Source organism: Elephas maximus, chromosome 1, assembly GCF_024166365.1.
Source record: "Elephas maximus indicus isolate mEleMax1 chromosome 1, mEleMax1 primary haplotype, whole genome shotgun sequence".
Classification (NCBI taxonomy): domain Eukaryota; kingdom Metazoa; phylum Chordata; class Mammalia; order Proboscidea; family Elephantidae; genus Elephas; species Elephas maximus.
Genome location: NC_064819.1, coordinates 24,335,377 through 24,623,734, shown reverse-complemented (window position 1 = coordinate 24,623,734; position 288,358 = coordinate 24,335,377). Strand labels below are relative to the sequence as shown.

The following is a 288,358-nucleotide window of genomic DNA, read 5'->3' as shown; positions in this document are numbered from 1 at the left end:
CTGGTTTCTTGCTATTAAAAAAAAAAAAAAAACAGTGGATACTCAGTCGTTGTTGTTGTCAGATGCTGTGGAGCCAGTTCCGACTCATTGTGACCCCATGTAAGCGACCCTATGTACAACAGAACAAAACACTGCCCAGTCATGCCATTCTCACAATTATTGCCGCTGTGTCAATCCATCTCGTTGAGGGTCTTCCTCTTTTTCCCTGACCCTCTACTTTACCAAGCATGATATCCTTCTCCAGGGACTGGTCCCTCCTGATAACATGTCCAAAATACATGAGACAAAGTCTACTAACAAAGTTTGTTGCAGAAATATCACCGGAACCTTGCACAATACTTGACACACAATAATCATTCCATAAGTATTTATTAGACATTAAATAAAAATGTATTCTGTGACATTTGATAAGAAATTTCTGCCAGAAAAAGTTTCTATGAAAATAAACTCTTTTTCTACCAGCCCTACCCAACTGTCTACACTCTTTCTCCGACTCCCTTCCCTACCACCCAGAAATAAACCAAGTCAGCTGCTGAATCATGATATCTGTTTCTAGATGGGCTGGCTGGGGAAACACATCAGAGCTTATACTTTCCCTGGTTTTAATAAAAACCAATACCTGCTCTGTTAAATGGAATGGATTTTAACATACATAACTCATAAGATACGAACAAAAGCTCTTTCTTTGGTGTTACTTATTTGAGATCAACCTAATTATAAGCCACATTCTCTGATCTTTATTTTCATAACCACTTTTGAAGTTGGAAGATCATAGCAGAAAAACACCTGGAATAGGAATTGAAAGATCAAACTATCTAGTCTCTAAGTTTACCTCTGACACTAGTTAGCTATGCCCTTTGGGTAAGTCAATTGCCCTTCCAGAGTCTACATTTTCTCATCTGTTAAGTGAAGGCAATGATATACATGTATTTTTCTCTAGTGTCTATTCTTTATAACAGAAGTTTGCTGAGGTTTTCAGTTATAAAAGCAACAAAACATATTATAGAACAATTGGAAAGTCTAAAAATGTGGATAAAAACTAATATCACCCCATCACCTAATGGCATTTTTGTTTAACATTTTGTATTTCCTTACAGTATAATTTCATTTGTTTGCTTGCAATTATAAGCTATAAAAAAACCCTGTGCCATCGAGTCGATTCCGACTCATAGCGACCCTATAAGACAGAGTAGAACCGCCCCATAGAGTTTCCAAGGAGCACCTGGTGGATTCGAACTGCCGACCCTTTGGTTAGCAGCTGTAGAACTTAACCACTACACCACCAGGGTTTCCATTATAAGCTATAGCTTTGCCAGATTATGTATTTGTTTCATTTTATGTTTATTTTTATTAAAGTAATCTATACGTTTACAACTGTGCATTTCATTGTAAAAATCAAATAGTACTATACGCTCAAGATAAAAAACAAAAAAACGAGCAATTCTCTATTCTGCTTTATTCCACATGACATTACCTTTAAGTTCCATTCTTGAGGCAAAAATTTTCAGCTCTTATATTTTTTCCAGGTATTTGTGATCTAATTTCCAAATCATGTGCTTCACCACTATTTCTTGATTTTTCTTTTAATTTTAGATATTATACATTGACTTCCCACTACCTAAGATTAAGATTTAGCTTTCTAGTATCCTACTACCTTCTATCACAGCCTACGGTATCAATATGAATAACACCTAATTTTTAAAAAAATCCACATTCATTGTTTACATTACTCAGAGTTGAACCTGATTTTGTTAAAAATCTGGCTTAAGTTTTTCCTGGATTTAATAATTGCCTTGTTTTTTTTCAGTTCATGTGTTTTCCCTTTATCAGTCGTTGATTGGTCATCATATTTCCATGATACTTTTTTCTTAAGTCATTCCTCTATTCTTCCTATAATGACGTGTTGTCATGCTCTGATGGGGACTGGCTGTTCTCTGGGCTGTTTCAAAGTTATCTTCCTGGAGATTAACTCCATTGTCATTTTCTGAATTCTCTTCCTGTCCCCTGCTTTGTAGTCCCTTTCCCTGGAGCTCAGGCCTGCCCCTCTTTTGCTTGGTGCCTTAATTTCCCAGCAAATACTGTTCAGTAACTTCTTAAGAAAAGAGGCACGAGAAGTCCAGTGTTTGAGAGCTTTCAGATCTGCGTAACAGTTTAGCTGGGTATAGATTTCTAAGTTTCTAATTTCTTCACACTTCTGAAGGCATTTTGCTTCCTTATTTTCTATCTTCTGGTGTTGTTCAGAAGTCCAATATCATTCTGAGTTTTGGTTCTTCCTTATCTTGAAGATTTTTAACATGTCTCTCCCTACCTCCCTCTCTGTTACACACCCTGGAATTTTTTTTTCTAGTTCTTATTGCAACATTTTTGTTCACATTTCTATTTCTGGAATACAATTTTAATCTTGCAGAGCCCTATGTTGTTCTTGTATGTTCTTTTATTTCTCTGAAAACATTGTTTATAGTTTTTGCTGTTCTCTTGTACTCTCTGTGCTTTCTCCACTCCCTCAAGGCTCCTTTTTTTTCTGCTTGTTTATTTTGGTATCTAATTGAGGTTTCCCTTAAATATGTAGAGTGATACATGGTTGTGCACATTGGGGAACAAGGTGCTGAACACATACGTGAAAGCTCTGTGCATGGGGGGGAGCCTGTCCACTGATGGATCACGCTATCAGATGGAGAACCAAATATATATTTTAAGGGAACCTCCAATGTCTATACCTGAAATCTTTTCTCTTGTGCTGGTCAAATTCTCCAGGAAGAAATCTTTCAGTTTTCTCTCTAGGGACTGGGGTGCGGGCTGTGTGTTAGCAGATATCTGCATTCTGAGTTCTGTGAGATTCTGCACATGGTTTAGGATGCAGACTTTCACTAAGCCCTCCCCTCCTGCTCTCAGCTCTGACGGGTGCGGCTTAGCCCAGCGCCGCCTGCCTGCCTCACTCTTCCACCATGACCAAAGAGGGAAATTTCCCTTGTTACTTGGGCAGCTCAAGTACTCCATGTACAAGCCTTCAATCAATCCTCCCATTTGTTGCCCCACTTTTGCCTGTTTTCAGAGCTAACTCAGGCCTCTAGTTTTGGGGCCTTTCTGCATTTCTGCAGCATGATTAGCTGGATTATCCTCAGCTTCTTTCCTGAAGACACTTAGCAAAGTGGAGAAACACGAAACCTCAGCCAACTGTGACTTACCCATCTGCCTTCCATGAGCTAAAACCTTACTGCTAATTCTTCTGCCATCTTCTTACCATTGTCTTTGTTCTTGTAGATTAAAGACATTCATATTCCTTTACTGTAATTTTAGTGGGTTTTGGAAGGGAGTGGATCTGTTCAATTTACCATGTATAACTTGAAGTTACTAACAGCCACTTTACAAAGTGGTCATGAGGATAAAACCTGATAGTGTATATTAATGCACTTTGTACACCATACAGCCCTACACACATATTGGGGATTATTATAGTACATTAACATAAATTTCTTCAGGCGTCTTTCATCAGTGGATAGAAATGAGGTCATGTTAACACCATTAAGTCCCTCCCTGCACATGGTTTTTAGCCACACTCAGTTATGTAAGGTTTCATCCCCAACAAATGCTCATCTGGTTATTTTTGAGAATCCCCAGAACTAGGGACTCTTACTTACAAAGTTTGTTTGCATACATGGTAAATACAGTTTGCTTTAGAAACTCAGGGTATAAATCAGTGACTAAGACAAAGATGGCACTGGGTTTAAGACAAAGAGCTCTCTCCCCAAAGACTTATATTCTAGCAAGGAAAGAAAAACCCAACACTGTAAATAGAAATCGGTTATGTAGCATACTAGAAGATGGTAACTACGATGGGAAGAGAAGGTGTGTAGTTAGCATTAGGAGGTGGGAAGTGCCAGGGTTGGGAGAGGTTACGATTTTAAGTAGGGGAGTCAGTTTGAGCCTCATTGAGAAGCTGACATTTGAACAAAGACTTAAAGAAGGTGAGGGGGTGAAACAATGTTGATATCTGGGTGAAGAGTGTTTCAGATCAAAGAAACGGCAAATGCTAAGACCTTAAAGCGGGCAGATGGGGGTGGAATAATAGCTGATAGTTTTGAGGACAGCGTACCTGGAGCAAATGAGTAAGGGATAAGTAGTAAGACAGTAGATCTGGACGGGTATGGTTCATATACGTCGTGCGTGGAGGACTTTGGAATTTTCCATTAGATTTTAGTAAGAGGCATGATCCTCCTTAGGTTATAAAGTGATTACTCTACCTACTGTGTTGTAAATAGACTACAGAAGAGCAAAGGTGAGAGCAAATGGGCCAATTTAGATGCTATTGCAGTCATCAAGGCAAGAACTGACAATGAGTGGCTCATACCAGAGATGTGGTAGGAACTGTTTGAAAGGTTGTTAGATGCCATCTTGCTGATTCCAACTCATGGCGACCCCATGAATGCAGAGTAGAACTGCTCTGTAGGGTTTTCAAGTCTGCGACCTTTCAGAAGTAGGTCACCAGGCCTGTCTTCTGAGGAGCCTCTGAGTGGGTTCAAACCACCAACCTTTTGGATAGTAGTCAAGTGCTTAACTGGTTGTGCCATCCAAGCACTCTAAGATTTCCTGCCAATATGGATGCTGGTTGTAACACAAGGACAGGACTCAAAGATGACTCCAAGTTTTTTGGCCTGAACAGTTGGAAGGTAATAGTTAGTATTGCTTAGGTAGGAGAGGCTTTGGATAAAACAGGTTTGGGAAAAGAATATAAATTTCACCCATGTAAAATGGGGGCTTCCTCTGTCCTCTGTCCATAGTGGCATTACATGTGTGCCCACATCTTAAGTAATCTCCTTCAGTGTCTATCTACTTTTCTCTCCACAAACTGAGACATACAGCCTTTTGGTGTGAGACTTGTAATCTTCTTCTTCAATCACCTTACCATTTTACTCCAAATGTTTCTTCTTCTTACACTCTCTCTCATTGCCCTGCACTCGCTCCCATGACTTTCTCTGGTTCTGAGTCTGTAAAAGTGTGAATTCTTTCTTGGGCCGTTGTTAAATTAGGATAAGTTTTATTGACTCCATACCAAATGAAGATATTGAAGCAACGAAAGATGTGATGTGTACTGGAGTGAAATTCTAAATTTAACAATTGAGACTCCTTCACGCACCAAATTACTCCCTATTTGGGTACCAATGGAAAACCTGGTGGTGTAGTGGTTAAGAGCTATGGCTGCTAACCAAAAGGTTGGTGGTTTGAATCTACCAGGCGCTCCTTGGAAACTGTATAGATCAGTTTTACTCTGTCCTAAAGGGTCACTATGAGTCGGAATCAATTTGATAGCAGTGGGGTTTTTTTTTGTTTGTTTGGGTATCACTGGAGAAACATTAACTTCATTGTGTGATGTAAAAGTTACGACAGAGTAGGAATATACCAAGAGTCCTTTAATTCACTATTGAAACCTCTCCATCACCAAAATTCTTTTCCCTGCATTACCTATTTTTATTTAATTGTCTTTTTCCGGGCTATACTATTGACCTCTGGGAATTCTACAGTAAACAAAAGTCTTTTTCCTAAACTTGATATTTTGGAATTACAAATATTTCTAATACCATCAACTGATGATCCGGATCTAAAGTCGGCTTGTTTTTAGAATTTCCTCATATGGAGGTGGAGGACCTAAAGCGCCAAAACTGGAAACAGGAAACAGTTCAGGGTTTTGAGTTTGAAGGTGAATTCCGATAGTGGGACTCACAGCTGCTTCCATCCCTGGAAAGACAAAGAAAGACTTGTAATCTTTCTAGTCAGCATAAAACAGAAGTACATGAACTGCCTGCTAAAATCTGGCATTTCTTGGATCACTGGAGCCACAGAAAATTATTTGTACCCTTGAGGAAAAAATTCACAACCGTCTTGCTCACTGCAGTGATGGTTTATTCACTACAGCGAGAAAATTCGTTCGCTTGAGCCAATTTTATCGTCATTGACTAACCCATCAAGAGGCATTTATGATTTAGCAGCTGGAACTAGGAGGAATACTCCCCTTGCTAGATAAGAAGACAGGATTCCCATAAACACTAGCAGCATTTTAGCTAATGCCCCATCATGGGAAATGCAAGTCCCACTAGAAACATTAAAAGATTACTTTCTAAAATTCATTTTTCATATTTATACTTGCAAAGGGCAACTGATACAATTAATTACTTTATACAGCTCTCTGACTAATGAATAGCAAAAGTGTTAAGTTAAATTGTGAAGAGTTTTCTCTTACAGCATACACACACAAGAAAAAGAAGGAATTCTGAAATGTTTTTTGAAAAGGGCTTTGAAATCAAATGTCTTAACCTCTAGATTTTGCACGCTACAAGCCATTAAATAGCAAAAACCAGCATTTTCTTCCTCAAAATGGTCACCTTGCAAGACCATCCACTTAGTCCCATAGCTCAACGATGTTTGGAAATCTCCAATTAATATTTCCTTGAAAGTCTGTTTCTGAGTCACACAGGAAGTCAATAGTAATATTTTATAACCATCTCTCTCTTTTTATCTGTTCCCCTTCTCTCTCCTCCTTCCCCATTTATTTCACCCATAAGCTCTTCCCTGACTGTTTGGCTGCCTTTGATTGCCCTTGAGTGCTTCTTCCCAAAACATTGGCAACAACCATAAATTCACCTTTAAAGAAGTGGATGGCAACCTAGGCCCTTGAACTAAACCCAAAGCTCTGGCTGTTTTTGTAAATTAAATGTCACTGGAACGCGGCCATACTCCTTAATGTACATATTGTCTATGGCCACTTTTCCACTGCAAGGACAGAGGTGAACAACCCTGACAAACATCATCTGGTTTGCAAAGGCAAAACTACTTGCTACCTGACCCTTTACAGAAAAAGGTTTGCTGACCCCTGTTTTAAAGGCTTACGGTTGGACACCACTGAGGAGAGCTGAGAAAACATGCCACAATTACCAAGGAATTCAAAGAGTATTTACGCATATATTAGGCAAGAGCTGCCTCACTGAAATCAAGATGCCAATTACTCAAAATGATTATTTTAAAGTGGATAATGTGAATCTAGAACCATGGATTTTTATATGTTTGTGTTTGTCTTCCCTCATGGTTTCTCATGTTGTTGTTATAGCGGTCATTGAGTTGATTCAGACTCCTGGTGACCCCATGTGTCACAGAGTAGAACTGCTCCACAGGGCTTTCTTGGCTGTAATCTTAACAGAAACAGATTGCCAAGCCTTTTTGTCTGCACTACCACTGGGTGGGTTCAAACCATCAACAGTTAGGCTTTCCACCACCTAGGAACCTTACTGTTTCTCCCAGCGAAGGATAATAATCCAAATATTAATATAATATGTGAAGGATAGAACAATATTTAGAATATAAGTCTCACCCTTGCTGCCAACACTTTTCCTAGAGAGTTATTTACTTAATTAAATAACCTAAAAAAAAAAAAAAAAAAACCATTGCCGTCAAGTCAATTCTGACTCATGCCAAACCTATAGGACAGAGTAGAACTGTCCCATAGAGTTTCCGAAGAGCACCTGGTGGATTTGAACTGCTGATCTTTTGGCTAGCAGCCACAGCACTTAACCACTACACCACCAGGGTTTCTGTTAAAAAGCCTACTCCTAGCCTATTACATAATATTTTTTATGCCTCAATTTTCTCTTATGCAAAAAAAAAAAAGGAAAAAAAAGATAATGTATTAGTTTCTACCTTGGTAAAAGCAAGGCTAAATGTGTGTAAAGTGCTTAGAACAAGGCCTGGCACACAGTATTCATTAAAGGTTAATTATTATTCTCCTGGGAGTCCCTGGGTGGTACAAATGGTTAACTCAGTCAGCTGCTAACTAAAAGGTTAGAGGTTCGAGTCCACTCAGAGGTGCCTCGAAAGAAAAGTTTTAAAATCTGTTTCTGAAAAATCAGCCATTGAAGTTTTGAGCCACACAGTTCTACTCTGACACACATGGAGTCTCCATGGTGGTGGTGGGGGCGGATTATAACTATTACCACCTGTTATGCAGAAACCCTGGTGGCATAGTGGTTAAGTGCTATCTATGGCTGCTAACCAAAAGGTTGGCAGTTGGAACCTACCAGCCACTTCTTGGAAACCTTATGGGGCAGTTCTACTCTATCCTATAGGGTTGCTATGAGTCAGAATTGACTCAATGGCAGTGGGTTTTATCTGTCATGCACTGTACTATGCAGAAATAAGAATGTATTTTCTTTTAGTTACAATGTTATTTTCCATCTTTCCTATTTCAGTGGTAAAATAGTGATTTCATCATTATCATAATTAAAGTTACAACATAGAGATTATCATACAGAAAATACTATGGAGTTAGTCTTTCGTAGTTAGGACCTTTAAGTTGATGTAAGTAAGTAAGCTAAGTTTGTGGGACTTGATAAAACAGAATTAGACTTGATTGGTCTGGACAATGGGTTGGAGAGGGATGCTGGTGAGGGGTGAGCTTCTTGGATCAGGCGGACACTTGAGACTATGTTGGCATCTCCTGCCTGGAGGGGAGATGAGAGGGTGGAGGGAGTTAGAAGCTGGTGAAAAGGACAGGAAAAGAGAGAGTGGAGGGAGAGAGCAGGCTGTCTCATTAGGGGGAGAGTAATCGGGAGTAGGTAGCAAGGTGTATATGGTTTTTCGTGTGAGAGACCGACTTGATTTGTAAACTTTTACTTAAAGCACGATAGAAATTATTAAAAAAAAAAAAAAACAGAGTTAGACTTGATAAAGGACATCAGTCACTTCCTCCGTTGTGATCACTTACACTGAATATTGGACATTTTCCCGGTAAGCTGCTCCTGGTCCATTCAACAGAAAGTCAATAGTAACTTATTTATCTCTCTGCTTGCAAGTGGTCGACCAGACTGACCGGACACATTTACTATTTTACTATCTCAAATTTATTTCTACCTCTGCTATTGTCGATTTTGTGTGCCAGGCAACAGGAGCTTGACAATGGCTCTCTGTGGTAGGAAAGTTTTGTTGTTGTCTCTTTGCTGCACACTTGGCCATTGCTCTCAAGCTTGTTATGAAAACCACAAGGCACTAATTTGATAAACATAACTAAGCCAATGTGCTCTGAAAGCTTTTGTATAATTGAACGGATATTCTAGCAGTTTTCCATTCTTTCCAAAGCACTTTCAGATAAAATATCCTGTGATTTGGGGAGACAGGCATTCTTTTTTTGTTGTTTTCTTTTGACAATTTAAGAACCTGAGAGAACTCAGTAAAAATGCCTGAAAAACATCCTGTAGTTTTGGCAGAGCTGTTGATGAAAGCATCCGAGTTTATTGCTGGAGTTCGTAAAACCAATATACTTACTGCCATGTTTTTATAGCCAGAGTTCAGATTTCCCATAGCATTAAGAATCACTCCAATGAACTTGATTTATTTTAACATGGCCATTCCACTTTTTTTCTTCTCTTTCTTTCTTTATCTCGCTTTGGGAGTGGCTAAGACTGCCTGAATTTGGGTCATAACTCTATCATCTGCTGACTGGATGGGCCAGGTGCTAAACCTCTAAGTGCCTTTGTTCCCTCATCTTCAAAGTGTTAAGAATGATAGTGAAGCCTTCATAGAGTTGTCAGGAAGATTTAAGGTGATTAAAGATGACAAGTGTTAGCATAGGGCATGGCATTTGGTGAACGTTCCATACACACAGTCCATGGCTATTATCATGCCCTTTTATGAGAGTATATGGATGAAACACTCCTTCTTCTTAACCTAAAGTGGGTACAGAATCTTTACATGTAGAACACAAAGCATAAGGAAAAGACATTTCAAATGGATACCAAAACAAAATACAGAATTCCGGGACAGCCGGGTTAAAGGCACAGTGCTTGTGTGGGTCTGCTCCTTTTCTGTCTGTCTCCAGCCCTTCCTCACCCCCGACCAGCTCAAAGCAGTCACATTAAATCATGGCTGGAAGACCAGTATTGCTATTTGCCCTGAAATAAGAAAAAAAGGAAGATTATGTCTGAAATTGCAGAAGAAATAGGGCCAGGGAGATTGGATTGTTGATGGGCAGCATTACCAGGGACATAAGACCTGAAGATAAGCTCAGTCAGATGGGGGAGGGGGTCTCTGCTGTCTCTAGCTTCTCTGTCTTCTGTGGAAAGGCACAGGACCTGCTGGCTGCCATGTCAGGGCTAAAGGGATCCATGTCTGATTCACAGACCCACAGGCAATGCAGGGAAAAGGACTCTGATGTTGATTTTATAGTAATTTATTACTTTTTATTAAAAATATGGACAAAAAATGGTGGAGGTCCCTTTCTATGCTCTCAAATTCTTCTATTTCCAGTGAGCGTAGGATTGTTTTTCTGTCTCAAGTCCGATTTGTCCTTCTCTCATCTCACAAACCTGAAATGTTTTTCCCTTTCTTACCTTTAAATGCCTTCCTCGTTGCTGTCGAGTGATTCCGACTCGTGGTGAACCCATGTTTTACAGAGTAGAACCGCTCCATTAGGTTTTCTTGGCTGTACTCTTTAAAGAAACAGGTCACCAGGCCTTTCTTCTGCAGTGTCACTGGGTGGTTCAAACCACTAACCTTTAGGTTTTAGTCAAATGTGAACCATTTCTGCCACCCAACAACTTTAAATATGTCTTACTTCCTCATAAGTATGGCCTTTTTTTCAGCCTCACAATCTGTATGTCCTTATTTTTAAGGACTCAAAAAAATTAAAAAAAACAATAACAACAACTAGCTTTTCTTTTTGAAGAACCTTAAACTCCTTTAAAACTATTTTCAAATATAGATTTAAAAAAATAAAACAATCTAACCAACAAGCCTAAATCTTTTTCTTCTTTTTAAAATCAGTTGTATTTTCCGCTTATTTCACCCTGTCTTATAGCCCTTGGTTTTTTATAACCCTAAGTGTTTACAAATTATAAAGATTTGGGGCTATGGATAAAAAAAAAGTCACGTGTAAATGCTAAGGACTTTCTCTTCTTCTCCCACCTTTACTAAACACTTGAGTACATTCTTTAAAAAAAATAACTTTCTGTGTCCAATATGTTTTCTTATTCTCCATTTCCACATTTGAAGGGGAAAAAAAAATGGTTGTAAATCTCTTGAGTTTTCTGTGGAATTATCAGGAAGGAGAGAGCCCAAAAGCACCGTTAAAAGAGGTAAGATAATGAGATTAGAAAACATTGAAACAACAAACCTTTTTCCCTCAATACAGGTGCTGAAAAAACTAGAATTTAACCTCTGATGGTTGAAAAGAAAAAGTAAGGTCTCAGAGATTTCTTAATGGCTGGTTCCATTCCAGAAGGCCTAAGGGAATTAAATGGATCCATTCTGGGGTACCACAAGAGAGACATTAAGGGAGAGGTGGAAGAGCCAGAAGATTAGTGGCTGGGGGTGGAGTTAGGGAGCAAGGAATATTAAGATGAGATTGTCCAGAAGACTCCTGGGGCTGCATATAAGACATGCTCCAACATGGATGAACCTTGAAAACATTACGCTGAGCAATGAAATATGTTAGTCAAAAAAGGAAAAATATTTGTGTGATCCAATTTATATGAAATATCTAGAATAGGAGAGTTTATAGAGACCAAAGTTTACCAGTTGCAGGTGTGAGAGAGGGGAAAAGAGGAAGTCATTGTTTAGGGGAGGCTGCACTTCTATTAAGGGTGACAAGAAAATTGGGAAATGGATAATAGTGATGGTTGAACATAATGAACTTAATTAATGTCATTGAATTGTAAGTGTAAAAGTAGTTGAAATGGCAAATGTTTTGTTACATATATATTTTCCACAATAAAAAATGATAATTTTAGGGTTTATATAAAATAAGTAGGTTTTTAATTTTAGTCCTTAAAATATCTCCAACTGCAAACTGTAACTTTCTTCTCTTGGTCTTCATCCTTCCCCTTCTCTTCTTCTTGACTTTCTTCTTTTCCTCTTCCTGCTCTTTCTCCTCCTCTTTACCTTCTTCCAAGAGGGATACAAGAGTGATTATTTCTCCCTTTCTTGTGGGTAAAGAGTTTTGTCATTATATAAAAAAACTAAAATTTTAGTTTTTTTATGTTAGGCTATGGAAGGTGGTGGTTGAGCCCAGTAAGTGCCAGGGTCTCTCAGCTGAACCCATGGACTTCATGGATCCCAGGATCAGCCATCTATCCCAGGATCCTACTGGAGGGTAAGGAGACCCAGCAGCAATCTGAGCACTGTAGCACTGTAGCAGCAGAGAACTCTGAAAAGGTGTAATCATTAGCTCAGGAGACGCTATTGGTTCCCAAGGACTTTTCCAAGAAGGGAAATCCTATCAGACATTGCAATGGGTTGTGCTGGCCTCATAACCTTTAAACACCTTTCATAAGGCTCCCAAGACAAGTGTTTCCTTTCTTTCTTCAGTATTTCTGATGAAGATGATTTGAAACCTAAGCCATGTAGTATTGACAGGAATTGCCATTAAGGGAAATTTTCTATTTTATATATATTAACATCAGTAAAGTTGAGTCAATCTTAGTCCCTGATATTCAGCTGAAATTCTCGTCTTGGCTCTTCTTAGTTGAAAGCACCTTGCACGGGATCCTGAGAGTCAAACCTCTGACCCACAAGATGGAAGAACGTGGCGATTTCAGCTAATATATTTAGTAAATCATGGTAATACATTAAAATAAGTTTTGGAGAAATAAGATAAAGGTCTAGGAGGTACCCAAGGTTAATATACCAAGTCTAGTTTCTCCGTTAAAATGTTTTAAATGATCCATTCCCCACATTCTCTTTCAGGGGAAAACAGCTTATCTTCCTTTTTGTGCTTAAGGGGTGGCAGGGAGTCCAACAATCTTATTTCATATTCGAGTATGTCAGCAATGTCATTCCAATGAATTCTCATTTTCCTCCACCCCTTCTGAATAGTGGCTGAGACAGAGACTCACAAGTGCAGACCCCTAACCTGCAGTGTGGGCAAATCCCAATTCTGAATAGTCTGGAATCTATTAGTTGACCTGCAGCAAAGAACCATCGTTGTGGTTATTGTTAGGTGCTGTCCAGTTGGCTCTGACTCATAATATAACGGAACAAAACATTGCCCAATCCTGTGCCATCCTGACAATCTTTACTATATCTGAGCCCATTGTTGCATGTCAATCCATCTCATTGAGGGTCTTACTCTTTTTCAATGACCTTCTATTTTATCAAGAATAATGTCCTTCTCCAGGAATTGGTCCCTCCTGATAACATGTCCAAAGTCTCCCTACATTTGCTCTAAGGAGCGTTCTGGTTGTATTTTCTCCAACAGAGATTTGTTCATTCTTCTGGCAGTCCACCGTCTAGTCAATACTCTTTGCTAATAGCATAATTCAAATGCATCAATTCTACTTTGGTCTTCCACTTTCATTGTTTGAATTCACATGCATATGAGGCAATTGAAAATGCCATGGCTCGGGTTAGGCGCTGTACCAAAAAGAATTGGTTGACCTTCAATCATTGAGGAGGTAGCATATGAACAAGAAAGGATGGTACTGAAGGAAGAAGTCCAAGCTGAATGAAGGCATTGGCATAAAAGAATTCTCTAGGAACACATAAATCTTTGCCTGTTCATATGTATATTTACCCTGCAATGTGACAGAATTAGATAACATCCCCTAAGTGAAATAACACCTACATTACATGGTTTTTTTGGTGTTTTTTTCACAGAGTTCCTATTTAGGAATTAATCTCTGAAAAGCATCTAGCCTAGTGCTTGGTACTCAGTAGATGTGAGATAAATTATGGCTATATTATTATTTTATTTATGCATTTTTTAAAACAATTTCTTCCCAAGTCTTTTTCTACTTTCCCTAAGGACTTCGGAATAGCACGGGGAATGTGATTCTACAGGCCTTTATCCGATGCTATTAAATGAAGATGACCGGAGTAATATGTCAGCTTTGAGCCCTCCTATCACACACCTGCTCAAGCAAGTTCAATAGCATATGTGTAAACCACCATTTAGGAACAATTAAAACATTAGACAGCTGGGGATATAACTATGGCATGTAAACTGCTTTAATAATTATAACTTAGTGAAATTGGTTAGCTTAATAATATTCTTAAAATTAAAAACAGAATATTCTTAAAATTCAGGGTAGTCTAGGTAAAGGGTCTCCTTTAGATTGAGAGAATGGAGCCCTGGTGGCACAGCAGCTAAGCGCTCAGCTGCGAACTGAAGGCTCAGTCATTCAAACCCACCAGCCATTCTACAAGAAAAGATTACAGCTTTGGAAACCCTATGAGGCTGTTCTACTCTGTTCTATAGGGTTGCTACGAGTCAGAATCGACTCAACGGCTATGGATTTGGTTTGGGTTTGGTTTAGAGTAAGAGAAGGGCTGAGAAGACCAGGCTGAATTTTTCTCTCTCAAAACTGAAGTCAAGTTGAATGAAATACATTTATTTATTAAATATCTTTGGTTGAGTTAAGAAAAATAGACCAATGTTTCCACGTTGGCCTCTCCATTAGCATATTTTGTTAGACGGTCAGTGGCCCTATTTCCCCTTTAAGTTCAGTGGAATGTTTTTATTTTTAGGAGAAAGAGCTATTTATGAAGGGGGATTTAGTTATGTTTTCCAAAATAACCAGTCCCCAAATTGACAATGTGTTTCTCTTGTCAAACAACTTTTGCCAAAAAAAATTAGTGAATATAGTCACTAAATCTCTGAGTTTTGATATTAAAACCCTTTAGTTTATTTTTACCCTCTATTTTAATTTAGTTTTTCGCAGGACATACCCTACCCCACTACTGCAAATCTCATGCTGATCCAAGTATCTACTGGGGAGTTAATGCCTCTGAAGGGCAGCTGTTAGTCTCCCAAGCCCTGCTGTGGCAGCTGCAGGGGCTCATGCAGTATCTTAGAGGGAAGGTTTCGTAATGGACAATTTCTTTGATAAGAACAATGCTTAACACGAACAAATAAGCTACCAAACATGGAATCCCCAAAATCAGTAAATGATTTTTTTTTTCTTACTTAAGCTAAGGCTGGCAGAAGCAAATCACTCCAAGACTTTAATTTCCTCCACACCTTACCTCCTTATTCGAACTGGAAGATGATAGGAGGAGGATGGTTTGGGGGTGGGAGTTGGGAGCAGGCATGGTCAGGATGCTGTCAGTGTGTCTGGGGAGAAAGGACATGAGTATTGATTGTCCTCTGCCCAATTCCAACTATTTCAGGCTCTGTATTGGCACCAGGGAAACCCTGGTGGCATAGTGGTTAAGAGTTATGGCCTCAAACCAAAAAGTCAGCAGTTCGAATCCACCAGGTGCTCCTGAGAAATTGTATGGGGCAGTCCTACCCTGTCCTATAGGATTGCTATGCGTTGGAATCGGCTCAACGGCAATGAGTTTGATCTGGGTTTTTTTGATTGGCACCAGAAATTCTGGAAGGTATAGTTCAGTGTTACTGCAGATAGCCTAAGTGAGGCATAGGTTAGACAAATGTCAGAAGCTCAAAGATGCTCATCTGCACTTTAAACTTTACCAAAGACTTGGAGTGACTAGCTCTATGTATTTCTTCTTCGTCCTTTTGTCGATGGGGCAAACTGTTTATGTTCTATCCCCATAGTCAATTATGAGTCAGTTACCCAAGAAACATTCTTTCTTCTTTTCTTCTGAAGTTTCTCACTTAGACTCTCTCCTCAATGTATGCCTTTGCATCTCTAGTAAGGCCATCTCTTGTTTCAAATCTGCTTTTCAGAGGATAGTTTTTCAATTTACCACAAAACCACAAGGGTTTCAAAGAGGAAGTCCAGATGTCTGCAGACAACTCACCATAAACCGTGTCCAAGTCTCCAACGGCAAAAACAGCGATGGTCTGTCTTGGGGAAACAATTTGAGATCTTTTCAGCCAGCACTGGAGGCAGAAGACCACAGCTCCACAGAGAAGAAGCACCAGGAAAATTAGCAGCAGGAACCTGAGCCCAGAAGACACAAGGAAGGAGCAGAGTGAGATGCGGCACCAGGGAAAGTTAGGAGTACCTGTTACTTCCCTGATGGGGGGCAAGGACTCAGCTAGGCTGGCTGTGAGCCATCTGGGGTGCTGAGTTCTTTAATCATTTCCTTTCTCCACTAGCCATACAAACCTACTGGGGCCTTTGAATATTGGAGGCTTTTTGAAGGAGCAGTTTCTTGATTTTTAAGTTCATTCAGCCAGTCTTCCTTTGAGTCAACCATCATCCATCCATTTAACTAATATTTAAGCAACTAAACAGATTTTAGATGCTGTTGTTGATGATTCAAAGGTGGGTAATACTGGGTCTCTGCCTTTGAGGAGCTAAGCGTCTAATTGAGGGAGCTCATAATGTTTAGCTTAGAAAATTCAAAAAGTCAAGATACAGGAGGTTAAAACAGTCTTAAGTTTTCTGAAGGATTATCTCATAAAAGAGGCAGCAGACTTTTTTTTAGATGAGTTTTAAGGTCAGCTCAAAGTAAGAGTCATTTAGGGAGATTTCAGGAGAAAGAAAAATTGTTTTACAGTTAGGTATCCATCTTTGGAATAAACTCTTATTCTGAAAAGTAGTGAGTTCCTTGTCACAGGAAGTGTTTAAGTAAAGACTGTCGAGTAAGCAATCTGAAGGAGATGCCTCTGTAGATATTGATTCATGTGACCCTTAAGATTTCATTAAGCTGTATCATATAACGCACCCCATCTCAAATTATTTAAGAAGGGGATGGGACCATAATCTTACATATTTGTGTATACCATTAAATGTTTTAAAAAACAAAGTGAGGATGTTCTTACCAGACATACCAACCATTGGGGTGTTGACTATTATAATTTATGCACCTGGTGATAAAGGAAGAAGAGTTAGCATTGGACCTCTGGATGGCCAAAGCTTATTTCTTTTGGACAATGAAATTTGTACCTACGTTTACCCAAAACGATCACCTACTCACTGCACACCTCCCCAACATAATTAAGCACAAGTGCCCACCGTTTTCAATGTACTGAGAATACAGATGTGACACTGACAGACATGTAAAGAGATGATTATACTGTCAAAGTTGGATTCTAGAGTTATAAATGCTGTTGTGTTGAAAAGGGCATGGCTAACTTCTCAGGGCCACCTCGGCATCTGTGGAGTCCCTGGGTGGTGCAGTTAACTCACTGGGTTGTTTACAGAAGGGTTAGAGGTCCAAGTCTATACAGAGGTGCCTCAGATGAAAGTCCTCGTAATCTACTTCTGAAAAATCAGCAAAGGAAAACCCTATGGAGCACAATTCTACTCTGACACTCATGGGGTTACAGTAAGTGAGAGATGACTTGAAAGCAACCGGTAATAGTATAGGTGTGGCTAAGAGCTTAGCTGCTGACCAAAAGGTCTGCAGTTTGAATCCACCAGCTGCTCCTTGGAAACCCTGTGGAGCAGTTTTACTCTGTCCCATAGGGTCGCTATGAGTCAGAACCAACTCGACAGCACATAGTAACAACAGCAGATAACTGTCCCACCAATTCTGTTTATTCAGAGACCTAGAGCCCTTTAAATTACAAACTCTCCAGGGTAGCTTTATAGTCTCTATTATACTTTAATATCTTGGTAGAATTTAGCAGGGATGCAATCATGTTTAGACAACTGATGAAGAAAAACTCAGGCAATGAGGAAAAAGAATGGGCCTGGCAACACTCGGTCAGGATGATCAAATCAGTTGTGTGTCTAGAAACCTGCTCTGGGTGTCAACAGTGGAAGCCTGTTCATCACCACCCTATAAGCTTCCAAGACAAAGCTATACTTAGTCAAGTCTTCTGCCATTATTAAAATAGCAGTCAGTATTTTTCAGCTTGAAAACATTCATAAATGGCAACTGATTTCTGCCTCACTGCATCCCAGTGCCATGTTTACTATCATACATGCGGGTCGGAAATGACCTTTTACCACAAGTAAATGTCAACTTAAAAATGTGACTCCAAACATTTACGACGGAAGTCAGTCACCCAGAGAACAAGTTTCTTTTTGTTTGTTTCTTAGTTTGTTTGACTGTTTTAGCATCTAAGATGTTTAGCACAGTCACAGGTACAAATGGTTGAGTCAAAAATGACACCTGAAGGATGGCTTTAAAAATCTCCCTAAGACAAATGACCACCAGTAAAACATTTGAGAAACAATTAATGGCACATTGTTATAATGCAATATTTTCTAGTCTTCCAAAAGAATATAGGTTTATGTATATAGTCATCAAAACTCTTGTTAAGTCAAATAACGTAGAGCGCTCAGTCCTCCTTTGTATATATTCTTTTAAACAATTACAACAATATCTCCAAAATAATCATTTTATCGTTGTGTACACATATTTATCAAATTATTAGTACTGCTTATTTCTCTTGAGAATGATATTAAGGGGAACTTTCTTTTTTTAACATTTCTTTTATACTCAGAAAACATTAAAATAATAAACTATTATAGTATTAAATATAAACATCTTAAAAATGTGTTATCCCACTTCAGAGATGGTTGTAGGGAAATTTTCTTGGTGTCTTGACACAATAGAAGAGTGGAAGACCTTTATTTTTGAATCTTGAAATCTCAGCTTATGGCCAGGAATGATTCATGATAAATGTTTCTTTCTCTTCTTTCTTTTTAAAAGCGTCCCATATATTTCTTATATTTAAACTCAATCCTAAATATCAACAACCTCATTTTTATTTCTTAGTTCTAATTTCTGAGCCACTCAATATTTTTTTTCCAGTGTTAGCGATTATCCAGACTGACTTATTTTTGTTTCAGATCCTGTCCGCCCCCTGGTGGAAGTTCTGATATTCAGATAAATAACCAGAAGCATTGGCTGGAGAAATGCCAAGTGATTGTGCAGTTTCAGAATTGGCAGCCGCCTTCGGGATCGCTTATTTGACCTTAGAATTCTGCACAGTGGACAAGTGATACCCAGAGGTGGAAAGTAAGTAAGAAGGTCACTGATTGGCCAAGGAACTTAAATTAGAATTTGGCTTTTCTCATTGTTCACAATAGCAAAAAGATGGAAACAACCTAGATACCCACCAACAGATGAATGGGTAAACAAACTATGGTATATACACACAACGGAGTATTACTTAATGCGAAAGAACAATGATGAATCTGTGAAGCATCTTGTAACATGGATGCATATAGAGGACATTATGCTGAGTGAAATAAGTCAATCACAAAAGGACAAATATTATATGAAATCACTACTGTAAAAACTCATGACAAGATTTACATACAAGAAGAAACAATATTTGATAGTTACGAGGGAGGGGACTGATGGGGATGGAAAAACACTAGACAATAGATAAATGGTAACTTTGGTGAAGGGTAAGACAATACACAATACAGGGGAAGCCAGCACAGCCTTACAAGGCAAGGCCATGGTAGCTCCATAGACATATCCAAACACCCTGAGGGACTGAATTGCTGGGCAGAGGGCTGTGGGGACCATCGTCTCAGGGAACATCTAGCTCAACTGGCATAACGGAGTTGATAAAGAAAAAGTACTACATTCTACTTTGGTGAGTAGCGTCTGGGGTCTTCAAAGCCTGTGAGTGGCCATCTAGGATACTCTGCTGGTCTCACCCCTTCAGGAGAAAGGAAGAATGAAGAAAATTAAAGACACAAATTGGACCACACCTACCACTGCCTCCACCAGACTGAGTCCAGTACAACTAGATGGTGTCCGGCTACCACCAGTACTGCTCTGACAGGGATCACAATAGAGGGTCTCAGACAGAGCTGGAGAAAAGTGTAGAACAAAATTCTAACTCAGCCTTCTATTGGACCAGGAAAGGAACCATTCCCAAAGCCAACTCTTCAGACGGATTGGACTGGACAATGGGTTGGAGAGGGATGCTGCTGAGAGGTGAGCTTCTTGGATCAGGTGGATGCTTAAGACTATGTTGGCGCCTCCTGCCTGGAGGGGAGATGAGAGGGTGGAGGGGGTAAGAAGCTGGTGAAATGGACACGAAAAGAGAGAGTGGAGGGAGGGAGCGGGCTGTTTCATTAGGGGGAGAGTAACTGGGAGTATGTAGCAAGGTGTATATAAGTTTTTGTGTGAGAGACTGACTTGATTTGTAAACTTTCACTTAAAGCACAATAAAAACTATACAAAAAAAAGTATCAAACAACAACAACAAAAAAATTCTAACTCAAAAAGAAAGACCAGACTTGTTGGCCTGACAGAGATGGGAGAAACCCTGAGAGCATGGCCCTGGACACCCTTTCAGCTCAGTAATGAGGCCTCTCCTGAGGTTCACCCTTCAGCCAAAGATTGAACAGGGCCATGGAACAAAACAAGACTAAAGGGGTGTGCCAGTCCTGGGGCAGGGACTGGAAGGCAAGAGGGAACCAGGACGCTGGTAATAGGGAACCCAGGGTAGAGAAAGGAGACTGTCGACACGTCATGGGTTGTTAACAAATGTCACACAACAATGTGTGTACTGTTTGATGAGAAACTAGTTTGTTCCATAAACCTTCATCTAAAGTTCAATTAAAAAAAAAAAAAAAAAGAATATGGCTCTTCCAAACCTGTATGTTTTTCTTTCCCATATTATTATTTCCATACCTTTCTCAAATTCAGTTTTAAACAGAAACTTTTTGAGATCTGAACAATGAAGCAATATTTAGCTTGTAACAATATTTTAAGTACTCATAATTATTTAAGATACAAGAGCTTAGTGTAGAAAAGGTTAAATTTTTGAAAATCAGTCATTACTCAGAGATGGTTATATGCTTAGTCAAATTGGGAAACCCTGGTGGCGAAGCAGTTAAGCGCTGCGGCTGCTAACCAAAAGGTCTGCAGTTTGAATCCACCAGGTGCTCCTTGGAAACCCTATGGGGCAGTTCTCCTCTGTTCTATAGGGTTGCTCTGAGTTGGAATCCGCTCGACGGCAATGGCTTTGGTTTGGTTTTCTTGCCCTCAAGTCAATTTTGACTCACAGCGACCCTATAGGACAGAGCCCAGCTAGGTTTGCCAAGGTTGTAGTCTTTACGGAAACAGGCTGCCACATCTTTTTCCTGCAAATTGGATATAATAACCCTCAAAAAGAAAAATTCCAGGGAGATGTGAGAACTGACTATAATGATAAGGAAGATCTTTCGGACAACCAGAGTTCTCTAGAAGCAGTTGTTAAGCGGGAAATTTTTCTCTCCTTACCAGAACAATCAGTGCTCTACTTTACATAGGTGCTGTGGAGATGGTCCATGCTCTATGTGGATAGTTAGAGTAGTTATCCTTCTGAGTACTATGATTAATTATAAACTCATTAATTTGATAAATTCAAGAAGAAATTCAGAGTTGCCCCAATGGCTCTTTAGTACAACCACAGAGCATTTCTTGTGCCAGGCACTTTTCCAGATACTTTCCTTGTATGAACCCACTTTCAAATGTACAACCTTAGAAGGCATGGTCACACTATTAGAATTTTCATTTTACAATGGAGGAAACTCAGTCATAGAGAGATGAGACAACTTGTCAAAGTCGACATAGCCGCAAGTGGCAGAAGTAGGCTTTAAACCCAGATGGCCTGACTTCGGCCTCCGTGCCTTACCACTGCAGTATTGTAACTGGGAGCAGTAAAAAGTCAGTTCTAGCCTCAGATTACCATGTGGAGTATTGCCTGAATGCATCCAGTACCCTATGTTCCAAAACCCTTTAAGGAAACATTGAAAAAAGAAAGAAAGAAACAGGATCCTGGAGAATATTAGACAGAGAGAGGAAGCCAAGAGTGAGGTTAGTTTCTAAACGGAATGTAGTGAAGTCTATATAAACATACAGAAGAGTTGGAGTCCAGATCTGGCTTAAGCTTTCTATCAATTAATGAGTTGAAAGAAAGAAAGAGTTGTTTATACACTCTCCTCTAAAATAAACAAAAACAAACAGTAGTTGCTCACCAGATGGACAACTATTTCTAGTACAGAACCCAAAACGCACTGCTGTCAAGTCGATTCCGACTCATACGTACCCAGTAGGGTTTCCAAGGGTGTACGTGTTTACAGAAGCAGACTTCCACATCCTGCCCCACAGAGCTACAGGTGGTTTTGAACCGCCAACCTTTTGGCTTGCAGTCTATCACTTTACCAACTGCACCACCAGGACTCTCCTATTTCTGGTAGAGAAATGATAGCATTTATCCTGTGGGGCCTCGTAAAGAGGACGCTTAACAGTGGGAACAATGTTCTCCAAGTTGCTCTCAGAATAAACGCAATAACAAATTTCGTAGGTCTGTTTTTTTTGTTTGTTTTTTCCTCACCACAGGCCAGAGTGCAATTCAGTTACAATAATTTGAGGGGAAAATGGGCTGTCAAATCATCCTACCCAGACCGGTAACCAAAAAAAAACCTGTTGCCGTCAAGTCGACTCGGACTCATAGTGACCCTATTAGGACAGAGTAGAACTGCCCCATAGAGTTTCCAAGGAGTGCCTGGTGGATTTAAACTCCCAACCTCTTGGGTAGCAGATGTAGCTCTTAACCAGAATGCCACCAGGGTTTCCCCAGAGACTGGTGGCCTGACCTAATTAAGCTGGGGGAAAACTGTATCGCATCTAGAAGAATAAATGGACTGTTTATCCTTTAGGTGTGTAATTTTATTTAAACATCAGATATACAGTATGATTTTGTGGTTAAAATGCTGGGCTCAGGAGTTAGACAGTCATCAGTCTCAACACAAATTCTGCCTCTTACTTGCTGTATGATATTGAACAAAATACTTCCCTGAGCCAGGTAAGATGGTGGCATAACATAATCTATTCATACAATTATTTTGTAGGATCCTTTCTAGGGTATGGTCATATTTATGTTTCAAAAATCATCCTATTTATTTACGTATGTATATATCAATATACTTGGTTATTTATGGGGAAAAGAATAGATTGGAGACGCAATGGGGGGGTCCGCCATGTTTTATTTCACACCCTAAATTACTAATAGTATTTAAATATTCTCCAACAACAACGTAAAAATGCATTGTTCACATTAAAAATTACTGTGGAAAAGGTAAAATGTGTTGATTGGATCAGAAATAAAATAGTCTGGGGTTTGAAAATAAATATAAATAGAGTTACTAATAGATTAGTTAATAGCTTTTTTAAAATAGAAAATGTATATGTAATACTGTCTTTGCACAATGCTTGGAGCATAGAGGTTGAGTGATAAAGTCTTTTTCTTTCTGGCTGATCAGAGACTGCTCTCACCTACGGGCCTTTGTCTCAGCAACCCTTCATTCCAGTTCATGGATTTTTTTCCCCCTCTTATTCTCCCCTGCATTCTAATCCCGATCTCCTTTTGTCCTGTCCATTTTGTATGTGGGTGTTAGGCAAGTTGCTGTTCTCTTCTGTTTCCTCATTTCTAAAGGAGGGTTGGAGTAGATGGTCGCTATGGATCCCTCCAGTTGCAATCTACCATGTCACTCTCATGTAGGTGCCTGGTAAAGAATAAATATGCTTTCCTATTCAGGTAACTTTTTTTTTTTAATTGTGATTTAGGTGAAAGTTGACAGAGCAAATTGGTTTCTTATTAAATAGTAAATACACAAATTGTTTTGTGACATTGGTTGCCAACCCCGTGATGGGTCAACACTCTCCCCTTCTCCAACCCAAGTTCCCCATTCCCGTTTGTCCAGTTTTCCCGTCCCTTCCTGTCTTCTCGTCTTTGCTTTGGGGCTGGTGTGCCCATTATTCTCATATACATGGTTGAACTAGGAAGTGCATCCCTCACGTGAGTAGCGACTGGGGTCCAGGTACCGTGTTTTAACAGAGATCAAAGAAGTCTTTCTAAGTTGAAAATCTCTTGAATATATATAGGTGGAGAAAGATAAGTTTGTTTGAAGGGGGTCTTTTTACTTCTCTCAGAAAACAGAGTGCCTTCTATTGTGGATGTCATTCCACTAAGACCCTCTTGTAGTGGCAAAGATTTTGAGGTATTTTTCTCTATCTTCATACATTTACTTTCCTTCCCCCCCACCCCCCACCCGTCCCAGTCACTCTATTGGCGTCTCTGTCTTTATTTTCTGCTAATCTGTATTTCTTTGAAATGGTTTCTTGTTTCCATTCAAAAGCAATGATATCAAATAATGAAAAATATTGCAGGCATTTCAGTATAAAACAATGTGGCCAGAGAAGATCCTAACGAAGTATCAGTATCAATCCTCTGTTAATTTTTTACTGCCTCCTTCTGGGTCTCAATTCCTCACATGAAAAAGAGACCAGTAGCCTCAGTGGCTCTAAATTCAGGCTACACAGTTCCTCAGTGCCGTATTTTCCTACCGTAACATGTTGATGGAAACCTTGGTGGTGTGGTGGTTAAGTGCTACGGCTGCTAACCAATGGGTCAGCAGTTCAAATCCACCAGGCACTCCTTGGAAACTCTATGGGGCAGTTCTACTCTGTCCTATAGGGTCACTATGAGTTGGAATTGACTCAACGGCACTGGGTTTGGTCTTTTTGGTTAATGTATTGATTAGAGAGTTGGATTCGACATTTCAGATCCTTTCTGATTATGATATATATATTTTTAATTCTATTATTTGGGGCCAAAGGCAGAAGATGAGGAGGTAAGGTGAGGGTAGCCTTGATGTCCAGAGTCAGGTAAGCATACAAACTCTCAAAAACTCCATTATGTCACAAATACCAAGGACAGGACAAAACAAACAAACAAAACAAGACAAAAACAAACAAAAAACAGGTCCAAAATACATGCAAAGAAACAGCAATAGAGAACCACACCAAAGCCAAAAGGGTGACACAAACTTAACAACCAGCTGATTCACTGTGAAATGATCCATCGAATACAAGGGAGTGATTTCAGGGCCAAGCAAAGCACCCAGGTAACATGGCCTCTAACTCTGAAGCCAGTGCCCAGGGACCCAGGCTGTGAGTGGCAGGCCATGAGAATTGAAAACAGCTGGCTGGCAGTGAGGGCTGTACCAGGAGAAGACAGTCCTCGGCAGAGTTGTTTTTCTGACATTTGCCTCAAGTCTCAGTGCATTCCAGATGTCAGTAATCATCTTCAGCCCTATTAATGGCCCCTTTTTTCCACCTCCTGAATAGAATCCTCAGAGCCATGAAGTCGACAGCACAAGAAGAAGTGAGAACATTGAGTGAACCATTCACATACTTCATATCTAAAGTGCTTTGCTTGGAATGCACACATAATACAGGTGACAGGTTTTTGTTCGTTTGCCTGTACTGGAATGATCCAGAAAATGGCCTTCTGTTGTCACCATGACTTATAGGTGTGGATGCTGCAGTAGATGACTTCATGATTCTTTAATGAACTGAAAATACCCAAAGGGAGGGAAACGCTGAGAGCAAAAATCGCCAGAAATCACTAGACCCTTATTTATGTAATGAAGCTGATTGTGATGAAAAGGCCTCTTTTCTTCTTTTAGAAAAATGGATCCATTTGCATTTTAAAATGATTAATTTTTTATTTTGTTCCCCGCCTGATGACAGTGATCATTTGAAGCTCATTTGAAGATTCTCATGGGATGGAGCCATTTTTATTTATTTATTTAATTTTAAAAATGCTAAATAAAAACATGGAGTCTCTTGGTATTTACTTACATTTCATGTTCTCCACATGGTAGGTCTGAGAGCACCGGCTGAAACACATGTTTAGAACAATGTAATCCAAACAGCCCATCTGTCTAGTCCTCGAATATAAAGCAGCACCTAGAGATAATGTGGGTTTCTAGTGTTTCTTTCTTTCTTTTTTTTTTTTTTAATAATTAAAAGCTCTGGGGCAGAGTCTATTGTGGGTGCACAGAATTTTAACTGAAAAAAATCTCTGGGTAAATTTTCCAGCGTAGCAGTGACAGGAGACGTAGAATGTGCTCCCGATACCTGTCCAACATATCGCTCAAGACGGATTTGAAAACCTTCTGTTTTTTCTGTAGGTAGATTTTGCTTGCTTCAAAGGGTTTTGGTGCACTTTTTTTTTTTTCTTTGTTTTCACATTATAGCTCATCTAGAGGCAGGAAATTCATTATTTGTGAGGATTATTTTCACTCAGGGGAACTAGATTCCCTACTTGGGTAAAAAGCAGAAGTCAATTCCAGGAGCATTAAAAAAAAAAAAAAATGTGTTAAATAGATGCACGAAGGGCTGACTTCAACTAGCTTTAAGGCTAAGATGGATTTAAGATCACGTGGCAAGCCTGTTGAGATGAAAATTCCTCTTTTTATCAAAGTAGAGGAAGAAAGTAATCATTTTTTATTGCTCTGCTTCAAAGAACCCAAACCATTGCATCCTAACACAGTTTTCCTAGCTCTCTGTGTTGGGCCTTTATGTGTTATAGTTCATACCAACAATCACAGAGGAAACCCAGTATTCCTTGCCAGAGGTTTGGTGTGTGGGTGTGTGTTTGCGTGTCTCCCCTTGGACTAGGACTTGTTCCTTGTACAATGAGAAAAATCCTGAAACGTCATTTTATATGTAGCTATAAAAACTGGGTTGATGAGGTCAGTGAAGTATTTATTTTCCATGAAGTATTTGTGTGTGTGGTTAAGAGCTAGGTGGCTAACCAATAAAAGATCGGCAGTTGAAATCTACCAGCTGCTCCTTGGAAACCCAATGGGGCTTTTCTACTCTGTTCTACAGGGTAGCTACGAGTCAGAATCGACTCCATTGGCAAGGGGTTTGGTTTTTGATTTTATAACACATGAATATAAGTATAGGTCAGATGTTCCAAAATTTAGGATGATAAATTTGGAAACCTTGTGTCAGTTCTTTCTTTCTTTCTTTTTTTTTTTTTTATAATTCCAAACACATCTTTTTTAACACCTTATATTTACCTACCAAGTTTATCTGTGCAAAGAGATTTGTGGAGTTGCAAATGGAGCCATGAATTGGCCATCAGAGAGCACAGTAATGAACAATTTATAAGCACAGAAAATGAGTTGTATTCTCTTTTGCTAGAATGGTGTAAATAGATTTGCATACTAACTGAGAGGAAAATGAACATTCAAATTTTGCCCATAAAGAAAGTTTATTTATGAGCCCATGAAATCATTCGGGATCCTGCTTAACAGATCAACAAATAAATCCAGTATTTCCCTTTCTAGTCACTTTGTAGTCTTCTCTGGACGTTGCGTCCCAGCAGGGAGTACACGGTATTGCACTATTACCACCTCACTGCCAGTGCAGTAGCTGTCAGACCTCGGGGTGATCATGAAGTGCAGAGTGCCATCTCACTGTATTTCACACCTAAATCTTTCGATACATTGCAGCCAAGTAACATGGATAGAGTCCCTGGGTGGTGCAAATGGGTAAGCACTCAACTACTAGCCGAAAGGCTGACATCTTGAACCCACTCAGAGGTGCCTCGGAAGAATTTACTGGCAATCTGCTTGCGAAAGGTCAGAGGGTTGAAATCCTATGCAGCAGTTCTACTCTGCACACATGGGATTGCCATGAGTCAAAATCAACTCCATGGCAACCAACGACAAGAACATAGATAAGTGAGACAGGTATTAGTCACAATGGGATGCAGGGGCAGAGAAACTGAAATAAACCCTAAGATGATTCTGCCCATGTTGGTCAACATTGAAAAACTGTCAAGCATCACTAGGGTTGTGGGCACCAGTCGACATGCCTTAAATTAATCCAGCTACAGCATTTTGCTCTGTGTCAATAAGCACTTTTGATATTTAAAAAAAAAAAAAATCACAGCATAGCAAAGTTAAGCAAAGGTTAAATTTGTATCACATTACTTTAACAGCAATGGAAATGGGTTTGCATTGCCGTCGAGTTGATTCCAACTTATAGCAACCCTATAGGACAGAACATAACTGCCCCATACGGTTTCCAAGGAGTGCCTAGTGGATTCGAACTGCCAACCTTTTGGTTAGGAGCCAAACTCTTAACCACTATGCCACCAAAAAAAAAATAAAATAAATAAACAAGGCTAATGTCATGGAGCAGCTGATTTTCTGCATCTCTTACCAATGAATATAAGTCCTAAGATGCTGGCAACACTTTCTCATAGGAAATCTTTTCAATGTAGGAGTAGTTAAGTAACCCAGAGAAGAAACCCATAACAAATCAGGTCCTTGGAGTACTCCTGAAAACCCAGAAAGAGAGGTGGTTACCTGGAAGAGTGGCAAACACAAGATTCCGGCTTTCAAAATCACTGAGGTGAAACTGAAAGATCTGGGTGCAGGCATACTTAAAGGACAATCTGCTCAGAGATAGCACTTTGTCGGTGGTGTTTATGTCCCTCCTTCTCCGAACCTGTTAGCTTCTCTGTGAGTTATGCTTCAGATCAGGGCACGCATTAATGACGGGTACTTATGACTGGGAAAGTGCACGCTGGGGGAAGGAATGCTAGGTGCCCTTTCTCAGGTACCTTGAGTTCAAGAAGTTCAAGTTTAAGGTCGGAACCTTGGTACTGTTTGTCAAGCTCTTAAAAGTCAGGGTTATAAATGGTGACCTGAAAAGCAGCTGGCTGCTTAAATAACTCACTACATGCAAGTACATGCTTTATTCCAGGCTACTTCTGTTTGGGCATGTGTGTGTTTTATAGAATCTAGTATTTAGAACACTTATTCAGAATCCTTCCTTTTCTTGGTCCTCTTTGATTTCCTTTTTCTACACATCATTGTAAGGCCCAGGTGAAACTCAAACTTACGTGTAAAGCTTTCCCGATCTCCTAAAGATTGCATCCGACTTTTAAACAGGGCGTATATCAATGTTTATTTTAATGAGAGAACACCTACACCACCAATAAGAAAATTCCCAAGGATATCTAGGGAAGTTTTGAAGAAGAACAAAGAGGCACTAGACGATTGCATATTGAGACTTACTATAAAGCTAGAGTAATTTACAAACATGTACACTGATGCATATAAACAGAAAAACGCATGTAAAAGAATAGGGAGTTCTCAAATAGGCCCAAATAAATGGATTTATTTGAACTTCCATCTAAAACCACTGGGGAAAAGATGGGGGGCATACAGGAAATGCTGAAGAACTGAGTGGTCTGTGGAAAGAATGTAGAAGATGATGTTTTAAGAGGTTTAACCTCATTTATAACTAGATTAAAGTAATTTACAATTCTAATCGGATTGGCAACTTAAAAAACTTGATAATACAGTGCAGTAAGATAGATGTGAGGAAACAAATCCTCTCATATAGGATTGGGAAAACTGTTCGGCCCCTTTGGAAGACAATTTGGCAATATCTGTCAACCTAAAAATGAATATACCCTTTGACCAAGCAGTTCTCCTTCCAAGGATGTATCCTGCGGGTACTGCCACACATGGTACAAACCATTATATGCAACGAGATTCACCGAAGAGTTGTTGGTGAGAGCAAAATATTAGCAACAGCCAAAGTCCCTCAAAAATAAGACTGGTTGAATACATAATAGCTATATCCATTCAATGAAATAACAGGCAGTATTTTAAAAAGGGGTGTGGGTGCAGATCACAGATGCTGACATGCAAAGGCCTCTAAGAATTATCGTTCAGTAAAAGCAACAAATTGTAGAACATGGTAATACTTGTTCTGCAAAAAATATGGCGGCATGGCTATAGTATGCTCTTTATATGTAATCTATGCAATGTATTTACATACACATGCGTAGAATATATTGCATGAAATGTCAACCATGGTTATCTGTGTAAAAGGGAAATGGGAGTCAGGAAACAGGACTGGGAGGGAAACATTTTTCACTGTATAGTTTCTTGTACATGTGATTTTTTTTTAGCATTGCAAATACGCCATCTAATCATTTAATACAGGCATACATTTTTAAGAGCCATTTTGAAGCCAGTTATCTAGAAATCGGAACAAGCATATTGTAGTTCAAGCTCCACTGTAGCTCACCAAAGCCTATCCAAACAATAATATACAAACCTACTTATGAGCATATAGATGGATTGCACTAGAAACAAACCAATGTGTGCATTACCTAAAGTACAGCTCTGAACTGGCCTTTAAGGCATGTGGATTAGATGAGCTCCATCCAGATGGGCTAAGCCAGCTGTGTGGTGGCCACGGTCTGTTTGTTATGCAGCCCTAGACACAGGTATGAATTTCAAAGCAGAGGAAGGGCTTGGTGCCAGTGCCAATAGGAGATCAGTAAACCAAGCTTACAGTATGATTTGTCCCCAAGACACCCTCCATTTTGAGTGTCTCTGAAGCCTGTAATTAACCAGAATGAAAAATAAGCTTTTCACTGGTGAACTTATTTATTAGGCGGTCAGAAGCCTGACTTCCGTCACTGGAGTCAATGATCTTAAGAATTGCTGAGAAAGAAAGGGGCACCAGATGAAGAGGAGAGAGGTGGGATAGAAACAAGGGCAGTGTGCTTGGTTTAGCTTTAGAAACTGGAACAATGGCCAACAGATACATGGATTAAATACATATTGTGAAAAACAAAATGTGGTCGTGCAGCAGGTGGCTGATAGGAGTATGACAACCAATTAGAAGTGGCTGTTGGAAACCTTGGTGGCATAGTGGTTAAGGGCTACAGCTGCTAACCAAAAGGTCAGCAGTTTGAATCCACCCAGTGCTCCTTGGAAACTCTATGGGGCAGTTTTACTCTGTCCTATAGGGCCACTATGAGTCAGGATCGACTCAATGGCAGTGGGCTTGGTTGTGGCACTATATAGTCACAATAATACTACAAACACCACTACTATATTTGGTGCTAAAATAAAAATTCAGATTCATCATCATCCTTCTCTTCCCTGGCTGCCTTCTACCTCTTTACTTCTCTGACTTCTCCAGGCCACTCGCAAAGGCCAGCTTGGTAGATTCTGCCCAAGACATTAGTTTCCCTGGTGTGTTCCCTTCCCAGCATCATGGCAGCTGGATTGGTCTTGGAAGAGGCAGTCTAACTATGAATGTTCTTTTACCTGCATAACTGAAAATAATTGATTTTGAGATACTTGTAGCTCCACACAAAATTGTAAGATATAATACAGACAGATCTGGTATACCCTTCATTGAGCTTCTCCCAATAGTAGCATTTTGTCTAACTATTGTACAATATCATAAGCAGGAATTAACATGGATACGGTCCACTGTCTGCATAATTTTTTTTAATTTATGTTTTATCATTTTCAATTTGCAATTAATCCCAATAATTTTGTCCAACTATATGCTTATATGCATGGACATTATGGAGAATTCAAGCTGAAGATGTTGTTGATGTGACTCAGTGACCCTATGTACAACAGAACTCAATGCTGTCCACTCTTTTGTCATCTTCAAAATCCTTGCTATGTTTGAGCCCATTGTTGCAGCCATTGTGTCAGTCCATCTCGTTGAGGGTCTTTCTCTTTCTCTGACCCTCTATCTTACAAAGCATGATGTCCTTCTCCAGGGACTGGTCCCTCTGATGACATGTTCAAAGTATGTGAGGCAAAGTCTCAACATCCTCACTTTTAAGGAACATACTGGCTGTACTTCTTCCAAAACAGATTTGTTCGTTCTTCTGACAGTCCATGGTATATTCAATATTCTTCACCAAAACCATAATTCAAAGACATCAGTTTTTCTTCAGTCTTCTTTATTCGGCTTTCACGTGCATATGAGGAGACTGAAAAGACTATGGCTTGAGTCAGGTGTACCTTAGTCCTCAGAGTGATAGCTGTGCTTTTTAACACTTTAAAGAGATCTTTGGCAGCAATATGTCCTTTGATTTCTTAACTGCTCCTTTCGTGGGCATTGATTGTAAGTCCAAGTAAAGTGAAATCCTTAATAACTCAGTATTTTCTTCATTTATCATGATGTTGCTTATTGGTCCAGTTGTGGGGATTTTTGTTTTCTTTATGTTGAAGTGCAATTCATACTGAAGGCTGTGGTCTTTCATCTTCATCAGTGAGTGTTTCAAATCCTCCTCATTTTCAGCCAGCAAGGTTGTGTCATCTGCGTATGGCAAGTTGTTAATGAACCTTCCTCCAATCCTGCTGCCATGTTTTGGCAGTAACCCCTTGTTTTGTCCAAACAACTGCTTCTTGGTCTAAGTACAGGTTCCACAAGAGCACAATTAAGTATTTGGGAATTACCATTCTTCTTGATGTTATCCATAATTTGTTATGATCTGCACGGTCAAATGACTTTGCATAGTGCATAGTCAGTAAGACACAGGTAAACATCTTTCTGGTAGCCTCTGCTATCAACCATAATCCATCTGATATCTGCAATGATATCCCTTATTTCACATCCTCTTCTGAATCTGGCTTGAATTTCTGCCAGTTCCTTGTTAATGTACTGCTGCAACCATTTTCGAACTATTTTCAGCAAAATTTTGCTTGCATGTGATATTAATGATATTGTTCAATAATTTCTGCATTCTGTTGAATCATCTTTCTTTGGAATGGGCACAGTTATGAATCTCTTACAGTCTGTTTGCCAGGTATCTGTCTTCCAAATTTCTTGGTATATGTGAGTGAGCACTTCCAGTGTTGCATCTGTTTTTTGAAACATCTCAGTGGGTATTCTGTCTATTCCTGGAGCCTTATTTTTCACTAATTCCTTCAGTGCAGCTTGGACTTCTTCCTTCAATACCATTAGCTCTTGATCATATGCTATCTCCTGAAATGGTTGAATATTGACCAGTTCTTTTTAGTACAGTGACTCAGTATATTTCTTCCATGTTCTTTTGATGCTTTCTGCATCATTCGATATTTTGCCCATAGAATCCTTCAAAATTTCAACTAGAGCTTGAATTTTTCTCTTCAGTTCTTTCAGCTTATCTATCTTCAGTGAAAGCTGTGAAAGCTGAAGATAGATGACTGTTATTCATAACAACGTGATCTGTTATGTTGCTAAGGTTCTACAGACTTTTTATGTTTGAATATAAAAGTGGAAGGAGAAAAAGTCTTGAAAATAAACCAGAAAGAAAGAGAACATGTGTTATGATCATAAATGAGATTGCACTCACAATATAAGGTGAGTACTTGGAGGTTGGACCCTGTAATTCTCATCTTTGTAACGAGAGAATGGATACATATATATTCAACTGTAAAGTATTGGTCATTTACCCAACCCTTCTCCTGTGCTGGGAGGATTACGTTCTGCAGGACAGGATGGAGATGAAGGGATATGAAAACTATCTTCTGCATTCTTAGCCTGGCAGAAGTCAAATTCCCAGAAGCTCTGAAGTCATATCAGTATTTGTCCTAAAAGGTCATAGCATAACAGGACATAAGGACCAAAACTCAAGGGATTAAGCAAGAACAAATAGAAGGTATGAATAGAAGTGAGCACAACATAAAGAAAGGCCCAAAGAACAAGCAAGGAGTCATCGGCCACTTTCTTTATGGAAATTAAAAGAGAAAGTTAACGTTAAGGTTCTAGGAATAAGAAGACCTGGGTTGAAGTCACAGCTTTGCCATTAACCATCAGTGTGTCAATGAAGCAGTTATCTATTTTCCCTAAAACTTTATTTTTTACAAAACAGTGATAGTAACATTAACTTATATCCCTCCAATAATTTCTTTTTCAAATATCAAATTGAAAATACAGAAATACAGACATGACGTAAATCTAAGGATTTGATTACTGAAGAACAACAACAAAAAAAAAGAATTAAAAAATCAGAAGCCCATGGAACTATGGAAGCAGGAGTAATGTAAAGAGGACTTTAAATGAGATAGCATGTTGTCTCAGCCTCTGGTATCTTTGTTTTCTTTATCTCCCTATGAGAACAAAAATTGATCACATTGCTAAACCTATAGTCGATTTTTAGTCTTCATCTTACTTGACTCAGTCAGCACCATTTAACACAGTTAATCACTTCTTCCTACATTAAATACTTCGACCTGGGTTCCAGAAAAGAAATTTCCCGATTTTTCTTGCACTTCACTGACTGCTTCTATCTCCTTTGTTGATTCTTATGTATCTCCCCAGAATTGGCATAGAAAGGGTGCCCTGGGACTCAGGGTTCAGATCTCTTTCTTTTCTATATGCAGTCATTCTTTTCGGAATTTCACCCAGTTTCATAGATTTGTTGTTAGCTGACATCGAGTTGGCTCTGACCTTATGTACAACAGAATGAAACATTCCAGGTCCTGCACCGTCCTCACAATTGTTGCTCTGTTTGAGCCCGTTGTTGCTGTTCGTAGATTATCATTCATAAACTGACAAATCCCAAATTCACGTCTCCAACCCAGACTTGCCCCTGAACTTGTATGACCAACTACCAACTGCATATCATCATTCGGATGTCTGCTAGACTTCTGCTAATAAACATGCCCCAAACCTAGTTTCTAATCTTCCAAATCATTTCCCCTCCATCCTTCTATTGCTATACTTCTTCCCCATATCTGTAAATGAACACTCTGCCCCTTTGGTTGTGCAGATCAAAAAGGCTTGTAAACATTTTGGAGTTCTTTTTCATGTACCACATCCAATCTATGAGCAAATCGCTGTGCTACCTTGAAAGTCTCTACATTCAAATTATGTAGTCTCCCACCATTCTTCACACCCTCTACTGCCAGCTTTGCACCTGAATTAATCGCCAGCCACCGTCTACCACCTGAATTATTGCAATAGCTTCCTAACAGATCTTGTTTTTACTCTTGTGTGCCTACAATGTAATCTCAATATAGCAGCCAAAGTGATGCTTTTGAACATATCAGATCCTGCCACTCCTCCACACAAAACACTTCCAGTGGCTTCCCATTTCCCTTGAACTGAAGTCCTTGCAATGACTTGGAGTCCCTGGATGATGCACATGGTTAAGGTGCTCGGCTGCAAACCAAAAGGCTGGAGATTCAAGTCCACCCAGAGATACCTTGGAAGAAAACCCTGGTGACCTACTTCTGAAAATCCTGTGGAGCACAGTTCTACTCTGACACACATGGGGTCACTGTGAGTCAGAATCAAATCACTGGCAACTTGTTTACTAGTTGCAATGGTTTACAAACAAGGCCTCACAAGATTTGTTCCCTTTTCACTTTCTGGCCTCATATCCTACAGGTCTCTTCTTGGCTTATTCAGCTCCAGTTACACCAGCTTCCTTGTTTTTCCTTGACTTTCCCAGGGATATCCTACCTCAGGACCTTTGCATTTGCTCTTCTCTCTGAAATACTCCTCCCTAACTTACCCATATGTTTTATTACTTTACCTCCTTGAGGTCTTTGCTCAAATGCCACATTCTCGGTGAGGCTTTCCCTGACCACTAATTAGCATTGTCACAACCTCCTCCCCAGCCAGCATACTCTATCCTCTTTCTGTAATCTATATTTTCCAAAGAATTTTGAAAAATGACTATTTGTCGTACTACACGTTGTTGTGAGGTGCTGTCAAGTCAGTTCCACTCATAGTGGCTCCATGTACAACAACAAAACACTGCCCAGTCCTGTACCATCCTCACAATCATTGCTATGCTTGAGCCCATTGTTGCAGCCACAGTGTCAATCCACCTCTGTCGAGAGTTCTTCTCTGTTTTGCTGACCCTCTACTTTACCAAGCGTGATGTCCTTCTCCACTGACTGGCCCCTCCTGACAACATGTCCAAAGTATGTGAGACAAAGTCTCGTCATCCTTAGCATTCTGACTGTACTTCTTTCAAAACAGATTTGTTATTCTTCTGGCAGCCCATGGTGTAGTCAATATTCTTTGCCAACACCATAATTCAAAGACATCAATTCTTCTTTGGTCTTCCTTATTCATCGCTCAGCTTTAGCATGCACGTAAGGCAATTGAAGATACCATGGCTTGGGTCAGGTGCACCTTAGTCCTTAAAGTGGCAACTTTGCTTTTTAACACTATATATAGGACCTTAATTTATTGTTTTTCTTCCTCCTTTGGATTTAAACTTCTTGACGAAAATGGAATTTTTTCTGTTTTATTCACCATTGTAGCTCCAGTACTTAAAATAGTGCCTTGCACATACTAAGGACTCTGTACATATTTGTTGAATGAACTCATTAAGTAATGAGTGAACGAGTTAGCTTAGAGGCTGCCTAAAGAGCATTACAAATAGCTGGCTGATGGCAGAGTGAATTGCTTGTAGAAGCAGGGGTACAAACCTTCCTGTATAGTGAAGACATCTTCCAGATGGTGTGAGCGAGAAAAATAAACACAAGTCTTTGGTCAATTTTGCTGGAATTTAACTGAATAAGCATATATCATGTGAATATAAGAAAGAGTCAATCAGAAAATTGTTCAAAAGTAGAGGGAAGATGGGAATAAGTGATGCTACAAAAACACAATAGTTTGATAAATCTGAGGCAGCTTGTAGAGATAGTGCCTCCGTGGCTTTTTGAATGGAAAAACTTGACATTGGTTTGTTCTACATTCATTACTAGATTGTACCAGCAACTCAGAAGCCATGTCTGAAATGAACCATTAAATGTAGCCGTTTGCAGATTTAACACAAATTATATTACTCTGAAAAGTCCTTTGACATAACTTGGAGTTAAACATTCGCTGTAAGTGCCACTGTTTATGGTAATAATTGACAAACCGTGTTAGGTTAGATGCAGGTAACGGAAGGTGTTGTTTTATTAACTGGCGACGTTATTGAATTCCTTCAAAACTGAAAGTTCTCGTTGTGGTTTAATAACCGTTGGATAAACAATTGCTGTTGCTAAATACCTGGGTTTATTGCTCTGTTAACTATAACGAGACGTGACTTCTTGGTACATTTCACAGATCTCAGTAGAATATTTTCTTTTGTCAAATATTAAAAGTTTAAGGCTCTAACTTCTAAAATTTGTCTTAGAGAACATTACTTAAACATTTGTAAACCTTGGCAAATGAATGAGGGGTAATTATTCTTGATTTGCCTTTTACATTTCCATATTTCTTTCCCCCCTACTTCCATTTTCGGTGTTCTCTGTTTTTTCACATGAAGATAAAGATTAGAGTCAGTGTTTCTTTAAAAAGAAGAATTAAAGAAAATACTTTTTGAACTGGTTTATTGTTTTAAACCCAGAAGAGGGAATGAGAGAATTCAGAATTGATTAGTTTTGCTAAGTGTTGCCATTACAGCTGAGAAAGGGCAAATGTGACTTGTTAGGCCCATCTCCCAGAATGGAAATCGACTCTATTATTTAGTTGTGGTGAGAATACAAGTTCCAGAAAGCTCATTTTATTTCCATGCCCTGCGCAGATCAAAATACAAGGGTAACTCAAAAAGTATGGCTTCTAGGGTTCCAGTTCATACATGCATGTATTTATTCCAAACAAAACATGTTTAAACATGTCTCTTTGATCAGTGGGTGACTGCAGACAGGTTCTCTCAGTAATACACTTACTTGTCTTAGTCTCATTAGGGTGCCTTCAAAAAAAAAAGGGTACTTTTTGTGTCATGGAATAAAATGATTTCGAGGTCAGGGTAGTAGCAAATTTTTAACAGAACTCAAATGACAAATTCCCAAATCATTGAAGCTTTGCAACAAGTTTATGGGAACGTTGCCCCACATAAAACAACAGATTTTAGATGGAGCAAGCATTTTAAGGAAGATTGGGAAGACCTTAAGGATGAGCCAAGACAGGGAAGACTGCTTATAAAGTTATGGTGACTGGTTTTTGGAATTCCAAAGGGATAACCTTGATAGATTTTCTCGAAGGACACAGGACAGTCATGGGGGCTTTTTATGAAGAAGTTTTAAGAAAATTGAAGACTGCACTGGTAAGAAAAAGGCCAGGAAAGTTACGCCAAGGAATCTGTTTCCATCATGACAACATACCTGCTCATTCTTCTAGGGTAGAAAGGGCTGTGCTACAAGAATTTTGCTGGGAAAACTTACCCCATCTACACTACAGCCATGATCTTGCCTCTTCAGACTTCTTTTTGTTCCCAAAACTCAAAGAACATTTAAAAGGAACATGATGTGTGTCCTTTGAGGTTGCCAAATCTGCTGTTTTGACCTGGTATAAATTGAAGACAGCAGAATTTTTCAGGGAAAGGTTAGAGAGATGGAAGCACCACCATCAGAAGTGTCTAGATCTAGATGGAGGATACGTAGAGAAACAATAGCTTCACATTTTGATATTTTTGTTCAATTAAGGTTTCTATGATTTTGTAGCAATACTTTTTGACTTACCTTAGCAGCCATGATGGAAACCCTGGTGGCACAGAGTTTAAGTGCTATGGCTGCTAACCAAAAAGTTGGTTTGAATCCACCAGGTGTTCCCTGGAAACTCTACAGGGCAGTTCTACTCTGCCCTATAGCACTGCTGTGAGTCGGAGTCAACTCGTTGGCAATGGGCTTGGTTTTCGTTTAGCAGCTGTAACTGTCTGATTCAAGCAGATCATAGTAACTATAATAGCTACCATTTACTAAGTCTCTGTCACTGTGCTAAGAAATTTACAATGTTAACTAACTTAGGTCTTATTATGATTGATTTTTATGTAAAATCATTCCATTTCACAGATGGTAAATGTGGGACTTAAGGAGATTAAGTAACTTTCAAAAGTTCACATATCCAGGAAGTAACGGAGATGGAATTAGAGCCAAAAGTGTCTATGGCTGCCTACAAAGTGTCTACATACTGTATTCATGAATGTTCCTCCTCTTCCTTTAATATCAATTTATTGAATTCTAGACATGAGATACAGAGGCATCATTCTGGTATTCAAGAAGAGCTGTGACGGTCAATGGAATGGGATTTGCTTTCATTGACTCTTGTTGGTACCCACTGTGTACCAGATACTGGAGATATGAGATGAAGTCTCAAGCCCATCCTTCAAGTCTAACACAAGGCAGGCTGGAATAGGTTTTCCTTGATAGCTGTGCAAAGAAAATGGAATTTAAAGAGATAGCAATTAATTTTGCCTTGAAAAGAGCTAAAAATCAAGGTTAACTGCCTGCCAAAATCTACCTGTTCCTTATTATAACACTGGTTCCGTTGAGCTATTTAGTTCTTGCCCGTGCACCTTAGGTTATATGTCCCCATGGTTGGCTTACTCACCATTCATGGTATCCCTTCATTTGCCTTTTTAATAATTGGTTAAGGCATGGCCTGTGACTCAGTTCTGTATGAAGAGACGTAAGAGGAAATAAGCTGTGGGACATGCGGATTACAGGAAACATTTCTTTACTCTTATGACATATTGACCAGAGAATAATGAAAACCTTCTCAACTGTGGGTGTTTGTTCAAATGTTGTATCTATCTCATAGGTGGTTTCATGGAGGAGATGATATTGGAGATGGATCATGAAGCATGCATAGAGGTAATATGAAGGGTGAAGGCCTTTCTGTGGAGACAGTAGTGTCGGCAAAAGTACAAATTAAAGAATGCGTACGATATATTTGGACATTGGCATCCAGGAGCTCAAGCGTCCCTAGAACAAGGACGTAGGGCCAGGTCCTGGAGGCTTTGACTATCATAATAAAGAGACTGGACAGGCCTTTCCCTTCAGGTAATGAAATTGCTTAGAAAAATTTTGAGCGAGGTTGTACCATAACCAGTGTCTCCTCTAGAGTTGTCTCTGGCTGGGGAAAAGATCAAGCAAAGTGCTAGCTGTTATTAGCATCTAGCTCCAAAAAACGGCTACATGTCCTTCAGCATATTATTAATAATTTAGCATGTGTTTGCTTAGTTTTTATTCAGACATTGAACATGCTAATAATTAGATTCTTAGCAGAATGATGAGAATAATTGAGACTATAAATATTCCAAAATGTCCAGGCATCAAAATATTCATTTTTCTATCATATAATTTTTTCCAGAAATTCTCTTGAGTGAAGACTGTGAAAGCAAGTGAAAGATTGACTCTTGCATGCCCTAGGGAACAATTTATGCTCCCTAGAGTCTGCATTCCACTGTGGCTGAGGAAAGGGGCACTTTGTTTTTGTAATCTAGACTATAATTTGAGCTGTGATAGGGTGACACTAAGTGGCTGAAAAGAGAAAGGCTTAGTCAATGAAAATCAAAATAAGAACAAAAAAAAATTGCACTTGTGGTGGCATTTATGACTCCTAGGCAATATGAAGGAATTATATTCATTGTAAATCAGGATCATTAAAATTTCTTCCTTTCTGCGTCATTTAAGGACTTTATAAATGGATGATGAAAATGGAATCATATCAGCTGAATTGGAAGATATTTTTCTTTTAAATTAAACAAAAAAAAAATGTGCAGTGCTATTGCTTTTCCTAATTCAGAGGTACATCTATTACTAACCTTTTCTTTTTCTATGTTTGTATTGTTAATAATAATTTTTCTTTTATAAAACACATAATGGCTTTTCATTGCAATCTCTCTGAGTTGTCAATATACTCAAGTAAATAAATATATGCACAATATTTAACTAACATATTGCTTTTGGAGGCCTTCAAAAAATTCTCCTTGGAGGGGAAAGAAAAGATTTTTCCTTCTGACCACCTCTGCAGTCATTTTGTTTTTTTTCTTTTGCTCAGTTATTTCATTTGGTGCTTTTAGAGCTAATTAAAAGGAAAAGCTATATTTTTTTCCACTAAAAATCAAAGAAATCTCATAGTCCAACCTCCATCCATTTATTTGTTCATTCAAAAATATTAGACTGAGCCACATGAAATTGTCACCTTTTGTTGACCAAATATGGCTGAATTTGGTAATTACATGTTATTCGAGCCACTATTTATAAGTACTTCTAGGTGATAGTGGTAGCTAACATGGTATCTGCCTCCACGAACTCCTGGTTCTCTGATATGGGACTCATCACTCTAACACGGAAAAACATCCACTCGGGCAGCCCATATTATCTTTGGATAGTTCTCACTAAATGCAGAACTCTTCTTTCTTAAAGTGAACTGAAATCTTCCTTTTTTAAAAACACACTAGTTATAGTACTGGTTGTTAAAGACACAAATCTACTCAATTTTATGCATGACTACTCCTCAGATCTTAGGAGCCCTGGTGGCACAATGATTAAGTGCTTGTCTGCTAACCAAAAAGTCTCTAGTTCAAACCAACCAGCCGGTGGCTTCAAGAGAGTAGAGACCTGCTCCCGTAAAGACTTAAAGCCTAGGAAACCCTATGGGGCAGTTCTACACTGTCTGATAGGGTCGCCATGAGTCAGAATTCGACTCGACAGCACACAACAACTCTTCAGATATCAGGAAACCAATTCTGTAGTTATTTCCTCTGCTGTCTTGGAGTCTTCCTTTTTTGGACTAAACACTTTAGTTGTTTCAACTGAAATGTGCTAATTCCCCGGTAGCGTTTGAGAGTATTGACCTCTTTATCTTCCTGATATTCTCTCCTCTCTGATCTTCTGTGGCTTCCCACCCTTCTGGCTTTCTTCCTGCCTTTCAGATTCTCCTTCACCTTCTCCAATTCTTCTTTTACTCAAATCTTCAACATCAGTGTTCCCAGTAGCTTACCCATATCTCTTTGCCCTGTTCACTAAAGAGAACCTAGATGTCCTGTAACTTGGCTTCGACTACCATCCACATGCTAAATATTTTCAGATTTATAGCTCTAGTTGAAATTCTTTGAACTGCATGTCTATGCATTCAACTACCTTATAGGTGCCTCTACTTTGACTTTCCATCTATACCTCAGGTTAAACCTATTCACCCACCACCCACCTGTCAGCTTGTTGTAATGTAGTGGCTTGTGTATTGCTATGTTGCTGGAATCTACACCACCAGTATTTCAAATACCACCAGGGTTACCCATGGTGGACAGGTTTGAGTGGAGCTTCCAGATGAAGTCAGACTAGAAAGAAAGGCCTGGTGATTTACTGGCAAAAAATAGCAAATGAAAACCCTTTGGAGCTCAACAGAGCATTATCCAATACAGTGCCGGAAGATGAACCCCCTAGGATAGAAATCACTCAAAATACTCCGTGGCTGAAACAATTGACTTGAACATACCAGTGATGGTGAAGATGGCATAGGTCTGGGCAGTGTTTAGTTCTGCAGTACATGGAGTTGCTGTGTGTAGACGGTGACTCAACGGCAACTAATAACAACAACTCTATACACCTGTGAGCCCATCACCACAGTTAAGGTTCTGAACAATTCCATCAACCCTTATATTTTCCTCAAACCCCTTTGTAATCCATCCTTTTCCCCAATCTGCAGGAGTCACAATCTGATTTCTTGGATTACTTAGCAGTTTCTAAAATTTTACATAAATGCAACCACGCTATATGAGCTTGTTTAGGTCTGGTTTCTCTCATTCAAATTCATTAATGTTATTTGATATTTCAGTAATTCATATCTTTTTAATGCTGAATAATATTCAATTATATAGATATGACATGATTTGTGTATTGCATCACCTGTTGATGGGCATTTGATTGTTTTTAGGTTTTATCAATTAAAAATAAAGCTTCTGGGAACAAATCTTCGTGTGGACATGTGTTCCCATTTCTGTTAGGTAAATACCTAGAAATGAAATGACTGAGTTATTTGGGAAATGTATGGTTAACTATTTTTTTAAAAATTCCCAAACTGTTTTTCAAAGCAGTCGTAATATTTTTCACTCCCACCAGCAGTGAACAAGAGTTACAGTTGTTCCATGTTTTTGCCAATACTTGGTATAGTTAGTCCTTTCCACTTCAGTTGATTTGATGGATATGTGGAGTCCCTGGGTGGTGCTAGGTAGCTAACTGAAATGCTAGAGGTTCAAGTCCACCCAGAGGTACTTTGAAAGAAAGACTTGGTGATCTACTTCCAAAAAATCAGCCACTGAAAAGCCAAGAGTAAAACAGTTCTACTCTGACATACATGGGTCACTCTGAGTTGGAATCGACTTGACTGTATCTGGTGCTGGGTTAATGGCTATCTAGTAATGTATCATTGAGATTTTTTAATATACCATGGACTGCCAGAAGAATGAACAAATCTATCTTGGAAGAAGTACAGCCAGGATACACTTAGAAGCAAGGATGGCGAGACTACGTCTCACATACTTTGGACATGTTACCAGGAGGGATCAGTCCCTGGAGAAAGACATCATGCTTGGTAAAGTAGAGGGTCAGCGAAAAAGAGGAAGATCCTCAACGAGATGAATTGACACAGTGGCTGCAACAATGGGCTCAAGCACAGCAACAATTAACTGTGTGGATAGCCCAGGACCCAGCAGTCTTTCGTTCTGTTGTGCATTGGGTCACTATGAGTCAGAACCAACTTGATGGCACCTAACAACAACGCCAACAAATTTGTAAGGTTTTGGTCACTATTTCTTCAAATATTTTTTCTGCCCATACTTCTCTTTCTTCGCCTCCTGGATCGCCAATTATACACATGTTAAACCTTTTTATATTGTCCCACGGGCCTCTGAGGCCCTGTTCATTTTTTAAAAAACTGTATTTGTTATGGTTCTTTAGATTGTTAGTTTCTATTGATCTATGTTGGGTAAGTGTTACTTGCTGAAAGCTTGGTGGTTCAAACTCACCTAGAGGCACCTAGGAAGACTGGCTTAGTGATTTGCTTTTGAAAGGTCATAGCTTTTAAGATCCTGTGGTTCAGCTCTGCACACGTGGGATCTCCATGAGTCAGAATCAACTTGATGGCAAGCAAAAACAACATGCAGTGGTTAAAAGCTATGGCTGCTAACCAAAGGGTCGGCATTTCGAATCCACTAGCTGCTCCTTGGAAACCCTATGGGCAGTTCTATTCTGTCCTCTAGAGTTGCTATGAGTCAAAATTGACTCAACAGCAGTGGGCTTATGTTCAAATTCATTGACATATTCCACTATCATCTCCATTCATTGCATTTTTAAAATTTTACATATTATATTTTTCTATCGTTTATACATACTTTTTTTTTTCCTTAGATGAGATTTCCCATCATTTCAAGAATAATTTATTTTACTTCATGAAGCACAGTTTTAATGGATGCTTTTAATCCTGTCTGATAACTTCAACATCTGGATCATCTTGGAGTTGGCATTGTTCATTGTCTTTTCCCTTGAGAGTGGTTCACCTTTCCTGATTCTTTGTGTGTTGGTTAATTTTGGATGATGTCATGGACATTGCAGATGCTTTATTATTTATACTGTGGGTTCTGTTATTATCCTCTGGAGAATGTTGTTGTTTTTCCTTTTATAGGCAATCAACCCATTTGTTTTAGATTGTAAACTCTGTCTCACCTTCTGTGGGTATTGGCTCAAATCTCAGTGTGACTTTCCTTAAAGTTTTTGGTACATTCTGTTGGGTCAGTCCCTTACATGCATGGTTCAGCAGTTAGGCTGACTTGTGAGTACAATCTCAGGATTAGGGGTTCTTTCCCTATATCATTTCCCTCTGTCCCCCCGGCACCATGCTCTGACCCACCTATCCTACTTTCTTTGTTTCCTGTGGCCAGAAAAAGGACCTGGTTTTATCAGAATTTTAGCTGCCTGCACTGTGGCACTCTGCAAAAGGGGTTAACCCTCAAGTACTGCCAAAGGGGTGGATTAAAAAATCCTGAAAACTCACACACCTATTGGTTGTTGCTCTACATTTTGACTGCTGTCTGTCATCTGCTTACTGTACCTAGTAAACAAAGGTAGGCATCTTTTTTGTATTTTGTCTAGAGAGAGTTGTGAGAAGGAACATTAGGAGTCTAGGGGCTCCTACCACAATACCAGAACCAGAACTCACACTGCTTTCTTGGTAGAGTGTCTTATTCCATTTTTTGGGGGGGGGGGGTGTCACATATTCCATTGGGAAGGAGAAAGGGCAGTGACAAAAGAAGTGATATTCAATTATTAATCCTATACCTCCAGTGTATGATGAAGCTTATGGCATAGAGGGAGTTCCTGGGTGATGCAGACAGTTAATATTCTTGTCTGCTAACTGAAAAGATGGAGGTTTGAGTCGACACAGAGGTACCTTGGAAGAAAGGCCTTGAGATCTACTTCTGAAAAATCACCCTTCGAAAACCCTATGAAGCGTCATTCTGTTCTGACATACATGGAGTTGCTGTGTATCATAAACTTGACAGCAACTGGTTTATGTTATAGAGAAAAGAAAGTCTGAGTTTTAGTCTTATTTGATATTAATTAGTTGTTTGTGCTTGGGAAAGCCACTTTGCTTCTCAGAGCATTAGTTTACTCAGGACTATATTGATCTGCTAATCAAAAGGTCGGCAGTTCAAATTCAACAGCTGCTCCTTGAAAAGTTCTACTTTGTCTTGTAGGGTCGATATGAGTCGGAATTGACTTGACAGCAACTTTTTTTTTTAATTACCGGAGGGACTCTGCTGGTGCAGTGGTTAAGAGCTCAGCTGCTCACCAAGGTCAGCAGTTCAAATCCACCAGCCAGCTCCTTGGAAGCCCTATGGGGCAGTTCTACTCTGTCCTATAGGGTTGCTATGAGTTGGAATCAACTAGATGGCAATGGGTTTGGGGTGTTTTTTTCTTTTTCTTTTTTTGTTTTGGTTGTTATTATCAGACATCACAGTGGAAATTCCTTATAAAATACAGGTTGCTACAGAAAATCAGAGGTGGTTATATTCAGAATCCTGGCACAGCTATCTCAATAGATAATTTTGTTTACTGTCTTTGCTTGATAAGAAGCATCTCAGTAACTAGAACAGGAAAATGCAGAGATCAGAGTTTAATCATAGTTGCTAGGGGCGGAAGGGAGAGAGAAAAGCGGAAATCATTGTTTAGGAAGCAGTGAGTTTCTGTTTATGGTGATAGTTGTGCAACATGATGGATGTAATTGGTCTCACTGAATTGTACACAAGAAAAATGTTGAATTGGCAAACGCTGTGTTTTCTTTATTTTTACAACAAGAAAAAAGGACGGCGTTTCAGCATCAATGCATCTGTTTGGACAATGTTAAAGAGGAACCTAAGAAGCATACAGGAATTGAGTTTTGACCTGTGATTCAGTCTACATTTTTGCCACTCCCTCCCCCTTAGATGAGGCTAAAATAATCATCTTCTGACCTACATGGCCCTCAACATATTTTTCTTTGCCTATTTTTTCAGATGGGGTTTGGAATTAGGGATATAAAGCAGAAATTATCCTTTCTGATTATCAACTGAGAGATCTGTTTCATATTTTAGAGAAAGCAATTAAGACTATGATGAGCCCACAGCAAGAGAGGCTGTCTGAAAGCCCTTTATGGTCCTCAACACTTAGAAGGATAGCTATGCAATAAAATACATCTGAAATCTATGGATTTAAGGCTTAAACTGCTGTGCCTATAATTTTTTATTTTAATAAGCTTTTTACTCTTCAGTAAATGAATGAGGAATGATTTTTAAATTACATTGGGTCCTTCATGCAGTTACTTCTATTTCTACCTCTCCCCAACGTACCCATTTGTTCATTAGAATCCTTATTCAGGTACTACTTACAAAGTGCATATAGGTAAGAAGCTATGACAAAATTAATTTATTTGGAATTTCAAGCCTTAGGCTTCAATTAATTCTGGGGGAGAAAGAACAGAAAGGAAGCAAATGGCTTTTACAAATATGAGAGTTGTATTTTTTATTCCGTTTTTGAGATACTGATAGAGTTTTAGGTTGGACTTTGAAATTACGTGATAATAGCCAGCACTCTGCAAGAAGCTTCATCAAGTCAATTTCCTTGGCAAAATCATTTAGCAATGAATACTGGAATCTATTCTGCTTTCAGTATTTTATCAGCTAATTCATGCATGCTGTATTGAATGCAGCATGATAAATACCAAAAATTATTATTGAGAATCTCAGAATTTTAATGGCTGTGAATCATTTATTTTCTTTTTCATTTCACATTTTCAAAGGACTTGTCCATAATTCTCACTGTAATATAATTTCACCATCTTTATATTTTACTCATAACTCTTTTATTAGTGACATCTCTGGAACCACAATGCATTTGTTCATTATTATGACCTGAAGTTTCATTTCCATGCTTTGAAATCATGTAATAAATGAGAAGATCCTAGAAGTGAAGCCAGAAGTTTCTGAGTGCCTGTTCTGACACCCTCTGGTTTCCCACCACTTGGGAATGAAGAAATCCTGTTGCCATAATAGAGGTTTGAATGAAGAGCCCTTTAAAAAGTGTTGCCTTATTCACCTAGATTGTCTTGTGCATGGTTAACCCTCAATATATAAGGTATTACTATTGATACACAGTGTTAGCACTTCATTTCTGGTAAAATTGTAGATAAAACTAGTGTAAAATTCCTCCCACTATAAACAAGTAGAGATGCTAGATTCAATACCATAATATGTAAATAGCATAGCTAAACTAACAATATGGAATGAAAATTCCCAGGTGCTAGAAAAGAAGAGTGATAAGTTCATGGTGTGAACCTCTGGGAGCCTTAGGGGACTGTAGATGGAAGTATCACTCAGTATATCTAGCATTTGGATTTTAATGACCTCTCATTAGTTCAACCACGTAAGGAGCTAGAAAAGAGATTGAGGCACAAAGCTGGCGCTGTTAGAGGACTGGCACCTCAGTGAAAGTGCAAACTAGAATACCGTCTACACACTGACACAGGGAGCAGGTAGACAAACACAAAGTTTCTCTCCACCTTGGTTATGGGTGGGAAAAAAAAAAAAGAACTTTTAAACCTGGATGCAAATCCTTAAATATTAGAGATTTTCCTCTATGAAAACCTCCCTGGTCTTCACAACTAGGTTTGTGTCTCCATATTTTGAATCCCCCCAGCTCTTTGCTTATACTACTTTATGGCATCTGTCTTCCTTCAGCTAAGGGTGGCTTCGCTCCCCCAGGGGACACTTGGCAATATCTGCAGATATTTTTGTGTGTCACAGCTTGGGAAGGGGAATTGTTATTGGTATCTGGATGTTGCTAAACATCCTGTAATACCTAGGACAGTCCTTCACAACAAAGACTGATCTGGTCAAAATGTCAATAGAGTTGAGGTTGAGATACTCTGCTTTAACTCATAGCATGCTAGCTTGCCTTTTTGTCTTCTCTACATTCAGTTACATCATAAACATCTTGGACTGTGTCTTACTCACCTAGGATTCCATGTGACGTGTAGCATTGCGTCTGCTACGTGGCAAGTCAACATTTGTTAGACAACTTTTACTCAACAGCAGTCTTTTAGTGTCCACTGTTTCCCTGGGTGGTACCAACAGTTAACATGGTAAGCTGCTAACCGAAATGTTGGAAATTAGAGTCCACCTAGAGCTGCCTCAAAAGAAACACCGGCCTACTTCCAGAAAATTAGCCACTGGAAACTCTATAGAGCACAGGTCTGCTCTGAGGCACATGGAGTCTCCATGAGTCGGAGTAGACTTGATGGCAACTGGTTTATGTCTTAGTTACTCTCTTTGAAATTTATATTCAGAAGTTTAATTAAATACTCTTTTGGCAATATTAAACTAGCCATCCTAGTTTAATGTGAATTATCTATATATACATCTCTTTCCCTACTAAGCGGGGAAAGAGATGTATATATAGATAATTTATAATACAATACACTATGTACCGAAAAAATAAGGGAAATAAACATGCAGTGGGAAGCCAAAATAAGCAAAGCTAATTCTACTTAGAGAAAAAAGCTTTATTTAAGATATAGCAGTGAACTGGAATTTGAAGAATGAGTAGAATTTCAACAGGTAAAGAATGGAGAAGTGGATGACATAAATTAAGTGATCAATAAGTGAATAAACAATTTTTTTCCAGGTGCCTCAAACCAACCCTAATAAAATCAACTGATCAAGGTGCTGTTAAAAAAAAAAAGGTCATATCATTGTAAAGCAGAAAATGACTGTAGACTTCATCTATCCCAATTCAGTGTTGTAGACAGTGGACATTGGGTTCTAGACAGGTAAGGTGATTGGCATGTCTCAGAGAGGCCCTGGTAGAGATTGACCTGGTACTCAGGTCTCCTGACTTTTGACTGCTTATTCTTTATATTACAATCCATTGCCCTACTTCACCTCATGTCCAAGAGGCAGTTGGCTTGAAAGGATAAATGTAATTTCATAAAGTAAATGAGAACATGCCAGAAAATGGTCTACAATAGTGCTGGGAAGTTGCTTTGACTATTTTGGTTAGGTTAACAAGAATTAAAAAGCAAAACACAGGATATAAAGTTGTAAAGTTAACAAAATTCTTTCCTTCCGAACTAGAGAATTTTTTTAGGTTTGGGTAAAGTGAGAGATTTCCTGGAATTCATCTTTCAACGCTTCTATTGAACTACTTATATGAGCAATTATTTTTAAATTCTAAGTGTTCTTACTTGCACTCAAGTCACTTTTCCATGACGTTCTGTTTTTGTTTTAATTTGCAGTATTTTCTCTAATCTCTTTGAAGACTCTGATTGGAATGTTATTTTGGTATAAAGTTTCCTTCAGGCTTTTTGAGTTATTTGTGTTTGATCCAGTGATATATTTTCTTTCCTTGTTTTGGTTGTGTATTCATATTTAAGACTAAGTCATTAGAACTCAAAAAGTTTCTTGTATACAAAATATACAAAATCATTGTATGAAAATAAGTATTCCTCTATATTCAAACAAGATCTGTGTGAGGGAAAAAAAAAACTAAACTAAAACTATTGAGCAACTCAAATAAGATGTGAAAGAATTAAAAAAAAAAGTGCCAAATTCCCCAAAGGAACTATTATAAAAATATAAATTCTTTATAATTTACAGTAATAGATAAATTACAATAGAATTTTGGTTGTATAACTAGATAAGCTGATTTTAACATAATATGGAAAAATAGACAAGCAATATCCAAGACATTTTTGAAAAAGCCAAGCAATGAGAGGTGACCAACACTGTTATATATAAAATATATTATGCCAATGTAATCATCAAAAACATTTTAGAAAATAAAAATAAAGATAATATTATGCATTCTTGGTGAAAGAATATTGGCACAACCTCATGGAAAGTTTTTTTTTTAATTGTACTCTAGATGAAGTTTTACAGAACAAACTAGTTTTTCGTTAAACTGTTAGTGCACATACTGTTTTATGACATTGGTTAACAACCCCACAACATGTCAACATTCTCCCTTCTTGACCTTGGGCTCCCTATTACCAGCTTTTCTGTCCCCGCCTGCTTTCTAGTCCTTGTCCCTGGGCTGGTGTGCTTCTTTAGTCTCGTTTTGTATCACGGGCCTGTCCAATCTTTGGCTGAAGGGTGAACCTCAGGAGTGATTTCATTACTGAGCTGAAAGGGTGTCCGGGAGCCATACTCTCTGGGTTTCTCCAGTCTCTGTCAGGCCAGCAAGTCTAGTCTTCCTTTTTGAGCTGTAATTTTGTTCTATCTCTTTTGTCAGCTCTGTCCAGGACCCTCTATTGTGATCTCTGTCAGAGCAGTCAGTGGTGGTAGCTGGGCGCCATCTAGTTGAACTGGACACAGTCTGGTGGAGGCCTTGGTAGATGTGGTCCATTAGTCCTCTGGACTCATGGAAAGATATTTCTATCAACATGAAAATGTACATCCCTTTTTACCCACAATTATAATTCTAGAAGCTTATCCTTTAGTAATCTCACATACTTCCTCAGTGAGAGAAAATGTACTATGGTAGTTAAGAGCACAGATGCTTCAATTGCCATGTTTGGGTTTGCATCCTCCTGTAGTTACTAAAAGGAGCCCTGGCGATGCAGTGGTTAAAGCTCTCGACTGCTAACTGAAAGGTTGGCGGTTTGAAACCAACAGTATCTCTGTAGGAAAAAGATGTGGCTGTGTGCTTCCAGAGATTTACAGCCTTGAAAGCCCTATGGGGTTGTTAAGGGTCGAGATCAACTCAACCGCAGTGGGTAATTACTAATTGTGTGACCTTGGGAAAAGTATTTAACCTCTCTTATGCCAGAGCTTTCTAATTTGTACAACATGGGTAATAATAGCAATGACTTCATAGGGTTGCCATGATTATTAAAAAGGTAATATGTGTAAAAATGCTTGGTATATAATAAATGCTATATAAATAAAATATATAAAGTGATCACATGTCTGTGTTTGCCTGGGATGTAGTTGTGGTTTACACTTGTCCCAGCATAATTACTAATTCTCTTTCCTTTCTGTGTCAAAAGGGTCCTTGTTTGGATGGTATATTACATAAACCTCCACTGCTGTCAAGTCAACTACGGCTCACAACGACCCAGTAGGACAGACTAGAATTGCCTCATGGAGTTTCCTGGTGGATTCGAACCGCTGACCTCTTTTGGTTAGCAGCCTTAGCACTTAACTGCTATGCTACCAGGGTTTCTGGTATATTACATAGGCACCTTATAAGTGTGAAAGTAAGTATATGTAAAGATATTAATTGTGGTACTGCTTATAATAGCGAAAGATTGGAAATGATGTCCATTAATGGGTTATATGGTTAAATATAGTCCATCCTTTCAGAGGAATACTGTGCAGCCATCAGAAAGAAAATTAACTTCAACAAGTGTTTAGAAGATTAGTTTTCAAAGCTTTTGGTCTCAGGATCCCTTAAACTTTTAAAAATTACTGAGGACTTCAAAGAGCTTTTGTTTCTGTGGGTTGTGTCTAGAGATATTTATTGTATTAGAAATCTGAATGCCCAGAAAAAGCATGTATTCATAACTCATTTAAAAATAACAGTAATAAACATATTAAATTTTAACATAAATATCATATTTTAGTGAAAATTTATATTAAAAATTAGCATGAGGTGTACATCACTTCACATTTTGGCTAATGTAAAACACTCCGATTTGCCTTGTCACCCCATATGTTGTACTATCACATCATGAAGCTTCTAGAAAATTCTACCATATACTCATGAGAGAATAAGAATGTAAAAAACAAATAACATTTTCGTATTATTGTAAAAATAGTTTTGACCTAAGCTCCCTCCCCTACTCCTTCACCGAAAGTGTCTCCAGAACTCACGGTGGTCTGGGGACCACACTTGGAGAATCGCTGGCTTAGAACTTGGATGAAAAAAGAATTTTTTTCAAGAAGGAGTATTTTATTACTGACATTACTTACCGTTGCCTACACATGGTGGTAATAAAAAGCAGACTGACTTTGAGTCAGTTTTATTTTTGTTCTTAAATTTTCCACTAACAATACACCCCTTATTGCCTACACCTGGGGTGGACCACTTCCACCATCCCACTCTTGGTATCCTATCCTGCAGCAGAGACTAAACTAGACCTAAATGTATCTGATGCCAAAAAGCTTGAGATCTTACCTACCACTGTATATGGGCAGGATTTTGATGTTTAAGCTCCAAAATTTGATCTATTCACTTATTGTCATTTTGATGGAGAAAAATCCGGTTATACAAAAGTAATTCCTATCATAGGTTGTGAAATGAAGTAGGAGATAAGTGCAAAATTCCTAGGAAGGAAAAACAAACAAAAAATGTAATCAATTCAGTCTCTGAAATTTAAACAGAAGATCCAAACACACACTAAAACAGAGACAGTTGCAGCAAAGTAGGAGGCATTGAAATCTTGGACAACTTGAAGAAAATAGCTAATTATCATTCTCAGATAATTACTGCTGTAAATTCAGTCATTCAGCCTCTGTTTTTGCAACCTGGCATTTTCCACATAGGAGGATAATCTGCCCTTCTCAAGAATCTTTTTTGTTTGTTTGTTTTCCCTATAATCTCCCAAGGGTTCTGCCAGCACAGCCCTGACTCACAAGCTGGGGCATCTTGAGGAGAGGCAGGAGGGGATTGAGTTTCCAGTGTCTGCACCCCAACAAACTTCCTGAAGGTTCCTGGGCATTCTGAGGTAACAATTAGTTTGTGTAGGTGCACAAAAGATTCTAAACATTTTGATTCAGTTAGAATTAAGGAAATTAAACTAAAAAAGAGTTGAGGTGTGGAATATTTCTTGTAATGTAGCTTGAAATGGAACAGTCAGTGTGAAAGTTCCATTACAAACACAAGGAAGGTGGAGAGCAAGTGGAGTCTTACTACTGCAAATGCAACCAATATATTTGGAGGCTTAAATTATATCTTTAGAAATGAGAAAGAAAAAATAGCACATATGGAGCAACAGAAAGCCTCATTCATTGCTCGTAGGAATGAAAAATGGTCCGCCATTTTGGAAGATAACCTGGACATTTCTTACAAAGCTAAACGTAGACGTATTTTACAATCCAGCAATCGCACTCCCAGGTGTTTACCCAAATGAGTTGAAAACTTATGTCCACACAAAAACATGAACATGACTTTATAGTAGCTTTATTCATAATTGTTAAAAATCAGAAGCAAACAAAATGTCCTTAAATAGGTGAACTGACAAACTATGGTATATCCATACAATACAATATGACCCATTGCTGTTGAGTTGATTCCGACTTATAGCAACCGCATAGGATGGAGTAGAACTGCCGCATAGAGTTTCCAAGGAGTGCCTGGTGGATTCGAACTGCCAACCTTTTGGTTAGCAGCCATAGCACTTAACCACTAGGCCACCAGGGTTTCCAATACAATATTAGTTAGTAACAAAAATAAATGAACTATAGCTACAGAAAAACATAAAGGAGCCTTAAATGCATATTATTAAGTTAAAGAAGTCAGTCTGAAAAAGCTACATACTGTATGATTCCAATTATATGATATTGTAGAAAAGGCAAAACTATAGAGGTTGTCTACCACCCATCTGTCAGTTTGTCATACCACGGTGGCTCGTGTGATGCTGGAAGCTATGTCACTAGTTTTTCAAATAGCAGAAATGTCACCCATAGTGGACAGGTTTCAGCAGAGCTTCCAGGCTAAGACAGATTAAGAAGAAAGTCTTCGCGGTCTCCTTCCGGAAAATCAGCCATTGAAAACTCTATGAAGCACAGTTCTACTCTGACACACAAGGGGTTGCCATGAGTCAAAGTCAACTCAATGGCAGCTGGTAGTGGCAAGTCACCTCCAAAGCCCCAAATAATGCTTTGAACTGTATAATTTTGGATTACTCACAGTATTAAGTTAAATTTTAGAAACCCTGTTTTGATGCTTATTGCTTACAGGCACCATGCTTAGTTCTACAGAGGAACCATAAATGAATTCAACAAGTTTCCTGATCTCCTGTGGTTTACAGTTATCCACATGACTTTATATGCAAATGTGAAAAATAAAGGCATTTTTTAAAGAGGCATTAATAGAATAGCTCACAGAGAGTTTAATTCCTAGCGGAGGGTTTGGGAAAACCTCATGAAATTAAATTGGCGAAGAACCTTGAAGGAATAGTAAGACTTTGAAGATGTTTGTTAGGAAAGTAGGCCATTTCAAATTGAAAGAACTATACACACAAAGGCAGAGAGGTGGGGAAGTCTAGCATATTTTTTAGGAAAAGCAAATATCTATGCTGGGTACATTTGAAGTTGGGGATAGAGGATGCATTTGGCTTACCAAGTCCAGTGCTTGCCACATAGGTAGTCTCTTCTTTGAGGCTACCTGTGCAACAGTCTCTGGAGTAGGACATCTTGCTTGGGGAAGCAGAGGGTCAGCAAAGAGGAAGACCCACAATGAGATGGATTGGCACAGTGGTTTCAACAATGGGATGAAGCATAACAACGATTGTGAGGATGGCACAGGACTAGGCAATGTTTCTTTCTGTTATGCATAGGGTCGCTATGAGTCGGAACTGACTCAATGGCACCTATCAACAACAATAGCAGGCGATTAATACATAGGGTTTTTAATTTGGGGTCTTTAATACACAAACTGACTTTACTGACCAGCCATTAATGACACTGATCTTTGAATTATTATCATTAATTACTTTTGGTCTTTGATTTTAAGGATTAAACCCTTTTCCTGTGTCTCTGAATGTGCTCAAAGATATGTATCTATAAGGTTGTCACTGACATGGTGAATCAATGCTAGCCTGAAAGGCAAGAAAGGGAAAGAGAGAAATAAGACTTGATAAATTCAAGGATACTTTTAGTTCTTCAATCAGGACTTTAATGATAAAAGACAGAGAGGAATCTCCCAAAGCATTTTTGGACTGGATTACCAGTAGAATTCCCTGAGTCCCTCACTTTTCTTTGCTCCCATCTACATCATCTGTGTTGCAAATAAAAGGCTGAGCAGGGGTGCTCAGATGTGCTTTTGAAAGTTCCATGTTATAGCAATGTGCACAGACTTCTAATTGCCTTAAAAAGGAAGTACGCTTTCTTTAAAAGAACAAGTCCCTGCAAAACCAAATTGATAGCGTTTCAGAATAATTACAGCTTCATCTCCTTGCTGTGATGTCTCTTGTACCTATGTCATCCCTTATCATAAGTGTTTTTTGAGAGTTAGCAAAAGAAGACAGGTTAGGGACATCAGATTAGAGACATGATGGAAGAAAGATCTACTCACTAAAAAAAAAAGGTGATATTAAGGAATAATTTGATGTCAGAATTCTAGTTAATGGAAACGTAATTATCTTCATAGCAAATATTAGCATGGATGTCCTAGGATGCAGTGACTTTAAGAGCTGGCACTTGGTGAACTAGTTGGTGACCGTCTTAGCTTAAAAGCTTCTCAGCCGTGTCAAATGTAAAGTAAAATAATTCTACCTGTGATGGAACTGGGAAAATGTTTGAACTTTTGCTCGATTAACTCTTGAGTGGCCTGGGACAACAGAAAGTTAACACAGAACGTTCCTGTTCGAGGGAGAAGGCACAGTAGCAGAGCTCTTAGCAATGAAGGTTTTATCCTCTGCCAAACCACCTGTGCATGGTAGGATGTCACAGCAGCTCCTCATCCATTCAGGGTGAGAAAGCAAAGGCTTTTGGGAAGAGGGAAAGAAAGGAAGGGCTCAGGAAGAGGGAGGCAGGAGACCAAACGAATGGCGACAAGTTCAGAGGAGCTGCGAACCATTTGCCTCCCAGGGGCTTCTATCTGGACAGAACCCAACGAGCTTCATTTAATGAGAAGGTTTGTCTTTGGCGTCCATGTAATGAGAGTTGATCCGACGTTGTTTAAACAGACAGGATCAGGGTGCAATGGCTTAAATCCGGTGCATTACCAAAATGCTCAAGGAATCTCATAACAAATACATTCAACACACACAATCTAAATCCCTCTTAAAGGGCACCTCACATTAATCCCCCTGCTGGGGTTCTTCATTTTTATAGCATCATTTATCACTTTAATGTAACATTAGTTTAGTGGCTAAAAGCCATGGTAGAAAACCTGCACCAAACGTTGAAACATTAATGACTTTAAGCAAGAAGGAAACATTTGAAAGACCAGCCGGTGTTCCCGTTCTTTCCCCTAGGTTATAATCACAGATGCGGGAAGCAATTGCTGCTATATAAATAATGCCGCAATGTGGTTCATGTTGGCAAGGCCAGGCTTATTTGTGATGCTAAAGGATAAATAACAAAAGATTTGACAAACCGACTCAAAGGAGAAATGTGTGTTTGTGTGTGGGGGGAGTGGCAAGGCATAAAGGGATGAGATAAAACAGCGTTCTGCTTTAATTGCAGATATTTCTAAACAAACAAAAAATAGCAGGGTAGGACGGGATGTGGGGGGTGGGTGGAGAGTGGAAATACCAGGGCATCCTAGCAGCACAGATGGCCTGGGCGACTCACTGCCTCCCACTACACCTGAGGCTGTGGACACTGCATTAGAATAGGCATGGATGGGGGCGTGGAGAGAGTTTTGGAAGCCTTTGCAAATTCTATTTAGGAGGGGAGAATCCCAGTATCTTTGCAATCAAATTCCCCGTCTTGCTTTAGCAATGGCTTGACTAAAATATCTACGTGACTCTCTCCCTAACTTTGTGCGTGGTTTTGGGCAAGCCACCCTCTCCACTTCCAGGCTTTAGAGCAGCCAACAGAAAGTGTGCACCACTGCATTTTAGAGTGGCCGCTTAGTGTAGAAAAGGTCCCTGGGTGGAGCAAACAGTTTGCACTCACCTACTAACTCAAAGGTTGGCAGTTTAAACCCACCCAGATGCACCATGAAAGAAAGGCCTGGTGATCTGTGTTCATAAATATTAAAACCAAGAAAACCCAATGAAGCAATTCTACTCTGTAACACGTGGGGTTCCCATGAGTCAGAACTGACTCGAGTAACAATAACTTTTTTGTTATTGTCGTTTTGAGGGGCAGGGGAAGCCACTTATCCTTTCTAGAACATCTTTGTCCACATCTGTGAAATGGGTCAGCAGTGAGGATGGTAGGGGTGGAAGATTGCTGCCTACATGAAATCTTTAAGTCCTTCTAGGACCAATCTTGATGGGGTTTTTTTGCTATTATTAATACGGCAGGTAATTTTTATGATACATTGTATGCTCTGATTGCACCCTATCAGCTGTCTAAAATCTGTAGACATATTTTCTGGATTCCAGAACTTCCCAGAAGTGGAGCCATTTGAGAACTTCCCAGCACCCTCAAAGTCACACTACTTAGTCAACTGTCATGCCAACTTAGCCCACTCATTTCAAGATGAATATTTCCTAACATCCTTTTGGTTCAAAAGGGTAAGATACAAGCAATTTTCTCATCCTGCATTTTATATAGCCATGGTGGGCACTTCCCATCTGCTGTACCTCTTCTTCTGTCTTTGGGGCCCATCTGGCTTTTGTTTTAATCTCACACACAGCAGATGACAGTCTCTGCCAGGGAGTCCTATTTTCAGCTCTCTTGGGCAAGCTACAAAAGCTGAGCCATGATCCCAAATTTACTGCCAGTTTTAAAACAATAAAAATCGAGTGATTATTATTTCCCACTGAACTAGTGCAGGGTCTAAAACGATTGACTTCCATTTTTCTGCAAGGATTTGAAAGCCTGTTTAAAAAGTATTTCTATATCAAATGATTAATTTATGATGGCTCTGCATGGCTTATGGATCTCTGATGTATTCTTGCTTGCTGAATTGAGAGTCTTCTTATCATGACCACCATCAAACAGTATCTGGGGACATGTGTCAGGCTGAGCTTTGTGTTGGGTTCTTTCAGCCTCCCATTCTGCATAGAAGACTAGAGTTGGTGTGGTTGCCACCTGTTAGCTCAGACTTGGGCCTTCCAGGATAAATTCTTCCAGGATAAATCAAAGACCCCTGGCAACTAACCTGTCTGACTTCCTGTTTTTGCATTAGAGTTTTGCTACTCAATGGAGGACCATCGAGAAGCTCTGGTGACGCCCTGTCTGCTTCCATAAAGATTCCGGTTGCCGTGGAATCGATTCCATTCGTAGCAACCCTATAGACAGAGTAGAACTGCCCCCTAGGGTTTCCAAGGCTATAATCTTTTTGAAGCAGACTGCCACATCTTTCTCCCTCAGAGCAACTGGTGGGTTCGAACCGCTGGCTTTTTGGTTAGCAGCTGAGTTCTTAACTACTGCACCACCAGGGCTCCTTTCAGTAAAGATTACAACCGTGGAAATTCTAGGGGGCATTTCTACTCTGTCCTATAGGATCGTTCTGAGTTGGAATCTACTTGAGGGCAACAGGAGAGGACCATTAGCAACTGTAACACCTGAGAGCTCGTTAAAAGAGCAGAATCTCAAGACTATCCCTAGACCTATTCAGTCAGAATCTGCATTTAAAAAGTACCCTCAGGTAATTCAGATGTTGCTAAAACTCTATGAAGCATTGCAGTTTTTTTTTTTAATTTTATTTATCTTGTTGTTGTTGTTAAGAATATACACAGCAAACATACACCAATTCAACAGTTTCTACATGTATGATTTGGTGACATTGATTACATTCTTTGATTTGTGCAACCATTCTCACCCTCTTTTCTGAATTGTTTCTTCCCCATTAACATAAACTCACAGGCCCCTAAGATTCCTATCTCATCTTTGAGTTGCTTTTGTCAATTTCATTGCATATAAATAGCTCTTCAAAAGAACAATGCTCAAGGCAGACTTTTTTTTTTTTACTTAAGCTAAACTATTGTTAGGTTTTAAGACTACTGCAGGGGATATTTTTGGCTTAAGGTTTAAAGATTTTCTCAGGACAATAGTTTCAGGGTTTCATCCAGCCTCCAAGGCTCCAGAAAGTCTGCAGTCCATGATAATTTGAAATCCTCTTCTGTGTTTCCCCCCTTTGGATCAGGATTCTTCTACAGAATCTTTGATAAAAATGTTTGGTAATGGTAGGCAGGCACCATTCAGTTTTTCTGGTCTCATGACGAAGGAGGCAGTTGTTCATGGAGACAATCAGACACACATTCCATATTCTCTCCCTATTTCTGACTCTCCTTCTTCTGTTGCTCAAGGTGAACAGAAACTAATTGTTGTGCCTTGTATGGCTGCTTGCAAGCTTTTAAGGCCCTGGGCACTACACAATGAACTAGGAGGTGGAACGGAAGCACTGAACACACTATTAGGTCAATTAAGTGTGATGCCCCATGAAACCATGACCCTAAAACTCCAAACCAAGAAACCTAATCCTGTAAGGTTTTTTGGTTGTATGTAAGCAGCCTCTTTATTTATTTTTTTTTTAATCCTTGTTGTAGATATACACAACTATTCCAATTGAACTTTTTACAGGTGTTCAACTTGTGGACAGCAATGAAAAGAATTGGTTGTGCAACACTCCCCTTAATCAATGTGATTTTTCCACCACTGTTAATTCCTCTCCCTCCTGCCTCTGGTAATCACTAATAAAATTTAGTCTCTGTATATTTGCCTTTGACTTTTTTTACAAATGAGGTCACACAGTATTTATCCTTTTGTGATTGACTTATTTCACTCAGCATAATGTCTTCAAGCTCCATCCATATTGTAGCACGTCAAGACTTCATTTCTCCTACTGGCTGAGTAGTATTCCATTGCATGCACGTACCGCTTTTGTTTATCTATTCATCTGTTAATGGGCATTTAGGTTGTTTCCACCTTTTGTCTATTGTGAATAGTGCTACAATAAAACATTTGTGTACAAGTCTCTGCTTTCAGTGTTGCAGTTCATAACACTCTGCTTCTGGCTTTTCTAGGAGATTCCATAAAGAATCTTCTTTCTAATTCCTTAATCCTGTTTTTTTTCTAACATATTCAGAGGTTGTGGACTTGTCCCTGCCTTACTCCTTGGAGAACTTCCATAGTTAGATCATAGTTGTGCTCGGGCCCGGTAATCTAGCATCTTCTGCAGGGTGGCCTTTCTGCCTGCCTGCTGAGACTCCTGATCACCTCTCAGGCATGCTCCATTTCCCCCTCCTAGGGTACAGAGCTTGCACTCGCAGGCCATCCTTCTCCAGCCGCACTTCCCTGCTCAACCTGCTTCCTCTTGGTGGACTCATCTGGTTCTACGTCAGCCTGTCCCCACTAGTCCCGTGCTGCTGTGATAACCTGTTCACTCTCATAGTGTCCAGGCCACCAAGACTGAATAAATCCCAGTGGTAACTGGGAGATATTGGGAGATAAAGAATATGGAACTGAAGCATAAAGACATGGGTTTTAGCTCCACCTGGTGTTAGTGTTGGGACTTAGAGTCTGAGCCCCAGTTGGCTTCAGAGCGAATAGAATTTCATCCACTTCTGGGGTTGCTGTAGGACTTGAATAATAACATATATGGAAGCACTTGGTAAAACCAAGCGCTAAAACACGATTTTTTAAAACTTATTATTATTATTTTTTAAAACATTATTTGATTGAGAGGTGTTTAGAGACTAAATGACTTATTCACCATATATCTCTCATACAGATATATTTTAGAAAACTGTTAGGAACTATGACAAATATGGAGAAGGACCTGAGGGGAATGGGGGGGAGTCTTTTGATTGAATGCAATTGAAGTTGCATTTTTTATTTTATTTTTTATTAAGAAAGTGTTGTATGTGCTCCAGCCTTCAGTATGGATTACACCTCAACATAAAGAAAACAAAAAGTCTCCCAACTGGACCATTAAGCATCATGATGATAAACAGAGAAATGATTGAAGTTGTCAAGGATTTCATTTTACTTGGATCCACAATCAACACTCATGGAAGCAGCAGTCAAGAAATCAAATGACACATTGCATTGGGCAGATCTGCTGCAAAAGACCTCTTTAAAGTGTTGAAAAGCAAAGATGTCACCTTGAAGACTAAGATGCGCCTGACCCAAGCCATGACTTTTTTAATCACCTCACATGCATGTGAAATCTGGACAATGAATAAGGAAGACTGAAGAAGAATTGATGCCTTTGAATTACGGAGTTGGCAAAGAATATTGAATATGCCATGGACTGCCAAAAGAACAAACAAATCCGTCTTGAATGTTCCTTAGAAGCAAGAATGGCGAAACTAGGTCTTACAGACTTTGGACATGTTATCAGGAGGAATCAGTCCTTGGAGAAGGATGTCATGCTTGGTAAATAAAAGGTCAGAGAGAAAGAGGAAGACCCTCAACGAGATGGATTGACACAGTGGCTGCAACAATGGACTCAAGCATAATAACAATTGTGAGGATGGTGCAGGACTGGGCAGTGTTTCTTTCTGTTGTACATAGGGTCGCTATGAGTTGGAAGCGACTTGATGGCACCTAACAACAACAAGTGCTTAATATATATTTGAAACTTTTTTTTAACGAAGAAATGAGAGGAAAAACTTAACAGACTTTGACATTCAAGGTATGTAATTTGACATATGATGTGACTACACCCTACCTTGCCACATTTCCATTTTATTTCACTCTCACCATCATCCTTACCCCACCCTGCGTAACTACTCTTTCACCTATTTACAATACCTGGAATTCACTTGGAGCTGTTATCTTTTCTCTCAACACACAATGTTGTCCTCCACCTCCAACTTGTACCTGAAAAAAGGATCAATTTTTTTGTTCATGCCATAACACTCACATATCCTTACTAAGTCAAATATATCTGGATCTGCCTGTGCAATTTGGTGGAAAATTTGACTTCAGGCATTGTTTTGAGGGCGTTCTGACTTCTTCCTTCCTTTGGGTTGTGCAAGAATCTGGAGGACTCCCTACATTTGGAAAATATTTCCTGAACCTTATTCGTGCCGATTTTTTTGCAAAATTTCTTAGTTTTTGAAGGTCAGAAATAATTTTAAATGTCTGGAGACACTTCATGGACCAGTCAAAACATGTCTGTGACCACTTTTGGCCCACAGGCTGCAAGTTGATGATCATTTTGCTAAACTTCAAATGCCATCTTGTCTATCCATCTAGAATGGTGGGAAAGGAGAAAGGGAGAGAAATTTTAAGTCAGCATTTAATTCTTACGAATTTCTTACAGCTCTGAGATTAAGATAGGATTTAAAATTGAACAAATCAACCTACTTCACATATTGATGCTGTATGAAGTCTTTAAACTTAGTTCAGATGGCTTCCATGACTTTGCTGAAGCCAACAAGAAATACTTCACTCAATGAAATGAGTTGGCATTTCCTCTGTACCTCAAAGCATGGCCCCTTCCCTTCCTCTGTCCCTTTTTCCCTCTCTTCCTTCCTTTCTTCTTTCTTCCCTAACTCTCCTACCTTTCCTCCTTCTTTAGTTTAATCCTACTGTGTGAGGCAGGTACTTTCATTATATCATGCCACTATAAAGACAAGCTAACTGAAGCACAGACAAATAAGTAACCTGCTTAAGGTTACCCAATTAACAAATGGGTAGTATAACTGGGATTCAAACTCAGGGGAGTGTTAATCCAAAGACTGAGATCTTAACTACTCTACCATGGAATTTACAGTCTAGTGAATACCTTAGTTAATTATCCAAGCAATTAATCTTCTAAAAAAATTATCTTATGGACTTCAACAGGGATGTTTTGTATTAAATAAGTTTATAGACTTATACATTTTCCCTCCAAAAACCAAACCCACTGCAGTCCATCAGTTATGACTCATAGTGACCCTATAGGTCAAGACAGAACTGTCTCATAGGATTTCCAAGGCTACAATCTTTAGGGAAGCAGACTGCCCCATTTTCCTCCCATGGAGTGGCTGGTGGGTTCAAACCACTGATCTCTCAGTTAACAGTCAAGCTTTTAACAATTGTGCCACCAGGGCTCCTTTACATTTTCCCTACTATGCTGTAAATACTTTGAAGGGAGAAATTATATCTGACCGGTTTATTGCTCTTCTGTGGCACTTGGCACAGTAACTGCCTCATGGTAAGCATCAATAAATACACGTTGAACTGATTATCCATACCTGAACATTGCAAACTCTGTATGTTACTGTTGCTAGGTGCCCTAGAGTCAGTTCTGACTCATAATGACCCTATATACAACAGAATGAAACACCGCCAGATCCTATGCCATTCTCACAATCCTGGCTATACTTGAGCCTATCTGTCATGGACTGAATTGTGTCCCCCAAAAGTGTGTGCAACTTGGCTAGGCCATGATTCTGTGTATTGTGTGATTGTCCACCATTTTGTCATCTGACGTGATTTTCATATGTGTTGTAAATCCTACCTCTATGATGTTAATGGGGCAGAATTACAGGCAGTTATGTTAATGAGGCAGGTCTCAATCTACAAGATTAGGCTGTATTATGAGTAAATCTCATTTGAGATATAAAAGAGAGAATCGAGCAGAGAGACAGGGGGACCTCATGCCACCAAAAGTGAAGAACCAGGAGGGGAGTGTATCCTTTGGACCCAGGGCCCCTGGGCTGAGAAGCTCCTTGGCCAGGGGAAGATTGATGACAAGGACCTTTCCCCAGAGCCAACAGAGAAAGAAAGCCTTCCCTTAGAACCAGCACTCTGAATTAGAACTTCCAGCCTCCTAAACTGTGAGAGAATAAACTGTTTGTTAAAGCCATCCACTTCTGATATTTCCGTTATAGCAGCACTAGATGACTAAGACACCATCATTGCAGCCACTGTACCAATCCATCTCATTAAGGGTCTTCCTCTCTTTCATTGACCCTGTACTTACCGAGCATGATGTCCTTCTCCAGGGACTGGTCACTCCTGATAACATGTCCAACTATGTGAGAAGAAGTCTCACCACCCTCACTTTTAAGGAGTATTCTGACTGTACTTTTTCTGCCAAGACAGATTTGTTGTTTCGCTCCATATACTCTCCTTTAAATTAATTCAAATATTGGTCCCCTGCCCTCCACCCACCCCCAACAGGCACGTTCAGAAACAACCCCTCTGCACCACCAGGGAGAATCTAATATCCTTTATGAGCATAGTGTGATAGAAGACATAACAAACAAGGAGTCAGGGGACATAGGCTGAATTTGATTCGATGAGTCCATTTTGACAACTCATTTCTCTGCTTAGGCTTCTTTTTCTCACAAAATTGGGTGTGGACTAAATGATATCCCAGGTTTCTTTCAACTCTGGCAGTGCAATAGATGTCTCTGGAGTCAGATGCACACAAATACACACACACACACACAAACCAAAAACCAAAATCACTGCTCTTGAGTCGATTCTGACTCATAGTGAGAATAGGGTTTCCAAGGCTGTAAATTTCTATGGAAGCAGACTGCCACATCTTTCTTCCATGGAGCTGCTGGTGGTTTCAAACCTATGACCTTTTAGTTAGTAGTCAATCATCTTAACCACTGAGCAACCAGGGATCCTTAGGAGTCAAACGCAGCAGGATTTCAAACCCAGCATCCCCAATTTTCCAGCTATGTGAACTTAGGCAATTTGCTTTATCAGTAACTGTTGAGTAGGATGCTTGGTAATTATTAGATACTTTATTAGTATACTATTATTAATTATCATAAATATTGTAATATGACTTTAAATTATGTACACGTGTATATATAATATATACATGTATGATATATGTATGATACATGGTATGCTAACCAAAGGGTTGGCAGTTTGAACCTGCCAGGTGCTCCTTGGAAACTCTGTGGGGCAGTTCTACTCTGTCCTATAGGGTTGCTATGAGTCGGAACCGACCCGATGGCACTGGGTTTTTTTGTGGTTTATGTATGATATATTTATTTATGTAAACATGTATATGCCCATTTTTTATTAAGGATTGACAATGTCTGCTTATAGCTTTCACAAACCCACCCCAAATAGTCAGTAGTTATGTGTAAATACTGCAGAAGAAACCCATATGGACATTCAGAAACTGGAAAAAATTGAATCATGTAGGGAGTTGATTGATAGCTACCACCTTCCTTGAGTTCTCTCTCATTCATATGACTTTCTTTCTTTTCAACCTGAATCTACCAGATTGATGGTTTCGTTGTAGGCACCCAGGTCTGACTCTTAGGCATGGCTTAGAGAAAGCAAGAGCAAGAGAGAAAATCCTCTATATTTATAAATCTTTCTGAAAATTCATTATGGGTTCCACTTTTACTGGGAGAAATCAGCAGAGACAAACAGTGCACATAACTTCTTTTTGAGAAAATAGTAAACCTTCTCCCCTTTGGGGAGAGCTGGAAAATTTTAGGAATTTGTCTTGAAATATAAATCTACTGAAGACTCAACTTTCATTTAGCTCTGTTAAGGTATAGAGTGTTTAGATTCAGTCCTATTCGGTTCTTTGTGGTTCTTAATTCTGGACCTATATATTTGTTCTCCCTCCCAGCATGTGTTTTCTGGGAGCTTAATGAACTCCCTTTGTTTTTAATCCACCAGCAAAAACATTGAACCCAATTAGGCATGAGGTGGATTCCTATGTCATTCCACTAGAGACTTCCCTCCAAGTCAAGATGGATGCTCCACCAGCTCCTAATGGATAGAACTGTCCAGGCAAACACTTCCTAAGACTCTTGAGAGGTCATTTTCACTCAATTACAGTTCTATTTTCTACTCTTTTTAAATTTCAAAATAGTTTTATGATAGTCAAAATAGAGGGAGAAGCGACAGTTTTCTGGAATCTTTTTTTCAATCACCCAAATTGTTTCTAAGTCCGTCCTTAGAGTTGCTAGATCTGTCTTTGACAGTTTTTCCTTCTTTTTCCATTAAGTCAGTTAGGATGAGCCTGAGATCAACGTTTATTGAAAATTATTCTCTCCAAAATGCAATATTTCCCAAGGTATTAGTTTTTTTTTCAAGATTGAGAGATTTGTCCTCTCTCATACATGCAGAAAACCCCCCACCAAACCTATCAGTGACCCCCATAGGATTTCAAAAGCTGTAATCTTTACAGAAGCAGAATGCCACATCTTTCTCCCATGAAGCCGCTGGTGGATTTGAATCACCGACCTTTCAGTTAGTGGCCAAGTGTTTAATCATTACAGCACCAGAGCTCTTTCTCTAATACTTACTCTGGTTGAACAGTATCATGAATTTAATTACACCGATGTTTCATTCTGGCTTCAATCAAGATACACAAACTGCATAGTATTTTAAAAAGAGGTAGTTCAGTCCAAAGAATTATTAACTAAGATAGAAGAGTACCTGTAAGATATAAGGAAACTCTATATGGTACCCTGGGACTGAGGGAGAGTACCCAAGACTGGACAGGCTTTGTGGGAGTTCAGACCCCTCAGAGAAAGGTGTGTTTCACCTACAGGGTAGAAGGGAAGTTGGTTGGTTTGCTAGGCTGGGGCTAGTCTAGAATTGCTGGCACACAGTAGGGAAACCTCTGGAGTGCAGCTGGGATGAGGGAATCAGCAGCCAGTGCCATGAGTGTGAGGTAGGAATCCTGGAGCTGAGCATGGCAGGCCATGACTGAGGGACGGGGAATGGGAAGGGGACTTGCAGATCTTGTAGGTGGAACCACAGATCAGTAGGTGACCCTCTAGACCACAGGAGGTTGAGGCTTGCCAAGGAGTCTGGACAGGTGGCTGAGGAAATGTTATTACCAGGCAGAGACCGCAAGGTTATAGAGGGACCATGTTCTGGACTCAAGGCTGAGGCAGGATCTACCAGAGTTCCACATTGCTGACCTCAGTCCACACAGGAAGCCTCTTCCTCCTGCAACCCCCGTCCAGTGCCTGCTAATGAGAAAGCATAACAGAGAGCTTTCTTTTCAAGGAAACATTCTTAAAGGAATTCCATTCTTTATCACGGAATACAGGGAAACATGCAACTTGATGCCACGCTCTTGTTTTCCAGGTCTTGCAAGTTTTATGCCTTTGACAGGGTGCGGTCTCACCACTTTTGTATCGCTAGTTTCAGTGAAAAATATTTGCATTTTCCTTCTCTAACAGGTTTCCGCCTTACACAGTTTCTGGCTTTTACAGGTTTTACTGTATATGTTGAAATTTACTTTCCAAACCTAGAGGTAATAACTTAAAGAAGGACACAACTGACTCGTCTAATTTTACTCAAAGTCAGCTATAGTGTGGGGAATAGTTTTTTAGACTTAAGAATCAATCAGGATTAAAATACAAATACTACTTACGTGACTTGAGGCTACACAATTTTGCTTCCTTGAGCTTTAGTTTTCTTGTTGGGGATACAACCTTCTTCAAATATTATTGGGAGAATTAAGTGAGTTGCATAAACAAAAGCGCCTGGTACTGAAAAATGTAAGTGTATTTTATTTATTCTATATCTCTTGAAATCATTGGTTGTTGCTAGCTGCTATTGAGTTGGTTCCGATTCATGGTGACACCATGTACAACAGAACGAAAAGTCTCTTGGTCCTGCAAAATTTTTACAATTGTTGGTATGTTTGAGTCCATTGAAATCATTACATTTTTACAAATACTATGCTAATAATTGCTTCTGGAATCTATATTGTGGACAAAGATACTTCAATCACTTCTAGATCTAAAGGGGCTTTGGAGGTCATTGAATCATGTCCATTTACAGTTGAGCAGGGTGAGTCTCAGAGAGCAAAAATAGCTTGCCCAAGGTTATACAAAGACTTAGTGGCAGAAACAAAATTGAGGCAGACTATAATTAAAAATCAACACCAAACAAAAGTCCCCAACTAACAAATCTGTAATAGTTCCCTACAGCTGTTGTAACACAGTGCCAGAAACTGGGTGGACATTTATTCTCAACGTTCTGAAGGCTGAGAGTTTGAAATCAGGGTGTCGGTCGTGTTGATTCCTTCTGAGGGCTCTGGGGGAGAATCTGTCCCATGCCTCTCTCCCAGCTTCTGGTGATGGGTGGTGACCCTTGGCTTTCCTTGTCACTCCAATCCCTATCTCCATCTTCAATGGCCATTTTCTTTTAAAAAACTATTGTTGTTGAGTCAATTCCGACTCATAGTGACCCTATAGGACAGGGTAGAACTGCACCCATAGAGTTTCCAAGGAGTGCCTGATGGATTTGAACTGCCGACCTTTTGGTTAGCGGCTATAGCACTTAACCACTACACCACCATGGTTTCCCATACTAAATTAGGATCTGCAAACTCCAGTAAGGAACCCTGGTGGTACAGTGGTTAGGAGCTTGGCTACTAACAAAAAGGTTGGCAGTTTGAATCCATCAACTGCTCCTTGAAAACCCTATGGGGCAGTTCTACTCTGTCCTGTCCTATAGGGTCATTATGAGTTGGGTTTGGTTTATATTCCAGTATGACTTCATGTTGACTCAACCATTACATCTTCTAAGATACTATTTCCTAACAAGGTCAAGTTCACAGGTACCAAGGGTTAGGGATTAGGACTTCAACACATCTTTTTTTATTTCTTTTCTAGGGGGAGACACAATTCAATCCATATGAAAACAAGAAATACTTTTTAGTTTGGTTTTAGCTTTATTTCCAGAGTTGGTGAGTGTGGTAATAAGACCAATGAGTCAAGCTAAACAGAAGGGATAGGGAAGATTTGTGTTTAATTATTCTATTTTAGTTTATGTGAAGAACCTTTCTGTATATGACTTGAGTGCACTACCTAATTTTGGAGATGCAAAGGGTTCCTGTTAAAGGAGGTCCTTTTATCATTAGTATGTCACATTCTTGTTCTTTCTGGAACAATTGTTTGGAGACTTTTCTCAAAAGCATTTTTCCCTGATGGTTTAGTATACTTACCAGTTCCTAAATCCCCTTACTCTTTTAGCCCTAGAATCATTCTGCCTTCCTGGGAGGAGAGAGCTCAGTACAAAATGCTGGTTGCTAAGCAGTGCCTATTTTTACTCCACTTGAGCAGAATAGAGGCCCACTCGATGAGATTCTATCACTGAGACTAGCTACTAAGCAGCTTTTGCAGGTTAAGCATGTATCAGTGGTTCTCTGTGAACTCAATAGCCAGGCATTTAGAGTGGGGCAAAACTGAAGCAAATGGCCTGTCCAAAGAAGGTATTGATGAAATAGTAGGAAAAACCCCAAACGTATTAATTCAGCAAGTATTTATTGGGCACCTTGGATGTTTACAGCACTGCATTAGATGATTGGAATAGATTATTGAGCTAAACAGATTTGGCCCCTGATCTCATAGAGCTTATCAATTAGATGGAAAGACAGACAATCAAACAGAAACATCCAAATGACAAATCACGATTAAGGCCAATGCTGAGACAGAATAACAAGGAGTGAGGGAGACTATTTTGAATAGGGTAGAAAAAGGAGGGCTTTCTGAGGCTGAGGTGCAAAGAAGACACAGGAACTGCCTTCCAGGCAGAAGGAACAGCTTGTGCAAATGCCCTGGATTAAAAAGGAGGTAGGAAGGAGCATGTCCTGAGGAAGAGGGAAGAGCCAAGTACAACTGCAGTTTAGTAAGTGGGGTGGGAGCTATAGATAAGGATTTGGATTTTAGTTACAGTGAGTGAATGAAAATTCTTTGGAAGGCTTTATGCAGGGGAATGATTTGATGCAATTTGCATTTTTTAAAAATCATATCCATTTTTAGGAGGCAGATTGGTAGCAGAAGGATAAGAATGGAGTAGGAAGTTCAGTTAGGAGGTTATCATAATGGCCCAGAAGAGAGAATGATAGATATTTGATGAGAGGTAGCAACGGAGATAGACATAAGGCAAATCTAGGATGTATCTAGGAGGTAGAAGCAAAGAAACTTGATGATGACCTTCTGATCTTCTTCTAGCACAAACCCAGTTCTTCCACAATCTCCTCAGGTTTAGGTAAGGGCCACCCTATCCTTGTTTCTTATACCCTTCATTCAAAGTCAGCAATCTGTTCTCTAATTGCAGATTTTAGCTACTGTCAACCGCCTCTCACCAAATCGACCTCTATATCCCAAGCCCAAGCCATCATTCTCTCTCACCTAAGTATTACAATAGCCTACCTAAGGCCCCCACACCTGCCTTTGTGGTGATCCACACAACACTCCGAGAGATACCACTAAAACGTAGATCAGATTGTGCAACCAGCAGCTTTTCATCTCACTTTGAGTAAGAGACAAATGCCTTACAACGGCTGAAGGGCCTACATGATCTGGCCAACCGTTCACTCTCTCACTTCCTTGTACTATACCTCCCCTTGCCCACTCCATTACAGCCACACTGGTACCCTTGCTAATCCTCAAACGTGACAAATTTGTTTCTGTCCCAGGGTCTTTGCACTAGCTATTCCATCTTCCAGAAATTTCTTTCTCCAGTTAGCTACAGGATTCACTGACTGCTTCTCTTAAGCATTTTTCAAATGCCATCTTTTCTTCTATTCAAAGGCATTCGACTGTGTGGATCATAACAAATTATGGATAACATTGCGAAGAATGGGAATTCCAGAATACTTAATTGTGCTCATGAGGAACCTTTACATAGATCAAGATGCATTTGCTCAGATAGAACAAGGGGATACTGCAGGTTTAAAGTCAGGAAAGATGTGTGTCATGGTTGTATCCTTTCACCATAACTATTCAATCAGCATACTGAACAAATACTCCAAGAAGCTGGACTATGTGAAGAAGAGCAGGGCATCAGGATTGGTGGAAGACTCATTGGCAATCTGCCTTATGCAGATGACACAACCTTGCTTGCGAAAGTGTAGAGGACTTGGAGCACTTACTGATGAAGATCAAAGGTCACAGCCTTTAGTATGGACTACATCTCAACATAAAGAAAACAGAAATCCTCACAAATGGACCAAGAAGCAACCTCATAATAAATGGAGAAAAGGCTGAACTTGTCAAGGTTTTCATTTTACTTGGATCCACAATGGACACTCACGGAAGCAATAGTCAAGAAATCAAGAGACACATTGCATTGTGCAAATCTGCTGCAAAAGAACTCTGCAAAGTGTTAAAAAGCAACGATGTGGATTTGAAGACTAAGGTGCGCCTGACCCAATCCGTGGTGTTTTCAATTGCCTCATCTGCATGTGAAAGCTGGACAATGAATAAGGAAGACAAAAGAAGAACTGACGCCTTTGAATTGTGGTGTTGGTGAAGAATGTTCAATATACCATGGACTGCCAAAAGAACAAACAAATCTGTCCTGGAAGAAGTACAGCAAGAATGCTCCTTAGAAGCAAGGATGGTGAGACTATGTCTCATATACTTTGGACATGTCATCAAGAGGGACCAGTCCCTGGAGAAGTAGAGGGTCAGAGAAAAAGGCGAATGAGGTGAATTGACACAGTGGCTGCAACAATGGGCTCAAGCCCATTGTGAAGTTGGCACAAGATCAGGCAGTGTTTCATTTTGTTGTACATAGTGTCGTTATGAGTCAAAATCGAGTGGGCGGCACCTAACAACACCAACCTTCTCTTCTAGACCTTCTCTATCCATGCTGCATGAAATTATACCACTCCCAGTACTCTCTACCCCTTTCTTGCTTTATTTTTCTCTATAGAATTTGTCTCATTTCACATACTACATATTATAATTATTTTACATAAATTAGTAAGCACCATTTAGCAGTACATTTTTAAAGACATTATTTTTTAGAACAATTTTATATATTTTCAGAAAAATTGAGAAGATAGCAGAGAGTTCCCATACACCGTGTACCTAGTTCCTAATTAACATCTTACATTAGTATAGGTCATTTTTCACAATTAATGAGCCAATATAGATACACTATTGTTACCAAAATTCATAGTTTATTCAGATTTCCTTAGTTTTTACTTAGTATTCTTTTTATATTCAACCCAGGATGGGATATTACACTTAGTTATCAGGTCTCCTTAGGCTCCTCTTTGCTGAGAGAGTCTCTCAGACTTTTCTGGTTTCCGATGACTTTGATAGTTTCGAGGAGAGTAGTTGAGGTATTTTGTAGGACACCCCTCTATTAGAATTTTTCTCATTATTAGACTGGGGTTATGGGTGTTTGAGAGGAAGCTCACAGAGGTAAAGTCCCATTTTCATCACATCGGATCAAGGATACATGCTATCAACGTGATTTATGACTGTTGATGTTGACCTTGATACCAGGCTGTGGTAGTATTTATCAGGTTTCTCCACAATAAAGTTATCCTTCCGGCCTCTCCATGCTGCACTCTTTGGAAGTCAGAATGCACAGCCTATACTTTCAGAGTAGGGGTGAATGCTCCAAGTCCTTGAGAGCTGAGTATCTACATAAATTACTGTGAATACTTCTGTATGGAAAATTTGTTTCTTCACCTCCGTTTATTAACTTTTTATTTGCATCACATGAACACATAGATATTTATCTTATACTTTGGGTTATAATCCAGTATTTATTGTGCTGCTCAAATTTTTCTAGCTTTGGCCTTTGGGAGCTCTTTCAGTTGCTCCTATGCCCCTTTGACACATCCCACCAAGGTGTGTGTGTGTGTGTGTGTGTGTGTGTGTGTGTAGCACTCGCTTGTTTTCTGACACTACAAGATGCTCCACATTCATGTTGTGTATTTCCTGCACCAGCCCTAAAACCAGTCATTTCTCCAAGGAGCAGTGATGGATTTTTTTGACAGTTCAATTATTTCTATGTCCCCAGCAGACAGAACAGTATCTGTCACACAGGAGCCACTCCATAAATATTTGTCAAATGAGTGAATGAATAAATAAATGAATGAATGTAAAGCAGAAGCAATGAATAGGTAAGAATTCCCTTCCACATCTGATTCTTCTCTCACCAAAACTAGTGGGATCCAGCACTCTGGCATAAAGGCTTCTTATGGGTATTTTTATTAGAGGGACTAGACCCTGGAGAAGGACATCATGCTTGGTAAAGTGGACAATCAGTGAAAGAGAGGAAGACCCTCAACAAGATGGATTGACACAGTGGCTGCAAGGATGGGTTCAAGCATAGCAACGGTTGTGAGAATGGCGCAGAACGGGGCAGTGTTTTGTTCTGTTGTACATGCGCATGCTATGAGTCAGTACCTACTTGACGGCACCTGACGGCAACAACATGGGTATTGCAAGACCGAAATCTGCTTCATTCTCAAGTGTTACTGCTTTTAAAAGAAAGTAGTCATCCTGAGAAAGGTGTGTGGAAACTTACAGTTCATTTATTTTAAAACTACTAAGCATTACTTCCTTCAGCCGGAATTAATCACTCTCCACTCAATACTCCCCACTTTCTCATGCCCTAATTAGAGACCTTATTTTATTCTTCTTTAGTTGTCTCTCTTTCTGTTTCGATCTCTCACTAGGCTGTGAACAGCTTGACAACAGTTCACAACAGGATGTGAACAGCTTGTCTAGCCCCCATAGCACTGAGGCAGCAGAATTAGAGGAAGCCAGTGGTTCAAATTGATGGGCTGCACAAAGAGGGACTATGAGAATAAGATTAACTATCATTGTTTGAGGAAATAATAATTCAAATTACAAAGCAAGCATCATCAAAGTTCTGAGTTTTTAACTATAGAACAATTGTCTGGGACGGGGTGTGCTTCAATTTTTAAACATGTTTATGGGAAATTCAACAGCATAAATACATTCTTCCACTAGGGTAAATAATATCTTTCCCCCCCTCTTTCTCTGTTGCTTCCTCCCAAATTCTAGTAAAGAAGAGAGTCTTTCGCTGTGTGTAGAATCAAGGAACCCTTAATATTCCCTCAAAGATGGCCTAACTACCTCATTTTAAAGACAGTGCAATTATGGCCCAGAGGCTGGAAAGATCATTTATTTGTCCATGTCACATAAGATTGAAGTCTAGAGCTCAGTCTCCAAGCTGCCATTTCAGCCTTGGTGCTGTTCTACCAAGAGGCCTCCTTTAATATGAACCCACTCGAATATCATCAAATATTTAATAGTTACCTATTAGACTGGAAAATAACTTGTTTGTTTAATTAAAAAAATGAATAGTTGACAGCATGAAATAAACGGTCTAATGTTTTTAAAGCATTTAATATTCTTTTTTAAAAAGCATTTTATATTCTTTTAAGAACTCCTGGTGGTGAAGTGGTAAGCACTTGGCTGCTAACCAAAAGGTTGGCTGTTCGAACCCACCCAACGGCTTCAAGGGAGAAAGATGTGACAGTTTCCTTAAATATTACAGCCTTGAAAACCCTCTGAAGCATTTCTACTCTGCCTTACAGGGTCATTAGGAGTTGGAATCGACTCAGTGGGAACAGGGTCAATATTCTTTTAAGCTGGAAAGAAATTCGGTCACAACAGAAAAGAGAAAAGAAACCAACGTCTCTCAAGTTCTTACTATGCACCACTTGCCTGTACGCGTTAGTGCGTTTGATCTTTCAAAACTTTAACAAGGTAAGTACTATTATGAGGTGTTAAAGAAGTCACCCACAAACACAGCTATTTTGCAACAGAGTTGAAATCTACACCCAGGTTTTGTGATACCCATGTCTGGAGGTACTGTTTTTACTATACCATAATACCTCAGAACTCTATGATTTGATCTACTCATTACAGATTTAAGCCAAGTTGCACGGTGTCTATATTATATATCATATCAGCACTGTGTTAATTTAATTCATTGTTTGTAGTCTTCATCATTAAATCCAGTTTAATTGAAGCAATGCTTGCTAAGTGCCTACTGTGATCTGAGAACTACACACCAGGAAGAGCTACAGCTGCTAACCAAAAGATCAGTAGTTTGAGTCTACCAGCTGCTCCTTGGAAACTCTATGGGGCAGTTCTACTCTGTCCTATAGGGTCACTAAAACAAAAAAACCAAACCCACTGGCGTTGAGTCAATTCCAACTCATAGCGATCCTATAGGACAGATTAGAGCTGCCCGATAGAGTTTCGAAGGAGCGCCTGGTGGATTTGAACTGCCTACTTCTTGGTTAGCAGCCGTAGCACTTAACCACTACGCCACCAGGGTTTCCTATAGGGTCACTATGAGTTGGAAATGACTCGATGACAACAGATCTTGGGGGTTTTTTTTTGGTGGCAGAAACAAAGAGATGGATTTATCTGGATTCTAATTGAGAAACACTTGCTCATAATGAACTCTCATTGAAGGAAAGGTATAAAAACCTCTAACACATATGGACAAAGTGCTATATAAAGCATCATACATGTGTGTTTCTGTGTACCTGTGTATGTGTGTGTATATAAAGATAGGTATGTATTAATACTTGCGAAAGCCGAACCTGCATAAGCCTGAAACCTGTTACCAATCAGAGAATGAAAACTCAAATATCTTCCTCTAAAACAAGTGATAGAAAAGTGGTAAGACCGCACCTTGTGAAAGTCTGAAAACTTGTGAGACGCAGAAAAACAGGGCAGTCCTGTCGAGATTCGGTTCTCACAGGTTTTGCTATGTATACAAAGAACACTGCCTGGTGTTTGTAAGTATGTACCTGTATATATGCGTATGAAAAATCAGCATCATAACTTTGTAGTTGCCTTATATACCTGTCATAGATATGTAAATGTATGTACATAAATGCTATTGCTTAACTTTAATAAAAAATAGGCTCCTTAAATTTTTCCCCCTGTGGCAGTAGAGCTGAAAGATTTTATACGGTTGTTGCTGTTGTTAGGTGCTGTCTAGTCAATTCCGACTCACAGCTACCCTATGCACAACAGAACAAAACACTGCCTGGTCCTGTGCCCTTCTTACAATCATTGTTCTGCTTGCTGTGTCAATCTACCTCGTTGAGGGTCTTCCTCTTTTCCGCTGATCCTGTGCTTTTCCAAGCAAGGTGTCCTTCTCCAGAGACTGATCCTTCCTGACAACATGTCCAAACTATGTAAGATGCAGTCTCGCCATCGTTGCCTCTAAGGAGTATTCTGGTTGTACTTCTTCTAAGACAGATTTATTCGTTCTTCTGGCAGTCCACGGTATATTCAATATTCTTCGCCAACACCTCAATCCAAAGGCGTCAATTCTTCTTCGGTCTTCCTTATTCGTTGTCCAGCTTTCACATGCATATGATGCTATTGAAAATACCATGGCTTGGGTCAGGCCCACCTTAGTCTTCAAGGTGACATCTTTGCTCTTCAACACTTTCAAGAGGTCCTTTGCGGCAGATTTACCCAGTGCAATGCGTCTTTTGATTTCTTGACTGCTGCTTCCATGGCGGGGCTGATTGTGGATCCAAGTAAAACGAAATCCTTGACAACTTCAATCTTTTCTCCTTTTATCATGATGTTGCTCATTGGTCCAGTTGTGAGGATTTTTTTTTTTTTAATAATTTTTATTGAGCTTTAAGTGAATGTTTACAAATCAAGTCAGTCTGTCACATATAAGCTTATATACACCTTACTCCATATTCCCACTTATTCTCCCCCTAATGATTCAGCCCTTCCAGTCTCTCCTTTCTTGACAATTTTGTCAGTTTCTAACCCTCTCTACCCTCCCAGCTCCCCTCCAGACAGGAGATGCCAACACAGTCTCAAGTGTCCACCTGATACACATAGCTCACACTTCATCAGCATCTCTCTCCAACCCATTGTCCAGTCCCTTCCATGTCTGATGAGTTGTCTTCGGGACAGTTGTGAGGATTTTTGCTTTCTTTATGTTGAGGTGTAATCCATACTGAAGGCTGTGGTCTTTGATCTTCAATAGTAAGTGATTCAAGTCCTCTTCACTTTCAGCAAGCAAGGTTGTGTCATCTGCATAACGCAGGTTCTTAATGAGCCTTCCTCCAATCCTGATGCCCTATTCTTCTTCATATCGCCCAGCTTCTTGGATTATTTGTTCAGCACACAGATTGAATAGGTATGGTAAAAGAATACAACCCTGGTGCACACCTTTCCTAACTTTAAACCAATCAGTATCCCCTTGTTCTGTCCGAATAACCACCTCTTGATCTATGTAAAGAATGCTCACGAGCACAATTAAGTGTTCCGGAGTTCCCATTCTTCCCAATGTTACCCATAGTTTGTTATGATCCACACAGTCGAATGCCTTTGAATAGTCAGTAAAACACAGATAAACATCCTTCTGGTTTTCTCTGCTTTCAGCCAGGATCCATCTGACATCAGCGATGACATCCCTGGTTCTATGTCCTCTTCTGAAACCAGCCTGAATTTCTGGCAGTTCCCTGTCGATATCCTGCTGCAGCTGTTTTTGAATGATCTTCAGCAAAATTTTGCTTGCGTGTGATATTAATGATCTTGTTCTATAATTTCTACATTTGGTTGGATCACCTTTCTTGGAAATAGGCATAAATATGGATCTCTTCCAGTCAGTTGGCCAGGAAGCTCTCTTCCATATTTCTTGGCATAGACGAGTAAGAACCTCCAGCGCTGCATCCGTTTGTTGAAACATCTCAACTGATACTCCATCAATTCCTGGAGCCTTGTTTTTCGTCAATCCCTTCAGGGTAGCTTGGACTTCTTCAGTACTATCGGTTCCTGATCATATGCTACCTCTTGAAATGGTTGAATGTTGACTAACTGTTTTTGCCATAATGACTCTGTGTATAAAAAAAAAAAAATTTTTTTTTTTTTATTCCTTCCATCTCCTTTTGATGATTCCCGCATCATTTAATATTTTTCCCATAGAAACTTTCACTGTTGCAACTCAAGGCTTGAATTTTTCCTTCAGTTCTTTCAGCTTGAGAAACACGGAGCGTGCTCTTCCCTTTTGATTTTCCATCTCCAGCTCTTTGCACATGTCGTTATAATACTTTACTTTGTCTTCTTGAGCCACCCTTTGAAACCTTCTGTTCAGTTCTTTTACTTCATCAATTCTTACTTTTGCTTTAGCTGCTTGATGTTCAAGAGCAAGTTTTCAGTCTCCTCTGACATCCATCTTGGTCTTTTCTTTCTTTCCTGTCTTTTCAATGACCTCTTGCTTTCTTCATGGATGATGTTCTTGTTGTCATTCCACAACTCGTCCAGTCTTTGGTCACCAGTGTTCAGTGCGTCAAATCTATTCTTCAGATGGTCTCTAAATTCAGGTGGGATATACTCAAGTTCATAATTTGGCTCTGGTGGACTTGCTCTGATTTTCTTCAGTTTCAGCTTGAACTTGCATATGAGCAACTGATGGTCTGTTCCACAGTCGGCCCCTGGCCTTGTTCTGACTGATGATATTGAGCTTTTCCATCTTCTCTTTCCACAGATGTAGTCAATTTGATTTCTGTGTGTCCCATTTGGTGAGGTCCATGTGTATAGTCGCTATTTATGTTGGTGAAAGAAGGTATTTGCAGTGAAGTCGTTGGCCTTGCAAAATCCTATCATTCAATCTCCAGCATCCTTTCTATCACCAAGGCCATATTTTCCAACTACTGATCTTCTTTGTTTCCAACCTTCGCATTAAAATCACCAGTAATTATCAATGCATGTGGATTGCATGTTCAATCAATTTCAGGCTGCAGCAGCTGATAAAAACCTTCTATTCCTTCATCTTTGGCCCTAGTGGTTGAATAATAGTCGTATTAACTGGTCTTCCTTGTAGACGTATGGATATTATCCTATCCCTGACAGCATTGTATTTCAGGATAGATCTTTGAATTGTTCTTTTTGATGAGGAATGCAACACCATTCCTCTTCAAGTTGTCATTCCCAGCATAGTAGACTATATGATTGTCCAATTCAAAATGGCCAATACCAGTCTGTTTCAGCTCACTAATGCCTAGGATATCAATGTTTATGCATTCCATTCCATTTTTAATGATATCTAATTTTCCTAGATTCATACTTCGTACATTCCAGGTTCCGATTATTAATGGATGTTTGCAGCTGTTTCTTCTCATTTTGAGTCGTGCCACATCAGCAAATGAAGGTCCCCAAAACTTTACTCCATCCACGTCATTAAGGTTGACTCTACTTTGAGGAGGCAGCTCTTCCCCAGTCATCTTTTGAGTGCCTTCCAACCTGGGGGGCTCATCTTCCAGCACTATATCAGACAATGTTCTGCTGCTATTCATAAGGTTTTCACTGGCTAATACTTTTCAGAAGTCTTCTTCCTAGTCTGTCTTAGCCTGGAAGTTCAGCTGGAGTCTGTCCTCCATGGGTGACCCTGCCGGTATCTGAATACTGGTGGCATAGCTTCCAGCATCACAGCAACGCACAGGCCCCCACAAGAAAAAGTAGCCCAAACTGGGGAAGACAGAAGCATGTGGGAGGAACCAAGTATCTGGGTTACAGATGCTGAGACAGGATCTTCACCCAGGGACGACAGAGAGCCTTCCCCTATAGCTGATAGGGTTCTATTTTATAAGGTAGCCTGTATTTAACTCAGAAAAAAAAAAATCATGTCCAAGTTTTAGGTATTTTTTTCATGACAATGACAGTGGTGATGATTTAATCATGGCTCAATGTGGTGGAGTCCCAGAGTGGTGCAAACACTGAAGTGCTCGACTACTAGCCGGATGGCTAGAGGTTTGAAAACTCCCAGAGGCACCTTGGAAGACAGGCCTGGCAACCTGCTTCCAAAAGACCATGGCATTGAAAACTCTATGAAGCGCAGGTGTTGGAAACACAATCAAAAAAGAGAAGCAACAACCAAAAAGAAAAGAAAAAGGTCCAGCTGGCATAAAAGAGAAGAGAATTCCTCACAAGGACGTGGGATTTTCTAACATGTTCATTTTTTATTTCTGACTTGGCACATAGTATACCAAATAGCATGTCTTATTTGTCAAATTCCATATTTATCACTCTCTCTTCCTATTCTCTGGTTTCAAATTAATTTTCTCTGTCATACTTCAAAGAAACTCAGGAAAAAAAAAGCTCTTATGGTGTTCCATTTGTTCTGACATACATAAATAGTGAGTTTATAATAGTCATTTTATCCAGCTAATCTCTTCAGAACATTTGTTCTGCAGTCATTGTGAAATTCACGTCTAGGAGCAGGTCGCTGGCAGCCTGACCTATAAAACTCCCAGAAACGGTCTGTACATTTTGCTGTCAGATGTTGTCTTTCTCCATTGTCCTTTGGAAGAGATAGTCCTAAATCAAAAGTCATGAGTTAGTGTCCAGACAATTGGCCAAATCCCCCTTTTCTGTCTCCTTTGGAATTTAACTATATGAATGCTGTCTCAGTTTCTTAGTGCTGCTATAACTGAAATACCTCAAGTGGGAGGCTTTAAAGAATAGACATTTGTTTTGTCACAACTCATTTTCTCTCTAGGAGGCTGGAAGTCCAGATTCAGGGCATCAGCTATAGGGGAAGGCTCTCTGTCGTCCCTGGGTGAAGATCCTGTCTCAGCATCTGTTACCCAGCGCTCCTTGGGTCCTTCCACATGCTTCTGTCTTCCCCAATTTGGACTCCTTTGTCTCTGTGCCTCTGCTGCTCTTTATCACTCAACTCTGAAATGATGAGGTTTAGGACACACCCATCACTGATAGGGCCTCATGAGCCTAACAAAGAAAAGTCTATTTCCGAGTAGAATTATATCCACAGGTATAGAGGTTAGGAGTCCAGCACATAGCTTTTGGGGACACATCTCAATCCATAATGAATGCCAAGAATTCCATTATCAGAAAATAAAACATAGTGTTTAAAATACCTTGATGAGAAGAACAAACCCCTTTTTTTCCTAAAGCAAAGAGTAGGGGTTATTGTTGTAGTTTTTGTTAGGTGCCACTGAGTCATTTGCAACCGGTAGTGACCCCATGTACCAAAGAAGGCAACACTGCCCCGTCCTGGAGCATCCTTACAATCGTTGCTATGTTTGAGCCCATTGTTGCAGCCACTGTGTCAATCCATCTCATTGTGGGTCTTCCTCTTTTTTGCTGATCCTCTACCAAGCCTGATGTCCTTCTCCAGGGACTGGCGCCTCCTGATAACACGTCCAAAGCATGTGAGACGTAGTCTTGCCATCCTTGCTTCTAAGGAGCACCCTGGCTATACTTCTTCCAAGACAGATTTGTTCGTTCTTCTGGCAGTCCATGGTATATATTCAATATTCTTTGCCAACACTATAATTCAAAGTCATCAGTTCTTCTTCAGCCTTCCTTATTCATTGCCCAGCTTTTGCATGCATATGAAGCCATTGAAAACACCATGGCTTGGTGTTCCTTATAAGACAGTAGGGGTGGGAAAGGCAAAAAAAGATCTTCATTTTTTGATGATGATTAAATAAAGAAGAGCCAACACAGGATACAGCGTAAGAGTGTGTGGTATTAGGTTTTAACAGAATTATTTTAAAACAAGGAATATACTGGGAGAGATAATTTGCTTGATGGAAACAATTGGAATGATTTTTCCTTTTTTTTTTTTTCTTAACTTCACTGAACTCCTCTGTACTCTGTTAATTGTCTACGGCTCTCATTCCATCTTTATTCTGTGATGTCTATTTGTGTGCTTTTACCTCCCGGACAATTCCAAAAATTTGGTGAAGGCAGAGAATGGGTCCGATTCAGAACACCCTTCTCCGGAATGCTTTGTATTATACTTTGTACATAGTAGGCACATGGTTGGTGCAAACCGTTAAGGGACTGGCTATTAACCAAAAGGTTGGAGGTTAGAACCCACACAGAGGTGCCTCAGAAGAAAGGCTTGTTGACCAGCTTCTGAAAGGCCATAGCCTTCAAAACTCTATGGAGTGCAGTTCTACTCTGCACATTGACAAATGGCAACTGTTGTGTGTTTTTTTTTTCCTTTTTTTGGCAGGTGCATGGTTAATGATGATTGATTTCCTGAATCAACCTGCATTACAATGTTGCCGAACACATAAGGAGCCCTGGTGGTGCAGTGGTTAAGAGCTTGGCTGCTAACCAAAAGGTCGGCAGTCCGAATCCACCAGCCACTCCTTGGAAAGCCTATGGGGCAGTTCTATTCTGTCCTCTAGGGTCACTATGAGTCAAAATCGACTCAATGGCAACAGTTTTTTTATTTTTATTTTTTGGCACATAAGGGTGTCTTAAACCCATTGCCATTGAGTGGATTCCCAACCCATAGCGACCCTAGAGGACAGAGTAGAACTGCCCCGTAGGGTTTCCAAGGAGTGACTGGTGCAATTTGAAATGGCCAACCTTTTGGTTAGCAGCTATATCTCTTAACCGCTGTGCCACGAGAGCTCCAAAGGCTTCTTAGGTGACAAATTATTGGCCTGTTGTATCAGTAGAACCAAACTGATGAAACCACATTCCATGGTGTTTATTTCCTGTCAGACAGCTGCTGTCAAGGATGCCTGGGAAAGACTCTGGCTGTCTCCCTCTGGAGACGCCACCCTCATCTAATTAGTTTGCATTTCACTCCTTCATTTTACACTGAGGCTCTTTTCAAAACCTCGGCTTTGAGTTGTGGGTATGCAAAAGAGCTTCAAAAAAAAAAAAAGTGATGATTATTTAAAAGAGCTTCAAAAAAAAAAAAGTGATGATTATTTAATAAAAATGAAATAAAAAAACACTGGTGAAGTAGACTGTATGAAATCATAATGATGATTACAGTGATTTTCATAAAATTGTCTTTTTGTGTCTTCCTCGAGGGGAAGTCAACTTGTCTAATTAAACTTCAATGCAATACTAGGTGGAAGCTCAGAGCTAAACATTCTGAAACCAAGAGATGACAGTATTGACTAGCCCTGGGTTACATGCATACAAGCAAATAATAATGCCAGGATTGGAGGTGTTGAACAAAACAAGACGACACCTAAAGCAGCTTCGCAGAGGGACCCTGTTGTGGTAGACTTGGACTTGGGGTCTTTGTTGACACTTACTATTTATTTGCCAGTGGACAAGTCACATCAGCCAATCTGACTTCATCTTAAACGGAGAATAATTATTACCACTATTAAGCTTTCTTAAACGGTTGTTTTCATGATAAAGCTACAGATGATAATGGTTTGTAGCGTGTATTAAAGCACATAAACATAATGAGTAGTGATTATTAAAATGATTCCAAGGAAGGGCTTCTCTCTTCGTAAATAGTAATCTAGGCACTGGCTCGCCAACTTGTTTGCATCTGGTACCTCAGAATTCTTGCAATAAATCAGGAAAGCATTTTAAAATGGTATGTCTCCTGCTGCAATATCAATAGATCAGAAAGTGTTCATTGAATGCTTATACTAATCAATAAGTGGATATCAAGCACCTTTCACACGTAAGCAATGGTGTTAGACTTTGTGGCAAATATGAATGAGCGTTAGACATGGTTCCCTTAAGGTATCCGTGATGCCTTGGGGACAGGAAGCGAGTTAGAAATTCACGTTAAGTCAGGGGAGGGAGCATAAATTTCTATTTTCTGTTCGCATTTAATAAGCCAGACACTATGGTGAAAAAAACCTAAAAACCTTTTGTGGTGGAGTAGATTCCGACTCATAGTGACCGTATAGGACAGAGTAGAACTGCTCCATAGAGTTTCCAAGGAGCACCTGGTGGATTTGAACCACTGACTTTTTGGTTAGCAGCTGTAGCACTTAACCACTACACCACCAGGGTTTCCAACACTATGGTGGGTGTTTTAAATGCATTATCTCATTTAATCCTCACAACAACTTACCTTTTGAGATAGTTTTTTTTTAATAATTTTTATTGTGCTTTAAGTGAAAGTTTACAAATCAAGTCAGTCTCTCACACAAAAACCCACATACACCTTGCTACACACTCCCAATTACTCTCCCCCTATTTTTTTTTTAATGAGGCAGCCTGCTCTCTCCCTCCTCTCTCTCTTTTCGTGTCCTTTTCACCAGCTTCTAACCCCCTCCACCCTCTCATCTCCCCTCTTGGCAGGAGATGCCAACATAGTCTCAAGTGTCCACCTGATCCAAGAAGTTCACTCCTCACCAGCATCCCTCTCCAACCCATTGTCCAGTCCAATCCATGTCTGAAGAGTTGGCTTCGGGAATGATTCCTGTCCTGGGGCAAGAGAAGGTCTGGGGGCCATGACCACGGGGGTCCTTCCAGTCTCAGTCAGACCATTAAGTCTGGTCTTATGAGAATTTGGGGTCTGCATTCCACTGCTCTCCTGCTCCCTCAGAGTTTCTCTGAAGTGTTCCCTGTCAGGGCAGTCATCGGTTGTAGCCGGGCGCCATCTAGTTCTTTTGAGATAGAGATTTTTTAATCCCCATTTTTCATCTTTAACCACTGAGTCACAAATTTGGAAATCCAACCAAAGTAGGAGTATGGATGAGAAACTAGCCAGTTATGGTGGGGCTAGATGGGGGCTGTGCTTTCCTCGCTTGTTTTCTGTGATTCTACTTCCCCAGAATACTCTCCACAGACTCACATCTATGGGAAACTTGGACTCTGCCTTCTCTTTCCTTCCCCAGTAACCTGCTTCACAATGCAGTCTTCATTTAAATGTTAATGGTTTCATATATGGTGGTTTCATATGACTTCAAATATTCATAGAATATCACTAAGGAAATGAGGACTGTCACCCTAGTTTGTAAAACTAGTTTGTAAGTTTGTAAGTTAGAGAAAGTGAGACATGTTAAAATATGTGAGACATCTGACGTTTGTTAGTGTCTGATCTAAATATCAGTTACCACAAATTAGTGAGGAAAAAACTAATGTACATTAAGCAAATACATAAATGCTTAACTAGCGACTGATACCCTCTAAAAATTGATTGTTACGAAGAATACACAGGGAATCACAGTTTTTTCTACTGATGTCCATTACAAAATTGGACATATATATTCCAAGAGAAAATTGTTTTGCAGCATTAAGTATGAATACTCACAAAGGAAGATAACAAATATCATAAAACCGTACATCTAAAAGAAAAAAAAAAACCTTTTCAGTTAAACATTAATAATAATGTAAAAATGAATCATACTTTAGAAATGCTACAACAAAATGCTACTTAAGACTCTCACTTTCCTTGTATTTTTGGTATTTTCTGAGCCTTGGTGGTACAGTGGTTAAGAGTCTGGCTGCTAACCAAAAAGCCGACAATTCAAATCCACCAGGTGCTCCTTGGAAACCCTATGGGGCTGCTCTACTCCGTCCTATAGGGCCACTATGAGCTGGAATCGACTCGATGGCAACAGGTAACATATAATTATAATTTCTAACAGCAGCAAATACTCCATCTCATGACATCCCAAATTGACCAAATCATTTTCCTACTTCCTAGCAAAATCATGTTACTACTATTTTTTGCAATGAATATCTGTGTGCCATTTTCCTCTTCATTTGAATTATTTCCTTAGAAAAATTTCCAGGATTGGAATTTCTGGCTTAGAGTATAGCATTTCAAAGATTTTGACCTTAACTTCTAAATTGCTACTATGAGATGTATCTAGTAACATTACCATTACGGAAACATAGTGGTATACCAGGAATCTCAAAATTTTATTAGCAAAATTAGTTTAATTTTTTTCATTAAGTGTAACAATGTCCCTCATGGTTTACATTGGCATTTCTTTGATTCCTAGTAAAGCTGAGTACTGTTCCATATGTTTTTGGTCTAACTATATTCTCTTATTTATTAATAGTTTGATCATGCATTTGCCTATCTAACTATTGAAATTTTTGTATTTGTCACATTACTTTTCACCTATTCTGCAGCATTGGCCCATGAATATTTTTTATTTTACTTGTTTTATTTTCATTGTAAAGAAAAAATATATATAGTCATACATAAAAAACATAACTATAAATACATATGTAACTGCACTACATACGTAGCTAACATACTATATGTATACTATCTATAACTAACTATATACCCATATAGTTACTTAACTAACTACACATACATATAGTTAGTTATAGCTTCCTGATTTTTGAGCTATAAAATCTAGCATCATAGGTCAAAAATCAGGAAGATATAACTAACTATAGGCGTGTATAGTTAGTTAACTAACTATATGGGTATACTGTTAGTCATATATAGTACACATATAGTATGTTAGTTACATATGTAGTATGTATTGTCTATCATTTTATATTTCCTATGTTTTTTTTTTTTTTCTCTTAAATCAAGGTCAGTCTGTACAAATTCTTTCAAAGTTTTTCACAATTGACATGCTGGAGCTGTGGAATTTACACAACCTGCTCACCTGAGTGGTCACCAAAATGTTAGCCTGTGCTATTATGTGGCCAGCTGAACATATTGCTGGAAAGAAAAGCATCTTTTGGAAACATAGCATCGATAAATAAAATGGCCTTCGGGGGCATTGAAAGTGGCTTGGTGTCCACAGCAGCAATCAAAACCATATTGGAAGCACCGTGGCATAGAAAAGAAAGTAAAGGGTCTTGGTTTGAGGGGCGGAAGACTGAGAAATGCTATCCCATGAATTTTACACCAACAATAAAATGAAGGTCTCTGACCACAGAGGGTCTTTACAAGGACCCAGGATGAGTGGAGATATTAAATCTTGAGACCTTGGCCAAATTCCAACTTCGGTAATTGCATTTGGCCAATTTTAAATTCCCTCTGCACTTTCTAATGCAATGCCATTCTGTGCTCCCTGGTGCTAACCCACTGAGTGCTGCTGCTCTGCATGGATAAGTAGCTCTTGCCCTCTGCGCTGGAGGAGGCCTTGAAGCCACCAGGGGAAAAGTCATTATAAATGTCATGTCTGCCTTTCACTTCTAAAGCACCCCATTTCCAAACACTTAGGCTGTTATAGAAAAGTCTGGAAATCCGCAAGTGTGGTGACTCCAGCATTAGTATTCTTCCATGACCCTACAGACCACATCTGCGTAGTCGTGGGCAGTAAAAAGAGGTTTAGATTTCAGATCAGACAACCTAATTCCAGTCCAAAGTCTATAACTTGTATTACCGTGTAACCTTAACTAGCTCAATCCCTTTCTCATAATCCATTAAGAGGTTCCCATGGTTTCAGAAAACAGTGAAAATGTCTTAATATCCAGCCTTTCCCATTTTATCTCCATTTTTTATTCTCAGAGGTGGAGATTACAGTCAAGAAAACTGAACCATTTGCTGTCACCGTGATGTGTTCACTCAAACAACTCTACCGTTATCCGTACCCATCCCGCAGTCTAAGGGCCTCCTGCCGCCCTCTCTTCCTGACAAATCCTATCTGTCAAGACTGATCTCAAATACTATCTCCATAAGGCCTTCTCCAATCTTCCCATATTAGAAATTTAACTTCCTTCTTTTCTTTTATTTTTACTGTGCTTTAAGTGAAAGTTTACAATTCAAGTCAGTTTCTCATACAAAAATTTATACACACATTGTGACAGCACACTCCCTCTCTACACCCTGTATTTCTTGTGTCCATTCAACAAGCTCCTGTCCCTCTCTGGCTTCTCATCTCACCTCCAACAGGAGCTGCCCATTTAGTCTCATGTATTTTTGATCTACTTGAGCTAAGAAGCACACTCCTCACCAGTATCATTTTATGTTTTATAGTCTAGTCTAATCTTTTTCTGAAGAACTGGCTTCAGGAACGGTTTTAGTTTTGGGCTAACAGAGATTCCAGGGGCCGTGGCCTCTGGGGCCCCTCCAGTCTCAGTCAGACCATCAAGCCTGGTCTTTTTATTAGAATTTGAGGTCTGCATCCCACTTTTCTCCTGCTCCATCAGAGATTCTCTGTTGTGTTCTCTGTCAGGGCAGTCATTGGTGGTAGCCGGTCACCATCAAGTTCTTCTGGTCTCAGGCTGATGGAGTCTCTGCCTTACGTGGCCCTTTCTGTCTCTTGGGCTCATATTTAGAAATTTTAACTTTTAAGTTCATTTTACATTTCCTGTGGGGTACAACACAGGAAGCTATATGTACTAATTGTCTTACTGACATGTGATAACTCATCTGAATATCAAAGCAGGTCTTAAAGAAGCAAACCACATTACATTTCATTTGAGGTTAATAAGTATAAGCAAATAGACAAAGAACTGCTCAATTATTCTTCCTTCCTGTGGGCTTTGGGTGACGTTCAATCGCTGTTATTGTTCTTCTGAGGTACCCTTAAGTCAGTTCCGACATGTTGCAACCCTGTGCACAACAGAACAAAACACTGCCTGATACTGCACCATTCTCACAATCATTGCAATGCTTGAGCCCATCTTGCAGCCTCTGTGTCAATTCATCTCGTTGAAGGTCTTGCTCTTTTTCGATGACCTTCTGCTTTATTAAGCATGACGTCCTTCTCCAGGGACTGGTCCCTCCTGATAATACCTCCAAAGTATGTGTGACAAAGTGTTGCCATCCTTACTTTTAAGAAACGTTTGGGTTGTACTTCTTCCAAGTCAAATTTATCATTCTTTTGGCAGTCCATGGTATATTCAATATTCTTCACCAGCACCATAATTCAAACTCATCAGTTCTTTCTTATTCCTTATTCATTGTCCAACTTTCTCATGCATATGAGGAGATTGAAAACACCATGGTTTGCATCAGGCACACCTTAGTCCTCAAAGTGACGTCTTTGCTTTTTAACACTTTTAAGAGATGTTTTGCAGGCCATTTGCCCAGTGCAATACATCATTTGTTTTCTTGACTGCTGCTTCCATGGATCCAAGTAAAAAGAAACCCCTGACAATGTCAACCTTTTCTCTATTTATCATGATGTTGCTTATTGGTCCAGTTATGAGGATTTTTGTTTTCTTTATGCTGAGGTGCAATCCGTACTGAAAGATGTAGTCTTTGGTCTTCATCAGTAAGTGCTTCAAGTCCTCTTTGCATTCAGCAAGCAAGACTTTGTCATCTGCAGATTGCAAATGAATCTTCCTCCAATCCTGATGATTTTTTTTTTTCCATATAGCCCAATATCTCAGAGGATACAACCCTGACACCTTCATTTCCCTATTTTAAACCATGAAGTATCCCCTTGTTCTGTTTGAATGAGTGCCTCTTGTTCTATGTACAGGTTCCACATGAGCACAACTAAGTGTTCTGAAATTCCCATTCTTTGCAACATTATCCATAATTTGTTATGATCTACACAATCCAACACCTTTGCATAGTCACAGGTAAACAAACATCTTTCTGGTATTCTCTGATTTCAGACAAGATCCGTCTGCCATCAGCAATGATATCCTTCATTCCATGTCCTCCTTTCAGCCAGCCTGAATTTCTGGCAGCTCCCCCATCAATGTACGGCTGCACTTGCTTCTGAATTATGAAAATTTTACTTGCATTTGATATTAATGATACTGCTTGAAAATTTCCACATTCTGTTGGATCACCTTTCTCTGAGATGGGCACAAATATGGATCTCTTCCACTCGGTTGGCCAGGTAACTGTCTTCCAAATTCCTTGGCATAGATAACTGAGCACTTCCAGTAGTGCATCCATTTGTTGAAACATCTGAATTAGTATTCTGTCAATTCCTGGAGCCTTGTTTTTCTTCAATGCCTTCCGTGCAGTTTGAACTTCCGCCTTCAATACCCTCTGACCTTGATTATGTGCTGCCTCTTTAAATGGTTGAACACTGACCAATTCTTTTTGATATAGTGACTCTGTGTATTCCTTCCATCTTCTTTTGATGCTTCCTGCGTCTTTCAATATTTTGTCCACAGGACCCTTCAATGTTGCAACTCAAGGCTTGATTTTTTTTTTTAGTTCTCTTACCTTGAGAAATGCCTAGCATGTTCTCCCCTTTTGGCTATCTAACTGCAGGTCTTTATAATATTTTCCTTTGTCTTCTTGAACTGCTCTTTGAAATCGTCTGCTCAGCTCTTGCTTCATCATTTTTTCCATTCACTTTAGTTGCTCTACGTTCAAGAGCAAGTTTCAGAGTCTCTTCTGACATCCATTTTGGATGTTTTTTTCTTTCCTGTCTTATTGATGGCCATTTGCTTTCTTCTTGTATGATGTCCTTGATGTCATCCCACAGCTGCTCTGGTCTTAGGTTATTAGTGTTCGTTGCATCAAACATATTTTTGAAATGGTCTATAAATTTAGTTGGCATATACTCAAGGTTGTATTTTGGCTCTCATGGACTTATTTTAATTTTCTTCATCTTCATTTTGAACTCGTATATGAGTAATTGATATACAAGAAGGACTTGGCAGTCTAATTCTAAAAAAAAAAAAAAAATTAGCCACTAAAAACCTTATGAATAGCAGCAGAACATTTTCTAATAGAGTGTCGGAGAATGATCCCCTTAGATTGGAAGGCACTCATAATACAACTAGGGAAGAGCTGCCTCTTCAAAGTAGAGTCAACCTTAATGACAATGATAGAATAAAGTTTCAGGATCTTCACTTGTTGATGTGGTACAACTCAAAATGAAAAGAAACAGCTGCAAACATTCATTAAAATTGGAATGTCAAATGCACAAAGTATGAATCTAGAAGCATTGGAAGTCATCAAAAATGAAATGGAACACATAAAGATCGATATCCTAGGCATAAGTGAACTGAAATAGAATGGTATTGGCCATCTCGAATCAGACAATCATATGGTCTACTAAGCCAGGAATGACAAATTGAAGAGGGATAGCATCACATTCATAGTCAAAAAGAACATTTCAAGAACAATCCTGAAGTATAATGCTGTCAGTGATAGGATATCCTTATGCCTACAAGGAAGACGAGTTAATACTATTATTCAAATTTATACTCCAACCACTAATGCCAAAAATGAGGAATTTGAAGATTTTACCAACTTCTGCAGTCTGATCAAACATGCAATCAAGATACATTGATAATTACTGGTGATTTGGAATGCAAAAGTTGAAAACAAAGAAGAAGGATCTGTAGTTGGAGAATATGGCCTTGGTGACAGAAACAACAGGGAAGATTGCATGATAGAAGTTTGTAAGACCAATGACTTCTTCATTGCAAATGTCCTTTTTCAACAATGTAAATGGCAGCTATACATGTGGACCTCACCAGATGGAAAACACAGGAATCATATTGAATACATCTGTAGAAAGAGACAATGGAACAGTTCAATATCATCAGTCAGATCAAGGCCAGGGGCCAAATGCCGAACAGACTATCAATTGCTCATATGCAAGTTAAAGTTGAAGTTGAAGAATTTTAAAGCAAGCCTACGAGAACCAATATATGACCTTGAGTATATCGCACCTGAATTTGGAGACCATCTGGAGAATAGATTTGATGCACTGAGTACTAATAACCCTAATAACGGCAGACCAGACAAATAGTGGGATGACATCAAGAACATCATGAATGTCAGAAGTGACTCTGAAACTTGCTCTTGAACATAGAGCAACTAAATGGGATGGAAGAAATGATGATGTAAAAGAGCTGAACAGAAGATTTCAAAGGGTGCCTCAAGAAGACAAAAGTATTATAATGAAGTATGCAAAGACCTGGAGTTAGAAAACCAAAAAGGAAGAAAGTGCTTGGCATTTCTGAAGCTGAGATAACTGAAGAAAAAATTCAAGCTTCAAGTTGCAATTCTGAAGGATTCTATGGGCAAAATATTGAACAACACAGAAAGCATCAAAAGAAGATGGAAGGAACACACAGAGTCACTGTACCAAAAAGAATTGTCAATGTTAAACCATTTCAGCAGGTAGCATCTGAACAAGACCCTACAAATGCCAGTAAATTTCCATTAGTCCTTAAACTAGCCCGAGCCAGGTTTGGCTCACCCTGCATGTGCAGAAATGTCAGCTGTGACCACTAATTGACCTCAACAGAGGGCGAAGCAATGGGAGGAACAAATCAGAATGAAAATCATCACCTGCACCCATTCCAAATTGAGAGGTCTGACAAGAACCACATCACCTTCTGTTTCCTGCCTGCCTTCTAGAACCCTCCCTCCCTCCCCCCCCCCCCGCCCCCAGTACATTTGTGTGGCCACCATCTTGCCGTCCAAATCACATATAAGCCCTGCTTCTCCATAGCTTGGGGAGCTGGATCTAAGGAACTTCCTCCCAGCTCCTTGCTCTACACATTGTAATAAAGTTACTTTCTCAAGGACTGGAGCTCAGATAATTGGCAAGTCTGAGCACCTGGGACAAGGGCCTACCCTTCCGAGTTGTGTAACAGAACCAATGGTATTGAAGGAAGAAGTCCAAGCTGCACTGAAAGCCTTGGCAAAAACAAGGCTCCAGGAACAGATGACATACCAATTGAGATGCCAAGAAATTTTGAAGATAGTTTTCTGGCCAACCAACTGGAAGAGATCCATATTTGTGCCCATTTCAAAGAAAAGTGGTCCAACAGAATGCGAACAATATCATTAATATCACACACAAGTAAAATTTTGCTGAATTCAAAAACGTTTGTAGGAGTACATCCATAGGGAGAAATTAAAGCCGATTCAGAAGACAGCATGGAACAAGGGATATCATTGCTGATGTCAGATGGATCTTCTCTGAAAGCAGAGAATACGGAAAGATGTTTACCTGTGTTTTATTGACTATGCAAAGGCATTTAACTATGTGGATCTTAAGAAATTATGGATAACATTTTGAAGAATGAGAATTCCAAAACTTTTAATTGTGCTCATGCAGAACCTGTACACAGACAAAGAGGCTGTTGTTTGAACAGAACAATGGGATATTGCATGATTTAAAATCAGGGTTGTATCCTTTCACCATACTTATTCAATCTTTATGCTGAGCAAATAATCCGAGAAGCTGGACTATACGAAGAAGACAGAGCATCAGGATTGGTGGAAGACTCATTAACAACCTGTGGTGTACAGATGACCCAACCTTGCTTGGCGAAAGTAAAAAGGACTTGAAGAATTTAACAGATGAAGATCAAAGACCACAGCCTTTAGTATGAATTGTACCTCAACATAAAGAAAACAAAAATCCTCACAACTGGACCAATAAGCAACATTATGATAAATGGAGAAAAGATTGAAGTCAAAGTTTTCACTTTACTTGGATCCATAATCAATGCCCATGGAGGCAGCAGTTAATAAATCAAATGACACATTGCATCGGACAAATCTGTTGCAAAAGACATCTTTAAAGTGTTGAAAAGCAAAGATGTCACTTTGAGGACCAATGTGTGCCTGACCCAAGCCATGATATTTTTAGTTGCCTCATGTGCATGTTAACAGCTGGTCTGTATGAATAAGGAAGACTGAAGGAGAATTGATGCCTTTGAATTATGGTGTTGGCAAAGACTACCGAATATACCATGCACTGCCAGAAGAATGAACAAGTCTGTCTTCAAAAGACAGCCAGAATGCCCTTTAGAAGCTAGAATGGCAAGACTTCATCTCCAGTACTTTGGACATGTTTTCAGGAGTGATCAGTCTGTGGAGAGGGACATTATGCTTGGTAAGGTAGAGGATCAGCAAAAAATAGGAAGACCCTGGATAAGATGGATTGACACAGTGTCTGCAATAATGGGTTCAAGCATTGCAATGATTGTGAGGATGACGCAGGAACAGGAAAAGTCTTGTTCTGTGTACATAGGGTCACTATGAGTTGGAACTGACTTGATGGCACCTAACAATAACAAGGGCCAATGTAAAGTTCTACTCTGTCCTATGGTATCGCTATGAGAGGGAATCAACTCGACTGCAATGAGTTTGGTTTTTCTTGTTGTTGTTGTTGTCTAAGTGCTGATGAAGGTCTGTAGGTGGTGCAGACAGTTTGTGCTTCAATACTAACCTTAAAGGTTGGCATTTTGAACCCACCCAGTGATACCTCGGAAGAAAGGCCTGGTGATCTGTTTGTGTAATGGCTACAGCCAAGAAAACCTTATGGAGCAGTTCTACTCTATAACACACGGAGTTGCCGTGGATCAGAACTGACTTGGTAGCATTGATTTTTTTTGGCTTAAGGGCTGATAGCCACTGGTCTACTACAATATTTCAAGTTCATGACTATTTTTTAGGTAAGGGGCCAGAAGCTCAGAAAGCAGAATTGATCGTGCCAAGATTACATAGAGAATGAGTGGCCAAACCTAGACTGGAACCCAGGATCTCTAATGCCAGTTACATGTACCACATGCCTCTTCATTCTCCAATATTCCCACCACCACTCATCCTCTTCAGTGTTGTGTGTCTGGGCTAAGTGATCACTTTAATTTTACAAGTCAAAAGTGTAGAAAAGCAAAAAACCAGTATGTTATTAAAAAAATAGGTGCCAAAATCTCGTTGCTGCTTCTCTTTTTGCTCTTTGGGATTCAGAAGCAACCAGATCTGCCCCAGGTCTTATCAAACCAAAGCGTGCCTCTAGTGCTGTTGCTTAATAAAGATAAAATTATGACTTGGAACACATGCGCTCCCAAAGAAGAAGCTATCATTCACTGACTAGCTCATTTCCAGGCAGGTTAAGACTCTACATGTTTTGAGTTCTTGTGAGTACTGTGTGTGAATAAAGACCACAGACGAAGTATTTACAGCAACAGAAATGAAAATATCACTGACTACCATATGAAGTCAAATCTCTGTAGCCTGTGGTAATGCAATATTTCTTGCCCTGGATGCTAGTTCCATGGGTGTGCTGTACATTTATGATTTATGCAGCTTTAGGTATACATGTGACACTTCAATAAACAGCTTATTGAAAACCACCACCACCACAACGGCAACAACACGGCACCTCCTTAGCTTCCTAGAGCCAGGCAGAGTGTGGAAAAAACCCACAGTCTCTGGAGTCAGGCTTTAAAACCCAGCTTTATTATCTTCCTAGCTCGGTGATGTTGGGCAAGCTGTATTACTTCTCTGAACCTCAGATTTTTTCTTGTCTTTAAATCAGGAAAATGAATATCTATCTCATGGAGGTGTGGTGATAGTGTGATAGAATTATTAGAAAAATCACCAAGCTTAAAAAACACCTGTCCTCTGCAGGCTTCAGTAATTCCTTCATTTGTTCAAAGACATTTTATGCCAAGCAGTGTTCTGGGATACAAAGGCAAATAAGTCACAGTACTTAGTCTCTAATGAGTAAGGGAAATGTTATTACCCACCCCCTTTATCTTCCAGTGCCTTATCCAAGTATAGTTTTCTAGCCTTTTCTCCAACTACCTCCCACATACTCTCCAGCTACAGTCAGAAGGTTTATCCTGCTTCATACTTCCCACACCTCAGTGCTGGGTTGAAACACCTTCCTCTGGGCTTACATGATGCCTCCTGCTACCTTTTCCAAGAGCACTATCACATCGTGTATCAATTATTTTATTTATGTGTCAAAGGGTAGTTGAATAGATGGATGAATGCTCTTCTCTTCTTCCGTGTTGTTCTCAATCCTTTCTTCCTTTGTGCCCATAAATTTGTCCAACTCCTTCTAGTAATACCTTCTCTATGTTTCTTTCCTTGATCCCCTCCAAACAGAAGCCCACTTTTTTCCTCCATACCTCCAGAGCACTTTATTTAATCCAACAAGTGGTTATTAACCAAGTATCGTTAACCTCAATGCAGCATAGGAAAAGCGTGGCCTGTAGAATCTGTGAGACATGGTTTTTGCTATGGGCTTTAACATTAGCTCTGTGGCTATAGGCAAGTGACTCTGTATTCTCATCTCTAAGTGTACAGAAAAAATCATATCTACCTTTTAAGGCTTTTAAGGTTTAGAAATAATGTGTGTTTAAAAGACCTGCCACATAATATTTGCTCAATGAAGAAGCAGTATTATTTTAACCTTGTATTCTGTAATCAATGTGGACATAATATCTTTATCTCTTCTGGCCTATAATGAAGAAGCCATGTCCACCCTGTCTCAGCATTGGTCACAGTGCCTGTACAGAGCAATTGTTCAATATGTGTTTAAATAAAGGAATGAATAAAAGATAAAACAAATTTCTCAATGCTGGTAGCAAATATAGAATCCCACACAAAGTTTCTGAATCCCAGGGGACTATTTGAAAATTCTTCTCTGGAGATGAACAATACTAGTCCCTTCCTGTTGCTGCACAGAGAAAAAGGGACCGGATGGCATAGCCCTCTGACATCGCTATATGAACAAGCAAATATTAGCATGATTTTAACTGGAGCTGACTGGTCGTTATTCACCAGATGATGACCAATTTAGATGGGTCCTGGTTTGGCCTATGGGGTAAAACAATTGATGGTATCTATAGGAAAGCATGACTTCAATTCAGGTTAGATTTTGAAGGCTGGAAGCTGGTAAATATATCGTTGTTGTTAGGTGCCCTTGAGTTGGCTCCCACTCAGAGCGACCCTATGCACAACAGAACAAAACAATGCATGTTTCTGTGCCATCCTCACAATCGTTGCTATATTTGAGCTCATTGTGGCAGCCACCATGTCAGTTCATCTCGTTGAAGGTCTTGCTCTTTTTTGCTGACCCTCTGCTTTACCAAGCATGATATCCTTCTCCAGGGACTGGTCCCTCCTGATAACATGTCCAAAGTAGGTAGGACAAAGTCTTGCCATCCTCTCTTCCAAGGAGCACTCTGGCTGTACTTCTTCCAAGACAGGCTTGTTTGCTCTTTTGGCAGTCCATGGTATATTCAATATTCTTTACCAACACCATAACTCAAAGACATCAATTCTTCTTCAGTCTTCCTTATTCACTGCCCAATTTTCGCATATAAGTAAATGTGTTAGTTATTTACAAGGCCAAGTTAGAACCACAAAGTTAAGTTTCCCATTTTTGCATGCAAAATTTCCTGCTGTAGTGAAGTGTCAACAGTGCATAATAACTATCCTCCAAGACTTTATTAAAATCCTGACCTTTGCTTCAAAGCTTCTGTTTGGAAGGAGAAAAGTGAGGAGAGAAAATGAGGCCTTTTCTAACAGTCTCTGAGATTCAGGGCATAGACCAGAAAGACTCGGGCTGTCTTTGAGAAAACATGTCCTTGTCTGTCACCCTGCCACTAATCTTGAATATGTCCCTGTGGGGGCCCTGGAGGAGCATCGCTGTGAAGATAAGCATTCCAGGGGAAGGGGATGCAGCTCAAGTAATGGAATTCTGAATCTCCAGTGATGGGTGACCTGTGGTAGACCTGCGCTTCCATATGAGAGGAATCTTATTCATGGGGACCACCGCGCCCCATGAAGAGAAAGATCTGGACAGGATTCAGGAGCTCCCCTTTCTCCCTCCTTCTTCTGGGGCTGACATAACATAACCCACCTGGCTGAGGGATGTGATCAGAGAAAGCTTCCCACTCTACCCTCAAATTTCCTTCTCCAAACCACTTGAACTTCAATATTACGTACGTTTGAGAAAATGAGCATATACCTCTGACATGATAAGGCTGAGCTCATGCTCATTTCTGCCTTAGCATGACTTTGTTCAGTCTGTTACTTTCCCACACCTAGCTGAATCAACCTGAGTGGAGGGAGGCTGTTATCAGAGATGGAGACAATAAGGCGGAAGAGCGAGCAAGAGCAAGAAATGCCTTGAGACATGGAACCTGAGGTGGAGTGTGGAAAGGCATGAGCCCTGCCTGGGAGGCATTGGACAACTACAGAGCAGCTTGTAGGGTCTGGTAGGGGTGGAAGGAAAAAGGGAAAGAAGGTAAAAGGTGAGAAGGTAATGTATTCATTTTTGACTTTTTACATTTTCCTTCTTGGCCCAGTCCTGGTCTTCGCCTTCCTTCCAAAAACGCAAAGTAAAATGTCTCTATACCTTACTTTCTTTACCCTGGACCCAGCCAAGGAAAGCTATTTATTCTGGCTTTCCAATGATTCTGGTCTTCCAAAAATGTAAATTAAGAGAGAAGTGTCCATACATTAGTGATTTCGTATCTTTGGGTCTCAGTTTAACCATGACAGTTTTGGACTGGATTGAAAAATCAACACAAGGTTATTAAGAAAGTACTATGTGCGAAGTGAAGCCCTGGTGGCACAGCGGTTAAGACTATGGCTGCTAACCAAAAGATCAGATTTCAAATGTACTAGGTGCTTGTTGGAAACCTTATGGGGCATTTCTACTCTGTCCTATAAGGTTGTTATGAGTATGTGCAAAGTACTGTGTATTCGCTAGGAAAACATCATATAACTCTCATGAAGCTTACATTCTAGTAAGACAGACATTCAATAAACAAGTAAATTAAAACATAACCTAACTGAGATAGAGAATAAAAGGGGGAGGGTTTTTTTTTTTTCGTCATCAGGAAAGGCTTCTCCGAGGAGCAGAGATGGGAATGTAGTGAGGGAGCGAGCAAAGGGTAAGAGTCTTCCAGGTACAGGGAATAGAAAGTGCAAAGACCTGGGGATGGGAACATGTTACTATGTTTGGACACCAGTGAAGAGCACACAGTGAGAGATATTGAAGAAGTAATTAGGTGCCAGATCACGTATGGCCTTGTAGGCCATGTTAAGGACTCTGTGATTTTATTTTATCATGATAAGAAACCATGGAAGTTTTAGAGTGGGGTCTGGGGTCTTAAATGCTAGCAAGCAGCCATCTAAGATGCATCAATTGGTCTCAACCCACCTGGAGCAAAGCAGAATGAAGACCATCAAAGACACAAGGTAATTATGAGCCCAAGAGACAGAAAGGGCCACATAAACCACAGACTACATTAGCAAGAGACAAGAAGAACTAGATAGTGCCTGGCTACAACCGATGACTGCTCTGACAGAGAACACAACAGAGAACTCCTGACGGAGCAGGAGAGCAGTGGGATGCAGACCCCAAATTCTCATAAAAAGACCAGACTTAATGGTCTGACTGAGACTAGAAGGACCCCGGTGGTCATGGTCCCCAGACCTTCTGTTCGCCGAAGACAGGAACCATTCCCAAAGCCAACTCTTCAGACAGGGATTGGACTGGACAATGGGATAGAAAAAGATGCTGGTGAAGAATGGGCTTCTTGGATCAAGTAGACACTTGAGACTATGTTGGCATCTCCTATCTGGAGGGGAGACGAGAGGGCAGAGGGGGTCAGAAGCTGGTGGAATGGACACGAAAAGAGAAAGTGGAGGGAAGGAGCGGACTGTCTCATTGGGGGAGAGCAATTAGGAGTATATAGCAAGGTGTATATAAATTTTTGTATGAGAGGCTGACTTGATTTGTAAACTTTTGCTTAAAACACAATAAAAATTAAAAAAAAAAAGAAACCATGGATGTTTTGAGAAGATTAAATAATTTTATTAGTAAAAATAATTTAAAAAAACCAGTTGACTCTGACCCATGACATACATACACCATGTATGTCAAACTGCGCTCCATAGAGCTATCAATAGCTGATTTTTCAGAAGTAGATCACCAGACCCGTCTCCCAAGGCCCCTCTTGTTGGACTGAATCTCCAACCTTTCAGCTAGGTTAGCAGCTAAGTGTGTTAAACATCTGTACCACCCCGGGACAGTAACAGTAATAACTAATACTTAAATAGCATGTTGTATGTTCCAATCCTTATTCCAACTACTTTACTTATATAAAAGTGTTTAATTTTGCAATAACCCTATGATGTAGATTTGCTACTATTCCCATTTAACAGATGATGAAACTGAGGCACAGACAAGTAACCTGTCCATGGTTGCACAGCTAATATGTTACAGAATTCTAATTTGAATCCAGGCAATCTGGCACCAGTGGACTTGCCTTTAATCACTAGGCTGTATTTCTTCTGATTTATGTTTTAAAAGATCATGTTGAAGTGTAGGGGATAGACGGTGGGGAAGAGTTTAAGAAAGGAAACCAGCTGGGGGAGAGATGACCATGGCTTGGACTGTGGCAGTAGAGGAGAGGAATAGTGGTTGGATTCAAGATGTGCTTTGAATGAAGAGGAAATAGCAGGTTTTTCTATTTCTAAAATCCATAGTTGCTATTTTCTGGAGATACGCCTCTGTAGCCATTATCATAAAGCTGTTTTAGAAAGCCACATGTCTGAATGAAATGTGATTGCGATATGTGAGAGAAAGAAGAATGAAAGATGACGCCAACTTTTTGGCCTGAGCAATTGGATAAAAGATGATGCTTCTTACAGAGCTGGGAAAACTGGGGGAACAGTTAATTTGCTGAGGGTTGGGAACAGAGAGTTTGATTTTGAACATGTAAGGTTGAGATGTATATGACATACCTAAGAAGAAATAACAAGGTGACAATAGAGCATATGGAGCCTGGTGTTCACAGAAGAGGTGCAGACCATAGACTTGTATTTGTGAGTCAATATCAGAGGCATAGCTAAGGTATGGCAGACATGGCACGTGCCCTGGGGGCACCACCGAGCAGTTTTGATCAGCCCAGTATGACCCAACATCCTTCCTCAAGCACAGCAGACACCCAGGCATAGTGAGAGTGGATGGGGGGCGGGGGGTTTCGCCCCCAGGGCGCAAGTTCAAGGAGGTGCCAGGTGAGGCATGGAATGACATTGTGAGGTGCCACGAATATGAAAGGCACCTGACTGAGGCAGCCAGAAAAGAGGGGAGAAGGCATTTCTGCTGATGGATCATGCTATCAACATATATTCATATTGAAATTGGGGGGAGGTGGCAACTTAGTGATAGCCCCCGGGCGCTCATTATCTGCTCCGTTACTCCCCTGCAAGGTCACAATTTCAGTGTTTGCCATAGTGGTATTTTTCTAGCTACACCTCTGTAGTCATTTTCATAAAGACATTTTAGAAAGCTACATGTCTGTATGAAGTCCCCTCGGGAAGCTTTCCAAAGACTGAGTTTGGGACATTCTCACTTTTAGAGGTCATGCAGAAGAAGCGGATCCAACAAAAGAGTTCGATGAAGAGTAGCAGGCTAGGGAGATGGAAAACAAGACGTCAAGTAAGAACGTGTTTGAAAGACCAACTGATTCACAGTGTCTAACGCTGTCAATAGGTCCAGCAAGGTGAAGGCTGAGAATTAACCATTGCATTTGGCAAAGTGGAAGTCTTTAGGGACTTGACAATGGATCATTAGGAACAAAAGTCTGATTGGATTTAGTTCAAGGGACTAGCAAAAGCCTCAAGCCTCTTGTAGCTAGCTACCTAGCGATCTCAGGTGATTAAACATTTTTTTAATGAAAAAAAAGGCAGAGGATAGTAGCAGAAGAATGTTGAATATATAATGGACTGTCAAAAGAACAAATAAATAGTCTTAGAAGAAGCACAAACAGAATGTTCCTTAGAAGCAAGGATGGGAAGACTTTGGCTTGCTTACTTTGGACACATCATCGGGAGAGACCAATCATTAGAAAAGGACATAATGTTTGGTAAAAAAGAGGGTCTGCAACAACCAGGGAAGCCCTCAATAAGTTGGATTGACAGAATCGACTCAATGGCAATGGGTTTGGTTTTCTTTTTTAATGCTTCCATCAATTAAGAAATATTTTATTTCCCATCTCCTACACGCCCAACATTGTTAGGCACTGACTCCAATGGCTTTGCGTCCGCATTCTTTCATTAATTCATGCAACAATTATTCATTGAATGCCTAGTATGTGATGGATGCTCGATTTTAAGGTTTTAATTTTTTTCTTTGATTGTTGCAGGAACATTTTGGCATTAAATAAAATTTGAAAAATCAAAGAATGTCTATACTTCCATAGTGGAAGCCCTCATGGCATAGTGGTTAAGCACTATGGCTGCTAACCAAAGGGTCAGCAGTTTGAATCTACCAGGTGCTCCTTGGAAACACTATGGGGCAGTTCTACTCTGTCCGATAGGGTCACTATGAGTTGGAATTGACTCGACGGCAACAGGTTTGGTTTTTTTGATTTATACTTCCATAATCCTAACACATTAACATTTTCCAGATTCCTTTCAATTACTGTCCATGTGTCTCAATAACTTCTACAAAACTTTATTAATTATATTTTAAGCCTCTTCCTCTGTAGATGTATTTTAATATGCTAATTATGGCTACAATTACTTTTTTTGTGAATATGTAACATCATTTAACTAATCATCTTTATTCCCCACCATTTATGCTGTATTCAAATTCCAATATATTATGATTATTTGTTAATGTCGTCTCATTAAGCTATGAGTAGCCCCTCAAAAGCCCAGGAATATATCTGGTTCAACTCTGAATCCCCAGCGTCTGCCTGGCACAGAGTCATTGCTTCTGGGAAGCAAGGAAACTGTGTAATTGGATGGTTAAGAGCAGAACACTGAACGCCTTGGTTCTCATCTTGCATTCTTCACTTGTAGGCTGGTCACATTGGATGAATTACTTAACCTCTCTGTATCTCATCTATAAATTGGAGATGATAATAGTACTCTATCAGTTGTTGGGAGGGTTAAATGCATTAATGTATGCAAAATCGTTATGACTGGCCCTGCTTCATTGTAAGTATTTTATAAACAATGGCTAAGGGGGGAAAAAAATAACAAAGTCAGTGACTCCAATATGTCTAGTGAATAAATAATAAACGGGAGTTTCATTTATACACATAATTTTCCTCTTCTTTTGGTTTACTTCCTTTTTAGTTTAGTCACAATGTTCTGAGCACTTATTTGGTGCCAGGTATCCAGAGATGAATAATTATCTCTTGGGATTAATTTTCGGAAGTGGCACTGAGGATGAAATGTGAAAATAACATGCACATTTCTGTGACTTGGATCCTTACAGGGATTTTGCCTCAGGAAGTTACGCTCCCTGAGGGCAGGGGCGGCATCTCAGCAGGTGCTCAGGGACTGGCATCTACTGGCTCCTTTCCTCCCCATTCATCCAGGCCCTTTTCTTCTTTTGTGTTATTTTTCTCCCTCTTCTTAATCGCTTTCTTTGGATCCTGATTTCTTGCCTAAATAAACAAATACGATTCAGTTAGGTAACACCAGAAGTGGGAGAAAAGTCATGGGAGTGACCATGAGCAAGCCATGTTTGAAGAGGCCAGTCCATCTGGTCGATTGCTCGTATTAGGGAATCTCCAAAGGAAACAGGCACAGGTCGTGAAGGGCCCTGAGGGTCGGGAAGAAATCAGGATGGATTACCTACAGGGAGCTGCAAAAGGTTCTTGAAGGAGGAAGTGACTTAATGTAAGTCATTATAAAGCTTCTCGGAATAACTACACAGGCTACTAACCAGCGTGCCAGAGACCAGTTGAGGACTGTTGTCCAATCCTGGAGAAATGGGAATGAATAAAAGGGGAATGACTATTTTGGGATTATTTCCTTCTATATCCTACTAGCGTTTGCATTCATTCACTCATTCTGCGTACGCGTATTGAGTGCCTACTTTGTGTTAGGCACGGTGCTGGATACAAAGGATATAAACAAATCAGTCTCGCTGTCACGATCAGTTGTTCCCATGACTGACAGCCCCAGTAGACCCTGAGCTCTGGACTGCTGGAATCGCCTGTCTCCTGTCGCTCTCTTTGCTCGGCACATCCCAAAGCCAAACCTATTGCTATCGAGCCAATTTTGACTCTTAGCGGCCCCACAGGACAGAGTAGAACTGCCCCATAGGGTTTCCAAGGAGCGGCTGGGGGATTCAAACTGCTGATCTTTTGGTTAGCAGCGGAGTTCATCACCACTGCGCCACCAGGTCTCCCCTTGGCACATAGTGGGAACGCAAATCGTGTAGCCTGAGTTGATTCACGGCCTTGCAGGATGATGGCTAAATGCATAGGGATGGGAAGAAAAGGCAGGGTGGCATGGATCTCGACTGTGACAGTGATCTTGCAAGAGCAATGTTTGCGTGTATGAGTGTGTGTGTGTGTGTGTCTCTGTGTGTGTGTCTGTCTGTCTGTGTGGTGGGAGTCTTCAGTTCCCGGCTGCGCGCCCAGCTGCAGGGCGAACGCTCCCCGTTCCTTGCGCGCTCCAGCCAGCCTAGGCCGGGGCAGCGCGCCGAAGGGCCCGGGCGCAGCCTCGGTCCTGCGGGCAGTCGGGCCGGGCTCGGCTCCTCCTTGCGGCGGGCGGGGCTGCCCTCGGTACCTCCCCGCGGCCCCGGCGCCGGGAACCAGGGAGCGGGGGCGGCTGGCGAGCCGGCGGCGGGCGGAGCCTGAGCCGCACGGCCGCGGCCAATCGCGCCTCGCCAGGGGAGGAGCCCCGAAAGGGGAAAAAGAAAGTGCGGCGGAAAGTAAGATGCTTATTGGGGAAGAATCACCCGATCAGGGTCTCCGGGGCTCGGTTTTGGACCCACGCGCTGGGAGAAGCAGTGCCAGGCGACCCCCGGTCCTCACCGCCTTCGCTGCGCCGGCTCGGCTTCCCACGAAAGGTGAGTCTCGCGCTGCCATGCGGGCTCGAAGGAATCGTGCAAATCGCAGAAATTCGGCGCACAAGGATTCTTAGAAAAGATCGCCTAAACCCTTCTATTTTACATAGGGGAAACTGAGGCACGGAGCAAGGCAGCGGCCGGGACCGGTCGCGCAGCTGGTTTGTCCTGAGGCCAGGACTCGAACCCAGCTGTGCAGTGCCCCATCTGTGCTTTGTTGAGGTTTAAGTAATGCAGTTGTGGGACGGCTGTGCCCTGTTGTGTCCCCCCGCCCCCCCCCCCGCTCCCAGCCTTTTGGGGGATCTATCCCGATCTTCCCCCAGCTTGTTTTATTCAGAGGGCTTCCCCAAGCAGCGGGGATAGAGGGGTAGTTCGTCCAGCCTGACCACTCCACTCGGCACCACGTCGCTCCCAACTCAGAGCGGTGACAGCCTGGGTAAGGGCAGCCTGCAGCCCTGCTTCCTCCTCGCCTGACCTGCTTTCTCTAAAGATGCCCCTGCCCTAGGTGTCAGTCCTGCGCTTGCCGGAGTCGGGGGAGAGGGTTGCCGGTAACCTCGTATTATGTCACAGCCCCTGACAAAGTGGAGATGCTGGCCCTGTGGAGGATAGAATGCCCCTTTTTTAGGAAGAGCCGACTTACGGAGCCATAGCGCCTTCCCACTTCGGAGTGCTGGGAGCGAATAAGGAAGACCGGTTAAAAAGAAAATCGCAAACAGAAAAACTAACTTATAGTCGTTTCCTTTAAGAGCCAGTTCCCAGCCTGTCTTCCCTCCACCCTCTGGTTGTGAAATTGTGAACCAGGGCGCTTTGCGACATTTTTGGTTCCCTGCTTACCTGTTTTGTCTCCAGCTCTGCCACTTACTAGCTGTGTGAACTAGAGCAAGTTAACCAACATTTCTGATCCTCAAGATTGTCAGCGACCAAATGGAGATTACTACAGTCACAGTGGTCCCTTCCAGTGGTTGGGAGGGTTAAATGGAGTCATTCAAATAATGTGAACTCCAGACTGTGGTGCTTTCTCCTTTGAAGTTTGAATGTCTCTTATACAAATGGTTTTCAGAATGTGGACCACATGTGACTTGGATTATGTGCCTAACTTAGAATATAGAAATATTGTTTCTCGGTAATGCAGTTTTCCTAGTAGTTTTTGGGTCGAACCTCCTCTTTGTGAGCTGCCCTGATCAGAGCGCAGCATTTCACAAAGAGGGTCTTGAATTTAATAAGAGGTAGGAGAAGGGCAAAGGAAGTTGGAAGTGCCTTCATGTTCCAGACTTTTCTCAGCCCTTATTTTCTCCTCTCTTAGGTCAGAGAAGCAACTCATATATTTTAGTTAGTGTGGAAAAACGACAACAAAATCTTATGTATTTCCTGGATTGTGCAGTGAGGCCGTTAAATTCCGCCTCTACAGGATACAGATTTGCTTCGTTTTAAACACAGACACACACACACGCAATTGTCAAGTCTTACGTTGTTATTAGTATTTTAAAATTAAATCACTTCCCCCACACACTCCACTCATGACGTTCGATTTTATTCTGATTGACTTCCTACAATTGTTTACTACTAAATACAGGCATCGTTCAGAGTCCCTGACTTAAGAGAGCATCCAGCATTTATAGTTAGCTCCCTCCTTCACAGCCCATACCATTTGGGTGGCATCAGTGCGTTTGCTGGGGGGGGGTGTGGTGCGTCTCGAGGGAAGGCAGAGCTTGGTGGTACCCGCCTTGGTGCATCCCACACCAACCATTCTCTGAGGATGGATCACTTGCTTCAGTCTGCCTGTTCCGTGCACCTGCATGGTGATGAGCTGACCAGGATGCATGTGAACGTGTGCCTGAGAGTCTGGGGACTTGTGGGGAAAAGGAAAATGCTCAGAGTAAGGTGAGAACAAGGGGCTGGAAGTGAGACTGAATGCTGATTCCTTTGGGTTTTGGTTCTTTGAAGAAAGGCCACCCAGTTATACCCTTTCTACTTATTCAGGTTATTATTTGTTCTTACTAAAACCATGCATATGTATAGAACTTCAAAATTTCCCAAGTGTGTTCCACATAAATTATCTTCCTTGTTATTTGCAATAGCCCTGGGAGAAGTAAATGACTGGCATATTAATAGGAAAAGGAACCCAGGTTTTGCGGTCAAACCTACTTTGCTGGGTGATGCAAATGGTTAACATGCTTGGCTGCTAACTGAAAGGTTGGAGGTTTGGGTCCACCCAGAGGCACCTCAGAAGAAAGGCCTGGCGATCTGCTTTAGGAAAATCAGCCACTGAATACCCTATGGACCACATTCTACTCTGACACACATAGGGTTGCCATGAGGTGGAATCGACTCAAGAGCAACTGATTTAAATGGAGTAATGTAAAGTACATGTAGTGATTAGGTCTGCATTAAATGATGTCACTTCTTAGCTGTTCTCAATTTGGTGAGATGGAAACTGAGGGAGACTCTGAGGAATGAGTTTTCCAAGGGTCATGAGGTTGGTAAATGTCTACCCTGGCAGAACAATTAGTGCTGTTATACATAAGGTCACCAGGAGTGGGAGACTACTCAATGGCAGCTCACACCACCACAAATCAAACTGTTTGACTTCTATTTCAGGTCTTTTCCCATTGCTCTGTCACCTCTCCAATGAGACCTTTAACAAATTGCTTCAGTTGTTAAACTTACCTTATTTGGCTCGTGATGGTAGGTGATCCTTTCTGCCCCAAAGGGGATATTACTGTACTAATAGAACAATCCTTAAACATGGAACTGGTAAGGCTGACTCTCAGGAGAGAGAGTTTATAAGGGAAATCTCTGAGGCAGCCTTCCTACTCTCATGTGCCGGGGTTTGATGTAATGATATGTCTTCAATTCATAGGAAGAAGAGTACTATGAAGACATAGAGTTCAGAATTATGTCATGTTTTTCTTTCATGTTCTGAGTGGTTCCTTCCCCCAGCTGTCTACATGCTAGCTTGCAGGGTGATAAGAAGATCAAGGAATGAGTGTCATGAGTGACCATAGCATTACGTATCTCTTCCGTCAGCTCTGTGGGTAAACGGCGACACACAGAGCAGTACGCAAAGTCACCGTTTGCAGAAAGATAACTGCATGCTACCAGTGCTGGTCACCTGCTGGAGTTTCAGTCCTCTCTGTGGAGGGTGGTAGCTGCAGGCTTCTGTAGGAAGATGGTCATGTCTGTTTCCGGCCAGGCGGTGGAACAATTTCTCCGCTGAGACACCTCCCAGGCCATCAGGTGTCTCTGCTTTGTTCTTGCAAACTCTGTTCGAGGAGAAGCGTTTGGCTCCCAGCTTTTGCCATAGGAGCACGTGTTTGTTTGCTTTTGCACAAGGTAGGCGGTTAGCAGCATCCTACCTGGAACAGTTAGGAAAACAGAATGGGACTGGAGGAAATCAGAGGAGGAGGCAGGAGAGAGAAAAAGAAATAAAGGTTATCTCCAGTGTACACACAGTTTCATTTGTTGCTCAACTTTGTCAGGCTTTTGCCGGTGACACAGATGGAGGAGCCGGTGAGTCACTGTCACCGTGCCCGTGCGCTCTTCAAGACAGCCACCTACTGTGCTTTTTGCCCATTTTGGAAATTGTTCTGTGTGGGGGAAAAAAAAAACAGGAAGGTTACAGAACATTTGGTATCTGAAATTTTAGGGGAAATTTAGGTTAGCTATACTCATTTGCCCAAAATATATTTTTTCTTTTTTGAGGTTGAGACTGCTGGTTTTGGCAGTTGAATGGACACATGGACACTGACAGGGTTGTCAGGACTCCTCCTCCCCCCTGACTTTATGCTGAGTAGCTCTGGCAGCTGTGGCAGTGTGGGGTTATTGATGATGACAAGTACCTGAAGCAAGTTATTGTATCGGGGAGTGCCTTAGTCTCCTCAGCTGGGAAATGGGGACATGGAATGCTACTTGGAAGTTAAAACTCCCTGTCTCAGTGTCTTATTCATAGAAGACATTTAATTAACATGAGTTCTTTCCTCTGCTTTCTCTGCCTTCAATTTATTAGTCTGTAAAATTATGATAATCAAAAGTTAATAGCTACCGTTTACTGAACTCTGTCATGGTTTGTGCTGACTGTTTTCCGTATATGGGCTCATTTAGTCCTTGGAATAATCCTTTGTGTTTTTCGAGGCAACTGAGGCTCTGAGCGGTTAAGTAGAATGACCGGAGTCACAAATTAAGTGCTCCTGCTGAAACTCATATATGCGTTTTATTTTAGAATTAAGAAGGACCTTAAATTATCGACTTCTGGACTAGAACTGAGTACTCTAACTGGGACCAATGACCCACCCCAGCCCCATCCTGCCGTTCTGATTCTATTTTTGACTTGCGTGTGACTGAAAAGTTTCTCTACCTTTGGGCCTAAAATATGGGCTGGCTGGGTTGGATGATCCCTAAGGTCCTTCAGCTACAATATTTTTCTTTAAAATTCCTTTGAACTCTGAAATTCTATGACCACATCTCTTTGCCAACGTCAAGTTTAAAAGGGGGAAAAGGCATTAAAGAGAAAATATTCTCATTGTTTGACACCCAGGAGACAGGTGTATTTTCTGGCCAAATAGTTGAGACCAGGGGAAATCAGCATTCATCGGTTTGTGTACATCTGCCATTTCATTTAATCATAAAAATAACTCTCAGATATATATTAGTGTCTGTCTTTTACAGATGAGAGAACTGAGGCTCAGAGAGACTAACAGACTTGCCCATGGTTATCTAATTAGTAAGGATTGGAACCTGTGTGTGCCTGAGAGCTGAGCCTCTTGGTCAACCATTCTACATTTACTAGACACCATACCATAAAATCTGAGGGCTTGCGTAACTAGATTCAGAAATGTACCTCCCTGTATTCTCATACAGTATTACCACCGCCGCTATCTTCTTTCTTCCTCTTTCCATCTCAACTGCCTTATTTTCTTAGTGCTGCTATGATGGAAGTACCACAAGGGGGAGGCTTTGATGAACAGGAATTTATTTTCTCACAGTTAGGAGGCTAGAAGTCCAAATTTAGGGCACTGGCTCCAGGAGAAGGCTTTCTCTCTTTGTGGGTTCTGAGAGAAGATCCTTCTCTTTCCTGCTTCTCTTCCTTGGTTCTTTGGCAATCTCCACATAGCATCAGTGTTTTTCCATTTGAGTTTTCTTTCTCCTGTACCTGATCTGTTCCTTACTCCTAAAAAGTGATTAACTTAAAACATACCCTACACTGATATGGCCTCATTAACATAACAAAGAAAACCCTATTCTCAACTGGAATTACATTCATAGGTATCCCATTGCCAGCCATCAAGTCTATTCCAACTCCCAGGGACCCTATAGGACTGAGTAGAGCTGCCCCATAGGATTTCCAAGGTTGTCAGTCTTTACTGAAGCAGACTGGCACATCTTTCTCTCATGAAGTTGCTGGTGGGATTTGAACTGCAGATCTTTTCGATTAGCATCCCAGTGCTTAACAATTGCACCACCAAGGCTCCTTCCATAGGTATAAACCAAAACAAAACAAAAAAAATACAAAAACAAATCCATTGCTGTCAAGTCGATGCTGACCCACAGTGACCCTAGAGGGCAGATCTAGAGGCTTCCAAGGAGCAGCTGGTGGTTTTGAACTGCTGACCTTTTGGTTAGCAGCCAAGCTGGTAACCACTGCACCACCAGGGCTCCTCCACAGGTATAGGGGTTAGGATTTACAACACATATTTTTGGGAGACACAATTCAATCCGTAACTCCAACCATGCTGCTTATATCTTTTCTTGATTCTTCCCAGTCCATGAAGCCCCTTTGATTGCCTTCTTTCAATGCGTATAACATTTTGTATCACTATCGTGGTTTTTTTTTTTTTTAACCTGTGGTAATCTGTGCCCTTGTGTTCTTGTCCAGGTCCCTGATTAGCACCTAAGTGGCTGAGCACAGGGTACCTCTGCGCCGTGCCTAGCAAACTGCTTTGTCCTTAAAAACATTAGTTCACGATGGATTCATATTGTGTCAGGTAGGCCCGCAATCAGCTTTCTGGTTTTCTCGTACTTTAGTGTATCGTTAATTTTCTCAAATTTTGCCTCTACAGACTAATAAAATTTCCTTCAATTTTGCAGTCACAAAATCAGACAAGTGATAAAGAGTCACAGACTCTAGGAGGTTGGACTTCACTGGCTCAGTGATGGGAAACACATTTCTATCCAAATACTGAAGGGTGTTTCTCAGTAAACACCATGAAGGATGACACTGAAGTGCGGACTTGCATATATTGACAGCAAGGCCAGTGTAAAATGTCATAAATAAATTACTTGAAAGAAAGTAGGAAGTTTCCAGGGGAAACAGGCAGCTGTAAGGAGTTTCCATCTCAGGAGTTCTAAAACCAGAGAAGAATTCACATCAGTCCAGCTCTTATTTAATATAATTGGCATGGGTTGAACATAAAGATGGATGACCTTTTCTGTCCATTTTATACCTGGGAAAAGCCTGTGGTTTCTACCTGTCTGGCACTTAAGTCCTTGTGTTGACATTGGCTCCCTCTTCTCCCAATCAATGCTAAAGGCAACAGAAAAGAGAACCAGTCATTTTGTGAACCCTGGTACCTAACAATGTTCTTGTCGTAGACAGTGCAGCTCCTTAAGCCAGTTATGGTTAGATGCTATGGCGCCCTGAAATTATAGCTGCATAACCTAGTAGGAAAACCAGGGATTTGGGGATCAGATCAATCTCCCTTGGTTTGACAAGTTATTTGGTCTGTTTGTGCCTTATTTTCAGCATCTGTATAATGGGGATAATAAAACCCATTTCATCAGGCCAGTGAATTTTTGGGAGGTGCCAATCATATGCCATAAGGTTTGTTAAGAGCCTGGTGCAGAGAGGATTTAGTCTTTATTATAAATAACAGTGGCAATGATTCCATTGTACATGCAATGGATGTTGGATTAGAAGATAAACGCCCTAGGTTCAAATAGTGATAATTTTCATTTATATAGAACTTTATACTTTAAATCTGCACAATGCTTATGTTATTACATACACACATGCACACACTTATAAAATTGTTTTTTACAATGATTTTTAGGTAGTCAGGGTAGGTGTGGCCAACACAGTTTTCTCTCCTGAGTCTCCCAGAGATTATTGTTTTTGTTAGTTTTGTCAAGTCAGTTCCAACTCATAGCAACCTTGCATATAATAGAACGAAGTGTTGCCTGGTCCTGCATCACCCTTACAATCATTGCTATGTTTGAGCCCATTGTTGCAGCCACTGTGTTAATCCATCTAATTCAGGGTCTCCCTCTATTTCTTAATTATCTAGTTATCTAGGGCTGCTATAACAGAATTACCACAAGTGGATGGCTTTAAGAAAGATAAATTTATTCTCTCACAGTCCAGGGGCTGGAAGTCCAGATTCAGGGTGCTAGCTCCAAGGGAAGGCTTTCTCTCTCTGTTGGCTCTGGAGGAAGGTCCTTGTCATCCATCTTTCCCAGTTGAGGAGCTCCTCAGTGCAGTGTCCCTGAGTCCAAAGGACATGCTATTCTCCTGGCTCTTGTTTCTTGGTGGTGTGAGATTCCCGTGTCTCTTTGGTTGCTTCTCTCTTTCATATCTCAAAAGAGATTGGTTTAAAACATAACCTAATCTTGTAGATTGAGTCTTGCCTCAACATAACTGCCACTAATCCCACCTCATTAACATCATAGAGGTAGGATTTACAACACACAGGAAAATCACATCAGATCACAAAATGGTTAAACAATCACACAACACTGGGAATCATGGCCCAGCCAAGTTGACACACATTTTTGGGGGACACAATTCAATCCATAACACCAAACACGATGTCCTTCTCCAGGGACGGGTCCGTCCTGATAACATGTCCGAAGTACGTGAGACTTAAGTCTTGCCATCTTTGCTTCTCAGGAGTGTTCTGGCTGTACTTATTCCAAGACATACTTGTTCCTTCTTCTGGCAGTCCACGGTATAGTCAGTATTCTTGGCCAACACCAAATTCAAAGGCATCAGTTCTTCTTTGGTCTTTCTTATTCATTGGCCAGCGTTCACATGTATATGAAGCAATTGTTGTTGTTGTTAAGTGCCTTGGAGGCAGTTCTGACTCATAGTGACCCCATTTACAACAGAGACACTGCTGGGTCCTGGGCCATTCTCACAGTCATTGTTATGCTTGAGCTCATTGTTGAAGCCACTGTGTCATCAGTCTCGTTGAGGGTCTTCGTCTTTTTCGCTGACCTCTACTTTACCAAGCATGATGTCCTTCTCCAGGAACTGATCTCTCCTGATAACATGTCCAAAATATGGAGCAGTTGAGAGAGGCTTAAATATTTGCTAAGACCACATAGCTGGTGAGCTGTGAAGCTGGCCCTTAGACCCTAGCTTTCTAACTCCAAGATGGTGCATTTTTATCTCAGCCATTCAATAAACCAGCTCTGCCACTGGTTAATTCTTTTCCTTCTTTAGGCTGCCATTTGATCATTTGTAATGTAAGGAATTTGGACAAGGTGCTCTCTAAGGTACAGTGTTCTGTGGATTTGTGATTGTAGAGTAATGGTGTAGGAAGGACCACGGAAGCCTGAGAACAAACCGTCACTCCACTCTCCACAGAGGCTTCCATGTATCATGACGTATGGAGCATTTAAAGTCCCAGATATCCCAGAGCCCACTTGGCTTCAGTGAGGGTCACAACTGAGTACTACACTAGGAGTCAGATCCATGACGACACCTCCTGTTTCCTTAATGATGCGATTCTGCCATGTTTCCGTGACTTGTGGACACTTTTTCTCCCTAGGATCCAGGTTTAGGGTAGGAAGAGAAGATAGACAGCTGGGTTAGGCACCATGACATTTATTGTTTGGGAAAATTAATGTAGAGCCTTTTTAAAAAGCAGGCTCTCTATCACTATTAATCACTATAATCTTTTACGAAGAAATAAATGGATGAAATATTTGGCTTCCATTTGGATTTAAGCATTATGAGTTCACATTCTCTTTCTTCCTATTTTGAGCTAATTTAGTGTCCATGGAAGGAGCTTGGGTCTCATTGAAATATAGGAGTTCTTTCAGCTTATAGAAATGACGGCAACTTAAGAGTGATAATAATCACCAAGTAGTACTTTTCTGGAAGATAAGGCTTCACTTTTCCAATAACAAAGTGAGACAATGGTAGGGACAGAGGGGTCTAATAGATAGAGTGGGTAGTGAAAAGTGGGCTGGCTTTGGAGTCGGGATGGGCTTGAAAACTAAATCTACTGCTTGCTTATGCTGTCCAGGCTTAGTTTCATCACCTGTAAGGCAGTTGAGTGGTGCAAGTGGTTAAGCCCTTGACTACTAGCTGAAAGACTGGCAGTTCAAACCTACCCAGAGTCACCTAAGAAGACAGGCCTTGGTGGTCTGCTTCTGAAAGGTCACAGCCTTGAAAACCGTATGGACCAATAGTACTCTGCACACATGGGATCACCACGAGTCAGAATCAACTATATGGCGGCTATCACCAGCACCAACAACACAGAAGGCACTCAGTACTCATTGCTCCTGGATCATCCTTCAGTGCTATTTATCCTGAGGCTTCACGCATTTGATGACACTCAAATGGAGATGGGGCGTATATTAAATAGATGCCTCAGGCTGGTAAGGGAATGTGCCCAGTTTGGCAAACATTTATTAGACATGGATTAAGTACTGGATGCTATGTTACAACAAGAATAATAAGTCAGAGTTTCTGTCCTCTGAATGCTTGCTAGTTGGTGGGAGAAATAAGACATTCACAGAGCATTGGATAAGCCTCTGTTGATAAAGATCTTTTTCTCCCCAACAATCATTGGGCCAACACATCCCTCTCAACATCATAAATCACAAGGACAAGATTTCTACAGGAACCGGTATGGGGCCCAAAGAACCAGAGGAACATGCTGAAGGCCAGAACCAAGACTGATACTAGTGTCTCAACCAAGAATTCAGAAGAAGGCAGAGATTGGAAAGATACAGTTGGGCATATAGATGGTTGGGGTTGGGGAAAGGGGCTAGACGTTTGTCTTAGATGCTGGTGGGTGCTTCCTGTTGCATGCATGCTATGTTGCTGGGTCGTAGTGGTTAGAGGCATCCAAGACAGAGTAGGTACAATTGATAAGGCAGACAGTAGTAAGCACTACAGAATAACTGTTAACTGAGTTGTACGGGAGAAGTGGACGTAAGAGTATTTCTGGATGGGCTTATTTGGAAAGGCCTCATATAGGAGGTGATTTAGCTCAGGGCCTTTTGCAATGGGGAGGGTTTGCTTAAATAGAGCTATGAAGATGAACATTATAGATAAAGGGGTCAACGGGACTGAAAGAAGGAAATGACTCAAAATAGAGTGTACTCGTGAGATAGAGGGTATTAAGTGGAGACTTAAGATAGAATAAGTGGGGAGGTGGCTTGGGAAATAATTTGAAGGGTAAATTAAGACAAGGTTATGGAGGATTTCAAATGACATATATGTATATATATATGGAAACTCTGGTGGTATAGTGGTCAAGTGCTATGGCTGCTAACCAAAGGGTCAGTAGTTTGAATCCACCAAGCACTCCTTGGAAATTCTATGGGGCAGTTCTACTCTGTCCCATAGGGTTGCTATGAGTCGGAATTGACTTGACGGCACTGGGTTTGGTTTGGTTTTTATATATATATCTACATACTGTTTTTTTTTTTTTTTTTCTGTAGGCAGTAGTGGGTCACTGAAGATATTTAAGGAGGGAGAGAGACAGCAGAGATGTGTTTCAGAGAGATAATTCTGAGGCCAATGGGAAGTGTTTAAAGGAGTAGTGATGAGACTGGATCAAAATGGAGACAAAGAGACAGTTAAAAGTCTGTTGCGTTCCAAAACCGAACCAAACTAATTGCCTTCGAGTCGATTCTGACTCATAGCAACCCTACAGGACAGAGTAGAACTGCTCCAGACGATTTCCAAGGAGTACCTGGTGGATACGAACTGCCGACCTTTTCGTTAGCAGCTGTAGCCCTTAGCCACTAAGGGTTTCCTGGCTGTTGCATTAGTCTACTTCATATTCTGATGAGATTATAAGCGTGTGGGTTGTAGACAACATGCTAAGAGTTGGCGGTGGATTACATGTAGTGGCGAAGCGTTGTTGTTGTTTGCTGCTGTAAAGTCATGACAACCCTATGCACAATGAAAGAAAACACTGCCCAGTACTGTGCCATCCCCATGATCAGTTGCAGATTGGATCATTATGGTCCATAGAGTTTTCATTGTCTGATTTTTGGAAGTTGATCTCCAGGCCTTTCTTCTTAGTCCGTCTTAGTGTGGCAGCTTCTCTGAAACCTGTTCCGCGTCATAGAAACACGCAAGCCTCCTCTGACGGACAGGCAGCGGCAGCCCATGAGGTGCAGCAAAGCTGGGAGTTGAACCGGGTCTGCTGCCTGGAAGGTGAGAATTCTACCGCCGAACCACCAGTGCCCCCAGGGCTCAAGTAGGGATCAGGGATAAACCTGATGAATTGGTGCCATTCATTGCAATAGGGAGCATAGAACCAAGAGCAGCATTAGAGGAGAAGACAAGAAATACAATTTGGACTTGTTGAATTTAAGAGACCTGGAGTACCACCTGGAAATGAAGAAACTGGGAGATATCAACACAGAGGTGAAATGAGCACCTTGGCCATGTCGTCCTTCATGATGGTAGAACTCACATCTTGCAATATGCTGTCATCCATTTCTTCCACCTAGCCATTCATCCTTCCATCCACTCCTTTACCCTCCCATTTAATTACTCATTCATCGTCTGTTTATTAAGAGTTTCCTGTATACTAAGGCAGTTGCTAGAGATACAATGGGCAACACGATGGGCACGAATTCTGTTCAAGTAGAGCTTGTACACATTCAACAGATGTTTGTTGCCTACCTACCATGTGCCAGGATTTTAGATACCATAGGGTACTGCAGTAAAAAACAAAAACAAACAAACAAACAAAACAGACTGAATACCTGCACTGTGATAGAACTTGCAATTTATTATGGTAGGAACATTTCAGTAAATAAAGTAATAGGCGGCATTGTAAGGTGAGGGGTGGACCCAGAGTGACTGGTGGTGCCCTCTTGGCTATAGTTGTCTGGGAAGGTCTCTGTGAGGGGGAAACATTTGAGCAGAGACCTGAATAAAGTGAGGACTTATGTTTCCTTTTCTCTTTTATGACCCCCATTGATTGGCAAGTTTTGGGAAGTCAACTTTTCTTTCTTTAAACTCTGAGCTTTCATTTTCCCCATAACTTCCCCAGACATACTGTATATGTTATAAGTGCATGATTTTAGACCACAAAGCCATCGAAAAGAACAATGGGAATGGGAAGGGGTAGGAAGTGCATATGGTATTTACCTGCAAATATTGGGAAAGCATCCATGTCAAGGAGGAATTAGAACAGCGATCCTCGAATCGTGGTTCCTGGACCACCTGCATCAAAATCATCTGGATAGTTTGTTAAGAGGCAGGTATCTAGGGCCTCTGCACTGAAGCCCGAGAATCTCTGGGCTTGAATTTTCCATACTGAGAGGTAGTATATTGTAGGGTCTGCTTTTTTTAAAAAATTTTTTAGGTCCTTGGGTGGTGCAGATGGTTTGGTGTTGGCTGCTAACCAAAGGTTGGTCGTTGGAATCCACCCAGTGGTGCTACAGAAGAAAGGCCTGGCAATCTACTTCCATAAGATTGTTGTTGTTAGCTGCTTTTGAGTTGATTTTGACTTATGACAACCCCGTGTGTTTCAGAGTAGAACTGCTCCATAGGGTCTTCTTGGGTGCAATCTTTTTTTTTTTTTCTCTTTTATTATACTTTAGGTGAAGCCTTACCGAGCAAATTAATTTCTCATTAAACAGTGAATACACATATTGTTTTGTGACATTGGTTGCTAACCCCACGACATGTCAACACTCTCCACCTCTCAACCTTGGGTTCCCCATTACCAGCTTTCCTGTCCCCTCATGCCTTTTCATTTGGGTGTAATCTTAACGGAAGCAGATTATCAGACCTTTTCTTCCGCAGTAACTCTGGGTGAGTTCCAACCACCAACCTTTAGTTTAGCAGTCAAGAGCAAACCAATCTTATGAAGTGCAGTTCTACTCTGAAACACCTAGGTCCCTATGAGTCGGAATGAACTGGACAGCAATGGCTTGGAGGTTTTTTAAATCAAAAACCAATCCCCCTGTGACTGAGTCAGTTCCAGCTGATGGCGACCTCATGTGTGTCAGAGTAGAACTGTGGTCCTGAAGATTTTCAATGGCTGTAATCTTATGGAAGCGGATCACCAGGGGAGTCTTTGTACACAGGTTTAAATCCTGGCACCATCTGTGTAATCTTGGGCAAGGTATTTAACTTCTCTGTGTAAATAAAGATTATATAACGGATTCAATGGTAGTGAGAATTGAATGACTTCATAGATGTGAAGTGCCTAGAACAGTGACTGGCACACGTAACCACATAATAGTTTAATCAGTGTATAAGACAATTTTAAAGTACCTTGCAAGGCCTCCTAAGAATTTTGTTCTGTTTCCTCTCTGACTCAGTCTCCCGGATAACTCTCCGCGTATGACTTCGTCCTCTCCTTGAAGTGTTGGTTCAGTATCTCTCAGGAGAAGGCTATTTCAACTGATGTAAACTTACCCCTCATCCTGATTCCCACACGCACCCCTGCTTCTTGCTCTCCCTTACCCTGCTCTTCATCTTCTTTTTTCCACAGCACTTGCCACGTTTTCAGCGTCTCACATACTGTTTGATTCATTTATTATGTCTATTGTTTACTGTTTATTTCACCATCCACTAGACTGTAAAATCCACAACGACAGGGGCCATTTTTTTGTTCACCGCTGTATTCCGGGTGCCCAGAATGTGTCTGTTATAATAATGTTGTTCAGTGTGTCCAGCTGGTTCCAGCTCATAATGAACCTACGTACAACAGAACAAAATACCGCCTGGTCCTCCACCATCTTCGCAATCCTTGCTATGCTTGAGCCAATCATTGCAGCCACTGTGTTGATCCATCTTGTTGAGGGTCTTCCTCTCGTTCGCTGACCCTCTACTTTATCAAGCATGATGTCCTTCTCCCAGGACTGGTTCTTTTGGTAAGAGGCCCAAAGTACATGAGATGAAGTCTCGCCATTTTCACTTCCAAGGAGCACTTTGGCTGTGCTTCTTTCAAGACAGATTTGTTCATTCTTCTGGCAGTCCATGGTATATTCAGTATTTCACGCAAACACATTTTAGGCACATTCTGGTGCCCAGAAAAAAAACCAAACCCTTTGCTGTCAAGTCCATTCCAACTCATAGCCCCATATGGTTCCCTATAGTGTAAAAAAAAAAAAAACCAAACCCATTGCTGTTGAGTAAATTCCTACTCATAGTGACCCTGTAGGACAGAGTAGACCTCCCCATTAGGGTTTCCAAGGAGCACCTGGTGAATTTGAACTGCTGACCTTTTGGTTAGCAGCCATAGCTCTTAACCACTACGTCACCAGGGTTTCCCCCTAGTCAATAATAGAGGGTCAGTCATGAATAATTGATGAATACATAAATCCATGGATAGATGTTCGTTATTATTGCTTGTCCCCAAGAAGTAGAACTCAGAAATAAATAGAAGGAACTGGACAAGGAAACATATTTTTAATATTACTTCTGTTTATGTCTAGCTATCTACACTCACACGAACACATACATGTATATATATATACTCATGTACATACACACATATCTATGTACATACACACACCTACATATATACATATGTATGTATATATATTTAGAATATTAAAATTAAAGCAGAATGGACTGCTTTGGGAAACAGGTGTTGAGATGCCCCCCTGTCAGGATGGTATAGGGATATTTTGGGAGAGAGAGAGACAGAAAAATATGGGTGGACAGAGAATCACAAGAAATGTGCTTTCAGGATAAGATGATGAGGGTTGAGATTTAAAAAAAAAAAAAAGGCAGTAACATTGAAGGGATGTGGAGGAAGGGCAGTTTTCCATTGGGTACTCGGGGAAGGCATCTCAGAGAAGGCCGCATTTAAGCTGAAGCAAAGCCTGAGAAGGAGCGATGGTAGTCCTGAGGTCATGGTTGGGGTGGCAGGGGCTGGGTGCGAAGGAGAGAAGGGCTGGGAATGAGGTCCCAAGGTAGGCAGGGACAAAATGAGGCTGGGCTTCTAGGCTGCGGTGAGGAGTCTGCATTTTATGTGACGTGTACCAGAAAGACATTCAAAAGGACTGAAGCAAGATGGTGATCAGGGTTGACATATATGAAGCGTCCAACAGAGAGCGAAGGAAAACGGAGGGATTTTTAAAAATTAAGATGAAATAAACTGTTCTGATCTCATACAGGCTCATATCAATGGACGAGAAAAACAGTTCAGCTTCATTGATGTGTCATTCACAGCCTTTCTCATTAGAACTTTTCCAGAAATCAGGACTTAACTAGGTAAAACCAGACTCCTTTGCTTGTTTTCAAAAGGTATCATTCCTATTTCCAAATGGGTTAAGCAGTGGGTGGCGACATATGCCCTGTTGCACAGTTCAGTTTGGCTGGAAATTTTACAGTTTTCTGTGTAGGTGTTTTATGTAATCAATCCCCAAAATATTGGACCTAGAGTTATTTCCTTATTCGACTTTAGCTCCCAGTTTCTGAAATCTGCTTTATTGAAGAGTGAATAGCTGAAACACAGATAGCATTGCACATAAGATCCATTTCTTCTTTCTGGCTCTACAAGTCTACATAGTACTTCACTCTCAAGAAGTACCTGAAAGGCCATCTCTTCCTTGAAGTCTCTATTGACATATGCATACAGAGTCTTGCACATACCTCTTAATAATATGAGCTAAAAATAGATTGCTGGCGTGTACCAGGCAGTCTTTCAAGTGGTTTATAAATAATGGTTCATTGAAATCTCAGAATAACCCTGTATGGAAGATGTTATTATAGTCACCATTTTACAGAAGAGGAAATGGAGCCTCAAGGTCACAGAATTAGTGAGTGTTAGAGCTAATATTTGAACTTTGGCAGTCTAATTCACTCTGCCACTTGATTGTAAGACATGACCCTGTATATTTTATTCGTCTCTGTTTTTCCCTCTTCATGGTGCCTTATATGAAGGAATAACCCATTGGAACCCATTGCCATCCCATCTACCCTGACTCATAGCGACTCCATAAGACAGAGTAGAACTGCCCCATAGGGTTTCCAAGGTTGTAATCTTTGTGGAAGCAGATTGCCACATCTTTCTTCTGCAGAGCTGCATGTGGATTTGAATGTGTGACCTTTTACTAAGCACCCGAGGGCTTAACCACTTCACCACCAGGGCTCCTTATATGAAGGAGTAGTTCAATAAATACATTGAGTAAGTGAATGAATGAGTCTCCAATAATGGTTAAAAATTTCGGTTTTAGACTGAAGCAACCTGAGCAGGGTCATGCTACTCACCATCTCCTGGATTCCCACCACCCATCTCTCAGTTTATCATCCTGTGGTGGCGTGTGTGTTGCAGGAAATTCTGTCAGTGATATTTCAAGTATTAGCAGGGTCACCCCTGGTGGACGGGTCTCAGTGGAGCTTTCTGACTAAGACAGACTGGGAAGAAAGACCTGATAATCTCCTTCTGAAAATTAGCCAGTGAAGACCTCATGGATTGAAACAGAACATTGTCTGATTCGCTGGCTCTGGACATGTCATCAGTTGAGATTCATTGCTAGAGGAGAGCACCATGTCTGGTGAAGTGGAGAGCCAACAAGGGTGAGGGAGTCCCTCAGTGAGATGGATTGGCACAGTTGCCACAGCGATGGACTCAAACACGCCAGCAATCCTGAGGGTGATACAGGACCAGGCAACATTTTGTTTTGCTGTTCAGAGGGTCACCATGAGTTGGAGTTGACTTGATCATAGCTATCTATCTAACTACCTCTGGTGTTTGGCCAAATTACTTCACATCTCTAACCCTCTTTCCTCATCTCTGTTGTTGGCACACTGGTAGGGCTGTTGGGAGGACTGGATGAAGCAACTCATGTAAAATGCTTAGCACAGTGCCTGGAATATAATTAGTGCTCAGCTCATTTGAGCCATTTTTATTGTGTTGTGAGCTCCAATGACCTCTGTAAACATGCTTACACTTATCTACACAGGAGGTTTTTCACTTGTGCTTGTTGTCTTATGTCCCCTTTAAAAATCAAAGCCAAAGATCCAATCATATAATCAGAGATGTTAATTTCGTTCCAGGGCCCATCGTGGCGCCTTGCCTTCAGCAGAGCAGTCACTGAGGATGCTGGGAGGCACTCCTGTAGATAGAAGGGTCTGTCCTAGGGTAACTGTGGAACCTGGGAGCAAACAGTGCTGTGAGCAGCCCTGTCTCCCTCGTCCACGCATCTGACATGCCTGCAGGCAGCACTGCTAACCCTGCTCATCCTTCTCCCCAGCCTGGGCCTGGCTTGCTGGAAAGTTATTTTGTATTCTAGGGATGACCCCAGAGCATTCTGGGTGACAAGAGAAAAACAGCAGAAGACTCAAATTTTGCCCCAGATAACAGTTAATGAGGCTAATTTACAGAGTTTGCCGGAAGTTTAGGACCTCTTGCTAGTTGTAATCGCTAATAGTGATCCAGTGCTTCTTGGGTGCCAGGAGCTGTGTTGAATGCTTTATTTTTAACTCTGTGCATTTTACATTTTATTTATAAAGCAGGAAGAAAAAAAAAAAAAAAAGACCACAGTTGCCTTCATGTGTTTACTGGGGGGCTGTGATGATAAGAGCAAATATTCCTTGCTTGTGGTTTGCCACATTTTTCTTCAAAAGCAAACTGTGCAGGGTTTCAGTGCCTTTGGCGTCTCCAGGGACCTTCCCAGCAGTGAAGAGATGTTTGGCAGAGAAACGAGGCAAAAGCTGCGTGAGGAAGATGCAGAGCTTCATTCCAGCTGACAGTTTATTTTGCCCTGGAAGAAGCTAGTAACAACGAACCGAGTCCTATTTTGTTAGTTGCATTTGCTTGCTTCTTGTAAGAAACCAGTATGGTACTGTCTTTTTCTTTTTGCTTTATGGGATATTTAAAAGGTGTAAGTTTCATCTTGCCACATCTGCTAGGAACAGTTTAGGTGTTTGGGGGAACCTGACGAAGTCTGATGAGTTCCTTTGAGGAAGGGCTCACACACACGCACGCACGCACACACACACACACACACACACGAGAAGGTAGGTCCTGACTTATAGTTGGCACTCACTACATCTTTGTTAAATGGATGCATGAGTGAATAAAGTGAATAAATACTTCTCTCCCCCCCTCCGCCCCCGCCCCAAATCAGGGCTTTGTGGGATTTTAAAACCTGGTGAAATTGCTACATAAACCTTTCTTTTTAAATTTTTGTTTTAAAAGCAATTATGTGGCATTACTTAATCTTGGCAATGCAGGACAGCTTATCGGAGTGGACTGTGATTCCTTTAGAATTTATTGAGGTGCAATCATTTATCCATGTACTAAATGGCCCCAGACTCTGGTATACTTTTACATTTGTGTATGGTTATCTGATTTTCATAAATTTTCTGTTCTGACTCCTATCAGCTGCTCTTTCTTGCCCCTTTCAGCAGGTCTAGCTCTAGTAGTTTGCTTTCTGTTCCCCATACAATTAGCTGTTTCTGCTTTACTGTAGACCAGGGAGCTGGTTAACCAGTTTTGTTAGAATTATGTGTACAGAAAGAATAAGCAACATTGAATCAAGACTGAAGAGGCCATAAGAGAAGGTGGCCATAGAAATAGTCTTCATATAAGTGAGATGATACCATACACCGGGTTTTAATTACCACTACTATTAAAAAATGAGTGGTGGCATGGATAGTTCATTTACTCTTTCAGGCAAGAAGCATTTTCCAGGGATCTTCTGTAGGCAAGATGCTTGTGAGATAGAGATTAAAAAACAAATATAAAAACCATAGCCCCTGAGGAGTAAGAAATTTAAGATTGTTAAGATGGATAAGATAATAGATGCACAAGGGTTTGTAACACAATTTATATTTGGAATAGTGTAAAACTGTATAATCTAAGGTTATTGTAATGGAATGAATTGTGTCCCCCCAAAATATGTGTCAGCTTGGTTAGGCCATGTGTGGTTGTCCTCCATTTTGTGATTTTCCTGTGTTATATCTCTGCCTGTGGTTAAAAGGATTAGCGTGGGATGTAACACTCTTGCTCAGGTCACCTCCCTGACCCAATGTAAAGGGAGTTTCCCTGAGGCATGGCCTGTCCCGCCTTTTATCTTACAAGAAATGGAAGGAAAGGAAAGCAAGCAGAGCGGGGACCTCATACCACCAAGAAAGCATCACCAGGAGCAGAGCGTGTCCTTTGGATCCAGGATCTCTGCACCTGAGAACCTCCTAGTCCAGGGGAAGACTGATGAGAAAGACCTTTCTCCAGAGCCGACAGAAAAAGAAAGCCTTCCGCTGGAGCTGATGCCCTGAATGTGGACTTCTAGCCTAGTAGACTGTGAGAAAATAAATTTCTCTTTGTTAAAGCCATCCGTTTGTGGTATTTCTGGTTCTGGTACAGCACCACTTAAATGACTAAGACAGTTATGAAGACATACAAGAAAACGTTTGGGTTTTTTCAAGGAAGAGGCAGTCATGCCTACTGGCGCAGTGGTTAAGAGCTATGGCTGCTAACCAAGAGGTTGACAGTTCAAATCCACCAGCCATTCTTTGGAAATCCTATGGGACAGTTCTACTCTCTTATAGGATAGCTATGAGTTGGAATCGACTCGATGGCAATGGGTTTGGTTTTGGTTTGGGTGTTTGAAGAGAGAGCACTGAAGAGATGGGCAGGTTTTAGACGTGAAGAGTTTGGCAGGGAGGAGCAGTGTACGAGTTAGGATTCAGCCAGGGGTGCAGGAGTACTGAACCGGCTTCTGGGATTTAGTATAGGGATTAGACCTCTAGTTGTGGGAAATGCTGGAGAATTAAAGGCCCAGAAGAGAACAGTGAGGACAGCAGAGAAGTCACTGACTGAGGACCCATAAAGAGGGCTGGTGAAGAAGTCTGTGGAAAGCTGTTGTCTCTACTTCCGGTACACAGTCAAAGAAAAGCTGGAGGTGAAGGGGACACATGGCAACCCTTCACTGCCTCTCAGTGTGTGGAACCTGGCTATGTGGGTGGCCTGCAGAAGGAACTGGTGGGCTGAGCCATGAAGCTACCTCCCCGCCGCCTGACCTCAGGCTTGGAGAAGTAAAAGAGGGGAGGATCTGGCAGGATCTGAATGAGCTCTGAGCCTGGCTGCTGCCCCCACCTGTGAGGTGAGCCAGCAGAGCAGCAGCTACAGGCCTGAGCTGCAGTAGTGGTTAGGGGCCTGCACCAACCTTTTGAATAGACTGCCTCCCTTCTTCCCTGCAAATCTCATGTAGATTTCCCTGGTGGCCAGTCCTAACTGGGAACCATTCATAGAAGGGAATAGGATGAAGACCTAAAGTGAAGAAAGAAATGGGATCTTTGCTTGGGAAGAGCCTAGTCTGCAGGGAGAGGGTCTGTGACCGTGGGGTTCCTTGAAGATCAGCCTGAAATAGGTAAACAGAGGCCATATTCCTAAGGTCCTCAATGCTCTGTTGGAGAATTCTTTTTTTTCAATTGTGCTTTAACTGAAAGTTTACAAATCAACTCAGTTTCTCATACAAAAATTTATATACACCTTGCTATATACTCCTAATTGCTCTCCCCCTAATGAGACAGCACACTCCTTCCCTCCACTTTCTCTTTTCATGTCCATTCAGCCAGCTTCTGACCCTCTCTGCCCTCTAATCCCCTCTCCAGACAGGAGATGCCAAAATAGTCTCATGTGTCTACTTGATCCAAGAGGCTCATTCCTCACCAGTATCATTTTCTATCCCATCGTCCAGTCTAATCCCTGTCTAAAGAGTTGGCTTTGGGGATGGTTCCTGTCTTGGGCTAACAGAAGGTCTGGGGATTCTAGTTTCAGTCAGGACCATTAAGTCTGGTCTTTTTATGAGAATTTTCCACGTGCCAGGTGCTTTATAACATCGTCTTCACGTAATCCTCATATGAATTCCATGAGGTGCTTGACTCCCCCTGTTCTTCAGTAAGGAAACTGAGCCTCATATTCATGAAGGAGTTTGCACAATTATTGAGAAGTAGTAGAACTGGGATTTGAGCCTAGGCCTGAGTGGCTCCGAAGCCCGTGCTGAAACCTGGTGCTTTGCCTTGCTGCTCTGAGGCTTGCTCTGCTATCCCCTGGCTCCCACCCAAGGTACTTATATGTACAGCTGGGCGTCATCCAACAGGTGTACAGTCACTGCTCTCATTTGTTCGGCCATTCCCTGGAATCCCCAGTCTGGACTCAGCCAGCCCTGCTGGGCCATGGAGACTCTGGTCTCTTACTGATTCTTCTCATTTTTCAGTTTTCCTTTTGGCCAAGACAGCGTGGGGGGTGCCTTGATCAATTGATGCCAGTTCTTCCTATTGTATCAAATTTTCATTTCCTCACTATGCTTTTCTCACTTTGAAGGTCAGGGAGGGGAACAGGGAAATAAGTCCCTTCCAAAAGCCCTGCCCTCTCATTTTTAGGAGTGAAATCTATGGAGACATGGAGATGCTCCTTTCAGATTCCTGAGCCACTGGGTTAAATGCCTGAATGTTTATGTAGAAAAAGGGGATACTTGTTTACCATGGCTTCAGTGACTTCACCTAGGACAGACAGACAAACAAACAAACCTGCTGCCACCGAGTTAATTCTGACTCATGGTGACCCCATGTGTTACAGAGTAAAACCGAGCTCCATAGGGTTTTCTTGGCTGTAATCTTTATGAAGGGAGATCACCAAGACTTTATTGTGAGGCTCCACTGAGTGGGTTCAAGCTACAACCTTTAGGTTAGTAGCCGAGTGCAAACAGTTGACACCACTCTGGGACTCCTTCAACCAGGACAAAACTCATGCCATTGAGTCAATCCCAACTTATAGCGACCCAATAGGACAGAGTAGAACTGTCCCATAGGGTTTCTAAGGAGCGGCTAGTGGATTTGAACTACTGACCTTTTGGTTCACAGCTGAGGTTTTAACCACTGATCCACCAGGACAAGTAGGTAGAAATTATAGGGAATCAGAGTCCAGCTCAACATAATGAGACCTTTATTATAGACGGAGCCATATGAAAACTAAACTGGTAATGTGTTCACCGTCACTAGAGATATTTAAAGAGGGCCTAGACATCCACTTGGCAAGGATGTTACAGGGAGATTTGAATATTGGAAAAAGGAGTTGGAATCAAAATGACATTTAAGAGTCTTTCCGGCCTTGAGATTCTGTGTTGAATTCACTTAGAAACTTTATATTGGGAATAAAGGTTTCCCCTTGTTATAATTAACACCGACTAGTGATGGCGCCTCCCCCCTCCCCCGTGCTTCCCCGGGCTGAACAACTACTCAATTTAAAAAGGGAACCCAGGACGAGGAAGGATGTGGTTCTTTCCCGCTTGGCAGCACTCCGTGTCAGAATGGGAGATTGTGTCTGGGCCTGGCACGGTTCCGTCGGCCGTCATACCAGCCTGGTCGTGTCTGGGACCAGCGCACGTGGGAGTGCATATCCGTGTTCAAAACCTCCCACGGGCTGCTTGCTCTGGATTTTTTTTTTTTTAACTTCCTAATGAATGCAGCTTACCCGGGGCAGATCTCTTAAAGGACTGATGACACACCCTGCAACAAGTCACCGTCAGACCAGACAAGCACCCCCCTGAAAGAGATTCCCTCTGTGGTTGGCAGCATATGAAGAAGTGTCTTTGAGAGCAGTTTCTTCTTGCCATTTCAAAGGAAAGCCGCTTGCAGGCCAGGATGTCAGGAGTGCAAAGCTCCGTCGTCTTGGTTTGGTTTTGTTTTTCTTTTCTTTAATTGGCTTACTACTAATCTGTTCAAAAATGATAATCCTTTGATTTCATATCAGAATGAAGACGGTTCTTGAAGGAAGGAGTGTTGGAGTGATACACGTCTCCTGTAGCTGATTAACAGCTTTGAGTTGAAAGAATAAAAGAGAGCTGCTTAAAGTGGCAGCGGGTTATCCCGACCAGTGCCACCACTAAGAAAGGACAGTGCTTTTCAATTAAATAAGATGATTTTTTCCCTCATGTCTTACAGAGACTTGACCAACCTCCAACCCAGTTCGTGTTTCTGTTTTAATTAAATGCTATAGCTCAGTTTGCTTTTCTCAGATTTATCATGTGTGAATATCTCAAACTCTGGAGTCTTATCACTTTCAGGGAAGCTTCCAGAACTTACAGATACCTAAAGGCAGATCAACTCCACTGTTCCCAGGAAATAAAGATGTTAGAAATTTTATAGCTGCAAGGACTCCATAGAAATTGGGTCCAACACTGCCTATGGGTAGTTTGGCCAGGAATTCCCCAAATCTTCACCAAGTCATGAGGAGAGAACAGCCATCTCAGCTTTTTTAGCAGCCTGCTTATTGTTCTTGGGCCCAAGTAGCTGTCTTCCTTGGACACAGGATCATTGCCTATTAAGACATGGCACCTTCCCTGGATATAGATGATGTGTTATTTTTAGGGGTGAGTTACATCTCAGTGTAGTTTTTCGGAGTTGGGAGGCAGTATAGTTTCATCAGAGAAAGGCCTGAACTGAGAATCAAAATCCATTTTCTTCTGACTTTTCCACCAGTGAGCCACTGACCTCATGAAATTCACTTTTCTTTCCTAAGATCTTTTTTTCCCAAATAGTGTCCCAAATGGAGCCCTGGTGGTACAGTAGTTAAAGAGCTTGGCTGCTAACTACAAAGTCAACAGTTCGAATCCATCAGCTGTTCCTTGGAAACCCTATGGGACAGTTTTACTCGATTCTGTAGGGTTGCTATGAGTTGGGGTTGACTGGATGGCAATGGGTTTTTAGTGGCCCAAATGATGTCATTTGACTTCTGAGGTCCTTTCTGATTCCCTAGAGGCCCTCTTGGTAAGAGGGTAGGTAAAGAGGCAGAGAGTTAATAATAACCAAGTACAGGATCAAACCAAACTCATTGCTGATTCTGACCCATAGTGACCTTATAGGACACAGTAGAACTGCCATATAGGGTTTCCAAGGCTGTAAATCTATATGGAGGCAGATTGCCACATCTTTTCTCCTGTGGGGCAGCTGGTGGGTTCGAACTGCCAACCTTTCGGTTATCGGCCAAGTGCTTAATCACTGTGCCATCAGGACTCCTTCAATGGAGGGTAACAACAACAAAGCCTGTTGCTGTCGAGTCGATTACAACTCATAGTGACTCTATGGGACAGACTAAAACTGCCCCATAGGGTTTCCAAGGAGCAGCTGGTGGATTTGAACTGCTGACCTTTTGGTTAGCAGCCAAGTTCTTAAGCACTGTACCACCAGGGCTCTGAAAGTAGAGGGTAGGACTTAGGGAAATCAGAGCCCTCTGTTTTTAACGTGTTTCAAAAGGCCCGTGTTGCAAGAGGCACCAAATGCAGGAAACTTTGTATTGCATACTGTGGCATGTACACATTTCTCGTATTTGTGTCATTTCTATTTTTATGGGCTGTCTTGGAAACCCTGGTGGCACAGTGGTGAAGTGCAACGTCTGCTAACCAAGAGGTTGGCAGTTCAAGTCCTTGGAAACTCTATGGGGCAGTTCTACTCTGTCCTATAGGGTTACTATGAGTTGGAGTCAACTTGACCACAGTGGGGTTTTTTTTTTTATGGCCTGTATAGACACAGGAATCATAGCCACAAGGAAGCTTTGAGATCAGCATGTCCAGTTCAGTCATTTTACAGGTAACTAACCCGACGACCTTGCCCAGAGTTACACAGAGCCTTGAACTCAGATAGCCTACCTCCTTTTACAAAATGTACTCGCAAGTACCTTGCCTATTCAGAGTTTATTTTGCAATGAGGAGTCTTCTGAAAAAGAATCAGGCTAGAATATCCAAATTGATTGATTCTGAGCAATAGAGTTTGGTAACCAGAAAACCATGCTTTTTCCACGGGTAGAGGGGAGAGTTGCTTGTTGTCCATCTCTATATGACTTATTTTCCCACTGTAACTGGTGTGGATTTCACTTGCTTTTGTGCAGATCTACTCTTGGCCAAAGAGCCCCGGTGGCATGGTGGTTAAATGATATGGCTGCTAACCAAAAGGTTGACCGTTCAAATCCACCATCTGCTTCCTTGCAAACCCTATGGGGCAGTTCTACTCTGCCCTATAGGGTCACTATGGGTCAGAATCGACTCAATGGCAACAGATTTTTTTTGTTGTTGTTATTCTTGGCCAACCAATAATGCCTTTCTTTCTGTTAAGTTTTAGAAGGCCTACCTTTTCCAAGAAAAATTATGCTTCACTTTCTCAGGAGGGCCACTCATCTGTTCATTTCTGATTACAGTATTTCTTAAGGCTATTCTTCAGCTTGCTGAAAATACTCAGTGATGGGTGTATCCTAGGTAGCATTTTGAAACGTCAAGGTTTCAGCTCCTAATTATAAATTTTGTTAATTATGGGGTAGTTGTAAACACAGCAGCATAATCTTCTTGGATTATACCCAGACCCAGTGCCCAGTGCCGTCGAGTCGATTCCAACTCATAGTGACCCTATATAAAAAAAAAAAAATTATTTCCGGTGAACTGACCTTGGGTCAATCATGTTACCTCTTTGTGATTTTGTCTGTTAAATGAAGATTATTGCACCAAAGCTTTCCTTAGGTCTTTTAGCCACAGAATTCTATAATCAAAGATCCTGTTGTAACTGTTTTAGTGGGATGCCTTCTACAGGGTATTCTATACCACGGCTGCAACAATGTGCTCAAACATACCTACTATTGTGGGGATGGCACAAGATGGAGCAACGTTTGGTTCTGTTACACGTAGGGTCCCTATGAGTCAGAACTGACTCAACGGCACCACCACCACCAACAACATGTTATAACAAGTATCCTGAAAAATTATCACTTTTATTAATATCTCAGGGCTATGATTTTGAACATCAATTATTTTCAGTGTGCATAATAATGTCTCCAGGACCTATGGAAAGATGTAACACTAACACCAAACGGCACCAGACCGTTTTTGTGGTTTTCTTTTCTGTTTTTAACAGTTGAACTTTCTCACTGCCATCAATATGCCTACTTAATAAAAGCCTGGTGTCTTCTTTCTAAGTTGCTATGTCTTATGTGTTTTAGCCTAAGGTCTCAAATAACCAAGTCTGTAAGACAGAGGACCTGAAGGTCTGTATTATAAGTGAAGTTCAACAAAGTTTTAAAAGATCACATAGAACTTATCTTGACTGCTGGTTAGAGCACAAGTTGGCCTAATTGTTGGCTACTGGGAATGTCCTTAATATTGACACACTGTCAAGTAGTTGAGTTACCACTTAGTGAGATATGACTGTATACTTTTGATTCTCTGGTTCACTTTCCTCCTATTTTAGATGTTAAGGTCCTTGGCCATTAAAATCGCTTCAGGTTTTTATGGTGGTCTTCTGGGTAGATGCTAGAGATTCTATGAATGTTTAATTAATACTAAAGGAAATGAGCCTAAGCTTAAGTAGGTCATGAAAGAAGCAAATTTTGGAAAATAATCCAAATGTCATCAGTAGGGAAATGGTCAACCAACTATTGTATGGTTAGACAATGGAATCGTGCTTGGCCATTAAAAAGAATGAAGTATAGTTATATGAATAGAACTGGAAAAATGTGGATGAGATACTGTTAAACAAAAGAAGCAACTTGTAGACCCAAACATGATTCAATATTTTTAAAAAGAAATAGATAATAATCCTATGTTACATATGAAAAATATGAACCCAGTAGTTGAATGTGATTATAGTGGAAGGGAGATTGAATGAACGATGAAAGGAGAGAAGGCGGGGACGTAATGCTTTTATTTCCTATCTAATAAAAAAAAAATATAAATTTTAAAAAGAGGGTAATAGGATTATAGGTGATCTTTTTCTTGACATCTTTATTTATGAAAAATTTAAAATATGGAGCAAAGTTGAAAATATGGTGTATACCGGTATAACCACCACTTAGATTCTGCTATTAAAATTTTATAATACTTTCTTTATTATGTATTTGTCCAAAAATCCATCTATGTGTGATTTTTGTTTTTATATTTTTCAGTATTTTCAGACTTATTTACCTACTGAGCCTCTTGCAAAAAAATGACTCCTTAGCCTATGCCATGGAGCCATAGGGCAAATGTAAAGATTTTACTGACTTACACACAGAAACAAATACTGATAGGGGCTTTATTAGACACTGTTTTTTTTTTTTTTTTTTTTTTTTACCTTAAAAGCTGTTGTGGTTGAGTCGTTGCCTACTTGTAGCAACCCTATAGGACAGGGTGGAACTGCCCCATAAGGTTTCCAAGGAGTGGCTGGTGGATTCGAACTGCCGACCTTTTGGTTAGCAGCCGTAGCTCACCTTAGATACCTTTTTTTCTTCTTATTTTTATTATTAATAGTATTGGCAGAGAAAGCAACGAACCTGTCCATGAGTGTTTGGCAACTTGCTAGGGTTTCACGGGCATCCTGTTGTCCCTCTCTCTCTTCCCACTCTCTCCCCAGCCACCTTGCCTTGACTGTGCTCTATGGCCTTTACATGTAAGCAGCTGTGCAAAGTCCTAGGCACCCCTACAGCCTCATTTGATTTCCTTTTTCAGGATATTAACAATATAAAATGTTTCTGGTAATTAGAGGCATACCTTGAGGATATTGTGGGTTCGGTTCCAAACCACCCAATAAAGTGGATATCGCAATACAGCTAGTCACACAAATTTTTTGTTTTCGCAATGCATATAAAAGTTATGTTTACACTATCATCTGTTAAGTCTGAAATAGCATTATGTCTAAAAAAACAGTGTACATAGCAACATCTGAGCCTTCATCTTTCATCTGCATTTGCACACCATAGGGGTTCCTAAGTGTTTGTTCATTGGATGAAAGCCTGTGCTTTCACCGTGGAAAGGAGTGTGAAGGATATATGTAAATATAGGGTATTTTTGTAATTCTTATCGGTGAACTATCTTGCAGATCGCTTCATCCCCAGTCATTGCTGTAGTGGGGTTTTACCTAGCATGGTACAAAGAGACTCATCCCTTCATCAAATCTCAATTTCCTTCTCTTAATTCTTTGAGAAGTACCACAATATCGTGAGACATTAGAGCTTTCAGACGCTCATGTGAATTCACATCCAAAAGATTGTATTTAAGGCCCTGAGAAATACTGTGTATTTATATTGTGTCAGTACGGTTATAGCTCAATAACTGGTGTAACTGTGTATTCGTTCCAAGAATTGGAAGCCCCATCAGAAGGTGAGAATAAGATCCAGAATCATAGTTTGGCGGATCTGATTCCAGGCATTTAAATGACATTGTTTTAGTTGTTTGCTTTTGTAAAACTAGAAGAGGAGAAGCTTTGTAATTTCAAAAGGGCTTTTTCTGTCTCCCCTTCTAGATTGTCTTCAGGTTCTTTCTTTTGGTCGTTCCATCTTCCCAACTTTCCCTGGTCTTACTCTTTTCCTTTTCTCTGTCACCTCCGTCTTCTCTTTTAGTTCTTACAGTTCTAGATCTGTGTTCTGCATTTTTCTTCTTTGTTCCATGGGTTCCCACACTGAAGACATCTGTGTTGTACCGTGGTGGTGGTATCCATGATTTTTCCAAATATATACCTGTTGCGTCGATCACGACTCATAGTGACCCTATAGGACAGAGTAGAACTGCACCACAGGGTTTCCAAGGAGCAGCTGGTAGATTCAGACTGCTGACCTTTTGATTAGTAGCCAAGCTTTTAACCACTACACCGCCAGGGCTCCTTTCCAAATATGCTGAATGTCAAAAATAAAAAAAATCAAACCAATGGCTCTTTGACCTATTTAACACCGGGCAGTGTTTCCTTCTGTTGCGCATAGGATCGCTATGAGTCGGAACGGACTGACTGTACCTAACAGTAACAACATAAGAATAAACCCACTGGTGACTTGCCTTTTCCCACTTTATTATTGAAAGCTAGTTTTTAAATACTTAATGTCTGTTATGCCCATTTCTTTTATATTATGAAGATTATGAAACTGTTTGGATACTTATTTCTACTTTTACTCATTGGTTGGCTCAGAGGCTGTTTTCTAGATCTGTGAGGCGCTGTAATCGATGCAAACATGAATATTAAAACAACAAAACTTCAGGGTGCTCGTAGTTCAGTAAAAGAACAAGACATGTGCACACGAAACCTTAACACAAGGTAAAAAGGGATGCATAGCCCCAAATGTGTAAACAAATTGTCAAATTTTGTTTAGAGAAATCCAGTAGGTACTGGCTATGCTGAAATGGCAGGAGACAATTAGAGCAAGAAAGACTAGTTTAGATGAATGCTAACTAGTGTTAGGAGCCCTGGTGGTGTGGGTTAAAGTGCTCAGCTGCTAACCAAAAGATAAAAAAAAAATAGGTGGATCAAACTCACCAGCTGCTCCATGGGAGAAGGGTGTGACAGTCTGCTTATGTAAAGACTTACAGCCTTGGAAACCCTCTGGGGCAGTTCTACTCTGTCCTATACGGTCACTGTGAGTCAGAATCAACTTGAAGCCAGTGGGTTTGGGTTATCAGTGTTGTTCACATTTATTTTCTCTCTTTCTCCCTCTCTCCCTACATCCCTCCTTCCAATATTCTTTTTACCTTTTCTTCCCAGAAGTTCTTCTGTTTTCTATCTTTGGCGGAAGAATGATTTATGATATCCGCACTGAAGCCTCAAAAGTCATAGAATTGTCTTTTTATTCATTTCGGAAACTCTTTCATTAACCTCATATGTAGAGAAATTTCTTGCTGTCCTGGATGTACAGTTAACCAGTTATTTATTTTCATAGTTATCAATACTCATTTTTTAAAACTTGTTTTCCTTTTCTTCCAGTAATTTATTTAGCTCTTCTGCTTTTCCTATAAGTGTGTAATAATATGAAGTAGTTTTTCTCCCGTGTGTGTTGTGTGTGTATATTTCCCCATAAACTATTTTAGTGAAAATTATAGAGCCTGTTAGGCTTAGGAAGCTAGGAAAAGCATTCAGTATGTTTTTCTAACGCAGTTCAGAATTCCAGTAAAGTCTAACGTTTTTCTGAGTTGATGATCAAGTAGAGATTTGGCTGGGTTTGTCTCTGGCCTTTTGTAACAAATTATGTACTTCCATGATAGGACCTGATTTGCAAATCATTAGCATTTTAACTCACCTGAAATTTCTATTCCTGGCAACAGGAGATAGTAGAGCCTTGTGTTTGCCCAGGATTTGGAAGACAAAGGTGTTTTCTTGGGAATGATGGTATACTGATTACAAATAATCTAAATCTGTGTCCTTTCCAGGAACGTCTCATTCGTGCCACCTCATTACTTTCAAAGTAATAAGAACTGCTTTTACAGTGATCTGTTTTTTTTTTTTTTTTTCTTGTAATTCAGGGGTCTGGCTAATGTAGGAAAACCCTGGTGGCGTAGTGGTTAAGTACAATGGCTGCTAACCAAGAGTTCGGCAGTTCGAATCCACCAGGCGCTCATTGGAAACTCTATTGGGCAGTTCTACTCTGTCCTATAGGGTCGCTATGAGTCGGAATTGACTCAGTGGGTTTGGTTTTGGTTTTTTGGCTAATGTAGATAGACATTTTCCACGACATTTGCTCCGGTGAATCTTTCTCTCTCTTCATCGATCTTCTGGATATTTTCTGAAACACAGCAAACTAAATATTGACCATTTCCTTGTTTCATTTTTTAACGTGCCATGGGCGCTGGGGAGGATGATGTCAGGGAGTCAGGGTAGACAGTTTGCTGCAGTCACAGAGCTTTATTTAAACCCCCTCCGCTATTTGATTGCATGGTATCTTAAGTAAGACACTCGCCTTTTTGTGCCTTCATTTCTTCATCCTTCAAAGCAGGAAAATCATATCCCTTTCTGAATAAATGGTGTGAATATCAAATAAAATCAGACTTGAAAAGAAGCGCTGTGTATACTGTCAAAGTAGGAGTTATTTCAGCTGAGTAAGATAACTAGTGTATAGATAGGAATTTAAAAAATATGTGGTGAATGAATGAATGGATATTGTTCTCAAAGTTAATTTTTCTAGGGTTCTCTCCTCTCCACGCATGTTCCTGACTTGGGTTGTGTCTTAGTTATCTAGTGCTGCTATAACTGAATGGAAATTTATTCTCTTACAGTTTAGGAGGCTATAAGTCTGAATTTGGGGCACCAGCTCCAGGGGAAGGCTTTTTCTCTTTGTCAGCTCTTGGGGAAGGTCCTTGTCATCATTCCTCCCCTGGGTCTAGGAACTTCTCAGCAGAGGGACCCCAGGTCCCAAAGACAAGCTCTGCTCCTGGTTCTTCTTGCTTGGTGGTATGTGGTCCCTTTCCTCTCTGCTCACTTCTTTCTTTTATATCTCTAAAGAGTTTGATTCAAGATACAACCTAATCCTGTTGATCGAGTCCTGCCTCATAAACATAACTGCTTGTAATCCTGCCTCATTAACAACATAGAGTTAAGATTTACAACACAGAGGAAAATCACATCAGATCACAAAGTGGTAGATAACCACACAATACTGGGAATCATGGCCTAGCCAAATTGACGTACATTTTGGAGGAACAAATTCAATCCATAACAACTTGTAACCTCCCTACCCTCTACTTTCTTCTGATTTCCAATTGCACCCTTCTCTTGTGACCCAAATTATGCTTCAGGCTTAAAAACTCTGGAGTTCAGGTTTGGGCATTGACCTAAAGGGAGCCAAGGAATTTCTGTTACATCTCCCCGTTAGTTCTCCTTTTCTAAATCTAGCTGCTTCCTCAAAGCTTCCAGAGGGTTAGAAATAGAGTTAGAAACACAGTCATCACTGGAACATACAGTTAGGAAGAAGGAAATTTTCATCTTGTTTGGCAAAAGCAGACTAAAGGAATTTCACCATGGCTGAGAAATGAGCTTTTGTAATGTTGAATCAGACACAGTGAATCCAAATTAAATGATATTTAAGATCTAATCCTAGGAGTTCCCCGTCTGGACACCTGGGCTGGAACTCACTGAGGGACTCTCTTATTCAATGAATGTCATTGTGTGCATGATAAATGCAAGCATATTTATTATAAGGCATCACCAGGTCTTACACAGACAAACACAGACCTCAGTGCCAGGGTGTTCTGTTGGATGTAAATTGTTTGACAGATTTTAGAAACACCTCACTAAGAATGACCTGGAGAAAGAAATGAGTGTTGAGAGACTAGACATGTGGAAATAAGATGAAAAAGTTATAGTATTTTCCTGGACTGAGAAACAACCTGTAGAATCACTCTATTCAGGAGCCCACAATTGTTTTGCCAATAGTCTGGAGGTCTTTGGGGCTCCAAGGTCTTGTGCTAGGCCCTGGGAGACAAAAGCTAGTCAAAGGTGGAACCTGCTCTCGTGGGTTTCAAGGAAGACGACATACACATTTACTTGTAGTATGAGGTAAAGAATTACTGGGACTGTAAGGGAAGTCTAGCCAGAGTCGTAGAGAGAAGGGAGACATTCCATCTGGCTGAAGAAAGCAGGGAGGTTTCATGATGGGAATGGTTTTGGAAAATAAGTCTTGAAGGACAGGCAGTATTTGTACAGGTGGAGCGGGGAGTGATGGACATTCCAGGCAGAAGGGCTGATTAAAGTGAAAAGAAGGCACGGAGGTGATTCATAGCACCATCTGTATAGGGTCACTATGAGTTGGAATCGGCTCGACGGCAACGGGTTTGGTTTGTTGGTTTGGTATGTGGACCTGTGGCTGGAGTCTGGTTGTATGAGACCGAATGGTGCAAGAAAGGGTTGCAAAGAGAAGTTTGCAGCCAGACCTTGTTGGATCCAAAATGCCATATGAAGGTCATCAGGGAAACAGCCTTCCCATGTGCTGTGTGGGCAGACTGATTTTGTGTTTGTAATCAGTCAGCCTGTACAGGTGTCCCCCTGACACTCAAAACTTATGACTTTTCCAGTCTCCTTGTTTGTGATGTGGTCCAAATCTCTTCCTTTGGTTTTGGAGAACAATATTCTGGTCTGCTTTTCATGCCTTGGCAGATAGAATATTTACGTGCAAAAACCACTGGTTTTTAGGTCAACCTAATGAATACTTGCATCTCTCTCATCTTCCTCTTTTTTTCAGAGAAGGGCAGGGCAATTAAAAGTAATAGCATTGAAAAATTTGCTAGCGTATATTAAGGTCACGTAGGTGATCTTGGAAACCCTGGTGGCATAGTGGTTAACAACTACAGCTGCTAATTAAGATGTTGGCAGTTTGAATCCACCAGGCGCTCCTTGGAAACTCTATGGGGCAGTTCTGCGCTGTCCTATAGGATCGCTATGAGTCAGAATTGACTCGATGGCAACGGGTTTGGTTTTTTTGGTAGGTGACCTTAATGAAAGAGTATTTGCCTTGCCTCCTCGTGTGCCTGGACTCCTTTAATAATTGGGGAGGTAAGGGTGCCCTTCTGTTTTCTGACTCTTTTTCTTTGATGTTTTATGTTCTGATTTGGCAGTAGTGTTTAAGTATCCAAAATGCTGGAAGAAGTGAAATTGTAATCAACTCTAATTAGCTGTACTGGCGAAGCATAGCATCACCCTACTTAAATCCACCAGCAGGTCTTACTTGTCATTTTAGCTGATCATTAGGCCATTGTTTCCTCCATCAACTTGCTGTGGTATGGCTTAGAAAATTAGAAAATTGATTTGAATCCCCCCCCTTTTTTTAACCCAATTAGGAATTCATGATCCTTACTATGAAACCACCTCAACGAGGAGTAATATGCCCCAGGAGGGAATTCATGCGGATTTCTCAGAGCTTAGTCTATTGCTGGGGCATGAAACCCCCCATTTTTTTTGTTGTTTGTTTTCTGTAAGAACCTTAGTTAGCACTGCTAAGCTGTGCCAAGGATCCTAAGGCTTAGAGGTATTACTAAACAGGAATTCCTAAAGTCAATTGAGAAAAACTGTAAATGATTCATAATTTAGTTTTAAAGTGTGTATTAACATTTTAAAGACCACGAGAATGCTGTAGGATAGGTAACTTTTTCACCTAATATTTCACCTAATGTTGTTGTTAGTTGCTTCAAATTAATTCTGACTCTTGGCGACCCCACGTGTGCAGAGTAGAATTACTCCTTAGGGTTTTCAAGGCTGTGCCCTTTCAGAAACAGATCGCCAGGCCTGTCTTCCGAACTGCCTCTGAGTGGTTTTAAACAGCCAACCTTTCGGCTGATAGTCGAGAGCTTAACCGTTGGTACCACCCAGGGACTCCAAATGTTAATAGCCTCATGTTTCTGTAAAATAAGGGCAAAACACCAAAATGATTCTCCAAGCCATTCTGTAGAAGGCCACGGTGGATAAAATGGATCAGCATGTGACCATCAGACAGTCCAATTTAATACAAGAATAAGACAAACAAACAAAATATCTACAGCCTTGCATTTGGTAGCTGTGTTAAGACTCTGTATTGAATTCATCCTCTTGTCTGTCTACTAGGGTTTATGTGAGGACATTTTATAACTTGGAGGTCCTCTAAAACCCTATCTGTGTCAACAGAGCTACCACCTCTGATATTATTTTCCTGAATCAGAAGAAAAGGGGACGGAAATACTAAGACAGTAATTTCTGCTGCAGAATGTGGATGCTGCTGACCCTGTGGGGTTAACGCGGAGTGAGATGAATTATGTAGATTTGCTACCGTAGGCTTTGAGGTAAAGTGGTCTGTTGTAATTCACTGCAGGATCATTCCTATGGCCAGCATATTGATATGATTATTATTCCACCAAGGTTTTAGCCGCCCCTGGACAATTACAGAACCACTTACCAGCATCTTTCATTGACTTCTTATTTAATATTCCCAGGTTCTTTTGTCGGAGACAGCTACGGATCAATGGCGGGAAGCAACGTGGAGTTTTCTCCTGGACATGACCAGTGCTGAGACTGTTTGCTAAGTAGGAGATAGAGAGACTCCAGCAGAAAATGGGTGCTTCCAGGGCCCCTGGTCTCAAACACAAAGTTTTAACATAATGACAATAAGAACAGAGAGTTAGGATGTAGTGGGAAGACCGTGAAATTTGGTGTCCGTGGTTTCGCCATTTATTATGTGTGGAACTCTGGGTAAATCAATGTACTTCTTCTTTAAAATGGGATTGCTTTTCAATATCGACCTTCTGGGAGGCTTTAGAGCTTTAAATGTATATATGTGAGAGAAGACATATATATATAAATGGCCAAGGGCTTTAAAAATATTTTTTGTGTGTGTGTGCTAATGTGCAAGGCTTCCAATCTTGAACTGGCAATGTGGTCAGAATGGGATGTACTTTGTATGGCCGCATTGCTGAGGTAATGTTCTATGAACCCCTATAATCGCTAGGACCGCTACCGAGCACAGAAGGTGGTAACCATGCGTAGATGTGATTAGCAGCTGCAAGGAGTATATGCCCTTGAAATGATGCGTAGAATAAAATTCCTGTTCCTAATCACTGTTCCTAGCTCATGGTTTTAGAGACTTCATCCCTGCAAGATAATACCCATCTAATTAGTCATTTTGAACAAGTTTTCCATCCTCTTCTGTGCCCGCTGGTGAAAAGGCATTCTGTTTTGTTTTAATTTTACCCTGAATGCCTTTCTTCCTGATACAGGGCTGCTTCCGGAGGGTTTGCCTGTCTTCAAAGCCCAGCTGTAATGCTGCCTCCTTCGAGGAGGTCCCCTCTGCCCCCCACTCACCACCCCTGACCACCCTGGTCATGCACACCCTCCACCCCCAAGTAAAATGCAAAAATCCCTTCCTAACTGCGTGTGAACTGATTAGTGTACTTAACAGCATGAGAAAACCCAGGTAAAATTTCTTTGTATGCTTCAAAAAAATAATAATCACAAGCACTCTTTCAGGCATTTTGCATGTATATTAATGCATATAGGTCTGCAGTTCGAATGCACCAGGCGCTCCTTGGAAACTCTATGGGACAGTTCTACTCTGTCCTGTAGGGTCAGTATGAGTTGGAATCGACTCAACAGCAATGGGTTTGTTTGTTTTTATGCATATAATCCTTGCAACAAACATGAAGCAGGTAATATTAATTATGCCCATTTTAGAGATGAGAAAACTAAGGCACAGAGAGACATGTAACTTGCCCAGTGTTCCACAGCTGGTAAGAGGCAGAGCCAGGAAATGGAATTCAGAGAATAGGCTTTTTTACTCCAAGGTTATGATTAGCAATAGGAATGTTGGAGATCCTCTCTAGGCTGTGAGTTCCCAGAGGCCTGGGGCATGTTAAAATCTGTTTCACCCCTAGCATTTAGCACATCGTAGGTACTTAGTTACTGTTTATCAGCTTTGCATTAGAAAAAAATATCCCTGAAGAACTTCTGGTGTGCCTACAAAATGCCTTCCTTGTACTGTGTCAATAACTTTTTAGTATATGTTCTGCCCTTCTGCTTAATTTGCTTGTCAAAGCATTTGAAAACCTTATATTAAACACTGCTTGAGCACTTCTCTGTAAAGGGAACTTTTTTTTTTTTAAGTAGCCGTATGGTGAAGATAAGGTATACTTGTTGAAATTAGGGTCACTTGAGTTTTTAGAGGTTTACGGATCAGTAGATAATAGCACTATAAAATTTTGGCTCATTCTCATTTTGACGAAAGGGGGCCTGCTCAATCTTACTTTATTTGCAATAAAGTTACCAAATGTCAAATGCTTATGAAAAGAACTGTGGCCAGCCCACCCTCGTCTCCTGCCCCTCCCCTCCATCCAGAGTGATCTGTGGGACTGAGGTCACAGCCCAGACTATGGGAATGGTAGATACACATGGCCATCTGTCAGGATGATCCTGGTGTCCAAAAACCAGTGAAAGGAGCCATAGAATTTCCTCAACAGGGACAGAAACTCACACAGGCTTCCTTAGTGTTAGTTCATAAGGGGATTTTCTTTAACGCTGTAGACCCGGAGAGATGATACTTTCTTTGAATTCAAGCTCTCAGGCTCACTAGTTTTGCCTTACCTGGATTCCCAGGAAGCCTTGGAATATTATTTTGTGTTGCAGGGACAAAACTGGAGAAGGGAAATGGGGAAGGATGCCCAATAGGTCGTGTTCTCCAGTAGAGGCTATACTAAATACAGCCCCTGTGCCTTTGTTACTGGAATAAGGTTCTTGCCTCTCACTAGTCGAGAATGAGCAGGTAAGGCACGTAGAGTTTTCCACATGAGCAAAGCTTTATTGAAGAGGCTTGCAAGTGGAGATGAGGAGGGCCTAGAGCAACGCGTGTCCCTGTCTCACAGAACAAACCATGGGGCTCGGTTTTTAAAAGTTCTTGGGTGGGAAAAGATTCATGATAATTCATAGAAACAAGCGGGGATATGTTAACTAAGGTGCATGTGCAGCAGCTTTCCAAGATGGCTCCTGTCCCGGAGGCCTCTGGGATTCATAGCAGGACTTATTATGGGGTGTCACGGCTGCGCAGACTCTTGGCTGCTACTGCAGCCCCTCACTGCCCCTGGTGGAAGGTCACACAGTGGTCACAGGTGGATGTTCTGTGCATGTCCCTGGGGCTGGTTTTCTCTAGCCGCTTCTGAAAGGCAACTTTAAAGAAGTTTGCGGGCTATTTTCTGATACCTTGCCCCATTGTTCTGGGGAATGGCCTTGTTTCTGCCCCCTGGCCCATTTCTTGTTACTTTGTTTGCAGATTTGGGGAGGGGGGCCCTCTTTTCCCTGTCTTACCTTCTCCCTTTTGGTACATTGTTGGCCTGGTGCATGGAATGTCTTCAGCGAATCTGGTAATTTAACTCTTGATCTTAACTCTTCTTGATAAAACTAGTTGTTGAAACTGAGGTACAAGGACAAGAACATGCAGGGCCAAAGTCACACAGCTATTTAAGAGTCATTGCCTGGGACCCAAGACGTGTCAGTCAGGGTTGTTTCTCTGTGTAATTGAGACTGATGAGCTCCTGGATGTTCCAGGTGGGCCTGTGTGAGTAAGGAAGGCCGGGCTGACGTGGAGGGGCCCCTGACTGAGAGGGCAGGCTCTGCTCTGCTCTGATGGTTGATTCCTAGCAAGACAATGAGGTCACTGACAGAATTGGGGGTGGGGGTTGCTACAGGGAAATGCTCTGTGAAAGGACAGCTGCCTGTGTTTTGAGACCAAGGATGGCTTAGCTCCATACAAGTCTGGTTTCTGAATTTAAGCTTCAGAAAGACCTGTCTGAGAGTCACGGAGCTCATGGTGGCATGTTTACAGTGACACTTAGAGGCAGGTGTGGTTTTCACCACATACCATACTTGTGCTTACTTACTAATCTGTAGTGCACAATTTTACCTGTTTTTCACCACGTCAAGCACAAGTAAGCCCGTGCATACCTTCCTGTCTTAGGCTGGGTTCTCTAGAGAAGCAAAACCAGTGAATTGTCTGTGTGTGTGTATACACGTACGTATGTGTATATATACACACATATGTATGTGTATATACATAGAGAGAGAGATTCATATCAAGGAAATGGCTCTTCCAGTTATAAAAAAAAAACTGGTAAATCCCAGGTCCATCGGTCGGGTGTCAGGCTGGAGGCTTCTCCTGATTTATGTAGCTGCAGGGGTTGATGAACCCAAGATTGGCAGGTCAGAAGGCAGACTGCTGGCTCAAGTCCCGAGAACCAGAGGTCAGATAATGACAAGCTGAATGCAAGATTCAGAGCAGAGCAAAAGCCAGTGAGCTTTGCCAAAAAGTCCGTATATATTAGATGCAGGCCACACCCCCAAGGAAACGCTCAGCTGGTTGGCTACTCAGAGCACATCTCATCATGGAGATGATTACTTTATATCATATTCATCAGAAGGTGATTACATCATAACTGCCAAGCTGCATCATAACTGCCAAACCACTGAGAATTATGGCCCAGCCAAGTGGACACACAATCTTAACCATCACACTGGCTTAATAAGTGCGTGTGTTCCTTGCTTACTGGTTAATCCGCTTCTGCTTTGAGGAGACTGCATTTTCTAGGTGGCCTTTAGGCTTGCTAAAAAAGCAGTGGGTATGTGAATAATGTGTATAAAATAAGAGCAACAACACCTCCTATTTGTGTTACACTTTAACATTTATGAAGCATTTTCCTAAATATTCTCTAATATGGTCCTTACCGCATCCTAAACAGATAAGCAAACAACACAGCCACCAATAAAAACAACAACAAAACAATTGCCATTGAATCAATTCCAACTCATGGAGACCTCATGTGTGTCAGAGTAGAACTGTGCTCCATAGGGTTTTCAATGGCTGTGATCTTTTAGAAGTAGGTCACCAGGCCTTTCTTCCAAGGCACTTCCAGGTGGATCCAAACCATCAATCTTTTGATGAGTAGCTGAGTCCTTAACCGTTTGTGCTGTCCTAGGAGATAAATGTTTATTCCTCCTATTTTACCAATAATGATGTGGAAGTTCAGAGAAACTGAGTAAATTATTCAAGGTCACACAGTTAAAAAGTGACCAATGTGAAACTAAAACAGGATGACTGAGTCCTAGGGAGATATTCTTCCCATTACCTACCTCCTGCCCTGTATTTGGAAGCCCTGGTGGCGTAGTGGTTAAGTGCTGCAGCTGCTAAACACGAGGTCGGCAGTTTGAATCCGCCAGGCGATCCTTGGAAACTATTGGGCAGTTCTACTCTGTCCTATAGGGTCGCTATGAGTCGGAATCGACTCGATGGCAGTGAGTTTGTTTTTTTTTGGTTTGGCCCTATATTTATGCGTTTATTTCATAATGGAAGTCCTTGGGTGGTTCAAACAGTTAACATACTTGGATGCTAACTGAAAAGTTGGAGGTTTGAGTCCACTCAGGTGCCTCAGAAGAAAGGCCTGCCAATCTACCTCCAAAAAAAAAAAAAAGAAAAACAGCCATTGAAAATCCTATGGAGCTCAGTTCTACTCTTACATACATGGGGTTTCGATGAGCCAGAATCAACTTGATAGCAACAAGTGCTTTTTTATTTTGTAAGGACATTGAACTAGATACCATGGAAACAGACTTGGAGTCCCAGTTTAAAAGAGTGAGAGGAGTCATAAGACTAAAGCTTAAATACCAACAGATCAAGGGAGAAATTTCTCAGGACTCCAAGACAGATACAGATTCCTGCTCAAAGTTTTTTTTAGAAGAAGGAGCCCTGGTGGAGCAGACGGTTAAGTACTTGGCCACTAACTGAAAGACTGACTTTTTAAATCCACCCAGAGGCACCTCAGAAGAAAGTCCTGGCAATCTACTTGTGAAGGACCACAGCCGTTGAAAACCCAGTTCTACTCTGAGACACGTGAGGTCACCGTGAGTTGGAATCTACTCGATGGCCATCTGGTTTAGATTTTTTTTTTTTCTTGATAAAAAGGGCACCCATAGAAGGGAACCCTGGTGGCACAGTGCTTAAGACCTTGGCTGCTAATCAAAAGGTTGGCAGTTCTAATCCACCAGCTTCGGCTTGGAAACCCTGTGGGGCAGTTCTATTCCATCCTACGGGGTCACTATGAGTCAGAATTGACCGATCAAATAGTTTTTGTTAATGCTGTATTTAAACAAGCTGACCACAATATCTACTTGGCAGATTACCTTATGCCTTTAAAATGCCAGGGCAAGTTGTGAATCTCCAAGAAGGAGGTATGTAGCCTGTAGCTTTTCAAACTCTTTTGGCCACATGATCTTTTTTGTAGGATGGCCACTATGGGAGATGGTGGTTTTCATCATGAATGTCTGGTATGATTGTATTGTACTTGGCCGTTTACTTTCTTGTTCTTTTCTCTACTTTTTTTCTGTCCTTTTGTTTTGTGTATATAAGTCTGACTTTGCTCCTAAACTGTGAGATCCACGATTATAAGAGCAGCGTGTATATTTCTGTATACTCCGCGGTTTCTATTAAAGTGTATGAAATAGGCGCCCAGTAGATCCTTCTTGATTTGAATGGAATCCAACACTATGGACTCAAAAGCTAGAGCGTGCAGTCTTTATGTAGAAATCCATGAAAACTTGGCCACAGTTTTGTTCTTTGTGACCTTTCTAGCAGTCGGTAGATGGTGTCTTTCTCTTGGGAGTCTTAACAGACAGGATCGTGATCCTTGGACTGTGCCTTTGAATTACAAAAGTTATTAGTGGCAAGGTCTTTATATAAAATTTAAGGGGAAAAAACTTCAGCTGGCTAAGAAGCTTTTCTGTGCTGGGAAATGTAATTCATTTCCTAACCTGGAGGTGACTAAATCTTAGTCCACAAGGTGATACGATTTTTATGTCAGTGGTGGTTTTAATTTCACGGAATTCTCTGCTCAAACTACAAATGACATCAGGCTTCTCCAGTGAGTTGCTCCCTTTCACATCCTTTGAAATGCCTCTGCGCTGCCCTGTTCTCTGGGCGCTGGGTATTGGTATGCCGCAGGATGCAAGCCCATGAGCGCAGGGGCAGTTTCCTTACTTCCTCCTCCGTACTATGTCCAGAGCTTGAGAAATATTTGCTGAATGAATTCAAAGGAATGTTAAACACACGTATCATAAATGTTCCTTTTCCCGCCTCCCACATTAACAGTAAGGCGCTATAAAATATGAAGTGCACAACTTGACGAATTTTTATAAATATGTAGTCATGTAACTCCCAAAGCAAGAAATAGAACACTCCTAGTACCCCAGAAACCTCATGCTTACCGTCCCTGTCAGTACCCCAAAGTGATTCCCTTTTTGGCCTTTGTCATGGATTGAATTGTGTCCCCCGAAATATCTGTCAGCTTGGCTAGGTCATGATCCCCAGTATTGTATGATTGTCTACCATTTTATCATCTGATGTGATTTCCCTATATGTTGTAAATCCTATATCACTATGATGTAATGAGATGGATTAGGGGAAGTTATATTGATGAGCTCTACAAGATTAGACAATGTCTTAAGCCAATCTCTTTTGATATATAAAAGAGAGAAGTGAGCAGAGAGACAGGGCTGCTTTCATACCACCAAGAAAGCAGCACCAGGAGCAGAGCGCGCCCTTTGGACCTGAGGTTCCTGCGCTGAGGTGCTTCCAGACCAAGGGAAGACTGATGACAAGGGCCTTCTTCCAGAGCTGACAGAGAGAGAAAGCCTTACCCTGGAGCTGACGCCCTGAATTCGGACTTCTAGCCTACTAGGCTGTGAGAGAATAAATTTATCTTTGTTAAAGCCATCCACTTGCGGTAGTTCTGTTACAGCAGCAGTAGGTGACTAAGATCGGCTTGGATTAAGCAACTAAAAAAAAAAAGTTTCCTTTTTGACTTGAAGATCTGTGTCCTTCCAGCTTCTTTCAAAAGTTAAACGAAACAAACCAAACCTGACTCAAACAAAACAAATAAAACTTCCAGCTTATTTCTTAATAAAAACCAATAGTCATAACCCTTTATGTATTTTTTTCCAGTTCCTGTCAAGCCAATTCCAATTCATGGCAACCCCATGGGTGTCAGAGCAGAACTGTGCTCTATAGGGTTGTTAATGGCTGATTTTTTTCAGGAATAGATTGCCAGGCTTTTCTTCTTGTCCCCTCTGGATGTACTTGAACCTCTAGCCCTTAGCTTATCAACCAAGCACATTAACCCTTTGCACCACCCAGTATATATAGTGTTTTATAAAGTATCTCTCTACGTATCATATCATTTGGTCCCCTACAACAACTCTATCAGGTAGCTGGAGCTGGATTTTTACCACCATTTTTAAAATGAGAAATTCGAGCCGAGAGAAGGGAAATCTCATGGATTTCTCCAAGTTCAAGTTTCATGGTAGAGCTTATATCATCTTCTTGGCTTTTCCGTAAATTACAGATACTAGATTTATAATTCCTCTGAAGCATTTTAGAAACAGAAGACTAAAATTGGACCTAGTACACGCAAAGTGCAGAGGAGTGTTGTGTAACTGGCCGTGGTCAACTTGACCCAATTAATGTGAGGGCTCCTTTGTGAATAATATTAATGGTACCTCACATCTGTCCTCTGCTCCAGTTTCTGGAGTGTTTCACGTGTGTTATTTCATCTAATAAGTGCTAATAAACCAGCATCTGCTCACAGCTATTTATGGGTCTGAACAATGCTTAGTACCATACAGGAATTATCAAGAATACTCTGTCAACAAACTGCTGAGGTAGGTATTTGCTCTATACCAAAACCAAACCCAGTGCCGTCAAGTCGATTCCGACTCGTAGCGACCCTATAAGCCCCATAGAGTTTCCAAGGAGCGCCTGGCGGATTCGAACTGCCGACCCTTCGGTTAGCAGCTATAGCACTTAACCACTACGCCACCAGGGTTTCCGACATCCCTGTTCAAAACTCCAGTCTTGGTGTCTTCCTAAATGCGGAATATTTAATCATCAAATTGCCCTCACATTAGGGAAAGGATGCAAATGAGCATTCTTTCTGCCCTCATGAAGCAGGGTCTGTGAAGCCCTGGCACCAGTTAAAACCAGTTCCTGCCCAGCTGATTCCCATGTGTGTCAGAGTAAAGCTGTGCTCCATAGGGTTTTTCGGTGGCTGATTTTTCAGAAGTAGATCACCAGGTGTTTCTTCCCAGGTGCCCCTGGATGGACTCAAACCTCTAATCTTTCAGTTAACAGCCGATCGATCGTGTTAACTGTTTGCACCGCCCAAGGACTCTACCCTTAGGATGTCAGTCTTAAATTAGTCCTCAAGATAGTGACCAGGTTACAGCTCTACCTAAGAGGTCACTACAAATGTTTCTTTCTTCTTCTCTCTGGCTGTCCAAGGTCACATACTCAAACTTGGAACTCCAAGTTCACTGCTCTTTTAAAAGTGTTCTTTAACCTTTCTCTCAGTGAAAACCCAGTTCTAGTTCTCCCTTGTGAGAGACATGGCTTCATGATGGTATTTCTTCCCTCACTAGAGCATGTTGCTATTAAAAATATGAAAGAACAAAATGAAATCAATCTGCTCACATTCTATTCCAAACTTCTAAACATGGCAGGTGGTGTATTATGTTATATATATCTAAGCGCTTTGAAGGGGGAAGGAAGGCAGTACGTAAGAGGAGTGTGCTAACTTTTTCTGGTGTGAACTCTGACTCTCTGTAGCGTCCGCAGAGATTAGCAGTACTGGCCTGATAAACTGAAAGTTGGGACAATTCATTGATCTCTTTAGGTGCCTCTACTGCTGTGCTTTTCTGGAACATTCAGTACTTAAAGACAGGACTGTGTTATTTTCAAAGTAAATGTCAAAAATAGAAACCATATTTAGGTTAAAACATTTTTCATTTATTTAAACTGCCTAAAAGGGTTCACAAATCATTGGCTGAGCTTTTAAAAGGAAAAATCATGCCACTTTAAAAAATATAGTTTTTAATTAACATATAATAAAATTGACCTTTTTTTTTTTTTTCACAGGTCTATGGATTTTTAACACATATATAGAATTATGTGGCCGCCACCACAATCAGGACATGGAACAGTTCCATCCTTCCATAAAACTCCTTTGTGCTCCTTTTTTTATTTTTTATTTTCGCAGGCATACATTCTCACTATCCCGGGCCTCTTGATCTGTTCCCTGTCACTCTAAGTTTTGTCTTTTCGATAATGTCATTTAAATGGAATCGTACAACAGGTAACAGAAAAATAATGTCATGTATTAGAAAATCAGGATTGTTTTCATCAGTGAGCAGGTCCTAGCAAACGGCAAGGTCATAGCAACCTCATGGGTATAGGAAGTTCATCCCACCTGGGACAGGGCATCCTAACTGGAATGCCAAAATGTAGGCTTCTGAAAAAGAGAGTTGACAAGCCTCAGCCCAAATGGGTGCGCTTCAAGGAGTGACTGTAATCTGAGTATGGAAACTGTATGTTGAAGAAGGATCAGTAGTTGGAAAATATGGCCTTAGTGATAGAAACAATGCCGGAGATAGAATGATAGAGTTTTGCAAGACCAACAACTTCTTCATTACAAATACCTTCTTTCACCAACATAAACGGCGACTATACACATGGACCTCACCAGATGGAACATAGAAATCAAATTGACTACATCTGTGGAAAGAGACGATGGAAAAGCTCAATATAATCAGTCAGAACAAGGCCAGGGGCCGACTGTGGAACAGACCATCAATTGCTCATATGCAAGTTCAAGCTGAAACTGAAGAAAATCAGAGCAAGTCCATGAGAGCCAAAATATGACCTCGAGTATATCTCACCTGAATTTAGAGACCATCTGAAGAATAGATTTGACCCATTCAACACTAGTGACCAAAGACCAACTGAGTTGTGGAATGACAATCAAGGACATCATCCATGAAGAAAGCAAGAGGTCATTGAAAAGACAGGAAGGAAAGAAAAGACCAAGATGGATGTCAGAGGAGACTCTGAAACTTGCTCTTGAGCGTCGAGCAGCTAAAGCAAAAGGAAGAATTGATGAAGTAAAAGAACTGAACAGAAGATTTCAAAACGTGGCTCAAGAAGACAAAGTAAAGTATTATAATGACATGTGCAAAGAGCTGGAGATGGAAAACCAAAAGGGAAGAACATGCTCGGCATTTCTCAAGCTGAAAGAACTGAAGAAAAAATTGAAGCCTCGAGTTGCAATAGTGAAGGATTCTATGGGGTAAATATTAAACAATGCAGGAAGCATCAAAAGAAGATGGAAGGAATACACAGTCATTATACCAAAAAGAATTAGTCGATGTTCAACCATTTCAAGAGGTGGCAGATGATCAGGAACTGATGGCACTGAAGGAAGAAGTCCAAACTGCTCTGAAGGCGTTGGTGAAAAACAAGACTCCAGGAATTGATGGAATATCAATTGAGATGCTTCAACAAATGGATGCAGTGCTGGAGGTGCTCACTTGTCTATGCCAAGAAATATGGAAGACAGCTTCCTGGCCAGCTGACTGGAAGAGATCCATATTTACGCCTATTCCCAAGAGAGGTGATCCAACCAAATTGGGAAATTATAGAACAATATCATGAATATCACATGCAAGCAAAATTCTGCTGAAGATCATTCAAAAATGGCTGCAGCAGTATATTGACCTGGAACTGCCAGAAATTCAGGCTGGTTTCAGAAGAGGACATGGAACCAGGGATATCATTGCTGATGTCAGATGGATCCTGGCTGAAAGCAGAGACTACCAGGAGGATGTTTACCTGTGTTTTATTGACTATGCAAAGGCATTCTACTGTGTGGATCATAACAAACTATGGATAAAATTGGGAAGAATGGGAATTCCAGAACACTTAGTTGTGCTCACGAGGAACCTTTACATAGATCAAGAGGCAGTTGTTCAGACAGAAAAAGGGGATACTGATTGGTTTAAAGTCAGGAAAGGTGTGCACCAGGGTTGTATTCTTTCACCATACCTATTCAATCTGTGTGCTGAACAAATAATCCAAGAAGCTGGACTATATGAAGAAGAACGGGGCATCAGGATTGGAGGAAGACTTATTAACAACCTGCGTTATGCAGATGACACAACCTTGCTTGCTGAAAGTGAAGAGGACTTGAAGCACTTACTAATGAAGATCAAAGACCACAGCCTTCAGTATGGATTACACCTCAACATAAAGAAAACAAAAATCCTTCCTCACAACTGGACCAATGAGCAACATCATGATAAATGGAGAAAAAGCTGAAGTTGTCAAAGATTTCATTTTACTTGAATCTACAATCAACAGCCATGGAAGCAGCAGTCAAGAAATCAAAAGACGCATTGCATTGGGTGAATCTGCTGCAAAGGACCTCTTGAAAGTGCTGAAGAGCAAAGATGTCACCTTGAAGACTAAGGTGTGCCTGACCCAAGCCATGGTATTTTCAATCGCATCATATGCATGTGAAAGCTGGGCAATGAATAAGGAAGACTGAAGAAGAATTGATGCCTTTGAATTGTGGTGTTGGCAGAGAATATTGAATATACCATGGATTGCCAAAAGAATGAACAAATCTGTCTTGGAAGAAGTACAACCAGAATGCTCCTTAGAAGCAAGGTTGGCGAGACTGTGTCTTACATACTTTGGACGTGTTATCAGGAGGGATTGGTCCCTGGAGAGGGACATCATGCTTGGCAGAGTACAGGGTCAGGGGAAAAGAAGAAGACCCTCAACGAGATGGATTGACAAGTGGTTGCAACAATGAGCTCAAGCATAACAACAATTGTGAGGATGGCTCAGGACAGGGCAGTGTTTTGTTCTGTTGTGCATAGGGTCGCTATGAGTCAGAACCGATTCAACAGCACCTAACAACAACAACATATCGAGTCAGGAAACTAAGGGAGAAACCCAGCCCTGTAGCCTGAGAAAAAGGAGCCCTGGCGGCGCAATAAGTTAAGCACTTGGCTGCCAACTGAAGGGTCTGTGATTCGAACCCACCAACTACTCCACTAGAGAAAAGACCTGGTGATCTGCAGGAAACTCTATGAAGCAGTTCTACTCTATCCTGTAGGGTCGCTATGAGTTGGAATTGACATGATGGCACACAACAACAACCACCTAATAAATCACTGCTGGGCAGCGGAATGGCTGCAGCTTGGGGAATAGTAATCCAGAACTAATACCTCCGTGGGGCAGCAAACCTAATTTCAACCTGTCAACCATTGGCCCACTAGAAGAATCCAGTAATCAGGGTTACTCTGAAGTAGGGAGATACCAAGGTTTGTCCATATTAGACAGTGTAAGCAACAGAAAGATTCGTATGCAGGGGCACATCTTAACAGTGGTCATAAACGTTATTGTCGATTATGTAGAAATGAACACATATCTGAAACTCCTTCCCAGATTATATAGGCATCTGTCTTGATTATCTAGTGCTGCTATAATAGCAGTACCACAAGTGGATGGCTTTAACAAAGAAAAATTTATTCTCTCATGGTCTGGGAGGCTAGAAGTCCAAATTCAGAGTGCCAGCTCTAAAGGAAAGCTTTCTTTCTCTGTGAGCTCTGGAGGAAGGTCCTTGTCATCGATCTTCCCTTGGTCTAGGAGCTTTACTGTGCAGGAACCTCAGATCCAAAGAACAGGCTCTGCTCCCAGCACTGCTTTCTTGGTGTCATGAGGTCCACAACTCTCTGCTCACTTCTCTCTCCTTTTAGCTCTTGTAAGATAAAAAGTGCTGCAGGCCACACCCCAGGGAAACTCCTGGATCAGGGAAGTGGTGTTACATCCCACCCTAATCTTCTTCAGCATAACCCAATCTTCCTCTTTAACCACAGGCAGAGATCAGGATTTAGAACACATATGGAAATTACATCAATCACAAAATGGAGGACAACCACAAAATACTGGCAATCATGGCCTAGCCAAACTGACACATATTTTGGGGGGACAGAATTCAATCTATGTCAGTATCCAAGTTGATACGCTGGGGTGCAATGTCATTGAACAATGAGAGAATACCAGTATCTAAGAGGGTAAGTGTGAAAATGGTCACTATAGTGAATGAAATGGATAAGGGCAGAAAAAGTGAAATGGGTATCTATTTTATGTAGGGTCCAGGCATCTGAAGCAAGGGCACAGACTGTTAGACTCCTTCACCATGATCTAAAGCTAGGTTGTAATTCAGACCCTGAGAAGCCATGCCTTATTGGACAGGTTCCTTTGGTCTCTGCCATTTCTCCACCTCTGAAAATACCTTGTGCTCCCTCCCCACCCTATCCCCCCAAGAAACAAGTGGATTACTAGTTACAATAATAAAGTTCCAAGGCTGAGTGTAAGAAGATGTAAAATGGACCAGCATTATCTGAGGTTTCAGACCGACTGACCGCCTCCCTCCCTACTAACCTTGGTACCTCTAGCCTGTCAAAATGAGCCTGCACGATCATATTTTCTTTTCAGTTTGCTTTATTCTCTTTCATCACAGGACAGGACTGACCCTGGATGTGTGTTTGACACAGATTATCTATAGATCAGGTTTACCGTGGTAACCTGGCATCTTGTGGCCTTTAGCAAAATCCAGTTACTCCTGGGAATATCAATTAGGGTCCTCCATCACACTAATTAAACGTCTTCTAAATGTTATCTTATAAATTCAGCAGCCTATCAACGGACAAATTGGGGAAATCTAGAGGTGTGAGGTTTTTGCATTTTTATTTTAGTTTTTAAGAACCAGCAGCAATTTGAGAGGCCAGAGTGGTTTAACACAGAGGAATGGGGGCCAAAATTGTGGTGCCCTGAATCTGCCATGCAGTATCTAGTTGTTCTCAGCTGACAAGGATTACTGCAGAATTACTAATTACCTTTATTAATGACTTGAATGAGGACATAGGTGGCATACTGATCAAGTTGGTAAATGACGCAAAACTGGAAGGATAGCAATTATGGTGATGACTGACTCAGGAGCCAAAATGATTTCGAGAGAGAGTTTAGTGGCAATCCATCCAATACGTGCCTGGCAGAATGATTTCCATAAGCACAGCTTGATGATCATATCATTCTTCTGCTCAGAAACCTTCCCGATTCCCTGCTTGCGGTCTTTAAATCAAACCCCAAATCCTCAGCCTGGTATTCAAGCCCTTGCCATAGTCTGATCATGCCATTACCTACTTTCCTACAAAAATCTTTTGTAGTTCTTTTTCTAATACCCTGTGCTCCAACCAAACTGAATTATTTATAGACTATTTCCTATTTAGCTCCACACTTCCCGACCTTTGAGCATTATTCTCTAAGAATTTCATTTTCCTTCTGCCTCGATTCTTAACATCCATGCTGGTGCTTGCTGAGTTCAAAAGCCACTTCTTGTGTTTAGTCTTCTTTGATTGCCTTGGCTGGAGTAGTAATCTCTGGTCTTCAATAACATATCTATTCCTCTCTAACTATTTTTATCACTTTTTACTTTGTCTCACAGTTATTTTTTGTATGCGCTAAGTCTCTGTGAGACTCCTCTTGGCACTCAACTTCAGAATGATAAATCTTGGAGTCCTCTGCATGTGTGTATTCTATACACAGTTGATGATATTGAAATGGTTTGCTTGGGGTTTATCTCCTCTGCTGGAAATAAGTGCCTTTCCAGGAGGCCCTGCGTCTCTTTCACTAGAGCTCCCTGTGGTTGTAGTAGAGTGACTTATAAACAGCAAGTGCTCAATATATGTTTTATTGACTAAATGAAAGACTGATGGAGATAAGGCAATGGTATAAAAACTGGAAGGGAATGGTGGTAGGAAGAGATACTTAGTCATTGAGATAAAGAGTTTGTTTGATATATAATAAACTCACCTGTGATTTGTATACAGCCAAGCTGAAGAGGGAAACATGATACGAACCAGAGAATTTGGGGTCAACAGAAGTGACTGGAGGCCATTAGGTGTTGGAAATTTACACACCCTGGTTTGCCTGGACAGCAGCAGTTTAACCTATTTCAATGAACCACTCTTAAATGTATCCCATTTTAGGTGATAAGTCATATGGTCACCCTATTTATCAAGTGGAGCTGTGGTGGTATAGTGGTGAAGAGTTCAGCTGCTAACCAAAAGGTTGGCAGTTTGAATCCACCAGGCGCTCCTTGGAAACCCTATGGGGCAGTTTTACTCTGTCCTATAGGGTCGCTGTGAGTTGGAATCAACTCGACGGTAATGGGCTTTTTTTTTTGGTTTTTATCTATCAGGTACCTCTTTTGGTTGATGGGTCCCTGTGGTTATGAAACCTGTGTTATAGTATAAGATCACAGTCTTAGTTAGACAAACATGGGCAAAAAATCCCACTTCTGTCAGTTACTAGAAGTAGGCTATGGACAAATTACCAAGACCTCACTAAGCACCTTAATATGGCTGTTGTGTTCAAAATAGAAAGCAGAGGTCTTGGGCACAGAATTTCTCAGCAATCGCTCGGTTTCTTTATAACCCTGCAGAAGTTTTGCCAGGGGCCAGATATATGGCTGTAGGGAAAGAAAGAGTTCATAGATTTGTTACATCTCCAGGCCTTGTGCATTGAAGACCACACAAACAAATGTAGGGGCATGGATTTTGTTAGTTGGTGGGTTCAGCTGGTTATCAATAGGAAGCCCACAGATCACAGGAATTGAACTCAACCTCATCAGTTGTCTCCTTCAGTGAGGAGAGGAGAGTGGGGCCAGCAGGGCCTGAGGTTTATATATTTCCCCCTTAATACAAATTTAGAGTGCAGTGAGCTGAAGAGCATATCTGAATCCAGGATTTCTAGACTTTCTATTCGTTACTAGAAGGGATCATAAAATATTTCCCAGTGGGAATAGACTAGGGGAATGCAAAGAAGATCAAATCAATCTGCCAGCAATGCAACTCCTGGTGAAAAAATCCAGATAAATATTTTTTCAGGAGGCAATGATAGTTCAGTGACTGTGAGACAGCTCTGGAGCCAGACTGCTGGAGTTTGATCATTGTTTAACAGTTTTATAGGCAAGGGATCTTGGTTAAATTATTTAAACTTGCCTTGGTTTCCTTGTCTGTAGAAAGGGGCTGGAAACCCTGGTGGCATAGTGGTGAAGTGCAATGGCTGCTAACTAAAAGGTTGGCGGTTCGAATCCACCAGGTGCTCCTTGGAAACTCTATGGGGCAGTTCTACTCTGTCCCCCAGGGTCACTATGAGTCGGAATCGACTTGACGGCAATGGTTTTTTTTTTTTTTTTAAATAAGGGGCTAAAAAAAGGGGGAGGAGCTATCTTATTTGTTTTGATTATTAAAGAAGTTAATATGTGTAAAGCCCTTAGAACGTTTCCTGGTACACAGTCAGTATGCATATGCATGAGTTATTATTTAAGCACTCAAGAGTAATAAGGACTCTCCTTTGTGTTTCTGTTAACAGGATGGGACTCCTGTGGTATGTTATGAGCCTCTGCTTCTGTGGGATCCTGCAAAGTGGTGTCTCAGGTAAGTGAATGACTTTGACAGTCTGTTCAAATACAGTCCACAAATAAGGCAATGCATCCACTCTTTTCTAAGAATGACTTTAAGAGAATATAAGGTTGTTTATTTCCACTGTATTCTGTGGTAGCACATATGATATTGAATTAATCATAGAATTGTTGTGATGGAGGAACCACTGACATGTCTATAATCATTAAGGGCAGCTAGCGCTCAGGGAAGTAGCCTGGTGTGTATAAACTTGGAATTTTCCCATCTCTTTCACACCCAGGAAACTCCGGGGGTGTAGTGGTTAAGAGCTATGGTTGCTAACTAAGAGGTCAGCAGGTTGAATCCACCAGGTGCTCCTTGTAAACCCTATGGGCAGTTCTACTCTGTCCTATAAGGTCACCAGGAGTCGGAATCGACTCAATGGCAGTGGGTTTTTGGTTTTTACATACCCAGGAGCCCTGGTGGCCCAGTGGTTAAGAGCTCAGCTGCTAACCAAAAGGTCAGCAGTTCAAATCCACCAGCTACTCCTTGGAAACCCTATGGGCAGTTCTGCTCTGTCCTGTAGGGTTTCTATGAGTTGGAATTAACTCGACTGCAACAGATTTTTTTTTTTGTTTTTTGCACCCAAGCCAACCAGAATCCTACTTCTCTCCCTTATTTAGGTCCTATCAGAAAGGACATGGCATTGATGGTGCCATCGCTCTGTTTTCTAACCTTGAATCAATGGCGGATGAGGCTTTGGTGGTGGCAGTTCTTTGGGGCCTTATAGAAACAAATAAATAATGATAGGTTTCTCTCATACTGATTCTGTATAGGAAATAAAAGGCCTTGTCTTTAGGCTCATTCTGTCTTTGGATGTAGCTTTCATAAGAGGGGCCAGCCAACGTCTTTATTAAGTTTGAATAATCAAATCCAGTCATCATGGAGCCAGATCATATGAAATCTGGGTTGAGAGGGGCCGGAAAGTCCATCTTTTCAGTTCTCCTCCCATCCTTAGAACTACTGCTTGGAACTGCTCTATGATACTTCTGACAAGTGACCATCTAATGGCAGCCAATTACATCTTTGGACTGCTTGGAGTCTTAGCAAATGTTTAGTACATAGAACTGAAATTTGTTTTTTTGTCGTTTCCATACATTTCTTTGGTTCAGCTGCTTATTCAAAACAGAAACACCTAATCCAATGGTTCTCTAATTTTAATGCGGGGAACCTAAGGATCTTCATTTAAAAGAGGTTCCCGTGTACCTCTTTTAAATGAAGATCCTTAGGTTCCCCGCATTAAAATTAGAGAACCATTGGATTAGGTGTTTCTGTTTTGAATAAGCAGCTGAACCAAAGAAATGTATGGAAACGACAAAAAAACAAATTTCAGTTCTATGTACTAAACATTTGCTAAGACTCCAAGCAGTCCTGAAGCTCGTGGTCCATTTTTTGAATATCATGCTTTAGTTCCTTTCCTATGTGAGAGGCCTTCAGAATATTAAGTCAATGATCATATAGCCTTGGTCCCAATCCTCTGCAATGTATGCCTTCCACTATTCTTCATATGTCATAGGTTGAGCCCTCAATATTCTGGTTCTTACCTGGGTGCCTTTCTGTTTTTCTGTCGTATCGTATAGAAACTTAAAGCATAGTATTGAAAACCAAACATAACACTAAAGGAGGGGCTTACCTAGAAGAGAGTACAGATCAAAACCAAGAGAAGTAGTGATAACTTCCTACCTTGTCAACCCTCAAAGTCTTCACAGTGGAAAGAATATATTATAGTCAGGGCTGACATTCAGCTGGAACACACTGCTCTACAACCCTACTGGCTGTTTAAAAAGTCATCTGGCTTTCTTGATTGGGCATCCCATCTGATTGGTCAGTGCCATGATGTACTTATTTTTAAATATATTGAATGTAACCCCTGATTATAATTTGTTCTTTAATTCAGTTCTATGCTTAAATAGTATTGGCTTACAGAGGCCTTCCATGACTATCATAACTAAAGTAGCCCTGCCAATCACGCCCTAGCCCTCTAGCCTGCCTTAGTGTTCTTTGTTGCGTTCATCATTTCCTGACATTATGTTAATTCTCTTCCTCCTCTCCCCCTTTTTATCTTCCTCCTTCTCTCTCTTCTCTTTTCCTTTCTCATTCCTTTTTTTTTTTCTTTCCTTCCTTTCTCTGCTTTTAGGCTGCATGAGGGCAGGCACTTGTCTATTGAGTTTGTTATACAGGTACTTGGAAGTGCGATTGACACGTAGACACACAGTGGGCGCTCCATTCATATATGCTAAATAGATGGATAAATGTCCCTTCCGATCCCTTTTTGTCCAAACTGGCCAGTCTTATAATGGAATGTGCTCTGATCTTTACCAGTAATCCATCAGTGTGGTTCTGTGCCCTGCCCTATCTTGAAAGTAAAGAAAGAGGTAACTGTGTTACTTTTACTGAGAAAGAGGGAAGTCCCGGAAGTTAGTGGGTACTGATGCCTCCCCCAGTGGTCCTGGCATTGTTGCCCTTCTGAATGACCTTTGCTGTAATCCATCCAAGGAGCTCCCTCCCAAGTGCTATTGGAAAGTGAGTTTTCTACCCAGGAACTGTGACTCGTAATTCTGCCAGGGGAAGCTGCTTTACTGAATGTAAGTTCTCATACCAGCCCCATTGAGTCACCGTGTGAGCAGGAAACATGTTGTAATCCCCTCGGCCCATCTGGCACATACTCATTTGCCTTCCTTATGAAGAGGAGTATTGTGTCAGTATCAGTCCTGCACTTCCTAGTTAGAGGAACAAGAACAAAAAGGAAGTGTTGTGGACAAAAATTAAAGCAGGGCTGACCGTGGGCAACTAGGGGAAAAAGGGATCATGACACATCCTGAGGAATCAACCAACCTCTCTGTACATGTAGGTAATGCCTTTTGCAATGATGCAGGCGCTGGCCGACTTACGGGTCTTTCATGAAGCTGTTGGCTTTCCTACACTTCAGGTTCTCATCTTAACAGAGATATATGTAAGGAACTGGGGAGAAATATCTTGAAAGTCCTAAAGGAATGTATATACATATGTTAGTGAGTTTCGACTTATTCTGGGCCCTTTGGTGTAGACCCTGGTTATTATTTGTCAGAGAATTCTCTTAAGTCATTGTTGTGTGCCACTGAGTCAATTCTGACTCATAGTGACCCTATAGAACAAAGTAGAACTTCTCTATAGGGTTTCTAGGCTGTAATCTTTACGGGAGCAGATTCCCAGGTCTTTCCTCCCAATTCTCTTAAGGGAAGCTTCAAATTTATAAAAGGAACCACAATATAATTTTGTTGTTAGGTATTGTCAAGTCAGTTCCGACTTATAATGACACTATATACGGCAGAACGAAACACTGCCCAGTTCTGCACCATCCTCATGATCGTTGTTATACTTGAGCCCATTGTTGCAGCCACTGTGTCCATCCATCTCATCCAGGGTCTTCCTCTTTTTTGCTGACCCTCCACTTTACCAAGCATGATATTCTTCTCCAGAGACTGGTCCTTCCTGTTAACATGTCCAAAGTAGGTGAGATGAAGTCTTGTCATCCACTCTTCTAAGGAGCATTCAGGTTGTACTTCTTCCAAACAGATCTGTTCATTCTTCTGGCTGTCCATGATATATTCAATATTCTTCACCAACACTACAACTCAGAGGCATCATTTCTTCTTCTATCTTCCTTATTCATTTTCTGGGTTTCGCATGCATATGAGATGATTGAAAACACCATGGCTTGGGTGAGGCGGACCTTAGTCTTTAAAGTGCCATCTTTGCTTTTTAACATTTTAAAGAGATCTTTTGCAGCAGATTTTCCCAATGCAATGCATTGTTTGATTTCTTGACTGCTGCCTCCACAGGTGCTGATTTTGGATCCAAGTAAAATGAAATCCTTGACCAGTTCAGTATTTACTCCATTTATCATGATGTTGCTTACTGGTTCACTCGTGAGGATTTTTGTTTTCCTTATGTTGAGATGTAAGTCATACTGAAGGCTGTAGTCTTTGATCATCAGTAAGTGTTTCAAGTCCTCTTAACTTTCAACAAACACTTTAGCACCATGCAATGACCTTCAAGTGCAGTGGGTTGGCCTTTGAGGTGCCAAGTTCTGAACTCAGAACTTAGTGTTTCTGGGAGCGAAATTGTGATTCTCTTACTCGCTCAGAGAACAGCATTTTCATCTCAGGTCGTGATAAAAACAAATCACCAAAAGCCAGTATTACTTTCTTTTAAGGAATTAAGCTTGAATAATTATTATAGCAATAATATAATTATAATTTGATAATTGTGGTGGTAATGATAAAGCTCAGTGTACTTGAAAAGCACTTTGCATTTTACGTATTCGACATCTTTTGATTCTCACCCCCAAACCACGGAGTAGTCAGGGCAGGTGGTGTTACTCGCTTTCTTAGATTAAGAAAGAAAGAAAAAACAAAAACCTTAGGCTCAAAGTAGTTTCGACCCAAAGCCACACAGCTAATACTTAGCAGAACAAAGACTTATAGTTCTCCAGCTCCCAAGATCCATCTTATTTTTATAAAATATGCTTCCCATGAGCTCTACCAGGATGCAAACAGTTTAGAAAGAAGATTAAGATACAAGGGATTGCAAGTAATAGTTGTGCTGACTCTTGAAGAACCACTCAGTAATGGTTTCTGTGCTTTTTAGATAAGGAGTATTTTTTCCCACTTGCTGTTTTTGTTTTTAAGTTTTCTTTTGGGGGAGAAGGTCTGGTGGAGCAGTGGTTAAGAGCTGGGCTGCCCACCAAAAGATTGGTAGTTCAAATATACCAGCTGCTCCTTGGAGGCCCCGTGGGGCAGTTCTCCTCTGTCCTGTAGGGCTGCTATGAGTTGAATTTGATTCAACAGCGACTGGTTTGGCTAGGGGGAAAATCACTGTAATTCCAAGGTCAAAACTCAATATTCCTGTTTTTGCTTATTATACCCATTACTGTTAAGTTGATTTCAACTCAGAGCGACTCTATAGGACAGAGTAGAACTATCCTATAGGGTTTCCAAGGCTGTAATCTTTAGAAGCAGACTGCCACATCTTTCTCCCATGGAGCGGCTGGTGGGTTCGAACCGCCGACATTTCAGTTAGCAGCCAAGCGTTTTAACCACTGTACCACCAGGGCTCCCTTTGCTTATTATAGTGTTGACCATTTTCACTACTAAACTCAAAGTAGTTCCCTTTTGTAAGAATTCAGAAAGAAAACTTAAGCTATCACACATTTCTCTGGGTGTGTTACATTGGCAGTGTTTTAGAAAAGTCACACTGTTAAAGCTATCTTCAGAGTAGAAATAAATATTTAGAACCTGTGATTCCAAGATGGGAGGTAGTGAAAATGGCACCACATATAATATGGCGAATTTAAAAAATATTGCCATATCGAAATTATTTGCTACATAGACAATATGAAAAGTGATAGGCAATGCATTTCCTGCCCCCAAGATGCACATACACGTGAAGATCTTTAAATATTGTTTTTTATTTCAACGTCAACTTGTGTGCCAGGTGCAGCCCTAGGTTTCACACATATTATCATTAATTTCAAGGAGCCCTGGTGGTGCAGTGGTTAAACGCTCAGTTGCTAATCGCATGGTCAGTGGATCAAACCCACCAGCTGCTCCATGTGGCAGTCTGCTTCTGTAGAGATTTACAGCCTTGGAAACCCCATGGGGCAGTTCTGCTGTGTCCTGTAGGGTCACTATGAGTTGGCATGGACTTCATGGCAATGGGTATCATTTACTTCATAGGAAACATTGTGGGGTTGAGATTCTTACACCCTGTTTGATACTTCAGGAAATGAAGAGCCAGGAAGAAGGCCTCAGTTAAAAGTGATCGTGGTTGGCTTGCCTGATAGAGCTGGGCTTTGAAGGCTACTTTGACTCCAAAAACAGTGCTCTTTCCTTTATACCTCTTTGCCTTCTTTAGGACTTTGTTCTGCTAATGGATCCTCTGAGTTCTTTTCCACTGTGATTCAAAGAAATTTTCCCAGGGTGGAAGTAGACAATTGCCTTATTCAGAGTGAATTATACTATGAAAAGTAAGTAAATAAATAAAAACACTGTGGTCTACCAGGAATCAAGAGACATTGGTTAAAATTCTGGCTGTTTCATTCTGTGAGTTGCTTTATGATGTTACATAATCACTCTGTCTCACTGAGGCCTTACCCACCAGCCAGCCAAACAACAATAACAGCAAAACCCCAACCGGTTCTCCTTTTACCAAGGACCATTATGCCTTAATGATCATTCACAGGTTATGAACACTCTTTCTGTTATTTAATTGAACAGTTTCTAATTACAAATACCTTGCAACAATTTTCACTAAAGAGCAAGTATTTCGCCCATTTATATTATAGAATCACTGGTGAATAAGTCAAGGTTCTTCTTTTCGGGGCCTCACAGTAATACCGTAAGTCTGAGAGAATGAAGAGAAATGGTATACCGAAGAGAATGCCACGAGACAGCAAGGAAAGTTCTTAGTAATCCTGTCAGGAGGTATTGGGGAAGACTTCCCAGTCAAAGAGTAACTGCTCTTTTCTAAGAGGAAATACGGTACGTCTCTTACCTGGGAACAGAGTAGTCCAGTGTAACTGAAGGGATAGTGTGAAGGCTTTTAGATACCAAGCGGGAAGGGTAAGTTGGGAACAGATTGTGGAGGACAGGATTTCCTGCAGGCAAAGAGAATATTGGTGTGTATGTAATAAATTCTATTTTATTTTATTCACTTCTGGAAGGACATATCATATTTTTAATGCTATGCTAATGATTCATTCAGCTTTTTGATAAAGATTCAATTTGTTGCCAAGCTCTTTGGCCTCATTTTATTTGAATGTGCTTTATGGAAACTCTATAGTTAGATTTACTTGTGGCATTGAGTCCTGTCCCAGTTGCTCGCGGCCGGTCATCCCGAACACCCTTCGTTTCAAATGCAATTTTGTCCACGCGTTTGGAGAATGTAAACCCTGGTGGCATAGTGGTTAAGTGCTACGGCTGTTAACCAAGAGGTTGGCAGTTCAAATCCACCAGGCACTCCTTGAAAACTCTACTCTGTCCTATAGGGTCGCTATGAGTCGGAATCCACTGGATGGCAGTGGGTTTGGTGTTTTTTGTTATGAAGAATACAGTTCCATTTTCTTCTTAGACCTAAAAAAAAGGTCATTGAAATTACAGCATTTCACTCTGATGTCCTTCAAATGCTGCCTTGCGGGGGCAGATCTCTTCATGCTTTTTTTAAAGCTGTATTTGTATTTTGAAGCATGCTAATAATGTTTATTTTTAAGTTATTTATACTTCCCAAGGGTGGGTATTCGGTAGCCCAATTGAAACAAGATTTGAGCACCCCAATTTAATGGCCTCTGCTGACTTTGTAAATACAGACTCTCTAGAACAGCCTTCTTGTTTCACAGCGATAATTCTACATTTGGTAAAATGACCTGATTCTTCCTTCACGTCGCTCTGTTGCTTACGGGAAACCAGTGTTTTTGCAGGAAATACATGTTTGCATATGGATGTAGATAGCAAAGTCTGGTTTATAAGAATTTATTCTGCCCTTTATATCTTATTTTTTTTGGCATTTTTTCCCCGAACACTTGTTTCTGCCACTTTGAAATGAGCTTTATGGAACCTGATTGCCACCTTGATTATCAGTGACTCACTCTCAGGCTAGTACCCACCCACTCCTATTCCCCTACTTTTATAATTCATTTTCTATTTAGCTGACTAACTTCTTTGTTGTTGTTATTGTTGATAGGTGTCATCGAGACAGTTCCGATTCATAGCAACCCTATGCACAACAGAACCAAACACTGTCCGGTCCTGTGCCATCCTTACAATTGTTGTTATGCTTGAGCCTATTGTAGCCACTGTCAGTCCATCTTGTTGAGAGTCTTCCTCTTTTTTGCTTATCTTCTACTTCAGCAAGCATGATGTCCTTTTCCAGGTGCTGATCCCTCCTGATAACATGTCCAAAGTATGTGAGACAAAGGCTCACCATCCTTGCTTCTAAAGAGCATTCTGGCTGTACTTCTTCCAAGACAGATTTGTTTGTTCTTCTGGCAGTCCATGGTGTGTTCAATATTCTTCCCCAACACCATAATTCAAAGGCATCAGTTCCTTTTCAGTCTTCCTTATTCATTGACTAGCTTTCCCATGCATATGTGGTGATTGAAAATACCATAGCTTGGGTCAGGTATGCTTTAGCCCTCAAAGTGACGTCTTTGCTTTTTAACACTTTACAGAGATCTTTTGCAGCAGATTTGCCCAATGCAATGAACTGTTTGATTTCTTGACTGCTGCCTCCACAGATGCTGATTGTGGTTCCAAGTAAAATGAAATCCATGACAATTTCAAAATTTTCTTCATTCATCAAGATGTTCCTTATTGGTCCAGTTGTTAGGATTTTTGTTTTCTTTATGTTGAGGTATAATCCATACTGAAGGTTGCATTCTTTGATCTTTATTAGTAAGTGCTTCAAGTCCTCTTTGCTTTTAGCAAGTAAGGTTGTGTCATCTGCATATCGTAGGTTGTTAATGAGTCTTCCTCCAATCCTGATGGGCCGGTCTTCTTCATGTAGTCCAGCTTTTTGGATTACTTGCTCAACATACAAATTAAATAAGCATAGTGAAAGGATATAATCCTGACCCGTACCTTTCCTGATTTTAAACCACACAGTATCACCTCATTCTGTTCAAACAACTGCCTCTTTGTCTATGTATAGGTTCCTCATGAGCACAATTAAGTGTTCTGAAATTCCCATTCTTTGAAATACTGTTGATAATTTATTATGATTCACACAGTCAAATGCCTTTGCATAGTCAATAAAACACATATGAACATCTTTCTGGTATGCTTTGCTTACAGCCAAGGTCTAACTGACATCAGCAATGATATCCCTAGTTCTATGTCCTCTTCTTTATCTGGCCTGAATTTCTGGCAGTTCTCTGTTGATGCACTGGTGCAACTGTTTTTGAATTATCTTCAGCAAAATTTTACTTGCATGTGATGTTAATGATACTGTTCGATAATTTCCGCATTCTGTTGGACCACCATTCTGTGGAATGGGCACAAATATGGATCTCTTCCAGTAGGTTGGCCAGGTAGCTGTCTTCCAAATTTCTTGGCATAGATGAATGAGTGTTTCTAGTGTTGCATTTATTTGTTAAAACATCTCGGTTGGTATTCCATCAGTTCCTGGAGCCTTATTTTTCACCAATGCCTTCAGCGTAGCTTGGACTTCTTCCTTCAATACCATCGGTTCTTGATCATATGCTACCTGTTGAAATGGCAGAATGTCAACCAAGGTACAGTGACTCTGTGTATTCCTTCCATTTTCATTTGATGCTTTCTGGGTCATTCAATATTTTGCCCATAACATCCTGTAATATTGTTATTTTGAGGCTTGAATTTTTTCTTCAGTTGTCTCAGCTTGAGAGATGCTGAGTGTGTTCTTCCGTTTTGGTTTTCTAACTCCAGGTCTCTGCACATTTCATTATAATTCTTTTCTTTTTCTTCTTAAGCTGCCCTTTGAAACATTCTGTTCAGCTCTTTTACTTCATCATTTCTTCCATTCACTTTAGCTACTCTTGTGTTCAAGAGCAAGTTTCAGAGTCTCTTCTGATATCCATTTTGGTCTTTTCTTTCTTTCCTGTCTTTTTAATGATTTTTGCTGTCTTCATTTATAATGTCATTGATGTCATCCCACAACTCATCTCATCTTCAGTCATTAGTGTTCTATGCATCAAATCCGTTCTTGAGATGGTCTCCCAATTCAGGTGGAATATACCCAAGGCCATACTTTGGCTTTTGTGGACTTGTTTTAATTTTCTTCAGCTTCAGCTTGAACTTCCGTATGAACAGTTGATAGTCTGTGCCACAGTTGAAACAGTATTCCCTTTTATCCTGTAGTGTTGTAGGATCCAGAATAATAGTTATAAAGCTCTTCACCATCATCTGTTGTTGTTTTCTTTCTGAGATAGTGTCATATTTTTCTAAGTGCTGTATGAGGTAGGTAGGAGTGCACATTTTGATATGTACACCAAAGTATCGGTGTTGCATTTCTTCCTTAACTGATATAACAGACTCTTGTTGGCCCCTTAAGGTTTGCCCTTGCCGTGCTAGCAAGAATGGCCAGGAGAAGAGTATAGCCCAACTGTTCTTCAGACACAGTCCCTCAGGGTCTATTCCATAAGTGTGTAGATACCTGAGAGAAACAAAGTAGAAGGAGAGTGCATCCATCAGTCACTAATGGTTTTTCTACATAAATTTTACTCTTCATTAATGTAATGTGGTGAAATTCTTTGGATCCCTAATGACTTACATACTCTTGCATAACAAGTGTAACTATACAGTAGTTGAAATATGGGAGTTTATTGGTGCAAAGCAAATACAGGTATACGGGTGATTACTCCCAAGTGGATCTCATCCATAATTAACTGTAATTCACTATAGTTTTATTTGCTCTTTTTTACTTTGGGGAGAAACCTTTAACTGTTTTCCATGCGCCTTTTTTTTTTTTTTGCTGTTATACACATTAGACCTACTAGTTTTAAATGGATGTGCCTCAGTTTACTCTGTCCTTTTCTAGTCCCTTCGGGACTTCAGCTGTCCCTGACATTGTTTAATGAACTGCTTTTGCTCTTCAGAAAGAAAGCATTAATTTTATCCTTTCATTTTCTTAGGACTGTTTTATCTATTTGGTGTCCTAGGGAAAATTGGATTTGTCTTATGCAAGATTTTTTTGTTTCGTTTTGTTTTAATCCATGGCTTGATTCTAAATGCCTCTTCAACATTTTTTTACTATCCACTCAAGGTAAAGGAAAATGAAGAGAGAGGAGGTGGGTGACAGGGAGGAGGAAAGTAGAGGGCGAGAAGGAAGAGAGAAGAGACAGAGACAGTGAGAGAGAAAGACAGAAATACAAAGAGGAAAATTATGTAGAGTTACAGGTACAGTCTCCTCATAGAGGGATTTGCTAGATTTGATACAAACCCAGCTATATACTTTTTCAGATCATTAAAAAAAAAAAATCTCTGAATACCACTTTGAAAGTCCCAAGGTGGAACAAATCGTTTGTGCTCAACTGCTATCCTAAAGGTTGGTGGTTTGAACCCACCCAGTGGAAGAAAAGGCCTGGTAATCTACTTCCGTTAAGATCATAGCCAAGAAAACGCTGTGGAGAAGTTTCTACTCTGTAACACATGGGGTAGCCATGAGTTGGAATCAACCTGATGGCAACGAACAACACCACAAGTTTAAGTTATTTACTTGCCCTCTCTTCCTGAGCTTTGCATTGCATGGTTTCCTTCTGAAACAGTGCAGTTTTCCCTCACTATTGTATTAAAACGGAAACCTTGGTGGTGTAGTGGTTAAGAGCTAAGGCTGCTAACCAAAAGCCGACAGTGTGAATCTACAAGGTGCTCCTTGGAAACTCTATGGGGCAGTTCTACTCTGTCCTATAGGATTGCTATGAGTTGGAATCGACTCGGCGGCAACTTTTTTTTTCTTTTTTGTATTTTATTAAAATGATGGGAAGAAATAGAAGCCTCAAATGTTATACAGATGTGTCCTTACAACTAGTGTGCCTTCGGTCCTGAGAGCCGTCCGAATTTCCGGAGGTAATCCTCTGTCACTTAGCACACTTGTACTCTGAAGGAAGTATATAGGAGAAACGAAGGAGGCATAGAGCCCTGCCTGGCCTTCACAACAATGGAGAAAGATGAGATGGCAGGTGTGTTAGTCATCTAGTGCCACTATAACAGAAGTACCACACGTGGATGGCTTCAACAAAGAGAAGTTTATTCTCTGACAGTCCAGTAGGCTAGAAGTCCGAATTCAGGGTGCCAGCTCCAGGGGAAGTCTTTCTTTCTCTCTCTCTATTGGCTCTGGAGGAAGATCCTCGTCATCAGTCTTGCCTTGGTTTGGGAGCATCTCAGTGCAGGAACCTCAGGTCCCCCTGTCTCTCTGCTCACTTCTCTCTTTTATATCTCAAAGAGATTGGCTTAAGACACTATCTAATCGTGTAGATCTCATCTATATAACTGCCACTAATCCACCTCATTTCATCTTAATGATAGGATTTATAACACATAGGGAAATCACATAAAATGACGGACAATCACACAATACTGGGACTCCTGGCCCAGCTAAGTTGACAGATATTTTGGGGGGACACAATTCAATCTATGACAGCAAGTGAGAGTGTAAGACTCTGATGGCCCGTTTGCTTTCTGCATTCATGAGTTCTAAGGCAGAAACAACCTGGTATTGTTGGCAGTGTATTGCTTGTGGCTTAGTGGAAACCCAACTTGTATTCAAGCCATAGGAGAAGGGTGCAACTTCCTTTGGAGAACAACTTAAGCCCTGGAACTAGCGCATAGAGTGATTAGTCAATGAATGTTTTAGAGTAGTCTTTTCCACTGCGTGCAGTACTCTTTGTGAGATTCTAAGGAAGAAAGAAGACAGGGTCTTTGTTCCCGAATTGCGTTATTAGGTCAAACTCTTAGTTATCTCACCTTTACGACTCTAGATATCCTGTAATTAAAAAAGGTTCTTCCTCTCCTCTACAATGCAGTGGTAATTGATGACTGCAATAATAGCCATGAAGCATTATACAATATTGAATTTTTTTCATCCCTAAAGGAAGATCATGTTAAACTAAGCTAAGCATAGCTTTAAATCTCTTTTATTCTAATTCTGTGGAAATTGGTAATAACTATACAGTTTGTGTGTGTGTGTGTGTGTGTGTGTAACAGAAAGGATAAAAGGGAAGGGAAATAACAGTTAAACCAGGGAATGTGCTTCTGCGTGTGTGTGTGTACCTTATAAATTTTTGAACAGCCCCTTAAGACAGGTGTTTCCATTTATCTTCACCATTGAGGAACTCCTAACTCAGAAGAGTGAATTAATTTACCTAGGCTCACAATAGCTAGTAAGTGGTAAAGCTTGTATTGCCCTGTCACTTTAAAACACGTGCTGTTTCCACTATTATGTGCCCCCACTGAATTCTTTACCATTAAAACTTTACTTTCAAAACATGCCAACCAAAGATTTAGGTCAATATCTGATGATGCGACACACATACCTTTGAAAAGAGACATTCAGACAATTAAAAAAATTCAGAAAATAGAGTATGATCTTTCAGGTTGCAAACACTATTCCAAATTCATTTGTTCCAAGCGTCCCTGAAACACACAGAGTGCGCTGCAATTGCATGAATTGAGATTATGTACCTCTTTTCAATTATAATATATTCCCTAAAGGGAAGTAGTTTGAAACAAGGTTGCAGATGGATGAAGGAAAGGTGGTTCAATAAGGTGGGATGCAGGTTGAGGGGGAGACTGTTACCTTTGGTACCCAAGCAGGGTTGCTTTGGCATTATTCATTTGATTTCCCATGTGGCTAACTCAGAGATACCAACTGCAACTTCCCGAACACTGCAGGCTCCATCCCTCTTCCTAGTTGCTAAGGGACTTGGTAAATGATGTTTACATGTGTCTCTGAGATATTCCTGGTACACAGCAGTGTATAGCTCCTTTCAGTGTAAAAATGCCAGCTCTTTTCTACTAGGCTTTGGCAGTGGTTGCGTGTGAAAGAGTTTTGAAATTTCACGATGGTTTCACTCCTAGTTCCTTTTTATTTCTGATGGAGCTGGCTTGGTTTATCTTTCCCAGAAGCTGTCACTTTGTGTATGTGTGTGTGGTAACAAAACAGCTGGAGTAACTACCACCTGGATTCACCAAGTGCACAAAAGATTAGGCTGGCAGAGGAGGGGTGGATATTACCAGTCCATAGAGAGTTAAGCTGTTTCACTCACTACCAACTTGGAATCTACTCCTAAACTGAAATCCCAGCAGGTTTAATATACAAATCCTCTGCACACCCAGGAGAATCAGGTTTTTCACAGGCTAGTTATCCATTTGAAAGCTTGCAACACTTTTGTCACAAAAGGATGGTAAGTCTCCCCCTCTTGTTTTGAGAATGCACGTTTGTGATTTAATACAAATAGGTCAAAGATCTATATAACCTCTATATTTTCGGAGGCTGGTTCTTCATGGTTGGATATGAAATCCAATTCAGCAGGTGTTTTCTGGGCACCTGCTATGTGCAAAACTTGGTCACACATGGAGTCTAAAGAAGAGAAAGACACTGCATCAGTTCATTCATAGAGTATGAGTATGTATTAGTGTTTGTGCTTGTCTGGATTGGTAAGCTAGGCAGACATTATTTCTGCCCTCATGAAGCTTACAGTGTTGGGGAGAGGGAAAGGGTCAGCCTGAAGAAAACAAGTAAATACACCATTGAAAAAAGAAGTGCTGTGAAGGTTATCAATAGGACACTACATTGATGATTTAAAGTAATGGGATAATACCCCAGAAAGGGTGGATAGGGAAGATCTATCAGAGAAGATGGCATTCTATTGAGAGTTGAAGAATGAGAAGAGGCATCTCTTTACAGAGCAGAAGGCAGTGACGTAGCATATATGAAGGCCCTGAAGCCATAGGATCATGGCGCCAATGTTGCCGAAGCTTCAAGAACTAGGGAGAAAGTGGCATGAGCTGAGGAGGATGAGGTAGGCAGGAGGCAGCCCAGATTAAGGGTGTCATTATGTTTGCCTTCATTACAATGGGCAGTCATTGAAAGAATTTGAGCAGAGCACTGACATTATCTAGTTAAGTTTTTAAACGATCGTGCTGGTTGCTATGTAGGGAATAGATTGGAGAAGATTCCAGCCTCTGGCAGTCTGGTGGACAAGGTCCCCTAAACAAGCCTTTTGCTGTAAAGCAGCTAAAAATGCTGTATTTAAAAATAAATGTCTTTTAAAATGAATTGCTGAGTTGGAAAGAAATCCTCAGAGGCCAGAATTGAAGTGAAAACAAGAATCCAGAAAAGAAAAGAAGCCAGCTCCACAGCTGGCAGCTGCCCAGGGTAGCATCCCAAGTCAGTAGGAAAAGATGCATTTAACTGCTGGGACAACTGGGTAATTCCTGAAGAAATAAAGTTAAATTCTTAACTTATGCCTTATTTCCCCCTTAAAAAATAATCTCTGAAAATTAAATATTTAAATGTAAAGATACATTAAACCCTAAAAGTACTGGAAGAAAATATATGCAAACATTTTTGTTAGAATGGAGAAAACCTTTCTAGATACATCATCAGAGATAGGGTCCATGAAATGACTACATAATGATTGACAGAATTAGTGTAGCATTAAAATATTATAATTTAAGTGAAATAAAAGTGAAAAATTGGGGAAATAATAGACATATAACAAAAAGCTAATGTAATAAGAACACAAGGAGGTCTTACGCTCAGAATAAAGCCTTCCTTTTTTCATACCGACCGCAGCGGGTTTGGTTTGGTTTATATGAAGTATACTCTGTGGGAAAGTTGACAAAGACGTGTAACTGGCAGCTCAAAAAAGATAAAAACCAAATTCTCATATTAAAAGGAAGCTCAAGCTCATGAGTAAGTAAATCATGCAAATTAAACCAATGATTTCATGGAAGTTTTCTCTCATCAGATTAGCAAAGAGAATAATCCTACCTAGCATTGGTCAGGTGACATGAGTAAGGTGTTCTTACATGCTGTGGGTAAGAGTGTGTGTGTGGAGGGTACCTTTGTTTCAAAGATCCTACGAAAGCGTGTCCCTTTGGTATCATAATAATCTTTTCACACATACATCCTAAGGAAATAATTAAAGATACGCATCAAGATGTATTTGCAACGATATTTTTCATTGTTGTTGTCAGGCACTGTTGAGTCGGCTCTGCCTCTTAGCGACCTTACGTATAACAGAAAGAAACATTGCCCAATTCTGTGCCATCCTCACAATCATGCCCATTGCTGTGGCCACTGTGTCAGTCAATCTCATTGAGGGCCTTCCTCTTTGTTTTGACCCTCTGCTTTACCAAGCATGATGTTCTTCTCCAGCAATTGGTCTCTCCTGATGACGTGTCCAAAGTAAGTGAGATGACATCTCGCCATCCATGCTTCTAAGGTGCATTCTGGCTATACTTTCATTGGTAAAAAAAAAATATATATATATATATATTTAAATAGTTATATGAATAAAATGGAATACTGTGGAACCATTAAGAGTAGAATATAAATTTTATATCTGTTGACATGGAGGTGAGTTTATGACAGATGTTTCTGTTTAAAAACAGACTGTAAGGCAGCAGGTCTAGTACGAAGCCTTCGAAAACCAGGGCAGTTGTTTGCTGGATCTTACTGGCACATGAGAGCCATTTTGTTAAATTTTCAGAAATTTTGAGAGCCAGTTGTTAAGTCATTGGTAGTTGGAAATTGGCCATGGTAGAAGTATTTACACTATGGGAATTGGTAGACAGACGCTACTGATCAGCCCCTCTCAAGCTGGTTTACCAGCACACCGCTAGTGAATGTATATGTGAGACTGTGTGTACATATAGTAGGAAATGTTTGGTAGAATATGTACCCAAATTACAGCAGTGATTATCTTTATAAAGTAGAACTACGTATGGGTTTATCTTCCTCTGCCTTTTTAAAATAATTTTACTTTCTGAATATATTAAAATCTAATTATGTTCATAATTAGTTGTAAATAGTGAGCTTAATTTTTGGAAGTAAGAAAGCATGAAGAGCTGAAGTGATTGGAGCCCTGGGGATAGTAACCAAACCAAACCAAAAAAAAAAAAAAAAAAAAAAACCCTTGCTATTGAGTCTATTCTGACTCATAGCAACCCTGCAGGACAGAGTAGAACTGCCCTCTAGGGTTTCCAGGGAGTGGCTGGTGGATTTGAACTGCTGACCTTTTAATTAGCAGCTGAACTCTTAACCACTGCGCCACCAGGGCTCTGGGGATAGTAAAGAATAGGCTATTGTGAAAGATACTGTTGTATAAGTACTGGCTCTTTGTTCCTCTCTGTAAATTGGCATGCTAATAAGTTCCCCAGCAAAGATAAAAAAAAAAAAAAAAATTTTTTTTTTTTTTAGCAAAGATAGGACTTCAATATTCATGAAACGACCTTGGTCGACTACAAAGTTAGAAATTATGTGAGGGAAAAGATACATTACTGTTGATTTTCCTGCTTTGTAACCATGGCTTGTGTTTGTATATTTCTTAGGTGTTTAACGTCAAGAACATAAACATCAGCCACCCAAATATTTGGGAGTTTGCCAATACTGGATACTCATCCCAAAATACCTATGTACTCAGATTCATACCTACTTTATCTGCTCATTTAAACATTTGTATTGGTAACAGGCAGCTTTCGGGATTGTTGTGTTTTGTTTTGAACAAGGTCAGTACTCCAGAGTCTACTCAGCCAGCTGTCAACATTTCTATATCTGTAAGCACGTGTGTTAAACAGATGAGTGCTTCTTCCTTCATTCTGTCAACCTTCCTTTGTCCCTCCATGCAATAAACATATGTAGTATTGGGCTTACACTGTGCACTAGATACAGTTTGCATTATCATTATATTAACTAATCATGATAGTGGTGAATGGCATCATCTGATGTTTTACAGTTTAAAAATGCTTGCATTATTTGACTAGTGGAATATCATAACAAAATGTATCATTATTCCCATTTCCCAGATAAGGAAGTAGAGGATTCTAGAGGATAGGTGACTTGGCCATAGCCAGATAGATAATAAATAGAACGACCAGGACTCAAGTTCTAGTCCCAAACCCATTATTCTTTTCCCTGGCAGACCAAGGGATCCCAACCCTTTCACTACTAAGCATATTTTTTAGTTTACTCTAGTTTTTAATGAATTCTTATGATAAAAACAATAAATATCAGATGTGTTAACTTTGCAGCTGTAGCTACGAAGTTTAGAATATTTACATCATCTTAAAAGGAAACTGTGTACCCATTAGATGTCAGTCTTCACTCCCAGCCATAACTCCAGCCTAGGCAAACACTAATCTGCTTTCTGTCTCTACAGATTTGTCTATTCTGAATATTTCATATAAATAGAATAATATATGGTTTTTTTGTGACTGGCTTTAGCATACTGTTTTCAGTTAACATAGTGTTTTCAAGGTGCATCTATGTTGTAGCCTGTATCAGTACATTTTATTGTTAAATAGTATTCCATTGTTTATCCATTCATCAGTTGATGGACATGTGGGTTGTTTCCACTTTTTGACTATTATGAATAACGCTGCTATGAACATTTGTGTCCATGTTTTAGTGTGGGTGGATGTTTGCATTTATCTTGGGTATATGCTGGGTAATCTGGTAACTCTATGTTGAACATTTGAAGAACTGCCACTTTTCCCAAGTGGCTTCACTGTTGTAAATACTTTTTATATTGTAAATACTTTTTGATGTATTAAAATAGCAGGTGATTCTGAAGTTGTATACTATATCACATACCCTTCACGGAATGACTCGGTAGGGTAAAACACAGTGCATCGAAAAAGAAGAAATTATGGGGAATTCAGAGATTTTTCCAGGACTCAGCTCCCTAATCCCTGACCCAGGAGAGGAAAAGCTGAACAGTTCTTGTTACTGTAGTAGATTTAAATCACAGTGATAGCGGGGCTCAGAAAATGTCCTGGGTCAGAAAATGGCCTAGTTTACATTACAAATTCACAGTATGTAATGTAGAGAAAAAAAGGCCTGGACTCAAGTCAAATCCTGGCTTCACCAGACACTCAGTGTCCTTATATATAAAGATGACAATCTTGGCCCTGCCTACCTTGCAGAGTTGTTATCAAGATCCAATGAGACAATATATTTGAAAGTTTTCTGTAACCAGCAAAAGGTATGTAAGGAAGCAACAGTTTAGTGGAATGAATCTGCAAGTTGACACCACACACTTGGTAGCTGGACAGGCCCCAGCTGGTCTTATGTGTTATGAGATTAGGGTTGATATTTTTGCATTTGAAGATAGGTGTGCGCCCAGAAGAGTCTCCATTTCAGGTGTGATTAAATTCTTCCCCAGAAGGGTTTCCATGAGCTCCAGGTGTTCATTTTAATTTCCTAAGAATTCGATGGCATGTAGTAACATATTCTTTAAAACCAGTTGCTTTAAAACCAGTCTGTTGTCTCATGGTTCTTGGCTACTTACACTGGCTTTGATGACTCTGAATCAGATGATACTTGTATTATTTTTCACTTGCATTTCTTGATATAATTGCAAAAGAAAGTTGGGAAAAGGAAGTTTACTCTTTCATTCAACAGTGATTTGTTGAGGTGTTTCAATGACTCAGGCATTTGCTCAGCCTTGGGGTACAATGGTGAACAAAGTAGGCCCTGCTCCTTCTTTCGTGCTACTTAAAATCTCCTGTGTTTTATGTCTAAATGTCTCAGGTCTCTGTTATTCATCATGACTCATGGATGGCACCATTACTCTGCTTTAAAAATGAAGAACAATGTGGAGGCCAAATTTAGGTTCTAAAGAGTGTAAATGAAAAATGACACAAGGAAAACTTTTTAAAAGCCCTGATATTTTGATTCAGCTCTGTTGCTAATTTGCTGAGTGACCTTGAGCAAGCTACTTAATCTCTCCGAATCTGTGTTTTCCCATCTGCAAAATAATTTAGTTATTTCTGACTCTAACATGTTAGGATTACATAATTGTGATTGCAAGTTTTAAGTTCGAAAGCCTCTGACCAAGTTGCCTTTCTTTATCTTTACGCTTTTCATCAGTCCCTCTTAGCTCTTCTTTCATGTGACACTGTCTACCCACTTCTCTCCATCTTGACAATCATCCTATTCGGAGCCACCTCATCTCTCTCTTGGACTTTTCTGCAGTAGCTTCATACTTGGCTGTTCCTCCTCCACAAAGACCTACAGATAGAAAACCAAAAGGAAAGAACACACTTGACATTTCTCAAGCTGAGAGAACTGAAGAAAAAATTCAAGCCTTGAGTTTCAATATTGAAGGATTCTACTGAGAAAATATTAAATGACACAGGAAGCGTCAAAAGAATATGGAAGGAATACACAAAGTCACTATACCAAAAAGAGTTGGTCGACATTCAACCATTTCAGAAGGTAGCATATGATCAGGAACTGATAGTACTGAGGGAAGAAGTCCAAGCTGCACTGAAGGCATTGGTGAAAAGCAAGGCTTCAGGAACTGACAGAATATCAATTGAGATGTTTCAACAAATGGATGCAGCACTGGAAGTGCTCACTCATCTATGTCAAGAAATTTGGAAGACAGCTACCTAGTCAGCTGACTGGAAGAGATTCTTATTTATGCCTATTCCAAAGAAAGGGGATCCAACCAAATGTGGAAATTATCCAGCAATGTCACTGGTATCACAGGCAAGTAAAATTTTGCTGAAGATCATTCAAAAGCAGCTGTAGCAGTATATCGACAGGGAACTGCCAGAAATTCAAGCCGGATTCAGAAGAGGACGAGGAACCAAGGATATCATTGCTAATGTCATATGGATCCTGGCTAAAAGCAGAGAATAGCAGAAAGATGTTTACCTGTCTTTTATTGACTATGCAAAGGCATTCAACTGTGTGGATCATAACAAATTATGGGTAACATTGTGAAGAATGGGAATTTCAGAACACTTAATTGTGCTCATGATGAACTTGTACATAGATCAAGAGGCAGTTGTTCAGACAGAACAAGGAGATACTGTGTGGTTTAAAGTCAAGAAAGGTGTGGGTCAGGGTTGTATCCTTTCACCATACCTATTCAATCTGTATGTGGAGCAAATAATCTAAGAAGCTGGACTATACGAAGAAGACCAGGGATTCAGGACTCATTAACAGCCTGCTTTACACAAGATGACACAACCTTGCTTGCTGAAAGTGAAGAGGACTTGAAGCACTTACTGATGAAGATCAAAGACTACAGCCTTCAGTATGGGTTACACCTCAACATAAAGAAAACAAAAATCCTCACGACTGGACCAGTAAGCAACATCATAATAAACGGAGTAAAGATTGAAGTTGTCAGGGATTTCATTTTACCTGAATCCACAATTAACACCCATGGAAGCGGCAGTCAATCTGTTGCAAAAGACTTCTGTGAAGTGTTGAAAAGTAAAGATGTCATCTTGAAGACTAAGGTGTGCCTGACCCAAGCCATGGTGTTTTTAATAGTCTCATATACATGTGAAAGCTTGACGATGAATAAGAAAAACTGAAGAAGAATTGATACCTTCAAAGTGTGGTGTTGGCGAAGAATATCGAATATACCATGGACTGCTAAAAGAACGAACAAATCTGTCTTCAAGGAAGTAAAACCAGAATGCTTCTTAGGAGCAAGAATGGCAAGACTTTGTCTCACATACTTTGGACATGTTATCAGAAGAGATTGGTCCCTGGAGAAGGACATCATGCTTGGTAAAGTGGAGGGCCAGCAAAAAAGGGGAAGACCCTCCACAGGATGGATTGATACAGTGGCTGCAACAGTGGGCTCAAGCATAGCAATGATTGTGAGGTTGGCACAGGACCGGGCAGTGTTTCCTTCTGTTGTACATATGATCACTATGAGTTGGAACTGACTTGAGGGCACCTAACAGCAACAACCTCCTCTCTCAAGCCCTATAATCCATTCTTCACACCACAGCTAGTATTATCTATTAAAAGTTAAATTATGTAACTCTACTGATGAAAATACTGGAAGTATTTCCCCGTTATTTATTTCCCCATTATTCTTAGAATAAAATTTTAATCACTTACAGTGGACTAGAAGGCCCTATGTATTTGGGCCCCTACCTATCTCTTTAGCCTCTTCCTATTCCACTGTCTCTTTTCCTCGGCAATAAAACTTCCTGAAATTCTTTTTAGATATTCACATACACTGTTTCCTTTCTACTCTAAGGCCTTCACACACACTTCTCTCAACATTGCCCCTCCAGCCCTGCGTTCTACAGCCTTCAGCTCCAAAGCCAGTTCTTCAAGGAATACATCCCCAACCTGGGAAGCTCAGGTTAAGAAGATCCCTATTAAACACCCTCTTATGTCACCATGTTGAAGTAAAAGAACTGAACAGAAGATTTCAAAGGGCCTCTCGAGAAGACAAAGTAAAGTATTATAATGACACGTGCAAAAAGCTGGAGATGGAAAACCAAAAGGGAGGAACATGCTCGGTGTTTCTCAAGCTAAAAGAACTGAAGAAAAAATTCAAGCCTCGAGTTGCAGTAGTGAAGGTTTCCATGGGGAAAATATTAAACAATGCAGGAAGCATCAAAAGAAGATGGAAGGGATACACAGAGTCATTATACCAAAAAGAATTAGTCGATATTCAACCATTTCAAGAGGTGGCATATGGTCAGGAGCCAATGGTACTGAAGGAAGAAGTCCAAGCTGCTCTGAAGGCATTGGTGAAAAACAAGGCTCCAGGAATGGATGGAATATCAATTGAGATGTTTCAACAAACAGATGCAGCGCTGGAGGTGCTCACTTGTCTATGCCAAGAAATATGGAAGAGAGCTTCCTGGCCAACTGACTGGAAGAGATCCATATTTATGCCTATTCCCAAGAAAGGTGATCCAGCTGAATGTGGAAATTATAGAACAATATCATTAATATCACACACAAGCAAAATTTTGCTGAAGATCATTCAAAAACGGCTGGAGCAGTATATCGACAGGGAAGTGCCAGAAATTCAGGCTGGTTTCAGAAGAGGACGTGGAACCAGGGATATCATTGCTGATGTCAGATGGATCCTGGCTGAAAGCAGAGATGTTTACCTGTGTTTTATTGAAGGATGTTTACCTGTGTTTTATTGATTATGCAAAGGCATTCAACTGTGTGGATCATGACAAACTATGGATGACACTGCAAAGAATGGGAATTCCAGGACACTTAACTGTGCTCATGAGGAACCTTTACATAGACCAAGAGGCAGTTGTTCGGACAGAACAAGGGGATACTGACTGGTTTAAAGTCAGGAAAGGTGTGCGTCAGGGTTGTATTCTTTCACCATACCTATTTAATCTGTATGCTGAACAAATAATACGAGAAGCTCGACTATATGAAGAAGAACGGGGCATCAGGTTTGGAGGAAAACTCATTAACAACCTGCGTTATGCTGATGACACAACCTTGCTTGCCGAAAGTGAAGAGAACTTGAAGCACTTATTAATGAAGATCAAAGACCACAGCCTTCAGTATGGATTACACCTCAACATAAAGAAAACAAAAATCCTCACAACTGGACCAATGAGCAACATCATGATAAATGGAGAAAAGATTGAAGTTGTCAAGGATTTCATTTTACTTGGAACCATAATCAACTTCCATGGAAGCAGCAGTCAACAAATCAAAAGACGCATCGCATTGGGTAAATCTGCTGCAAAGAACCTCTTGAAAGTGCTGAAGAGCAAAGATGTCACCCTGAAGACCAAGGTGCACCTGACCCAAGCCATGGTATTTTCATTCGCATCATATGCATGTGAAAGCTGGACAATGAATAAGGAAGACTGAAGAAGAGTTGATGCCTTTGAATTGTGGTGTTGGCGAAGAATATTGAATATATCATGGACTGCCAAAAGAACGAACAAATCTGTCTTGGAAGAAGTACAACCAGAATGCTCCTTAGAGGCGAGGATGGCGAGACTGTGTCTTACATACTTTGGACATGTTGTCAGGAGGGATCAGTCCCTGGAGAAGGACATCATGCATGGCAGAGTACAGGGTCAGCGGAAAAGAGGAAGACCCTCGACGAGGTGGATTGACACAGTGGCTGCAACAATGAGCTCAAGCATAACAATTGTAAGGATGGCGCAGGACCGGGTAGTGTTTCGTTCTGTTGTGCATAGGGTCGCTATGAGTCTGAATCCACTTGACGGCACCCAACAACAACAACAACAACAACAACATGTCACCCTGTACTTTTTTCCCCATAGTACGCATTCCAACAATAGTTTTATAATTATTTAATCAGTTGCTCTATTAAATTAAGGATTTATTTAATTGATTCATTTGTTAATGTCTGCCACTGTCTCTAGAATGAAATCTCCATGAGGACAAGAAAGTTTTATTTCCCCCTGTATCTTTAGCACCTGGCAGAAGACTTTGCATGTAGTAGGTGCTCAGTAAATACTCAGTGACTTAATGAATGAATAAGTAGACATAATAAATGACTAAAATTTCATTTCCTTACCTCAGTTATGAGATGGTTTTGTATAAGAGAGTATGATATGTATTATGTCAGGAAGTTCTGAGGAAGCCTAGACTTTTTTTTTTGATGATATTTTATTGTGTTGTTTGTGAAAGTTTACACAGCACGTTAGGTTGTCCTTTGGCAGTTTCCACACAAATTGATCAATACATTAGTTACACTTTCACATTGTGTCAACATTCTCTTTTGTTGTGTTCTGGTTCCATTTGCAGTACTGTAGTTTCCCTGCCTCCCTTATTTTCTCATCTTGGCTTTGGATTAAATGTTGACCTTTTGGACTCATACAGATGTTTGTTTTTAGTTGAGCACAAACCTAGTGGATAATATCCTTTATTTTGTATGTCATTCTGCTTTTCTGTTAAAAGGTGATCTCGGGATAATTTTGGTTCAAGGTTTAAAGAGTGTCTCAGGGCGATAGTCTCAGGGAGTCCTCTAATCTCAGGTAGTCCAGTTAGTTTGGCCATTTTTAAGAATTTGAGCTTTGTTGTGCATTTTCTCCCATTCTAATTTGGATCATCTATTGTGTCCGGTCAGATTGGTCAACGGTAGTAGCCAGGCACCATCTAGTTCTGGTCTCACGGTCATTGAGGTCGTGACCCATGTAAGCTATCAGCCTTGTATTCTTGTTTCTTCTCTATGATTTTGATTACCTTCTTACTGTTTTTCTCCTGATGAGTAGAGATGAGGAATAGTTGTATTTTAGATGGCTTTTAAGACCCCAGGTGCTACTCACTTCACTAGGATGCAGAACACGAACTTTACGAGCTGTATATGCCAACTGACTGAGTTGTCCTGTGAGACAAAGGTCCTAAGCCTTCAAACCTAGAAAACTGATCTCGGAAGATGTTTGGGAAGCATAGACTTCTATCTCTATGCAGTTACTGATCTGTGCTTTTCATAATGAGCTTCCTCACACCACCCCGTTTAGAAACAAATAGGCACCATACTCTGTGTATTGGGTGCTGCGCTGGGTGAGCTGGGCCCAAGCCCTGTTCCTAAGCTCGGTCTAGCAGGGGATCAGTCATAACCTCATGTAAAATTATGCACTGTAGAAAGTGGTCAGTGTTGCCACAGACGTTCAGACACTGCTGTGATGATTTAGAAGTGAAATTGCTTCAAGCTGAGAGCATCCAGCTGCTGCTGAAGGGTTAGTGTCCACTTTCGGCCTGGAAGTATTAGTGTGATTTGACTGCTTGGAGATGAGTGGGTAAAAGCATTGCCAGAGAGATTCTATGACCAAATTTTTGCTCCCTCTAAGCTGTTACAAGGGAAGCCAAATCTTGAATCAAGATGCAGAAATTATTCGAGTCAGTTTTTACTGTGCACAATTCTTGACCTTTTTGTTATTTACCTATATTTTGTATTTACCCTTTAATTTCCATATTGTAAAATTCATGTTTTTGGTGTGTACATTCTATGAATTTTGATAAATGCATATAGTCGTGTCACACATTTTATGAACGTTGGCAACTGCAGATGTAACAACCACCACAATCAAGATACAGAAAAATGCCATTACCCCACAAAATTTCACTCATGCTGCCGTTGTTCATTCGACCCTACCCATCCAACCTCTGACAAACACTGATCAGTTTTCTGTCTCTGTAATTTTTGCCATTTCCTGAATGTCGTATAGATGCAATTGTAGAAGACTGGCTTCTTTCACTTAGCATGATGCATTTGAGCTACATTCATACTGTTGTTTGTATCAGAATTCTATTCCTTTTGTTGCTGAGAGTATTCTATTTTATAGATACACCCTAGTTTGTTTATGCATTGACTAGTTTTTGGTGAATGTGCATAAAGCCATTATAAACATATGTGTATAGGCACTTGTCTGAACATAAGTTTTCATTTCTCATGTCAATACCTAAGGGTGATAATGCTAAGTCTTATGGTTAAGTGTATTTTTATCTTATTAAGAAACTGCCAAATTATTTTCCAGAGGGGTTGTACCATTTTGTATCCCCATGAACAATAAATGAGCATTCCAGCCGCTGTACATCCTTGCCAGGACTTGGTATTTTCCACTTTTTTACTTTTAGCCATTCTAATAGGTACGTAGTGGCATCTCATGTGATTTTAATTTCTGTTTCTCAAATGATGAATGGCTTTGTGCATTGTTTCATTTGCCACATGTGTCTCTTCTGTGATTAAATGTCTGTTGAAATCTTTTATCTATTCTTAAATTGGGTTCTTTGCCTCCTTACTGAATTTTGAGAGTTCTATATATTCAAGGTATAAGTCATTTATCAGATATGCAGTGTATGAATTTTTTCCCCCTGATCCGTGGCTTTCTTTACTAACCTTTAATTTTGCTGGTTATTTTAAAGTTCTGCTCCCAAGTCTGTCACTGGCTCTACCAATATTCTCCAGTGTGTTTACAGAGCTTCTAGGCTCTTCCAGGCACAGTGGGGATATGGAGATGGCAAGGACAATTTTTCTGTTCACAAGAAGCCTTTAGGTGGTTGGAAAAAGAATCCAGACATATAAACATCTATAACATATGAAATAACCTTCCGAGTGCCATAAGGGAAGTAAAGACAGTGTGCTATCCTGCAGAGCAGATGTGTGCTTTGCTACTTTCTCTTTCCTTATTTGCCTTTTATTGAGGTTTCTGGTTTTATAATATTTTAAGTCAGGTTCCGCAAGAGAGGAAGAATTAAGCATCCAGATAATGAAGCTTGAAGAACCGTAATAAGGTGGCTGCCCCTTCCGTAGTCCCGTGCACTATCGTTGATGATGATCGAGGCTGGGGGGGTGGAAAAGGAACAGGCATTAGACGATGCAGTCTTTCTCATCTTGACAAATCACAGTCCCCCCTCCACCAATTGTAGAGCAAAAGAACCACCTCATAAGGTGATTAGCTTCCCTGTACCCTCCCTTCCTAGGTTGCTGTAATTGTCTCCTTTGTCATCATTCCTGGTTTGTATAAGTGAAGGCAGAGATGACAAATGGATAAAGAAATCCCATTCTTGACACATTGGAGTCGCACATGTGTGACCTCTTGGATACTTGTCTATCACTCAGACAGCCTTGGGGCACATTCTTCAGTACAACTTCCACATTTACAATTCAATGACATTGATTACATTTTTCATGTTGTACCATTGTACCACCATTATTGCTATTGTTTTCCAAAATATTCCACCACCATTAACATAATCTCACTGTCAGCCAAACAAAAAGCTCCCCTTTTCCCACTCTGTAAAAATGGCAGTTTTTTTAAAAAATGGCATCCAGGCTCTGTCTGACCTCCTCTTTCTTTACAAAGAGGAAGGAGAATTGAGATCAAGGGCCCAAAGCTGAATCCTATGAGGTGGAAGTCAGACATGCCTCCTCTCTCTGCCGTCTTTACCAATTCTAAACCAACTGTTCCTCCCATGGCATTCTCTACTTCTCTGTTGGGTTGGGTAATTCATTGCAATGGCCATGCAGAACTCACAGACAATACTCATGATTATGGGGTTTATTAGGGAAGTAGCAGGTTACAGTTCAGGCTCAGGAACACTCAGGATACAATTCGTCCATCAGGACAGCCTCTTTTCAGTTGTGCTCACAGGCACACCTCTCCCTGGCCCTAGGCCTCTGTCCTGCTCAGGCAAGTGTTACAAAGCTTTTTTAGCCCCTGCCAGTAAGTCCCCAGAGGCCCCCCAGGCACTCAGCTTTCTTGCTTCATGGGCCAGGAGGCCCCCTGCATGGTCTCCTGCTGGGGTATTCTGATCTCTCCTGCCACCACTTCTTGCCATCTTCAGGGTTATAGGTCGCTCTTTCTCTCGGTCTCCTAGTTCCAGGAGCTTCCCAGCACAGGGATCCTGGGTTCAAAGGACGTGATCTCCACTCCTGACTGTTATTCCTTGGTGGTGGCAGGATCTTCCCTATGCTCTGGAATTGATTTACTTTTAAAGCAAAACTGACCAATCTCTTTCGTGGGCCACAATTGCCTTATTTGCACAGACTCACCCAATCACTCGGGTGAAAGTTACAAGACCATGGCGACAAAAACAACACAAAAGCAATCCATTACATCGCCACCTCCCTCCCACCCCTGCTAACCATGGTTTTCAGTGGCTGATTTTTCCTGGAAGTAGATTATCAGGCCTTTCTTGTGAGGAGCCTATGGATGGACCCCAACCTCTATTCTTTCAGTTAACAGCAGGGTAGGTTAGCCATTTGTGTTGCCAAGAGACTCCGGAGTGGCCACAGTCAGAGTTATAGCCTAGACCCTAGAATGCACCAGGTCTGTGTTAGAATCCCTCTCTTCTACTTACTTGCTGTAATCATTTGCATAGCCCTTAAGTTATCTAAGTCACATGCTCTTCATGTGTTAAATGTGGACAATAATAAAAACCTTTTCAAAAGGTGGTTGTGAGGTTTGAAAGAGATACTACATGTAAAACATGTAATACCTGGCATGTGGAAAGCTTTCAATATTAAGCGGTAGAGTGGTAGTGTGGTAGATCATGGTGTCCACATGGGCTCTCCTGACCTCCATGCCATGGTCTTGTAACTCCCACCCAAGTGATTGGGTGGGTCTGTGCAAATAAGGCAATTGTGGCCCACCAAGGAGGTTTCTACATATTTGCTTATTTCATGTAAGTGAGATCATACAGTATTTGTCCTTTAGGAACGAATTTGTTTCGCTCAGTATGATGCTTTCCGGGTTCATCCATGTTATGGCCTGCATCAGCATCAGGACTTCATCTCTTTTTACAGCTTGTGTCACTTTGTTTTTCAAGTGCCATGGGTGGGTCCTGGTTGCTACCATGCTTAAGTTGGAATTTGTTACCCTGTAAAAAAAAAAATATATATATATATATTTTTTTTATAAGCCTAGTCTACCATTCTCACACTCTACTAAGTCATCCCGCAACCTGGAATCCAGCCCCATGTGACTGAAGGTCTGACAGACCGACTGACTCATAACAGCTCCCTCACTCTCTTTCTGCTTACAGTGCTCAATCTGCCTGGGCTGCTCCCCTTGCCGTACTTGTTCTATTCACTTCTCAGGCTTACATCACATGCCATCTCTTCTGTGAAGGCTTCTTTGAACCCACCTCTTTGTCAGTCATAATTAAGAGCTCCTTCTGCCCTCTTGGAAACCCTGGTGGCGTAGCGGTTAAGTGCTATGGCTGCTAACCGAAGGGTCGGCAGTTCACATCTGCCAGGCGCTCCTTGGAAACTCTAAGGGGCAGTTCTACCCTGTCCTATAGGGTCGCTATGAGTTGGAATCGACTCTATGACACTGGGTTTGGTTTTGGGTTTTGTTCTGCCCTCTTATGACATGCTGCTTCCATTTTGTTTCACCGTTGACTTCACCTTGCATTGTATTGTGGTTCTTTGCCTGTCTGTCTGTCCTCTCTAAGTGATAAGATCTTTGAGAGCGGAGAACATGTCTTAATTTGTACCTTTATCCCACATTGGAGCCTGCTATAAACTGTAATATGTAGTAGGTTCTTCCTGAGGGTTTATTGATTGAAGGACATGACATAACCCACAGTTCACCTTGCTTTGTGACCCAGACAGGAGCAGTGTCTGAGTGGCTGATGGTTGTCACTGGAGGTGACAGGGTGATCTGATGTGTTCTAAGCAAAATGCAGTCCTGTTTATCTATTGGCTGTGATTATGCTGTCCTGTCTAGGGTAGAAAAAAGTGATTTGCTTTTGAGTAATAAGCAACTGGGCTCTAATTTTCTACCTTAAATTTCTTCCATTGTCCTGCTTAAGGTGATTTTCTACTAGCATGAAATATTGCCCTTCCCAGACAGTTGATGGAGGAGCTGAGTCATGCCTGACTATACTTAATAAGACAGAGGCAGCTAACACCCGAGGGAGCTGCCTTCGAGGACAAGCTGACATTTCTGACTCCTGTGCTTTTTAAAAGTGGGTGTTGTGAGGGAAAGTTGAGCATAAACATAGCTCTGGAGTCTCCACAGGAGACAGGACGATGTAATGACACTTTTTAAATCAGACAGATGTGATCTGCCCTACTGCCTCTTGGCTGTGACATGTGCCTTCTGATGCTGGGAACTGCTTATCAAGGATTTTATGCTCTTGATTAAAGAAGAGACTCACTCACTGTGTTTCACTTTCTATTAACTAGTCCGCACCCACCCACCCCACCACCCCCTTTTCCCGGAAAAGCTGGTTTGGTTTTACATTTTAGGACTTGGGATATAAAATACTGTTGAAGTTAACACTGGTTATAAACCCACCATATTGTAGGGATGAAAGCGGTTAGAGAACTTCTGGTTTTATCTTCTTGTACTACACATGAGAAAACTGAATCCCAAAAAAGTGAACTTATGTGGCCACCAAGAACCCAGTAGCCTTTGAGTTGATTCTGACTCATGATGACCCCATATATGTCACAGTAAAACTGTGTGACATATGGTTTTCAGTGGCTGATTTTTCCTGGAAGTAGATTACCAGCCCTTTCATCTGAGGTGCCTATGGATGGACTCCAACCTCTATCCTTTCAGTTAATAGCAGAATAGGTTAACCATTTGCGTTGCCAAGAGACTCCTGGGTGGCCGCAGTCAGAGTTAAAGCCTAGAACCTAGAATGCAGCAAGTCTGTGTACTTGCTGTGTGTGTAATCATTTGGATAGCCCTTAAGTTATCTAAGCCCCATGCTCTTCATTTGTTAAATGCGGACAATAATAAAACCTTTTCAAAGGGTTGTTACGAGGATTAAAAGAGATACGACATGTAAAGCATGTATTAATACCTGGCATGTGGAAAGCATTCAGTATTAGGTGGTGGTGTGGTAGATAATATAATGATCATGGTGCTCACGCTGGCAGAGTTAGGATAAGAAGTCAACTCTCCCGACCTCCATGTCATTTTTTTTCTGTAGGCAATACTACAAGATGTACCTCAGGAGATGTATTTAGTGGCAAGGAGGTTTACAGAGATCTGTCTGGAGACAAATTTATAGTCAAAGAAAGGGTCAGTAGCTAGTTGTTGGCTATAGGACAGAAGGAAAGAACATGATTTGAAATATTTGTTAGCATGAGCATCAAAGTGAGTAGAGTATTTGAGGGAAAGAATTCTATATAAAGTACCCAATTAGAAACAAGATGGGGTGAGTGTGATACCATAGAGGCTGAGAGGGTCAGTGGAGATAGGGCTGGTTCTAGAAGCAGGCAATTTCCAAGTCACTCTCTGCACCTCTCTTTCCAAACCCCCAAATGGGCCAACAGTTCCAACCTCTGTGATCAAAGGATATAATGTGTTGTAAAGGTCCGTATAAACCATAGAAGAATGTATATTGTTAGCAACTGTGGATTTGTAATCATTGATGGGAGAAGATGGTGATTGTTGGGGGGCGGGGAGGGTAGCAGGAAATAATTCCTAAGTGATGGGTTTGGAACATTCTCCTATCTCAGAGAAGAGACAAAAGGCTGTGTGTTACATCCTTCTAAGCAACCATTGTCATTATCAATATCTCCACAAGGCAGGAAACCACAGCACTGGGAGGCTGGAAATCCCCAGAGGTGAGTGTCATGGACTTGGGACTTAACTGTTTTGCTTTAGGATATAGACCTGGTTATGTGTGCATGGTATCCTAATAACATAATATATACCGGGGCAATTATAAAAGCCCTCTTAGTATGACTGCAGGCCCTTTCCCTGGATCTAGCACCTATTTTTCTTAGTCATCTTCTTTTTTTCTGGTAATTGTTTTGGTTTTCCTCAGTGGCAGAGCATTGGTGTTACAGCCACTGGTGAGTTTAAATGGCGAGGAATGTGACCACTATGTGAAAGCAGCTGGCAAGAGGGATATTTCGTAAGAGGTTCTACATTTCATTCTTCTGAAGTGTTTCCTTTTGCTTCCTATTTCGAAAGTGCCTTTCTCCTGTTTTGCTTTCTTTGTTTTAAGAGCTCTAGTGTTTTTTTTTTTTTTTTGGTTTAGAGTTCAGAGAAGTCAGCATGTCATTTCGGCTTTCTTTTCAGCAATAAATATACAACAGACAAATGTTCTCAGCCTTAAGACTGTAGTGAGTCAGGAAGCTGAATGTAAATGTGTGGTTGTTGTTAGGTGCCATTGAGTTGATTCCAACTCATAGCACCCCTATAGGACAAAGTAGAACTGCCCCATGGGGTTTCCAAGCACCAGCTGGTGGATTTGAACTGCTGACCTTTTGGTTAGCAGCCAAGCTCTCAACTGCTGCACCACCAGGGCTTCAACATAACTGTAGGTATAAAACTTCAACGTCTGACTTACCTAGAAGAAAAGAAAAACCAAGACTGATGTGAGTGTAGTATAAACTCTTGTTTTTAATATGTGGAAGTAATGTGTGAGACAGGGAAAAGAGGTAGGAATCTAGAAGTTTGGGTTTTTATTCTGGCTGTATGACTAGCCCAGTCTTTTAACTTCAGGTATTCTCTTGCCCCTCTGGTCTCAGTGTGTAGTCTATATAATGTGTCAGTGGGGCTGGATGGTTTCCAAGGCCCCCTTCCAGCTTTCAAGTGCAGTAATTTTCTGAGATGTACAGTGGATTATTAAAAGCCAACTAACAAAAAAAAACAGTTACCATTGAGTTGATTCCAACTCGTGGTGAACCCATGTGTTTCAGAATAGAACTTCTCTGCATAGGATTTTCAATGGCTGTGATCTTTTGGAAGCTGATGTCCAGCAGTTTCTTTCGAGGTGCTTCTAGGTGGATGTGGACAGCCAACCTTTCAGTTAGTAGGTGAGCACTTAACCATTCGCGCCACCCAGGGATTTCTGCAGTGAATTGTAGGTGACTTAAATACTCAGAAACTTAGACCAAGATTTCATCTTAGCATATTCTCTTCTCAAGACTCTGCTTTTCCTCCTGGGAGGAGTGACCACTGACAACCCAGCCACTCAGAACCCCACCCCTTGAATTCTTCCCAGCACACCATGGTCATTCACTGCCAGACATTTCTCCAAACCCCATTTCTCATGTGCTCAGTTTTTTGATGCTTCATTCTATTTCCTCTTGGAAGCTCTTGCTTTCTGCTTGTCACTACCAGCCTTCAAGAAAAATCTACATGCTTGACACATAATTAAAATGGAATGAGACTGCACTAGTGTTTCACAGGTGATGCCTCTGTTAGACAGTGGTGGGATGGCAGCTTGCATCTCTTCCTCTGGCAGGTGATAAAGATTTCAGGCTCCCTTCTACTCCAGGCAATTTCCCAAGAATTGCTGGGGAGGTCTATGGTAAGACTCACAAGATGCTCTTTCCTTTGACTCCATAATTGTGCGTAGACTAAGGCTGCAGATCCCCCAGGTAGAGGATTGGATAGCTCCTAATGGAAAGTTAAACCATCCTGATGAACTTTGACTCAATGGGCCTCCGTGGCCCTCTTAACGGGAAGTGAGGTGTGAGGGATTGGAGGGACTGGAGACTTGTTGAGTACTTGGAAGGCTTTAAATTTCCATTATGCCGTTGTGGAAGTGAAAATGTGACTGCGTTGCTACTAAGAAGTTCCTCCATTCTCAGCCCATCTTCTACATTTTAGGACTCCAATTTTAATTTTGGGTTTTCTGTCCCTGGCTCTGGTAAAATGAAATAGAACATCGAAACCAAATGGACAAAAAATTCACTTTTCCTCCTGACTTAATCTTTGGAGGTCTCAATTTTCTCATTGGTAAACTGAAGATAGTAATTGTAGCTAAAAGGTAGTAAGTGCTTACCCTGCACCAGATACCACGTGGTGTTTTCACGTATGATCTTACTCACTCCTACCAACAGTACTATAGGGTATATACTTTCATTAGCTTCACATTTAGCTCTGCGCTCTATTACACATGAGGAAACCTAAGTGCAGGATCTTTCTCTCCAGATGCCACACCTATAGGCAGCATTGGTACCCGGCTTACTTTTAGTCTCAAGGACAAGACCATATATTAGCTGCTTCATCTGTAAAATGACAGAGATGCATTATAAGCCTAATAGTTTTACAGCTGGACCATTCCCAACACATGTTAATTTGTCTTCTATGGCCCACTGTCAACGCAATGCATCCCAGTCTTCCTGAGTTTACTTCTTTGCCTATTTCCTCCGTCCTCCATTTTGAATGGGCGTGCCCTGTTGTACTGTATTTATTCTCAGTACCAACTGTGAATATCTGTACAAAATATGTATTTGGAATATATATTTTGATTAGGATATTTTTTAGAGAAAGAATATGGAATTTGGAGTGAGCAGACATGATTCTGCTTTTGCCACTGGGCTAATAAGCTCTGTGTCATTCATCAGCTTAGCTCCTGGCTCATTACCCCATTTGTAAGATAAGACAGTTATACTGAATGCTTTCAAAACTCCCTTGTAGTCCAGACACTCAAACACGTTGCTAAAAGTGAGTCTCCATAGGTTAAATGTTATCAACATTTATTGAGCCATACTCAGCTTGGAATTGGCCATGCTCTTGAGAAAGAGAGGAATATAATATTTACAATATGAAGGCTCCATGCGTAGCTTTCCATGAAGCATGTTTGGAATTGGCCAGGCCCTTGAGAAAGAGAGAAATATAATATTTACAATATGAAGGCTACATGCACAGCTTTCCACTAAACATTTTATGTGTTATCTCATTTATTCTTCAAACCAATCCTCTTTTTATAGAGATGAGAATATTTAGCCTAATCACATGGCTGGAGCCCTCAGTGGTTAAGAGGTCAGGATGCTAACCAAAAAGTCAGCAGTTTGAATCCACCAGCTGCTCCTTGGAAACCCTATGGGGCCGTTCTACTCTGTCCTATAGGGTCGCTATGAGTCGGAACTGACTCGATGGCAATGAGTTTGTTTTTTGTTTTAATCACATGGCTAGGAAGTGGCAGAACAAGGATTTGAACTGAGATTGTCAGACTCCGAAGACTCTCCCATGTATACTCCGTAGGAGAAGTAGATTTGGGATATAAGAGGCTTCGTTTGGTCTCTCCCTACCTCTATCGCTTATTGTTGACCCAACTCTCAGATTCATCTTTTTTCCTCTCTTAACCTCATTCACCTCATCGGTGGAATGGGGTATTACCAGCTATCCTGCCTGAACTGAAGGCTACCACCAGATCTACGTCCCATGTGTTCTGGGATTCTACAGTAATGTGTAAAACACCTCTACTTCCAATGCTAACTGTTTCTTGAATAGAAATTTGAAGGCAGAGACCATATTATTTTCAGCATTTTGTTCCTGGCCCCCAGTACTCTTAGGACCCTGAATAAATATTATGTAATAATATAATAATGAAAATCATAGACTCATAGGGACACGATGAATGGGAATTGACTTGGCAATGGTTTTTTTTTTGTTGTTGGTAATAATGAAAAAGAGAGTGAAGGCTTCTTGATTATTATATGAGACTAGTAATTGGATCTTTACATCTTCATCATGGATTAGAAAAGATTGCTTGAGGAAAAGAAAAAAAAAAAAAGAGCCAGCTAATGACGGCTTAGAGCTTCCCAAGTGTGCTGTGCCAGAGTTGACATAAGCCAGTTTATTTATTGTCACAACAGCCCTGCAAAGAAAATCATTCCCTTCAGCAGCCAGAGGATGCTCATTACAATAATTTTTTCTTTAAAAGAAAATAATGAAGCCATGATACTGAGGCAGCACACCCAGAAACTATTCGCTAGCCTGCTGACCCCCTGATGCCTCTGTGATGGGAGATACAGAACCTTTTCTAGGGGGTTATTAGATGATGCTGTTCCATATTCATACTCATGACGCACCTCAGCAGGAAGGGTGGTGGCTGGACCCTTCTTGGCCATAAGCACATGACAGTTAAGTGTCTTTTTACTGTTGCTCTAAAAACCCAGTTGTGAAATGGAGACTAGAAGGAGGATGAGACCTTTAGCAGCTTCGCTAGACCTGGGAACTCTTAACCTCTCTAGAGAACCCAGGGCTTTTTTTTAAGTCCTGTGCTTCAAGGGACACTTGGTAGAAACTAACACGTGTTTAGATACTAAGAATAGAACCTCAGCATTGCAGGTGTTGATTGAAAGCCAAACTTTAAAGCTCCTGAGACCCTGTAGTCCTGCTCCAGTGACAATAGTTAGACTCTGAAAGACCCCAGCTCTAAGTCATCTTTTAGATACTTTGATTTTGCGACTATAAATATCACTTACGAGTTCCTGGGTGGCTCATGTTAAATGTTCCACTACTAACTGAAGGGTTGGTGGTTCAAACGCACCTAGAGACACCATGAAACAAAGGCCTGGTGACCTGCTTCTGAAAGGTCACAGCTTTGAAAACCCTATGGAGCAGTTCTAGCCTGCAAAAATGGGGTCACCATGAGTCAGAATTGACTTGATGGCAACTGGTTTGATAGTGGTTAAGAACTTGGCTGCTAACCAAAAGGTCAGCAATTCAAATTCACCAGCTGCTCCTTGGAAGCCCTATGGGGAATTCTACCCCGTCCTATAAGGTCACCATGAGTCGGAATTGACTTGACGGCAGCAGGTTTGGTATCACGTGCTGTGGAGTATTTTCTTCATTCATCTTTCATAGGTTAGATTGTTTTCATCTGTGGTGGTTTGCGTTCCTTCTTCACCTCTTCCCTTTTTTTTTTTTTTGTTTTCATAATAAGAGAAACCTGTCATGCTTGCCTAGTAGTGACTTTCTCTATACTTTTTATAACCAGCCAGGCCTGCCCCTTCTAATTAAAGTGGCAATCTTAAGTCAATCAAACTAAAAACCCAGTTGCCATGGAGTTGATTCCAATTCATAGCAACCCCGTGTGTGTCAGAGTAGAACTGTGCTCTGCAGGGTTTTCAGTGGCTGGTTTTTCAGAAGTAGATCACTAGAATTTTCTTCCAAAGCACCTTTGTTTGGACTTAAACCATTAACCTTTTGGTTAGCAGCAGAGCATATTAAGGAGTCCTTGCATCACCCAAGGAGTCCAGCAGTCTTTAGGACAGTGTGAAAATAAATACCAATGTCGCAAGAAGGAGGAGTGCAATGTTGAGGATAAAACTTGTTCTAGGAATGAACTCTAGCAACCCCTGCATGACTGAAAGTGTGGCTTAAGAGTTTGTTCTTCACACCACTTCTGCATTTGGCATTTTTTCCTTATCTGGCAAAACTTATCATCCGCTCAGGGCTATTTCCTATTTTCTTCAAATGTTTCAATCAAGAAAACTCCCTTATTTGGTGGGAGTAAGATATATCTAACTATCTGGTTCAGGAAAGCCATCTGCTGAAATATTAGCTCAGTATTGTTGAGCAGCACAAGAGACATGAGCATGTGTGAGGGATGCTCACAGCCACTTCAGCTCTTCCTTCTCCCACCCTGACTTCTCACTCTCTTTTTGATGGCTTAGTTGACAAATATAAATTATAAAACACTTTCTAGGCCTTTGTTTGAGTATGTCTCCCCTGAATTGTTTTTGTTAGATGCCATTGAGTGGGTTCCGACTCATAGCGACCCCACGTACAATGGAACGAAACACTCTCTGGTCCTGCACCATCTTCACAATCGTTATGCTTGAATCCATGGTTGCAGCCAGTGTGCCAATCAAGTTGTTGATGCTCTTCCTCTTTTTTTCACTGAACCTCTACTTTACCAAGCATGATATCCTTCTCCAGGGACTGGTCCCTCCTGATAACATGTTCAAAGTCATCTCATGTATTAAAATTAAATACATCTAAATTTTAACAGGGGGTGGTTTAATAAGGGGTGGCTCAGTGGTAGAATTTACACCTTCCATGCAGGAGACCTGGGTTAGATCCCTGGCCACTGCACCTCATGCCCAGCCACCACCTGTCTGTCAGTGGAGGCTTGCATGTTGCTATGATTCTGAACAAATTTCAGCAGAGCTTCCAGACTAAGATAGACTAGGAAGAAAGACCTGGCAATCTACTCCTGAAAATTAGCCAATGAAAATCCTATGGATCACAGGAGTCTGATCTACAAATAATTACGGGGATCCACAGGGCCTGGCAGCGTCTTCTTCTGTTGTGCGTGGGGTGACCCTGAATTGAGGTTGACAGCAGCTAACAACAACAACAGTAAAAATAACAGTATGTGCACATAACTTTGCCATTTATATACTTTATATCCTTGCCTCAATTTTTCATAGCTTTTCTGTACTCTTATGAGCTTCATTTTTTGAATGTGGAAACAGGTTCATGATGGTTGAAGGACAGAGTTGGTCATAAAGCCTGCTCTGAATTAAAAAAAAAAAAAAAATTTGTATACTCCCACTTCTCTCTTGCCCCAACTCAACACCTACACTTCGGATCTCTCTTACCAGGCTCTATATTTTAGCGTGTTCCATTGACTTATCAACTTTAAACATGCTCTTTGTTTTTCTTTTTTAGTTGTCACTTGTTTGTTGTCAATCTCCCCCCATTAAAATTGGGCTTCCACCAACACCCATTCATGATAAAAACTCTTACCAAAATAGGAATTGAAGGAAAATTCCTCAACATAATAAAGGGCATCTATGCAAAGCCAACAGCCAGTATCACTCTAAATGGAGAGAACCTGAAAGCATTTCCCTTGAGAACGGGAACCAGACAAGGATGCCCTTTATCACCGCTCTTAGTCAACATTGTGCTAGAAGTCCTAGCCAGGGCAATTAGGCTAGACAAAGAAGTAAAAGGTATCCGGATTGGCAAGGAAGAAGTAAAGTTATCACTATTTGCAGATGACATGATTATATACACAGAAAAGCCTAAGGAATCCTCCAGAAAACTACTGAAACTAATAGAAGAGTTTGGCAGAGTCTCAGGTTATAAAATAAACATACAAAAATCACTTGGATTCCTCTACATCAACAAAAAGAACACCGAAGAGGAAATAACCAAATCAATACCATTCACAGTAGCCCCCAAGAAGATAAGATACTTAGGAATAAATCTTACCAAGGATGTAAAAGACCTATACAAAGAAAACTACAAAGCTCTACTACAAGAAATTCAAAAGGACATACTTAAGTGGAAAAACATACCCTGCTCATGGATAGGAAGACTTAACATAGTAAAAATGTCTATTCTACCAAAAGCCATCTATACATTTAACGCACTTCCGATCCAAATTCCAATGTCATATTTTAAGGGGATAGAGAAACAAATCACCAATTTCATATGGAAGGGAAAGAAGCCCCGGATAAGCAAAGCACTACTGAAAAAGAAGAAGAAAGTGGGAGGCCTCACCTTACCTGACTTCAGAACCTACTATACAGCCACAGTAGTCAAAACAGCCTGGTATTGGTACAACAACAGACACATAGACCAATGGAACAGAATTGAGAACCCAGACATAGATCCATCCACGTATGAGCAGCTGATATTTGACAAAGGACCAGTGTCAATTAACTGGGGAAAAGATAGCCTTTTTAACAAATGGTGCTGGCATAACTGGATATCCATTTGCTAAAAAATGAAACAGGACCCATACCTCACACCATGCACAAAAACTAACTCCAAGTGGATCGAAGACCTAAACATAAAGACTAAAACGATAAAGATCATGGAAGAAAAAATTGGGACAACCCTAGGAGCCCTAATACAAGGTATAAACAGAATACAAAACATTACCAAAAATGATGAAGAGAAACCCGATAACTGGGAGCTCCTAAAAATCAAACACCTATGCTCATCTAAAGACTTCTCCAAAAGAGTAAAAAGACCACCTACAGACTGGGAAAGAATTTTCAGCTATGACATCTCCGACCAGCGCCTGATCTCTAAAATCTACATGATTCTGTCAAAACTCAAACACAAAAAGACAAACAACCCAATCAAGAAGTGGGCAAAGGATATGAACACACATTTCACTAAAGAAGATATTCAGGCAGCCAACAGATACATGAGAAAATAAATGCTCTCGATCATTAGCCATTAAAGAAATGCAAATTAAAACAACGATGAGATTCCATCTTACACCAGCAAGGCTGGCATTAATCCAAAAAACACAAAATAATAAATGTTGGAGAGGCTGCGGAGAGATTGGAACTCTCATACACTGCTGGTGGGAATGTAAAATGGTACAACCACTTTGGAAATCCATCTGGCGTTATCTTAAACAGTTAGAAATAGAACTACCATACAACCCAGAAATCCCACTCCTGGGAATATACCCTAGAGATACAAGAGCCTTCATACAAACAGATATATGCACACCCATGTTTATTGCAGCTCTGTTTACAATAGCAAAAAGTTGGAAGCAACCAAGGTGTCCATCTACGGATGAATGGGTAAATAAATTGTGGTATATTCACACAATGGAATACTATGCATCGATAAAGAACAGTGACGAATCTCTGAAACATTTCATAACATGGAGGAACCTGGAAGGAATTATGCTGAGCGAAATGAGTCAGAGGCAAAAGGACAAATATTGTATAAGACCACTATTATAAGATCTTGAGAAATAGTAAACCTGAGAAGAACACATACTTTTGTGGTTACGAAGAGGGGAGGGAGGGAGGGTGGGAGAGGGTTTTTTATTGATTAATCAGTAGATAAGAACTGTTTTAGGTGAAGGGAAAGACAACACTCAATACATGGAAGGTCAGCTCAATTGGACTGGACCAAAAGCAAAGAAGTTTCCAGGATAAAATGAATGCTTCAAAGGTCAGCGGAGCAAGTGCGGGGGTCTGGGGAACATGGTTTGTGGGGACTTCTAAGTCAATTGGCAAAATAATTCTATTATGAAATCATTCTGCATCCCACTTTGAAATGTGGCGTCTGGGGTCTTAAATGCTAACAAGTGGCCATCTAAGATGCAGCAATTGGTCTCAACCCACCTGGAGCAAAGGAAAATGAAGAACACCAAGGCCACACGACAACTAAGAGCCCAAGAGACAGAAAGGGCCACATGAACCAGAGACCTACATCATCCTGAGACCAGAAGAACTAGTTGGTGCCCCGCCACAATCGATGACTGCCCTGACAGGAAGCACAGCAGAGGACCCCTGAGGGATCAGGAGATCAGTGGGATACAGACCCCAAATTCTCATAAAAAGACCAAACTTAATGGTCTGACTGAGACTGGAGGAATCCCGGCGGCCATGCTCCCCAGACCTTCAGTTGACTCAGGACAGGAACCATCCCCGAAGACAACTCATCAGAAATGAAAGGGACTGGTCAGCAGGTGGGAGAGAGACGCTGATGAAGAGTGAGCTAATGATATCAGGTGGACACTTGAGATTGTGTTGGCAACTCTTGTCTGGAGGGGGGATGGGAGGATAGAGAGAGAGGGAAGCCGGCAAAATTGTCAAGAAAGGAGAGACTGAAAGGGCTGACTCAAGAGGGGGAGAGCAAGTGGGAGTAGGGAGTGAGATGTATGTAAACTTATATGTGACAGACTGATTGGATTGTAAACGTTCACTTGAAGCTTAATAAAAGTTATTAAAAAAAAAAAAAATTTGGCTTCCATGAGAGTTGTGTCTATTTTATCCGCTGATCCATCCCAAGCACTTATGTTAGTCCTAGGTACAGGATAGGATGCTCAGTAAATAGTTTCTCAGTGACCGAATCAAGTCAGTAGTGTCAAGGCCTGCTTTTTTGAACCTTGTCTGTTATCCCCAGCCCATGGGCTCGGTGTTCTATGCCACTTGCCTCTTCTGTCAATGCTCCTGTTAATGGTTTAGTCTCTGGCTCTCCTATGTCTTAGCTGAGAGGTTTGCCTACACTTCTTGTTGATTTACTCTCTGTCTTCCCGCCACTCATTCAGCATTGCCCGCAAGCCTAACCAATTTGCTCACAACTTTGGGTTCAGTCTCAGGCTAATATTTCCTGAAGAGCTATGCATACCACGAGAAAAACAAAGTTAAGCAAAACTGTCAGAATGTATACAAAACCAGCCCCTCCATTTAACTTAATCCCCTGCACTCCAGCTTAGATAGGGCTCCTGGCACGTGCATACCCATCCACATAGGGTTTCAATTTATAATGCAAAAGGTGACTAGTTTTGTTTTCAACCCAATATCCACCCCTCCACCCTGTTTTATAATATAATAAATATGATTTAATATATAACATAAAGTAATATGATATAATATTACTATATTCTTCCTTGGAAGCCTGCTGTAACAGTTGGGCTCATTCTACCAAGTATTTTAGTTGACTTTGTGCCTTTGTCTTCCTTTCTCAAAGACTGTTAACTCAATGGTAAGGACCCATCAGAATTATCGTGCATATAAAGCTAACGTGTACTGAGCTCCTTTTATAAGCCAGACCCTGTAATTCTCATAGGACACCATAAGATGGACATATTACCCATGTGGAAACTGAGTCTGAGAGGAGAAGCATTTTGTCCCAGGTCATATGGCAAGTAAGTGACCTATGGCAAGTAATTATAAATGGAAAGTAATTCCACCTTTGGTTTTCCACAATTCAAGTCTTTATACCTCTGAGCTTCCTGTTTTTTGGTTTTTGTTTTTCATTTGCTTTATTTATTTTTCTTTTCTTCATTTATGTGTCTCTCTACCTCAGCACCCAATAGAGCATCCCTTTCTTATAGTAATTCCTCAATAAACATTTAATAAATACAAAGACATGAATCATGTTCCTGTGGGAAATGCCCTGCTTTGAATGTGTGAGCATAGATGTGGGACAAGCATCCTCGATCTGTGTTCAGGCGGCTTTTATTTGTGCTACCACTCAGGCAAATAATTAATCTCTCTGTCTCCGTTTCCTGGCATGTAATGTGGGAATGGGCATGAAAGCCCAAGAGGGTGTTGTGGGATTCATTAGTTAAAATGTATACCCTGCTATATAAATGCTAATTGCTGTCAGGAGCGTGGGTTGGGTTTTCTACTGGCTTGCCTTTGCAAGGCTTTGCACATTTCCACTGGCCCTCCGTGCTGCCAAGCCCCAGCCTTAAGAAACCCTTTGGCTGAGGGAAGTGATGACTTTGTGATTTGCCCGTGTTGAGGGACCAAGTTAGAGAGGCTTTCTTTCCACTGTGGAGTAAACTGGAGAAGAAGGGGCATTTTAAACAAGTAATTCGCTGTGCCGGTGATTGGCTAAATTCCCTTTGCTCTTATAAAAGACAAAACTATTTGCATAACAGCCTCCTCCATAATCTTTTCTTCGCCTGATGCCTGCAGTGAATCCTATAATCAATTTGGTATTACAGACACTCCAGCCTGTTACCATAGATTTTATTTTTATTTGTTCATTGAATAATTTAGAATGCTCTGACAAAATACCCTCAGGTGGTTGGCTGAAGAAACTTAAAAATTCACAGAACTGATTTCAAAAGGGGAAGTGTCCCAAAGAAAACAGATCAGTTATACCATTCTGGCTAATATTTATGAATACTAATACATGTTTTCAGCCCCTACTGCAAAGGAACTGGATTCACATTATAGACATATCCATTTGGCCCATGACATGTTCTTTGAGGAAGATTGAGAGGAGGTATAATTATTTTCTTTCCCTTTTAAAATTGATTGCATTTAATTTGATTGAAAAAATATTAAGTCTATGTTGTTACTAGGTGCCATCGAGTCAGTTCCGACTCATAGCTATCTTGTGTACAAACAAATGAAATACTGCCCCGTCCTTCGTCACCCTGATGATCATTGTTACACTTGAGCCCATTTTTTGCAGCCACTGTGTCAATCCATCTCATTGAAGGTCTTCTTTTTTGCTGACCCTCTACTTTACCAAGCACGATGTCCTTCTCCAGGGACTGATCCCTCCTGACAGCATGTCCAAAGTACGTAAGACTTGGCCTCATCATCCTTGCTTCGAAGGAGCATTCTGGCTCTACTTCTTCCAAGACAGATTTATTCCTTCTTTTGTCAGTCCATGGTGTATTCGATATTCTTCGCCAACACCACAATTCAAAGGCATCAATTCTTCCTCTGTCTTCCTTATTCATTGCCCAGCTCTTGGGCTAGGTGCACCTTAGTCTTTAAAGTGACAGCTTTGCTTTTTACCCTTTAAAGTGATCTTTTGCAGGAGATTTGCCCAATGCATTGCGTCATTTGATTTCTTGATTGCTGCTTCCATGGGTGTTGATTTTCCTAGATTCATACTTCGTACATTCCACATTCCAATTATTAATGGATGTTTGCAGCTGTTTCTTCTCATTTTGAATCATGCCACATCAGCAAATGAAGGTCCTGAAAGCTTGACTCCATCCATGTCATTAAGGTCAACTCTACTTTGAGGACACAGCTCTTCCCCAGTCGTCTTTTGAGTGCCTTCCAACCTGAGGGGTTCAGCTTCTGGCACTATATCAGACGGTATTCCACTGCTATTCGTAAGGTTTCCACTGGCTAATTTCTTCAGAAGTAGACGATCAGGTCCTCCCTCCTAGCCTGCCTTAGCCTGGAAGCTCTGCTGAAACTTACCCACCATGAGTGACCCTGCTGGTATTTGAAAACCAGTGGCATAGCTTCCAGCATCACAGCAACACGTAAGCCCCCACAGTACAACAAACTGACAGACGACTGGGGGGTTAAGTCTATAGAGTCACCCAAAAATCTTGGTGATTAATCAGTATTTAGATTATAATAGAAAAGGGTCTTTAACAAGTGCTATTGATTGCTCTCGACTTGTTAACTTAAGAAAGGAAATTCTGTTCTCGACTTGTTAACTTAAGAAAGGAAATTCTGTCTTCCTTTATTAGTCATGGAAACCCTGGTGGTGTAGTGGTTAAGAGCTACTGGCTGCTAACCAAAAGGCTGGCAGTTCGAATCCACCAGGTGCTCCTTGGAAACCCTGTGGGGCAGTTCTACCCTGTCCTATAGGGTCACTATGAGTCGGAGTTGACTTGACAGCAACGGGTTTGTTGTTTTTTGATTTTATTAGTCATAAGTGCTATGGCTGCTAACCAAAAGGTCAGCAGTTCAAATCCACCAGGCACTCCTTGGAAACTCTGTGGGGCAGTTCTACTCTGTCCTATAGGGTCGCTATGAGTTGGAATCTACTCGATAGCAGTGGGTTTGGTTTTGGTTTATTAGTCAAAATAGGCAGTATTTCTACTATAACAAACATACCCAGAATCACAGTGGCTTAACATGAAAAGATTCATTTTTTACTCATATCACAGCCCCTTGAAAGCAAGGGGGCATTCCTAAGCAGCTCTGCTCTAAGCAACGGCAGGGATCCAGGCTCCTTCCATCTTGTGATGCTTGTTGTTGTTGTTAGTTACCGTTAGTTGACCCCAAACTCATGGCAACCTTACGTACACCGGAGTAAAATACTGCCCCACCCTGTACCATTTTCATGATCATTGGTATGTTCGAGCCCATTGTTGAGGCTTTTGTATCAGTCCATCTCACTGAGGGATTTCTCATTTTTGCTGACCATCTACTTTATCAAACACAATGTCCTTTTCTAGTGATTGGTCTTTCCTAATGATATGTCCAAAGTAAGCAAGAAGTCTCCCCATTCTTGATTCTAAGGAGCATTTCAGTTGTATGCTACCATTTTCAAAATGTGGCCTTCAGGGTCTCAGTGTAAGGGAGAGAGAGAGCACCAAAGATCATGGAGGGAGTTTTAAGTTGTATGGCATTTCTTGCCACATTGTACTGGCCAGAGCCCAATCGTATGGCTCCTACTCAATTGCCAGGGATATGTCGTTTTTGCCAAGGAAAAGAAAGCCAGGATGGATTAATGAACATCTAGACAGTCTCTGCCACAGTCTGCCCTTGTGGTCATCAAAAACCCATTCCCCACTTCCTCCTAAATTGGTGTGTGTGAGTACGTGCTTGTGGTTGAGATGGCTTGCTCGCTGTCCTTTTCCATCTCCCCCTTTACAGTCACCATTTTCCTACTTTACAAAAGAAAAATCCAAAGAGTGAGCTACTTGTATCAGGTGGACACTTGAGACTGTGTTGGCATCTCCTGTCTGGAGGGAAGATAGGAGGGTAGAGAGGGTTAGAAACTGGCAAAATTGTCACGAAAGGAGAGACTGGAAGGAGGGAGCGGGCTGACTCATTAGGGGGAGAGTAAGTGGGAGTATGGAGTAAGGTGTATATAAGCTTATATGTGACTGACTTGATTTGTAAACTTTAACTTAAAGCACAATAAAAATTATTAAAAAAAAAGAAAAAGAAAAATCCATGTGTCACTCATCCTTTATCTTACTATTAATCGATGCCCTGAGCTAGGAAGACTTCCAGGGGCCAAAGTGACTATTTGAAATATTGGTATCAGAAAGTCTTCTTTAAGCAAGATACCATTAACTCTCAACAGGGCTTCTTTTTTCTCTTCACTTTGCCTGTGCCCATGTGAAGACTGAATCATGATATCAGAACTGGCCCAGGTTGGGGTGATTTGAATTTAATGAAAATTATTACAGAAATGGTAATAATTTTCATTAAGTGATCCATCACCCAATTTTGGTCAAGCAGTGCAAAGTTATTGAGGGAGATGCTTTTGAGAAAAGCATAAAGAATGTCTTTATAAAATACAGAAGGCAGTGACACCTTATTTCATCCAGACCGCACGCTTAATATGGTGAAGTCCCAGGCCCCATCTGTCATACAGCTCTCTCTCTTTCTCTCTCTAGACTATATACCTGAGAATTCAAAATTGAGGTGACTCTCATGTCAATGCATATTAAAATAATTTTTGGAATTAAAAATTATATCGAGGCTTCCCCCCCCGACAGAAAATAAGCGTCATCAGGATGTTCTGACACTGAGAATAGGGTTTGCCAATGAAATTTCTTCCTCCTTTCTTTCCATCATTCCTTCTTTCCACCCATCATTCCTTCCATCATTCCTTTTCTTCCTTCCTTCTCCTTATTCCTTTTCTTCTCCATCTCCTTCTCCCTCTTCTCTTTCTCCAAGCCTGCTGGACAGCTGCCATCCTGGGATCACCTTTACTGTCCTCCTGGGAATCCTTTGTCCTTTTTCTTGTATTAGATCCTCTATTTCTGGATTCCATGTTTTCCTCTTTTATTCTCTCATCTTGAAGGAAAAAATCCCTCAGAAGTTCCTGATAATGAGCACACAGGAAGTAAAACTATTGACTCTTTATGTGTCTGAAATTGTCACCTATGCACTTAATAGTTTGGTTGGTGTATATTCAGGATAGGGAATAATTTTCCTTCAGATGCATTGTTTATCTTGCAGTTTCCAGTCTTGTTTTTGAGATGCACAAAGCCATTCTGATTCCTGATCTTTTGAATGTGACATTTTTCCCCACCTTTGTTTTTTTTACTCCTTAGTAGCTTATAGAATCTTCTCTTTTCACACAGTCATTCAGAATGTTTTATGTGTGTATGTCATAAGTCTGTTTGCATTCATTGAGCTGGGTAATTGATGGATCCATTTAATTTAGAAGATTGCATACTTCAGTTCTGGGTGTTTTTTTTTTTCTTTAAATTACTTAATTGAGATTTTTCTTCTTTCTTTTTTTTTCTTTTGGGAGACCTATCAGAATCTACTCGACTGCAATGGGTTTTGTTTTATTTTATTATGGAGATGGTAAAATTCCTGGACTGGTCTTCTATTTATCTCTTCATTTTTTTTTTTTTTTTGAAAATCCTCAACTTTAACTTCTAAAACAAAGCATCTATTGAGTTTTTTTATTTCTACAACCACAATAATGTTTTAATTTTAACACATTTTTTTTTTCCCTGAGTATTCCTTTGTTACAGCACTCTGTTCTTGCTTCATGGATGCAGCAGGTTTCTTATCACTCCGAGGCCATTAATAATAGTTGGTTTTGCTTTTTGTGTTTCTTCTTTTCTAAGCCTTTGTTTATCCTTGAATAGTCTTGATTTTATCCAAGTTTCTTTTATTTTGTTTCTTTGAAGACTGCCTTTCATGGTGGAGATTTTTCTCAGATGTCTATTTGTGGTATCTATTTTTTTTTTATTTATATTTAAGAAGAAGCAATTAAGATGTTGACTGAAAGTTCTAAATATGGACGCGAGGCTTGTTGGCCTTGAGTTTATCTGTTGAATAATGTGGCTGCACAATTTGTTAAAAACCTGTGAGCAAGACTGTTAGGTCCTTCTTCTCAAACTGGTCAAATTTCCCAAAGAAAATTAAATTATTTTGTTCTCCTGCCTGGTTGGTAAGGTCTGTTTGACCTCATCCTTGGAGCTGAGTGGGGAAAATTATTCAGTGCTAGGAAGGGTAGAAGAGGAACTAGGCATGCAACTTTCTGATATATTAATAGCTTTTCATAGATCTTCTTTATTTTACCACTCTTTCCATATCCTCGGCTTTAAGGTACCTCATTGTATCTGGCAGGATAGGATAGATTTTTGGTAACAAATAAACTCCAATTCTCTGTGATTTAAAATAACAGAACCCTATTGTCTGTCATCCAATTTGAGGGTTACAAACTAAGGGAGTCTCAGTCTCTGTGTTTTCATATTTGCCAAGGCAGAGGAAAAGGGAGCATAGTGCAATGTACCCATAAAACACCCAGCACATTTTGTTGGCCAGAGTAAGTCACATGGCCTCTCCTTACTTCAGAGAGGCAGAAAAGTACCATCTTATATATGCCTGAAAAGAGAACCCAGAAATATTGGGTGAACCTCACTTATGCCTGCTACTGCCAGTTCCTGGGCCTTTCAGGATTCTGCACTGCAGATTGGTTTACTCCTCAGCTTCCCCTTGCTAGCTTGGGATTTGGCTTTTTGAATCTGCTAAGCCAGTCACCTCTTGTCCATTCTGATGTTGCTATTGTTTTCTCTCCTGTTTCCACTATTATTTAGGGTTATATTGTGAAAAATTCTTTTACTATAGGGTAATTTGAGTGGAGATTCAGAAAGGAGTGAAATTGGTGCATATGTTCGATCTGCCATATTTACCCAAAACACTATGGTTTTCATTTTTTATGAACTGAATGAGTTAATTCTGCATCTTTGCAGTTTTGATAAAATATATATTTAAAGAAAGTGGTAAGCTAGTTAAAAAATATATATTTATATTATATTGGCCAGCGTGTATTGATGTGAACAGCATTTTGATCTTTCTTGCCCTTCTGTGCACAGTGGGTTTAAAAAGATGCCTCTAAATGAAAGCATAGTACTTATAAATAACAGTCCATTTGTTGAGTCGGGAAAAGCCAGCTTGTTGAACTTCCCAGAGATTTATTACTTACTTAGGTGACAAACCCATTGGGGCAGTTCTACTCTGTCCTATAGAGTCGCTATGAGTTAGAATCGACTCTACGGTAGTGGGTTTGTTTGGTTTGGTTTTTTGGGTATCAGCTATCCGCTGCCATAATAATGTTGCCTGACAGATAATCACAAACTTAAGTGAACTTTTTAAAAAATTTATTACACAAGTATTTTTGCTTTTGAGTCTGTAGGTTGCCTGGGCAGCCTTGTTAATGCAAGGTCGGCTCGGTTACCTAGGCTAGGCTTGCTCTTGCGCCTTTGGTTAACTGTGGTTCCAGGGATGGGAGCCAGAAATTCAGTTCCGGTGCCTCCGTTCTCCTCCACGTGGTCTCTAATTAACTCACTAGGCTTTCCTGGGCGTGTTCTTATGGCGGTAGCAGGGCTTCAAGAGGAAAAGCAAAAGCACACAAGGCGTTTTAAGTCCTAGGCTTGGAATTGACACACCAGCACTTCCGCTGCATTTTCTTGGTGAGTGTGAGCCACCAGGAAAGCCCAGGTCAGGTCACAGCGTGGAGAAAAAGACTCCCCTCTTGATTGGAGAACTCACAGCATCACATGTCAAAGGATGTGGATAACAGGAGGAGTGAGAATTAGGGCTGTTTTTACAGACTCTGTGTTCCAGAGTTGTCCAGTGATGGACCAATATAAATAATTTTTGGTGACAAAATATAAATTGGGCATATAGCTCAGGAGTATAAAGAACTGAGTGACCTTGTTATAACCAAACTCCAGCCACTCCTTGAAAACCCTGTGGGGCAGTTCTACTCTATCCCATAGGGTCACTAGGAGTCGGAATTGACTTGACGTCAACGGGTTTATGAAAAAATTTCCTCAGTGCATATACATATATATGTGTATATATATATATATATACACACAAAATTTCTGAATTAGTGCCTAAACCCATTCAATTAAAAAAAAAATCCAGATCATGAAGAGATACATTTCCAATAAAGTGTTAGGTTTAATGATTATAAAAATTTAAAATGTTTTATTCAAATTGTATATACTGATAATCATAATAAAATGTATTCTGGAGAGGGAAAAAAAAAACTTTAATGCCTGAGTGTTATATACAGAAGAGAAGAAGAAAATAATGAAACAAAAATTAAACTATTAAATATAATTTCCATTAACTTAAAATCATATATGGGATAATGGAATTAATGTAAGTTCAAGGAGAGAAAAGGAACAGTATGGAATTTGCAGCTGTTAAAGGAAAGCTTATTTAAGTATTTTGTAGGTGTTGACTGATATGTGGAATATCACTCTTCCACTTTATGTAGTTAAAAGATGTAGCCATTTTATTTTTAAATGGGTAATTTTCAGTATGATACAAAGTATCTCCTTTTCAGTTATTATACTTAGAATAAAATTTTTTAGATGCCAGCTTAAATAGAAAAAGGATTACATAGTAAAAAATACAATCATACATATATGTATGGACATATGTTAAGGTTGAAAGGAAAATAGAAAATCATTTTGAAGTAATTGTTTTGGGGCCTATAGGACTTTTATCACCCTTGACCTCTCTTCTGCCTGCATGTGGTGATGTCAAGAACCCTAAATTCAGCTATCACGCATAAGAAAACAAATTTTATTATCCTTTCTTTTCCTGAATACACGAATTATTACGTTTCGTTATAGAAAAACATAAAAACAATTACAGATTTCATTTGCTTCCAGGTCATTGACATTCTATCAATTTTACTCCCCAGTGAGTATCACTAAGAACTCTTGAGTTGAGGTCTGTGGTCCTGATACACGGTAGGGTAGCCAGTGGATGGACATGGCTAGCCCAAATTGAGATGTACTAGAAGTGTAAAATACACTGAATTTTGAAGGCTTAGCACAAAGAGGAGCTCTGGTAGTGCAGTGATTAAGAGCTTGGCTGCTAGCCAAAAGGTCAGCAGTTCCAGTTTACCAGCTGCTCCTTGCAAACCCTGTGTATGGGACAGTTCTACTGTGTCCTATAGGGTCGCTATGAGTAGGAATCAACTTGACGGCAACAGGTTAGTTTTGTTTTGTTTTGGGTAGTACAAAATATTAATGAGCTATTTTATTCTTGGGTTTTTTTTTTTGAACTACCAAGAAATAAACCCAAAAAACAACCAAACAAAAGAAGTCATTAATATTTTGGGGTATTTTGCATATATTGGGTTAAATAAAACGTATTATTGAAATTAAATTTGTCTGCCTTTTACTTTTTTACCATGGCTACTAGGACATTTGAAATTACATATGTGGCTCACGTTATATTTCTACTGGACAGGAGTCTAGATGAAATACCAGGAGACCTAAGGAGAATTGGGAGTCTTCTCTCTCATCTACTTGAGAATTGTCTTTTCAGTTACAATTTCCTCCTTCAAACCTCCTCTGTTCTCAGAGGAATACAAAAGCACATGACTTCCTTTTTAGGTGAGATCCTTCCTGTTACCTTATAGGATTCAACAGGATCAAGCACGCAATGGCAACGGGCTTGGTTTTTGGATTTTGGCATTGAAGGTGACCAAAGAATGGGGGTCCTGGAAAAGATTGGCATCCTAAGGAGAAGTTGAGTTCTCTGGAGGCGTATAGCTGTGAGGTGACTCACCTGCCCTATCTTTCTTTTTGACTGTTCCAGAACGCTGCGATGACTGGGGACTGGATACCATGAGGCAAATCCAAGTATTTGAAGATGAGCCAGCTCGCATCAAGTGCCCACTCTTTGAGCACTTCTTGAAATATAACTACAGTACGGCCCATTCAGCTGGCCTCACCCTGATCTGGTATTGGACGGGGCAGGATCGAGACCTTGAGGAACCAATTAACTTCCGCCTCCCTGAGAACCGAATTATTAAAGAGAAGGATGTGCTGTGGTTCCGGCCCACCCTCCTCAATGACACGGGCAACTATACCTGCATGTTAAGGTACTCTGACCCTTAGCATTGGCTTTATCTTTTCCCTGTAGTTCGTGGACTTTTCTTTAGGCGATGCATGTGCCATGAAGTTGGGGAGGAAAAGGGAGAAAGCATTTAGAAAGAGTTACGCTTCACCTTATGGCTTAGAAGAGGGCCTGGAGGTGTGCAGAGGAAAGCATGGTTGCCCCAAGAGCATTCTCCAGAGCTGGTTTCTTTGTAAACACTGGCACATGTCCAGGTAGGGTAAAGGTGGAGCCTTGTTTATTTGCTCCCTTGCCTTGATATTGACACCTGGTTACACTTCTCCTTCACCTGGAACATCTCATTCCCTAGGCAATGGTCAGGGCAAGGGGCAGAGCTCATTCATACCTGTTATTCTTGGCATCTTGCAAAATGCCTGGCACAGAGTAAAGACTCAGGCTGCCTTTATGGCATAAAGAATATTTATGAAGTAGCAAATGAATTTAGAACTATCGAACCAGGGTTTGAGGTTGCCAGCAACAAAAGACACAGACCACACAGGCTGTACTAGTGCATGGGTAAAGGCTTTACGCACAGAGAGAGGAGACAGCGAGATCAGCTTCACTAGTGGTCACTGGTCTCCCGTGGCCAGCAGGATGCCTCCCCACCCCCGCATTCAGCCGGTGCAGGGAGGAAGATGTCCTACATACAGCCCTCTGATACACCCCTCTCATGCAGTAGACTGGAGAGACCTGGTTCCCTCCCTGCCAGGAACAGATATAGAAGTGGGATTGGCCAGGTGCCATGTGGTGCCCATGCCTGTGCAAGAGACAGTTACTGGGTCCCCAAAACAGGGGGAAGGCTTCTCCCATGAGGAGAAGGAACTAGGAGAGAGAGTCACCCAGCCTCCTTATCAGAGAATGTTCTGGGCCTAAGGCCTTTACTTTTAGGTGGCCAGGAATGGGAGGCACACAGGCAGACCGCTCCCCTAACAAGGACAATACTTTTCCACCAAAATTCCCCTAAGAGAAGAAGCAAGTGAATACCATATCCGTGGGAATCTAAGAATATAACCCAAAGCAGCCCATCTCTACTGAAAAATGTCTTTGAAGTCTGCTTTTTTCCCTGAAAGTTTATGTAGATTTTGCATTTTACACCACAATATTTTTTTAAAAAACTACATATTGTTATTTTTGGAAACCCTGGTGGCATAGTGGTTAAGTGCTACAACTGCTAACCAACAGGTCAGCAGTTCAAATCTGCCAGGCGCTCCTTGGAAACCCTATGGGGCAGTTCTACTCTGTCCTATAGGGTCGCTATGAGTCAGAATCAACTCGACGGCAGTGGGTTTGGTTTGGGTTTGGTATTAATATTTTTGCTCCAAAAAAAAAAAAAAAAATCATAAAACTAAAGCCCTCCCAAAGAATAACTGTTCTAGGGTTTAGTTCTATGCCTGTTTTTACCCCAGGTCCCTTTTTAGCTGTCAGGTTACTTTGTTTTCTGAACTCCCATCTGGGTTTTGAATTTTTTTTTTCTATGTAGTTTACTAGTATTCAATAGGTAATCCCGTCCATTCTTCTGAATACTCCTTTTCTCTCATGGATATTAAATTGGTCTCTGATGCAAAACTAGGAGTACGTTTTCATAAATTTAAATTTTGTTATGAGGACGTGACAAAGGACCTGTTTTCAATCATAGAAAGGCATTTAGATCACTGTGCCCTCAGGAGTCCATGTAACCACTGAAGGCCCTTCTGAGGCTTTCACCTGCCACTTTAATTGGAGTGGACTCTAGACTCGTGTTTAGGCTTCCAAGGAGCCTTGAATATTCATGTGTCCTTTTTTATGCCTTAACACAGTCTGGTAGGAGAGGTTAAACAGACTGTAGTGGAAAGAACACTGGTTGAGAACAGAACTAAACCCTCGTCCCAGGTCACGCATTAGTATTTAGCTGGGTAACCTAAGGCAAGTCAGATCCACATCTGACAGCTTTGGTGTCTATATCCATACAATGAGAGGGTTGGTTTACTTGCTCTTTTGAGCTCCTTTTCATCTTTGACAATTGTTAATGCATTAACATTTCCCAAATAACATCAGCAGGTACCTGGGAAGGGGTCATTGGGAGCTTTCTGGATGACCTTGGTCTCTACAGGAGAAAGCTACAGGACTGTTAAGGGCTGAGTATACCTTTAGTGGAAGGAGACCCTGGTGGCGTAGTGGTTGAGTGCTACGGCTGCCAACCAAAAAGTCAGCAGTGCAAATCCACCAGACGCTCCTTGGAAACTCTGTGGGGCAGTTCTGCTATGTCCTGTAGGTTTTTTTTTTTTTTTTGACACCTTTAATAGTAGTTGTCATTTTCCACTTTGTCATTTCTTTAGCTTATACGTGTACCTGTCTTCCAGGTCCCCAAAGCAATGGGAGAAATGTTCCATTGTCCTAGGGCGATTCCTAAGTTGAGAATGGCCTTAAACTGAACCTATGGAATCACAGGCCTGGATGTCTTTAGGGAATAGAGTTCGATTCATCTTCCTGGTGGTGTATTGGTTAACAGCTCAGCTGCTAACCAAAAGGTTGGCAGTTCAAATCCACCAGCCGCTCCTTGGAAACCCTATGGGCCAGTTGTACTCTGTCCTATAGGGTCATTCTGAGTTGAATTTGACTCAACGGCAACGGGTTACAGCAACATTGAATGATCGTACCATAATTTTCATTACAGTTTTCCTTTTGGCAGACTTTTCTATTGATTCCAGTATTTTCTTTGCTGAAATAACACTGTGATGGGCATTTTTTATCATGTATTGTCTTCCCATCCCCCCCTCCTATGTTTCTAGCATTTGAAAAATTTTCCAAAAATAGAATTACTAGGTCTAAATCTAAGACTTTTGTTTTTAGGAGGTGGGGGGCTCTGGAAACTTATTTTTCCTCCAAAGTTCGTTTATACCATTAAAAACAATGAGTAAATATGCCATTCTCACCATAGCTTTAGCAACAGAGTGTTACTGAGAATGTTTTAAGTATAAAATGGTCTAGGTACATTTGGGAGCATACCTTAAAATATAAATACTTTGGTGCATTAATAATTGTGATTTCTTTAAATTCTGTGATGGCAGTTGGTATAGGAAATACCTTCAACATTTAATTCTTACATGAACTTACGCATACAAACACAGCGTCAATACATAGCATGACTTCACTTAAATGGTTTTTATGTGGTTGCTGTACCAAACCACATGCAAATGAGACTGCCCATTCATCTGGGTGTTTCTCTTTTCAGGAACACGACTTATTGCAGCAAAGTTGCATTTCCTCTGGAAGTTGTTCAAAAGGACAGATGCTTCAAATCCCCCATGAAACTCCCAGTGCATAGGCTATATCTAGAACATAGTCTTCAGAAGATCACTTGTCCAAATGTAGACGGATTTTTTCCTTCCAGTGTCAAACCAACCGTCACTTGGTATAAGGTAAGCAAACCAGAGGACCGTTTGCCCTCTCTAAAATGGCAATAATTACTTGTGTTAAAAGTAGAAACTGAGATTTTTCTCCTCAGGTTTTCTGATTTCTTCCTTAATAACTTTATACAAATCTTTCACCACTCGATTAATCTGTACCACTTTGTTGGGGGGTGGGGGGAAGAGTGCTTTGCCTCAACTCAACATCTCCTAAACTAAAACTACTTTTTTTCTATTAACTTACTATGAAACACATTTGGAGAAAGATTGCCCACTTCTCCTCACTGCTTGCTGTGTGCTGTCCAGTTGATTCCGACTCAAAACAACCCTATAGGACAGAGTAGGGTTTCCAAGGAGCAGCTGGTGGATTCGAACTGCCAGACTTTTAGTTAGCAGCCTGAGCTCTTACCCACTTTGCCACCAGGGCTTTACTGCTTGGTAGAGTTAAAAGCTGCTAATCCATCGGTGAATTTCTACTCCCTGATTAGTCAGCACTGTATTCTGTTTATGTGTGTTTTCACTAGTCCATCTGTGGGCTCTTCCACATCTGGGGGATTTGATAAATGTTAATTAAAAATCAATTTGTTGGAAGTTGCCACCGATGGCAGCAGCATAGCTTTTGAATCTCCACATAAACCAAAGCCAAAATCCCATGAACAACACTTACAAAACAAACTCAGTGACAAGTTATCCAGAAGAACAGTTTTCAGTCAAGTGGATGAGACAAACCAACAGCCTTAAAACACATATGGTATCATTGTCTGTAAGGAGTCCTGGTGGCACAGTAGTTAAGCACTCAGCTGCTCACTGAAAGGTCAGTGGTTTGAACCCATCAGCTGTTCCGTAGGAGGAAGATGTGGCAGTCTGCTTCCGTAAAGATTTACAGCCTTGGGGAAAGATTCGTCCAAAGGACTAATGGACCACAGCTACCACAGCCTCCACCAGACCGAGTCCAGCACAACTAGATGGTGCCCGGCTACCACCACCGATTGCTCTGACAGGGATCACGATAGAGGGTACCGGACAGAGCTGGAGAAAAATATGGAACAAAATTCAAACTCGCAAAAAAGTCCAGACTTACTACTCTGATAGAGACTAGAGAAACTCCAAGAGTATGGCCCCCAAACACCCTTTTAACTCAGTACTGAAGTTACTTCTGAGGTTTACCCTTCAGCCAAAGATTAGACAGGCACATAAAACAAACAATAATACACGTAGCTCAACCGTGTTTAGGCAACTAAATGAGCACACCAGCCCAGGTGCAAGGACGAGAAGGCAGGAGAGACAGGAAAGCTGGACGAACGGAAACAGGGAGACCAAGGTCGAGAAGGGCAGAGTGTTGACACATTCACAGGGTTAGCAAGCAATGTCACAAAGCGATAAGGGTATTAATTGTTTAACGAGAAACTCATTTGCTCTGTAAACCTTCATCTAAACAAAAACAACAACAAAAAAGAGTTACAGGCTTGGAAACCCTATGGGTCAGTTCTGCTCTGTCCTGTAGGTTGCTATGAGTTGGAATCAACTGGATAGCAGCAGGTTTTTTAATCAATGTCTGTAGAGAAGGGAGAAGAAGAAAGTAACGGGGTCTCTGCAGACTTGAAAACAGAGGAACCCCAAAACAGCCCATAGGTACTCACTCAAAAGTATGGTGGGCCAATTTGAGACACGCAGGTGAAATTGGAAGGGGTTTTGCCCTCTAATAGAAGCTGAGTACAAGAGGTCCATGGAAAGACATTCTGAAGGGGCTACCACAGCTCTAGCACATTGGAGCTCTGGAAGACCACCAGCCATACTAAAGAGAATCTGCTGGGAGTTGAATAAAAATTAAGCCAGATAGAGGCAATAGGGAGGTAGGAGGAGAAGGGCTGACTAAAATCGGAGGGGAGGGAAAGAGCTGGGAAATCTCAATTTTTGAAGAAGGAAATGTGAAGATAGAATATCCTGACATGTTTTAAAGTTCAGGAAAAAAAAAAACTGCTTTCTTATAAAATTGAAGCAAAAAAATACCAATGTAAAACCACATTTAAAGTTAAAAGAAAAGAGAGAGTATGGAGCTGAATAATTTCTCTCCAGAAAAAGAAAGCATGCCAGAAGGACATATTGTAGCTTATTATTTCAAAAATGAGCTAAAAGACATTAAGCAGATGATACAAGATGTGAAAGAATAACATAAATAACTAAGAATCAGAAAAGTTCAGAAATTACATAACTCAGTAGGAAATTAGAAAGAAGAAAATAAGTTATTCGAGAAATGAAGTAAACTAAGAGGAACATAACAGCAAGTAAACACCATAGTCGAGGCCTTAAGATTAATGAAAGGTGAAGGGGAGAACATTTTTTAAATTCAGAAATAAATGATGAAAAAGCATAGAAAGATTAGAGTGGCTGTAACAATATCAGATAAAGTAGACTTTAAGACAATGATTATTACTCAAAAAAAAAAAAAACCCTTTGCCATCTAGTTGGTTCTGAGTCATAGCGACTCCATGTGTTGCAGAGTAGAACTGTTCCATAGGGTTGTCTTGGCTGTGATCTTTATGGAAGCAGATCACCCGGCCTTTGTTCCACGGCTTCACTGGGTAGGTCCAAACCACCAACCTTTTAGGTTAAGTAGTTGAGCGCGAATTGTTTGCATTACCCAGGGACCTGTAAGGGGCATTCATATTAACAAAAATGTCAATCCATTAGGGAGACATGATAATAGTGAATGTCTGTGTGGAGCCCTGGTGGCACAGTGTTTAAGAGCCTGGCTGCTAACCAAGAGATCAACAACTCGAATCCACTAGGTGCTCATTGGAAATCCTATGGGGTGTTTCTGCTCTGTCCTACAGGATTGCTATGAGTCGGAATCAACTCGATGGCAATGAGCTTTTTGGTTTATGTGCTTGATAACAAAGCTTCAAAATACATGAAATAAAAGAATAGAATTAAAGGGAGGAATAGACAATTCTACAAAAATATTTGAAAACTTCAACATCTGTTAAAATTTGGCAGCAATTGATAGACTATCCAGATAAAAAAAATTAGCAAAGCTTGAAAGATATAAACAAAATTCAGCCACTTTGACCTAAATGATATTTATAGAACAACAGTACACTCAGCAACTACAGAGTACACATTCTTTTCAAGTTCATATCATATGTTTACCATGATATACCGTAATGTGGACATAGGCAAAACTTAACTAGGGTGGAAAAAAAATCAGAATAGTGGTTGCTTCTGTTGGATAGGGGTGGAATTTGACTGGGAAGGAGTATAAGGAAATTTTCTGGGGTGATGATAGTATATTCTATATCTGAACTGGGTTGGGGGTTAAACATAGTGTTCATTTGTCAAAACTCAGTACATTTCAAACTGGTAGGTGTAAAATTTGTACGTTGTGTGCAAATTTTATTACAAGAGGAAAAAGAGAACCATAAACAGATACAGATCTCTGGTTAATGATATGCAAAAAGTGTTTCAGGAGAAAAATGTACTGATGGTCTGTGGTTTACCTTCTAAGGAATCAAAAAATAGGAATTCATATATGAATGGAGGAATGGATAGATGAATAGATAGGTGGATAAGGCAATTATGATGATATGTTAATTGTAGAATCTAGGTAGTAGGTGTATGAGTATTCACTGAATAATTCTAATAATTTTATATGTTTGAAATTTTTCATAATAAAACATTGGAAAAAGTAGAGAAAGTGAAGGAAGGCATAAAATACATGAAGAAGGAGATAAAGTCATAAATGAAAGAGATACAAAGATCTTGAGAGAAAGTGTTAAATCTGAAGAGTGGCATAAAAAATCCCTCATATGGATAAGAGAAGCCCTTGAAGAAGAAAATCAAAGCAAGAGTACCAATCAAATACTAAAAATTATAATTCAAAGCAACATTCCTAAAATTACAAAAATATTTTGAAACTATATGTAGAAGAAGCACCTTGAATACCTGAGAATATTAACCCAGAACAACCAACATCAAGACATATTTCAAGTAAAAGAAAAGAGGAAGAAAGTCTCTGGGCTCCTAGACAAAAGGAGCCATTGATTTTTCAGGTAAAGAAAATCAAATTGTCATCAGACTTTTCAACAGCAATACTTCATGAGAAAAGAAAATGGGATTACATACTCAAGAAAGGAGAGCGTGAGTCAGTGATTTTGCATCCAGCAAAATCTACTTTCAAGTACAAAGTTTTCAATATGTAAAAAACTCTGGGGATATTGTTTCCATGAACTCTTTTTGAAGAACCCACTAGAAAACAAGATTCAGACAATTGAAAAGTCACTAGTGGGACATTGATGTAAGGATTGGAAGTGAGCATTAAATACGTAGTTATAGAGACCCTGGGTGGCACAGATGGTTAAGCACTTGACTACTAGCCAAAAGGTTGGCGTTTCAAACCAACCCAGAGGCACCTGGCAAGACAGGCTTGACGATCAACTTCTGAAAGGTCACAGCCTTGAAAATCCTACAGAACAGTTCTACCCTGCACACATGGGGTCACCATGAGTCAGATTCAGCTCAAAGACTAAAGGTAAAAATGGAAGACGGCAATGGATTTTTCGGGTATAATATCTCAAGGCTCTGACAATGTATATATATAGTTTGGTATACATTTGAATAATAATCCTATTAACTGGTCTTCCTTGTAGGAGTATGAATATTATCCTATCACCGATAACATTGTACTTCAGGATAGATCTTGAAATATTCTTTTTGACAATGGATGCAACACCATTCCTCTTCAGTTTGTCATTCCTGGCATAGCAGACCATATGATTTTCTGATTCTATATGGCCAATACCAATCCATTTCAGCTCACTAATGCCTAGGCTATTGATCTTTATGTGTTCCATTTCATTTTTTTTTTTAATAACTTTTATTAAGCTTCAAGTGAACGTTTACAAGTCCAATCAGTCTGTCACATATAAGTTTACATACATCTCACTCCCTACTCCCACTTGCTCTCCCCCTCTTGAGTCAGCCCTTTCAGTCTCTCCTTTCTTGACAATTTTGCCTGCTTCCCTCTCTCTCTATCCTCCCATCCCCCCTCCAGACAAGAGTTGGCAACACAATCTCAAGTGTCCACCTGATATCCATTTCATTTTTGATGACTTCCAATTTTCCTAGATTCATGCTTTGTACATTCCACATGCCAATTGTTAATGGATGTTTGTAGCTGTTTCTTCTCATTTTGAGTCATGCCACATCAGCATATGAAGGTCCTGAAAGCTTGACTCCATCCATATCATTAAGGTCGACTCTACTTTGAGGAGGCAGCTCTTCCCCGGTCGCCTTTCGAGTGCCTTCCAACCTGGGGGGCTCATCTTCTGGCCCTATATCAGACAATGTTCCGCTGCTATTCATAAGGTTTTCCCTGGGCAGATTTTTCAGAAGTAGGCCGCCAGGTCCCTCCTTCCTAGTCTGTCTTAGCCTGGAAGCTCCACTGAAACCTGCCCACCAAGGGTGACCCTGCTGATATTTGAAATACTGGTGGCATAGCTTCCAGCATCACAAAAACACACCAGCCACCACAGTACGACAGACACTTGGTTCTGAGGTTCTATATGACTTTAAATGTGAGTAGGCAACCAGTAGAAGTGTCAGGATATAAATTCTCTTGTAGATATATGTGGTTATTAGAGATGATATTTTTCTATTGTTTTATAGGTCACCAGATTACCCCCACCCCAAGACTACATTATATATTTTAGATTTATCCATATAATTATATGTAGCTCTAGTTCCTTCACTCAAAAGGTTATCTAGTACACAATGTTTCTATTTATCCATTCTTCTTTTGGTAGGCCTTTCATTAATTTATCATTTTCCACTGTTACAACAGTATACAATAAACATTCTTACAGATCTTTTGAGATAATGCAATGAAATGGAATGGAACTGGGGGACCTTATGGTATATATGTTGAACTTTACTAGATGCTGCCAAATGGCTTTCCAAAGTGGTTGCACCAATTTACACCCTCTTCCCCAGCAATGTATGAGGCCTCTCATTATGGCACGTCCTTGCTAACATTTGGTATAATCAGAGTTTTTATGTTTGCTAGTATGATGCTGAACATCTTTTCAAAAATTAACCATTCAGGTATTCAGGCTTCCTTGCCTCTGTATTGTTTACTTTTTTTGTCTTTTTCCCCTTTGATCATGTTTCTTGTCCATTCTTTGTTTGCTAATGGATTTGTGGAAGTTCTTGATAGATTCCTATATATATGTGTATGTGTGTATATATATATACACACATATTTACTTATTTGCAGTTGGATATGTGCTCTGGAAATTGTTTTCAAAATCTTCATTGTCAATTGCATGCTTCCCTTTACTTTGTTGTCAGCTGGATTCCCTACCTTGACCATTGTAGAAATAGTCTCTTACCAATACAGATAACCCTATGAGGGTTGAAAGATAGATTAGTTTTAATCAGTTCCAACAGATTTGCTTTCCTGTTAGCAACAAGGTGAAAGCTGCTGAGTTGAAGGAAGGAAAATGATGCTAACAGTGATTGCATTTTACTGTACAAGACAGTGGGCTAGGTGCTTATATGTTATCATATGTAATACTGACCATAACCTTGCAAGATAAATATTATCTCTTTATGAATTAGGAAACTGGGGCTCTAAGTGGTAAATAATAATAGCTAACATTCACTGAGCATAGGAGTTTTTCCCAGTGCTTTAACTGTATTATTTCACTTAGTTCTCTTAACAGCCTTATGAGGTAGGCCCTCCTGCTTCTTCCTTCTTTGTACAGTTGAGGAAACTTAGGTATAGAGTGGTTGAGTGATTTGCCCAAGGTCACAGAGGTAGGAATCAAGATTCAGTCCTATGCAGCCTGGATCAAAAACCCATACTTTTGCATTGTGTTATATAACTCACTCAAAATAACCTTGCCGATAAGGGGAGAATCTGGGATTTCAGGCCAGTTCTGCGTGGTTCCGATGCCTATGCTTTCCAGAAATGACACAGAGAAGGCCAGTCCATTCCTTACTTTTGAAGCTTAGGGAACTTTGAAGGGCAGGGCAAGCTGTGAGCCCAGTTGGAATTGTGGGCTGAACTGTGGGACTTAGAGAAACTTGTGGATAGGAAAAAAAAAACAAAACCCACTGCCATCAAGTCGATTCCGACTCATAGCGACCCTACAGGACAGAGTAGAACTGCCCCATAGAGTTTCCGAGGGGCGCCTGGTGGATTCGAACTGCCAGCCTCTTGGTTTGCAGCCCTAGCACTTAACCACTATGCCACCAGGGTTTCCTTGTGGATAGAGGACCCTGGAAAATAAGAAGGAGTTCAGGAAAACTAAGAGTGGGGGCAACAGAAGACCAAATGGTCCTGTATCAGAATTGCAGAGGGAAGGGGGAAGGATTGGGTGTTCCCTCTCTGCGTGTCTTCTCTTTCTCTCTGCTCTCTTCTGCATGGCAGGGTTTCTGTCATTCAGCACCCAGAATTCACAATTCTCTATTTCAGCAACCTGTGAGTTAAACTGATGTTTAGTAAATGTTTGAGTAAACCAGGTATTATAAGTAGCGTAGAAGGCAAATCATGATTTGTAAGCGATTTGCTGAATTTCACTAGCTGAAACATTGCAAAAAAACAAAAAACAAACCCATTGCTGTTGAGTGGATTCCAATTCATAGCAATAGCAATCCTATCAGAGTAGAACTGCGCCGTAGGGTTTCCAAGAAGCGGCTGGTGGCTTCAAACTGCCGACCTTTTGCTTGGCAGCTGAGCTCTTAACCACTGTGCCACCAGGGCTGTTTATTCACATAGCAGAAAAAACAGAGCCAAGTGTGGTCTTGTTGTTGTTGCTGTTATTATTAGATTCACTGATAGGCTTGAGCTTTAAAATATGGCAAGCCATCCCAACTTTCATACTACCTAATTAATTGTATTTCTCATTTTTATAAGTGGGTATTTGAAATTTTACTTTCCAGAGACACTTATAAAAGCAAAAGCAACCCCACCCCCCCACTGAGGATCACAGAGGCCACTTTAACGGGTGTTTTGGATATGACGTTGATGGCAGCTGCTGAAATGTTCTCAACTTCCACTTAGCCAAAAAGGAGAAGGCCCATGGCTATCAGTTTGCAAAAAGCTGGTTGTCCTTCTACCCTGTGTAGCTGTTAAATGGTATGCCACCTTCTTTAATTTTTAGCATGACATTCATCAGAATTAGTCAGATATTGTTTAAAAATCTTCCAGAAAAACAGGAAGGTCTTTGCTTTTTATGACAAATTGCCAACAGTAGAGCAAACTTCTGAAAAAGTGCCAGGCTTGGCCTTCTTTGTTGGCATAGTACACGCTGTTGAGAAGTTAGTCCAAGGCCTAGGTAATAGACTTTGTTTTTAAAGTGCTTCCTTCAATTTGATCTGACAATTTAGGGTTGTTTCCTTATCCCTTTCTCTTCCCTACACTCCCTATGCAGTGGTTTTCATTTTTTTAATTTTTATTGTGTTTTAAGTGAAAGTTTACAGATCAAGTCAATCTCTCATTCTCTCGTACAAAAATTTATATACACCTTGCTATATGCTCCTTTTTTTTTTTTATGTGCTCCTAGCTGCTCCCCCTAAATGAGACAGCACACTCTTTCTTTCCATCCTGTATTCCCCGTGTCCATTCAACCAGCTCCTGTCCCCCTCTGCATTTTCATCTCACCTCCAGACAGGAGCTGCCCACATAATCTCATGTGTCTACTTGAGCCAAGAAGCTCACTCCTCAGCAGTATCATTTTTTCTCTTATAGTCCAGTCCAATCCCTGTCTGAAGAGTTAGCTTTGAAAATGATTCCTGTCTTGGGCTAACAGAAGGTCTGGGGACCATGATCTCTGGGGTCCTTCTAGTCTCAGTCAGACCATTAAGTGTGGTCTTTTTACGAGAACTTGAGGTTATGCAGTGGTTTTTAACCTTTTTTTTCTTTTTTTTTTTTATGAGGGAAGTGTGTATCGTACTTCCTTTCAAAATTATACACACATAATTCCATATATGAATATACATACAGCATTTTGCATGTAGCTTCAGGGCTATTGAAGACCATGATTGATTTTTTTAAACTTAAAGCCCCACTCAAATATCTCTGAAGCGTTAAGGCTGAATCAGACTAAACAAATGTTTTAGTCATCTAGTTCTGCCATAACAGAAATACCACAAGTGAATGGCCTTAACAAAGAGAAATTCATTTTCTCACAGTCCAGAAGGTTACAAGTCCAATTCAAGGCATTGGCTCCAGGGGAAGGCTTTCTCTCTGTTGGTCTGTTGGGTCTGGAGGAAGGCTTCCCCTGGTCGAGGAGCTTCTCAGGCACAACGACCCATGTCCAGAGGACACCCTCTGTTCCTGGTGCTGCTTTCTTGGTGGTATGAAGTCCCCAACTCTCTGCTTGCTTCCCTTTCTTTTTATCTCTTGAGAGATAAAAGGTGGTGCAGGCTACATCCCAGGGAAACTCCCTTTACATTGGATCTGGGAGGTGACCTAAGTGAGGGTGGTATTACAATCCCACCCTAACCCTTTCAACATAAAATTACTATTACAAAATAGAGGACAACCACAGAATACTGGGAATCATGGCCTAACCAAGTCAATACACACTTTTTTGGGGGAACATAATTCAATCCATGACAACAAATTACCTGCTGTGTACTTCAATAGGAGCCCTCATGGTGCAGTGGTTAAGAGCTTGCCTGCTAACCAAAAGGTCAGCAGTTTGAATCCACCAGCTGCGTCTTGGAAACCCTGTGGGGCAGTTGTACTGTGCCCTGTAGGGTCACTATGAGTTGAAATGAACTTGAAAGCAAGGTTTGGTTTTTTTGGTATACTTTGATAGCACCTAATTCTTATCTCACCTTTGTTACTGTAGTAATTTCATTTCTTACTTCTGCACTAGGTAGTAAGCTCTCTTTCTTTGCTTTGAATTCTAAGCACACACACAAAACTGAGCCAATCTATAATGTACTTAGGAATTGATTATATAATTGAATGAGTTAGACTGGACTGTAAATTCCATGAGAGTAAGAGCCATTTCTGTTTTTACTGGCTGTTGTATACCCAGCTCCTAACAGTGTTTGGCTCATAGGCAGCCGTTTGTAAAAAATTGCTGTGTGAACATTGGATGACTTAGTTCTCTTCGTTGGAAGTGACTGTTATACAGAACTCTTGTGAGACTTTGTGATAAAACTTGGGGGCATTGCCTACCTTGATGACCAAATCAAAGTATGATGTGTTTTATATCAACTTAACCTTGGATACACATACTTCCATAGATAATTCACAACTATTCAACCCTTAAATCAGAGTTAAACTCATTGTACCCTTACTCTCCCTTCCCCTACCACCCTGCCACCCACCTACTCCATATCTTATATTCAGTGCACTCATCTTCTTATCATCAAATACATGCTCTGTGAGCTCTCAACTCTGTGTCTGTGTCATTGCTTCTCTCATTCATTTTTGCTCCTGCAAAACAAATGCATTGAGTACTTAGCATGTGTCAAGTATTGGGGAGGCTGCCAGGTATGTAGCTACAGACCTCATCCACTCCCCACTGGCCCTCATAGGATCTAATTTTCTAGAGGAGGAGATAGATATGAAAACAGATCATTTTAACAAAGTAAATGAAGTGCAGAATGCTATGAGTGCACGGGGGAGTGGTTCACAATGTTTCCTGTGCCTGGGGTGTCCTTCACCCCACCCTCCTCTCCAATAGCTATTGATCCAGCAAAAATCCTTTATGATCCAGCAAAAATCTTTCTTCTCTAAGAAATTTCTTCTGGATGTTTTCTCTTTTTTTCTCCTCCTCCTGCATTTGCCTCGCACTGTATTTGGTGCAGTCCTTCACCAGGCTGTTATTGCTGTGATGGTTGTTAGGTGTCGTCAAGTCAGTTTCGACTGATAGTGACCCCATGTGACAGAGAGGAACTGCCCCGTAGGTTTTCTAGGCTGTAACCTTTATGGGGCAGATTGTCAAGTCTTCCTCTTGTGGAGCTGCTGAGAGGGTTTGAACCACCAACCCTGTAAACACACTCTAAAAACTATAGTACCTGTAGGTTAGGCACTGTCTTTTTCATTTTGTCCCCTCCCACAGTCCTTTACATGTTGTGGGTTGATTGAATGGAAATACTTGTCCTTATTTAGTCATGACTTCCCCTATCTGCACACCCACCTCCCCACACAATTCATTTCCTCTTGAGGCTCTCAAAGTCATTTCTTGTGCTCTTCTTTCCTATACTTTGTGGTGGGTCATCTTGACAACCATCGCGTGGCTGAAAAAGTTGCTGTCCTGCTTAACTTCTCTCTTTAGAATTCAGAATGAGGAACTGATGGGTCCACTAGAGGGATGGCTTGTCTTCTAGTCAGATAAGTGTTTACTTCCCAGTGGAAATTCACCTATTGTTAGCTCATTCCTTGTGTTTGGAAACATGTTTCTTATCTTTGTCCAAATATTTGTTCACATTTGTTTTCTTCTGGATTCTCAATGAATTATTTTAAAATCATTATCCAATTTGCAGGATTGATTTCCAGGAATATTTTATTATATTTAAAAATAAAATATGTGTCTCAGTTGCCTGTACTAAAGAGTCTAGAGATGGAGAAGCTTATAAGAAATAAAATAATACTGAGAAGGCAAACCAAAGAGAGAGCCATCTAGACGAAAGATGATGGCCATTTATAGTTTGACAGTGCCTTAAACTAACACCATCACATACATACACGCTTGGACCTCTGACCCTAGAGGACAGAGCAGAACCGCCCCATAGGGTTTCCAAGGAGTGCCTGATGGATTCCAACTGCTGACCTTTTGGTTAGCAGCTATAGCATACACACTTAGAATGTATGGAAACCCTGGGGATCTAGTGGTTAAGTGTAAAATATTTCTTTCATTTTGTTTTCTAAAATGCTGTAGGCCTAATGGCTTAGAAGCAGCTACGAAAACTTCCTTTTAGCACATTTTTAAAAGAAATGGTGTTGACAACTTAGGTCCTGATGGCTGACTTGTTCTGAGATAGATGCTCATACAGTTACTCACCAATTGCAGGGATCAGTCTCATTTAAGTGATGGAGGAATATCACACTGTAAACACTGGGATTGGGCCCATGTGTGGCATAGGTACAAGACCACTGTGGAGGGTGGGGTTAAGACCTCAAAACAAGTAGCTCTGGGTTCAAATTCCAGCTCTGACATTGCTTGGCTCTGTGACATTGGCAGTTAACTTTTCTAAAAGCCTTTGTTTTCTAATTTATAAAATGGGGATGAGGGCACAACAGACTTGAAGTTTGGAATAAGTATCTAATGAGATACTAACATCCATGTAAAGTGCATGGCTTAGTATAATGAGATACTAACATCCATGTAAAGTGCATGGCTTAGTATAATTTTTCCAGCTTCAACTCATTGCTGAGAAGTGTTCATTCTTGGTTAAGAAGTAGTGGAAAACCTTTGTTCAGCAGGTATAAGACCAGAGTTTTAGCTCTGCACTGCTATCTAAAAGAACATCTCTAACTGTCTCATTTTTTTCCGTCTGTGATAATAGAGCATATAAAGTCTCCTTTCCCTACTATAGGAATAGCTAAGCTAACAGACGAGGGAAAAATATCTTTGAACTGTTTAAATGAAAGCTGCCACAAAAATCAGATGGAGTTCTAGATATATTTCCAACTCGATTTAAACCAAATCTGACATACATTCATTGAAGAGTGCAGGTCTTTCTGGCCTCATACTTTGTGGTATGGAAGTCCTTTGCTGACATGACAAGTGCCTGGAAGCATTGCTTGTCAAAACAGGATAAAATGCATTCAGAAAATAACTGACCTGATTGTGTATCAGCTTCCTCTAAATGATGATCTCCGTGAAACAAGAGCTCAGTGCTTTTCTTAAAAAAATGTACTTCCTGTGACAAAGAATTACAAAATGTGCCACTTAGTGTAACTGTCGTATTTCAAAACGCATGCTCCATTAATGGAAGTTAAAAAAAAAAAACCTTACAAAAATGAAAGTTAAATTTGTGAATACTTGAAACGTAAATATGTGAATACTGGAAATTGAAAGTAGAAGTTAGTAATAGACTCCCAGAGTTTTAAAAATCTGAACGCCCTAAGCCCTTTAGATGGATCATGGCTGAAAGCGGAGAACAACAGAAAGATGTTTACGTGTTTCTTGTTGACTATGGAAAGGCATTTGACTGTGTGGATCATAACAAATTATGGATAACATTACAAAAAATGGGAATTCCAGAACACTTAATTGTGCTCATGAGGAACCTGTACTTAGACCAAGAGGCAGTCGTTCGAACAGATCACGAGGATATTGTCTGGTTTAAAGTCAAGAAAGGTGTGCATCAGGGTTGTATCCTTTCACCACATTTATTCAATCCTTATGCTGAGAAAATAATCCAAGAAGCTGGACTATTTGAAGAAGAATGGGACATCAGGATTGGAGGAAGTCTCATTAACAACCTGCTATTTGCAGATGACACAACCTTGCTTGCTGAAAGTGAAGAGGACTTGAAGCACTTACTGATGAAAATTAAAGACTACAGCCTTCTGTATGGATTACACCTCAACATAAAGAAAACAGAAATCCTCACAACTGGACCAATAAGCAACATCATGATAAATGGAGAAAAGATTGAAGTTGTCAAGGATTTCATCTTACTTGAATCCACAATCAACGACTATGGGAACAGCAGTCAGGAAATCAAACAATGCATGGCATTGGGCAAATCTGCCACAAAAGACCTCTTTAAAGTATTGAAAAGCAAAGATGTCACTTTAAGGACTAATGTGGGCCTCCCAAGCCATGATGTTTTCAATTGCCTCATATGTATGTGAAAGCTGGACAATGAATAAGGAAGACCAAAGAACTGATGCCTTTGAATTATGGTGTTGACAAAGAATGTTGAATATACCATGGACTGCCAGAAGAAGGAACAAATCTGTCTTATAAGAAGTACAGCCAGAATGCTCCTTAGAAGCAAGGATTGCGAGACTTCCTCTCACAAACTTCAGATGTTTTATCAGGAGGGACCAGTCCCTGAAGAAGGACATCGTGCTTAGTAAAGTGGAGGGTCATAGAAAAAGAGGGAGACCCTCAATGAGATGGATTGACACAGTAGCCGAAACAATGGTCTTAAATATAGCAATGATTGAGGATGGCGCAGAACCAGGCAGTGTTTCATTCTGTTGTACATAGTGTCCCTATGAGTCGGAACTGACTCGAAGGCACCTGACAATACAACCTCAACAAAGGGTCTTAGAGATAAACTAATCCAGATTCCTCATTTTACAGTTAAGCCATGGCGAGGATAAACAACCTGCCCAAAATTATAAGCCCAATACGTAGTACCTTAAAGATCATTGTAACTGATGTTAGTTTTATTTTTTGTATAAGAATAGCCAGATTATTGAATTGTACAAGGCCAATTAAAGTTTTTTAAATAATATTTTATTGTGTTTTCAGTGAAAGTTTACACAGCAAATTAGATTCCCATTTGGCAGTTTCTACCCAAATTGTTCAGTGACATTAATTACATTTTTCACAATGTGTCAACATTGTCTTTCATTGCATTCTGTTCGTGTCGTTTCCAATTCTCTAGTTTCTCCGTCCTCTTATCTTCTCTTCACTGCTTTGCTGTAATTGTTGACCTTTTGGTCTCATATAGATGGTTTTTTAATGGAGCCCTGTACTCATGGGTAATATCCCTTATTTTGTATGTCAAACTGTGATTTCTATAAAAGGTGACCTCGGGATAGTTTTGGTTCAAGATTTACAGAGTGTCACAGGGCGATAGTCTCAGCTGGTCCAGTAAGTCCAGACTTTTTAAGAATTTGAGTCCTGTATGGCGTTTTTCTCCCATTCTCTCTGGGTCCATCTGTTGTGGCCCTGACCAGAACAGTTGGTAGTGGTGGCTGGGCATCATCTAGTTCTTCTGGTAGATGAGGCTGTGGCTCATGTAGGCTGTTAGCTCTGTAGACTAGTTTCTTCTTTGAGACTTTGGTTCCCTTCTTTCTCTTTTGCTCCTAAGGAGTAGGTTAAAAGTATATATTTTTCCCATAGAAGAATGATTGATTTTTAAAAGGAAAACACAAAAAACATTTTTCTGAAAGTAAACGTTCAACATATATTTTTGTCATGTGATGTTTTCATTTTTTTCTCTATAAGAAAAAAATGAAATAATGAAACCCAATTAGTGAGACCGAGAGACCAGAAACAAGGTTCTAGCTGTCAATCCAAAATTTTTAAAAATCAACAGAGTTATGTGCAAGTTTAAGTTAGGAGCAGAAATGAGCTTTTAGCTCTTGGTGGTGCAGTGGTTTAGTGCTCAGCTGCTAACCAAAAGGTTGGCAGTTTGAACAAACCAGCGACTCCGTGGGAGAAAGAAGTGGCAGTCTGCTTCCGTAAAGATTTACGGCCTTGGAAGCCCTATGGGGCAGTTCTACTCTGTGCTATAGGGTCAGTATAAGTCAGAATCGACTCGGCGGCGATGTTTTTTTTTTTTTAAGGCTCATTAAAAACCTTTATTTTCACATTCTCGAGTCTGTTATATTCAGTTGTAAAAATGATATACAGTACAAGAGAAACACAAAAATGTTTGGAAATGCCCTGTATAGTGATTCAACAAAGTGCTCAAGAATGCCAAACTCTCCAGCGTAGCAGGGGTGGGGGTTTGGGGAGCATGGTTTCAGGGGACATCTAAGTCAGTTGGCATAATAAAATCTATTAAGAAAACACTCTGTATCCCACTTTGGAGAGTGGCATCTGGGGTCTTAAACGCTAGCAAGTGGCCATCTAAGATGCATCAGTTGGTCTTAACCCACCTGGACCAAAGGAGAATGAAGAACACCAAGGACACAAGGTAATTATGAGCCCAAGAGACAGAAAGGGCCACATAAACCAGAGAGTACATCAGCCTGAGACCAGAAGAACTGTATGGTGCCTGGCTACAACCGATGGCTGCCCCGACAGGGAACACAGCAGAGAACCCCTGAGGGAGCAGGAGAGCAGTGGGATGCAGACCCCAAATTCTCGTAAAAAGACCAGATTTAGTGGTCTGACTGAGACTAGAAGGACCCGGGTGGTCACGGCCCACAGACCTTCTGTTGGCCCAGGACAGGAACCATTCCCAAAGCCAACTCTTCAGACAGGGATTGGACTGGACAATGGGATGGAGAGGGAAGCTGGTGAGGAGTGAGCTTCTTGGATCAGGTGGACATTTGAGACTATGTTGGCCTGTTCAGTCTGTAGGGGAGATGAAAGGGTAGAGGGAAACTGGTGAGGAGTGAGCTTCTTGGATCAGGTGGACATTTGAGACTATGTTGGCATGTTCTGTCTGGAGGGGAGATGAGAGGGTAGAGGGGGTTAGAAGCTGGCGAAATGGACACAAAAAGAGAGAGTGGAGAGAGGGAACAAACAGACTGTCTCATTAGGGGCAGAGCAATTGGGAGTATGTAGCAAGTTGTATATAAGTTTTTGTGTGAGAGACTGACTTGATTTGTAAACTTTTCACTTAAAGCACAATAAAAATTAAAAAAAAAAAAAAAGAACGCCAAACTCAGATATCTAAACGGAGGCCAGGTTTGTCAGACAGAGTGATCAGATTCCTGAATTAATACTATCAGTGAAGAAATGTATAAAAATGAAAACTAATTTTTTTTTTTCTTCTAAATAGCAGTAGGTGGAGTTGTTGAGGTTTCCTTAGTCATTATTTCAAAACATTAACCTGGCTTCACCGTCTGCAGGGAGTTCCCAAAATTTGAATCCTGGATCCTGAGACAGGAAGTCCGTGCTGCTGCATCCATATCTCAGTTCCCAATTTTAACTTCTCCTTTTGCAGAAAAAATGATGGCACTTGTTCTCATCATTATCTGCAGAAGCACTGCCAAATACTTGACCAAAGCAGTTCTGTGAAAACGACGGCATTGACATTTGGATGTTCCGTGCAAAATTAGAAGTGGGCGTGCATGTGTGTTTATATATTTTTTATGCATGCATCTAAACATTAAACATCTTTCCTTTTACTTTTTCTAGGGCTGTTTAAAAATTCAGGACTACAATTTTATAATTCCTGGTGGCATGAACTTGGATTTTACCTATGCCACTTATTCAGTTAGTGATAATTATACGTGTGTTGTAACGTATCCAGAAAATGGGCGGACCTTCCATCTTACCAGGACTCTGACTGTAAGGGTGGTAGGTAAGCATGATTTTTGCTAAGTGCACACAACAAAAATGCTGTAGTCTTGTTCTGGCTCTTAATAATAATTTATTACACACAAGTCTGTAAACTCTGTGAGAAAAGAAGCTTATCTTTTTGTTCACTACACAATGCATAGAGCTATCAGCAATTCCAAGTACATCGTAAGCATTCAGTAATTAGTACTTGACCAAATGAATATGTGAATGAATAAAGTAAAGGCAGTTTAGGGATTCAAAAGAGAACCAGACATACCTATGCTCAAATTATATCATTGCCATTATTTAGCAACATGACTTTGATCAAGGTCTCAGTCTCCTGGTCTATACTGTGAGACTAAGACCACCTAACTTTCAGGATAGTTGTGAATGTTAAAAACAATACACGTATAGTGCTTGATGCAGTTCCAGGCAAACAGTAATATTATTGCCCAAAGGTGTTTTTACTTGGATTAAGGAAACTGTATCTTTCTATGTACTGAGACTGGTACAGCTAATACTGAAGGCATTTGCTGGCAGTATTCAATGACTCAGAGCAACCCTATAGGATAGAGTAGAACTGCTCCATAGGGTTTCCAGAGAGCAGCTGGTGAATTTGAACTGCTGACCTTGTGGTTAGCAGCCGAGCTTTTAACCACTATGCCACTGGGGCACCACTGAGAAAATAGAAGTGGGAAACCAGGGTAGTGGAGAGGGCGATGCTTAGGCAGAGGGAAAGTGTTCCTATGAAACCCCACAAGCGAGAGAACTTGTGTCAGGATAGGTGGCATTTAAGGGGTGTGCCCTAAATACTACTGCGCCCATGCTGTTAAATTGATAGAATATCAGAGTGAGGATACACCTTAGATATTTTGTCACACCCTATCTTTTATTAGTTGGGAATATTGAGGCCCAGAGACAGGAAGTCACCTGTTTAGAGACACGAAGTGATACTAAATCCCAGGTTTCTGACTCTCAGTTCAGAGATTTTCTACAAGCTGGTTTCTGACTCTCAGTTCAGAGATTTTCTACAAGCCTGGTCCCATATTCAACCATAAATCACAAAAGGGCTTTATCATAGTGCACATAAAATTCCAACCAAGCAATTTTATAATCAACTATCCCTTTGATAACACGTGAAAATTTTGACTTCCATGTACTTGAATGGGAGAAATTGTACATTGTTCTCTCGTTCCAAGAATGTGTTGGTAACTTTCATATTCTTGTTACACATGATGTACTTTGAAAATCAAAAATATTCTTTTGACTTCATGTACTTGAATGGGAGAAACTGTACATTGTTTACTCATTCACAGACTGTATTGGAAACTTCCCTATCCTTATAACACAAAGCGTACTTTGATAACATGTAAAACTCCTTTGACTTTGTGTCAAAGTACATTAAGTACTCTGTTTACTTCTGGTAGGATTGAGTAATGCTCAGTTAGAGATTAACCCAGAAGAAAAAAAAAAAGACTAAATTTAGAACTTAACATGAATGGACTTTCTAAAGTTAAATGAATACTCTAACCTTATATTCATTTTGGCAGTTGTTTTATATCAGATAATCCAAACAAACACAAATTTATCAGTGTTTGGAAAGTTGGAAACAGGCGTGCTTGGTCACCCTGATTTATAGATACAGAAATTGACGGACACAAATGGGTGCTTCTTACCCAACGTTCAAGGGATACAAGTTCATTCTGTAAAGCTGCAAATTACTGAGTACTCTTTTTTTTTTTCTATATATCACTAAAACAACTATCACTGGTAGATGCTTTATATACGTTATTTAATTTAATCTTCAGAATGACCCTGTGAGGTGAGTTTATCCTCATTTTAGAGTTGGGAAATATTGACAGTTCAAAGACTAATTAAAACCCAGGGTTATGTGGTAAGTATGTGCCAAATCTGATTTCGAACCCTGATCGTTAGATCTTTAACATCTACACTCTCAAGCACTACCCTAAAAAGCCCCTTCAGGGTATCTTCTTTCGACTTAGGATGATAGACTGCTTAAACAGTCAACTGATAACTAAGCGTCAGATGTGCTGACACATGCTGGCTTCAGAACTGTGATTTTGCAAATATTCCATTCACTTATTCATTTATTTAATATTTAATACTTACTTATATAACCAGGTTCCTTACTACACACCCTGGGCATGTTGAGGAGAAATATATATATATATGTATATATATATGTATGTATGTATGTGTGTATTTATAGAGAGAGTTTCCAAGGAGCGGCTGGTAGATTCGAACTGCAAATTTTTGGTTAGCAGCCGAGCTTTGTGTGTGTGTGTGTGTGTGTATGAATGAATCAGTTATACATACATATCTTAATCAGTTGCTTCATATATATGTATATGAAACATGATTAAGACATGAAAGCAATTTATTATGTAGTATGAGAAGTTTATCTCATGTAAACTTTGGAGAGCAAGAACACAGGTTAAACATTCTATCCTGAAACATGGAGTATACTCAGTATACTATGTTCCTTTGTTTTAAATTGAATGAAGTACTGCAGTTGAGTATGTTTTGGACTATGGGCCCACTTTAGAAGAATTGACAAACTCTGCCAGGAAGTTGGGTAAGACCTCAAAGAAGAGCAGATGTTTGAAGTGGGTCATGAGGGATAAAGGCTACATAATTTAACTACATCTCCCCTTGTTCTTTCCTTTCTGTCATAGGCTCACCAGTAGATGCATTGCCCCCCCAGATCCATTCACCTGATGATATCGTAATCTATGAGAAAGAACCAGGTAAGTACAGCTGTGCCTGTGTCAGCTCTGAATTTCAGTTAGCTTCTCTTAGTGAACAGAATGTCACTAAAGTTACCACAAAAGTATGGAGGATTAGTATAAAGAAAAACTTGAAGCTGAAACGTTGTCAGAAACCAAGGCACCTGGGGGATCAGCCTCTTCATCACTTTTGTGGGCAGCTCATGGAATCTGTTTCTCTCCCTGCATCTCCTTCCTTCTCCCTTTGCTCAGGATCCTCTGCTCATTAGTGATTTCTGCTTGATGCAAACTCCAGCTTGCACAGAGCTTTAGGTTTGCTATGGTTGCAGTGTGAACACAGGGCACCCTTTCAGCTTCTCCTCCACTATGCAGGTGGTAGGGGATGAAGTTTGGAGACAGAAATATGACTATAATAGGGGAAGACTGATAGAATTAGTACAACCTGATTCAGAACTCGGTTGAATTTTTTCCGTGGCTTGCTGGCTCTCCTTTTAGTTGTCATTAAGCTTTCATTCTAGGCACAAATCCCTTGTAACTCATTGAATAAGGGACACTTTGTTATTCTGACTCAAAGCCTTCCATGGTTAAGTTGAAAACCATAGAAAAATGTTATGTTTTCTATATTAGGTCCTTTATAATAAATGCACTCCAATCCCAGTTAGGGGTGTAAAAGAGCATTTGTTTAAAATGTCTAAAGATAATAGAGGCAGTGATCATAATAGGTAGAGAACAACACCGCCAAAAATAATAATAATAATAAGATGTTTATAAATAGCGAGCTGCCCTGAAAAAGAACAGAGAATACCCTAAGCTTTTACCAACCCCAAATGCACAGAATTTTCTAGAATTAGCAGTGGCTTTGTATAGTACTGGAGCCCTGGTGGCACGGTGCTTAAAGCATTGTTAATGTAAAGGTCAGCAGTTTGAACCAACCAGCTGCTCCACGGGAGAAAGATGTAGCAGCCTGCTTCTGTAAAGATGTAGAGCTTTGGAAACCCTATGGGGCAGTTCTACTCTGTTCTGCAAGGTCACTATGAGTCAATGAGTCAGAATCTACTAGATGGCAATGGGTTTGTTTTTTTTTTGGTTTTGGTTTTGTGTAGTACTAGGAACACTTCCTGCTGCCAGGGCAAACCCTTACTAATCACCTGAATACGTTTCATCTAGTCATACTGTTATGGTTACAAAAACATTCCCAAATTCATGCCCATTTGCTCTTCCTTGGTGATATGTTGATGTAGAAAATTGGAGGGACACCCTTCAGCCGAAGATGAGCCAGGCCCATAAAACAAAATGAGATTAAAAGGGCACATCGGCCCAGGGCCAAGGACGAGAAGGCAGGAGGGGACAGGAAAGCTGGTAACGGGGAACCCAAGGTTGAGAAGGGGAGAGTGTCAACATGTCATGGGGTTAGCAGCCAATGTCACAATACAACATGTCTATTAATTGTTTAATGAGAAACTGATTTGCCCTGTGAACCTTCATCTAAAGAACAATAAATTTTTTTAAAAAAATAAAATAAAAAATGGAGGGGAAAAACATGAGAAGTGTGCACTGGGAGGGATGCTAGCATCTGAACATGTAGACAAACCTGAGTTCAGAATAGTGTGACCATATAATTTAGCTTCTAAACCTGGATACTTTTTGAGAGCAAAAACAGGCAACATTATTAATTAGTCAGAAAAGCAGGGATAAAACAGATTGTCCTGAGCAAACCATGATGTAAGGTCAGTCTAGGTCAAATCGTGGCGCTTATTAACAAATTGACCTAGGAATGCCATTAAAAATCTTTAAGATTCGGTTTTCTCATCTGTCAAACATGGCTTTTAAAAATTCCTTATAGTGTTTTGTTCAGATTAAACAAGATCATAAACAGGTATAAATATTTAGCACAGTGACTTGTACAAAATTCTCATTGTGTTGCTGTTGTCATTACTGCTGGTGCTATTGGTGTTATTATTATTTTGTGCCTAGGGATTTTCTTAACCTAATGTTTCATCTCAGAAGGATAGGATTGAATTTTCTACGTGTAAATTTTCTTTAAATTTATTGAATGTACCCCAATAGCTTTAGCATTTCAAGACAAGATCTGTTCTGCCAATCCTTTTAGTGATGGCAGTGCCACGTCTTCCCTGAGCCAAGAACCAAAGATCTGGAGAACGTTTCCTTAGTGACTCTCGTTGGTAAAACCAAACCAGTTGCCGTCAAGTCGATTCTGACACATAGTGACCCTATAGGACAGAGTAGAACTGCCCCATAGGGTTTCCAAGGAACAGCTGTTGGATTCAAACCTCGACCTTTCCGTTAGCAACCGTAGCTCGCCAAAGCTCTTAACCACTGCACCACCAGGGCTCCTTTTGTTGTAAGGTAAATAAAAAAGGAGAGGAGCAGTCCAAGGAGGTTTAAGGCTAAAAAAGACATTGTCAGAGCTAATTTAAACAGATACTGTCATTTTAGAACATATATAAAAAACCAAACCCATTGCCATTGAGTCAATTCCAACTCATAGCAACCCTATGAGACAGAGGAGAAGTGCTCCATAGGGTTTCCAAGGAATGCCTGGTGGATTCAAACTGCTGACCTTTTGGTTAGCAGCCAAGCTCGTAACCACTGGTGCCATCAGGGCCCCACAATACATATAATAGATTGTATTAAAAGATGGCATCGCTTACATGAAATATCTAGTGTAGACAAGTGTACAGAGACGACAGTTTACTTTTTTTTTTTTTTTACTAGGGGCAGGCGGAGGGAGGGGAAAAGAAGGACTCACTGCTTAGGGGACACTGAGATTCTGTTAAGGGTGGTGGGGAAATTATGAAACCTATAATGTTGGCTAATGGAAAGGTTGGCAATTTGAACACACTAGCCACTCTGTGGGAGAAAGATGTGGCAACCTGGTTCCGTAAACCCTGGTTCCGACCCAGCCTTGGAAACCTTATAGGGCAGTTCTGCTGTGTCCTCAATGGCCACTATGAGTTGGAATCGACTCGACGGCAGTGGTTTTTTGTTTTTCTTTTAAGTAATGGTTGACAACACGATCAACATAATTAATGTCGTTGAATGTGCTTGTAAAGAATGTTGAAATGGAAAATCACTTGTTACATATATATTTACCGCAATTTAAATAATAAAAAAAAGGTGGTCATTCTGGTAATTTTATAGAAATTGGTGTTTTTTTTCTTTGGTTTGTTTATTTTGGAATGAAGTATGGTACATTAACTTATGGTAGTCTATTTGAGAATTATTCATAAGCAGGGTTTTGCCTACACATAACTTTCATGGCTTCTAATTAGGCACAGAGTAAACCAATATAGCTATATGAAGGTTACACATTGATGGATTAACATCCTTTCCCTGCTTGTTTTTTCAGGAGAGGAACTTCTCCTTCCCTGTAAAGTCTTTTTTACTTTCCTGATGGACTCTCACAATGAGATTTGGTGGACCATTGATGGGAAAAAGCCTGAGGACACCAATATGAACATAACGGTCAGCGAAAGGTATCATGGGGCAGGGAAGGGAGACGCTAAACTTTGTCCCTCAATAGAATGCCATAAAACAAAAATTCTAATTTTTGCCTATCATTAACAAATATCGGCAAAATTCTTCAAGTCTTTAGCGGTGGCATCTGAAAGCAGGATTACTGGATTTGTAATCTAAGGGCCAGAGTTAGCCTGCTGACTGTTGACATATTGAATTAGAATATCTTGAGGCTAGGTGTCTTTATCAAAGTCTGTCTAGAGGTGAGGGTTGCCTACTGTTCTAAGCCCAGCCAGATTTACCCATTCATGATACCCACTTGGAAGGAGATAAAATGCAAACCGTATATAAATGAAAAGGTCACCATTATAGGTCTGTGAATGCCGTGAACATCCGTGAATGCGGCTGTCTTCACTTTCTCAATTCTGGAGTTTGGGCCTATGTGTTTGTGCCTCAGAGACAGCTGTTAGTGTCCTGTTTGGGAATGAGCGTGTGTTTTCCATCTTCCTCCTCTTTTAAGTCATGTAGCATGCATGCCACATTTAAAATGAATAGTTTGTTAATATTGATTAAATACGTAGATGCTCTTTAGATTTTATTTTAGAAGAGGATACGTAGTAATAGAGCTCACTCTTAAAATAACAACCCTAGCTCAGTTTATTCCTAAATATTCCCAGATTTTTTTTTTTTTTTTGAAAGGGGTTAGCAGGGAGGAAAGAGTGGGACTTTGGAGGAGAAACATTACTTTGTAAATGAAATACATCCTTTCCAAAGAACAGTTGTTTCAGTGCAACAAATAATAAAAATCAGCAGCTGATCAACTACATGAGAAAGTAGGTCCAAGACCTTAAGGCTTATTACCAAGGGGCTTGAGCTTCTAGAATCCAAAAGATATGCCTCTCCTAGTAATAAGCTCAGACTCACACAGTCATTGTAAAAGGCCAGTTTCGCATCAGTTACTGTGCAAGGTACTCAGTCCCTAAACGTTGTTTTCTTAGGAGTCAGTGCCAACTCATGGCAACCCCATCATGTGTGCAGAGTAGAACAGCTCCATAGAGTTTTTAAGGCTGAGACCTTTTGGAAGTGGATTGCCTGGCCTGTCTTCCAAGGCACCTCTGGGTGGGTTCAGACTGCCAACTTTCAGTTAAGCACTTAACCATTTGCTCCCATACCCATCCCCACTCCCCACCTAGGAACTTCCAGTCCCCTAGCTAGGTGGAGCTTGTATCTAGAGAAGTAAAAAGAGTTAAACAGACGTATCAATATAATACAATAAATGCAGTGAGTAGGAAGCATTGAATTTTAAGAGAGGATTTAATAAGGGATCCCAATCAGTTTTAGGGAAGTAACAGATGTCTCTCCAATGAACCCCATTGCTGTCGAGTTGATTCTAACTCATAGCGACCCTACGGGACAGAGTAGAACTGCGCCATAGGGTTTCTAAGGAGCAGCTGGTAGATTTGAACTGCTGACCTTTTGGTTAACAGGCTGAACTCTTAACCACTGCTCCACCAGGCCTCCTTTAGTACTTAAATCTAGATTTGAAAGATAAGTAGAAACGAGCTAGATAAAATGGGAAGGATGTCCCTGGCGAAGGGGACAGCATGTGCCCAGACATGGAAGTTAGAGAAGAGGAGCGTATTCAGAGGCAGAGGAGGAGCTTCCCGAAATTGGAGCAATTTTTACAAAAGGAATTGATGAAAGACATGGCTGGAGGCAAGGGAGAGTTATTGGCCATTTCAGGAAGTCTGAACACAGTGCTCTCCATCCTTATGAAGGCCATGTTGTTCCTTCTTGCTGCTATGGAAACATGCCCTTTGTCTACACCAAAACAAAAAGAAATCATGTGCATCAAAGCAGAGAATTAATATACAACATTCTTATATCAAAAAATGGTTATGCTGCCTCTGTGTTTCTAGGAGAGCTGTGGAGTTAAGCTGAGGTTAAACCAGTCACAACCCTTCCCCAGATCCCAGTGACCAGCGGCAAGCCTTATCAGAAGGGGAACCTGGATGGCAAACAAACACAGTCAGCTGTAGGAGAGCTTTCTTAGTGTCTGTCTTTGAGCCACGTAGTTCACCTTGGCTTAAAATATTAAGCATCACCAGCGTCGGTCTCATACATTACATATTAATATATGCAATCCTCAGAATTCTTGAGCAAGTCAATACATTTAATGTACTGTGTAGGCATTGCCACATTCCTCTTTTTTTAAAAAAAAGGAATCTGAGGCATGGAAGGAATTGTTAACTCACACAAAGTACATGGCTAGTATGTAGCAGAGCCTGGATCCAAACCCAAGTGAGTTCTCTAGACCAGTATGGCATCCTGCCTTAGAAGTTTCGGAGATGAAGAGAGATTTTGCTTTGGAGAGGCATCTGTAGTACGATTGCAATGCTGGGGTTTGATTAAGACACTGGCATAATGTGAAATACAGAGGGTAAATGGTAACCTAGGAATCTAGAAGTGCCCACTGAGGTACACACAGACAACACAACTTAACACCATCCCGTCTGTCCTCACTGAGGGGCCCTGTGGCCACCTACTTTTCCCAGTCACAGACAGCGCATGGGCTGTCTTACTAATGCTCTGATTTTCTTCCCCCTATTTCTAGTACGATTCATAGTAAAACAGAAGATGAAACCAGAACTCAGACTTTGAGTATCAAGAAAGTTACCCCAGAGGATCTCAAGCGAAGCTATGTCTGTCACGCTAGAAATGCCAGAGGGGAGGCCAACAAGACCGCGACGGTAAAGCAGAAAGGTAATGGATGCCCCCAGTAGATGAGACTGTCAACTCCGAATGTGACATTGTGGTGAATAAGGAAATAAGAGAGGTTGGGAATGAGAGAGAGCTCCAGCATCTAGCAGAACATCTGCCACCTACCCGTGAATCAATGTTGAGTGAAAAATCTCCAGAGAATGTTTCCATCTGTGCAAAGATATTCAAAATACTGCTCCCGATAGTTTTAGTGCCTAATTGTAGCTAAAAAAAAAAAAAGGAATATGATAATGAGGCATAATTTTGTACCAGATAATTAAGAAAGATGAACAATAAAGAAAATATTCAAAGCGACCAAGGATATAATAAAAATTTGTGGTGGACTCACAAATTATTGGTAAATTGTAAAGACCCATTTAAAACCATTGATGGTGAAGTTCAACAGTCATAAAAATGATCATACCATATGATGTAATACTTTTGGAATTCTCCCTGAACAAATAATTTAACAGTAAAAGAGTTATGTACCCATTGGTAGTCTTAGCAGCATGATCTATAATAATGAAACATTATAATAGCAACCATCTAATTATACACAAGTAATTAAGATAAAAAATATTCTCAGAAAAATATAATTTAAAATTATGATGTTACAAACCATGTATCCATAGTCAAGCAGGTTTATAATATACCACTAGCCACAATTACTAAAACAAAAATAATTAAACAATATTTATAAATAATATAAAAATGATTTAACATGGTTAGGAAGTGGAAACAAACATGAAAAAATAAAAACACAATTTGTTATAATAATGAATTTCTGGGTAATTAAAAAACTAGTTTCTATGTTGGTACTACTCTATTCTTCTAAAATAAATAAAAATTTAAAAACATTCTTGTGTGAGCTGTTGACCTTAAAAGACAGTATCTAAAATTTTCTTTGGGTGATACCTAACAGAACTCCACGCTATTAAACCGTTCAAGAATGTTTTTCAATGTTCTGGAGAAAAATAATGAAAACATTATCACACATGCAGTGGGTCATATCAGAATCAGTGTCTGATAGAGCCTGTAACACATATATGAACAATGAAAAAAAAGCTAATTCATAACTGTTACATTTTGCAATGAGACATAATCCTTTTTTTATTTTATGAATTATGTATCTTTATTTTATTGCCCACCAATAGAATGCATAGACAATAGTAATTAAATTTTGTCGTCTTTAATATCTTGCCATCACAATCACATAAAATCACACTTAATGCAATTTTTTCTTTTTGTCCTTATGAAGTTATTTCTGCCAAGGTAAGAGAATGGAAATATTTTACTTAACAGTTGGTAGTTTGATTTATTATTGGGTTTTAAGAGTTCTTTATGTGTTCTAGGTACAAGTTCACTATCAATGTATGATTTGCAAATATTTTCTCCCATTCTGTGGTTTTTTTATGTGGCTTTCTTTTCACTTTTTAAAAAACAATTGTATTTTGTAGTTGAGAATATACACAGCAGACATACACCGATTCAACAATTTCTATATGTACAATTTGGTGACATTAATTACATTCTTCAGATTGCCCAAGCATTCTTACCCTCCATTTCCAAATTGTTCCTTCTCCATTAACATAAATTTACTACCCCTTGAGTTTCCTATCTATTGAGTTGCTGTCATCAATAGGATCCCATATAGACATGGGATTTGGTTTCTTCATTTGGAGGTTTAGGGTCACGGCTTCATGGGATATCCCAGTTAACTGGTGTAGTATCGTGTTTAGTACTTTTGTGCTATCTCCTAGTTCGTTGCACGGTCCCTGGAGTCTTAAAAGCTTGCAAGCAACCATCCAAGGCACAACTATGGATTTCCATTCACCTGGAGTAACAAAGGAAGAAGAGTCACAAATAGGAGGAAGGAATGAAATATGTGGCTGATTACCCCTAGAAACAACTGCCTCCTTTGCCATGAGACCAGAAGAACTGGATTGTGCCTGGCTACCATTCCTGAATGTTTTGATCAAAGATTCTTTGATCAAAACAAAGGCGAATCTTGATCAAAAGGGGGAAAATGTAGGACACAGTTTCCAATTCCTATGGAATCCATACTTCCTGGAGCCGTGGAGGCTGGATGAATCCCTAAACTATTGCCCTGAGATAATATTTAAATTTTAAACCTTAAACCAAAAATATCCCCTGAAGCCTTCTTTAAACCAAACCATAAAAAAAAAAAATAGTTTAGCATAAATAGTAAACAATATCTGCTTTGAGCATCATGCTCTTTTAAGAACTATTTATATGGGGTCAAATTGAGATGTAATTTTTAAAGCTGATGAAAAAAGAGGATTCCATCTCAATGTTTCATTTCAATTTAGAAAGTAGAGCACAGACCTAAAGTGTATATGCCTCTTAAGAAGTAGTCCTGGATTGGTTCTGGGTAGTTAATTGCTCCTGCTCTCCAGAAGCTAGTATAAAGCGAAAGGCTGAACTACTTGATGTAAGCCAGTGGTTCCCAAAGTTAGTTCCTCAGAACACTGCTAGGAACCCTTCTTGTACTGCAGTTCATAGTGAGACTCTGGAGTCAGATGGCCTGCAGTGGAATCCTGGATTCTGTGCATCCTAACTCTTTGACCTTGGAAAAGTCACTTATTCTCTCTGAGCCTCAATTTCTTCATCTTTAAAGTAGGAAAAACAATACCACTACTTCATAAGATTTTTGTAAAGCACTGACATATATATATGTATGCGTGTGTGTGTATATATGTATAGAGAGACAGAGAGAGCCCTAGTGGTGCAGTGGTTAAGAGCTCAGCTGCTAACCAAAAGGTTGGCAGTTCTAATCCACCAGCCGCTCCTTGGAAACCCTATGGGCAGTTCTACTTTGTCCTATAGGGTTGCTATGAGTCGGAATTGACTTGAAGGCAACAGGTTGTATATATATATATAAATGGTAGCCATTATTATTATTCCCATAACATTTTCATAGATGTTATTCGACAAAGAATCTTATGTTGAAATAAGTATCATTAAACTCTACATTAAACAAAACGTATCAAGTTACTTTAGTTCAGAGTCTCCTAGAGTCTTTAATATGCTAACATTTGGTATGACTACAAGAGGAGGTTGGAAGATAGTAGGCAGCATTTTTTCAAATAACGTTTGACACCAGAATTCCTGAAGTATGGAGCATCTTGTGGGACTTGTCCTCTGAGGCAGTGCACTAAGAGCACTTAGGGGGGATGACATTCGTTGATAACTTCATGTCTGATGGATAGAATCAAAGCAATCGGTTAGAATAATGTTTAACATAGGAGTGATGTCCAAGTCTACCCACAGCAGAGGCTTGAGTAGCTGCCCTTTCGCAGAAGACCCTGCTCTAAATGGTTTAGTATGGACAGCATCAGGAATATGAGATGGCAAGTGGACCCATGAGACCAGATGATTTGTGTGGAAAGGTGATATGTAACCCAGTTGTGTCTGTGTACGTCCAGTGGTACACACGTGTCGTGGATTTGTTTACTTAGCTTCTATGCTAGCTTTAGGCCCCTGATGTGAAATTCAGAGGTGATACCTGCGTTTCCACTCGTTTGATAGACGTATGGGTTCTCAGAACTGACTGACAGTGCATTCTATGTGCTTTATCAGGAAAGGACGGCAAATGGGACAAGGGCCTGAAATTAGAGGTCATCCTTCTCCTTGACGGCACAATTTCGTCTGGTCAGTTAAAGCAAAGTACTCAAGGGAGACAACATGCAGTTGTTTTATGGTAGGGACTAAGGTCAGGTGAGGTATATGTTTAACTTTATGAGAAACTCGCAAACCTATGTCCAAAGAGGTTATACCATTTTACACGCCCACCGATGTCTGTGAATTCCAGGTACTCTAAAAAAAAAAAGAAAAAAAAAATTTTTTTTTTCTCACAAATACTACTCTGTAGTATATGTCCTGATTTTCGTGTATGTTGGAGTTTTCAGACGTTTTGGGTTTTTCATCTTAGCCATACTGCCAGATGAGTACCACATTGTGTGATAAATTTGCATTTATCAAATGCTGAGCACTTTTCCATGGGCTCATTGACAATTCATTAATATGTCTTCTTTTTATGATGGAGACCTGGTGGCGCAGTGCTTAAGAGCTTGGCTGCTAACCAAAAGGTTGGTAGTTCGAATCTACCAGCCACTCCTTGGAAACCCTGTGGGCAGGCCTACTTTGGCCTATATGGTCCCAGTGAGTCAGAATTGACTTGACAACAATGGTTTAGATTTTTTTGTTCTCATCACGTGCCCGTTAAAATCTTTGGCCAGTGTTTTTTTTTTTTTATTTTAATTATAAGTTTTATACATACATTTATATATATATATGTATATATATATGTGTATATATATATATATATATCCTGGATCCTGGATACAAATCCTTTGCCAGATAGTTGACTTGTAAATACTTTCAATTTGTGGCTTGCCAATTCTTTTTCTTAACTTTTTAATGAGTAGAATTAATATATATATTAAATTTTAATCCTGTATTAACAGTCTTTGCCTGCACTAAGGTTATTAAGATATAAGATATTCTCTTATGTTTTCCTCTTGAAGATTGATAGTTTGTTTTTTTTTAGGTCTGTGATCTTCTTTTCTTTGGTATGGTGTGAGGTATGAGTAGTCTAGGTTTAGCTGTTTATTTGTTTTGGGGGTTCCCCCCTAATAATAACCAGTTGTTCCAGCATCGTATTGAAAAAAATCTTTTTCTTTATTGTACTATTTTGATAACGTGGTCAAAAGTCAAATGACTCTGAGTGTGGGTCTATTTCTAGATTCTTTATTCTGTTCCCGTTTGTCTTTGGGCCAATACCACATTGCCTTGATTAACGTAGCTTTAAAGTAGGTCATGAAATCAGGTAGTATGTCTTCCTCCTTTGTTTTTTATTTCCAAGATTGATTTGACTATTCTAGGCCAATCTATATTTTCATATAGATTTTGGTATCAACTTGTCAGCTTCTGCATAAAAGCCTGCTGGAATTTTGATTGGGATTGCATTAAATGAATACATCTTTATAACTTCGATTTCTTTTTATTGCCTATTTCATTGCCTTAGACCTCCAGCATAACGGTCAGTAAAAGTTATGAGAGAAGCCATCCTTGCATTCCCAATCTCAGGGGATAAGAATTTAGTCTTTTCATATAAAGAATGATGCTATCTGTAGGTTTATTGTAGATGACCTTTACCTGGGTGAGGTATTAATCTTCTAAGTTTGCTAAGAGGATTTTTTATTTTATAATTAGCGTGTATTGCATTTTTGTCAAATTCTTTCCTCCATCTGTTGAGAGACTCGTATGATTTGTTTTCTCTTTTATTCTGTTAATGCGATGATTTGTACTGATGGATTTTGAAATGTTGATCCAATCTTGCATTCCTGGGATAAACCCTTACATGCTCATGATTTATTATCCTTTTTATATGTTGATGGATATGATTTGCAAATATTTTGTTATGGATTTTTACATCCATGTTCATGAGGCCTATAATTTTCTTTTCTTGCAGTGCTTTGTCTGGTATCAGGGCTATGTTGGCCTCAGGACCTAAGCTGGAGAACATTCCTTCCTTAGCTATTATCTGAAAGTATAAAACAGGAATTATTTCTTGGTCAAGTTTTTGAAAGAATTCACCCTTGTAACTATCTGGGTCTGGCATTTTCTTTACAAAAACCTTTTAGTTATAAGTTCAGTTTCTCTAACAGTTACTTAGATTTTCTGTTTCTTCTTGTGTCTGTTTTGGGAACTTGTCTTTCACAGCATCTTTTCCATTCCTTCTAGGTTGTCGCCGCATTACTGGCATAGTTTTTTACATTATGTCCATATTATTGTTTTATTATTTTCAGGACTTACAGAGATGCTCCCACTTTGATTTTTGTTGGTAATTTCTGTTTTCACTCCTGTTTTTCTTCTTTTTTTAATTTTATTGTCCTCTAGGTGAAAGTTTACAGTGAAAATTAGTTTCTCACGCAAAAATTTACACACAAATTGTTTTGTGACATCAGTTGCAATCCCCACAATGTGTCAGCACTCTCCCTTTTTCCCTTTGCACCCTGGGTTCCCTGTGTCCATTTGTCCAGTTTTCCTGTTGTTTCCTGCCTTCTTGTCTTTGCTTTGGGGTACGTATTGCCCAGTTGGTCTCATATACTGGATTCAACTAAGAAGCACGTTCCTCACGTGTTATTGTTTGTTTTATAGGCCTGTCTAATCTTTGTCTGAAAGGTGGAATTTTGGAGTGGCTTCAGTTCTGGGTTGGCAGGGTGTCTGGGGGTATTCCTTTTTTTCTTGATCATTCAAGCTAGGGGTTTGTCAATTTTACTAATTTTTTCAAAGTGCAAGCATATCTTAATAGATTTTTTTTTACTGTCTATCCATTTTATATTTGATTGATTTTACCCTTACCTTTATCATTTCCTAGTGCTTGCTTACTTTGCATTTAAATTTGCTCTTACTTTCCGGTCATCTTAAGGTGAAAGCTTACATCATTGATTTTCAAATAAGTGTTCTTTTCCAGTTTAAGCATCCCTTAAGCATTACTTGAGTTGAATCTAACAAATTTTGAATTGTTGAATTTTCACTGTCATTTAGTTCAAAATATTTTCTAATATTTCTTTTAATTTTTTTAAGCCATGGGTTATATAGAACCATGTTTTACTTAACTTACAAGTTTGGGGATTTTTTGGATAATTTTTTCATTACATTGTATGTGAAAACTTGTTTGAATTCTGGAATTGATCTTGTGTTTCACTCTGGATAAAGTAATGTATAGTATTTTATATCATCATTTAAATTTAGATAATTAAAAAAAATCAGCAACGGAGGTAAAAAGCCAGGGAGAGGGTTCCTCTCACATAGAACTGCCTAGAAAACTGAACTGGGGAGTTGGAAGACCATGGGTTTGGTGCCAGAGACTTGGGTTCAAGGTCTGGCTCGGGAACTGACTGGGAATGTGAACTTGGTCCAGTGCGTTCTCATGGTATCCTTCAGATCCCCAGCTTCCAGGATGTGTGTGAGAACAAGAGGATGAGTAACAAGTCCTTAGAACGGTGCTGCACACTTGATTCCTAATTTAATTCTTTTGTGGTCAAAGTACATAATCTATATGATTTTGTTCTTTTTAAGTTTATTGACAATTTTTTCTTTTCTCCACGTCCCAGCACTTTGCCTATCTTGGTGAATGTTTCATGTGTACTTGAAAAGGGTGTGTATTCTACAGTTTTGGGGTATAGTGTGTGTAAATGTCAGTTAAGTCAAATTAGTTGTCACTATTGTTCACATCTATATCCTTACTGATTTTCTTTTTTTGGTCTACTTAGTCTTTCAATTATTGGGAAGGAGAAAACATGTTGAAATCTTTACATATAATTATTGGTTTTTCTATTTCTCCCATTCAGTTCTGCCAGTTTTGCTTAGTGTATTTTGGAACTGTGTGATTAGGTACATACACATTTAGGATTGTTATGTCGATTAATTGATTTTTTTTTATAATGATAAGATGGCTCTTTTTCTCTAGTAATACTCTGTGTCTGATAAAGTTATCCCAGCTTTCTTAAAATTAGTGTTTGCTTGGTATATCTTTTTCATACTTCTCATTTTATTTATCAGTGTCTTCATACTTCATGCATATCTCTTATAGACTATATTATTGGCTCTTGATTTCTTAAATACAATCTGACAATTCCTTTTAATTGGAATGATTAATCCATTTAGCTTTAAATTAATTTTTAATATTATTATCTGTAAGACTACCATCTTGCTAATAGTTATCTGTGTGTTTAATGTATTCCTTATTTTATTTTATTTTTCTTCTCCTACCTTCTCTTGGATTAATTGGTCATTTCTTAGTATTCTAATTTATTACATCTATTGACATTTAATGGAGCCCTGGTGGTGCAGTGGTTAAGAACTATGGTGAGCGATGGCTACTAACAGCAGTTGGAATCCACCAGCCACTCCTTGGAAACGCTATGGAGCAGTTCTACTCTGTCCTATAGGGTTGCTAAGAGTCAGAATTGACTTGATGGCAATGGGCTTGGTTGGGTTTTATTGACACTTTGGCTCTACCTCTTTTGTGTGTGTGTTTTAGTTGTTTCTCTTTAGTTGTTTACAGTATGCATCTTGAACTTACCATAGTCTATCTTGAATTAATCATTTCACTTACTTGTATGAGAACTTATAGCAACATATTTCCGTTGTTTTCCTTCCTGTCCTGTGTGCTATTGTTATAGTACATTTATTTTGTGTATATTATAAATGTCACAATGTATTGTTATTTTACTTTCAATAATCAATAACCTTTGATTAAGAAATGAGTAAAATATTTTTAAAATATTTATTTACATATTTATTCCTGGTGCTACTCATTTTTGGTATCACTTTGTTTTAGTTTGAAGAACTATCGATATTGCTGGCTATGGGGGCCTGCTGGTGACAAACTCCCTCAGCTTTTTTTCAAATCTGAATATGTCTTATAGCACCTTAATTTTATTGTTCAACATTTTTAAAGAAAATTTTCAAATACATGAAACAGTTGAAGCAATTATAAAGCCATACACACCAACTAGACTCTACCATTAACATTTTGCTCTCTTTGCTTTGTCACATAACCCATCCATCTGCCTACTCCTCTATCCATCCATCAACTCCTCTTATTTTGATACCTTTCAGTGTGGTTGCAGACACCCATAAAGTTATCACCTAAACGTTTGAGCACCTTGTCATTAACTAAATACTAATATTTATTTAATATTCTTGGTTTTTAGGAAGGTAAAATTTGCATAGATCAAAAAATTGAATAACTCTAGATAATTTTTGAGAAATACATATATTTGTGTAACCTAAAGTTTTATCAGGATATAGAATATTGCCACCATCACATAGAGTAACCTCATGCCCTCATCAGTCAATCCCTGCCAGCACCACTACTGCTCCACGTGACTGCTAGTCTTATTTTCCTTTTTACCATAGGTTATTTTTCCTCTTCTAGAACTTGATATATATTGACTCATACAGACCGTACTTTTGTTCAAAGCTTCTTTCACTCACCACATATTCTTGATATTCATCTATGTTGGTGTGCATCAGTGGTCTGCTCCCTTTGTTTTGTTTGCCAAGTTATATTTTTTTGTAAGAATATATCACAATTTGTCTATTCATTCTCCTACTAGTGGACATTTGGGTTGTTTGCAGTTTGGGGCTCTTCTCAATAAAGCTTCTTTGAACATTCTTCTCTAGGTCTCTTTGTGCACTCTTGATTTTACTTCTCCAATATTGTGGAATGAAGGTGAAATAGTCCGCGTCAATGAGTGCTTTAAGGCCAGAAGCTGAAATCCAGAATGCACAAGTTTTAAAACACTATGAAAGCAGCCAAACAAATTAGGTCTACAGATCAATCTAGTCATAGGTCTCGGGTTTACAGTCATTAAAATAAAGCGTTCTCTTTGCTTCAATTTAGAAAAATCATCATTACCACTATTCCAAAAAGTAGCAAGGAGTCCCAACAGTTTAGCCAAGAATAGCCACAGGTTATATGGCAGGGAATGCTTGCAAGCCCAAGCATCTAGCACGTGGCTGGTAGTACAGTGGGTAGCAAGGCCCCCCTCCCCCACCTGTAATAATGAAGCTGAAGGGAATAACTTACGTTTGCAAGAAGACACAAGATTGTAGAACAAGAACTCAAAGCAGGGAAAAAGGCTGAAGCTAAGGTATTGACCTGGTTTTACCAAAGGTTATCTACACATTTGGACCTTGGAGCTAATTATTACTGTAGAACTACAAAAAGGAATGGAGGAAATTCTGATTCTGAGAGCAACAGCAAAGCAAGGGGCTGAATTCTATAAAATCCTCAATCAGCTTATCAGTGAGATCAGGAAAAGAAGCAGTTTAGGAGTCCAGTTTTGTCAGATTGCATCACCCCTTCCTGATTGGAGGATGCAAGTCACCTTTGGTCTAGGATTTTGTTGTTTTTGTTAAGTGCTGTCAAGTCAGTTCAGACTCACAGTGACCCTATGTACAACAGAACAAAACATTGCCCAGCACTGCGCCATCCTCACAATCGTTGCTATGCTTGAGCCCATTGTTGCAGCCACTGTGTCAGTCCATCTCATCGAGGGTCTTCCTTTCAGTCGCTGACCCTGTAAGTGAGGTGAAGTCTTGCCATCCTCAAATTCTAAGGAGCATTCTGCCTGTACTTCTTCCAAAACAGACTTGTTCGTTCTTCTGGCACCGCATGGTATATTCAGTATTCTTCGTCAGTACCATAATTCAAAGGCATCTGGGATCGTTTCAGAGTAAAATTTTTAAGCCAAAGTGCAAGAGATTCCAGTTTGGGCAGAAGGAAAATACGGAGTGAGGATCACACCTTCCTGGCCAGCCAGCATTGTTTTGTTAAAAGAAAGCTTTGCAGGCAGATCCCACAGGTGACTCCGACCATTTCAAAAGTCAGGCTTGTGCGTTATTTTTCTTAAGGGTCCAGTTAAGTAACATTAGGCATTTTTTGTTACAATCAAGATGGTTGTACAAAATACAATCTGTAAATATGACACGTGTGAATGGATGACACGAAAACAGAATTAAAAATCCCCATTAGTAATAAAATAAAAATAAAATAGACAGTTGTAAAATGAATGTGGCAGAAGGAAATTCATGAGGGTAACTGATCGATTGGTCATTAAGCAAGATCTCTCTCTCTCCTTCTATTGACATTAGAAAAATCCATTTCAGGTAAGTGCAGCCACTGATTTTTTTTTTTTTTCCCCTATTACAAAGTGTTCACCCAGAGGGAGCCAAAATAACTGAGCAAATAATGAAGATGACAGTGGGAGTTACCCCAGTGTACTGCTAACATAACATGTACTCAGAAATACCAAAGACGCAGCGGTTTTCATGCCAGCTACCCAAATTGATCTTAGTAAATTCTCAGCAACTGCCGTGACATAGCTTCTAGCATTTTATGATGGAGTTTTCCTAGTTTAAAGCCCTATTATTCCTGGACAGAGTACAAGAGTACCTGATGATAATTCTGCACTGCTGAGTTAGAGTCCAGGCTATACCTGCAGCAGGATTAATATCTTGGGTTTAGGGTAATAAACTTTAAACTCTACGATTTGCCCTTTAATTATGGAACTTCAGGCTCCACTCCAGCCTGCTTACCATTTTCCCCTTAGGAGAAATACCTGTTTTAAAAGGACTTTTTCCATCGTATAGGGTCGCTATGAGTCAGAATTGACTCGACCACATAAAACAAGAACAACATATGATCAATAATGGAACTTCATGGTAGTGTCACCAAAGCAGGTCCTGCTTGGTGTGGCTTCTTGTCAATAAAGACACACCAAAAAAAAAAAAATTTTTTTTTTTTTAAGGTGAGGAGGAAAGGAAGAGCGTTTATTGCAAGTAGGCAGGCAAGGAGCAAGGACGTGTATACCTCAAATCAAACTCACCAAACAAAGGGAGGCAGAACTTTTCATACCATTTATCACAAGGACATACATACAAACGTTTTGGACTACAGAGGTTATCATGGCATGCAGGTGCAGTAAGAAAAGTTGCTTTTTTGTCCTTTGGCTTGTAGGCTAATAAACTGTGTTTAACTGGCTTGAGCCACACCCAGTCTTTGAGGGCAGTGGGTGGGAGGGGGCAGGTTCTACTTGGTCTGAGCAGCTCCGCATTGAGCCACACCCATCACCATCACCATTTTGTTGACTAATGGACCAGAGGAGCAGGTCTTACTTGATAATGGCTAAGCAGCTGCTGGCAGCACTCACTGTCAGTAGTGTTGTACAAAGATCCCTGGATTTTGGAGTCAGGTCTCAATAATAATGAAATTCTTCCATTCCTGTCTCGTCAAACACTTAACACCTACAGGTTTCCAGGTGGGCAAAGAAGCCTTCCCACACCACCCTACCTAATATACTTCCTGTGTCCCAGCCCCAGAAACCCTGGTGGCGTAGTGGTTAAGAGCTATGGCTGCTAACCATAAAGGTTGGCAGTTTGAATCCACCAGCTGCTCCTTGGAAACCCTATGGGGCAATTCTACTGTGCCCTGTAGGCTCACTATGAGTCGGAATTGACTTGACTGCAATGGGTTTGGTTTTCAGTCCCAGCCTCACCCCTCAGTCACCGCTGTCACATTACACTGGCTTATTTCCTTTACCTCACTAATAACTATCTCAAATTATCTGACTTCTTTATTTGTTTCCTCACTTATTTTCTTCTTTGAAAGAGAGTATTAGCCCCAGGAGAGCAGAGACCCTTTCTGTTTTGTCCACTATAATATCCCCAAGAGCTTCAGCAAATAGTAGATGTTCAGTAATTATCAAGTCAGCAAATAAATAAGTTAAGCTGCGCCTGCTTCAGATCCAGTTCATAGTCTGTTCCTTACTCAAGCTTTTAAGCTTTATTATCACAAGCTAATGAACTGGCCAAATGAAGTTGTTGATAAATATGCCAGACGTATGAAATGTTATGTTGCAAATGGCCAATGATATACTGGATATTTTAGAGTTAGAATGGATGAAGAAGACATAGTGTCCACTTGGAAGACTGCAAATGTGTGATTTAGTGTGGGAAAGAGAATGAGTGGAGAATCAGGCTTATAGGCAAACTACAATATAATAGAAAGGCTGTAATAGAATTGTAGACAAAATGGGGAGTGGGAATTTCCATAAGGTAGAGGTTAGGATAAAAGAAGAATTTTCTTTTAGGTAAGCTTATACAAAATGATGACTTTTGAGCATGGACTTGACAACTAAGTCTCTAAAGAAAAAGGACTGTTCCAGCCAGAAGTCAAAGCATGAGCAAAGGCGTGAAGTTAAATCTTCCTGACATTTTTTGAGGATAGAACAAGGAAATGAGGCTGGGAAACTGGTTGGTGGTTTGGTTGTGACAAGCCTTAACTACAGGGCTATGAGTTAATATTTAGTCTTTTGGTAATTAGAAATCACCTTATTCTATTTCTGATAATTCCAGAAAAAAAACTAAGTTGCCCCTACTATAAAAAATAACTAGGTAATGTATGAATCTGTCCAAACCCACGTATTACAAGTCAGTCTTTGGAATGTGTACTAGGATTGTGGGCCAGGAGATAATTCCAGAGCTATACATACTCAGCATTTGTTGAATGCCAAAGAAAGGATTTTTGATAGGGTTGCTATGAGTCGGAATCGACTCGACGGCACTGGGTTTGGTTTTTTTTGGTTTTATTTTTAAATATGGAAACACTGGTGGCATAGTAGTTAAGAGCTACGGCTGCTAACCAAAGGTTGGCAGTGCAAATCTACTTGGAAACCCTATGGGGCAGTTCTACCCTGTCCTTCAGGGTTGCTATGAGTCTAAATCAACTCAGTGGCAATGGGTTTGGTTTTGCTTTTGGTGTTTTTAAATGTTAAAGGAAACTAAAAACGAATTAAGCTTCTTCCATATGGTACTGGATTAGAAAATGAAACTAAGACTAATGAAAACAAATGAAGATTTTTGCTCAATTCAGCTGCTCCAACAATTAAAATTCTGCCAATTCTCTGGTCTGCTGCAAGTAGTAGTAAGGACGCATCACAGCTGCAAAGGCTCTCAGATGCTTGACTTAACCAGCTTGGCACAGAACGATGGGTCTCTGTGGTCACCAAGTAGAAATCAATTGTTTCTTTGCTCTTCACTCTAGTGGTAACTCCAAGATACACAGTGGAACTGGCCTGTGGCTTTGGAGTCACAGTCCTGCTGGTGGTCATTCTCATTGTTGTTTACCATGTGTACTGGCTGGAGATGGTCCTGTTTTACCGGGCTCATTTTGGAACAGATGAAACCATTTTAGGTGAGTAATGGACGTTGAATGTAGCCCTCTTTTACTGTTGTCTGTAGAAAACATGTTTGCTTGATAAAACCTGGATTAACTGGAAGATTTAATCAGACTGTCTTTTGTTGCAGCCCTTACTATAGAAGATATCCCCAATGTGTATTATTCTATGTTCTTGGCTCAATATGTGGTTTAGTCTATATTAGCACTGTTCAAATTGAAACATAATGCAAGCTACATACGTAGTTTAAAATTTTCTTGTTGTTACATTAAAAGTGAAAACCAACAGACAAAAATAATTTTAATAATATATCTTGTTTTACCTAGTATATTAAAATAGTAACACGTCAGCATGTAATTAATATTACAAAGTTAATGAGATAATTTAGGGCTTTTTTATTTTTTGGTCCTAAAAATCTTCGAAACCCAGCATGTAATTTACATTGCAGCATATCTCAGTTTGGGCCAGCCATATTCCAAGGGCTCCATTGTCACACATGTCTGCTGTATTGGACAGTGAAGGTCCAGACTCTTAGTATTCAAAGGGTGATCCAGGAACCAGCAATATCAGCATCAGCTGGGAGCTTATAAGAAGGAGGCTCTCAGGCCTAATCCCTACTGGATCAGAATCTACATCCCAACAATATCCCCAGGTGATTCATGGCACACATTAAAATTTATGAAGCACTGCTTAGTGCTGATTTGCCTAATGGTAAGATTGGGGCATAGATTCTTAGGCCTATCCCATAGAGATACTAACTCAGTAGGTTTGTGGGAGAGACAGATTTGGGGTTTTAATGAGAGGTGCTTCTTGTAAGCAGGCAACTTGGGGGAAAGATCAGTCTACTAAATCTAAGTATAGATTTGTAATTGTGGCTCTTTTTAGGCATAAATAATTTAGTTTGATTTGTCATTCTAGTATATTGGTGAGTTGTACTAGAAATTTTTTGCATGGTATTGATTCCCAGCACCTAAGATTGACCAACTCTTTGCATCCTGGTTTCATTAATGCACATTCGAATGGGTCAAACCTCACTCTTTCTCTACTATGAAAATTGAACTCAGTGAGATGAGAATAGAAGACACATGAGATAAAATTTGCCGTTACACTTTCAGACAGTCGTTTTGCCTGAAGACATGTCACATGCAGGAAATGACACCGGAATTTGTCAAATCATTCATATGCTTAAAAAATAAAAACGTCTAATATGCAGAAGTTTGAGTTAAGAAAAAAATGCAGTGCGTTTGAGAAACTTTCCTAATTGACATAAGATCTGTGTTCCTTTTGCTAGACGGGAAGGAGTACGATATTTATGTATCTTACGCAAGGAATGCTGAAGAAGAAGAATTTGTGTTACTGACCCTCCGTGGAGTTTTGGAGAATGAATTTGGATACAAGTTGTGCATCTTCGACCGAGACAGTCTTCCTGGGGGAAGTAGGTATCTCAGATGAGGACAGATTTTGCTACCCTGAAAGAAAAAAGTATCATGGAGCGTTGGATCGTGTTTGAGAGTCGTGACATAGTTCTAAGCTGGCATCTTTGAAGATTTAGTGTCCCATTCTTTGATGCAATAGAGATTTCTCCAGGAATCAACTACATTATAACATGTAGACTATTCTAGTTCAATTTATGGTTTTCAAATATTTTCCCTGGTATGTTTTAAGAACTCGATGTCAGACAAGGGTGGATGCTGTCTTTTATTCCATTAAATGCTGCAGCTTTAAATGCCATAGCTTTAAGTGTCCCACTTTCTCACACTTGGAGTTTTAGAAGCTTTAGGCTGATCTATATTAATTTGCCCAGAATTTTCGCCAGGCTACGTGGCTAACATTAACAATATTCAATTTTTATTAATTATTAATAAAAACAAAACCTTTTTATTAAGACAGAGATTTACTAAAACAAAGTTATAGAAGAGAGTGCATAGAGTCTTCCCTTTCATTACTCCCTGATAACAATTTGAGTATTTCCTTTTGGCATTTGCTTGTTTTCTTTCCTGCCCTTTATTTTCTAGCAAATTAGCACTACTCAGTTTTCTCTTTTCCTTGGGTCTGTTCCTTCCTTTCTATCAGCTTATACATTGGAGGTACAGATTAAAATCTTTTGCAGACCAGTGTATTCTAGTTAAAAAACAAAACAAAAAACCTCAATTTGCTGAATTTTTAAAATAAAACCTCTCGTTTTCACATCCACTCTATAATACACAAAGTAATGGTCCATTTAAATCTCTTTTAACAAACACATTAAATAGTATTGCTAAACCCACTGTTAGGAAACCCTGGTGGCATAGTGGTTATGTGCTATGGCTGCTAACCAAAAGGTTGGCAGTTCGAATCCACCGTGCGCTTCTTTGAAATCCTATGGGGCTGTTCAATTCTGTCCTCTAGGGTCGCTGTAAGTCGGAATCGACTTGATGGCAGTGGGTTTTTTTTTTTTTTAAACCCACTGTTATACTTTGTACTGTTGAAGCGTTTGTTATTTCTCTAATCTTGTAATAAACCAATTTTCTTCCTAACATTTTTAAAAAAAATTATACGGGTAATTGAGGTACACAATAGACTTATATTTTTATTCTCATTTTGAATTAGCAGGATCAGTTATTCTGTCTTTCCAGTCATTATCCAAATGTCCATCAAGCCTGTGTTGTACAGTGGATATCACCTTCCCTTTCACTTTGCCAGGAAATGATGAACTGATGATACAATTAAAGGATAAATACCTTCCATTTTAAGACTTAATTCCCCCAAGTCATTTATTCATCCATGTTTTCATTCATACAGCCATTCAAAAATATTTGTCTACTGGGTGAAATGTTATATAAAGATATATAACAGTGTAAGTCCCTCCAAAAGGGATGGATAGTTCTTTGAACAATTTAAGTTCTCCATAATTACTCTTGCCTCTTGCTTTTGATGGAAACCCTGGTGGTGTACTGGTTAAGAGCTACAGCCACTAATCAAAAGGTCAGCAGTTTGAATCCACCAGGCACTCCTTGGAAATCCTATGGGGCAGTTCTACTCTGTCCTTTAGGGTCACTACGAGTCAGAATTGACTCGACGGGAATGGGTAGTGGGTTTCTTGCTTTTGATGATTGACCCTTGCATCCTTTTGCATTCTTCCTGCTGCTCTTACTCAGTCCTCTTTGCCTTGAGGTCGCTTTCCATGATTATGTATGATCAACCTCCAGTGGTGCTGCCTAGAGGACACAATTACTTATTCCTGGCTTCTCCTCCTGGCTTTAGCTGCTAGGTTTTAACTGCAAGTCTTTTGCCGACTGCCTCTATACCTGTGAAGATTAAGGGGCACAATGACTGCTTCGGGGAGTATGGCAAGCCATGATTCAGATCATGAAATCAATTTCCACAATACAAGTACATTCTCCAACATTGGCTCCTATCTGGACCCTAGGTAAAGGATTATACAGTCATCGATAAGCAACCACCAGAAGATGGATTAGTCTCAACAATTTAGTGACAGGAACTAATCAGAACCCTTGACAGCAGAAGAAAATGATATATTCACATTTCCATTTTCCCTCCTGCTTTTTTTTTTTTCCTTCTTTTTGACCCAAAGAAAGCATTTGCCTATTAATGAAAGGAGACACATCAGCTTAGCAGCTGCCGAAACACATGGCTCTATAGTAATGATAGGAGTTCAAGGAGAAGGATCCAGGGACTAATTTAGGCTCCAGCGCAGAGAGCAGAATAGAAAGCCGAGCTGAGAATGTGTTGCCAGACAAAATGCTATTCAATGGGCAGGATTCTTTTTTTAAGCTGCTTTTCCAAAGACACAATGAGATCAGTCTGACTCTAGGAGGTGTGCAGCCACAGAGAGGGCCTTCCAAAAAAAAAAAAGAAGGTTCAACTCTTGTTGTCTTACCAAAAATTGAAATTTTAATATTTTGATTCTTTAATATATATCTTTTTTGAGTGCCTGGTGATACTGGGGAGCTGTGGTGGCACAGTGGTTGAGTTCAGCTGCTAACTAAAAGGTGGGCAGTGCAAATCCACCAGCCACTCCTTGGAAACACTATGGGGCAGTTCTACTCTGTCCTATAGGGCCACTGTGAGTTGGAATTGACTCAGTGGCAACAGGTTTTGTTTTTTGGTTTGGGTGATACTGGAGGGTTGATACATGGTTATCTTGGAGGAGAAAGGGCTCAGGAGCTGATTTGGCTGGGCTGCAACATTCCACACCATTTGAAGAAATTGATTTCAGTATAATCCATCTATTTCTAGTGTCCCAGATTTTAAAGCCTGATGTCACAGAAATACACCACTTTTTTCCTCCATGCCTCTTGGAATTCTTTTTGGATTGGAATGTGTGTACGTAGTTTCAGTTCTCCCTGAGGAGAGTGGCATTTAATGAACAGAGTGATTGGGTTTAAGAATTAACATTGTTCAAAGCTTTGTTGGTAAAAAGTTTCACCTCAGTTCTCAGCCTGTTACTGTAAGGTCCCTGCACTTGTCCCTCAAGCCCCGTGCTTTTGGGGGTTGCTTGGCCAACACTAACCCCCGTGGTGTTTTCTTTCCCAGTTATCACAGATGAGACCTTGAGCTTCATTAAGAAAAGCAGACGCCTCCTGGTTGTCCTAAGCCCCAACTACGTGCTCCAGGGAACCCAAGCCCTCCTGGAGCTCAAGGCTGGCCTAGAAAACATGGCCTCTCAAGGCAACATCAACGTCATTTTAGTACAGTACAAAGCTGTGAAGGAAATGAAGGTCAAAGAGCTGAAGAGGGCTAAGACGGTGCTCACGGTCATTAAATGGAAAGGGGAGAAATCCAGGTATCCACAGGGCAGGTTCTGGAAGCAGCTGCAGGTGGCCATGCCAGTGAAGAGAAGTCACAGGTGGTCTAGCAGTGACGAGCAAGGCCTCTCCTATTCATCCTTAAAGAACGTATGAAAGGAGCAATGAAAGTGGCAAAAAGAGCCAAGGCTACTCCAGAAAGGAAGTGTTCCCCCTTCTTTATTCTAAGTTTATTGTTTCATGGGCAGAGAAAAAAAAAAAAAATCTGTCAAAGCTTCTCCATAGGGATAAATTCCGGGTGACTGTATGACTGGATAATCTGCTTCCTCAGGCAACACTAAGTTGTAGAGTGATATTGTCACCAGTCTCTAATGCCACTATGTACCTTCCAGGCAAGAACTTGGTTGACCCTATTCCTTTGCATCCGTCATCCCTGTTCCCATGTGTCTGTATTCCCTCTATGTCATCTTAACATTATGGGGCAGCCTTTTCCAATGGCCTTAATGACCCCTTAAAAACAAGTCATCTGTTAACAGGGCCATTATGATTTTCCAAGTATCGTTTTCTTTTTCTTATATTTTTACTCATCCATTAAAAAAAATCATCAGGGCCTAGATTTATTTTAGCTCAAGCCCATGAGTTCTTCTGCTTATTCTGCTGTACAATACACTACCACAGCTAGACTGATATCAACTTAACGATGATACAAAAGCAGTCTGTCTGAAAATGTGCCTTATTGATCTTAAAAGGCTTGCCTGCATTTTTTTTTTCCTTCCGTACAATACCACCCTACCCTCCATCTCAGGTACTTAGTTAATGTCTTTTTTGTAAACTTAAAAAAAAAAAAAACATAATTTTTGTTTTTATTACAGTAAACTGATCATGTGTAGTTCAAACTGTATTTATCATGTTACTTCCCTTTCCACCATGCCTTGTATCAGTTACTCAGACTTTGAAGGTGGCTCCGTACTTGCTTCTGTCTGAAAGGAAACTTCCCCTCATGGTGCTAATGGAGACCGAGATAGTGGCAAGATGCTTTTAAGGCATTTTTCTGACTTGTGAGGAGAACATAGAACAGGGTATTTGGCAATTTATCTTTTAATCCCAGCCTTGCTAAAGTGAAATACTGGGAAGGTTATTTTGCCTCACTCATTTTTGTCTTCCTGTGGTAAAATGTGGAGGTGGAACCCAGTTGCTTGAGTCGAAGGTTGTTTTTAGTGTTAATATTCTAAGGGAACTAACTGGACCCCCGTATTTTCTGTATTTATTCACTGGTATAGTTAATATGTTCGTTTCAAACAAGTTAATCTGAAAAGCCACTGTCAATGTGTTTGTTTTAAATAGTTGAAAAGACTAGGAAAAGTGAAAACAAAGTCCGGAGTTTACAGAGTGGTGAATATATAAATTAGATAGAATATATATATATATATTTGTGTGTCTGTATATGTATATGTGTGTGTATGTATACACACACATCTATATATGCATGTATATATATGTATGGAAACCCTGGTGGTGTAATGGTTAAGTGCTGTGGCTGCTAACCAAAAGGTCAGCAGTTCGAATTTACCAGGCACTCCTTAGAAACCCTATGGAGCAGTTCTACTCTGTCTTATAGGGTTGTTATTAGTTGGAATCGACTCAATGGCAACAGGGTTTGTTTCTGTTTTTTTTTTTTTTTAATATATATGTATATATATACACACATGTATATATATAAGCATGTATATATATACATAATATGTATATGTATATATACACACACTAATGAATATGACTTTAATGGCCATAGGCACATCAAACTCCACTGCAACTCTTGTCTAGTTTTAATTATGTTTTTTGCTGTAATGCTCTTGTGTATTTTCTGTACATTAATATTATTTGTGAATTCACAGCTCACAAAGTGGTAGTTCTCATTAGTCCTTGCCTCCCCTAAGCTCGTATCAATAACTGACCACTGCTATAGTTGACCTGGGTGCAGTGGAGTCAGTTACGCAGAGACCTTCGATGGTTACTTCTAAGGAGTTGGCAGCCAACTGGCATGAATTGATTACCTACTATGTTCCCAGCACACACATTAAAAAAAAAAAAGCTATGTTAATGTCAGTGCTCAAGAGCTGGAGATATAAATCTCTATTTGGACTAGTGAGTAATAGAGGAAAGGAAAACAAAATATCGATGAGTCTGAGTATCTTATGAAGCACCTTAACTTATAATTTAAGGATGCCCTTATCCTAGTAGTATGGATGTTGATAAGCAATTCTGATACTGTTCCCTACATGTTAAGTGTCCTTCATCAGTATTAAAGTCCCTGATAAAGGATTTCTCTAAGTAGGAGTCTGATTATTTTAAATTGAAAAAAATCTTTACCTTTGACTCTAAGAGTATCTAACTTTTTTAGACTTATAAATGCTTTTCCACATTACAATCACCTTTTCTCCCCCTGTTAACTCTTCACTCACAAGACCCATGGAGAGCTGTCTCCAGGTAAGCTTTGAGTACCAGTTTTACATGAGCTCTAGGCAAACAAGGGCTAGACTCAGCACCAAGAGGCCATGAGTTTGCCAATGTTGAATGCATTTTGCACTTTTCAATTCCATATTTATCCCAAATGTCCAAATGGTGTTGGGTGTCCCTGGAAACTCCTTGATGGATATTTATTTTTCCTATTTATATTCCTGCCTTCGCTACTGGACTTTTCCAGAAGATAAAATCTAAAGCATCTCAAGTCTAAGCGATATGGCTCATGCTGAGAAAATTTTTTTCAAGATTTTTGGTTGGTTTGTTTTATGTTCCAGAAGATACCTAACACGGGAACACTTGAAAGGGCTGAGGAAACATAATTTAAAGAGTGAGAAGAGCTCATGCCTCTAATGTTTTAAAAAAAAAAATTGTTTCCATATGTGATCAAAGGACCTTCTGCACCCAGGTTAACAAAGAGCCATGATATATAGAGTGTCTAATTATGCATTCATATAAAATTATTTCATTTTCTTCTGTATTGCAACTTAGATAATTCCTTAGGATTCTAATGAAGTGGTACTCCATTGTATTGGAAAGCAAACGCATCACTCCACTTGTAAATTATCATTGTGTTTTCATGGGTTTTAGTATTTTAAGATTGTCTTTTTTTATTTTATTCATGTACTTTTGTATTTTCCATATTTCATTTTATTTGTAAATTTGCTTATTTTTTAAATAAACCATTTATTTTCAGCTTTGAATTTTATTTTGTGCATGTGTTTTATGTCTTTCTTTTCATCTTTGGGCATAAGAAGTGAGACTGAAAAAATGAATGATTATATTTATGGTAAGAAAAGAAATGAGCTACACTGGATAAGATTCTCTTTCTGAGAGTAATCCGAGAAAAAGAGGGCCTTGTTGGTCTCAAGAAAAACCTTTCTTGTATGTGAGCATAAGGGTGTTACCTAAATAAGATGGATTAAACCAGTATACTCAGGCATCTTTGTGTGTGTGTGTGTATGTGTATATGTGTGTGTGTGTGAAAGCTATAGTCTTTACATGTATTTATATCTAATATCTGTCAGAGAGAGAGAGAGCAAAAAAATTTTTTTTTAAACAATGTCATAAGCCTATCCCTTTCTGTTGAATTTGGGCAGCTTTAATACAACCAAGGCAGTTGCTGTTTTATTATGGAATCAAGAAATGCCCTGCTTTTAGTTAATTAATGACCATTTGAATCAAAAATACATTATATCACAGACTTCAGTTAAACCAGTGATAATATTTGAAAATGAATTTTCGTTTGAGTTAGTAATACTAAGTCATAGGGACAGGAATGTCTTCTTCCTTGAAAAAAAAAGTCCATCCATTTACTCAAAGAATATTTATTGAGATCCTATAAATGTGCTCTGAGCTAGTTAAAAAAAAAAAATTTTTTTTTTGGAAAATTTCTCTAATGAAGAATTTTCCTCTTTCAAAGAAGTCCCCAAAGAGTAGACTTAGGATCAATGGGTGAAAGTTACAAGGAAATAAATATCTACTCAATTAGGAAACAACTTTAAAACAGTTGAACAGTAATGGAATTAACTCACTTAGGAAATACGAGGTTCCCCATGCCTAGAAATCTGATGGATTTTCACTGAGATGTTATATATGGGCTTTTTGCATTGGATAAGTAGTGATTGCTCTGAAGTTCTTCTAACTCTGCATTTGCTAAATGACATTCTACTAGAACGTGGTGGTGTCTATTTAGAAGTTTGAGTATCAGTGGTTTGAACTGCATCTACCTAGCTATTCCTGCCCTTGTTAAAACTCCCAAGATGTTTTCTTCAGTTTTTTTCCTGATGTCATTAGTGCTTTGACACCGGAGTAAATTCACAGTATGGTACAAGAGACGCCTTCAGCAACTAGTCTGTCTTATTTTTCTTTTCCACCTGAGGACTGTGAGGTAATTTAGCAAGGCGCTAGGAGATTAAGTGTTCCAGTATTTTTTATCCAAATTTGTTTTAAACTGAATAGACCATTTAAAAATCCTACCAGTCCTTATAAGTCCACATGCTAAGGTGATGTGTTCTGTGCATACTCTAAAGTTAACTTGAAGAATTGATGCAGTTTTGATAAACAGTCCATATATTATTTTAATAATACAGTCACTAGATATTAAATAATATTAATTTAATGAAAGTGATTTGTTTAAACTTCTACTAAGTGTTGTCATTTTTGTTGTTAGGTGCTGTTGAGTGGGCCCCCAACTTATGGCAACCCATCTCTACAAAGCAGAACTGCCCTATGCGGTTTTCTTGGCTGTCAGGGAAGCAGTTCTCCAGGCCTCTCTTCCACATAGCCACTGGGTGGGTTTGAACCACCAACCTTTAGGCTAGCAGCCTATAGCAAACTGCTTGCACCATCCAGACACATATTGTTGTTGTTAGGTGCCTTCAAGTAAGTTCCAACGCACAGCTACCCTACGTACAACAAAATGAAGCACTGCCTGGTCCGGTACCATCCTCAGTCACTGTTATGCTTGAGCCCATTGCTGCAGCCACTGTGTCAATCCATCTCACTGAGGGTCTTCTTTTTCGATGACCCGCTACTTTACCAAGCATGATGTCTTTCTCCAGGGACTGGTCCCTCATGATAACATGTCCAATGTATGTGAGATGCAGTCTCACCACCCTTGCTTCTAATGAGCATTCTGGCTGTACTTCTTCCAGGACAGATTTGTTCTTTCTTCTGGTAGTCCAAGGTACATTCAATATTCCAATTTGTTTAACAACCCCACAAATTTGCCCTCATTATCAGCATTTTATTGTTGTTGTGGTTAGCTGTCATTGAGTCTGCCCAGAGCTCATGATGACACAACGCAAAACAGAATAGAATGCTGCCCAGCCCTGTACCATCCCCATTATCAGTTGTGAATCAAGCCATTGTGCTCCATAGGGTTTTCGCTGGAGGGTTTCTGGACATAGATTGCCAGGCTTTTTTCCTAGTCTGGCTTAGTCTGAAAGCTGCACTGAAACCTGTTCAGGATCATAGCAATACATAAGCACCCATGGACAGCTGGGTGGCGGCTGTGCATGAGGTGCATTGGCCAGGAATCGAACCTGGGTCTCTGGCAGTGAAGGCAAGAATTCTACCACTGAACCACCTGTGCCTCCATATGTGCCTTTTAGAGACAGAGAATTTAGGCTCAAAAATAATAAGATAAAAACAGAGATAATTGAAAAATCAAGTTTTTAATTCATATCCATCTGATTCCAAATTAGGCACCTCCATTTTTTCTCACTACACTTCAAGGAGAGACAGAGAAAGGTTTGCTGATTTTTCACCTACTAAAAACCTAGCCAAAGAACAAAATTACATCCCAACTTTTTCTCTAGGTGAATCCCAGGGAGATTATGACTTTTAAAGTGAGGAGCATTGTAGATTATTGAAGACTTCTGGACCAGAAAACATGACTTCAAAACCAATTTGTGACTCTATAGTCACACCTCATTTTTTGAGCCCGAACAGAATAAACCACCTAATTTATGACTTCATCCCCAAATAGTCCTTACTAAAAAATAATAATTGCCATCCTCAAATAGGAAGATTTAACAATAGGAAGGTATTAAAAGAATGTGCCACAGAAGAGGCAGCCTCCTTTAAAGTGACAAGTGAGGACCCCTGGGTCCATAGCTCAACCCCCATCTGAGAAGCACTGTGCTTTTTCAATGTAAAAACCGCATTTTCAGGGTGGAGTACCAGTACCAAAAAAAAAAAAAAGTCACTGACTCTGAAGACAACTTTCTTTAGATGGTCTAGGACACTGTTTTATTTTCAACAGTGGTATCCCCATTGGAAGGCACATATATTCTCTTAAGGCAATTACTGAAGTAATACACACACACACAGACACAGACACACACACACACACACACACACCACAAGCAAGGGCTTTGAAAATAAGTACAAATTTAGATTTATTTTAGAATTATCTAAAACACTGCACACTTGTGAAAACCAGCCCTAAGTTCTTAGAAATTGACTCCATGTATCTTCTGGTTTCCTTCCAAATTAATGTCAAGTCCCACAGATTAGAAAGAACTAATCTGGTAAAGAGCACAGTTTTTCTCATTCCCAGTCAAGTTCATAATCATCAAATTCACTGCAAACTTCAGCTTGTCTTTACAGGCTAAAAAGTCTCTCAGTCACTGTTTTACCCCTGGCCCCCAATGAGCTGACACTCAACCTCATGGCCTGTCTCCAGCACTTGTTTTCAGAGTTGTCAATAGCTGTGATTTACACATTTGGAATATCCTTTCTTTAGAAAATTGCACTGTCTACAAATCTGTGCTCAGAGATCTCACAGTGAGTTAAGTACTCCATTTATTTGAAGGACTTTCCATTGAGATCTGTCCAAATCTAACTCAGTAACTGTTAGAACTGAATGTTTTGCCAGAAGCCTTAACTAATTTACAGATTCTTACACAATAGTATTGTTGTTGCCCCTTTAATTGATTTTTTTTGGGCCAGTTTTTCACAAAAAAATGAAAAGGAAATTTTAGTTGACAGCAATGTCAACACGATGAACTGTCCAATGCGATGTCCAAAAGTTTTAAGTATCAGAAGATGTAATAATGTGATTATTTAAAAACAAACAAAAAAAGCCATCGAGTCAATTCCAACTCATGGTGATCCCACGTTTTTAAGAGTACAATTATGGCCTATAAGGGCTTCCGTGGCTGATTTTTCAGAAGTAGATCCTCAGGCCTTTCTTCCAAGGCACCTCTGGGTGGACTCAAACTTCCAACCTATCAGTTAGCAGCCAAGTGCATTAACCATGTGCATATTACCACCCAGGGGCTCTCTGTGCACCATACTGAAAAACAAACCTGTTGCTGTCAGGCTGCTTCTGACTCATCGCAACCCTATAGGACAGAGTAGAACTACTCCATAGGGTTTCCAAGGCTATAATCTTCACGAAAGCAGACCGTCACATCTTTCACCTGAGAAGCAGCTGGTAGGTTCAAATCACCAACTTTTTGGTTAGCAGTCGAGCACTTATTCACTGCACTACCAGGGCTCCATGTGGACCACCCCCGTAAACCAAAACCTGTTGCCGTCGAGTTGATTCCAACTCATAGCAACCCTATAGGACAGAATAGAACTGCCCCATAGAGTTTCCAAGGAGCACTTGGTGGAGTTGAACTGCTGACCTTTTGGTTAGCAGCTGTAGCTGTTAACCACTATGCCACCAGGGTTTCTGTGTGAATTCCCCCAGTGCTCCTTTCTGATCAGACCATATCCTGAGCATTGTGTTCAGTCCTGTTCAGAATACTACTTTTTTGGGCACACATATAGAAACCGAAACCGGAGATTATTCAGAGAAAGATAAGCATGGGAGGAGATTTGAAACCATGCCCTACAGGGAATGACATAAAAATCTCTAAGTTATTTAACCTGGAGGTGAAAAGAAAATACAGTGAAGTCACAATTGTTAAATACTTAAATGTTGTCAAACACTTAAAGTATTTGAAGATGTCAGAACTAAGTCCACTAGATAAAAATTGTGGGAAAGAAGACTTCAAAACAAGAAATAATTTACAAGCAGAGCTGAAATTAGCTGCTTTTGGAGGCAGTTAATCTCCCTTCCTAGAAGATAGCAGGTGTCTAGCAACCATTGGTAAGTATGGTGCAGATGGAGTTCCTTAAAGAGGTAAATTATTTAACATGCTTCTTCCAAAACTGAGATTCTATATTTCGAAGTGTTTATTCATTGTCTGTCCTTTGTAGGATGGACAATGATAAGCTGGAAGTTCCATAAATTTTCACTAGCCATTATCCTATCTTTCCATTTTGCTTTAGACACGGTGGAAGCAGTTTTTGACTTCATTCAGAGGAGTCGAAGGATGATCGTTGTCCTGAGCCCAGACTATGTGACAGAAAAGAGCATCAGCATGCTGGAGTTTAAACTGGGGGTTATGTGCCAGAACTCCATTGCCACCAAGCTCATTGTGGTTGAGTACCGTCCCCTGGAGCACCCACACCCAGGTATCCTGCAGCTGAAGGAGTCTGTGTCTTTTGTGAGCTGGAAAGGAGAAAAGTCCAAACATTCTGGCTCCAAATTCTGGAAGGCCTTGCGGTTGGCTCTTCCCCTGAGAAGTCTGAGTGCCAGCTCAGGCTGGAATGAGAGCTGCTCTTCCCAGTCCGACATCAGTCTGGACCACATTCAAAAAAGGAGAAGTCGTTTGAAAGATCCTCCAGGACTCCAGAGTTCAGGGAGGGCTGAAGGTCCCTCTCCAGCCCCCAGCACGATATCCAAGCACAGAGGGAAGCCCTCTGCGGCCTGTCGCTGCTGTGTCACCTACTGTGAAGGAGAGAGTCATCTTAGGAGCAAGAGCCGGGCAGAGATTCATACCCAGCCCCAGTGGGAGACACACCTCTGTAAGCCTGTTCCCCAAGAGTCAGAAACTCAATGGATACAAAATGGCTCCAGACTGGAACCCCCAGCTCCCCAGATCTCAGCCCTGGCTCTTCACCATTTCACGGATTTATCTAATAACAATGACTTTTATATCCTATAATTGCTGTGTGGTGGGTGGTGGCTATCGTCTCTACCAACCCTCTTTGTGTCATGAACCTATGGGAATAACTGACATTTTTATCATCTGACAGACTATCAGACTGTGTCCTCTCTACTGATTTTTAAAAACTATTTATTTCTAGGAGACAAAAGACCTGAAGGACCTGAATCCAGAATTATTGCCTCTAATGGCCTCAGAAGAGCGCACTCTTCTTGGGCCCTAGAAGGTCAGTATGTAAAAGATGCCTAATGTTTGATCCTCTATCTTGCTCGATGTTTTAAAGCTAAGCAACCAATTTAAATGTGTATCCTTTAAGCCTGTTGGTCAGCCTCATGCTATGAGCCATTCAGGTGTACTTGGGCTACAACAATTACAGGGTATGTGTATCCCAATGTAAGGTCATGGAAAGGAGCTGGTTCCAGGGGAGGCTGTAGGACTAAGCTCAACAGAAAACCTACAACACGTTTTCCCTTAAAGAACCCAATATACCCATACAAGGATACATGGTGTTCTCTGTCTCACTGTAAACTAGCGTTCTCTGAACTTCCTAAAGTTATTCGCATCAATAAAGCTCTATTTTTTATGCCATTTCATTTGTACTAACACATTTTTAACTTCCTCTCTCCTCTCTACCTTTTATAACTTCTGAATTCATAGCTGACAAATATTCCATTTCAGGAAATAGAAATTGGACTTAAATACCAGGAAAGCTGAGGTGTCAGTTTCTAATAATGTACATTCAGGAAGGCCTGGGAAAGGATCAAAAAGAGACTGCAAAAGTGCTGAAAATGAAATGGAAGGAAACACAAAAACCTCATTGTATTTGTAGAAGTGATAGCTGGAAACTTCAGGATTGTTAGGGACTTAGGGTAGAGTTTGGTGCCTGAAACCCTTATTCCTATTCAGGGATATAAAAAAGTGTTGTAATTTCAAGTGCCTACAAGAATCAGGAGGTAATCAAAGAAGAGAAAAGAGAGCCAGATATAAGCATAAAGCCCATGCTCTCAGGCAAGCACCCATGGACGTAGGTACAGACAAATATTTCTCCATTCCGAACTGTTTAAACTCAATCATAAAGGGCACATGGCATTTGAGTTCAGAGTCAGAGCTTGTGGTTAACTGAAGAGCACATATTTCTTACAAAGGGGGTGGCCTGTACTTAGCTCTAGTTGATTGTTGCCACATGGAAATTTAGGCCCATGTTACCAGATTGCCCAGTTTTTCAAGAAAATCTAAACATCCATATTTTTCTGTAAACTTTCAATTATTGGATGGATTATGATGAAGTGGTTGAAGAACTTGGCTGCTAACCAAAAGGTCAGCAGTTCAAATCCACCAGCTGCTCCTTGGAAATGCTACGGGGCAGTTCTACTCTGTCCTATAGGTTTGCTATGAGTCAGAATTGACTCGACAGCCGTGGGTTTGGTTTTTTTTTTTTTTAACTTAAAAGAAAAAAAAAAAAGCAAAGAGTCAAATAAAATACTTCTGTGGGTCATATCCAGCCTGAGTCCTATGAGTTTGCAATTTCAGAACCAAAGTATTACTGCAAGAACATTTTTTAAAATGGGTATTCAATACTGAGATCATAGAACACAGGCTGACCCTAAGGCCGTAACGAGGAGTGTTTGTTCTCTTCCCAAGTTGAAGACATATGGGCATTCAGTATAGGGCTGATCTGACGTAATGCTCCATCAGAGGCAAAAAGGCTGGAAAATAGTGTGTTTTCCATCCATTCTGTGGAGGTTCCCTCTCAGGTGGATTTACTCCAAGAATATTAGAAGCACGAAGCCTGCTACTCCTGGTGGAAGCTGCAGGAGAATACTAAAAAAGAGAAAGAGGCCACACCAGACACGAGCGGTCACCTTGAATACACTGGTTCCGGCTGCTCCCGAGCTGTGGTTCAACAAGTGTCAGCCTCTCTCAGTCTCTACTAATGAATAAGGTGCAGAGAAAGAAGCCAGAAGTTTTATCCCACTACTCCTGTTGGAGAAGGAAGCAGAAGATCCCTTCCCTGTTGAAACAAGAAGATGCTGGAATAAGGGCCCTCCAGAATAAGTGTACATACAACTAGAGTGTTCCTTGGATGCAAGGATGGCAAGACTTCAACTTACTTCCTTTGGATATGTCATTAGGAAAGGCCAATTAATAGAAGAGGACACCAGGTTTAGTTAAGCAGAGGGTCAGTGAAAATGAGGGAAACTCTCAATCAGATGGATTGAGACAATAGCCACAACAATGGACTCAAACATACCAACGATCATGAAGATGGCACAGGACCAGGCAATGTTTCATTTTGTTATACATAAGGTTGCCATGAGTTGGTGCCAACTTGATGGCAACTAACATCAACAGCACGATAGGGTAAGTATGACTCACCTCAGAACTTATAATTAGGAAATGACAGGCAATCCTACCTGTCCAGAAGAAATGCAGCAGAGAATGACTCAGCCGAATGCACAGGCCTTGTTCTGTATTATATTCCTGCTTGAAGAGATGAATCCTTCCTTGATGTACACTCCAGGATCTTCACTTGAAAGACACACGGCAATTCTTCTCAAAATCTGTTAACAGTGAGTAATGTAAGTGGCTCCAAACAGGGGCAGGTTACCCAATAGGCGAGGTAAACACGGTGCTTACCTTTCTTACCGGACCATCTGTAGTGAACAATTTCACGTTTTTTCGCCACATCGAAGACTCATCTGTCTCTTTCCCAACCCCACAGCACCTTCCTACAGAATCAAAGCCTCTTCAAATTTATAATCCTCGACAGGGGTGGATGACCCAAGTGAGCAAGTTAAGCACGGGCTTACCTTTGCAGTGAACAATTTCACATGGGTTTCACCATGTCTTACAGATAGTCCACCCCAGCTCCAAATTCTAAGAAGGAAGAGAATTCTCTTGCCAATTATCAGTCTTATTCTTTATTATCACAATATTTCAGCATGTCTTTGGGAAAACTGAGAAATTACTCTTGTCATTTATGGTTTATTTTCTTGGTGAAGAAAAATAAAGAACTAATGGCATGGAAACAGAAGCTCTTATTATGAAAGAGTAGCTAGATAATTTTGGTGCTCTCGAAAGCTAAATTAGGGTATTAATTTCCATTGACAATGTAAATACAGTGTAAGCAATATAAAGTCATAGATTTCATCATTAGCTATATAGGGACCAAAAAGATAATGGACCATACTTTTACTGTAGGGAAACGACTCAGAGGTTACCTTATTATTCCCTGACCCAACATGTTACAACTGAATATGTTATTCAATGCCATACATATCATGAGGGAAATGATAATAAGAAAGACAGTGTCTTCAAGGGCTATGTGTTTCCATAACTGAGGTGATATTACTGTAGGTTACATGGATATCATTGCATGAGAAAAGATAATCTATTTAGGAACATGAGTGTTAAGCCGGATAGAAATGCAATGAGTTCTGCTTCTCTCCTTAGTGCTTGTTTATCTATGGTCTCTTTAAGCTTCAATCTCCTGGTAGCTAAAAAGGAAATGATGATATTATTAAACTCATTAGGTTTCATGGGCATTAAATGATCTAATCCATGCAAGCACAATGCATGGCACTTTGTAAGGGTTCAGTAAGTGTTGGCCAGCATTATGACCATAGTGATATCACTATGTGGCTGGATAAACTTACATTTCCATAATGATTTATGATTTACAAATTTATTACATATACATCACTACTTTTTTTTTTTTTTTTTTAACTCCCATAAAAATCAAAAAGCAGTATAGAACAGGAACATATTGTCCAGGGTAAGTGACTTCCTTAATGATACTTAGCTAATTAGCAATTGAGTTGAGACTCTAGTCCAAGCTTCTAACACCTGATCCTGTGCCAATTCTAGATCCCTCCCTGGAAGATTCAAGTAGAAGTGTTTCTATTACAGAGCCACCTAGATGGAGCTATTTAATCTGAACCATAATAATTTCTCAAATAAAATAAGCTGTGAATTTAAGCCTACACGCAGCTAATTAAATGTTTTATGAAGTCTCTGTCGTACCACCTGGCCTTGTCATGTTATAATTTTATATAATTTCATTTTTAAATCTTATAACATTTCTTTAAGCATTAAAAGAGAATGATTTTTGGAGACTTCTAGACTCTATTATCATGATATAATGTTTATATTTTCCCCAAAAATAAATACTTGTGTTCTTTTTAATGGAAAATAAAAATAGATTCACTATTTATCTTGAAATACAAATTTAATATTTCAACAGCTCTGATACGTAGCTGTTTCAGAGTTACCTTCTGTTATAACTAGTAAAGAGACTAAAAAAAAAACAAAAACACCAAACTCATTGCCATCAAGTCGATTCCAACTCACAGGGACCCTATAGGATAGAGCAGAACTGCCCCATAGGGTTTCCAAGGAGCGGCTGGTAGATTCAGACTGCCAACCTTTTGGTTAGTGGCCGTAGCTCTTTACCACTGCACCACTGTGGCACCAGTAAAGACACTAATAATGATGAATTTGCTTCCAGCTTGAGGATTTAGAATGACTGGGAAAACTAATGTCCCTGTTCAGAAGAATGCATGAATAATAAATTCAACTAATCACAAAAATATGCACCGAAGGACAATCAATCCCTATGGCCAACCAAAACAAAAGCCATTGCCATCAAGTAGATTCTAACTCATAGCGACCCTATAGGACAGGATAGAACTGTCCCATAGAGTTACCAAGGATCCAATCTTTATGGAAGCAGACTGCCAGGTCTTTCTTCCATGGAGCAGCTGGTGAGTTTGAACCACAGGCCTTTTGGTTAGCAGCCAAGTGCTTGCCTACAGGGCATATTACAATCTAGATCCACCAGGAGCTGAGTTATTTTTTGGGGGCCCTGGTGGCACAGTGGTTAAAAGTGATCAACAGCTAAATGAAAGGTTGATGGTTCAAATCCACCAGCTGCTCCTTGGAAACCTTATGGGGTAGTCTTACTCTGTCCTGTAGGGTTGCTATGAATCGGAATTTACTTGATGGCAACTGGTTTGGTTTTGGGTTTCTGGTAGACATTGTTTAGAAGTCTGCATTTTCAAATAGTGCCCTTGGCAATTCAGATAAGGTATTCCATGGGCCACACTGATAAAACTACTACCTATGAGAACCCTTCCCAAATTTTCCATACAATTTTTCAGTTTATAAAGGGAATGAGCCTCTGTTAACGTCTGGTCTGTTCCAAGTCTTCTCAAAGTTTGCTTCTTTGATGCATCTGTATCATAATCATTTTGGCTGTGTATTAAAATGTATATTTCTGGACCCCACCCCAGATAAACTAAATGAAGATGTGTAGGGCAGAGCATAAAGGAGCCCTGGTAGTGCAGTGATTAAGCACTTGACTGCTAACTGAAGGTTGGTGGTTCGAACCCACCAGCCGCTCTGTGGGAGAAAGATGTGGCAGTCTGCTCCCATAAAGATTACAGCCTTGGAAACCCTATGGGGCAGTTCTACTCTGTCCCGTAGGGTCACTATGAGTCGGACTCGAGAACAAATTTCTTTTTTTTTAGGGTGAGGTGGAGCTGCGTTTTGAATAAACTTCCCAGATGAGTCTGATGCAGTCAACGTTTAAGAGCCATTAACTTTTATCTCTTTTTAACTCCTCTTTTACCCTTGTAGGCTCTGATTTTCTCCAGTCAAGGAGGAGTACGAACCATCCTTTTAACAAGGTGCTTGCAGGCAATAGCTGAAAATGTAGGGCATGCTTAGCCCTGGGAGCTGCCTCAGCACAAGGAGAGAGCTGAATAGAAGAAGGGGTAGTACAGTGTAAGTCTAATAGGTAAAATAGCAAACATCGACATTTGGAAGGTGGTGGGGTTGCTGTAGTCATCATACATATTAATCAGAATAAAACAAGCTATGCTATACTAACAAACAATCCCAATATTTCAATAGCTTCCTATGAAAACATTTATTTATTTATTTTATGCTACATGTCCAGCAAAGGGGCTTACTTTCTTGTAGCTGTGTCATCTGAACTGTGAGGCTTCCTGCTGATCTGTGTTTCAGTCTAAACATCACAATCGTCACTTTCGCTTACAATTCATTGGCCAGAACTAGCTACATAGGTCCTGATCTAATTATACAGCAGTCTGGGAAATGCGGTCTCTTCTGTTCCCGAACAAACAAAAAACCAAATCCATTGCTGTCAAGTTGATTCCAACTCCTAGCGACCCTACAGGACAGAGCAGAACTGCTAGGGATTCCACTGAGTGGCTGGTGGCCATAGGGTTTCCAAGGAGTGGCTGGAGGATTCACTTGGTTAGCAGCCAAATGCTTAGGGCTCCTCCTCTGTTCCTAGGGAGCAAAAAAATGAAATGAAACTTGGTGACCGTATAGCATTGTCTTTGCCTAAGAATTACTTACTGAGATATCCTGAAGAGGCAAAAGACCTCCATACTGAGCCTATGCCTCATGCCCTCACTATGAAGAAAGAGAAGGACTTTGCTGCAGATGCCCTACCTCAGCTTGCCAAGGTATCAAGCCAGGTGGTTGTGAAAAAAAACAGCATACAGACAAGAGTGGACCTTGTCCATAAATGTCCCCGAGAAAAGTTATTGAAGTAATGCATTGCGACAATCACAGCGCTGGTAAAAAGAAGCATTCCTAAAAGTTTGAAAGTTGCTCTCTTTGGTTAATTTCCACTTAGTGGTGAAAGTCAGTTTTCCTAGAACGTGATGCTCAAACTATCTGCCAATGAGCATTTTCACTTTTGAATATCCAGGGAGCCTCAGATGAATTGAAGACATTTAGAACACAGCAGAGCATGTAACATGGCCATTAGAAAGAGTCCTTCCATCATCCATTTGTCTGAACAGCTAAATAGAGAATTCAAACCGAGCATGCTGAAACTAAGATAAAGAAGAGACATGTTCTAGTCTGGGTATTATGAAGTCTGGTGCTAAACGTGCATCTGCTGTCTCTGTGATTTGGATTCTCTGTTTGCATTAAAGATTTGATTTCGTATATGACTTCTGTAATGTCGTGCAGTATCATTTCGCCAGGAGAAAACACTTCCTAAGGTTTGGTGAAGATCAGTGATTAAGGAGTCTTGATTGATGTAGAACAAATCTATGTTAGTAAGTTATAATGTTGAACAAAGAAAAAGTTTTATTTCCCAGTGGAGTGAGGAGATTACTGACAAATTTAAACAAATTTCTTGAGAGAGTAGTTCACAAAGTTTTTCCTTTGGACAGTTAAAAACATTTAAAAATATTTAAATGAAAAGAACAATGATCTGAAATCTGCTCAGGAAAAGAAATCAGAAAGATTCCAAATAAACTCTGAAGTTAGATCAGAAGCTGTTTCTATCCTACCCTGGGTAGTGGGAGTTTTAATACTCCATTGCTCTATTGGGGGAAAAAAAAAAAAAACAAACAACAAAACTTAATACAAAATCTGACCAATATACTTATTTTTATTTATTTAATACTCAAAGGCACATATAACAATTAATTGCTTTTGGGTTGCCAAAAACTACGTCAAGTGCCTGCAATTAATTTATGATACAGTATCATGTTTTGAAATACCTTGGACAAGTGCTTCTCAACCAGGATTGAACATCGTCTTTTTAAAAACCGCACATACCTGAGATCACTATGGACTACTAAATCTCCCAAAATGATTTATATGCAAGCCGTTGTAAAAGATACCAAACCTGTTGCTGTTGAGTCAATTCCAACTCATGGTGACCCTGTAGGACAGAGTAGAACTGGCCAATAGTGTTTCCAAGGAGCGGCTGGTAGATTCAAACTGCCAGCCTTTTGGTTAGCAGCCAAGCTCTTAACCACTGTGCCACCAAACCAAACAAACCCAGTTGCCATCAAGTCGATTCTGACTCATAGCAACCCTAGGCCTTAAATACTTTTAAAATATTTGAAAATATTTCAGTGAAAAGTCAATGATAATATGTTATAAATTTGGAATAAAAAGATAAAAACAAATCCTAATATTCTAGACAATATTATTTCTTAAAGCACAAAACTTGAAATTCATTGCCAAACACTGGGATTTAGGGTGCTTTGTTTTTCATATCATGTAATGAAATTACTAAAATATGAGAAAAACAAAATACAGATGATAAAATTGTAGGAACAATAAATGTTATTAAACTGTGTAGCCAAAGAAAGCCATAACCCTAGTATTTATTAATTTCTTTTTTTATGTCATCAGTTGTCTAAGACAAGACAAAGTATTTGAGGTATAATGACTTGGCCATAGGCAAAGACAACTGTATAATTTCTAAGAAGAACCACATAGAAAGGGATAAAATACCCTAATCCCATTCATTCATTTCCAAGCCCCAAGAATGTTAAAGAGAAGGGAGATGTATAACAGCTCCTCAATTATCATGATGAATAGCTAAAACGTGGGGTAGGGGTCAGTGTTTGAGATATAAAGTTGTATGGTTATCTCTACTAGAAGGGCTCTGAATGGCGCAGAATGAAAAATTAAATTGGAGTCAGACAACCTGAATTGAAGAACCAATTTTTCTATTAACTATGTGACTTTCAATAAGACACCTTTGCTCCCAAGTTCTGTTTCTTCATATTTAAAATAATGTTACTGAATTCTTGTAAGAGTAAAATTATACTATAAGTATGAACCTCTACAAATGATAAAGCACATGCTTGATGGGGGTATTACAGTTATGAGTGTTTTGTTGTAAAAGAAAGCTGGAGAAAACCAAGAGGTCCAAGAGAAGTTCCTTAACCTGATGAAAATTGGGCCGATTTCCAGAGAACACAGTCTATCTGTTCTCGTTCATACCTAAAAATTAGGGACTAGAAAGTACAGTTTCATATGACTCTAAGGGTTAAAGTCATCTCTGTTGTTAGTTGCCTTTGAGTCCACTCTGACTCAGGTCAACCTTACGTGTAACAGAGCAAAATGTTGCTTGATCCTGTGCCATCTTCATGATTGTTTGTATTTTTGAGTCCCTTTTTATGGCTATTGTGTTCATCTCATTGAGGGTTTCCCTCATTTTCGTTGGTCCTTTACTTTGCCAACATGATGTCGTGAGAAGTAGAAAAGAAAGCTATTAGTTATGTATTGCTCCGCAGCTTAAAACAATAAATATTGATTGCCTCATAGTTTCTATGGCTCAGGTGTGGCTTAGCTGGATGGTTCCTGATCAGAATCACTCACAAAGTTACAGTCAAACCGCTGGCCAGGACTGCAGTCATCTGAAGGCTAGACTGAGGCTAGAGGATCCACTTCCAAGTGTAGCCATTGGGTGTTGGCAGGAAGTCTTAGTTCCTTGCTATATGGACCTCATCATACAGCTACTTGATCACCTCATGGGGCATCAGCTGGCTTACCCCAAAGTGATCAAAGAGAAAGAGAAGGGAGCAAAGCACAGTGACATGTATGACCTAGTCTCAAAAGTGACACACCATCACTTCTGCAATCTTCCACTTGTTAGAAAGGATCCCCTTGGTCTGGCCCAAACTAAAACCAAACCCATCACCGTCAAGTCAATTCCAACTCATAGCAATCCTATAGGACAGAGTAGAACTGCCTGTTAGGGTTTCTAAGTAGTGGGGGTGGATTTGAACTACCAACCTTTTGGTTACTAGCCAAGCACTTAACCACTGCACCACCAGGGCTCCAGCCCAAACTCAAGAGTAGGGGAGCTCAGCTCCACCTCTTGAAGGAAAGGGTATCAAATAATTTGTGGACATATTTTAAAGTCACTGCAGTAACTCAGACAACAGTTGAATAAATTTATTTTTCAGTTGAATTAATTGATGCCCGAAAAGGAAACTGACTGACCCTCAGCCTTCCTATCTTCATTCATAACCTGGTAAGCTAATTGGATGTTGTGGTGCCACAACTCACATGAGAGTTGTCCTGTTCTGGTTTGGATATCTTCATATTAGAGGTGGAAAGGCACGTAGTGATCCTTGAATTGTGTTGATGGGGAAACTATGACACAGTTAGTAGATTGCTCAAGGTCCACAGCAAAGGAACCGTTTTGCTTAGAACTCAGGTCTCCTAACTCCTGGGCTATTGATGTTTGTTGTTGCTGTTAGGTGCCGTCGAGTTGGTTCCAACTTATAGTGACCCTATGCACAACAGAACAAAACACTACCTGGTCCTGCGCCATCCTCACAGTTGTTGCTATGCCTGAGCCCACTGTGCAGCCACTGGGTCGATCCATCTCATTGAGGAACTTCCTTTTTTCACTGACCCTCTACTTCACCAATTCCTTCTCCAGGAATTGATTTCTCCTGATAACATGTCCAAAGTATGTGAGACATAGTCTCACCATCCTTGCTTCTAAGGAGCATTCTAGTTGTACTTCTTCCAAGACAGATTTGTTCATTCTTTTGGCAGTCCATGGTATAGTGAATATTCTTTGTCAGCGCCACAATTCAAAGGCATCAATTCTTCTTTGGCCTTCCTTATTCACTGTCCAGCTTTCACACTCATATGAGGTGAATGAAAACACCATGGCTTGAGTCAGGCGCTCGTTAGTCCTTAAGGTGACATTTTTGCAGTTCAACACTTTAAAGAGGTCTTTTGCAGGAGATTTTTCCAATGCAATGCATCTTTTGGTTTCTTGACTGCTGCTTCCAGGGTGCTGATTGTGAATCTAAGTAAAATGAAATCTTTGACAACTTCAATCTTTTCTCTGTTTATCATGATGTTGCTTATTGGTTCAGTTGTGAGGATTTTTGTTTTTTTTTATGTTGAGGCGCAATCCATACTGAAGGCTGTGGTCTTTGATCTTCATGATTAAGTGCTTCAAATCCTCTTTGCTTTCAGCAAGCAAGGTTGTGTCATCTGCATAACACAGATTGTTAATGAGTTTTCCTCCAATCCTGATGCCCTGTTCTTCTTCATATAGTCCAGGTTCTTGGATTATTTGCCCAGAATATAGATTGAATAGGTATGGTGAAAGGATATGACCCTGACGTATACCTTTCCTGACTTTAAACCATGCAGTATCCCCTTGTTCTGTTCAAACGAGTGCCTCTTGATCCGTGTACAGAGTCCTCATGAGCACAATTAAGTGTTCTGGAATTCTCGTTCTCCTCAATGCTATCCACAAGTTATGATTCACACAGTTGAATTCCTTTGCTTAGTCAATAAAACACAGGTAAACACCTTTCTGGTAGTCTCTGCTTTCAGCCAGGATCCATCTGACATCTGCAATGATATCCCTGGTTCCATGTCCTCTTCTAAATCTGGCTTGAATTTCTGACAGTTCTCTGTCGATACACTGCTGCAGCCACTTTTGAATGATCTTCAGTAAAATTGCATGTGATATTAATGATATTGTTAAATAATTTCCGCAGTTGGTTGGATGACCTTTCTTGGTGACAGGCATAAATATGGGATCTCTTCCAGTCACTTGGCCAGTTAGCTGTCTTCCAAATTTCTTGGCATAGATGAGTGAGCACTTCCAGTGCTGTATCCATTTGTTGAAACATCTCAATGGTTTTCTGTCAATTCCCAGAGCCTTGTTTTTTGCCAACATATTCAGTGCAGCTTGGATTACTTTATACAGTACCATCAGATCCTTATCGTATGTTACCTCCTGAAATTTCAGCAGATTGATGTTTATATAGTATGTAATTTCAAAATTGGGCTCCATTTTTTTTGGGGGGTGCATAATGAAATATATAAACATATATCACAATATGAAGTTTGTTGGGGACTTGTATGGGCAAGAGATAAAGCTGTTAAGAAGGAAAAAGACAATTTTTTTTTCAATCTAATTTAGAAACTCATGTCCTTGGACCTTGAGATTAAAATTGGCTTAGAGAAATTGGAGGCACCAGAACTGAACTATGAACAGGCTGTGTATAAACTTAATATATCTTCTCAGAGCTACTGGCCCAGACAGTGACAGAAAACAGATATTGGGAGTAGAACAGAAGTTAGCTATTTAGCTTTACAGGTGAGAAATGCATGTTACAGAAACTAGGTCTAAACAGACAGAAGCTTTGTTTATGATTCCTTTGAGAAGGGGCCTTGCACCTTTTAAGTATTCCTCCACATATCACTAGACCCTAGGTAGGGAAGGGGAATATTTACTCAGTGAATCAAAGAAGCATAGAATTATAACATCCTTCAAAATGTCTAATCCAATCTCATCCATTTTGGAGACTCAGAATTCTGAGACTCAGAGAGAAGAAATGACATGATTGTAATTGTATGAATATTTCACTGCAGAGCTATGACTGGAACCCAGGTCACTTCAGAGAAAGCAATTACCTGCCATTCTTTCTCTTGCTGTGGCTACTTTGGAAACAGTCCCTCCCAATAACTCTAGAGGTGAGGCCAAAATAAGAGTTCTATTTCAATATCCAGATCCCAGATTGGAGAGCAGCTAACCAGTTCCATCCACTTCCTCCATCTCTGGCTTCCAGAACCTGTCTGCCTCTTTGTTGACTAGAACAGAAGAGAGAGACAGAGACCAGGGCTGCAGAGAATGTAGCTTTCCCCAGTCTCCAACCTTTATCTGGACAGAGTTGGATGCTCCTTGCTCTGAACGTGTATTGTTCATAACACTTCTGATAATAAATTATAAACCTCTCTGCATCTGTTTTACCTGCAACCCTCCCATGACTATATATTGAATCTCTAAATTTGAGCATTTAGCAGTACTCCCATAGAGTCGCCATGAGTCGGAATTGACTTGATGGCACTGGGTTTTTGTTGGGAGCATATAAATTTTCTACTAATGTTTCTTCGAATAAATTCATTATCTTGATTACTATCTTTGGGAACAAAGTAATATAACGTTGCTTCTTCTTTTCCCCCTTCTCCCCTCCATCACAGATACTGTGCTTTAACAAAAGCACAATTATTTCAGGCTTTTGCTCATCACTGCATAATGATGGAATCCTGGGGCTCCCAATACCACAGTCTAGCACCACCAAATCTGGCCCCTGGCATTGCTTGAGGACAGATGATTCACGACCAAGTAGAAGTAGAGAGAGCCCCAGCTATGCCATGGCTGGCCTGGTTGCCACCCTCACGTTAAGACTGCCATTCCTGCTCCATTCTACCTGCAATAATGGCTGATGCTGGATTCAGCATCATGGTCATCAACAGATGTTCTGTTTGTGATCTCCCTATTAAACAGGCTCGAAATGACAGGACATTAAGCTGTGATAAACACTCTTGACCTACAGTGCACCACAGAGTATCCCTGGCTAATGAATCCAAACAGAAAGAAATCAAACCTGTTTATTGTTTCAAAATTCAGATGAAATTAGGAAAATGAAATAAAGTGCTGTGTTGATTCAGAGCCAGCTGGTAATTAAGAGATCAGTTCTTCCAAACACCCTGCATAATATATATTTTCTTTTCTGGGTCAATAGATTCTAGCGAGATAATGCATCTTATAGCCTTTCTCTCCCTGCTCAGCACCACTGCCATGATTCAGAATTCAGCACCTTGCCTAACAGCTTTCTGGTTCCCCTCAGTGGCTCCAGTCTCTCTTCTCCACACTCTGTATACATCATCGACAGATCAATCTTTCTAGAACACAGCTCTTAGCATGACACTTCCAGGTTCATAGACCAGTCTGTGGCTCCTTACTTCGTACAAGAAAAAGTATGTTTTGCCCTACATTTAAAGAAGTCCATTCTCTCACCTCAGCCTGTTTTTAGAAACTTACTTTCTTCTGCTTCCCTATATTTACTAAACTGGAATCCAACTGAGTGGTTGACTGTTTCTTGAATTCTTTTCCTTCAGTGTGTCCTTTGCTGTCTGGAAAATACCTTTTACCCATCCAACACATCTGCTCTCAGGCTCATGTCAAATGTCACCTTTCTGACACTACCAGCAGAAACTTTTGCCTTTCCTATTAAATCTCTCATAGCCTTTCTTCTGTACTTTCATTCCTTCATCCATTCATTCATTCAATATTATTAACTGAGTGCCTATTCTGTGCCCAGAACTATTATAAAAACTGGGAACATATTAGTAAACAAAACAGGCCAAATTTCTTCCTCTCATAAAGCTTCTATATTCTAGCATCAAGAGACAGACAATAAACAAAATAAATAAACTGAAAACACCAAACTTGTTGCTGTTGAGTTGATTTCAACTCATAGCGACCATGTAGGACACAGTAGAACTGCTCCATAGGTTTTCTAAGGCTGTAATATTTATGGACGCAGACTGCCACATCTTGCTCCCATGGACAGGCTGATGGGTTGGAACGGCCAACCTTTCAGTTAGCAGCTGAGTGATTAATCGCTGCACCATGAGGGCTCCTTGGCAAGATAAATAAGTAATATATATAGCAAGTTATATGGTGATAAGTGCTTTAGAGTTATCCAAAGCAGGTTCATAGGACAGGGAGTGTTAGGAGGGAAATTTCAGTTTTAAACTGAGTGTTCGTTGAAGGTCCAACTGAGAAGATGACATTTGAGCAAAGACCTGAAGGACATGGAGGAGTGAACAAATTTAATAGCAAGTGTAATAGCCCTGAGACATCAAACAAAGAGCAAGCAGTCCCGTGGTGGCAGTACAAGGAACATGTGGGAGAGCAGGTAATGAAGTCAGAGGTCCTGGATGGAGGTACAGATAATGCATGCCCTTTTAGGAATGGTAAGGACCTTTCATTTGACTCCAAGTGAAATGGCAAATGTATCATCCATGGTCCCAGCAGGAAACAGATGGCATACCTTAATTAACTGGGTAATTTAATGATAGTGTAATAAATTTCCTGTTTATAAAAGTTTAGACAAAGATTAAGAAACCTAATATAGACTAGTACAGTACCCAGTGTGGCTAACAGTAGGAAGTGTTACTACCCTAGGCTTAAATTGGCCAGAATAGGGAGCGGTTATAAGAAACTAGAGAAAGTATATGCATGGTGTGGCTGCCTGACAGGATCTATGGCATTCAGTACAGGGATACAGCCTACATATGTTGACCAGATAGAAGCAGAGGGAATACCTAGACTTCACCCTCCTCCTGCCTGCTCTGGCTAGTGTCTCTCACTGCTGAATCCAACTAGAATCCAGAGGTCAAGGAAACTTGTTGATGCAATCTAAAATATTCGACCTTCCAAGGAATAAAACAGGGCAAGGAAACACAAAGAAGATCTAGGGGGCAGATGGAAGATATCCCAATCCTGGATCCCTTGGAAGGTCTTTGGAAGAAGAGTGATATGATATACCTTATGTTCTATCAGGATAACTCTATTCTTTATGTAGAGAAAAAACTGCAGGGAACAAAAATAGAAATGAGAGGCTACTTTAGTAATTTAAGGAAGAGATGATAGGGAGGGATTTGGATCAGCTTGTTAGCAGACGATTGGTGAGAAGTGATTGCAAACTATGCATTTTTAAACATTTTAAACATTGAACTGACAGAATTTCATGCATTACTGAGAGAACAAGAATTGCTAGGAGCCCTCTTATACCATTTTTGAAGAAATCATTTGAGTGAATCCAACAGGGGGAGAAAGAAGGGTCAAAAGATGAAGAGAGGACTCCTGAAGAGCAAATTCTGAGCCCGTGGATCCAGCAATGTCTAAAATACTTTCTATCTCTAGATTTTTCAGTTATGTGAACCCATAAATTTCCCATTTTTCCTTAAGACAGTTGGGGTGGGTGTCTTCTGTTTATAAATTAAAAAAAAAAAAAAAACATGACAAATACATTCACTTGACATAATGGAAAGCTAGAAGCCCAGCATCCAGTAATCAAAGCTCAAGCTCTTGAGAGTTATTTGGCCTCTAGGCTCATCACAGGCACAGCAAGTCTCTTAGGAAGTGGGGAGAAAAGGCCTTGTCTAGGACTCTTCTTCTCAGCTCTAACCTTCTATTTATGCTTCCCATATGATGAATAACAGCAGTCAGGCCATTAATGCAGAGATAATTAGCCAAAGATAATTAAGAGGAAATTCTTCTTCCTTTTGAAAGCCACCCAAAGTCTACAATTGAAAGTTCATTCAATTATGATGGTGCCCATATTCAATACAAGTCACATAGTCCGAAGACAAAACCTGCCCTTGAGAGAAACAAAGAAAAGTTTAAAATCAAAACGTTTCAAAGGAAGGCCGCTTCCTATCATACTTTATCAAACTACTTATTGTTAGGAGGAGCTTTCAATATGTATTATAAAGGAATTTCAAAATTTTCATAAGAGCTATCAATCAATTAACATTTAATTTGGCAAAAACCTGGAGCAGAACAGTGAAAGGATACACAAAAAAGACAGAGGAAACTTCTCCAAATACATGGCATACGTACCTTCAAATTTTGAAAAGCGTATCAAAGACATATCCTGTTAATTACTTTTGTGAAACGCCTTGTGTTTTGAAGTTACCGAAAACCAAACCAAATCCATTGCCATCGAGTTGATTCCAACCCGTAGTGGCCCGACAGGACAGATCAGAACTGCTCCATAGAGTTTCCCAGGAGCAGCTGGTGGATTTGAACAACGAACCCTTTGGTTGGCAGCTATATCGCTTAACCACTGCACCTCCAGGGCTCCTCCGAAGAGTTAAGAGAGGGGAAATAAAGATAACGTCTATAACATGCCACGCTGTTTTATTACATACACCTTTATCTGGCAAATCTTAGGCTAGCTATCTGCATTCAAACCTACTCATGGAATTATATTAATTTTATAAAGCAAGCCATAGTGATTGGCCATCAAGTGCAATTAACCACAGATAGCGACAGTTCTCTGGAAGCACATTTCTGATGGCTTACAGTGATCAAACAGTATGGAAAAAGCCACAGCTGTGTACTTTATAAATAGTTGTGTTTATGGACAGCATTTTCCACTAAAAGAGTAAAATATTTTTTCCATCTATATATTTCTTTTCAATCTCTTTGACCTTGAAATTTGCTGGAAAGGATTGTTTTGTGGGAGTGAGCAGAGGACTGACTATAGAGAAAGAGAGGAGATGAAGGGTCATGGGATCTACCTACCCCCCCAGTACATCATATCATTAATCACTCTAGGAACAATGAAAACACATTTCCCACACAAGAAAACCAAGTTTCAGATTACCTGCTTATGAACAAAGAGCTAGCAAGTAGCAGAAACAGGATTTGAAAACCAGATAAATCTGGCTCCAAGGTCTGTGTTTTCCACCCAAAACAGGTTGCCTCATAACATTTCACATCGATATAATTCTTAAATGGTTGTTTGTATTTTTTGGCACCATTAATACATTATGGTAATGAAATAATATCAAGAATGGTTTGATGATTAATAAGCTTTATTATTTTGTCATTTCAGATCACAGGCTATAATTAGACTATATAAACGGCCTTGTGAATTAAAATATAGCTTTCTGTTACATTATGGCAATAGCAGTAGCAATCAATTGCGTTTACATAACATTTTAGAGTTTCAAAATATTTCCACATGCTCTGTCTCTTTGTGATTCTGTTCTCCCAGCAACCTGTGAAGTAGTTGGATCCAATACTATTCTCACCATTTTATAGTTGAGGAAATTGAGGGACAATGAAGAAATGCCCTCAAATCCAATGAATGGCAGAGCTTACATGAACACATAGCCATTCATGCATTCATATGTTCACTGTTTCAACAAATAACATTCAACAAATACGCACCGTGTGTCACACATTCTTTATTTCTTAAGTGGTATCTAATCTGCACTCATTTCATAAGTTTGAGCCTTATATTGTTTTTGTCGTTTTTAGGTGACCTGAGTTGATTTTTGACTCATTGCGCCCCCATGTGACAGTAGAACTGCCCCAGAGGGTTTTCTAGGCTGTAATCTTTATGACAGCAGATCGCCCCGTCTTTCTCCCATAGAGCCGCTGTGTCAGTTCAAACCACCAACCTTTTGGTTAGCAGCCAAGTTCTTAACTGTTGTGCCACCAGGGCCCCTTGAGGTTTATATTATGTTACAATCAAGAAAAAAAAAAAAAAAAAAAAAAAACCTGTTGCTGCCAAGTGGATTCTGACTCATAGCAACCCTACAGGACACAGTAGAACTGCCTCATGTAGTTTCCAAGGAGCGCCTGGTGGATTCAGACTGCCAACCTTTTGGTTAGCAGCAGCAGCTCTTAACCACTAGGCCACCAGGGTTTCCAGTAAGAGAAGCAGACTTAGGCAATTCTTTGAATGAGTTCGCTACTTTGACCTGGCCCAAGAGCGGCAAATCCGTAATCTGGATATGAACCTAGGCTCACAGGGGAGAAGGCTGTTGGGCAGGTCAATCACACACTCTTTGACTGGAGTTTGAATAAGGAAATACAGGTGAAAGAAACAGCTTTAACATTAGAAAGGAAAGACATTCAAAAGAGGTGGAGACTAGGGGAAAAACAGAGCCAGACTTCTGGGCTCGATGGTCAACTTAATAGAATAGAAGCCATTGCTCTTACTGTGAACACTCAGAAAAGTTGTCTCATATATTCAAAATAAATTAAAAACAGCAGCTAAAAAGCAGATATTAGAAATGAAAAATAATCCCAGAGCCATAGCAACAAGCAAGAGTTGAAGCCACATGGCCTTTGGAAGACTAAGTTGTACATTTGGGCTTGAGCTCTTAAGAGCTGCATACAAAAATTGGTCTAGACTTCAGGCCCTACATACAGTGAGCACTGTAGCTGGACTCCTAGTATAAATCAGAAGTGTTAGGTGCTGGTTTATCTACGTGTGGGCTCCTAACATCTCTGGAACCTCTGCCCACTGGCCAATGGCACCTCAAGACGTAGGGTTGAACAAAGTTAACAGTAAGGGATTTAGGATCCTCATCTTACACCTGTGTGGAGCTCAAATCCACACTACCTGCACTATTTGGGAGAACCCTAATTAGAAATTCTGATATAAACATTGGAACCAGCATAACCCATAGGGCCTAAGCCAAGGCAGCTATGATATGGCCCCACAGGAGAACTTGCAGTACCAAGATTTGCACAAAACTCCCTAGGCAATGACCATTCAAGATGTTCTTACAGACGTAAGAAGCAGAAACGCAGACGACAGACCTACTGAATGAGAAAATCCACGTGTAGGTCCACATTAAGGGACATAAATAAGAAAGAGACTCGAAAATAAGTGTGCTTATGTGTCTAATGTGCTCAAAGCAATATAAAGAAGAAATGATGTATCGAAGGGGAAAAGGATTATGATGCAAAAATACACAGTGTTGAGACTAGAAGACTTCTGGAATAAAATCTTCAAAATGCTGAGGGGAAAAATAAAACTCGCATTCTAAAACTGTATACTGAACTAAATCATAATTCAAATCTGTGAATGAAATACATTTACAGAAAACAAAAGCAAATAAATGAAAGTACCATCTGTGGGATTTATAAACAGAAGATTTACTTAAGCAGGAAAGAAAGTAACCCCAGAAGGAAGTAGTATGCAGGAAGCAAATGTAAATGAAGAAATAAAATATATTGATAAATGGACATGAGTGTTAAAAGTAATTTAAAAAATAATGATCGTGTGTGTGTGTGTATGAAACAGTGAGGTGGAATTAAAATACTAGGTAATAACATGAAAGAGTTCTTGTTGTTAGGTGCCGTCGAGTCGGTTCCTACACATAGCCACCCTATGACAACAGAAGGAAACACTGTCCAGTCCTTCACCATCCTCACAATTGTTGCTATGCGTGAGCCCATTGTTGCAACCACTGTGTCAATCCATCTCATTGAGGGTCTTTCTCTTTTTGCTGACCCTCTATTTTACCAAGCATGATGTCCTTCTCCAGGGACTTGTCCCTCCTGATAACATGTCCAAAGTACGTGAGATGAACTCTCGCCATCCTTGCTTCTAAGGAGCATTCTAGCTGTACTTCTTCCAAAACAGATTTGTTCATTCTTCTGGCAGTCCATGATATATTCAACATTCCACATGAAAGATGGGACAGGATAATTAAGATGGTATCAAAGTGGGTTCGTATCTTCTTCTTGTTTAGGAGAAAGATAAAAAATATTATTTTGTTTGTGAGAAATGTATCAATCAATATAATCAATGGCTTTTGACCAACATACAAATTCATATAAACGCCACCCGTATTAAGATATAGATATTTCCATCAGTGCAGCACCTTCCCTTATGCTCCTTCTCAGTTAATTACGTACACCTGTGCCCTCATCCCCGAGACAATCATTTGGTTTTCCTTTTTATTAATAGATTTAATTTTTTATTAGTTTGAAGTTTATTGAGAAATTGTACAGTAAGTATGAAGAGTTTCCATATACCCCTTCTCTGCACTACACAAAGCTTCTCGTATTATTAACATCTTGCATTCCTGTGGTATATTTGTTATAACTGATGAACAAATATTGATACAGTATTTTTAATTAAAGTCCATGGTTTACATTAGGGTTCATTCTTTTTGCCAAATCTATAACATCATGTGTTCACCATTACAGTATTATACAGAATAGTTTCACTGTCCTAAAATGCCCTGTATCCTACCTATTAATCACTCCCCTCCTCTTCCTGAACCCTAGCTGATCATTGATAATTTACTGTCTCTACAGATTTTTCCAAGTGTCATATAGTTGGAATCATACAGTAAGTAGGTAGCTTTTTCAGACTGGCTTTCTTCACTTAGTAATATACAATTAAGGTCCTCCATGTCTTTCTGTAGCTTGATAGTTTATCTCTTTTTAAGCACTGAATAATACACTATTGTATGAATGTACTGCTGTCATCAAGGAGCCCTGGTGGTACAATGGTTAACTCTTGGCTGCTAACTGAAAGGTCTGCTGTTCGAACCCACCAGCCAGTCAGTGGGAGGAAAGACCTGATGACCTGCTCCTGTAAAGATTACAGCCTATGGAAGCCTATGGGGCAGTTCTACTCTGTCACACTGGGTGGCTATGAGTCAGAATTGACTCAAAGACACACATCAACAATGACACTACAGTGATTAAGACAGCATAGAACTGGTGAAGGAATAGACAAATAGATCAGTGGAAACAAAAAGAGAGCCCAGAAATAGACCTACACACACACATGGTCAACTGATATTTGATAAAGGAACAAAGACAATTCAATGGAGAAACGGCAGTCTTTTCAACAAAGAGTGATGGGACAGCTGGGTATCCATATGCAAAAAATAAATACATGTAGACAGAGCTTACATTTTCCACAAAAATTAATTCACAATGAATCCTATAGCTAAATGTTAAATGCGAAACTATACAATTTCTAGAAGATAACACAGGAGAAGAACTAGGTAAACTTGAGTTTGGAGATAACTTTTTAAATACAAGACCAAAAGCATGATCCATAAAAAAAATGTTAGATTTCATTAAAATTAAAAAAGCCTGCTCTGCAAAAGACATCGTTATGAGAATGAAAAGACAGGTAACAGACAGGGAGAAAACAATTGCAAAACATTTCTCTGATAAAGGACTTTTATCTGAAACATACAAAGAACTTTTAAAGCTTTAACAGTTAGAAAATCAAAAACCCAATTACCAAATGAGCAAAAGATCTGAACAGTCTACCAAAAAGACACACAGACAGTAAATAAGCACATAAAAATGTTCAACATCATACACCATTGTTGTTGTTTTTCAGTGCCATCAAGTTGTTTTTGACCCATATGTCATTAGGGAATTGCAAATCAAAACATGAGATACCACTACACACCTATTAGAATGACTAAAATCCAAAACATTGACAACATCAAGTGCTGGTGAGGACGTGGAGCAATAGGAACTCTCCTTCCTTTTTTTGGTGGTTGGAATGCAAAATGGCACAGCCACTTTGGAACCCACTCTGGCAGTTTCTTACAAAGCTAAACATAGGCTTATTATATTGTCTAATTGTGCTTCTTGGTATTTACCTAAATAAGTTGAAAGCATAAAAACCTCCACACAAATGTTTACTGCAGCTTTATTCATAATTGCCAAAAAATTGGAAGCAATCAAGGTGTCTTTCAATAATGAATGGATAAAAAAACTGTGGTACATTTTTTTTTTAATATAGACTAATTTTGCCTTCTCTAAAAACTTTATACAAACAAAATCATATAGTATATACTCTTCTTTGTATCTGGCTTCTTTCACTCAGATAATGTCCATGAGATTCATCTATATTTTGGCATGCATCAGTATTGGTCCTTTTTAATTATAGAATAGTATTATTTTGTGAGAATAAATTTTTGTTGTTGTTAGGTACCATCAAGATCATTTCAAATCATAGTGACCATATGTATAATGGGGGGGGGGAACAAAAAACACTGCCTGGTCCAACACCATCCTCACAATTATTTTTTATATTTGAGCCCATTGTTGCAGCCATTATGTCTATCCATCTCGTTGAGGGTCTTCTTCTTTTTCAATGACTTTCTATTTTACCCAGCATGATGTCCTCCTCCAGGGCCTGGTCCCTCCTAATAACATGTTCAAAATAGATGAGACAAAGTTGTTCCATCCTAGCATCTAAGGAGCATTCCTGGCTATACTTTTTCCAAGATAGATTTGTTCATTCTTCTGGCAGCCCATGGTATATTCGATATTCTTTGCCAATACCATAATCCAAAGGCTTCAGTTCTTCTTCGGTCTTTCTTATTCATTGCCCAGCTTTTGCACGCATATGAGGCAATTGAAAACACCATGGCTTGGGTCAGACCCGCCTTAGTCCTCAAAGTGACATCTTTGCTTTTTAACACTTTAAAGACATCTTTTGCAGCAGATTTACCCAATGCAATATGTTGTTCGCTTTCTTGACTGCTGCTTCCACAGGTGTTGATTCTGGATCCAAGTGAAACGAAATTTTGACAATTTAAATATTTTCTGCATCTTTCATGATGTTGCTTATTGGTCCAGTTGTAAGGATTTTTGTTTTCTTTATGCTGAGGTGTAATCCATACTGAAGGCTGTAGTCTTTGTTCTTCATCAGTAAGTGCCTCAAGTCCTCTTCACTTTCAGCAAGCAAGGTTATGTCATCTATATATCACAGATTGTTAAATCAGTCTTCCTCCAAGGTTATGTCATCTATATATCACAGATTGTTAAATCAGTCTTCCTCCAATCCTGATACCTCATTTTTCTTCATATAGTCTGGCTTCTCAGATTATTTGCTCAGCATACATTGAATAAGTATGGTGAAAGGATACAGCCCTGACGCACACCTTTCCTGATTTTAAACCACTCAGTATCCACTTGTTCTGTTCGAATGACTGCCTCCCTCTCTAAGTAGAGGTTCCTCACGAGCGTAATTAAGTGCTCTGAAATTCTCATTCTTCACAATGTTGTCCAGAATTTTTAATGATCTACACAGTTGAATGCCTTTGCATAGTCAATAAAACACAGGTAAACATCTTTCTGGTAGCCTCTGCTTTCAGCCAAGATCCATCTAACATCAGCAATGATATTCCTCATTTCACATCCTTTTCTAAATCCATCTTGGATTTCTGGCAATTCCTTGTCTATGTACTTCTGCAAACATTTAATTATCTTCAGCACAATTTTACTTGTGTGTGATATTAATGGTATTGTTTGATAATTTCTGCATTCTGCTGGATCAGCTTTTTTTGAAATGGGCACAAATATGGATCTCTTCCAGTCAGTTGGCCAGGTAGCAGTCTTCAAAGTTTCTTGGCATAGATGAGTGTGAGCTTCCAGCATTGCATCCATTTTGCTGAAATATCTTGATTATTATTGTGTCAGTTCCTGGAGCCTTGTCTCTCACCAACGCTTTCAATGCAGCTTGGACTTCTTCCTTCAGTGTCATTGGCTTTTGATTATATGCCACCTCCTGAAAAGGCTGAACACTGGCCAATTGTTTTTGGTACAGTGACTCCTTCCATTTTCTTTTGATGTTTCCTGCGTTGTTCAATATTTTGCCCATAGAATCCTTCAATCTTACAACTCTGGGCTTGGAATTTTCTTCAGTTCTTTCAGCTTGAGAAATGCCAAGCATGTTCTTCTCTTTTGGATTTCTAACTCCAGGTCTTTACACATTTCATTATAATACTTTGTCTTCTCAAACTGCCCTTTGAAATCTGTTCAGCTCTTTTACATGATCATTTCTTCCATTTGCTTTT

The 288,358-nt window shown here is 40.2% G+C and overlaps 2 protein-coding genes across 4 annotated transcripts; one reads left to right on the top strand and one right to left on the bottom strand.

Annotated features, from left to right (window-relative positions):
* Nucleotides 1-1,478: 1,478 nt before the first annotated feature.
* Nucleotides 1,479-28,207, bottom strand: TMEM207 (transmembrane protein 207). Of its 2 annotated transcripts, XM_049874744.1 has the most exons (5): nucleotides 28,023-28,207; nucleotides 25,498-25,535; nucleotides 16,712-16,756; nucleotides 15,742-15,884; nucleotides 1,479-5,733 (listed from the first exon to the last, which is right to left on the bottom strand). In XM_049874744.1, exons 1-5 carry the CDS (start codon nucleotides 28,095-28,097, stop codon nucleotides 5,597-5,599), a joined length of 438 nt encoding a protein of 145 aa, XP_049730701.1. In that variant the 5' UTR covers nucleotides 28,098-28,207; the 3' UTR covers nucleotides 1,479-5,596. The 2 variants fall into 2 exon arrangements, with proteins under 2 accessions (XP_049730701.1, XP_049730712.1); XM_049874755.1 differs by lacking the exon at nucleotides 16,712-16,756.
* A 75,057-nt stretch (nucleotides 28,208-103,264) lies between these two features.
* IL1RAP (interleukin 1 receptor accessory protein) lies at nucleotides 103,265-264,364 on the top strand. Of its 2 annotated transcripts, none has more exons than XM_049880343.1 (11): nucleotides 103,265-103,478; nucleotides 155,183-155,247; nucleotides 206,978-207,263; nucleotides 210,489-210,675; nucleotides 227,685-227,850; nucleotides 230,525-230,596; nucleotides 233,946-234,072; nucleotides 236,667-236,815; nucleotides 250,455-250,604; nucleotides 251,879-252,022; nucleotides 263,646-264,364. In XM_049880343.1, the coding sequence occupies exons 2-11, from the start codon at nucleotides 155,184-155,186 to the stop codon at nucleotides 264,362-264,364; spliced, it is 2,064 nt and encodes a 687-aa protein (XP_049736300.1). In that variant the 5' UTR covers nucleotides 103,265-103,478; nucleotide 155,183. The 2 variants fall into 2 exon arrangements, with proteins under 2 accessions (XP_049736300.1, XP_049736307.1); XM_049880350.1 differs by lacking the exon at nucleotides 263,646-264,364 and adding an exon at nucleotides 255,124-258,489 and having other exon boundaries at nucleotides 103,274-103,478.
* Nucleotides 264,365-288,358: the final 23,994 nt, after the last annotated feature.

Coding starts and splice junctions, on each gene's coding strand:
- TMEM207 (XM_049874744.1), bottom strand. CDS start 28,097: ATGCCTGCACCCAGATCTTTCAGTTTCACCTCAGTGATTTTGAAAGCC. Junction 16,757..25,497: donor CCATGTGGAGAACATGAAAT/GTAAGTAAATAC, acceptor CTTTATCACCAG/GTGCATAAATTATAATAGTC. Junction 5,734..15,741: donor AGACTTGGACACGGTTTATG/GTGAGTTGTCTG, acceptor TTGTCTTTCCAG/GGATGGAAGCAGCTGTGAGT.
- IL1RAP (XM_049880343.1), top strand. CDS start 155,184: ATGGGACTCCTGTGGTATGTTATGAGCCTCTGCTTCTGTGGGATCCTG. Junction 207,264..210,488: donor AACTATACCTGCATGTTAAG/GTACTCTGACCC, acceptor TTCTCTTTTCAG/GAACACGACTTATTGCAGCA. Junction 250,605..251,878: donor AACAGATGAAACCATTTTAG/GTGAGTAATGGA, acceptor TCCTTTTGCTAG/ACGGGAAGGAGTACGATATT.